Raw genomic sequence first — 288358 nt, forward strand, 5'->3', positions numbered from 1 at the left:
ATATGCTGTGTGTATGTTTGCTATGTGTGTCTTCTGTACATGCTGTGTATCTTTTTTGTGTGTATGCTATGTGTTTGAAGTTATGCTGTGCTTGTGTGTGTGTGTGTGTGTATCTATGTTGGTGTCTGTACATGGTGTGAGTATGCTACAGTATGTGTGTGTGTGTGTGAATGTATGCTATGTACATACCTTCCAACTGTCCCGCTTTCCGCGGGAACGTCCCGATATTCGGGGACGTTCCCGTGTCCCACCCGGGGCTGCCATTGTCCCGCGGTGGGGGGGACAGTTGGGAGTCCCCCCAGCTTGCCGAGAATAGACGCTGTGCGCATGTGCACAGCGTCTATTCAGCGCTGACGAGCGGCGAAAACGGGGGCGTGGCCGGAGTTCGCGTCACCCCGTGAAGCCACGCCCCCTTTTCTTGAGGCCACGCCCCTTTTCGGGTTGGGAGGTATGTATGTATGTGAATGTATGCTGTGTGTGTGAATGTATGCTATGTGTGTGAATGTATGCTATGTGTGTGTGTGTGAATGTGTGCTATGTGTGTGAATGTGTGCTATGTGTGTGAATGTATGCTATGTGTGTGTTTGTGAATGTATGCTATGTGTGTGTGTGTGTGTGAATGTGTGCTATGTGTGTAAATGTATGCTATGTGTGTGTGTGTGTGTGTGTGTGTGTGTGTGTGAGTGTGTGCTATGTGTGTGAATGCCCCTGCTCTCCCCTCAGACCATTTGCACTACTAGCAGTAATGGAAGCTGAAGCTGCAGTCATACATATATTTACACAGCAGCTACAGTTAGTAAAGACACAGCAGAGACAGGTATGTAGTGGGAATAAAGGGGGGGGGGACTTGTGTGCAGGGTGTAAGGAGTGAAATGGAATGTCATAAAATTCTGATGACAAATGATTGGCAAGGGGGAAATGTGCTAAAATTATGATGAAAAATGTGAATGGTGGGAGGTGGGGGCATGTTATTAAAAATATGGACAGGTCACACAAGTATCATGAGAAGGGGGCATGTGAAGAAAAATTTGAATGGTGGGGGCAATTGAGGATAATTGTGATGGGCAGGGGAGACATGTGAAGAAAAATGTGTTAATAGGGAAATTAAATGAAAAATGTAGTAGTAGGCTGTGAAGGAAAATTGAATAGGCAGGGTGTGTGCATGGATGAGAAGTTGATGAGCATGCAAGACTTTCAATATATTTTGTAAGGTCTTTGGTACTTTCTACAGATGGGCAACGGAGCCTGCCCGAGCGTCCCCCTAACCCTGCCCATCTCCCTGAAGCGGAGAGGGGAAGGGACATGCAGTGTCCCCGCTGAGAGACTTGGACGTGCGCGCGTGTGAAACGCACGTGCATCCCAGTTCAGTGTAGCCCCTGCCGCCAGCGCTCGCCAGCGGGGAGGGTCTGGCGAGCCCCGGCCAAGGATGGCAGGGGCTCCATCTGTATATCCATGCCTCTTTCATTTCTTTATCTCTGCCACAATCTACATTTGTCACTCTAGGCACCCCTCTCCCCACTCGTCCTTCCTCATCTGTACGTCTGCTACCTCCTCATCCTCATGTGTGCCTGCGCCTCCTCCATCCATGGCTGGTGGCTGCCATTAAAAGTGACCAACAGAAACAAGAATTATGGCAGGTAAGCACAATTTACACACATACATACATACGTGAGATGTGTCATTACACATTGCGTCATATTGTGAAAGGGGGTCCTAAGGTGAGTCGCATATAGTGTAGGTGCACTATTTGGGGAGGGGGGCACCAGAAAGTTTTTTGGCAGGGGGGAGCAAAATTTATAGTTACGCCACTGGTATATCCTAAGGAAACCCCGTGACAGGGAGATTCCTGAGGTGGGGGCTGTGATTGTGTGTGTTTTGCAAATCTTAAAAGTGTGTGTCTCACAAGACAGGTTGTTCATTTTCCTGGGAATGGGATGGGTCCGATACCTGTTTCTGAAATGATCCAATATCCGGAGAGATTTCCACTCCAAACCCCGCTTCATGCTGTGTGTCCTGGAAGCGGTTTGTTTCTTTATTCCCATTTTCTTTTATTTTGAAATTGTTTTTTACATTTGACTTACCTATTAATCATATATCTTGTAACTTATGTTTCTGTAATATACTGTAAGCCTTGTAGTGTTTTCACTTAATTAAAAAGTCATAATTAGTTCTGGTATCTGCTGTTTTCCAGCCCAAGCCTCTGACGAATTCGCCAGAGCGCTACCCTGTAACTCATAATTTGGTGTGTCGGCAGAATCAAAGCTGTCGCGGACTAAGTCCAAAAGCTTACTTTGATTGGTGGCAAGTGGAATCGTGGTGAAATACGCACACGCTTGGGGTACCCAGGAGAAGTGTCACGTGGCCGGGATTCTCAGATTGTCGTATCTGGGGAATCGCCGACTAGGGTCGTGACAATTACCACCGTTTTAAAATTGCAGACTAGTATAAAAATGTGCAATAGTTTTGAATACAAACTATGAAATATTAATGTAATTTTTATTTATGAGTTTTATAGTTGTTCAGGTTTGAAGAAACAAGAAAGCTGTTATCTCATTTGTAACCACATTTCTTTCTGGATCAACAGAACATTTTGTTTTGCAATTGTGGGAGAATTTCTGTTGACCATTTCAAATTATATAAGTAGGGCCGCTGAGGGGTGCTTATTACCCGGGACTGTTGCATTCTGTCCTCCTTCTGTCCTCCTCTCCCCCCCCCCCCCCCCGTTTTTTTTCCCTACCTTCAAAAACCATCGATACCCTTATAGGTATATTCCCTATACTCTGCTCCTCCACTTTGTTCTAATCCCCAAGCTGCTGAGAAATATAGAATATGAATGAGACTATAAAGATCACCACTAAGGGAACCATGCTTAAGAATAGATCAAAACCGAAAAAGAGAGAGATATACATAAACAGTAAAGGGATAAGAATCCTTCCATATCTCTGATTATAATTAACAATGTATAGATATCTCACACTATACCTATCTAAAAAAAAGTCTCCGATAAATTTTGACACTGTATATATAAAAATTTGAAGGTGCGCCTGTCAGGTGCACACATTGAATTATATTGGATTTTTATGATTTCTGATTATTTATTATTTTTTAAATATATTCTATGGATTTCTCGGACTGTATATATATATATGTTCATATACATATACTTCGATAGACAGCCTGATTTATTTGTTTGTGTATCCATTTATTGAATAGTTTCGTCTCCATTTAATAATGGAGAGATATATATTTATATATGTACATAGCCTGTTTGCTGCCTATATGCATATGGGCATGGTACTAGTGGAAAAACTCCTTTGGATGGTCTCTTTCCATCAACTGTGTGTATATAAATGCATTATTTAAGATAGGCATAATGAATTTGGTTCACAAAGAAAAAAGAGATACCAGTAGGCGCCTCTTGCACACAGATATAAAATTTATTGAATAAACATATCATGCAAACACTATTTGCATTATTCTAATTAATATACACCGGATATACACAAGAAATAAATGTAATGAATATATGAGATATAATACAGATAAAAATGGAATCAAATCAAAATACAAATAATAAAAATAAAAATAAATATAGAGAAAAAAAATTAATAAATATAAATAAAAAAATATAATAAAAAATAAAAAATGAAGACAAGAACAATACAACAATAAATATAAATATAAAAAATATTATTATTAAAAAGCATGTGCAATATTAGCAACTGTTTAAAGTGCAGTATATAGTTACCAAGTCCTGGTTAATTAATTTCTTTTCATATGCGCATATGAAGCCAGGAAATGATGTCCCAATTGGGGGTTGAGTTGCCAACACTTCGTGAAGATAAAGGAAAAGGCTGTAGAGTGACCCAACAGGGTATTTGTAATCCACAAGAGTAATTTTCCAAAGGCTTTTAGATACCAGCGGGATAGGTGGTGTGATACTGTGGTCGACACTTATGTCGATGAAGTCGGCAGCTTGCGATCTCTGCAACAAAACTTAGTAGGGGAAAATGGACCACGCCAAATGCCCTGCGTACTGTGTTAGATGTGATCAGAGCGGCTGTGTCGGCCAGACAGCCAAACACAAGCCGCTGGACACTGACGCGGGCAGAGGCTGTTTAGAAATATCGGTCTCCTGCGTTCCACTAGAGACACGGGGCAGCTGTAAGTTGGCGAGAGTTCAAAATCTGCTGCCGTCTTCCGCAAAAAACCGCTGCTGCGCCTGTAGGTAGTTGCCAGGGACCGAGGTGGGGTGGATGTAATAGGACTCAGTCATTGAGATTTACCTCCAGGTCCACTGGTTCAAATGGCGGCAGCGGGGCTCCTGTCCAAGACGCGTTTCGCCGCACTACGGCAGCTTTTTCAATTGGGGATAAGGAGTGCAGCTATGTGGGCTGGTTTTATACCTTGATTTTGTACACAGGTGTGTGTGGCCAGTTGCCTAGGCTACACAATTAGCAGCTTCATTTCAGTATTTCACTTTAAGACTCAGCTGCAGCAATCATTACAGCTTCCCTATTTGGCTATTTTCTGCACAAATAGCGATATATTCTTTTAGCACATGCTTGCATATGTAATGTATATATAGTTACAGTAAAGAAAATCGAATCGACAAAAGAATATTAATAATGCATAAAAATAAAAATAAAAATAAAATAAAATAAAATAAAATAAAAACAAAAACAGAAACAATTATAATTATACACGTAAAGATTACATTTAGGGCAACAATATATAATATAGCAAATAAGATTGCTGATACACATAAGTCTATAATGTATACAGACATTTCGAGGGGCGCGCAGTGCGTTTCCCATTATATTTTGATGTGTCCATAAGATACACACCTCGAAGCTTTATTCATGTCCTGATTAAAGAAAAGCCACACTGACAGACTGTTAATGGGATCCTTAGTCATATAGGATGCACCTTTAATATAATATTAGATTGTCTTGTATCCGACTGTGTTCAAACCTATAAATAATTATTACTATAGGTAAGATGTATCTTAAACAAATTGATATGGCTAGAGATAGAGTAACAAAGACTTAAAGAGCGAGGCTTAACACCCCGCATAAATAATACACAGATAGTGCATAATAACATATAGATATCAAGGTTTTCCTTATTAAAATCGCGATATGTCGCTAAGATGTACGCGCAGCCTACAATGATATTTAGACACAGAGGCATAAAAAGAAATTACATTAAATCATACATAAACATTCAATGTGTCAAGATAAATGGTGTATGCACATATATCCGTTCTGGTATATGCGAAAGGGTACATATCAGCAAATATATTTATATATCTCTCTATACGTGTGGGATACAATGTTTTAGTACTTGTGACAATGCATTAGGTAAATGTTGGAGCATATGCATCCCACATCTAAAACCAATGCACTATCCGAGATATTCGAATGCACCCGACATTGGGTTGGATCCCATAGCATAAAGAACAGTGCATGCCGGTGGGGTAGATTTTGGAGCACACACAAGAGCGAGACAGTGGAGAGAGTACGAAAATCATTCATTATTTCAATGGAACATTTTTAAGTTTGTTCTTTTTATATATTTATGCACAAAAATAGGGAGTTACTTCTTCTTTAGTACAGAGACCAATATAATAGTTATATGTGATTCTAAACGATTTTATACGTTTTTAACGGTTTTTATATGTATAAATAACAAATTTTTTTGGTAACTATATACTGCACTTTAAACAGTTGCTAATATTGCACATGCTTTTTAATAATAATATTTTTTATATTTATATTTATTGTTGTATTGTTCTTGTCTTCTTTTTTATTTTTTATTATATTTTTTTATTTATGTATAAATAACAAATTTTTAACGGTTTTTATCAGTTTTTAGCAATTTGTGGGGGAAGGGATACAAAATTTCTTAGAAAGGGTTGTTTCACGATTATGTATTGACTTCTCAAAATTTCTTTATTTGTTTATTTGTTGTTTTTTATTTTGTGTTTTTACTTCTTATTATTTATTGATTTGTGAATTTTTAGAGATTTATCAGAGGGTTTATGATTAATTGTTTAGATGAATTCAAGATCTATAGTCTCATTCATACCGTGGGGTTTAAGAGTCTGTAACTTCAGGATCCATGCCGCCTCTTGTCGACATAGAGTCCTGAATCGATCTCCTCCACGGCTGGTATGAGCTATATGTTCCAAACCTATCACTTTAAGACCCACAGGGTCCCCACCATGATGTTCTGCAAAGTGGCGGGGTACACTGTGGTTCATGAGTTTCTTCACTATGTTCCTCCTATGTTCCAAGACTCTAGTCTTGAGGGGGCGAATAGTGCGTCCTACATAGTAGGTGTTACAAGGACATATTAATAAATAGATTACATAATTAGTTGTACAGTTGATAAACGTCTCTATGTTATAGATCTTTTCATGATTTGAAGCTGTGATTTTTTGAGTTTTGTTCATTACGTGCTTGCAAGTCATACACTGGGCATGATTGCACCTGAAGAAACCTGTTATTTTTGGTCCTGCTATAGTGCTTTGTGTAGCCCCGGTCTTCTTCTCTATAGAGCCTTTAAAGAAACTTGGTGCTAAAATATTTTTTAAATTGCGTGCACGTTTAAATATGACAGTTGGTTCTATTTCTAAGGTGGCACTCAATATCAGGTCAGTACTAAGTAATTTATAGTTTTTCTTTATTATGTTGGAAATTTTATTGGCGGCTACATTGTATTTTGAAATGAAACATAATCTGTTTTTACCTCCATCTTTAAATTTGTCCACCTTTTTAGCTCTACTATTGGGACCTTGTTTGTTGCTATTGGCAATGATCTCATTTCGATTTAAGGTTCCAGCGTACTCCAGAGCCTCAGTGAGAACAGGTTGGGGATATTCACGTTTTTTGAACTCCTCCAAGAGGCTGCTCATTTGTTCCACAAATTTAGTGTCCGAGGTACAATTGCGCCTTATCCTGTGTATTTGGCTTTTTGGAACGTTGTTAAGCCAGCTTTTTTTGTGGTTGCTGGTGTAGGGGATAAAGCTACAGACGTCAACTGGCTTTTTGTAACTTGTGACTGCTAGGACTCCCTCTACCACCTCCACCGTGACATCAAGAAAACTCATATGTGTAGGGTGATGTGAATGGGTGAAGGATAAACCATAAGTGTTATTGTTAAGGTGCATAACAAAATTATTAACTGATTCAGTGCTACCGTGCCAAATGAAAAACAGGTCGTCGATATAGCGACCATAGAGGACCAGGTTCGCATCCCAGCCCCCCTCCAAATATATTGATCTTCAAATTGCCCCATGTAGATGTTTGCAAAGCTGGGAGCGAACCTGGTCCCCATCGCTGTACCGAGGACCTGTTGGTAGTGACAGTGATCAAATAAGAAGTGATTATGTGACAAAATAAATCTAATACCTGCCAAAATAAATTCCCTACTCCCCTCTGAGATGCCCATATCTTTCTTTAGAGTTTCCTCTACTGCTGCGACCCCATTTTGATGGGGGATGTTAGTATATAAGGCTTGGGCATCACATGTCACCAAATGGTAACCTGTGTCCCATTTAATGCCTTCCACCATCTTGATGAAGTGGGTGGTGTCTTTGATATGGGATCTCAGAGAGGAGGCATGTGGTTGTAAATAACTATCAATAAATTGTGACAAATTAGATGTAAGGCCCCCAATCCCTGAAATAATAGGACGCCCAGGTGGGTTGTGCAGTGTCTTGTGTATTTTAGGGAGGTGATAAAAGATAGGGGTGACAGGGTGGAGGGGGTAGAGGAAGCCAAACTCGTCTTTCGTGATAACACACTTATCTACCGCTGTTTCAAGTAGTATTTTTAATTCCAGCTGGTAGTCAGTCATTGGGTTACTTTTTAGAGTTTTGTAAAATTTGGTATCTGCCAATTGGCGTTTGGCCTCCCCCACATAATCATCAACGTCCTGGATTACCACACCCCCTCCCTTGTCAGCAGATTTGATGACAAGGGAGGGGTCCTCGGACAAGTTCTTCAGAACTTTTCTTTCTTCTTGTGATAAATTGTACAGGCTCTGGTGTACTCTAGCATCACAGAGATTTTGAAATTCTTCCAAGGTACATTTATAGAACGTATCGATAGCACTAGATTTGTGCTGTAATGGAAAAAATTGTGATTGTTTTTTAAAAATTTTGCGATTGACATTATAAATTTGTGTTTCCTCCCTCTCTGTGTCGTCATCTACACTCTCCAAAAGTAATTCACTCAACATCTCCACTCCTTTATCATCAGTGTGGTCTAAACAGATGGTTTTATTTGTATCATCTTTAATAATAGGTGCAGTAGCAAAGAATATCTGCCTGCACAAGGCTCTAATGAACCTATTGAGCTCTATGAACAATTCGAAGAAGTTTGGTGTGGAGGTGGGAGCAAATTTCATACCCCTGGAGAGTATTTTTTCTTCCACAGTGGTTAAAGTTCTCGAGGACAGATTAAAGATGCCGGATGGAACTACTTGAATCGTTGATTTTTGTTTCCTCTTTCCTCCTCGTTTGCCTCTTGATCTAAAGCCCTTGCTCTTTTTGGGGTTCTGGTGAGTGGCTGATAACGGTTGTGATGGTGGTAATGGTTCTCTGATGCTTCTGGGGTAAGGGGTTCCCCCCTTCCTCTCCCTAAAAAAGGTTTCTGATGGTGTTGTTCCTCTCTATTATTGTGATAATAATTGTTCCTATTTTTTCTATAGGGAACTTGTCTCCACCTTGGGGATGACATATTAGTCTGTTCCTGGTATCTACCTTGGTTGTTCCCTAATGGTTCTAAGTTAGATTGTGAAATTTCTTTAGGTGCCTGTCTATCATGTAATTTAGTATGGGACTGGTCCCGCGGTTTATATGGTCTTATGCGGCCCTGTTGCCGATTACGGGGCCCTCTCTTGAATTCATTTTATTATAGTTTCTAACTTGGTTTGAACTATAATCATATAGGTCTCTCTTGAATTTCTTTTCTTTTCTCTCCACTATCTCTTTCTCATATGTCTCCAATCTCCCATTTACATTAAGCTCCTTTTCTTTATAGTAAGGTTCATCTTTGAATTTGGCCAATTTATCTTGAGTATCTCTAATCTCTTTCTCAATCGCTTTGAGTTTGTTCTCTCTGTAATCCACTAGTAACTGCATCAATGCAAAGGAGCATTTATCCAAAATATTCTCCCATTTGTTTAATAGATCAGGATCATCCTGAAAGGACAGAGTCTTTGAGATTCTCAGGCGACGGGGGATTTTGTTGTTTTCAATGTATTTAGTCAGGGTGGTTTTATCCCACCAATGTCTACATTCTGCCTTTAATAGTTCCTCCAAGTGGCCTGAGTTTTCCAAAAACTCCTCCTGAGGTGATTCTATAGGTTGGTCTTTCCTGCTTTCATAGCTTCGCAGTAGGTCCAACCTCTTTTGCAGTCTGTCAGTGTAGCTAATAGAATTCATAATGGCACAAACACACTATCCCAGCAGCTCAGAGACAGGCAGAAAAAATGGACAAAGCAACAAGAGATTCTGAGCGCTATGGGTTAATGTGTGTGTGCTGTGTGCAAATGGCTGCCCTCTAGGAGGGGGTTGCCGCCCCCAAAAAGCAAAAGTTCACAAAGAAAAAAGAGATACCAGTAGGCGCCTCTTGCACACAGATATACAATTTATTGAATAAACATATCATGCAAACACTATTTGCATTATTCTAATTAATATACACCGGATATACACAAGAAATAAATGTAATGAATATATGAGATATAATACAGATAAAAATGGAATCAAATCAAAATACAAATAATAAAATTAAAAATAAAAATAAATATAGAGAAAAAAAAATAATAAATATAAATAAAAAAATATAATAAAAAATAAAAAAGAAGACAAGAACAATACAACAATAAATATAAATATAAAAAAATATTATTATTAAAAAGCATGTGCAATATTAGCAACTGTTTAAAGTGCAGTATATAGTTACCAAAAAAAATTGTTATTTATACATATAAAAAACCGTTAAAAACGTATAAAATCGTTTAGAATCACATATAACTATTATATTGGTCTCTGTACTAAAGAAGAAGTAACTCCCTATTTTTGTGCATAAATATATAAAAAGAACAAACTTAAAAATGTTCCATTGAAATAATGAATGATTTTCGTACTCTCTCCACTGTCTCGCTCTTGTGTGTGCTCCAAAATCTACCCCACCGGCATGCACTGTTCTTTATGCTATGGGATCCAACCCAATGTCGGGTGCATTCGAATATCTCGGATAGTGCATTGGTTTTAGATGTGGGATGCATATGCTCCAACATTTACCTAATGCATTGTCACAAGTACTAAAACATTGTATCCCACACGTATAGAGAGATATATAAATATATTTGCTGATATGTACCCTTTCGCATATACCAGAACGGATATATGTGCATACACCATTTATCTTGACACATTGAATGTTTATGTATGATTTAATGTAATTTCTTTTTATGCCTCTGTGTCTAAATATCATTGTAGGCTGCGCGTACATCTTAGCGACATATCGCGATTTTAATAAGGAAAACCTTGATATCTATATGTTATTATGCACTATCTGTGTATTATTTATGCGGGGTGTTAAGCCTCGCTCTTTAAGTCTTTGTTACTCTATCTCTAGCCATATCAATTTGTTTAAGATACATCTTACCTATAGTAATAATTATTTATAGGTTTGAACACAGTCGGATACAAGACAATCTAATATTATATTAAAGGTGCATCCTATATGACTAAGGATCCCATTAACAGTCTGTCAGTGTGGCTTTTCTTTAATCAGGACATGAATAAAGCTTCGAGGTGTGTATCTTATGGACACATCAAAATATAATGGGAAACGCACTGCGCGCCCCTCGAAATGTCTGTATACATTACAGACTTATGTGTATCAGCAATCTTATTTGCTATATTATATATTGTTGCCCTAAATGTAATCTTTACGTGTATAATTATAATTGTTTCTGTTTTTGTTTTTATTTTATTTTATTTTATTTTATTTTTATGCATTATTAATATTCTTTTGTCGATTCGATTTTCTTTACTGTAACTATATATACATTACATATGCAAGCATGTGCTAAAAGAATATATCGCTATTTGTGCAGAAAATAGCCAAATAGGGAAGCTGTAATGATTGCTGCAGCTGAGTCTTAAAGTGAAATACTGAAATGAAGCTGCTAATTGTGTAGCCTAGGCAACTGGCCACACACACCTGTGTACAAAATCAAGGTATAAAACCAGCCCACATAGCTGCACTCCTTATCCCCAATTGAAAAAGCTGCCGTAGTGCGGCGAAACGCGTCTTGGACAGGAGCCCCGCTGCCGCCATTTGAACCAGTGGACCTGGAGGTAAATCTCAATGACTGAGTCCTATTACATCCACCCCACCTCGGTCCCTGGCAACTACCTACAGGCGCAGCAGCGTTTTTTTGCAGAAGACGGCAGCAGATTTTGAACTCTCGCCAACTTACAGCTGCCCCGTGTCTCTAGTGGAACGCAGGAGACCGATATTTCTAAACAGCCTCTGCCCGGGTCAGTGTCCAGCGGCTTGTGTTTGGCTGTCTGGCCGACACAGCCGCTCTGATCACATCTAACACAGTACGCAGGGCATTTGGCGTGGTCCATTTTCCCCTACTAAGTTTTGTTGCAGAGATCGCAAGCTGCCGACTTCATCGACATAAGTGTCGACCACAGTATCACACCACCTATCCCGCTGGTATCTAAAAGCCTTTGGAAAATTACTCTTGTGGATTACAAATACCCTGTTGGGTCACTCTACAGCCTTTTCCTTTATCTTCACGAAGTGTTGGCAACTCAACCCCCAATTGGGACATCATTTCCTGGCTTCATATGCGCATATGAAAAGAAATTAAAATAACCAGGACTTGGTAACTATATACTGCACTTTAAACAGTTGCTAATATTGCACATGCTTTTTAATAATAATATTTTTTATATTTATATTTATTGTTGTATTGTTCTTGTCTTCTTTTTTTATTTTTTATTATATTTTTTTATTTATATTTATTATTTTTTTTTCTCTATATTTATTTTTATTTTTATTTTTATTATTTGTATTTTGATTTGATTCCATTTTTATCTGTATTATATCTCATATATTCATTACATTTATTTCTTGTGTATATCCGGTGTATATTAATTAGAATAATGCAAATAGTGTTTGCATGATATGTTTATTCAATAAATTTTATATCTGTGTGCAAGAGGCGCCTACTGGTATCTCTTTTTTCTTTGTGAACTTTTGCTTTTTGGGGGCGGCAACCCCCTCCTAGAGGGCAGCCATTTGCACACAGCACACACACATTAACCCATAGCGCTCAGAATCTCTTGTTGTTTATAATGAATTTGGTGAATAGTGGTGACATATAGATATGATATATTAAGGAATAAATGACCAAAGGCTTTCTTCTTTTATCGTTTTTTTTCTTTCCTTTGAATATTTTACATATATTGTTCTAAATGTCCATAGCACGTTTGTGCAAAGCAAAAACAAATAAAACAAAGAAATTGCGATAAGGCAAATGTAACATGAGATCAAGGGCCTTATTCTGATCGGTGCGGCCGGATCCGAATATGCGGCCAGGACCGTGCGTCCTAAACCCCGCCTTCCATATGGATCGCCAACTCCGTCCGAACGCGGTAAGAAGCTGTCTGACCGCACGTGTATTTCTCATGAATACACCTCCTCCATCTCAGGGAACCTCCCCCATCATTCGATGGTCGCAGACCATGGAATGCAGGACAGAGTGGCCAGGCAGCTCCCGCAACCTCAGACCACACGGGCATTTCTCCGTGCAAAAGCAGGGATCTGGGCGGGCAGCTGACATCCGGCAATGTCATATGTCCGCCCCCTACACGTGCGTCACGGCCGCATTACCATACGTACGCCCAGCGTTTTCATGGGAACGCCCATGAAACGCGGGGTGTAAACATATGGTAATGAGCCCAAACAGCCCTCCACACCCCTCTCCACCCCCTGTTCGTAGTGTACACATTTCATGCGGAATTTGGCCGTGCATCCCGCTCGCACATGCGCAGAGACGCCTCTGCACATGCGCAGACACAAAACATCGGCGGCACGAACGCACGCGGATATTACCGCACCAACCAGAATAAGGCCCTATGTTTTCCCTATACCTCTATTAACAGCGAGGTATTTAGAGGTGCTGCTAACCCCACAGTGCAGACAGGGTCACAACCCCCCATCTTTATATATATATATATATATATATATATATATTGTTTGGGGAGTGAAGACACAAAACCACTAGAATAAACTAGATAATTAGGCACTAATGTTGAAAGAAGCAAAACAATCTGTTATAATTGTAATGTAAAAAGTTTTGTACACTTATTAAATTGAATCTGTTTTTGAGAACGCACAAATGGCCGAAGCATGTCAATGATTCTGCGGCTTACGGGACACCGCGATCGCCTTCACATCCAAAGATCTGCACATGCTCAGTGCTGATCCAGCACATGTGCAGATCAAAATTATTTGGAGATGGGTGGCATTTACTTACATCTCCAAATCACACTTTTTACTGGGTTTTATTTTCTAACAGTGCAAGTGGAGACAAGGAAACTTTTGAGATATGTTCAGAATTTCAATTAATGTAATTAGGTGGTCCTTCTCTATCACTACCAATTGCATCATCTAAAGTGCACGCAAGAAGGAATTTGAAGTTAATCAAGTGAGTGCTTACGGTAAAGAGATCCATAACAACAGGACTGAATGTTTGAAGCCAGCTGGATGGGAAACTAGATCACCATTAGTCACAAACACCTTTCAGCTTAGCTATATCTGTTTCTTTGAATATTGGAGACTTTGAAGTAGCCATGTGAGCAGATGAGTCTCTGATGATTGTGGAGGTAAAGCTTTCATGAGCACGCTATGAGAGAACAGCAGCAGCATGCTGCTAAGACTGCGCTGTGTTTCATGCATTCCATACACAATTTTACCAGGAAATGTTATCCTGCTTTATTTATTTATTTAATAACAGTTTCTTATATAGCGCACACATATTCCGCAGCGCTTTACAGAGAATATTTCTCCATTCACATCAGTCTCTGCCCCAGTGGAGTTTTCAATCTATATTCCCTACCACATGTACACGCACACACCAGACATTCTAGGGTTAATTTTGTTGGAAGCCAATTAACCTATCAGTATATTTTTGGATTGTGGGAGGAAACCTGAGTACCCAGAGTAAACCCACGCAAGCACGGGGTGAATATACAAACTCCGCCCAGTTAGGGCCATGCTGGGAATCAAACCCATGACCTCAACACTATGCTAACCATTACACCATCCGTGCTGCTTTGTTGTAATGCAAATGTTCCATACACATAATCTAGATATGCTGCTATTTAAAAAAAAAAGTAAAGTAAAAGTATACGCACTTCTATGGTACAGAAAATAAAATAATTATATAAATAGATAGAGATATAAATTATGGGTGCTTTTTGAAACTGCTGCAAGGTTATCACTGTGGTTCTACCTAGCGTCTTACTATAAATATAAAAGGACAGAAGGACAAATTTTTGCTCTTATATATAAGGTAGGCAGTGTTCACTTTTGGGTTTAAAAGCAGGGGCAGAAGTGTGGGAGACAACAGAGTCAGCAGCTCCTACTCTGAAGGGGCTCCTCTCCTCCCTTGCAACACCATTCAATTACCCATTTCAATCATGGCTGGCTTCCTCTCTACATCCGCACCTTAGATGTCACTTCCTGTTCAGCACCAATATTTAACTTGCCTCTGGGCAAACTTACGCCACTGTTTAGAAGTGAATATGCTCATCAATTTATCAAACACTGCACCTATAAAGTCTCTAGTCTGCCATAAATAATAAATAATTACCTACTGTGTGATTAATTATGAATAGAAAAAGTATTATAGCCCTGATAGGGACAATAACTCTTCTGACCATCTGTTTTTATTCTTCTGTATTTCTAACTAACATAAAACCTCATATATTAAGCAAGAACAGCTGGTATTTCCTTTTACTTTGTAATCAACTGTAATGTGTTTTGGTTAACTACAAACATTTATTGTTATGGGTGCTTTAAATCATATGTATCTGAGATGATAAGTCACCTAATTAGACAATATTATTACAGCACGTTTAGATAATAACCAGATTTATTTTTACTGATAGCAAATTAAATAATGATGCAACTTAGGGCCTGATTCAGAACTTTTCGCTAGGCTGTATATACTCGCAGCCTAGAGAACAGATCAGTGCCACGCTGCCAAACGCCAGCTCCACCGCCCACACCCAGGGCTTATGCTAAGAATTTAGGTGTCCGGGACTGATTTTTAGTCCGGGTCCCCCATCACTTGCCACCCGGCTCCCCCCTCACTTACCGCCCCCGGCTCCCAACCCCCTTCTGCTGTGCTGCATCTTGCTCAGTGCGCTGTGGCTGAACAAAGCACTGCTCCCGGAGTGCAGGCTTCTTTGCCTCCGGACGCTGGCAGACAATTAAAATGTGGCATGGCTGGTGAGCCAATCAGAGCCTGTGTACTGCTAGTCAATCAGAGCGGCAGAAGGACATCCGGGATTCTGCAGGGCTTTGCTCAGCACACTGAGAGTGCAGGCAGCACAGCGGAGGCAGGGGGGGGGGGATGAGTTGCCTGGGCCCTTCCCTCTCTCTCAAAGAGGCCAGGCCTGGGGCAGCTGTAACCACAGCATCCTTCTATTGGCGGGCCTGTCCGCACCTCCTGAATCCCCCTGCTAGCATGTGAGGTGATGTATTCGAAAACACATCCCCTCGCATACTGATGAAGGGAAGACAAATCATTTGATGGTCACCGAATACCGGACGGGCATTGACATGATGTGGGGATGCCCATAACACACTGACCATATCACTGCTCCAGCCCCCTGTCCACCCCCACCCACCCCTTCTGGAGTGAACGGTCCGCGGCAAGTGTGGAACTTGCCAAAGCCGTACACTCCTGGGGTTTGCACATCTGCATAAATGTGCATGCGCAAACCCCGAAGGGGGCAAATTTGGCCCCCAGCTACAAGAGTCTGAATCAGCCCTTAATGTTAAACACATTTAAATTTTCAAGTAATTATTATTTATATTTGTTCTTCACCTTGGTGTAACGCTGGAAGACTTACATAATATGAATGGCCATTTGTAAAAGTTTTTCCATTTTACCAGTAGGCTGCCTTATTACCTTCAGAGAAGTTTAATTTGGACAAATTACTGTATCTTATAATCAATGTAATAGACATAACCAGTGATAGTGGCTGCCAATAATAAAATACGGTACTGCTTTCCTAGCACGGCGCCCACGATCTAGATTGTATGTGTGGGGCTGGTATCTCAAGCATCTCATGCATCTTATGTGTTTGTGCGGCATAAGATGCATGAGATGATGCAATCGACGCGATCGATGAGATTGACGAGATTTTTACATTGCAAGCATCTCATGCATCTTATGTGTTTGTGTGGCATAAGATGCATGAGATGACGCAATCGACGAGATTTTTACATTGGAATCAATGTAAAAAGGCCCAAAAACCCCAATTTTAATTGCTAATCCCCCCTCATGGGTGAAATGGCCCCCCCATTGTTAACGCCACCCCACTATCGATGCCAACCCGAAGCATGGCGAGCGCAGCGAGCACGCGAGGGGCGTGGTCCGCGTCCTCCGACCTTTTCATACCCCCACTATTCACGTCGGCGCAGAGTAATTTTTCTATAGTGTGGAGAGCGCAGCGAGCCACTGAGCCCGAAGTGTGGCGAGCGCACGCAGAATACATGTAAAGTAGTCTGCGTCCCCTCGCGGGGCTTGCTTCGCTCGCCACGCTTCAGGCTCGGTGGCTCGCTGCACTCGCCACACTATATAATATCAATTCCATGCCGACGTGGATAGTGGGGGTATGAAAAGGTCGGAGGACGCGCACGCTTCGGGTTGGCGTTGATAGTGCTGGTGGCGTTAACAATGGTTATTGGGGGCTCAAGATTTTTTATCTCATGCATCTCATGGATCTCATGCATCTTATGGATGCATAAGATCCATGAGATTAAAAATTTGGGTCCATCGTGTTGATTGTATGCCTTAAGTACCTTAAACATAAGGCATACAATCAATGAGACGGGCGCCGTGCTAGGAAAGCACTACCTAAAATACTAGTTCCCAGCCTGTCAAATTAATGGAACAACATAAATATACTAGTAAGCCCACTCGAAGCAAATGCTTCGAAAGCTAATCTACTACATTGTGATTGCCTCTATGCTTGTGCGTGTTTCAGAGAGAAAGAGATGTCGTTTCACTCGCTGCCAACAGATGGCAGTGTTTCAGAGACACACAAATGGACACTAGACATATATATATATATATAGATGATCAGTGCCGGTGGCTGTGCGAACCTGAATGGAGCAACGCTTGAACTGCTCTGTTGGGTGCCATCTAGTGGCCACCAGTGCACAAAACGCTTGTATTCATCCCATAGAGTTTAGAAGCAATGTTAGCCTTTTATTGTATAGGATGTGAACAAAAAGATGCACAACACTCCACCACCACAGAACTAAACCTAAGGTATACAGGTAAGTACTCTGGGCCAGATGTATCAAGCTTCAAAAAGTGATAAAATGGAGAGTGAAAAACAGCCAGCCAATCAGCTCTTACTTTTTCAAAACAGGTAGGAGCTGATTGGCTGGCTGTTTATCAGTCTCCATGTTATCACTTTTGATACATCTGGCCCAATGTACTTAAATTAGTAATTTCTTTCTAAATTTCTCAATAAGAAACTATTGGCCTAACAGTTGCCATGATAAAAATGCTGATACTGTAGGGCATTGTGATTCCAAAACTTTCATCTCTGGTGTAAAGGAATTGGATATCAGTCACATGAGAATTCATCACTACCGACACTTTACTACACCATTAAAAGTTGATGATGATGATGATGATGATTAATATTGTTCACTAGGAACTTTCACTCCCACATGTGAGGACTGAACAACAGCTATTTAGGTCACTGGAATTTTGACTTTAGCACCAATTAGTTCAGAAGAGGTTTGTGCTGATTTGGTCAAAGGCAGTTACCTGTCCACCCGTGTGATTCTGTAATACCCCTTTCAGACAGAAAAGTCTGAAAATCCCAGCAAATACACAGCATTTCAAATGCCGTGTCATTTTGCCGGGAGCAACCTGGCCCCCCTTCACACAGAAGAACAAATTACCGGGTTGAAAATTACCGGTAATTTGCTGAATAACACGGGTATTTCTTCTGTGTGAAAGGGTCAATAAATCCTGTGTCCTCGACCCTGGTCAATTCCAGGGTCGGAGACACGGGATTTACAACACGGGTGTGCCCTTTCACACAGAAAAAGGACCCGTGTTATTCACGAAATTACCTGGTAGAACTACTTCACCTGGTAATTTTGTTTTCTGTCTGAAAGGGGTATAAGTTAGGGTAAGGCTCTATGTCATAGAGGTTGTCTCATAATGTAAGTTGGGAATGGAGATGAGCAGAAATCCACAGAATGAAGATTGATATTACAAGGAACAAGGTCTACCAACAGAACAAAGCAGTGTAACTGATGTGGGAAGTTTTGTCCAATGCATATCTTTATGGGGGAAAAAATCATACATCCGTATACATTTATTAAATACTTCAGTCAGTTGTTATATAAAGGCCATCTTTATGTAGGAGTTTGTATAATTTACAAAACTAGATGTGTATACCCATTTGACTGATACTGCTGTAACTGTTCCATACACAATGGGGGGGGGGGGGGCTCAAATGATGTGTCCATAGATGGCCTGAACCTTAAATCCACTCATGGAATCAGCGCTGGTAGTTGCAGCAGTTGAAAGTAATGGTGATGTGCTGTTACTGTAGTTGCAGCAGTTGAAAGTACTGGTTGTCAGTTGCAGCAGTTGAGAGTACTGGTGATGTGCTGGTAGTTGCAGGAGTAGAGCGTACTGGTGATGCACTGGTAGTTGAAGCAGTTGAGAGATGCCCTGGCAGTTTCAGCAGTCGAGAGTACTAGTGATGCGCTGGCAGTTGCAGCAGTTGCTATTACTGGTGATGCGCAAGCAGTTGCAACAGTTGAGAGTACTGGTGATGCGCTGGAAGTTGCAGCAGCTGAGAGTACTGGTGATGCGCTGGCAGTTGCAAGTACTGGTGATGCACTGGCAGTCGCAGCAGTTGAGAGTACTGGTGATGCACTGGCAGTTGCAAGTACTGGTGATGCACTGGCAGTCGCAGCAGTTGAGAGTACTGGTGATGCGCTGGCAGTTGCAAGTACTGGTGATGCACTGACAGTTGCAGCAGCTGTGAGTACTGGTGATGCACTGACAGTTGCAGCAGTTGCTATTACTGGTGATGTGCAAGCAGTTGCAGCAGTTGAGAGTACTGGTGATGCGCTGGCAGTTGCAGCAGTTGCTATTACTGGTGATGCGCAAGCAGTTGCAGCAGTTGAGAGTACTGGTGATGCGCTGGCAGTTGCAGCAGCTGATAGTACTGGTGATGCGCTGGCAGTTGCAAGTACTGGTGATGCACTGGCAGTCGCAGCAGTTGAGAGTACTGGTGATGCACTGGCAGTCGCAGCAGTTGAGAGTACTGATGATGCGCTGGCAGTTGCAAGTACTGGTGATGCACTGACAGTTGCAGCAGCTGTGAGTACTGGTGATGCACTGACAGTTGCAGAAGTTGAGAGTAGCGATGATGCGCTGGCAGCTGGAGATATCACTGGGACCTGCAGCAGCAGAAAATAACAGCACTAGAGGAGAGCTGGCTGCACAGTTAACACACACTGAGTAGCAGGGCTGCAGGGATGAGGGCTGAATGCATAGACAACACTGAGTAATAGGACTGCAGGGCTGAGAGCTGATTGCATAGGTAATACAAAACATAACTGCAGGAAAGAAACACAGAAGGCTCAATAAGCCTGAGGTGACATAAACCACTAAGGGTTCTCACAGGGTACACTCTGCTGTTGGTCACATGCTATGTTAATGAGGACGGGCACAAGGCCTATCAGAGCAGGGGGAGGGTTTAAGCAGGGTAGGAATGATCACGAGTTTAGAGTGATCACCCCCTGTCCAAGAAGCCCCACCCACCCTTCCCTATTTCTCTTCCTCTTCGGCGGCGGTAAAGAACGGTCATTCTTTAAGAACTCTGCATGTGTGTAGGTAGTGGGGGGGGCACTCTCCCTCGACAACGATTGTCATGGGCCACGCTTCTGCCCGGGGGATGGCCGTCACCACCAGGCCTGGTGGCTGACCAGGAAGAGTGGTCATCCAGCGTTGTATGTATGATTAAGTGATCTTTAACCCCACCTTTCCTATAATGACCGTTCTTTGGTGCCGCCACCATTCATAGTCTTAGTTTAATTGTCAAATAAATTTGACATTCTGTTTTGAAACGCCAGCACTTTGTGTCGTGTCTTTATTTTAGGTTAAGTTTTAGATAAGGTTAAGTAAGTTTTTGTATTTAAGTGTATCAACAGACAGGGTGGGCCAGGGGGATACCCGATGGTGAGTTTATACAGTCTGGAGTCAGGCTTTGGACACAGGAGTGTGCAAAACACAGGAATAAGTGCACCCTTAAACTGTATAGGCTGCACAGATCATATGGTCAGAACATTGGATATGGCTGGAAGCAGGGCAGGCGACAGTGGGGGTCAAAGGGGACACTCGTACCGGGCCTCAACCAGTTGAGGGGCCCCAAGGCTTTGAGGGACTCAGGGGCTGGAAGCATGGCTGACTAATCACCTGTCTGGCTATCCGTTCTAATGAGTTTATTGACATTATGCAATGCACCAAACCACACGGCACACAATGCTGTGCCCTCCAATCTGCCCTTCCCTATTATATTGCATTTTAAATATTAATTATCTGTTTATGTCTAATAATAAAAAAAATACATTCAATATGCAATTTAATAAAAATCCACATGCGGTGTTGGGGGGCCCCCCGAGATATCAGTGTTCCGGGCCCCAAAATTTCTGTTGCCAGCCCTGGCTGGAAGAGAGGGAGTCATATGACATGATCAAGATGGCAGCATCCATGGTTAGGAGGTGCTGGAAAAGATGATGTAGGACCCACATGGCTAAATGAGTCAGGTACCTGTCCTGTCAGGTACCTGAGTCTAATGGTGCCCACACACGGTGAGATTATCGCTTGTGATCTGATCTTTTTAGTTCAAATCGCATCACATAGAGGGCCAGATGCACTAAGCTTCAAAAGTGATAAAATGAAGAGTGATAAACAGCCAGCCAATCAGCTCCTGCCTGCCATGTCACAGACTGTGTTTGAAAAATGTCAGATAGGACCTGATTGGCTGGTTGTTTATCACTCTCCTTTTTATCATTTTTGAAGCTTAGTGCATCTGGCCCCTAGGCCCTTATTCAGATCTGATCACAGTACAAATTTATTCTCAAAATGGGCAAAACCATGTGCACAGCAGGTGGGACAGATGTAACATGTGCAGAGAGAGTTACATTTGGGTGGGGTGTGTTGAAACTAAAATCTAAATTGCAGTGGTAAAATAATGCAGCCAGTATTTACCCTGCACAGAAACAAAATTACTCACACAAATCTAACTCTTTCTGCACATGTTACATCAGGGTTGCCGACCCTCCCGGAATTACCGGGAGTCTCCCGAAAATCCACAGCATTTAAATGCTACAATCCGCGGGTCTCATTTTAGCCCCGCCCCCTCCATGGAGATCAGTGATTTAGACTATTTCTTGTAATGGGGGTGGGGCTTAATGACGTCACCGACAAGCCCGAATGGGTAATGAAAGTCTCCTCTCCGGGCTTCTCCCAGAGAGGAGCATTTGAAAGTCGGCAACCCTGTGTTACATCTGCCCCACCTGCGGTGCACATGTTTTGGCCATTTTGAGAACACATTTGTACTGAGATCAGATCTGAATAAGGGCCCTAGTTCAATTGTGTTTATTTTCCCTTGCGATGTGATGCGCACTTCTATGTAGTCTATATCACAAGGCAAAATAGTATGAGCAAGCAGGTATTTTTGTACTACATTGCCTGCTACTGTACTACATATTGTTATAGTCAAAATCTGGTGTAGTTGAAATCACACAGTGTGGACAGTCCAAGTCACATATTACACATTGTATAGGCTCAAAATGTACCTAGCACACATCTCAACATGTTTGGGCACCATAAGGGGCACATTTACTAAGATGGGCTTTCTATTGAAAATTATATATTGCCCATATAAACCAGATTATATTTGTTATCTTCTAGAAGGTACTAAATAAATAAAAAGTATAATCTGATTGGTTGCTATGGGCAACATCCCATCTTCATTAAAACTCCCATTTTAGTAAATTTAAATCTAATAGGGGGTATATATGACAATGTTGTTCACTGGCCAGACAGTTGCTCTGAGCTGCAACCAAGCGTGGCTCCATCCTACACAACAAAAGGTTAAAAATCCACAAGTACACACTGTAAACACAAAGACCACTAGTATCCAGAACAAGCATAACACAATCTGCAATTTTACATAGAGTCAAAATTTGCATAATTTTTGGCCAGAAATATGGGAGCGCCTACCAGCACCAGGTGACCTAATCATGTGGGTCTCTAACATTTCGAAGTTCAGAGCACATCTCAGCATGGTAGTACTTCTTATTATGTATAGAATAGGGGTATGTAGTTTAGCCTCCTCCCAAATACTCCCAACTGCACACTCCCACCTCTATCTTCTTGCCTGGCCCACTTCACTTATCCCTCCAAGTGAATACTGTTCACGGCCAGTGTGTCAATGACACACTCATACCACTTTTACACCAAAACTGCCGGGTCGCACCCGGGTTTTTGGACCCGGATACGACCCGGCAGTTGTTCCCTTTTACACCGGCATCTGCAGAGCGTCATGACGTGAAGTATGCCAGACCCGCAATGCACCTCTGGGAACACTTGTATGGGGGCCAGGTTGCGGTGGGCAGAATGAGTGACCCAGGCCCTTCACCCTCTGTCAGAGAGGCCTGGCTGTACCCACAACACCCCCGTGATGGCGGCCCTGCACACAGCAGAATGTGTCAAGTGCTGGTGTACAGTATCTGCTGTATATGCAATTAAGGAATGTGAATGCAAAACAGCTCCTAAAGTACATTTCCTGTATACTACTGAAAATGATCAAAAGGTAGCTGAACCGGGTCTATTTAAATTGTGAATAAAATATCCCCCAAACCAGCTTAGAGAAGGACGGTAATTATTGTTACAGAACGAGGGAATAAGGCTTAGGAAATGTATTCTCTGTTATTCCCTCAGGCAGGGGAAGCATCAGTGAATATAATAAGCAAATCCTTACAATTATTGTTTTCTGTTGTATGGCAGAAAATTTGTTGAATAGAAGATTTCCTTTTTTTAAGGTGATGGCTAAAAAATGTAAGAAACAAATGAAATGACAAAATAATATTTAAGCAGTTAAAAGAAGCTTAAAGATCAAAGGAAATGTTTTGAAATGCAAAATGAGACAAGGGACATGTGGTGACTCTGGCTCGCATCCCCTCTCTAATGCTTGCTTAGAAAAGAGTCTTTGGCGTGAAAAATCTTTTATTACTGCGCTTCTTTGGCGTGTGTCAGCAAGCTGTGATTGCTGCTGTGTGCTGTGACTGCAATGTTTGGAGATGGGCAGAAGGACCTTAATGAGCAAATCATATTAAATAAAAACCTAGAGGCCTGAAAACATTATAAAGTATCATATGTACTGAAAATTATGTTATGATTATGTATAACATATCTATAAAAGAATAATACTAAATTGCTAAATCAAATATAGTTTTCTTTTGTGTTAATATTACATTGGTACGATACTTTAATTATATCTGTGGATAGAATGGAGCAGACTTTTTGATTGTGTGTTTCAAAAAAGAGAACTGGCAACCCTCCCCGCCCCATTTTTCCACAAGGGACATAAGGCACATGCCCTCATGGTAGAGGGGGGCATGACAACACTGATCCCAGAAAAACCCCATGCTAGGATGACCCTTCCCACATGGATGTGTGTGTATATATTAGGGATGAGCAGGTTCGGTTTAGGGGAATCCGGACACCCTCAACCACCCCTAATCCAAACCCACTCTCCGAGCCTTGGAGCGAGGAACTGGGAACCTTGTGAGATCCCGCCGTTGGATCTCACAAGATCCGGACCCTTTAAAGGGGCGGCCGACCGGAGGCCATCTTCACTCCAGACACGGAAAGTGAAGAGGCAGCTCTTTCCTGGCTGTCTGTCTGTTTGCCTGCCTGCCCGACCTTCCACCCCATCATCCTGCTGTCCAGTACAGTAATATTGCTGTCCAGTCCAGTGATAGTGCTGTATAGGCCAGTCCAGTGATAGTGCTGTATAGGCCAGTCCAGTGATAGTACTGTATAGGCCAGTCCAGTGAAAGTGCTTTATATAGTCCAGCCAAGTGAAAGTGCTGTCTAGTCCAGTCCAGTGATAGTTCTGCATAAGTTCAGTACAGTGGTACTGCCATCAAAGTCCAGTGGTACTGCTGTTAAAGTCTATTGGTACTATACTGCTGATAAAGTCCAGTGGTATTGCTGTATAAGTCCAGTCATACTGCTGCATAAGTCCAGTCCAGTGGTACCACCATAAAAGTCCATTGGTACTGCTGCATAAGTGCAGTTCAGCGATACTGCTGCATAAGTACAGTCCAGTGATACTGCCATCAAAGTCCAGCGGTACTCCCATTAAAGTCTATTGCTACTGCCGATAAAGTCCAGTGGTACTGCTGCATAGTCCAGTCCAGTGATACTGCTGCATAAGTCCAGTCCAGTGATACTGCGATGCCTGGGCAGAATACCAAAAAATCCACCTCTTTGGTCTGGAATTATTTTTATCCATATCTGTACAACAATTGTCGGTACTTGTGTATTATCTGGGCGCCCGATATATCGCATCGCATGCCACTAATTGAGGCATGCGATGCGATGGGACCCGATTTGAGGCTTTTGTGGCACCCCATCAGAGCTTGTAAAGACATTTATTACACTTAATGTATTTATCTGTTATGGACTGCTGTGAGCCAGCCTCAGGTCACATGACTTAGAAGCTGCTAGAACAAGTTACAGCTGGCTGAGGCAGACTGTTAGGGCAGTTACCCAGAGTCCCCAGAGGTAGCAGCTGGAAAAGAAAGAGATGTGCAAAGAAGATGCCGCCTCAAGTAACACTGCGGCCATTATCTGTGAGAGGGTGGTGAATTTGGTGACTGGCAGCTGGAAGAAGTGGCAGTGAGGTGCTTCTAATTGACAACGGCAGATTGGAGGAAGGGCCTGGAGGTGCAGGGAAGCAGGCCAGTGACAACAATTACTACAGAGGTATAGACAGTCCAGCCACTGTGATACAGACCAGGTCTGTAATTTACAATTACACTGCATCGCTCATACCACAGGCAGAGGAGCAGGTGGATGGTGATTATACCAGGGACAGAGACACTATTTCCCCACAAAGTATATGTGGGCAGTTCATCTAGATGCATGCAGCACCCTCACCATTAACAAGCAGCCACCATCTATAGACTACTGATACAGGAGGTGACAGGACTTCGTGGAAGCAGTGTGGTTAAGACTGACAGCTTTTACTAGCGAGCAGGGCCTTACACCAGCTAGAGCAAGTGTAACACCTTGCAATTCAGCCATAGACAATACTGAGCTTTGACTTTATTCACCAACCACTAAGCAAGAACCACTGTTGTACCAAGATTATTATTGCAGCTCAGCATAAAAGGACACTGTTGCATGGAGCATTAACTATCTTCAGAAAGAAAGGAGTTACAACACTAATTAGAGAGTGCTACGTTTTTATCCTCTCATCGTCCATTTGCAGCATCTACTTCAGGCTTTTAACATTTGTTTCAACAAGATTAGATATTGTCACTAAAAAGTGCACTATAAAATTAATCCAGCTGGCTATAGAGGTAAACGGGGCCCCGACTATAGAGTCATTTTAGAGAGAGATTTTTGCTTTGTGTATATAGGTAGCTACATTGTAATATGCATTGTGTATACTTTATTGGTAAAAAACATTTTTAAGTTCTTTTAGTGAAGGAAAGGCTTCACAGATTCATTGTATTGTAATAAAAATACAGAAAGGCAATTGTGTAATTAGTGGCTGTGAGTAATGTATTTTGAACTGTATTGTATTGTGCATTACTAGTAAAACTTGCTTCCCATTAGACACCACAAACACCAGGTTTAGGGGAGAAATACCAGAAGAAATAAAGTAACACCGTCAACCAGAGTATCACCCTTCCTAATACTTACCTGTAAATTAATACCTTTAATGACACTTCCCACAGAGTGTTACATTTGGCGTCACACGAACAGGATACGAACACATCCCGTCATATGATGAATTAGCTGCAAATAGATCATCAAATAGTCATCCAACCATGGCCAGTATAAGTCCTTTAACGTTGCCTTATTACTTTGGGGCCCCATGGCTTCCAACATATTCTGGAGATGATCAAGGCCTAGGCAGAAACACCCTTAAAGAGTTTAAAAAAAAAGATGAAATCAATTTTTACCATATATTCACTTTCAGAGACACAGCAAGTAGAGATTCTGACTGGCCAGTTGAAAGGCACAGCCCTGAGAGAAGTGGATTCATGGCCAGTAGATCAAAGGAAAACAGCAGACCTGATCCTCAACCGACTATCTACCACATTTGATGAAAGAACATTGTCAGAACTTAAGGTGGCCTTTTATGCCAGGAAGCAACAGCCAGGAGAATCCCTTCGTGACTTTGCACTCAGCCTACAGGATGCACTCCGAGAACTACAGGCCATTGATCCATCAGAGGTCCGACCAACCGATGAAATAGTGATTAATCAATTTATTGAAGGGTCCCACAATGAGATTGTGAAGGTACATTTATGTCTCCTTCATCTACAATTACCAAACAGCTCTTTTTTTTAACTTCAAAGAAATTGCCATAAAGGTGATAGGAACACTACAGCAGCAATACATTTCCTATCCTGAGAGGCTGGGGTACCAAGAAAAGAAAAACAATCCAAAGACCACAAAGCAGGAAATCATGGAACTGCACACACTGGAAGAAGCTGATGCACAAGGTGCTCAGGCCCCAGATACAGATCTATTAAGTATTATAGGAGTGCAAGTTGCTGAACTGACTAATGGGATAACTGAAATGTCACAGCAATTGCGGTATCTCATGCAGAAAGACCTAAAGTGCAGAGGAAAGACAGACTGGAGCATCAACAAAGAGCAGCCCAGAGGTGCGCACATTTGTCCTGTAGTCCAGAATCAAATCGAAGTTGTTACTACATCAGCTACAGACACAGAATCTAAAGTCGGTGCAAGAAAAGTTATGGGGAAAGTCATTTGGTTTAATGTGCAAAATGGTTATGGCTTTATAAATTGGCATGACACCAAGAAACATGTATTTGTACATTATACTGCCATAAAGAAAAATAATCCTGCAAAACATTTCCGTAGCCTGGACAGAGGAGAATTGGTTGAGTTTGATGTTGTGAATGGAGAAAAAGGTCTACAAGCACAAAATGTCACTGGTCCTGGTGGAGTTCCAGTAAAAGGCAGTAGAGATGTACAGGATCACAGATATTATTGGCCTTATCCATGTTGCAGAGGTACTTCATATAAATACCATGAATCCTACCAATATTATGAAGAAGGAGAGAAGCCTGAAGAGGTGAAAAGTGTGATGAAAAGAATATATCAAGAGCCTGACAGGGGATGTTGCAACTCGCCATATTGTACAAAGAGACTATATGGAGGGACACAGCGATATCCTGTTGTTTCAGAGCATAGTGAATTCCTTGGACTAACAGATGAGCAAATAAATAAAAAAAATGTAAGGGTGAACATGTAACAAACATAGCAGTTTACATGATAGTTATGTAAAAAAAAATGCAACTGATAGAATTGTTTAATGTATGGTTGCAATATGGAAAACTGAATGTTCCAATAATGCTTATGGAGAATATGTAAAACATAAGTTATATTTTGAAAGTTAAAATTCTGGTATTGTTATATGTAATGTTACTGAATATTGTCTAATGAAAAATTTTATTTAAATGTCATAACTACACTGTTTGCTGGTGTAGCGAAATGCGTGCGGACACGCATGATTCCAGTGGGGCAGTATGTGGCACCCCATCAGAGCTTGTAAAGACATTTATTACACTTAATGTATTTATCTGTTATGGACTGCTGTGAGCCAGCCTCAGGTCACATGACTTAGAAGCTGCTAGAACAAGTTACAGCTGGCTGAGGCAGACTGTTAGGGCAGTTACCCAGAGTCCCCAGAGGTAGCAGCTGGAAAAGAAAGAGATGTGCAAAGAAGATGCCGCCTCAAGTAACACTGCGGCCATTATCTGTGAGAGGGTGGTGAATTTGGTGACTGGCAGCTGGAAGAAGTGGCAGTGAGGTGCTTCTAATTGACAACGGCAGATTGGAGGAAGGGCCTGGAGGTGCAGGGAAGCAGGCCAGTGACAACAATTACTACAGAGGTATAGACAGTCCAGCCACTGTGATACAGACCAGGTCTGTAATTTACAATTACACTGCATCGCTCATACCACAGGCAGAGGAGCAGGTGGATGGTGATTATACCAGGGACAGAGACACTATTTCCCCACAAAGTATATGTGGGCAGTTCATCTAGATGCATGCAGCACCCTCACCATTAACAAGCAGCCACCATCTATAGACTACTGATACAGGAGGTGACAGGACTTCGTGGAAGCAGTGTGGTTAAGACTGACAGCTTTTACTAGCGAGCAGGGCCTTACACCAGCTAGAGCAAGTGTAACACCTTGCAATTCAGCCATAGACAATACTGAGCTTTGACTTTATTCACCAACCACTAAGCAAGAACCACTGTTGTACCAAGATTATTATTGCAGCTCAGCATAAAAGGACACTGTTGCATGGAGCATTAACTATCTTCAGAAAGAAAGGAGTTACAACACTAATTAGAGAGTGCTACGTTTTTATCCTCTCATCGTCCATTTGCAGCATCTACTTCAGGCTTTTAACATTTGTTTCAACAAGATTAGATATTGTCACTAAAAAGTGCACTATAAAATTAATCCAGCTGGCTATAGAGGTAAACGGGGCCCCGACTATAGAGTCATTTTAGAGAGAGATTTTTGCTTTGTGTATATAGGTAGCTACATTGTAATATGCATTGTGTATACTTTATTGGTAAAAAACATTTTTAAGTTCTTTTAGTGAAGGAAAGGCTTCACAGATTCATTGTATTGTAATAAAAATACAGAAAGGCAATTGTGTAATTAGTGGCTGTGAGTAATGTATTTTGAACTGTATTGTATTGTGCATTACTAGTAAAACTTGCTTCCCATTAGACACCACAAACACCAGGTTTAGGGGAGAAATACCAGAAGAAATAAAGTAACACCGTCAACCAGAGTATCACCCTTCCTAATACTTACCTGTAAATTAATACCTTTAATGACACTTCCCACAGAGTGTTACACTTTCCCAGGCAGAGTATACAATGTTAATATTGCGTCGCCTCGCATGCTATTATAATGGCATGCGATGTGATCAGGGGCGAATTTAGGGGTCAGGCCGCCCCTAGGCACAACATTTTTGTCGCCCCCCCCTTATTTTAATTTATGTATTATTAAGTTAAATAATATAAATATATGACCACAGGCAGCAAGCTCAGACAGTCACATTAAATAGATACAGGCAGCAAGTCCAGATCCATCTCCATTCCAGTGGGTGGAGAGACCCTTCTTACTGCTGAGCTCTCAATGGGATTTCTTAAAGAACTGTCAGGCATTTTTATATACTTTACGTACAGGAGTGCTGATCTCTTTACAGCCGGAATCCTGTAGATGCTGTCTGCCGCTGCCCACTGTACGGTCCGTACCCGGATGGAGGGAGGCCAGGAGGGGGAGAAATAATGTCACACACAGTGTCAGAACGGGCGCGCCCGCCGCGCCGCTCCGCTCAGCTGTCCTCGCCCATTCTATACACAGCAGCCAATAGGCTGTATGTATAGAATAGCCAATAGGCGCCAGGCAGCAGTGAGCCTAAGCAAGTGAGCGGCGGAGCTTCACAGACATGCTGCGGCCCGGGACTGACTGTTATTTCATGTGAGGAAATGGCCAGCGGTGAGTGACGAGCAGCGCGGCCGCCGATTAGGGCGCCGCTCGCCGATGTCCGCTCGGCTCTGCCATGCTGCTTCTGCCTGGACAGGTCACTGGACTTGTCACAGTGATAACTATTGACGCACTCCCAGGCAGCTTGACATGCCGCCCCTGATAGCTGCCGCCCGTAGGCCCGTGCCTCACGGGCCTAGTCACAAATCCGGCTCTGGATGTGATGCGACGCGATTATACCCGATATTACATTGTACAGGCACCCTGGTGCCTGATTCCAATGTTAAATGCACCTTCAGACCCGATTTTTAATTGTACACCCACCCTGATGGGTGATTACTATGTGAAATGCCCCCCATCCCTTCATTGTTAACGCCACACCAGTATCAACGTGAACCCGAAGCGTGGTGAGCGCAGCGAGCCTGCGAGGGGCGGCGGTACGCGTCCTCCGACCTTTTTATACTCCCACTATCCACGTTGGCGTGGAGTTGATTTTATATAGTGGGGTGGCGTTAAAAATGGGGGGCCATTTAACATAGTAATTACCCATCAGGGTGGGTGTACAATAAAAAATCGGGTCTGGGGGGGCATTTAACATAGGAATCAGACATCTGGGTGCCTGTACAATTAAAAATCGGGTCCAATCGCGTCGCATCGCATCGCATGCGATATGATTGCATGCGATGCGATGCAACACGATTTTTTTTTTAAAATCAGGCGCCCAAATAATACACAAGTACCCAATTGTCTTGCTTATATAAAGCTGCAATAAGCAGGGGTAAGGCCATTGGTCACCTCGGGACATCCTCGCTTATGCGTCACCCGAAGCTCGTCATAAGTCACTGTTTAGTTCAGAAATTGTGGCTAGGACTGAAAGCAGTCCAGTAACACAGTGGCGTAGCTAGCGTAAGGCAACCCCCGCTGCCGCTTGGGGGAGCGGGCGGCAGCGGGGGCGCCGGGCGCAGGCACCCTCATACCCCGCTGTGTCTGCAGGGAGCGCGCCGCAGTAATGGAGGCTGAAGCTGCAGTCATACATATATATATATATATATATATATATATATATATACACAGCAGCTACAGTTAGGAATGACACAGCAACTGAGCAGAGACAGAGGTATGTAGTGGGATAAAAGGGGGGACTTGTGTGCATCATGTAAGGAGTGAATATGATACTGTAGGTATTATGGGCAAGAGGGGTGGGAATGTCATAAAATTCTGATGACAAATGATTGGCAAGGAGGAAATGTGCTAAAAATTATGATGAAAAATGTGAATGGTGGGAGGTGGGGGCATGTTATTAAAAATATGGACAGAGGGTATGTTACAGTCAGTGGTGCAAGTAGGAAAAACGACTTAGTGGTACTGTGCCTGCGGCGCGCGTCGAAACATGGGCGTGGTCAGGGGCGTGGTCATATGACACTAGGGGGGGAGTGGCTAGAATATTGCACGCCGAAGGCACACGGCCAAAATTCACACAGTAATGCCTGTTACGCGTCACACACCCAATACATATGACCCATGCCATAATGCCCATTACACATAATGCCCCACACCATAATGCTCATTAGACCGCACAACTGATGCACATTACTAATATACCCCCACAGTGCCAGATATGCCCCCAGTGCCAGATATCATATGCGCCACACTTATGCCCCCACAGTGCCAGATATCATATGCCCCCACAGTGCAACACATATGCCCCAGTGCCAGATATCATATGCCCCCAGTGCCATACATATGCCCCCAGTGCCAGATATCATATGCCCCAGTGCCAGATATCATATTCCCCACAGTGCCAGATATCATATTCCCCACAGTGCCAGATATCATATTCCCCACATTGCCACACATATGCCCCCACAGTGCCAGATATCATATGCCCCCACAGTGCAACACATATGCCCCCAGTGTCATATATCATATGCCCCCAGTGCCAGATGTCATATGCCCCACAGTGCCAGATATCATATGCCCCATAGTGCCAGATATCATATGCCCCACAGTGCCAGATATCATATGCCCCACAGTGCCAGATATCATATGCCCCACAGTGCCAGATGTCATATGCCCCACAGTGCCAGATGTCATATGCCCCACAGTGCCAGATATCATATGCCCCACAGTGCCAGATATCATATGCCCCACAGTGCAACACATATGCCCCAGTGCCAGATATCATATTACTTACATAGCCAAGCCTGGGAAATGTAAAATACATGTATATTTCTGGGCTTGCTTACTGCTGGCAAAGTAACAGTCTGCTACTTTGCCAGCAGTAAGCAAGCCCAGAAATATACATGTTACTAACAGTGCCATCTAGGCTAGCAGCAGCCATACTTATTACTTCCATAGCCTGGGAAATGTAAAATACATGTATATTTCTGGGCTTGCTGTGCTGGCAAAGTAACAGTCTGTTACTTTGCCAGCAGTAAGCAAGCCCAGAAATATATATGTAACTAACAGTGCCATCTAGAAACATAGATAGAAACATAGGCTAGCAGCAGCGCAGCCATACTTACAATATAGTAATACACACTACGGAGGCCGCTCCACTACATCTCAGGCGGCCTCCCCTTTGCTGCGTCACAGTCACACACAGAGACTACAGAGGAGTCCCGCCAGTGGCGTAACTAGATACATGTGGGCCCCATAGCAAAAGTTTGTAAGGGCCCCTATTTATCACCTAATGCTGTAAAATATATACAGCACATGTAACTTTGACAAGCAAATTGGGCCCCTCTAAGCTCTGGGCCCCATAGCAGCTGCACCCCCTGCACCAATGGTAGTTACGCCCTTGAGTCCCGCCGGCACCAAGTGGTCTGGCCGCGGCGACATCCTCCGAAGATGTTAAGCGCTGCTGCGCTGATGCGGCACGCAGGACGCGCCGGCGCAATTACGTCATTGTGCATTCCGGCGCATGCGCAGTCAGCGCTGCCCGTAGTTTTCCTATGGCGGTACAGGGTACCGGCAGTTTATAATATAGCGGTACGCCGTACCATCCCGTACCGCCTCAATTGCACCCCTGGTTACAGTATATAAAATGTCATAAGGGGGCATGTGAAAAAAAATTTGAATGGTGGGGGAAAATGAGGATAGATTAACACAAAGAGAAGTGTTGATCGCACAGGAAAGTAGTATTGGTATAAGTTTTAGTAGACCCCTTAATTAGTTATCTGGAACAATTTAGTATGATAAATAAGGGTGTGCCACCACTGGACATGGGTTTAGAGCAAACGGAATTTTTCAAAGATAGAAAAACAGAAGTATGTCTCTTTGCGGTGCACCAAATTAAAGATACATAAGATATAACTTTTATTTAATTCTTAGTAAAATTATGCGAAATAAAAAACAGACACAATACATATACAGACAGACATATACAGATATATAAAAAGGATAATTAAATCCTCACAACGTGGGACCCCCTGTCCAAAAATAGTTACAATGAACTTTATTATTGCACATTAAATTGCTTAGATCAGTGTGTTTTAACTTGTGGATACATTTTATTACAGATTCCTCGAATACGCGGCAAAGAAGTGAGAATCCCTTAATCACTGTAGAAGGGAAAATAATCTAATTGTGGAGCTGTGCTGTCTCTGTAGTTTCCAGAGATATATAGATTTGTGCATTTATTAATAATTAGCACACATATATCTGGAATGTACACCTGTAATTTGCGTGCACATAAGACCTGATCACGTAGCAGAGTATATTCACTGTTAGTACTCCTAGAAAATTAGCGGTATTAAGGAGTGTGCCGTGGTCACCATGTATATAACACTGGTGATTTTTAATCGGTCTGTGAGGTGCACATGAGCATTCAGTATACGATCGCAGGCTGTCCCATATATCGTGGAGCAGTCTGAATGTTTAAACTGTAGCGTTTTTAACATGCAATGGTTATTAATTAGCACACATATGTACTGGAGTGGTGCACCTATAATTTGAGTGCATCGATATTAATATAGGACCGATCTACGAGCAGGCTATGGCTGCTATTAATTGTCCTTTAGATAGTGGACGGCACTTAAAGGTACAGTATTACTACGCTCACCACATATATAATGATGTGGTTTTTATAGGTCTGTGCAGCGGTGATATTGATAAGTGTTATTGTATAGTCACAGATTGCCTCATGTGTAGAGGAGCAAACTGACTGCTATACGGTCACGCTTACGGACAGCACACTCTGAGGCAGCAAAGTGCACTATCAATAATCGGCTCAACTGGGAATAGAGATACGTGGTGCAGACATCATGTACCACGTGTCTATGCTGGGTAAACCCGCTAATACGGGGAGCCACTCATTAAGCCGCTGAGGAAAAAATGGGTTAGTTTTACAGATCAAAATGCATTGTATGTGGGGAGGGGGATCAGGGGGTGAAGCCACGAAGTGTACGGTCGGCGTACGCTTCGCCAGGTCCTGACGAAGCTCCGTCCACTATCTAAAGGACAATTAATAGCAGCCATAGCCTGCTCGTAGATTGGTCCTATATTAATATCGATGCACTCAAATTATAGGTGCACCTCTCCAGTACATATGTGTGCTAATTAATAACCATTGCACGTTAAAAACGCTACAGTTTAAACATTCAGACTGCTCCACGATATATGGGACAGCCTGCGATTGTATACTGAATGCTCATGTGCACCTCACAGACCGATTAAAAATCACCAGTGTTATATACATGGTGACCACGGCACACTCCTTAATACCGCTAATTTTCTAGGAGTACTAACAGTGAATATACTCTGCTCCGTGATCAGGTCTTATGTGCACGCAAATTACAGGTGTACATTCCAGATATATGTGTGCTAATTATTAATAAATGCACGAATCTATATATCTCTGGAAACTACAGAGACAGCACAGATCCACAATTAGATTATTTTCCCTTCTACAGTGATTAAGGGATTCTAACTTCTTTGCCGCGTATTCGAGGAATCTGTAATAAAATGTATCCACAAGTTAAAACACACTGATCTAAGCAATTTAATGTGCAATAATAAAGTTCATTGTAACTATTTTTGGACAGGGGGTCCCACGTTGTGAGGATTTAATTATCCTTTTTATATATCTGTATATGTCTGTCTGTATATGTATTGTGTCTGTTTTTATTTTGCCTAATTTTACTAAGAATTAAATAAAAGTTATATCTTATGTATCTTTAATTTGGTGCACCGCAAAGAGACATACTTCTGTTTTTCTATCTTTGGAAAATGAGGATAATTGTGATGGGCAGGGGAGGCATGTGAAAAAAAATGTGGGAATAGGGAAATTAAATGAAAAATGTAGTAGTGGGGCGTGAAGGAAAATTTCATAGGCAGGGTGTGTGCCTGGAGGATAAGTTGATGCAAGATTTTCCCTATATATTGTAAGGTCTTTGGTACTTTCTATATCCACGCCTTTTTCCTTTCTTTACCTCTGCCACAATCTCCATTTGTCCCTCTAGGCACCCCTCTCCCCACTCTTCCTTCCTCATCTGTACATAAGCTACCTCCTCACCCTCATGTGTGCCTGTGCCCAGGCCCGGTAACAGGGGGGGTCAAAGGGGACAACTGACCCGGGCCCCGACGATCAGAGGGGCCCCAAAGTCAGCCCCACTGACAGCCACCGGGCCACTCGTTCCTGCACCCAGCCGCCCGGCAATCGATTACTGCGGGCGGCTGGCACTTAATTCCCCCTCCCCCCAAACAAGAATATTTGCGGCCGCGGCACCCACCGAGACTCGGGATTGGGGGGGTCTCTTACTTCATTGCCGGGAGCTGCCGCTTACACACACTGCGCTCACCACTTAACGACACTGACATGAGCCGGTGCTGCTGTGGAAGGCTGGAAGATGCCTTCCGCAGCAGCACCAGCTCATGTCAGTGTCGGTAAGCGGCAGGAGCTACATGCCCTGAACCCCTGACAGACTGTCCCCATTCATGTTAAATTACCAACGAGACGTTCCCGTGGATGCGCTGTTCTGCTGCCTGTCAGCCAATCACATTCACTGCAGAGGCTGCAGGGACCCAGTAGCCGCCCGGCAGCCAATCACTAGTGTTATTATTTCAAAAGCCGCTCATGCTCCTATCGCCCCATGCCGCTCTGCATAAGTCCAGGCAGTCAGTGCCAGTCTGCTGCTGAGAGCACTGGGGACGGGACAGGATGCTTATGACAGCCGCTCTCAGCAGAAGAGGTGAGTGAGCGGGCTGTCTGCGCCGCAGGGGACTTGATGTGGCTGCTCAACTCAGAGCAGAGTGTCAGCTATTCCAGTCGCATCCAGTCCCCACTCTGATGAGTGGTGTATCAGCTTTTCCAGCCCCTCTGGGCAAGAAGCGTAAAATGCCCCTGGGCAATGAGCGTAAAAAGCCCCCTGGGCAACGAGCGTAAAAAGCCCCCTGGGAAACCAGCATGCCAACACAACCCACCCACCCACCCCCCCCCCCTGTGGCAACCAGCATGTAACCCCTGCAACGAGCATATAGGAAAGCAGCACTTATGTGGTATAATGTGTACTGGGCATAACGGTGGGTGCTATAATGTGCATTGCATATCAATGTTGTCCAGATTTTTTGGCTACCCGAAAAATTCAGACATATCTATTCAATGATGCCATTTTCAGGTGGGTTTACCGCCGATGCAGGTTCGACTTTTAGTTGAATCTGCATCAGCGAAATAGTCAAAAATGTATGAATATCAAACTAAAACACATGGATTGGGGAGTAATACATCAATCCACATGTTTTCTGACCGTGCCGAGTTTTCTGACACTCAAAAAAACGGCCAAAAGTAAATGCTACCGAAAACGGTATGGATTGAACACCCCCTTAAGTGCATAATATCTAGTGTAACATAGATTTAAGACAGAATGCCTGATGCAGGATGCATCAAAGGTAAAAATGCAGTTTTCTGAGTTTCAGATGCATTTTATCTGGCATCAGCCAATGTGCACCCAGCATAACTGAGGTCTCATCTTTCAGTGATCCTACTCATAATTAACCCCTTCCCGACATTTGACGTACATTTACGTCATGGTCGGGAAGTACTTCCCGACACATGGCGTAAATGTACGTCATGGCATTTAACTGTCACCGCGTCTATAGACGCGGTGACAGTTTCAACATGTCTGCTGTCCCTGACAGCAGACATGTCCGTGCATGCCCAGGGGGGGCTGCGATGCCGCCCCCCCGTCGGCGATCGCTGTGATTGGCTGTTCAGTGTGAACAGCCAATTACAGCGTTTTCCTGTGTCACCGGCGAATAACGTTCGCCGGTGACACGGGATCAGAGGTGATTGGTGCTGTAAAGTACAGCACCAATCACCGCGGGGTGTAAGGGTGACACTGGTGTCACCCCACCGCACCCCGCCCGCCCCCAAAGGCCGTGATTGGTTTGTCGGACCGACGGACCAATCACAGCCAAGGAGGGGGATTTAAACTAACGGTGACTGCACTGCAGACGCCATTCCGGTCTGGAATAGCGTGCAGTGCGGTCACCGTACCTCCCTGCCGCCATACTGACCAGAACCTTGCTCCATAGCTTGCTCCATACTTACCTGATCGCTGCTTCATCACTGCTTCCTGGATCCTGTTACTACTTGTGCCTTCCTGTGAAATTGTGCTGCTGCAGTGTACTAGCTAGATAGAGAGAGAGATAGATAGAGAGATAGAGAGAGATAGAGAGAGATAGAGAGAGATAGAGAGAGATAGAGAGAGAGATAGTGTCAGAGAGTGCTATATTTTGTGCTGCTGCAGTGTGATATAGTTATAGATAGAGAGAGAGAGATAGAGAGAGAGAGATAGATAGAGAGGCCTAGTGACAGAGTGCTATATTTTGTGCTGCTGCAGTGTGATAGTTATAGAGAGATAGAGAGAGATAGTGTCAGAGAGTGCTATATTTTGTGCTGCTGCAGTGTGATATAGTTATAGATAGAGAGAGATAGAGAGAGAGAGATAGATAGAGAGGCCTAGTGACAGAGTGCTATATTTTGTGCTGCTGCAGTGTGATAGTTATAGAGAGATAGAGAGAGATAGAGAGAGAGAGATAGAGAGAGATAGTGACAGATTGTGCTATATATTTTTGATATAACTGACTGCTGCCCCCTCCTTTTGTGCTGATCAGTATAAATTAACTGATCAGCAACTTTTTGGGGGCGCAGGTTTTTTTTTATATATAGATATACCTGTCAGTGCTGCTGCTGCTGCAGTGTCATAGAGTGATAGATAGTGAGAGATAGAGAGATAGAGAGAGATAGTGACAGAGAGTGATAGAGAGTGCTAAATTTTTTGTCTGCTGCCCCCGCCTTTTGTGCTGATCACTATATCTGAGGTGATCAGCAACTTTTTTGGGGGTACAGAGGTTTTTTTTTTTTTATATATACCTGTCAGTTGCACCAAAGGTTGTGCACCTGCTGCACCTCACTGGTAATCAGTGTCGCATCACTGATCACCTTTTTTTTTTTGTGTGTGTGCTGTGGGGTCTTTTTTTAATTTTTTTTTTACACACACTGTGATTTTGTGGGTGTCCTGTGGCCGCTGTGCGCTGATCAGTGACGTACATCACTGATCATCTTTTTCGGTACAGGGTTGATCTATATATTTTTTTTTTTGATCAAATTCCTGTTGCCTTTGAGCGCTGTTCAGTGACAGACGTTACTGACCAACATCTGTGCTCAATTTTTGGCGCAGGACCTTTTTTTTTTTTTTAACCCCTTAAATTTTTTATTTTTAACCCCTTCATTTTTTTTTTTTTTATTGGTATAAAGTATTTTTTTTTTTCTGCACCACATACACACTACACACTACATACCCCCCGGATTGAAATAAAGTTTGTACCCCCCCCTACACTATACACGTGTTGAAACATTTCACTACCAGTAACACAAAAATAAAAATGGCATCCCAAATGTCCTCCCAAATGTCCTCCCAAATGTCCTCCCAGTCATCCAGGAGAATGTATTCAGCGGAGGAGGCATATGCCCTGCTTGCTTCTGACTCTGACACAGCCAGTGATGCAAGCGGGGAATTTGAAGGATTCGCCTTAAGCTCCTCTTCCTCCTCTGGTGATGAGGGACCCCCTCAAAGACGCCCCCGTAGAGCAGCTGAGACCCCCCCCCCCAATAATTGATCTCGTATGGACCCCACCACCAGACAATTTTGAGCCCCAGGTTCCTGAGTTTTTGGCCATGCCAGGAATCCAATTTGATTCCACAGGTCTCAGAGAAATTGACTTTTTCAAATTATTTTTCTCTGATGATTTTATAAATTTAATGGTGGACCAAACTAATTTATATGCCCAGCAGTTTATTGCTCAAAACCCCACGTCATCATTTGCTAGGTGGACCCCTGTAGATGCAGTAGAGATGATGACGTTTTGGGGTCTGGTGTTTCATATGGGCATAGTAAAAAAGCCAGAAATTAGGCAATATTGGAGTACAGATGTTCTGTACAGTACTCCATTTTACCGTATGGCCATGACCCGGACTCGATTTGAGACAATTCTTAAATTTATACATTACACCGATAATGCACAGTGCCCACCCAGAGATGATCCCACCTTTGACCGGCTATTCAAAGTCAGGCCGGTCATTGATCATTTCAGTGCCAAATTTGAAGAGGTGTACATCCCTGAAAAATTTATTTGTATCGACGAGTCCCTTATACATTTTAAAGGAAGGGTTAAATTCCGCCAGTACCTTCCCAGTAAGAGGGCAAGGTATGGCATAAAAATGTACAAACTGTGTGAAAGCACCTCAGGGTACACCCACAGGTTTAGGGTTTATGAAGGGAAGGATTCAAGAATTGAACCGCCAGAATGCCCCCCCTCCCTCGTAGGTGTTAGTGGGAAAATTGTCTGGGATTTAGTGCACCCCTTCCTGGATAAAGGTTATCACCTCTATGTGGATAACTTTTACACCAGCATCCCCCTGTTTAAGGCCCTTGGTTCAAGAGGTACAGCAGCTTGCGGTACTGTGCGCAAGAACCAAAGAGGCCTCCCAAAAACGCACATTGCCCAAGTAATGAGAAGGGGTGAAAGCAGGGGAATATGCACCGAAAATATGTTGTTGGTCAAATATAAGGACAAGAGGGATGTCCTTATACTGACAACAATTCACGGAGACAGTACCACCTCCGTCCCTGTACGAGGTACCAGTACCCACACCTCAAAACCTAATTGTATCCTGGATTACAATAGGTACATGGGCGGAGTGGATCTTTCAGATCAGGTACTGAAGCCGTACAGTGCCCTGCGGAAAACAAAAATCTGGTACAAGAAGGTGGCCGTGTATATCATCCAGATGGCACTGTATAACGCTTACGTGCTATTCCGTTCTACCGGCCAGAGGGGGACATTTATGCACTTTCAAGAGGAAGTCATAAAGGGCCTAATATTTGGGAACCAGCAGGCAGAGGGCCCCAGTACTTCTAGTACTGGCCCCCGTATTGTACCAGGGCAGCATTTTCCTGATGAAATCCCCTCCACTGGAAAAAAGGGCAGGACACAAAAAAGGTGCAAAGTTTGCTATAAAAAGGGAATAAGAAAGCAAACTATTTTCCAGTGTGACACTTGCCCCGACAAACCCGGCCTATGTATAAAGGAGTGTTTTAAAATATACCACACATCTATGGAATATTAGGTTCATAATTTCACCGTGCTTCGGGGGTCTTGCTAATGCCACATAGCACCCACCATTCATTCCACCAGAATCTGAGCCGCAAAATCCAAAAATCACTCCTTCCCTTCTGAGTCCTGCCATGCACCCAACTGGTATTTTTTGGTCACATGTGAGGCATTGCCGTACTCGGGAGAAATTGGGGCACATATTTTGGGGTGCTTTGTCTCCTTCATTCCTTGTGAAAATGAAAAATTTTGAGCCAGAACTGCATTTTTGTGTAAAAAAATGTAATTTTTCATGTTCACTGCCCACTTGTATCAAAATTGGTGAAACCCCTGGGGGTTTGAAATGTACACTATACCCGTAGATGAATTCCCTGAGGGGTGTAGTTTGCAAAATGGGGTCACTTGTGGGGGGGTTCCACTGTATTGGTGCTTTGGGGGTCTTGCTAATGCGACATAGCACCCACCATCATTCCACCAGAATTTGTGCTGCAAAATCCAAATATCACTCCTTCCCTTCTGAGTCCTGCCACTTTTTGGTCACACATGAGGCATTGCCGTACTCGGGAGAAATTGGGGCACAGATTTTGGGGTGCTTTGTCTCCTTCATTCCTTCTGAAAATGAAAAATTTTGAGCCAGAACTGCATTTTTGTGTAAAAAAATGTAATTTTTCATTTTCACTGCCCACTTGTATCAAAATTGGTGAAACCCCTGGGGGTTTTAAATGTACACTATACCCCTAGATGAATTCCCTGAGGGGTGTAGTTTGCAAAATGGGGTGACTTGTGGGGGGGTTCCACTGTATTGGTGCAACATAGCACCCACCATTCATTCCACCAGAATCTGTGCTGCAAAATCCAAAAATCACTCCTTCCCTTCTGAGTCCTGCCATGCACCCAACTGGTATTTTTTGGTCACATGTGAGGCATTGCCGTACTCGGGAGAAATTGGGGCACAGATTTTGGGGTGCTTTTTCTCCTTCATACCTTCTGAAAATGAAAAATTTTGAGCCAGAACTGCATTTTTGTGTAAAAAATGTAATTTTTCATGTTCACTGCCCACTTGTATCAAAATTGGTGAAACCCCTGGGGGTTTGAAATGTACACTATACCCCTAGATGAATTCCCTGAGGGGTGTAGTTTGCAAAATGGGGTCACTTGTGGGGGGGTTCCACTGTATTGGTGCTTGGGGGGTCTTGCTAATGCGACATAGCACCCACCAAAATTCCACCAGAATCTGAGCTGCAAAATCCAAAAATCACTCCTTCCCTTTTGAGTCCTGCCATGCACCCAACTGGTATTTTTTGGTCACATGTGAGGCATTGCCGTACTCGGGAGAAATTGGGGCACAGATTTTGGGGTGCTTTTTCTCCTTCATACCTTCTGAAAATGAAAAATTTTGAGCCAGAACTGCATTTTTGTGTAAAAAATGTAATTTTTCATGTTCACTGCCCACTTGTATCAAAATTGGTGAAACCCCTGGGGGTTTGAAATGTACACTATACCCCTAGATGAATTCCCTGAGGGGTGTAGTTTGCAAAATGGGGTCACTTGTGGGGGGGTTCCACTGTATTGGTGCTTGGGGGGTCTTGCTAATGCGACATAGCACCCACCAAAATTCCACCAGAATCTGAGCTGCAAAATCCAAAAATCACTCCTTCCCTTTTGAGTCCTGCCATGCACCCAACTGGTATTTTTTGGTCACATGTGAGGCATTTCCGTACTCGGGAGAAATTGGGGCACATATTTTGGGGTGCTTTTTCTCCTTCATACCTTCTGAAAATGAAAAATTTTGAGCCAGAACTGCATTTTTGTGTAAAAAAATTTAATTTTTCATTTTCACTGCCCACTTGTATCAAAATTGGTGAAACCCCTGGGGGTTTGAAATGTACACTATACCCCTAGATGAATTCCCTGAGGGGTGTACTTTGCAAAATGGGGTGACTTGTGGGGGGGTTCCACTGTATTGGTGCAACATAGCACCCACCATTCATTCCACCAGAATCTGTGCTGCAAAATCCAAAAATCACTCCTTCCCTTCTGAGTCCTGCCATGCACCCAACTGGTATTTTTTGGTCACATGTGAGGCATTGCCGTACTCGGGAGAAATTGGGGCACAGATTTTGGGGTGCTTTTTCTCCTTCATACCTTCTGAAAATGAAAAATTTTGAGCCAGAACTGCATTTTTGTGTAAAAAAATGTAATTTTTCATTTTCACTGCCCACTTGTATCAAAATTGGTGAAACCCCTGGGGGTTTGAAATGTACACTATACCCCTAGATGAATTCCCTGAGGGGTGTAGTTTTCAAAATGGGGTGACTTGTGGGGGGGTTCCACTGTATTGGTGCTTGGGGGGTCTTGCTAATGCGACATAGCACCCACCAAAATTCCACCAGAATCTGAGCTGCAAAATCCAAAAATCACTCCTTCCCTTTTGAGTCCTGCCATGCACCCAACTGGTATTTTTTGGTCACATGTGAGGCATTTCCGTACTCGGGAGAAATTGGGGCACATATTTTGGGGTGCTTTTTCTCCTTCATACCTTCTGAAAATGAAAAATTTTGAGCCAGAACTGCATTTTTGTGTAAAAAAATGTAATTTTTCATTTTCACTGCCCACTTGTATCAAAATTGGTGAAACCCCTGGGGGTTTGAAATGTACACTATACCCCTAGATGAATTCCCTGAGGGGTGTACTTTGCAAAATGGGGTGACTTGTGGGGGGGTTCCACTGTATTGGTGCAACATAGCACCCACCATTCATTCCACCAGAATCTGTGCTGCAAAATCCAAAAATCACTCCTTCCCTTCTGAGTCCTGCCATGCACCCAACTGGTATTTTTTGGTCACATGTGGGGCATTGCCGTACTCGGGAGAAATTGGGGCACAGATTTTGGGGTGCTTTTTCTCCTTCATACCTTCTGAAAATGAAAAATTTTGAGCCAGAACTGCATTTTTGTGTAAAAAAATGTAATTTTTCATTTTCACTGCCCACTTGTATCAAAATTGGTGAAACCCCTGGGGGTTTGAAATGTACACTATACCCCTAGATGAATTCCCTGAGGGGTGTAGTTTTCAAAATGGGGTGACTTGTGGGGGGGTTCCACTGTATTGGTGCTTGGGGGGTCTTGCTAATGCGACATAGCACCCACCAAAATTCCACCAGAATCTGAGCCGCAAAATCCAAAAATCACTCCTTCCGTTCTGAGTCCTGCCATGCACCCAACTGGTATTTTTTGGTCACATGTGAGGCATTTCCGTACTCGGGAGAAATTGGGGCACATATTTTGGGGTGCTTTTTCTCCTTCATACCTTCTGAAAATGAAAAATTTTGAGCCAGAACTGCATTTTTGTGTAAAAAAATGTAATTTTTCATTTTCACTGCCCACTTGTATCAAAATTGGTGAAACCCCTGGGGGTTTGAAATGTACACTATACCCCTAGATGAATTCCCTGAGGGGTGTACTTTGCAAAATGGGGTGACTTGTGGGGGGGTTCCACTGTATTGGTGCAACATAGCACCCACCATTCATTCCACCAGAATCTGTGCTGCAAAATCCAAAAATCACTCCTTCCCTTCTGAGTCCTGCCATGCACCCAACTGGTATTTTTTGGTCACATGTGGGGCATTGCCGTACTCGGGAGAAATTGGGGCACAGATTTTGGGGTGCTTTTTCTCCTTCATACCTTCTGAAAATGAAAAATTTTGAGCCAGAACTGCATTTTTGTGTAAAAAAATGTAATTTTTCATTTTCACTGCCCACTTGTATCAAAATTGGTGAAACCCCTGGGGGTTTGAAATGTACACTATACCCCTAGATGAATTCCCTGAGGGGTGTAGTTTTCAAAATGGGGTGACTTGTGGGGGGGTTCCACTGTATTGGTGCTTGGGGGGTCTTGCTAATGCGACATAGCACCCACCAAAATTCCACCAGAATCTGAGCCGCAAAATCCAAAAATCACTCCTTCCGTTCTGAGTCCTGCCATGCACCCAACTGGTATTTTTTGGTCACATGTGAGGCATTTCCGTACTCGGGAGAAATTGGGGCACATATTTTGGGGTGCTTTTTCTCCTTCATACCTTCTGAAAATGAAAAATTTTGAGCCAGAACTGCATTTTTGTGTAAAAAAATTTAATTTTTCATTTTCACTGCCCACTTGTATCAAAATTGGTGAAACCCCTGGGGGTTTGAAATGTACACTATACCCCTAGATGAATTCCCTGAGGGGTGTAGTTTGCAAAATGGGGTGACTTGTGGGGGGGTTCCACTGTATTGGTGCTTGGGGGGTCTTGCTAATGCGACATAGCACCCACCAAAATTCCACCAGAATCTGAGCTGCAAAATCCAAAAATCACTCCTTCCCTTCTGAGTCCTGCCATGCACCCAACTGGTATTTTTTGGTCACATGTGAGGCATTGCCGTACTCGGGAGAAATTGGGGCACAGATTTTGGGGTGCTTTGTCTCCTTCATACCTTCTGAAAATGACAAATTTGGAGCCAGAACTGCATTTTTGTGTAAAAAAAATAATTTTTCATTTTCACTGCCCAGTTGTACCACAATTGGTGAAACCCCTGGGGGTTTGAAATGTACACTATACCCCTAGATGAATTCCCTGAGGGGTGTAGTTTGCAAAATGGGGTCACTTGTGGGGGGGTTCCTAACTTTTAGCATCTTATGGTGCCTTGAAACCTACATGGTGCCTAAAAAATAATCTCATAAAAAGGAGGCTCCAAAATCAAGTAGGTGCTCCTTCTATTATGAAGCCTGTGGTTTGGTCACCGTGCACACTAGGGCCACATATAGGATATTTATGAAAACAAAAGAATTGGGGGAATCAATGTTTAGTCACATTTCTCTAGTAAAATGTACTGTGTTCCTTATAAAAATGTATTAAAATTGCAAATCTGCAAAAAAAAAGAAATTTTGAAATTTCACCTACACTTTGTTTTAATTCCTGTGAAACACCTAAAGGGTTAACAAACTTCCAAAATGCTGTTTTGAATACTGTGAGGGGTGCAGTTTTTGAAATGGCATCATTTATGGGGGTGTCTCACATACAAGTCCCTCAAAGTTACATCAGAACTGAACTGGTCCCTAAAAAAATCAGTGTTTGAAATTTTCTTGAAAATTTGAGAATTTGCTATTCATATTGTAAGCCTCCTAGTGTCCCAAAAAATTAAAAGGAAGTTGAAATAATGATGTCAACATAAAGTAGACATATGGCCTATGTTAGTTATTCACTATTTTGAGTGGTAAGATTATTTGTCTCACAAGCAGAAAATTTAACATTTTGCAAATCGCTAAATTTTCCATTTTTTCACGATATTTTGGTATTTTTCACAAAAAAACACAGACTGTATCGACCCAAATTTACCACTAATTTGAAGTACAATGTGTCACGAAAAAACAATCTCAAAATCACTGGGATAAGTAAAAGCAAAAAAAAGTTATCCCCACTTAAGTGAGACATGTCAGATTTGAAAAAAAGGGCTCTGTCAGGAACGCAAAAACTGGCTCTGTCAGGAAGGGGTTAAAGGAAATCAGAGCAGACCAGGATTTTTCTATGTGTCTGAATATGTTTGGATGTTATTTTCTTAATTAGCACATGACCTACATCTGTGTAAGTGTTAAGACTTACTTTCCATTTGTATATAGTATACAAGGCAATATAATATTGCTTTACCAGCAACATAATAAAACCTGAAAAATAATAAACATGATTAAAACATTATTACATATACCCCTTTTTTCGTGCTACTATAATCTGAGTTAATGCTAGATCTGCGGGTCCCGGCCAAAGACCCTGCGGCAGAGGCGGCAAGCGGAGAGGTAAAGCAGGTTTGGGGGGGGGGGGGGGTTAACTTTACTCCTGAAATTTTCAACAGGGGGGCGCAAATTTTGTAGTTACGCCACTGCAATGGACCCTGAACTCTGATGGTATTACTTTACCGTCTGCGATATGCTGACACCACTATCCACAAAATAAATATTCCTGTCAAGGAGGGGATTCTGCCCTGAAGCAGGTGGAGAGCAGGTCTGTTTAATAGGAAAGCCACACTGGGTGAAATGTAATAGGGTGAGAGAATCAGAAAGTGAGAGATTTGGTAAGAAATCTCCAGGTTTTTTTAAAGTGGCAAATCATACTGGTTTTGCAGTGTAAATGATTGCCGCTTTAAAAAAAAAACCTGGAGATTTCTTATCAAATCTCTCACTTTCTGATTCTCTCACCCTGTTACATTTCACCTAATATATCTATTGGTCAGTCGAAACTGTGCAATATAAAAAGCCCCCCTGTTAGGGGCAAAACGCATTAGAGGGAGAATTTTCAGCCTGCCCAGTGCATAAAGCCTTGTGGAACCTGTACCTGCAAACTTACAAAACTAGCAGAAAAATTACGGCACCTGCACCGGCGATTTCCACCTGCCACCTCGCTGCATATTCCAACCGGCACAGCTGAGAACTCCAATGATGCACCAGTGAACCCAGCGTCTGTGAGAGAGACGACACCGCCCATAACATCAATAGCGGCACGGGTCCGGAGGGTAAGAGTGGCAGCCAGCAACAACATCCACCTGGCCAGCTCCCCTCCACCGTTGCTCCGGAGGGACACTCAGATCTTCTAGCCAGCAGCGCACGGAGGCGCAGGTGAGAGACGCGCATTCAGCGTTTGCATACACACTTTCAATCCAGATTATAACCACAAACTGTGACTGCACTACAACCACTAAATTTAAAGTGGTACCAAAATACGGAGACAGGATTTGTTTCTTTTATTGTTCCTATATTTGCAAATTATAGGGTGTAGTACAAACACCTGTTTTACTATAAAACGTATACGTTTATAATTCATCCAATTGCATTTTTTTGTACTAATGTATATTGATATATGTCTTTAGGTGGCCACCTCGAAAGTATATGAATTTTTATACTATATTTTATGTACAATTGTTTTTTCTTAAAATTAAAATACGATTTAATATATTCAGTAAAATATAAAAAACACCCCCTTTGTGTGTATTCTTCCATGGTACTTGATATTTTCATTAGCGCAGCTCTCCACCCCTTTTCTGTTGTATACAATATAAAAAAGGGACTGCATGAGTCCTGCTGACATATTATTGCCTATTCCATCTAGAACACAGCTTCAGTCCACATCCATCTGGAAATGTATAACTTACTAGATGCCTCATAATAGTCTCAAAACTAGGAGTATTACAACTAGTGTGTTATAATGTGTCTGTATATATGATATATTACGTTAGAGTGCATCAATTATGTTTTATGTATGTTTTCATTAAATATATATTATTTAAATGATTTAGATTGTGGATTGATTGTTATCTGATACCGCAATGCCTTCAAGAGTAGTTATTTGACTATCAACTGTAAGCTTACTATTGTAGGAAACTGGACAAATCATTAGACTGCAGTATTTAACTTCTGTATAAATATATATTACATTGTACTTACCCATAAGCTACATATGTGTTATTCATCGACAGCTAACAGAAATGCTTTCAGATGAAAATCTCAGTCCAGCAGCAGTAATAGGTAGCATGAGTAAATATGGATGACTGGTAGTCAGGATGCCGACGGTCAAAAGGAAGGAATTGCTCCAATTGCCCCCCCCAACCCTAACCCTCCTTTCCTGCAGTCTAACCCCAACCCCCCTCAGCCTGACCCTAACCCTCTTCGCTAGTGCCTAAACTTATCTCCCATACCCCACCACAATAAACCTAACTTCCCCACACTGCAGCCTGACCCTTACCTCCCTCCCTTCAGCCTAACCCTAACTTTCACCTCCCCACAGCCTAACCCTAAAGTCCCCTCACTAGAGCCTAAACCTAACTACCCCTTCCCTGGCCACAAGATAGCGATCTCCACATACTCGCTGATCAGAATGCTGGCTGTTGGCATTCTAGCATTCTGGTTCTATCGGACACCTGGCACCCTTCTTCTGAAGGCAGTTAGGATGCTGAAATCCTTCCGGACATCCTGAGTGCCAGGATTCTGCTTGCATCCCGGGTGGCAGCAGGCTGTCTCTCGTACACATCACTGCCAGCTCTTCCCCTTCATGGCAGGGAAGTTCTTCATGCCTCTGGACAGGTGCAGCCCCAGCCTTATCCACAACAATTTGCTAACCACGAGTCCAACACCTGAAGCTGATGGCAAATAATTATAAAAAATAAAACAGGGACTCACCCAGCCTCTTGGCTTCCCTATCAGGCCAGCGGGCTTCTGGGGCTCTAGTGCAGGAGGTATTGGGAGCACTATTGCTTGGACATTCATTAGCCAGAGCATTTGCAGATTCCTGTACTATACTGTACCTACAGTACCATTCAGTTTATGACTGCTCAATTTTAAAGCTGCTACTGTAAGTGCCTATTTTTAATGTCCTTTTTCATTTCAGTCAAATGCTCTGAAAATTCCAGAATTATTTATTTGCTCTTGTATTTGCACCTATTTTTGTGGTGTTGTATGGTACAATTTGCATAGCGGTTTACTATTTAAATGCATCATGCAGTATTTGCTTTGCTTCTACTGTACATATCTCACCTTTCATCTACAGTATATCCTGACCTAAATCGCTTATTTACATCAATATTTACAGCTTGTGACCTTTATCTGAATACTAGCTGAGGTACCCAGAGTTGCTCGGGTTTAGTAGTGTAATTAGCATTACTTGAACTTTATGCTTCTTTTGTTTTAAGCTTAACCGCTCACCATGCCCATGGTGTGACCAGCATACACCTGTGTGTGGTGGACTTTTTTCTTAAACCCCATATTCTCTACCACCTTTATGTTATGCAACTCTGCCATATATTTGATCCCTGACACACTTTGTGTAGTGCACAACACTTTTGTTGGTAAGCTGCTCAATCAGAGGTGTGTCACTCAGGTGCCAAAAGGGAGGGGTAATTCTGTCTAGGAAAAAAACCATGTTGTATCCGAATTGCACACTGAGTGAGAAAATAACTACATATTAATCAGATAATACAGAGATCTTGGTTGCATATATCTGCAGATATAGGGCTAAGCCCCCAGGCCGTACGTCAAGGCATCTCTGTCACTGGGGGTCCCTAATACTGGGTATGGGTCTGGGGTGTGGGCCCCCAACATGCCGACACAGGCTGAGTACTCCAGGGCAGCACACAAATGCAAATTAGTAAGGGTTAATAAGAAGCACAAAGTGCTATGTAGGGGAGTGAAGGTGTGATTAAAATACAAAATATATACAATGTGATAAGAAAAATTAGAGTAGACCAGAGAGTAGACAGAGATGCCTTGATGTACGGCCTGGGGGCTTAGCCCTATATCTGCAGATATATGCAACCAAGATCTCTGTATTATCTGATTAATATGTAGTTATGTTCTCACTCAGTGTGCAATTGGGATACAACATGTTTTTTTTCCTAGACAGAATTACCCCTCCCTTTTGGCACCTGAGTGACACACCTCTGATTGAGCAGCTTACCAACAAAAGTGTTGTGCAGTTGAGAGAGGCATAGATGGGTCAGCATTAGGAGGGATTGTTGACTCCAGAGTGCCATTGGAGAAGCCAGGGGTATCTCCAGGTAAGCTGGCTCTCAGATGTTATACGCCATTATCATGTGGCCTCCCACTGGGCTATTAAGCCCAGACATATATGTTATTGCTTATGGGATGGGTTTGGGAATGTGGTGCCCCCTGTGTTGGTAGGGCTGGTCTACTCCAGGTTAGCACACCCTAACACTTTATTAACTCTTATTTTTCCTATCACATTGTATATATTTTGTATTTTAATCACACCGTCACTTCCCTACATAGCACTTTGTGCTTCTTATTAACCCCTACTAATTTTAATTTGTGTGCTGCCCTGGAGTACTCAGCCTGTGTCGGCATATTGGGGGCCCACACCCCAGACCCATACCCAGTATTAGGGACCCCCAGTGACAGAGAGGCCTTGACGTACGGCTTGGGGGCTTAGCCCTATATCTGAAGATATATGCAACCAAGATCTCTGTATTATCTGATTAATATGTAGTTATTGTCTCACTCAGTGTGCAATTGGGATACAACATGTTTTTTTTCCTAGACACTTTGTGTAGTGGTCAGACACCTTTTTGGGCCCCCAGGACCCTGGGGATGTTGGCGTTGCGTGTAAGTTAGGTGTAAATTGCTCCAGGCATTCCAGAGTTTTGGTGGAACATACATACATACATACATACGTCCATATATATATATATATATATATATATATATATATATAATTATGATTGTGGGTTTAAGCTACAATTATTTTTTTACAAATTCTGTTCTTCGTCTTTGACCCTTTGCTGGTACTGGAATAGGGAGCAATAGTTTTTTTTTTAAAGAAAGCAGCAACTACCTTATAAATCATTGATAGCAACAAGAAGATTTATTTGTTAATCGGTAAAACCATTTGAATTCCTATAAATCACTTCTGTGCAAACTTTGACATAAAACCTGAAGATACCCGATACATCTATGCTCCTGCTTTATTTTCTGACAATTAAAATGTAACCCAGATATCTTGTTTTCCCACAATTCCAACTCCTATTACAGTCAAATTAATATAATTGGCAACAGGATCCTATGACTAATGTATTTAATTTGTAAGCTTAAAGGAAGAAAACAATAGATTGTATTTGACCTGAGTCACCTTGGTGTTCTAGATTAGTGTTTTACATTTGTAGAGGTCATCATTTCACTTACAGAAAGTTCTTCTTACATTTTATGCCTAAAATAAGTTACCATTCTGTTGGTTATCTTTTTTTTTATCTTTTTTTAATTACCATATTATTCCACCATTATTTTAGTATAAATGAATAATACATAACAAGCCTAACACTTTTATGGCTTACTTAGATTACATGCAATGTTTGTAAGCAAATCACATTTCTAATTAGGACCATGAAATCATCTCTTTAATTGAAATTGGCACATAATTTAGCAACTTGCATGGGTGAAATAGGAAATAATATCTACAGATATATTCCATGCCATTTAGTCTCAGTAATTATATGTACTGAACAAATGTTTCCATTCCCCAATATACCATCTTGTCTCCCAATTAAGGACAGCATACTGTAACTAGTGCTGTACACAAAGGTATGAATACTTTACATAGAAGAAAAGGGAAATTGTTAAATGTAACCGTAATGCTTATATGAAAGGGTACTTGTTTCCAAGCACGGCCCCACCGAATTTGATTGTGAGCATCGCGTCGGAAAAAATCGCGTCCATCGCATCGTATGCCAACAAAATCGCATGCGATGCGATCGACGCGATTTTCCATTGATTTTAATGTGAAATGCCCCAAAACATCCCATTTGTATAGAAACCCCCCCTGATGTTTTAAATGGCCCCCAATTTTAACACCATCCCGCTATAGACGCCAACCCGAAGCGTGGCGAGCGCAGCGAGCCCACGTTGGGCGGCGGTACGCGTCCTCCGACCTTTTCATACCCCTACTATCCACGTCAGCGTGGAGTTGAGCTGCGCTCGCCACACTTTTTTATTCTCAACTCCACGCTGACGTGGATAGTAGGTGTATGAAAAGGTCGGAGGACGCGTACCGCCGCCCCTCGCGGGCTCGCTGCGCTTGCCACACTTTGGGTTGGCGTCAATAGCAGGGTGGCGTTTAAAATTGGGGGGACCATTAACCATGCTTTTTTAACATATTCAATGTTAAATGGGCCATATTGGCTCATTTAACATTGTCACCTATGTGAAATCGGGTTGATCGCATCGCGGGCCATTATAATGACCCGCGACGGACGCGATCAACCTGATTTTCACTTTAACATTGTTCCCTATGGGGAAATCGTGTTGATCGGGTCGGTTGCATCGCGGCCCCTTATTAGGAGCCGCGATGGACGCGATCAACGCGATTTTCAGTTTTACCGGCAATTGAGCCAGTTAAATCGGGTCCATCGCATGCCTTAAGTACCTTAACTTAAGGCATGCGATGTACCACGACGGGGGCCGTGCTAGGAAACAAGTACCTATGAAAGTACATTGTATAATATCTAAATATATTTCCATATAAAAATATAAAAAGTATTAGATTTTTCACAATAACAGTTTAAGTTAATATTTTAAGTTGAGATGCACTGCTTCTTTAAAAGATGTATTGGGGTTAATTCGTGACTGGCAAGTCAAGTATACATAATAGTGAACTAAAGATAAAAAAAAAAATATATATATATATATATATAAAAATATATATATATATGATTCGGGTGGCGGGTGGAGCGTTCGTTGGGATGGCGGGTGGTGTTTACCCGCTCGCTAAGCAGCCAAAGAACACTGCTTAGGAAGCGGGTCTGAATTAGGCCCTTAATTTTATTTTATTTTCGGAATCGCTAAATAAACTGTTAAGACCTCCATACATTGGGCCGATTTTGTCTGATTCCGATGAATCAGGCCATGAAATCGGCCCAAATCAGGTCAGTTTGATGTCCGAAGCACGGACCTGCTGGCCGTCTACCCAACCTCGGACCTCCCTCCCGTGTCAGGCCAGATGGGAAGCAGGGTCGCATGTGATCCATCATAACAAATTGTTCGCGGAGTATCCCCTGGCCGTACACATCCGTCACATCCCAGCATGCCCTGCCACTGTTTTGCTATTAGGGAATGCTAAACTCTGTCAGGGCATTTTGGAATGTGTAGTTTCACAAAACTGGAGAGTCAGAGGTTGGCCAAGCCTGATCTAGGGTATGATAAAAAAAGAGACACTGTTATAACTGAATTATTTTGCTTTTGAGATATTTTTCTGTCTTCAACAGCAGGGCTGGACTGGCCATCTGGCTCTTCTGGCAAATGCCAGAAGGGCTGATGGCTTTGTGGGACGATTTTCTGCATCCATTTATACACGTGCACGCAGGGGGCTTTCCGAGTATCTAGAAACTCCCCCTGGCCGCAGATCCATCAGACAAGGCAGATCTGGGGTACCTGTATAATGCGGTAGCTCGTCTGACAGTGACAAATGTGGAGCACAGCTCCGTCTCCTGCACGCTATTATTTCTCCTCTCCTCCCGTTACAAGAAAATCACCGACAGAGGTGTCAGCTAAGTACCTCCTGATTGCCTGGCTGCTAATGGCAGTGATATTTCCTGCTGATAGAATCCCCCATATTTGTAGCTCACTGCTCATTGCAGTAGCTCTGCCCCCTCGCAGCATTAGGCTCTGCCCACTCTTCCCATTAGGCTCCACCCACTCGCTGCATTTTCCTGCAATTGGCGGACACATAGGGACTAGGAACGGGGTCACTGTCTAGCTTCGGAGTTACTGGATCACAGTCACACAGGCACAGATATCCTACAGCTGCTAACAGATGTCAAGTGTGGCTACCTAAACTGAATGTAACCACACAGACTAATCCCTCCTAGCTGACCTCAGTCAATTGGTCAGGCTCCTCTTACCGCACCCACTATTATCAGCTTCATACTGTTCCTGCAATTTAAAAAGGATCTCCCTGTTTGGCATAGGTGGCATCAGCATAAACCAGATATACCAGAACTGCCAGTTTTGGATGCGGTCAGCACCCCTTCAGTCAGGATCCCAGCATACAGTATACCAGCTGCCATCAGAACATCGGCGCCGGCAGTGGCGTAACTACTGTATACTCTATTCGCACCCCCTGGCCACCCATGTAACCCCCCCCCCCCCCCGTGCCTTAGCGAAAAAAAGTTAATCTGCGGGTCTGTGGCGGCGGCAGCGTTACAATAACCCAGCAGCCCCCTCCCCCCCCCAACTCCAGAACCCCAACAGCCGTCATCTTGAATGGTGAGTATGCAGGCAGCACTAGCGAGCAGCTAGGAAAGGGGGGTGGGGTCGGTTTAGGCACTACTGTGGAGACTTAGGGAAAGGCTACAGGAAGGGGAATGATAGGCACTTATATGGGGGTATGCTGCTGTGAATGGGGTTAGGGTTAGGCAACAAGGTATGGGGTTAGGCATTAGCGGGGAGTCAGGCTGCAAGGGTGGGAGGGCTAGGGGGCTTGGATTAGGGACAGGGTACATATGAATTAATGTGGGTGAGTTCATTTACATAAAAATTAAAATTCAGGTGCAATTATGAGTATATAATAATTGCAGCTGAAGTCTAAAATTATAACATATAGCAAGTGAGGCGGGTTAAATATTAATAGAAAGTCCTAAAATCCCAGTGTGATTTGTCTGACGTTGTTTCTGAAGGCGACCCATACACTGAGCAATTCACATGCAATTTGGGCTCTTTTCCTTTGCTTACAAAAATCAATTGCAGGAAAAGAACCCTAATTGCATTTGAATGACAGCAGGTAACATGCGATGCACGGTGCCATGCTCATCACACTGGAGCTTGCGAGTCGCCCCAGCTGCAGAAGCAAACTGTTGGGTTGCTTCTGAGCCAGACAGGCTTGGCTGGGATCGCATGCGATATATTGTATGCAAAAAGGACCTTCCCGGGTGGCTCAGGGGGAAAATGCGAGAGACTTCTCCAAGGGGAAAGTTGCCCTGATATTTGGGTACCTTGAGAAACTTGTGGGGATATTTGTCTGATGGAAACCCCCCCATAAAAATCCTGCATTTGCCCCTGATTTACCCATTCTTCCAGCACCACTTCCTGTGCTGAGCACCGGGCGGCCGTGTCATTTGCATATTGACTGTCACGACCACCATGTCTGCCACTCACGCCTCCCATGCCATGGCTGCCCCTGGGGTTCCTAACAGGGTAGTTCAGACTCTGGCACTCACCTCCGCCATCAGTCCCCTTGTTTCTGGGTTGCATGATGTCGCGCTGTCATCTCATGGTGACAGTGGTAGCGTGCGCGCCGGTGACATGCGTGGTCTGGACGGCGTGGGGCCTGAGTTGCCATAGTGTTCTGTGTCCTGTCTGGGCCTGGCTGGACACGCTGGCTGGTGCATGCTGCACACTTCCTGCTTCAGAAACCTGTCGCCCCCCCTGGCGGTGGCCATCTTGTTGGTTTCTCCAATCAGGCTGCACTGCCAATTTCCATACAACCAATCACAGTGCAGCTCTCCCTTCAAATACTGACTTGCTGGGCCAAACCAGCAGTCAGTACAATGATGTCCTTATGCTAGGCATCTGACTCTCCTTGCTGCTGGTAGCGCTGCTACTTCTAGTTCCAGAGACTCTATCCGGTATCCTGCTACACCCGCTGTCTTCAACCATCACATGGCAGACCCCTGCTACCGCCTTAACGGACCGGACAAGGTTAGCCCCCCCAAGGGGTCATCCTTTCTCCAGCCTGACGGTTATTACTCTGCAATCCCTCCTGGTTACAGCTATTAGGGTTGTCAGAAAACCCTTCCCGGATTCTTCCAATCATCCAATCATCCAATCATCCAAAATCATCCAATCATCCACTCATCCAACCATCCAATCATCCAATCTTTCATTCAATCATCCAATTCAGCAATCCAAAATCCAATTCTTCAAGTTTTCATTTATTTCTTCAAACCTTCAAGTTAAGTCATCTCTTCATCCCAATCATCTGCAAGCTCTACAATAAGTATTGCATATCATTGACTTTGTTTACTCATTATCTACAGTATTATCCTTGTGCCATTCCTCATTTTCTGTACCATCGTATCTTTATTAAAACTGGTTTTTCTTTTATCCAATTGCCGTCCTCCCTTCTGTCGCCTATGCAAAAACCATATATCAAAGCACCTAGCCTCCGTTTCACTCCAGCCGGTGCTACCGGAAACGTGACATTGACCTCATGATAGACTGCCAGTAAGTTCTTCTTCCCAATGACAAAGGAGAGGATGACTCTCACAGTACAATGATATCTGTAGAGCATTCCTCCCTGAGACATCTGCTGAGAGAGGCAACCAATATATATCTGTGTGTTCCCACTGGTACTAAGCACACACTTTCATGGCTATTATTACTATACGACATACAGTACTTATGTACATCTCCAATTTCCATCCTATAATCTGAGTGTGAACTCACATAAGCAGTTGTTGCAGGCTTTGAGTGCAAGGGTTTCTTTCTTGGTCTTTGCTCCCAGAACACTGGGTGTGTTATAGAAGCTTCCCCATAAGTCTCTAACTCTCCCCTGCAATTTTTGAATGCAGAGAACAGATAATAAGTATTCTGTAATGGGCATTATTATAATGTGTTCTATAATGTGTAATGGGTATTTCTGGTTTGTTCCATAATGTGTAATGGGCATAATAGATTGTATAATATTCTGTAATGGGCAGTACGATGTGTTCCACAATGTGTAGTAGTAGTAGTACGTTTATTTATAAGGTGCCGCAAAGTGTCCGCAGCGCCGTACATAGCAAACAAAAAACAAATGACAAGGTAATGTACAGGGTGTGTTGAAAAATACAGTATAAATAGGGGTATAGGGGTGTAATGGATGTTATGGTGTGTGCAAATGCCATAATGTGTAATGGGCATAATGGATTGTGTCATATTCTGTAATGGGTATTACGGTGTGTTCCATAATGTGTAATGGGCATTATGGTGTGTTCCATAATGTGTAATGGGTAATGCCTTCTTTCCAGGAGGCCATACCCCCTTTTCGCCACGCGGCTTCATATCGCAAGGGTCCCACCTGCTACAGTAGTTAGATCAGGGACCACACATTACCATATTTCTAGATTCACCAATTCCCACACTGCTCCACCAGTGTGCCACAATATTATGAATGGACGTCACAAGCAAGTGGGCCTGTGTGGTCACAGCAGGTGGGCATGTGTGCTCAAAAAAATGCCAGGGCTGGTTTTTGGTCCCAGTCCGGCCCTGTTCAACGGTATGGAAATGTTACAGAAGTAGCTATTCGCTCTAATTTAGTGACTTTTGTGCCCTGAAAGCTTACTACTTTTAAAGGTATCATTTCCAATTTCTACAAAATGAAAACATTTGCCATACATGAATTTCAATAGATCAAATTATTCTTGGGCCTCTGGGCCCGAAGCGTAGCGATCCCCGCGAAGGGACGTGGATTACTGCGCTCGCACACTATATAAAATCAACTCCATGCGTAGTGGACAGTCTGGTTATGAACAGGTAAAAAAATCGCATCAGATCGTATCGGCCGATATATGGGCCGCCGTGAAACTAAACAAGTACTAATGTAAAAACTAGGGAGTACTTCAAGGCGCAAGAAACAGAGGAACAGCTCCAAAGTATCCAAACAACTTGTTCAACCAAAACAAGTATAGAAACAATATAAAGAAATGATTTTAGAATATATCCAGAGCACTGTCCCTATATATTCTTCTATCTTATCCAATTCTCACCAAATGGTTTATGTGGGGGAAAAAAAGGATTAAATGTGTAGTATTATCACTTTTGAAGTGCAGCGTGCCACCGAGCCCACGCGGATTACTTCACATGTATTCCGCGTCCGCTCACCACGCTTCGGGCTCGGTGGGACGGTGCGCTCGCCACACTATATAACGCTATTTCTGTGTACTACTGTTACTGGGATGCAACCTCTTGTTGTGGCCAACGAAATGCTGTTAGCGGGTACAGACGCAATTTGTGACTGAGACGCTACTAAAGCGCAAAAAACATAACGATATTTCACAGATAACGTGGTAATGTACCTTATTACAGTGAGCGCGCGCTACCTTAGTACAGTATAGAACTCTGAAAAGCTGACAAGTTTCATACTTTAACTACACACTGACTGAGTTTGTGCGCTTGCGCGCTAGCTGGAAAGCTGCCAACTTTTTAAAAGTAAATGTAAACAGACTGCTGGAGAAGCGTAAACATGGAACAGTAAACAGTGGCGCTGTGAAACGATACAAGTACCACAATTCACATTGTTAGCTCAAAAGCCATCTGTGTTATGCTGTGTACACACGGTGCAATATGATTGCTAGCGATATATTGCTAGCAATATATTGCCAGCAATCATATTGCTCAGTGTCTCCTTTTCATCAGCGATGAAAAGAAGACACTGCTACGGGGGGAGGGGGAGTGCAGCAGCAGCAGCAGACGCTGCTGCTGTCACTTTGAAGGGAGGAGGGAGGGAGCAGCGGCACGGGGCTGGGGAGATCAATGCTGATCTCCCCGGCGCTGACCTCCGTGAAGGGAGGAAGGAGGGAGCAGCGGCACGGGGCTGGGGAGATCAATGCTGATCTCCCCGGCGCTGACCTCCGTGAAGGAAGGAGGGAGGGAGCAGCGGCACGGAGCTGGGGAGATCAATGCTGATCTCCCCGGCGCTGACCTCCGTGAAGGGAGGAGGGAGGGAGCAGCGGCACTGGGCTGGGGAGATCAATGCTGATCTCCCCGGGGCTGACCTCCCAGCACAGCGATCGCCGAGGAAAGCCGCTGGTCGCAGGAGCATGCTCCAGCGACCAGCGACCAGCAGGGAGTGCACACGGGAGCGCGCAGCTGGCGATTTATCGCCAGCTGCGCTCCAAATCACTGGCAATATGGTCGCTCAGCGACCATATTCCCAGCGATTTTACCTAATATTGCTCCCGTGTGTACACACCATTAAAGAGATGTCTGTTATCTTCTTCCCACATCAGTCCACTGATTGGGTGCATTAATGGAACATTACAATCACCAAATAAGGGACATTGTGTTATTTGTGGGATTTATTCAATGCTTTTAGGTGCCCAAGAATAACTGTGGCCCAAGCAAACACCTTGGCAAACTAATGATAGTGAGACAATGTCAAGTCATGGTGATCTCCTCATGTGATCACCAGGTTAGCCAACATACCTTACTAATGTTGTAATCAATATTTCATTCCATTTCTTCCTGCCCCTTGACTGTTGATCTGACAACTCAGGTACACAATGGCAGTGACATTGCTGCTTACAAAATGTATGCACCATATTTCAGACATAATTCATCCAGACCCAGCCAGTGGCGTGACTATAAATTTAGCTCCCCCCTGCCAAAAGATCCCCCCCCCCCCCAGACTCCTCTCCAGCGTGTTTCCCCAGTGTGTGATGTGATGCATAAGCTAAAGCAGGATAGAGGAAGAGAGACCAGTAAACACTGCTGTTTTCCTTGGCTCCGACGCATCCCAGGCCGCCCTAGCACGTCCATCCGCCTGCCCATCCTGTACACAGTAGCCAATAGCTGGCTCTGTGTACAGTCACTTGAAACAGTGGAGGGATTTGTCATCTCTGCCATGGCCGCATCCGCGCTGCATCTGACTAGCCTCCAGTGCTCAGCCAGTGGGCAGCGGCAGGCTGCAGCTTATCAGTGTGTCGAGCAGGTGCCAGCGCCCACACAGACCCCACTGTGGCTTGCTCCCCCAAGAGACAGCTGGGGCGTCAGTAGTTACGCCACTGGACCCAGCCCAATATAAATATACAGTATTGTGGCCAGTCAAGAGCAAGTTAAACAGTCATGCTAACCAAGTGGTAACTAAATAGTTCTACAATAGCTCGGTGTGACCTTAAATGTGAGGATTCATTCACTGTAAACATTAGTGCTGAGCTTTCATCGTATCAAAATATTTGAGTTATTACCCAGCTCTGCCAGTGTTAGTGTATGCAGACGTACTAACATATTCCAAATATTTAAATTTGTAACCAAGCCATTTCAGCCACAATGCCAATAATGACAAACATAATGAATGCAAAAAAGTGTGACAAATTATTGTGTCAAGTCCTTCTAGTGTAACTTTTTTCATTACAGTACATAGTACTGAAAGCAGAATTCACTTGGAAATTGTTTGTACTGTAAATTGTTTAGAAATTATAAAAGGAAAAAGAAAATTAAATAATATATTCAAAATGAATGCATCATTGCGGGCTGGCGGCCATTTGCATAAGTAGCAGAATTACACAGTGATTGAGTTGGGATTGTGAAGATTCCATTTGCTTTCAGTGCATCACGGTACGCAAGTATGGCACACCATCCAACATTAATCCACCAGTATGTTTCTGGACTGTGGGAGGAAAGGAAGCACTCGGAGGTAGGCCACGTAAACACAGGAAAACCATAAGTAACACATGTAACCACAGTGCTAATAACATCCCGTCAAATGGGAAAAATAAAAATCACAGTTATATACTTGAATTTGCAAATATAGGTAAAATAGGCATATACCCACTTTTTGTTCCTTTTTTGGCATTCAGTGTGCACCTTTGTATAAACTTTTATTTTAATTTGTGTAAACTGTTTTATCACTTTAAAATAAATGACCTTTTGCTGCTGCTGCTTTCAATGATAAGACATCTTATTATACCCACACAAGTAGTGGGTGTACAGGAATTCAAAGGATTATTGATATTAAGTTGGCAGGAATGTAAAGTACAAATGAAGAATAAAAGCACGGGTTATGTCAAAACTATAACAACTATTTATCATTTGCATATAAAACTTTATTTTTCAAACACTCAAGAATAGGTCTGTTTTTCTTCTTAGTATTCATTGTTCCATGACCTTCTGCATTGTAAATGTACTTCTATGTGCTTCCTGCAATGTAAAGTCTATTATAGGAGACTCTGGGCCTTATTCAGATCTGAGCTCAGTACAAATTTGTTTTGAAAATGGGCAAAACCATGTGCACTGCAGGAGGAGCAGGTGTAACATGTGCAGAGAGAGTTAGATTTGTGTGAGTTATTTTGTTTCTGTGCAGGGCAGTGGCGTAACTATAGCTCCGCAGCCCCCGCGGTGACGGGGAGGCGCAGAGAAAGTGTGGGTGCCAGGAGGTCTGCGGGGCTATAGTTACCCGCTGCTGTCTGCCGGTACCTGGCCTGCCGTCACGGTCCCGTCTCTCCCGGCACCGGCTCCTGCTGCTATAATGAAAACTGACACTTAGAAAATGGCTGCCCTCATACTACAGACAGTTTCTGAGGATGCTAGAGGAGGCGGCGGCCTAATACTTGTGTATTATCAGGGCGTCCATTACGTAGTTTACGTAGTGGTGTATTGAAAATACCAATACAGCACTATGCTGGCTATGTAAACTACGTAAGTGGCTCTGGAGCCCTAAAAATACACAATGCTTAATATCCCCACTATCCACATCATACCCCCAGTATCCACGTCAGAGTGGAGTTGACTTTATAAAGTGTGGCGAGCGCAGCGAGCCAACGAGCCCGAAGCGTGGCAAGCGGATGCGGATACGCGCCCCCTGGTGGGGCACGCTACGCACACCACTCTTCAGGCTCGGTGACTCGCTGCGCTTACCACACTATATAAAATCAACTCCACGCCGACGTGTATACTGGGGATATGACCTGGATAGTGGGGGTAAAATGGCTTGTCTATACTTACCTTCCTCCGCCCCGGGCACCACGTCGATCCCTGCTGACTCTCCACGATCCACTCAGTCCCCCTGCTCCGGCACTCGCCACGGACGCTGTACGCAATTAGCGTAGTGCCGCTGGGGGAGCAGGGAAACTATGTGATGCGCCGCCAGCAGCACTATGTTGAATTACGTACAGCGTCCGCTGCGACTCAGTGCCGGAGCAGGGGAACTAAATGCGACTGCCAGGGAGTCACAGTGGATCGCGGGGAGTCAGCGGGAATCTACGCGGTGCCCGGGCCAGAGAAGGGTAAGTATAAACCACACCACCCTGCTGCCTCCTGTATTAACAAAAGAATGCAAAGTACTGTATTTGAAGAATTACATTAAAAGTTAAGTTCAATAGTATATGTGGCGATGCATCACTCCCTCAACAAAGTTGGCTGTTAATAGTGGGTGCAATATTCGGGTTCCAGAGGTGGAACTACCATTGGTGCAGCAGTTGCAGTGCACCGGGGGCCCTGAGGACTAAGATGTCCACTACTGCCACTGTCACATTGATCCTGTAATCCACTGTTTTTCCCTGTCACACTTTGCCTCTCCCTGTCACCCACTGCCATGTTGCATATTGTGAACATGGGTTGGGGTGGAGGAGGAGGTCCAAATTATATTTTTGTACCTGGGCTCACCACCCACAAGCTCCGCCACTGCCATAGAGATGTAGTGCCACATATAGCGGTAATTAGTGTAGTAATGGACAGCACAGTATAGGGGGCAGGGCTGCCATCAGAAAATGTGGGGCCCGGGGCTGACAAAATAGGCAGGGCCCCCTCCCATTGCACAAACTGTTTGCGCATGCATACTGTATACCATACACATGCGCGCTCATTTGATAATCACACGTGCTGCTAAAAAGCTGTGTCAGGCTGTGGAGCACTCTACAAGGCTACATGCCGTGTCTTTTTTATTATAATTAGGGGCCCATGTGTCGTTGTTTCCTCCTCTGGCCCCTGTGTGAGCCATGTCTATTTCTTCACCCCCTGTGAGAGCCATGTATCCCCCTTCCCCCTGTGTGAGCTATGTACCACCAACCCCTCTTTCCCTGGGTGAATGATATTCCCCCTTTCCCGTGTGAGCAATATCCCCCTCCCCATGTGTCAGACTTGTCCCCTTTCCCCAGTGTCAGACATGTCCTCCTTCCCCATGTGTGAGCCCTGACCCTGTTTCCCCTGTGTGAGCCTTGTCCCCTCCCTCCTGTATCAGCACTGGCGAATCTAGAAATATGGTAATAGGTGGTCCAAGACTCAACTACTCACGTAGGTGGGACCATTGCGAAGCCACGCAGCTAAAGGGGGTGTGGTCTTGCGGAAATGGAGGCGTGTCATCACAAAAATGAAAAGGGCGTGGCATTACATATTATACCACACACCGTAATACCCATTACACATTTTAGCAAACTCCGTAATACCCATGACACATAAAGCCAAACGCCGTACTGCCAATTGCACAAAAGTCCACACACCGTAATGCCCATTACACGTTGTGCCACACATCATGATGGCCATTACATACTACTGTATGTAACTAAACATAATGCTCATTACATATTTGACACATACGTGCCACTTACCTACTGTACTGTACATGCTCATTGCTAGGGAGTTCATGCTCAATGCCTGGGGCTTCATGTTCGATGCCACAGGCTTCATGCTCGATGCCAAGGGGGCTTAATGCTCACTGCCAATGGGGAAAACAAGCTTGTTACCAAGAGGGAGTGAATTGCTCATTGCCAATGGGGAATAAATTGCTCGTTGCCAAGGGGGAGTAAATTACTTGTTGCCAAGAGAAAGGGAATTACTTGTTGCTAAGGGGGAAGGGAGTCTGACAGCCACACACAATTTAAATCAATGAAATTGCTGGGCAGAGAGCGCTGCGCTGGCCGGCTGTATAGTCGCTATGTGTCAGGTGCCAGTGCCCGCAGGGTGGGAGGGTTAGTTCCCCTGGCCATCTGGAGGGATAAATGCTCTGGTTAACCCTGTAAGTCCTGGCGGGCAAAAGTGACAGGCTGGTGGAGAACTGGCAGGTCCGCCAGAGCACCAGGCAGCCCCGGTTACAGGGTACATGAGAGCAGAAGCAGCAGCTTACCTGGCCGCCCCCCCCCCCCAGCGATGCACAGGCCCTGGTCAAACACATGGGGAATGTTGACACAGTGAGGCTATCATTTTTCTATTCCCTCTCACTCCTGGTGGCAGCAGCAGGCACAGGGGCGGGCACTGTCCAGATCCATGCTCTTTTATACAGTGGAAAATGTAATGGGTAGGGTCAGCCATGGGCACTGGACTGGCACCAAGCTATGCCAGCCTATTTATGACCTGGTCAGAGGCCCCACCATCTGGGGCAATGGGGTGCTTAATGCCGGTCTAGTGTTTATGGAGTCATTATATAGACGACATCCTCATCAATCATTACATTGGTTTTCCGAACAATTAAATCAAAATCAAGTTAATATTAAACTCACATTCAACATTAGCGAGACGACTGTGGATTTTCTTGATCTCAATATCTATGTGAATAATAATAGGATCATGACTAGGAATTTCGCTAAGATAACAGATTGTAATTCATACAGTATATTCCCCCTGAAAGTAACCATCTCTTGAATTGGGTGAAAAACATTCGTAAAAGCCAATTCTATAGGCAGGGAAGAAACTGCACACAATTAAGTACCTGTGAAGAACAAGCTGAAACCCTGAAGGATACATTTATATCAAAATGATATGATGTGAACTTAGTAGACAAAGGGAGGGTACAAGGAGCAGAACTTGATAGGATGTAAGTGATTAATGAATCAAATAAATAGAATTTAAAAAAACGGACTGACATGTGCACCTTTTATCTCTCAATACAGTAGTCAACACTGTCAGATAGAAGGTTTAATTAAATAAAACACTGGGGAATATTGGGAAAGGACCCCCTGTTGAAAAATCATGTTGATCCATGCCCCAAGTTTATCTACTGTATAGGAGGGCTAAAAATCTTAAAAATATGGTGGTTAGCAGTGCTATCAATACCCCTGTACCCCATAACCACATTAAGTCAAAGGGTTTTTATTAGAGATGTGCGGCGGCCACTTTTTCGGGTTTGGTTTTGGTTTTGGATCTCCCTTCGTGTTTTGGATCTGGATTGGTTTCGGCAAAACCACCCTTGTGGGTTTTGGTTTTGGTTTTGGATCTGGATTTTTATGAAAAAATGCTAAAAATGGCTAAAAATGGCTAAAATAACAGAATTTGGGCCTGTTTTTGCCCCTGAAGTATTATTGACCTCAATAACATTAGTTTCCACTCATTTCTAGTCAATTTTGATCACTTCACAGCTTACAAAATTGTTTTCATTTACTGTAGTTGGGCCAAAAGGGTATACCGAGGTAGCTGGATGACTAAGCTAAGCGACAGCAGTCGGCATCACATACAAGTGGACCTTACACTTCCAACCTGGCAGAGCGGCACTGCAGGGGCAGACAGGGTGGCAGTTTAATAAACTATCTAAAAAAAAGAGAAATGCTCCAAACAGCAAATACAAAGAGGTATCGGCCTTGTCATGACTGGTGGTAGCAGCTTCAGCACTCCCACTATTTCCTCCTCCATCATCCTCCAAAAATGTGTTTTTATTTTATTTATTACTTTTATTTCTTTTTCTTACTTTACACTGGACACAGCCTGTCACACTGGACACAGCCCCTGGACAATGGACACAGCCTATGGACACAGCTCATGTACACTGGACACAGCCGTCACACTGGACACAGCCCCTGGACAATGGACACAGCCGTCACACTGGACACAGCCTCTGGACACCGCCCCTGGACACAGCTCCTGTACACTGGACAATGGATATATGTCACGCTGGACACTGGATATATGCTGTCACACAATGGTTAGATGTCACACTGGCCACTGGATATATGTCGTCACACTGGACACAGGATATATGTCGTCACACTGGACACAGGATATATGTCGTCACACTGGACACTGGATATATGTCGTCACAGTGGACACAGGATATATGTTGTCACACTGGACACAGGATATATGTCGTCGCACTGGACACTGGATATATGTCGTCACACTGGACACTGGATATATGTCGTCACACTGGACAATGGATATATGTCACGCTGGACACAGGATATATGCCGGCACACATTACATGTCACACTGGACACAGGATATATGTTGTGACACTGGACACAGGATATATTGTCGTCACACTGGACACTGGATATATGTTGTCACACTGGACACAGGATATATGTCGTCACACTGGACACAGGATATGTCGTCACACAGGACACATGTCGTGAGTGACTCGTGACACTGGACAATGGATAAGATATAGGCCGTCACACTGGACACAGCCCTTTGTATTACTGCAGCCCCTGTACACAGTGTACTACTCAGCAGCACTGCAGCCCCTGCGTGTGAGCACTGCAGCACTGAGTTAGTTAGTTAAATCACAAAAAACACAGGGTTCAGGGCTAAATAAATCACAACACAGGGCTTAGGGCTAAATAAATCACAACAGGGCACGGGCCACAGGACAGCCCCTGGACAGTGGACACTGCAGCCCCTGCATGTAAGCACTGCAGCACCTAGTTAGTTAAATCACACTACAGGGCTCAGGCCTATAAACAGTCACTGACTCTCAAGTCTACAACACAGGGCAGTGAGGGCAGGTCACGGAGCACAGCACAGCACGGAGCCCATGGCACGGAGCACAGCACAGGGCAGTGAGGGCAGGTCACGGAGCACAGCACGGAGCACATGGCACGGAGCACAGCACAGGGCAGTGAGGGCACAGGTCAGGTCACGGAGCACATGGCACAGAGCACAGCACGGAGCACACGGAGCTTCCCAACCACCCTCTTCCCTCTCCAAGATTGGAGTGAAGATGGCGGGGCGCGCGTGCGTCTTTTATAAGATCCCACTCCCGCGAGAATCCGACAGCGCGATGATGACGTTCGGCCTCGTTATTGGTCCGGAATTCAGGCGGGAACTCCCGAGCCGGCTCGGATCTGGCCCGGATCCCCGATATTCGGATCTGTCGGATCTCGGGGATCCGGACCCGCTCATCTCTAGTTTTTATACAGGTGCAGAATGTGCAGCATATGTAAACACTGTAAGTCAAGTGAGTCCAAAATAACTCAATACAAATCCAATAAGAATTTTGAAACAAATTAGTTTGTCTCTTGTAATTCCAAATTCTGCATATACCTACTAGAATGTTCATGCGGAAAGCAGTATATCAGGAAAACTACCCATATGCTAAAGGTCAGACTCACTGAACATGTGCGTAACATTAAGAAAGGTTTGGATACCTAGCATGTTTCCGCACATTTCTTGAGCCAACATAACAAAGACATTAAACATCTGACTAAATTTTGTGGAATTAAAACAATGTCTTCAGTTTGGAGGCGGGATTATAAAGATTTAAAACTAGTTCAAGCAGAGATCAAATCCAATTATCTCCTTTAAACAGTGGTACCAAAAGGGATGAATGTTGATTTTGAGTTTAAATTGTTTCTACAATGAGTTTTATTGTTCTTCCTGTTATTCTCTTCTTTTTCTAATAAAATTGATTTTATTAATTTTACACTATATTTACATTTTTTACAGTACTATATGTAGTGTTTTAATTTTCTTGTATTGAATTTATATACTATGCTTGTGCATATACTGTATATTGTTGGTAATTTATACTATTTTTTTATTGAGGAAATATGGAGCCTATTTGATAAAAGAGGTTTTGGTCTTCCCTAAATCGGCGCCCACAACAACTAACAATTTGAAAAGATCAATCTATAGACCAAAATCTTTCTGATATACGTGTAGCTGCCACCGCCCCACGTTGTGTGTGTGTCCAGTAGCACACGCAGGGGGGGTTCTGAGTACCCAGAAACCCCCCCAGGAATCTGAGAGCCCTAGTCTAAAAGCTGAGGGTCCCCTCTTTCCATGGGTACAATCCCTGGGGAACCGGAGATATCTGACTTCAAAGCAGTGGTCCCCATCCAAGCCTGTTAATTGCTCTCCCCAGTCAGATATTTCAGTTTCTGTCTGACTTTTTCTGAGGGTATATTATAAAAGCTGGGACTCTCCCCCTTTGAGGGACACTAGAAGCTTGTCTCTACTGTGCCCAGAACCAGAGATATCAGCCTTCAAGCAGCTGGTTACTGCTCCAGCTCCACACACCTGGTATGTAGTTTTACATACTCATTGGCAGATTGCTCTGCCTCCTGAACTCTGATCCCCTAGTCCCCAATACCATTTGGTAGGTGGGATTCTCTAGTTTTTAATTCCATTAAAAGATAAGAAATCTATTTCTGGGAACAGGAGATATCTGCAGTCAAGCAAGTTGTCCTCCCACCAGAAAATTATGAATAATAAGCCCACTCCACTATACACCCCTCCTCTGCGTATTAAACATCCTCTACCACCCTGGAAGTTATGTATCAGGGCCTCTTCATTCAGCCCAATGCCCCCTTCTCCCCCCCCCCCCCCATCTCCCACCATCTGTGCAGTAAAGGGGTAATTAGTGGAAATTACTGAGCCCTTCATGCTGAGCGGTTGATATAATACCCCCTACCACCCCCTGGACATCAAAGCTTCCGCTCATAACACCCCCCACCCCTACCGCTGGAGGATAGGTAGGGGCCCCAATACATTGCTATGCCCAGGGGTCTACTCTGCTGTTATGTATATATATTTTTATATATATATATATATATATATATATATATTTATTATTAGTATTATTTATATACATTTGGTCTATCTATAATACTTTAACTGACCCGGCACATACTGGGTCACCTAAGCGTCCATCTCCTTGCTTTGCTCCGCCCCTCTGGAAACCCCATTCTGAAAATCCTGCATTTGCCCCTGGTTTCATAGGATGGAAGTAGGAGAATAATGACTTCCGGCGTGTCAGCTGTGGGTCACAGACCAGGAGCATAAGATGACAGCTTCCTGGGCCCAGCTTCCGCCCGATACGACGAAGTTCAGAGTGGCGAAAATCGGCAAACACTCCTTCAAAATTTTGGACTGGAATACTAAATTTGGACTACATAACTTGTACTATTAAAACTTAATATTACGGTGAAACTATGTGAATTATGTAGGACAAGTGAGGAAATTACTGTATGTATTAGATAGGGACAGAAATATGGTGCGATTGTACTAAAAATAAATATATGTGCAAATCATTCCAGTCCAGGTTTTCTCCCTAATTAAGTGGGTTACCAGTATATATACCTGTAGCCTTGCAATGTTCTTCACACCCTGAGGAAGGACATCTAGGGGGAAATTTACTAATATGAAAAACCTAGTTTTTCGTATTAGTATTTTCCCTATGACTGCATACGACTGTTTCAGTCGTATGCAAAGTCGTGTTCCGGAGGGGGATTTACAAAGCAGTCATATACGACTGAAGGTGGGCAGCAGAAAGATTAGACTCTAATTCACTGTACATTGCTTTTCCCATCCCTGCAAGTGCGCTAGTTACCATACTGAGATGGTTTCTACAACACACGGCTAACTACCATCTGGGGATACTATATGTGACTTTTTATATTATACTCTCCAATTTAAATATAAAAAAGTATTTACAGATAAATCACATATCCTGGGTCTGTCATCAGCCAACCTATTATAGGTTAAAAAAAAAAATTTTCAAAAATAAAAAAAATTAAAACCTGCATAATTTATGCTAAATGTTTATGTAAAATAACACCACCAATTGCCACTGATCTTGATACGAATTTATTAAAGTATATCAGTGGCACTCTTTTTGTTCACATGAAAATATGCAAAATATTTAAATTGTTGTTTAACTCTACATAGCTAATTTTGCTTCATATCATTTAATAGAGTTATCACTATTTTAGAATAATCGGAATTAAAAGTTAATTTTTAACTCATTCACTATACATTTTTCGCAACAAATTAAAAGTGTGCCTCCAAAAAGGAATCCTTGTCTGCGAACGGTTGTCCACTTTTTGTGGATGACCATTTATTTTCTTTTTAAGTATGCTGTCCTCGATGCCCCTGGGCGGTGGGCATCGAGCTGATAGTGGTGTAAAAAAATAGATGAATAAACTATTGTTTTAAACTGTGGAACTATGAGTCCCAGCAAGCCTCCCCCGCAAGCTGGGACTTGGAGAACCACAAGTCCCAGCCTGCGGGGCATTAAAGGGCCCACTGGGTCTTGTAGTTCCACAGTAAAAAAAATAGTTAAATAAATACACACTGACACATTGAAAAATAAAAGTTTAATACATACATTACACACATACTGATACTTACCTATCTTGTAGGTGCCTTGTCCTGGTTCCGGATCCATGTCGTCATTCTTCAGCATGTCGATCTTCATGTCAGCGTCGGCGTCCGGTCCGGGTCCGAAGAAATCCATGGGGGACCTGTGGAAGGAAATCCAACTCACTCACCCAGGTCCTCCATGGAAGCTCTGGTCTTGATCCGCAGTAGTCCAGGGCTTCTTCCATCTTCTTCCATCTTCTTCAAGCTGCCGGCGACTCCGGCAAGCTCCCCGCTGCGGACTGAGAGGCGCAGAGATGTTTCCTCCTCTGCGCCTCTACTCAGAATGATTTCTGGCCAATCATACTGAGAAGAGGCGCCGAACATGAAACATCTCTGCCGCCTCTTCTCAGTATGATTTCTTTTGGCCGCCTAGCAGCCAATCAGGAGCCAAGAAAGTCGGCTCCTGATTAGCCAGAAATCATTCTGAGTAGAGGCGCAGAGGAGGAAACATCTCTGCGCCTCTTAGTCCGCAGCGGGGAGCTTGCCGGAGTCGCCAGCAGCTTGAAGAAGATGGAAGAAGATGGAAGAAGCCCTGGACTACTGCGGATCAAGACCAGAGCTTCCATGGAGGACCTGGGTGAGTTGGATTTCCTTCCACAGGTCCCCCCTGGATTTCTTCGGACCCGGACCGGACGCTGACGCCGACTCGAAGATCGACATGCTGAAGAATGACATGGATCCGGAACCAGGACAAGGCACCGGATCAAGACCCTGGGACCTACCTACGTGATCAAGATAGGTAAGTATCAGTATGTGTGTAATGTATGTATTAAACTTTTATTTTTCATTGTGTCAGTGTGTATTTATTTAACTATTTTTTTTACTGTGGAACTACAAGACCCAGCGGGCCCTTTAATGCCCCGAAGGCTGGGACTTGTGGTTCTCCAAGTCCCAGCTTGCAGGGGAGGCTTGCTGGGACTCATAGTTCCACAGTTTATTCATCGATTTTTTTACACCACTATCAGCTCGATGCCCACAGCCCAAGGGCATCGAGGACAGCACCAGGCTTCAGCCTGGTCAGGTAAGTCCTGGAGGGGGGGGGGGCTTTATTGGGGGGGTCCTAACTCCCCCAGGGCCCCTGGCCAGGCTGACTGGTCGGTAGGGATGAATGCTTTGGCCGGGGGGACTTGTATTAAAAGTCTCCCCCCGGCTGTGGCATTACCCTGCTGGCTGGTTTGGCCTGGGTCTGGTTCTTAAAATACGGGGGACCCCTACTCATTTTGTCCCCCGTATTTTGGGAACCAGCCCCGGACCTGGAGCCTGGGGCTGGTTGTTAAAAATCGAAGAACCCCTATTTGTCGGGTTCCCTGATTTTTAATTACCGGCCCCGGCTCTTTCAGCCTGGTGCTGGTTATGGCTGTGGGGGGGGGACCCCACACTGTTTTTTTATTTATTTATTTACTTTTCCATTTTTTTTACACTAAAGCCTGCACGGATCTGACTGATCCGTGCAGGCTAAAGCCAAATACGACAGGACAATCAAGGTGTATTTTCCTGTCGTATTTTGGTGCCTGTTTTACACCAAGTAGCAGCCGTATTTTCAATACGGCTGGTTAGTAAATCAGGAACCACCATTCTTTTGAATGGTGATTCCTGTCGTATCCTATCGATGGTGTAGACATTCTTATTTGTAAATACAAATACGAATGTCCCATCTTTAGGAATACGAATTGCTGTATTTTTGGGAGAGTAAATTACGAAAATACAAATGTGTAAAAAAATAGGTGTATTTCTGCCTACGAATACACCTATTTTTTACGAATTCATATTAATAAATTTCCCCCTTAGTGTCATAAACACATTGGTGGTGGTGGACATTACACTGGCTACTCCCTGCTGATTCCCATAGATATATTGGGCAACACTTTCCCCTCCAGACTCATTCCGGATGAGACTGTTAAGGAGGATCTTTTTACAGCATGTGCTAATACCAGTATAATTTTATTGGATGTTATCTATGTGGAGTTTTTATGTTGGATGTACAACAGATTTTCTTGGAACACTGTGGAGACTCCATTAAATAGTTACACTGAAGATCCACCTTACAAAGAAACCATTACATGAACATAGGGAATCATCTATAGATGAGTGTTGGTCCATATGTGTCCAGGTGCTGCACACAAAGAAACCCTTATGTGAAAGTCACCCCACATATGTGAGATGAGTGTTTAAGGGTAATTAACCCAATAGATCACATCAGGTTCTTCTTTTTCTGTGAGCATTTACCTGTAGAAGGGAGTGGATTGCTGACCTGATTTAAAGAATATTGAAGATTTCACTCTGATGAAACAGCGCTGAAAAGAACACTTATTTCTGTCTTGTAAAATACTTAGATTGCTTTCAGCCTCTAAAAAAGGGGGGACTGCTGGTTCTCTTAAGAAAAGAGAAAGAAAGCAGACCTGAGGGCGTTTTTCTTAGAGATGTTTGTAAAAAAAGCTGCTGCTATAAACAGGATGGTCACTCCTGTATACTCAAACAAGAAAAATACGTAAATATATACAAAAAGCAGCGCTGGGAGTTTTATAAAGAATGAAATTCCTTTACGCTTTATTACTAATAATAAAATAAACATAACAAACAGTTAAATGCCTACACATTTTATAATAGTTTAAAAAGTAAACACTACAACCTGATAATGGGCCTTATTCTGGTCGGTGCGGCCGGATCCGATTATGCGGCCAGGACCGTGCGTGCGAAACCCCGCCTTCCATACGGATCGCCAACTCCGTCCGTACGCGGTAAGAAGCTGGCCGAACGGACCGCACGTGTATTTTCTACACGGAATATGCCTCCTCCATCTAAGGGAACCTCCCCCATCATTCGATAGTCGCAGACCATCGAATGCAGGACCGAGTGCTCCACCAGCTCCCGCAACCTCAGACCACACGGACATTTTTCCGTGCAAAAGCAGGGATCTGGGCGGGCAGCTGACATCCGGCGATGTCATATGTCCTCCCCCTACACGTGCGTCACGGCCGCATTACCATACGTACGCCCAGCGTTTGCATGGGAACGCCCATGAAACGCGGGGCGTATGCATATGGTAATGAGCCCAAATAGCCCTTCACGCCCCTCTCCACCCCCTGTTCGGAGTGTCCACATATCATGCGGGATTTGGCCGTACGCCCCGCTCGCACATGCGCAGAGACGCCTCTGCACATGCTCAGACACAAAACATCGGCGGCCCGAACGCACGCGGATATATCCGCACCGACCAGAATAAGGGCCAATGAGTCTGTTCCTATGGTTGCCACTGCATAAATTCCGCACTTAAGAGTGAGTTGTACAGTCAATATACCATCCCTTTCGTTGTAATGTGTCTTATCCAAATGTCTCTCAGGTGTAGCTGATGGCTTGGAGATCCCAGTTTTCAATGGGATGCTATGGTGTATATTATGGAAGCCTGAAATTCGCCTGAGATGGAAGAAAAGTGACTGCACTTGGCACTTGGAATGGATTTCCCCAGCAGGTGATGGATGGTAGGGATGTATCCCACCATTGCGGCTATGATTATTCCTTGGGGCTGGTCCAGACTCTCCGGTAGACAAGTGACCTGTAGCTTTATCAAACTATTATGAAATATGTATGAATTTAACTGTTTATTATGTTTATCTTATTATTAGTAATAAAGGGTAAAGGATATCCAATCTTTATAATACTCCCAGCACTGCCTTTTGTATATATTTCTTTCAGACTCTGGTGGCCAGGGGAGGTTGGAGAGAATAATATCACGTCGGCCCTTAGAACCTTTCTGTTCTCTTTCATTTAATACCACATTCGGGCAGATATACGGTAGATCTCGACAAGATCACGAAGGGCCAGGCAAAATGGAAAAATATCTTCCCAGACCTTACTCTTGTCCAAATGTTAAAAGCTCCTCAGTCTTACACAAGTAATTAATTTCTACTTCATACTCTGAAAAGAAATATAAAATCCTACATATATCCTTCTTCACCCTGTTCCCCCAGGCTGAAATGTATAATTGGTCAAACAGATCATTCTACTTGCTAGAACGGACTGTAGTTCTACAGATTCAAATATTTACCAATGCCTTTGGTTACGTCCTAAGGTAGTAAACTTTTGGATTCAAATTTATAATTATATTTCTGATCTTGAGATCCAAGTTCCTCTTCAGCCTACTTGGAAATTTTGGAGTCGTTTTCCCAGAGTGTCCTCTCCCCATGTATTATCTAGGGGCAACAAATTACTTCTGTGCAAGATTGCAGGTGCTGAAAAAATATTTTCTCACAATAGATAGAACCCTCAGCAACTCCATTTTTCCCTAGACTGTGGTTTCTATTCCATATGGACTGGAGAGCTACATCAATCAATAAATAAATAAAGAAGGTTTAGCTGAAAACTTATTTAGCACATGCTGCCCTATATACAACTTTAGTCTCTAGAGCTCAAATTCACACTTAGGTCTAGCTTTCAGTTAATGGACAGTACAGGCAGTACGGATGGTGTAATGGTTAGCATTACTGCCCCACAGCACCGAGGTCATGGGTTCGATTCCCACCATAGACATAACTTTGCAGAGTTTGTATATTCTCCCTGTACTTGTGTGGGTTTCCACCGGGTACTCTGGTTTCCTCCCACAATCCAAAAATATACTGGTAGGCTAATCACAACAATTTAACCCTAGAATGTCTGTGTGTGCATGTGTACATGTGGTAAGGAATATAGATTGTAAGCTCCACTGGGGCAGGTGCTAAAGTGAATGTTCAAAATATTCTCTCTGTAACGTGCTCCGGAACATGTGTGCGCTATATAAGAAACTGTTAAAAAAAACCTGTCACCCTCTTCCTGTCACCTACTGTTTTTTCCTCTCACACTCTGCTTCCCCCTGCCTTTCACTGTCACCCTCTGTCTCTCTCTGTCATCCCCTCTACCATGTTGCATATTGTGAACATTGGTTGGGGTGGAGGAGCGGAGCCCAAATTATATTTTTGCACCTGGGCTCACCACTCATAAGATCTTGTTTGATGATAACAAATCTGTTTTATATATTATTATCATTAAATGAAGACAGCACCTCAATTTATTTCCTGTTGGTTATGAGTGTTTCCTGTGAGTTTGGGTTATGATTTATAAACAAACATACAGACATTTCATGTACAGTATTATGCATGTGGGAACACAGTGTTTTCAATTAAAACAGACTCACATTTTATTCTAAAGGACCAGAGGCGTAGGGAGGGCGGAGCCACCGGAGCTCCTGCTCCGGGCGCCGATTGGTTGACTGGCGCCGCCGGCCCGCCCCCCCTCCGCAAATGATCCCTGCAAGTGTGGTGTGAGTGACGTCTGCATACTTACGGCCCGGGCAGCGTGCGCAGCGCCGGCGGCTGCCCTGCCCGGCGCCTGCCTCCTGCCCTGCTCGCCCGGTCCCTGCCGCCAAGCGTCACGGGCGGTGAGGCCTGGCGGCAGGCTGACACGTCCTCCTCCTGCCTCTGAATTGCTGCTGCTGCCCGGTCCGGCTTCCGGGCAGCGCAGGCAGCGTAGCAGCACTGACAGTGACACATTGTCCCAGTCCCAGCGGCAGCCAGAGTCACCTGTCTCTGACCCCCTCCCTGGCTACAGCAGCGTCACTCATCAGCCTTCCCAAGCGCTGGCTGTAGCCTGGAGGAGGAGAAGGTGTCTTGCTGGCTGCCGCCCGTGCCTTATCACGTTTATCAAGGTGGATTTTATTTTTCTACAGAATGTTCTTAAAATAAACATAGTAATAAGCTTGTTTTTTTATTGGATTTGTGGAGCCCGAGGGGGGGTGGGGGGGGGGGGGGAGTGAATCTCTGGCTTCTGCTGCTGCCCTGGCCTGCTGTGCTGTATATATCTTTATTTATGCTGTATATATCTATCTGTATTTATTTATCTTTATTTACAGCTGTCAGCATGTTATATAGCGCAGCAGATTCCGTTAAAGTGTCTTATATAGCGCAGCAGATTCCGTTACAGTGTCTTATATAGCGCAGCAGCTTCCTTTAAAGTGTCTTATATAGCGCAGCAGCTTCCGTTACAGTGTCTTATATAGTGCAGCAGATTCTGTTACAGCGTCTTATATAGCGCAGCAGATTCCATTACAGCGTCTTATATAGCGCAGCAGGTTCCGTTACAGTGTCTTATATAGCGCAGCAGATTCCGTTACAGCGTCTTATATAGCGCAGCAGATTTTGTTACAGCGTCTTATATAGCGCAGCAGATTCCGTTACAGTGTCTTATATAGCGCAGCAGATTCCGTTACAGTGTCTTATATAGCGCAGCAGATTCCGTTACAGTGTCTTATATAGCGCAGCAGATTCCGTTACAGCGTCTCATATATAGCGCAGCAGATTCCGTTACAGCGTCTTATATAGCGCTGCAAATTCCGTTACAGTGTCTTATAAAGTGTCTTATTTTTTATGTTTTTTCTTTTCAAATGTAACATGCCAACACATGTTAGCCACACCTCAATTCATTACCGGGAGAGGGGGGGGGGGGCGCGAAATATGTCCTTGCTCCGGGCACCATGGCGCCTAGCTACACCGCTGTAAAGGACAAAACATTTAAATGCTTTGACAAGTCAACTTTGCACAGGAAGCAGGCTGTACTATATAACATAGCCTTTATGACACTAAAGAATGTATTTTGAATACATATTGTGAAAGAAGTACTAGGAATAGAGAGAGAGAGAGAGAGAGAGAGAGAGATGAATAAGGTAATAGTTGTGCTCTTATATTAAGGCTGAACAAACAGCATTCGGCTATGTTAATCTTGTGAGAGAGGGGAGCTTAGCGGTTGAGGAACTACATATAAAAAGTTATTGGACATGCTGAGCTGAAATTTGGCATGTCCACCTAGAGTACCATTTTAGGGAAACAAAAATAAAAATGGGGAAATGTCACTGCTTTTCTATGTTCCTCCACTTTCTGTATGACAAAAGTGCTTATATAATATATGTCATTCTCAGTGTTTTATCCCTGCTCTCTTTTTGGGGGTTGACAGTGGTAAACCAAAACGTCATGATTGATTCAATGTAATCGGAGACCTCCTCCCACTTTGTTTTGGCACCCAACTGAATGTATGGAGGACGGACATATACTGTATCTGTATGCAGATATCCCAGATACCTTCAGTGGACCCTCCATTACTGCTGGCAGTCAAATATCAAACCTAATAAGGTTCTATGTGGGATGAGATAATGCCAGTTTAACAATTTCTGGAATCAACCTGAAACTTTATATCTTATTGGCTACACAATATAGATGCAGCCAGCAGAAACCTCCCCGAAAATGGTCGGTGTGCATAGGTGGTCAGTAGGACCGCCTATGCACAAAAATCTTACGTCGACAATAATTAATCCCAGAGACAATTATTTTTGTCGCCCCTGTCCCTTCGGATTCTCATTGATACATTTGCAGAGAAAAATCAGATATTGCAGTGCGGTCGTGGGAGTTAATATAGCACCCAGATTGCACTGCAAATGCAATTAAAAAAATTGGTCCCTTTCCCTTTTGCAATTCTATAGGGTGAGGAAAAAACTACCAAAGGTTAAAAGTGAACAAAAACAGGCATAATAAATGCTATTCAAAATTTAAACTCTAAAACTGCATGAAATACAGTTTATTTTCAATTGGCTTATCACACACAAAATTTTTAATTTCCTCCCAGTTTCATAAACTGCCTTCACATCAGAAACAAATAGTTAAAATTAAAGGACCCTGCACTTTAAAATGAAATTTAACCTAACCCCTTGTGAGTTTCATTTTTATGCTCATCACTACCGCAAATTGTTACCCCCAGGGTAATCCAAGAAAGGAGTTAATAAAAATAAACCAAGATTCATGGACTGCCAAGAAACAAAAGAATCTGACGTGAAAAACTTACAGGGTGATTTTAGCCTCTTTTCTAAACGATCTGTCTACATTGCTTAGAAATTAAGAATTTTTTGTTGTTTGTATGCCCCGAGCGATGGTCATGCGTGGTCACATGCATCGCGATCGCACACTCAGAGCTTGGCCACACTACTCAAGATCTAGTCAGATCTTCTAAATGGGCTTCAAGAAAGTGAGTTAGCACAGTTAGTAAAGGCGATCTAGCCACCGGGAAAGTCAAGGGTGATTTCCCTAAAATCACTGGGGCAAAATCATCCCGTGTGTATTAGGCTTTAGTGACTCATGACACCTTCACCTACTAGACTCACCTGGGACCTTGTGGAAAATAATGGTAAAACGGCACCTTCTCCTACTCCCCTATGACAATTTGTATACAGTGGATTTTGTAATTATTTCTCTCCTAAAGTTTTGATACTTAGCCAAATAGACAATGTTTTTGTTTGCCCAATATGTTTTCAGGCACAAATCCCAGCCCTGATCTGAAATAATGAACAGGGTGTCAAAATGTGTTGATACCCCTTTCACACTGAGGCAAGGAAAATCACAGGGTTTTCTCCAGGTTTGAGCTGGATACGGTGTGGTCTGAATAAGTGTTCTCCGGTTATGTTAAAAGGAAATGCGCAAAAACCCTTTCAGGCTGCAGCATATATATGACTCAGATTTGAAAGAAAACCTAGGTCATGACCAGATCTCAGACTCGGGTTTTGTGACCAACATACAACCTGTATTTTTACCGGATTCCAGAGTATAATTGTCAAAGGGCCGTATTCAATGCGGCCGACGAGGGGGTTTCTGCCGCAAGGGTGGCATTTTTTTAGCGAGGATCACCGAAAACAAACCATCCTCACCATCTAACCCCCTCACTGGCCACTCGCCCTATTCTATGTTCGCTCATGCAGAGTGAGTGGATTCTGCCTTTATATGGGATCATCACTGGAGGAATTAACATACCTCTCATATATGGCTTACCTTTCCTTTGCTGAAATTCACTTCGTTTTCGACATCGGTTACATGCACTTTGGGTATTTTTTTTTCCAATGTTTACATTCTCAACTGAAAACCTTGAATATCATTGATAATATTATCCACCATTGTGGAATTTCCACTAGGTACTGACTACTTTAATGCTCTTGTGCAGTCAGTACTAAACATGTACGTTGTTTCTGTGCGCAACAAAATATTTTCAAATCTTTCATATTGCAGTTTAATTAATCACATTGTTGATAAGTGAAGAGTATAACACCCAGCCATCTGCTGTTAGATACTTGGGAAGAAAATACTGTATAATCACAATTACCTTATCTGATCCCTGCTCCTATAGACATGACATTGACAATACCAAATTACTGTATATTTGGACATGAAGATTCAATTATTGATAACTATTACTTAAGTCCCTCCTCTATGTAAGCAGTGTGTGTGGTAAGCCACCTCCTTGTCACCACCCAGGACTACCCGCTACATTTACCATGCATTCCTGTATCTCCTGCTGTGCGCCTCTACTGCAGTTCCGACTCTGTGCTCATGCTATCTGAATGCATGTGCAGTAAAACATATAAGCACTGCACTGCACCCAACATCAGCAGTGAGTGCGAATCAACTATGATGTCTCTGATACAGCAATGACAGGCCTATAGAGGACTTTGTTTAAAAAATATATATAATAATTGAGGCTCACTGGTCCTTATAGTTGAAAACCAGATGATTAGGTTCTCCATACCAGAGCCATAACTGATTTCTAAGATTCAGCTTTAGAAGGGACTCTTTATTTAATTAAAGTGATACCGTACCGAAATGTGAAAATAATTTAATTCCAAAGGCAAATAAAATAGTTATGATCCAATATCCACATCTATTGAATGTGCAGTATTAGATACAACTGTAAAGATGAAACTTATCTGTATGCTTGGTTTCCCAGGCAACATAATTATCAGTACGTGCTTAAGCGACCCTTACGCTGGTGCAAAATATCCACCTGAAAACAAACATTTTTAGGCTTATGCAGAACTCTGCATATTTCAGAATGCATTCAACATTACCTCACTGAACTTAGCCCCAATAAAGTTACGCCTCTTCAGTGGCAAGAACAGATGTGTTTGTGTATGATTCTGCATCGCTCATACATCTGTCCACTTGGCTCTGGTGCATGCGCAGAGAGAAACCCCACAATATACACTTCTCAAATGGAGTTGTGTTCCAATCTGTATCTGCACCTAAGAATTTGTGTGTATTTAATTCATTGGCATCATTTCTACCAGCTGTATAGCATATTAGTATCATTCTCTATAAGGGCCGGTGTAAGGCTTCTCAGCATCCTAGGCAAAACTTCAACCTACTCCACCCCCCCCCCCCCTCCCTTCGGCCACCAATACCCACTTTCCAACCCCTTAGGGCATGCTTGCATAACATTACGGAAAGGCAGGGATGCTCCCAAAAATCAGGTGGTCCTCCCAACTCTTAACAGTCCCTTGATTTCCCTGGAGGCCTTCCTTTGACACCCACAACAGAATACAAGGAGGAGGGGGCAGCAAAGTAGGGAAGTATGGAGGTGAGGTCTTAGAGGTTTTATAGCAGCCACCTACATTAAGTACAACAAGGATCATCATAGACAGTCTTGATTTTTTGATAGGCAGACATGGTGGCACCCCCTCCAGATGCCAGCACCCCAGGCAGCTGCCTAAAGCTGCCTAATGGTAGAGCCGGCCCTGCATGCCTGACCTATATATATATATATATATATATATATATATATATATATATATATATAGAGTCCAAGAGTCTCTGAAACACTGCCATCTGCTGGCAGAGAGTGAAGATACATTGCTTTCTTACAAATGCACAAACACAGATGGTAGCAGACTAGCTTTCAAAGCTTTTGCTTCGAGTGAGCTTATGCTGGCCACACATCAGACCAGCTTACCTCCAACCATCCAAATAGCTGCTGGGATGAAATAAAAATATGGAACTGGATGGGAGCAAGTGTAATATTTACTTCAGAAATTTACTCCCAAAATCTGGAAAAGGACAACACCTGTCGCTCAGACACGGTGCTGTAGTTGAACCTGTTTGATTAAAACAATTGGACTACATGTTTTTGTCCATTTTCCTGGGTTTGTGAACACATTTCCGATTGTCATTTGCTCCCATCCAGTACCATATTTTTATTCCATCCAACCAACTAGTTGGATGGTTGGAGGAATGTTGGTCTGATGTGTGGCCAGCATTAGATGTGGTAAGTGAAGAGTTTACTGCAATGTGGCTGACCACAAAAAGTTAGATCAGCGGTTCTCAAACTGTGGGTCCTGACCCCAAAGTGGGTTCCGACCACCTCAGAATGGGTTCACGACTCCATGTTGCTGACCATCAGATTAATGTGTCTGTGGAGGTGGGAACAGGGGATAACTCATAATTAAGTAAACACCCTCTGCTTCCCTCTTCCTTCCCCCTTTCTCCCTTTTCCATCCCCTCATTACCCACTGCCTCCCTGTCACAATAGCGGATACTTCACTTCACTGACCACACATGTGATCCCACAGCAAAATAGTTTGAGAACCCCTGAGTTAGATCATTACATCATCACTAGATTTCATTGTCACGTGGTTGATGAATAATTGAAATTGTGTGATTTACAGCATATCCTCATCATCATTTTTGTATCTGGGTAACTCAGTAGGAATCTATATTCTGTAGCCAAGAAAGGTCTTCCAATCCTCTAGGGTTTGAGTTCTGTCGCAGACTGAAAATGCACCATTGTTCTGTAACAGAAATAGAACTCAGTGGTGTTGCAGCTTAGCTTATGTGTAACAAGGTATGGCAAGCTTTGTTTACAGACATGCATCTTTTAGCAGCACTAATATCTATTATTCCCAGCTATTAGTGTCTATGGTAGCTTGTTTGTTACTCTGCATGTGCTGTGTCCGCTTCCATGGACACTTACATAAACACTCTGGTTATATTTACTAAAGGTTGATTTTGGACAATGTTGATCGATTTATACGCAAAACAGAGTGTATCATGCAAACTCACAGTGGGACTGATTCAAAGTTTATTGCAAACGCAAAATCGTTTTCAAATGGGCAAAACCATGTACACTGCAGGTGGGGCAAATGTTATATGTGCAGAGAGCGTTAATCTGGCAATACACTAGTACAATTTTGTCACATTTGATTTTGATGCATCAAACTGATAAATCAGATGAAATCGGGCAAATCGCATGTGTTTTACCTTTGATCCAATGCGCGTTTGGCTTCAGGTCCCTAGATCGCAAGTCCTGCCCTAAGGATTTATTGGACCTGGAGTCCTTGCTGGTATCATTAGAATATCTGCACACCTTATAAATTGATGCTGTGTTTCATTAGAGGACAGCATTAGATATATCACATTTGATCCAGCCGCTGGGGAGCTGCAGTGCCGTCTTTCCCATTGGGCTTAATGGGCTGTTGCCCAGGGGCCCAAGGATTCTAGGGGCCCACCCCAATGGGAAAGACAGCACTGCCCTGGAGAGCTGCTGCAGCGGCAGGTGGCATGCAGCGGGGTCCATACAATGCTGTCCAGGCAGCGGGGATCCGGGCAGCGGTGGCTGGAAGCTTGTAGCACTATTTTCCGGGTGGCAGGGTGGGAAGTGCTGCTGAATTTGAAAACATATTGAAAAGACTTGCCAGAGGCTGATTGGCTGAATTCTCTCAGCCAATCAGCGTCCGGCCAGTCTTTTTAAAATGTTTTTACATTCAGCAGCACTTCCCGCCCCGCCACCCGGCAAATAGCGCTACAAGATCCCTGCCGGCACTGCCTGGATCCCCGCTGCCTGAACACCTCTGCCCGGACCCTCTGCTGCACATAGGTGAGTGGGGGAATTATTTTGCCCAGGGGCCCGCGCTGATGTTAAAACAGCCCTAGGGAACTGTCCAGCGGTTCAGCTCCCCAGTGGCTGGAGAACTGCGACTTTTCCCTTCGGAGAAGTCGCTGTAGTGTATGGGGGCGTTTAGATTTGGGTAAGGTGTGGTCAAACTTAAATATAAACTGTAGTGTAAAAATAAAGCAGCCAGTACTTGCTCTGCATGTAAAACAAAATATCTGCACAACCTGCAGTACAGCATGGTTTTTCCCATTTGAGAAAGATTTTGCATTTGCGATCAACTCTTAATCAGGAGTGTCAATTGTGTACAATGTCCAAGTGTGCCTCAATATTTCTTAAGCAGCCCATACACGCTGCAATGCGGGCTGTCCGATGTTTGCTTTGAGGTGCGCGCTCCCGCGGCACCTCATCGCACAGTACAAAAACTATGTGCTTGCAAATACTTTTTGTACTTTGTTTTCATCACATTGCATCGCATTGCATGCACAACGCATGCACAGGCAATGCAATGCAAAGTGATCCGTGCTAGTTAAGCACGGAACGCACGCCCGTATAAGGACATGTTTGGGCGGCATTATATTAATATCATGGTTGCCTACCTGACACTCTCCTTCAGAGAGAAAATGCTCTGCTCCTGGACTTCCCTGGTAATGTATGATTACCATCACCTGTGGTGAGCTAGGTAATTGATAAGGCAGGTTTTTCACCACAGGTGATGGACATCATACATTACCAGGGAAGTCCAGAAACAGAGCATTTTCTTTCTGAAGGAGAGGGTCAGGTAGGCAGCCATGATTAATATATATATATATAATATATATTGGGTGACATTCTATGGGATGAGATAAATGCGCGTTTTTTTTATCGCACCACTTCGCACTTTTTCAAATCGCAAGATTGCCCCGTTTTTCGCATATTTAATGAGATGCGAAAAACGGGCCAAATAGTGCGAATAGGTGCGAGGTGGTGCAATGTCTTTAGTCCTGAAAATGTGCGATTTTCATGTCTGAAAATCGCACGTTTGCAGGAAAGCGCAAAATAAAAAATAAAAAACGAGCGCGGGGTCCCCCGCCCGAGCATAACCAGCCCCGGGCTCATTGAGCCGGTGCTGGTGACATAAAATCAGGGTCCCCGACAAATAGGGGTCCCCTTGATTTCATGAAACCAGCACCAGGCTCAAGGTCCGGCGCTGGTTCCCAAAATACGGGGGACAAAATGACTAAGGGTCCCCCGTATTTTAAGAACCAGCACCGGACCCAACCAGCCAGCGGGGTAATGCCACAGCCGGGGGACACTTATTATATAAGGTCCCGCGGCCAAAGCATTATCCCTGTGGCTGGTCAGCATGGGCAGGGGTCCTGGGGAAGTGGGGACCCCCCCAATGAAGGGGTCCCCCCCCTCCAGGACTTACCAGCCCATGCTGATAGTCCGGGGCACACACTGACACCCTGAAAAATAAAAGTTTAATACACACATAACACACACACTGATACTTACCTACCTTGAGCCCGTAGGTCGGTCCCTGGATCCTAGGTCCGGGCTCCGGGGCTCCAGGGCAGAAGAGTCCGGTTCCGGGGCCTTGGTCCTGGTTCCAGGGCTGGTCCGGGGTTCCGGGGCTCCAGGGCAGAAGAGTCCGGTTCAGGGGCCTTGGTCCTGGTTCCGGGGCTGGTCCTGGGGTTCCAGGGCTCCAGGGCAGGAGAGTCCGGTTCCGGGGCCTTGGTCCTGGTTCCGGGGCTGGTCCTGGGGTTCCGGGGCTGTTCCGGGGTCCAGGATCCGCTGAAGTCCACCGGGGTACCTGAGGAAGCAAATCCTACTCACCTGGTCCTCGGCAACGACATCGGCATCCTCTCCGGCAGACGCGCTGCTCCCAGCTGCTGTGGTACCCGCTCTCGGACTGAAGAGGCGAAGAGTTTTCATCTTCCGCTCCTCTTCTCAGAATAATTCCATTGGCCGGCTAGCGGCCAATCAGGAGCCGAGAAAGTCGGCTCCTGATTGGCCGCTAGCCGGCCAATAGAATCATCCGGAGGAAAGGCGCGGAAGATGAAAATCTCTTCGCCTCTTCAGTCCGAGAGCGGGTACCACAGCAGCCGGGAGCCTCGCGTCTGCCGGAGAGGATGCCGATGTCGTCGCAGGGGACCAGGTGAGTAGGATTTCCTTCCTCAGGTACCCCTGTGGACTTCATCGGATCCTGGACCCCGGAACAGCCCCGGAACCCCAGGACAAGCCCCGGAACCAGGACCAAGGCCCCGGAACCGGACTCTTCTGCCCTGGAGCCCCGGAGCCCGGACCCAGGATCCAGGGACCGACCTACGGGCTCAAGGTAGGTAAGTATCAGTGTGTGTGTTATGTGTGTATTAAACTTTTATTTTTCAGGGTGTCAGTGTGTGTGTTATTTCACTATTTTTTGTACTGTTGAACTACAAGTGCCAGCGGGCCCTTTAATGCCCCGCATGCTGGGACTTGTGGTTCTCCAAGTCCCAGCATGCGGGGGAGGCTTGCTGGGACTCATAGTTCGCTAGTAGAAAACAATAGTTTTTCTGCTTTTTTTTACACAATCCATCAGCCCGATGCCCACCGCCCAGGGGCATCGGGGACAGCCCCGGACTATCAGCATGGGCTGGTAAGTCCTGGAGGGGGGGGACCCCTTCATTGGGGGGGTCCCCACTTCCCCAGGACCCCTGCCCATGCTGACCAGCCACAGGGATAATGCTTTAGCCGCGGGACCTTATATAATAAGTGTCCCCCGGCTGTGGCATTACCCCGCTGGCTGGTTGGGTCCGGTGCTGGTTCTTAAAATACGGGGGACCCCTAGTCATTTTGTCCCCCGTATTTTGGTAACCAGCGCCGGACCTTGAGCCTGGTGCTGGTTTCATGAAATCAAGGGGACCCCTATTTGTTGGGGACCCTGATTTTATGTCACCAGCACCGGCTCAATGAGCCCGGGGCTGGTTATGCTCGGGCGGGGGACCCCGCGCTCGTTTTTTTTTTTTTTAACTGTTTTTTAAATTTTTTTTCACCAGAAACCTGCACAGAACATTGCGATCTGTGCAGGTTTCTGGCTAATTCGCCCATCAGAACCTGGTCTGATTTTTTGGCGAATTACAGTCACACTTTATACAAATCGCATACCATTAAATATGCGATTTGTATACTTTTCCATGTGAAAACATCTGGATGCGATGTGCTGCGAAAAGCAGCCATCGCATTTCCAGTGTGTCCAACTTGTTGGCAAAAATCACATTTTTTTCACATTTTCAGACCTCATTAAATATGCGAAAATGTAAAAAAATGCGATTTCGGACGTTTTTGCGAGAAAATTCGCAAAAGTCTAATTTTCGCATTCCATAGAATGTCACCCAATGTGTCCACTATGCATACCTCCCAACATTACCCTCTCCATGAGGCAGGGCCATCTTAACCGCATTACGGAACCCCGTGCAAAGTAGTGCATTGATGCCCCTGCCTAATATATATATATATATTTTTTATATATATATATATATATATATATATATATATTGAGGTATAATAGTTTCCACCCAATAGCTCCCACTAGAGGGCTGCCACATTCTCAAAATTTGAGAGTGTGCAGATCTAACAGTGAAGATAGCGAAAGGGTTTATCATTTGCAACCTATGACCGAAAAATACAGAGCATGGGGCTATCCCAGTGATGTTTTACAACAAGTACTGGATAGAGCCCTGAAAGTACCCAGAGATACTCTGTTACAGGGTAACACGTCGAACAAAAAAGATCCCAAATAATTTTTTCCATGGGTGAACACACATAATTCCAGCAGTGCAGCCACGGAGAAGAAAGCACGCCAATTGTGGCCCATAGTGTCTGGTGATCCTGATTTGGTGTCACTACATGGCACCAAAATGCTCCCCAGTTATACTCGAGGAAAAAGTATAAGGGATTACTTGGTTAAAGTTAACAAATTCCTAACACGCAAAAAGGGTTGTTTTCAAGTGCCTTGGGTGTACAATATGTAATTATATAGCCACAGACGATTACATCAGCCATCCATATTCAGGAAAAAAAGTTCCCCATTAATTGGGCTCTCACTTGCAGTATAAAATTTGTCATTTATGTCATCATTTGCCTGTGTGGGCTCTATTATGTCGGCAAGACGGATTGCCCCTTTAAGATTAGGATGGCACAACTTCGCCTAGCAATCCTTTCAGCTTTGCAAACAGGTACAGGGGACCAACCAGTGGCTTGGCATTTTGCCGAAGCCAAACATGGAATGGCCACCCTCACATCCCACAGTCCATCAGGGGTGGTGATAGATCGAGAAAACTGCTTCAACTTGAGTCTAGATGGATTTACAAGCTAGACACATTGCGTCCTAAAGGGTTAAATGAGACACTTGGTCTCATTAATTTTTTTCAACACGTAGTGCATGCTGTGATGACTCCAGGGCTATTTAAACCATAGCTATATCCCTTGTTTATATTTAAAATGCGTCATTTTTCAGCCATTGATATTATGTGTATACAATTATTTCCCTAACATGCTGGTCATTTCTTCAAGTTGTTGCAGCCCACGTCAGCCAGTCCGTTTTAAACACTATTAAGTAAAGTTTTTATGATCACTATGAATATGCTGCTATATGCACTGAGCACTTTATATCTGCGGGTTGTGTAAGCAGATTCTTATTGTACTTGTTTGATGCACTGTTTTTATTGTACACTTATTATCGGCATATTGTTATTGTTTACACTGGGTCTCCATGGCTGCGCCGCTGAGTGTGCTGACCTCAGGGTAACCGGAAGCGGAAATCCAGCACCGGCCACAGACGCAGCGGGACGGCGGACGACGCTGCCTGGGACCGGATGATTCACAGGTGGTAAGACACTATTTATACTGTACTCATATTGTCACACTGTATCCTGATGAAGGGGAGGGTTCTCCATATATCATACCTGCCACTACATTGCTGGCATGGGAGTAACTAGCACCTTCTGTGCCCCAGAAAAAAGAGAGAGAGAGAGAGAAAGAGTGGGGGGTTACATGGAGGGGAAGGGGGGTGAGCGGGGAGGGAGAAAAAGAGAGCAGGTGGAGGGAGAGAAAGATCAGGGAAGAAAAAGAGGAGAGAGGAGGGAGGGACCTGCATTGCTTTTTACATCCTAAGCACGTCCTCCTTGCACATCTTCCCTCAATTTCCCAGTTCAGGCTGCCCTGTCCAACCTTTCCCAGTGTACCTGTGTCTCAGCCAGTGCAGTCTGTCTCCCGGGGGCCTGGGTCTCCAACACATCATCGGCAGCAGCACTCACGCCAGGGCTGGTCACTTGGTAGTAACGTCGGCTCTGGGTCTTAGCTGCTGCAGTCTGCAGCTGGGGCCTGGGTCTCCCAAACATTGCAGCGGCATTCGCGCCGGGTGCTGGTCTGTAGTCACTAGATAGTGATGTCGGCCCCAGCACATCAGAAAGGGGAGGGGGGAAGCTGGATCAGGCAGACCGCTAGCGGGGGAGGGGGCATGGGACAGCACCATACGCAGATACTGCCAGTGACGTCAGCTCCGGGTCTCAGCCGCTGCAGTCTGCAGCTAGAGCAGTGGTTCCCAACCCTGGTCCTCAAGTACCCCCAACAGTGCATGTTTTGCAGGTCTCCACACAGAATCACAAGTGCTATAATAATCCACCTGTGGATCTTTTCAAATGTGCCTGAATAATGAGTGCACCCAGTGGCGTAAGTTCGTCCCAGGTGCCCGGAGGCGAGATGAATGATGGTACTCACCTTTCCTAGTTTTGGGGTGCCCTATGGCTTGTGACCACATTGTTTAAACAGACATTGTAGGGGCTCTGCACACACTAAATTAACTGATAATAAATAGTGGAGATTTGGTTCATGAATTGATCAATGCATTTAAGCCTGCAGCCCCCTTCACGGGACCCCACTTCCTCATTCAATCAACCCGACACCGCATACTCCCTCCTTCAATCAACCAACACCGCTCACTACCTCCTTCAATTAACCCAACACCCCTCAATCTCTCCTTCTATCATCCCTACACCCCTCACTCCTATTATCCCTGCACCTCTCCTTCCATCTCACCTGTGCACATCCCACTCCCTCCATCATCCCTATAACTCTCCTTCTATTTCTTACCTCTTCACATTTCACTCACTCCTTTCCTTTCTCACCCCTCAGCTATCTTTCTAACTTTTCTTACGACATGCAAATCCTACTCCCAGGGGACAGTAATTTGTGCCACTCACATGTTGCTTCAGCCAGCTGGCAAACCACCCTCCTCCCCACAGCCAGTGGTGACTCACACTTTACGCAGCTACAGAGACCCGACTCACATCCTCCTCCCCGCAGCCACAGCCAGTATACTCCGACTCTGCTCCTCGTAGCTACAGCCAGGCCAGCCAGCTTCCGACCAGGCCAGCCAGCTCCCCACAGGCATAGCCATCGAACTCCGCTCCTCCTCCCCGCAGCCACAGCCAGTCAGCAGACTCCACCCCTCCTCCCCGCAGCCACAGCCAGTCAGCTCCTGCCCTGCTCCCTGCTATGCACACCGGAGCAACACAACAGGACGCTAGCTGTAATGTAGGAGAAGGGGGACTAAACGGGAGACCCGTTTGAGTGTGCGCACTGGGGGTTGCTGCTGTAAACGAGCCGCATATGACATTGTGGCTTATTTACAGCAGCAAGGACATCCAATGGGGGGCAATGGAGTCAGTGCCCCTTCTGGCCAGGACCCCGCTGGCAAATGACTCCATTGCCTCCCGGAGTTCCGCCACTGAGTGCACCTGCCGGGTGACCTGGAAAATGTGCACTGTTGGGGGTACTTGAGGACCAGGGTTGGGAACCACTGAGCTAGGGCCTGGCCGGTCTCCCACACTATCACACCGAAGCAGCATTCGTGGGCTGGTCTGTGATGTCGGGCCTGACACATCAAAGAGGGGAGGGGTAGGCAGGAGGCTGGATCAGGCAGACCGCCGGCGGGGGGAGGGGGCATGGGACGGCACTGTCTGCTGACACTGAGAGTGTAACTGCAGCACTCCCATGACAATGCATGGCGGGTGGGCGAGCGAGCGAGTGCGGTTGGACAGTTATGCTGATAGAGCGCATGGGCATGGGAATTGGGGCCCCAAGGACTATGGAGCCCCTGGGCAAGTGCCCATCAAGCCCATGCATTAAGACGGCCCTGCCATGAGGGACACATTTCTCTGCTCCTGCACTTCCCTCTTAATGTATGAATGCCATTACCCGTGGTGAAGCACCTTTTTTATCAATTAACCTGTTCAACACAGATGATGGTAATCATACATTAAGAAGAAAGTCCAGGAGCAGAGCATTGTGTCCCTCCTGGAGAGGGTCATGTTGGGAGGTACATATGCTATGGGCTTTTAAGCTAAATCATACCTCCCAACATGACCCTCTCCAGGAGGGACACAATGCTCTGCTCCTGGACTTTCTTCTTAAGTATGATTACCATCATCTGTAGTTAATTGATAAGAAAGGTGTTTCACCACAGGTTATGGCATTCATACATTAAGAGGGAAGTGTAGCAGCAGAGCAATGTGTCCCTCATGGAGAGGGTAATGTTGGGAGGTATGGCTAAATAGATTAACCACTGACCTCAAAACATAGGCAACATCTGTTAAACATTAAGAACAATCTTATGCATTTAAAAAATTCTGGCCAAACCAGAATGTATAAAAGACCCCACTGCTGTCTTGCATGTGCCCTAAGCAACACTAAAAATATGTTTTAAACTGCTGGAAACAACTTAATTCACACTCAATTGAGTGCAGCTGATCCCATATTGTGTCATACCGATTCCAACATAGTTTAGCAAAGCATTATGGGCAATTAAGAGAAAAAGTCCTACTGAGTTGCAGCTAGATGTGGCATCAGCTGTTTCTGACTTTATAGGATCTCTCCTTTGTTCTTTTATTTAATTAATAGATATTGATATTTTTTTCCCCAAATGTCTGTGAGACATTTACCATAACTACATTGAAATGGCTCACAAAAGTACAAAAGAAGATTCAGCTCTAGACAAATTCTTCTTTTAGAAGAGCTGCATGCTAGTATCACACTGGTTTGTTTAACAGAAAATGTTAGAAAAATTGACAGTTTTATATTCCGGAAAATGGCAGCAGTCAGAAGCTGAGACAGCTGGATGGATTAATCATCTGACATGATCTAACTATTTGTGCAATCACAAAGAGCTGTCAGCGTTCAAGCACAGCAAAAAAATGAGAGGTTAAAAGGCAATACATAACAGTTAAAGTAACAGATCCGAGTATATCCTATATACAGGGCCTGACCAGTATATGCTTTAACACATTTTTCGGGACTGGAAAAAGGGATATATTCAATACTCTTCTTTTGATTAGGAATATATACTCTTCTTTTAATTAGTATGGGATAGGATAGATAGGTGAGCTTTCGCCGAAACTTGGCTCCTGATTAGCTGGGGGTGGGACTCACTCCTGGTTCGGGGGGGAGAAGCGGAGAATATAAACAATACATTCTGCGTGGTACGTGTCTCTGATTTTAATTTACAGATGGATTGCCGTACTACTGCCGAGCGATCGCCAGATCTCCCTAGCTGGCGAGTGGTGGCGTAGGGTGGCGGTGGGCAGGCAGGCGGCTCACTCGCTCGTGCATCCAAATGAGTGCGGCGACAGGAAGCAGGGACTGGGTGCTTCCCTGGCCATCTATGCTTCAGGGAGACAGGCAGGGAGCCCAATAAGCGGGGGAGACGGGCAGCCGACTGCAGTGCTTCATTGTGCCCCATTCTTTCGGACTATGAAGGAGTGGCGGGGGACGATGCATTGTGATTCTTTCTAATGAGAGAGGCTCCATCTGTACCTGGCGTGGATGCCTACATGGAACCAATAGGACATGATCTTTGCTGGAGGAGTAACACTGTATTGTAATGCAAGAAAATTGCTCCTTATGCAGTAGTTATCCTAGGATGCAGCATTGGATCTCTCACGGCCAATTGGATAGTGCTGCTCAAGCCGCCCTTTGCAGAGACCATGAAGTTGCCGACCAATGGTGGACATCAGTGACCTTTTCTCCCCCTAAACGGTGGTGGCACACCTTCGTTCTGGTACTGTGTGCATCCCATCACAGTTGCAAAAAAGTTTGCCACCAGAAATGTTCTATTCCCTACAGCAACATGCTGCATACTGTAGCAAATTCACCTTAATCATTTAAGATATATTAAGGGACTGTACAATCAGGGGCGGATTTAGGGATGAGGGCGCCCCTAGGCACAACAATAATGTTTACTAATTAGGACAGTTTATAGGGGCAGTATCTGCATGTCCTATCCATTTACACTCTATTTAAGATGGAATATAGTACAGTACAGTGGATATTTTGCAGTTATTGGTACATTTTGGGCTGACAGTACTATCACAGGCATCCAAGTGCCGCCCCCAAACATGTGCCGCCCCTAGGCCGGTGCCTCACGTGCCTAATGGGAAATTCGGCTCTGCGTACAATACCGTGCAAAAAAGCATTGTGCAGAATGGTGATTGGAAAGTTGAAATGGAAGACTGCACCATCAGACGTTTCCAGCTTTGCTAGACAGCCCGGTAAATCTCAAAACTCACTGGGGTAGATGTATTAAGTCTGGTGGAGAGATAAAGTACAGATAAAGTCAGATTTTTCTCCACTTTGTCTTTTTTAACAGGCTTATTACATCTGCTCCAATATGTGAAAATTTTCAGATATCTGCAGATAAAACATAATGCAACTTTTATGAAAAAATATATCTATAATAAATAATTCCATACAAAAGAGATTCAAAGCACTTGACAGTATTGTTTAGCCCTTTTTATCAATTACATTTTTTAAATGAGTCTTACTGCCAGTGGCTATTTTTGCTGTCGGGCCATGTGAAGCTGGGGAATCCACATGTCAGAGTTTTAGAAAATTCTAATGAAAACAAGGAGAACCTTTTCTGTAATAGTAAGTGAATAAGAATCAGTGTAGCTTGAGTTCATTCATAGGTTCTCAAGTCAATAGGTCACATTACAAGTCCATGCTAAACCTCACCAAAAGTCAATGTAAGAATGAAGCTGACCTACTTGTCAGAAACAATTTTAGCTATGTGTCAGTGTGGCATTTAGCAGTCCACAAATACAGGTTGTTTCTTGGCTGTTGGCAGAATTGTAAATACAAAATCAGCATCTTGGGGCTATAGGTCAGTACAACAACAATAGTTTTTGGGGATTACAAAAACACAAAAATATATATTTTTAAATAAAAATATATACATATGTCACATGTCCCCCAGAGTGGACATAACATGCATCTGCAACATAAAAAGTTTAACCGCAAAAAGGATTTTTATATAAATTAAAATGAGAAAAAAGTCAAAATAAATATGTAATGTTTACAATTTGTTCTTATGCAGCTCACTGTATTTTTTCTCCCAAAAAGTTGAAAACAATATATTTTTCTCTTTTTATAAGTTTGTTGTCCTGACGAAGAGGTTATACATTAAATCCTTGAAATGTTAACCCCTGCAAGGTATCCTGGTTTCTTTGCCTTAATACGGAGTGCCAGACATCCCTTCTGTCTCCCTATTTAGAAAGCAGTCGGGCACTGAAAGGTTGTATATATTATTGGAGTGCCGGATCATCACTGTGAAGATTTTATGTCTACTTATGGATATATTCATCCAGAAACTAAATATTTTCATTTACTTCTGAGTTTGCTTTATCATAGAAAGATAGCCTTTTTTGTGAACTGAATTTGATTGATTTGAAGGCTTGTTGTGAGCATCGGATAGACATAAAGGATGAAGACACTACATGAAGATGTACTTAGTTTTTTTAAGCTGTACGTAGTTTTACAATATTATTTTTTTAATTAAGTATTTTTTATTGCATTTTTCAAACATGTAAGAACATACAAGTTTCTGACAGAGACAAAACAAACAGTTTGCATATTGGAATAAGCAACATTTTTAACTTACCTAGGAGTATATATGTATAAAGAAAGGTTAGACATAACTGACTCCCTTTTCCATTATAACTAAAACATATATATATATATATATATATGGTAGATGGGTCCGGCACTCCCCAAGACAATGTAGCTAGGTGATCGGTGCCTTCACAGCAGGAAATATGCTTAGACGTGGAGGATAGAAGGTGCGGCACTCACGATCTTTCTTACAATGAACTGCAAGGAGCCACTGCGGTTTGTTGCTTTAACGTTTCAAAACTTTATTTTTTGTCATCAGGATAAAAGACAGGTTAACACACTGACCTTAATATACAGGAGACACACCACGTGAAAAAGCCGGTTCCGGGGGAGGGACTGAGAACCCGCCCCTTTGTCCAGCAGGAATGACGTCAGTGGGACGAACATTCCATGACAACACCATCACCATGACAATAATAAACACACAGGTAGAAAACGATCCAGCTCTGTAAGAATAAATGAAATATACATATCGGTATCTGGTAATAATCATGAACAGAGCAAATATACTAATTAGAGCACCTTATACAAGAACCCTTAGCGAAACACTCCTAGAGGTAATTGCTCATTAAGACCTCGGGGGGAGAGGGCATCTAGCTGGTGAATCCACCAGGACTCTTTGCGTAGGAGGAATTTAGCTCTATCCCCACCTTTTTTGGAAGTAGGTACACAGTCAATAGCGCGATACCGGAGAGTGGATAGAGGATGTTTTTTGAGGGCGAAGTGTCTCGCCACTGGCTGATCACTTTTGCCACTGGTAAGTGCATTGCGTATGGAATGTCTATGCATTGCCATGCGTTCCTTTAGTTTGCGTTCTGTTTTCCCCACGTAGCATAAGCTGCAGGGGCAGGTTATTAAATAGACAACGTAAGAGGAGTTACAGGTGAAGTGATATTTTATGGGATATGTTTTCCCAGAATAGGGGTGGTTGAAGCTGTCACCTGTCAATAAATATTGGCAGGTTACACATGCACATCTGAAATTACCTGTGCGAATATTCGCAAGCCAATTGGTATTGGTGGAATCAGGTTGGTAGCGTACATCTGTTTTCACAAGTAATTGCTTAAGGTTTTTACCTTTAGTGAAGCATGGAATGATTCTATATTTGTTGAGTGGTAAGGATTTATCACTGGCCAGAATGGGCCAGTTATTTTTGACCGTGGACACAATGATGGGGGCTGCAGTATTGTAACGGGTGACCATGGGGAGAACGTCTTCTGTCTTTTTATCAGTTTTCCTGTTGACCAACAGTGCTTGTCTATCACATCTCAGTACTCGTTCTTTACAGGCATTAAGGTTTTTTTCATTGTAACCTCTTTGTTTAAGTTTACCACAAAACTCTTCCATTTGTGATTCACAAATGCTGTTGTTACTGTTAATGCGTTTGTATCGCAACATCTGCGAATACGGTAAGCTTTCAACAAGTTTTTTGGGGTGGCAACTCTGGGGTTGCAACATGGTGTTGTGGTCAGTTTTTAAAAAAAAGACTTTGGTTACAAGTGTGTCGGCATTACGGGAGATGTCGACATCTAAGAAATGCACATTGGTGCAACTTATCTCTGTGGTAAATAGGATAAGTATATTTGCTCTGTTCATGATTATTACCAGATACCGATATGTATATTTAATTTATTCTTACAGAGCTGGATCGTTTTCTACCTGTGTGTTTATTATTGTCATGGTGATGGTGTTGTCATGGAATGTTCGTCCCACTGACGTCATTCCTGCTGGACAAAGGGGCGGGTTCTCAGTCCCTCCCCCGGAACCGGCTTTTTCACGTGGTGTGTCTCCTGTATATTAAGGTCAGTGTGTTAACCTGTCTTTTATCCTGATGACAAAACAATAAAGTTTTGAAACGTTGATGCAACAAACCGCAGTGGCTCCTTGCAGTTCATTGTAAGAAAGATCGTGAGTGCCGCACCTTCTATCCTCATATATATATATATATATATATATATATATATATATATATATATATATAGCAATAGTAGTATAGCGGCACTCTCGGGAATTAACAACACAAACACAGCAATATGCTTAACGTTTCAAATCGTGTTAGGATTTTTCATCAGAAGAGTGCCGCTATACTACTATTGCTATACTACCTGCCTACCGAATAAGGCACCCGGGGCTAATCTATATTTATAAGGGGTGAGTGCCGATACTCTGGACTATATATATATGCCCAAAGGCGCCATTCGGGCATACATAGCATCAGGAGATAGGGGAGCACAGTTACAGGATAGTGATTTTCAATTATCCTACAAACCCATAAAGGAGAAACGTATCAGATAATAATCATCTGTCAGAAACCCTATTCTAAGACCGCTAATTCTATTAAAGAAAACTGTAAAAACACCCAGAAACCCAAAGCAAACCTCCCAGATAACCCCGCACCCTGTACAACCCACCCCCAACTGAGGCATACCTGGATCCAATTAACTACCCCTATACCTTCCCTAAACTATACTAATCTTACCAAACTGCACAATTGTTGCCAATTGTTGCCGTATCCCCATCCCCAGGCTTTCGAGGAGAAACCTGAAAACATCCAGAATATTTGAACATCAAAGTCCTGAACCTAGTCTGTTCCATCAGCAACAAAGAAGGGTTATTGAGGTGGATCATAACTGCCTTATCTCCAGACATTCGAGGAGAAATAGGAAAACATCCATAATATTGAAGAATCAAGTTGCAGAATCTGGAAATTCCCATCAATATTAAAAATGGAGGCTTTAGGTGGATCCTAACGGCCTTAATGCATTCAGGAGTGAAGCAGCTCGTAGTCTCAGCGGTAGGCAAGACTGTAGGAGAGTACACATATAGAGTATGGACCAGTATAGTAGATGCAGGAGCTACAGGTATAATAGTAACAGGCAGATCCCCTTTATCATCCTTGGCACACTACACAGGAGTGGTGGCATATGCCAGGGTACCATCCTGCATGCTAGCAATCTGGTGGAGAAGTCTATAAGTAGAGGCATGAATGGCCCTTAGTATTAATTGAACAGAGGACTCCATGTTCCTTCAGCAGAAAAAATGGAAAACAGCAGGGAATGAAGTCTGTCACCCCTCACTATCCAAAATGGCTGCAGTTCCTCTCCCTCAGCAGCGCCACTCGGCAGAACCGCTCCGACCGGGCGCCAATATGTGGGTCGGGGCGTGCAGAGAGGCACTGCTGGATATTACTGCTGCCCGATGCCAAGCAAATCAGCAAGGGAGCCCAAGCATCGGGAACACAGAGGGTCGACCTGTATAGCCAGGTTGAGTCGAGCGAGAGCCTGGATCAGCAGAGGATAGCAGGGGAAGAAGCCGCTGCTCCCAAGCAAGGAGCCGCACTCACAAATGGAGCATGGTTGCTGACTTTAGAAAGCTCCTCTCCGGGAGAAGCCTGGAGAGGAGGCTTTCAGCAGGAGTTCGGGGGCAGGGCTTAAACATGACATCATTAAGCCCCGCCCCATGAAGGAAAGTGCATCAATTTGACGATCTCCGTGGAGGGGGCGGGGCTAAACTACGTGATGATTACACTTTGGCCCCGCCCCCTCTTGCCCCCGGAGATCGTCAGAAAAGGTCATTTAAATGCCACGGCTGGGGTGGGGGGAAGCCGCAATCGGGGGGGAGCGGGGGTCCCCCAGAATCCGTGAGGGTTGCCCACCTTTCCGGGGGGCCGGGAGGGTGACCCGATTTTCGGGACCCTCCCGGCCATTCCGGGAGGTTAGGCAACACTGAACTGGAGCCGACAGTGGAGCACCGCCCAAGGAGGGTATCAGCTTCAGTGGCACCTCCGGCGTCAACCCCGCCGATGCAGCAGCAGGGCAGGTCCAGGCCGGAGCTGTACAGCCGGGAGAGGCGGAACTAAGATGGCACCCGCGGACGGAGGAGAGGGAGCACGGAGCTCAGCAGGCCCAGATAGTCGTCACAGTCCCCACAGGCTGTCAGCGGGTGCCGATACCGACACAGATGATACAGGAGAGACTCCGGAGGACGGTAAGGTGAGTATAGTATACCAATGGACCCTGGGGCAGGATAATAAATCAGGATTTAAACGTAGCTCTCACCCCCTCCGTTCGCTAGCCAGGTCAAGCCACGCCCCTTTACATTGTTTATTTACAGTTTCTTATATAGCGCAGCATATTCCGTTGCGCTTTACAATTGGAAACAACAGTGATTAAACAAACTGGGTAGAAACAAACTGACATAGAGGTAGGAGGGCCCTGCTCGCAAGCTTTACATAAAGATGTACAAGCTGCATCGTGGCACCTGTTAACATGTTTTACAACCATTAGCTTTGGTCAGTGATTTCCTCTTCTGATGTTAGCAGCCCTTCCTCCCAATGTCTGGGGAATGCCTGGTTCTGGGGCACACTTACAGAAAATGCTGCATTACCGCTAGGGTGGCCACTACCAAGAACGGCGGGATCCTGGTATTTGGCCCCAAAATTGCCAGGATTTCAATCCCGAGATTGGAGTTTCCAATCCCGGGATTAGACTGCGCATGCACAGTCTAATGCCGGGCGGCGCCTGAGCACTCACTTAGAAGCTGGCCAGCTCAGACGTACAGCGTGACACTGTCAGAGGTCACACTGAGCGTCACCCTGCGCAGCTAACCGTACGCGCCCCCGTTGTCTACTCCTGGAGGCTCTGCCCCGGAAACTCGCCTGCCGCTGCAGCCAGGTTAGGGCTCTCTCCTCCTCCCTCTCTCTCTACCAAGCCTGCTGCTGCTTGCATGCGGCGGTGGCCGGGACACTGCTCCTGCTATTAGCGATCGGGAACCTGGATCTGCTGCCCCGTTGCCAGGTGTCATGCTGCCTGTGTGCCCACCCTTGTCCCACATACACACAGCATGTATGTGTGTGTAAAAATTTAGGAGGGGCCCTAGTATTACATGGCGAGGGGATAGGTGGGCATTAGGTTCAGGCCAGCAATGTCCCCACAGGGAGCACACTTACAAGGTCTATATATATATAATGTGCAGGAGGGTTTTTTTTTTATTAGGGAGGCCAATCCCAGGAATCCTGGGATTGAGCATTTTTCAATCCTGAATCCCGGGAGTGGCATCCCTAATTACTGGCCCAAAATGGTCGCAGGATGCCAATGTACCGTGTGCATGCATGGTTGTCCAATAAATGCTTGTGCTGCATATTTACAGCAGAGCATGCAAGTCTGAATCGGGCCCCAGGTCTGATGCGATGTGCAGTCCCATGCACATGGGAGCCTATTAGATGCACCGGCTGCAGGAGAGATATGTCAGATTGCAGCCAAGCCAGGCAGGCTTACGCAAAAAGATCCTACCACCTGGGAAGGTCCTGGGCTGCACAAAGGTGGATCATTTGAGACTTCTCCAAGGGGAGAAGTCACATAAGTGTATGTCCAGCTTTTTAGGGAGAAAGGAGTGACCACGCCTCACAATACATAGGGGACAATATTAACCTGGTGGTATGCCCAGAAATTTTCGGGGAGGATCAGGGCCCGCTCAGGGAGGTTCGGCCACCCAAACACACGAACACCCGAACAAAGTGAATCCCCGAGCCCCCGCAAGAGGCCCCAAAGTTCTCCAAGCAGCCGCAAACAGCCGAAGCCAGCAGCCACAGGGAAGCAGGGGCTGCTGCAGTAGGCAGCTGCTGCCCCTTCTGTGGTATTTCTAGGACAGGACAAAAGTGCCCAAGTATAACCCACCAGTCAAGGGGATAAACATGCATGTGCACAAGGCATACACAGCACATCTAATTAAGTTGATTGGGTAAAGAACTCTGGGCAGAACTACCCCCAGTGGTATTGTGTGCTGTTCAGGATAAAGAATGTCTACAAATTCTTTGACTTTGTGAAGAGGGAGACAGTGTACAGTCTAGCCCCCTACACATTTCAAAATCCATGCAATTCCTTTTTCCTGCCTGGGGTGACGTTGTCTGCTTTGGTGCTTTAGTACAGTCTGGTTTGTATTGTGATACAGACCAGACTGTGCTAGAAACACCACATCAGAGAATGACACTCCAGGCAAGAAAAAGCAACTGCACAGGTTTTAGAAGGTGTAGAGTGTTAGCATGAACACTAGGGAGAAGTCTATTTTAAGACTGCGCAATAAACATCTTGCCTTTACAAGTGTATCTGGCGCCTGCGACCACAGAATTGGAGTAAGCCCCAGCATCTTCAACTTCACCCTCTACCAGCTGCCGATACGGAGTCTGGTCAGTGATCAGTAGGGAACAACTGATGCCAACCAAGTGTGTGGTAGCAGCATGGCACAAGTGACAGTGTTAGGAGCCTGAGTAGAAATGTGGTTGCAGGTACAGTACCATACCCACCCAATACGCAGTGGATGGTCAATAACAGGCAGATACTGGCAGTAACAGGGAATCCCCTATTGGCCAGGTGCAGTAAGAGCCATAACCAATTTGTGATCGCTTGGCAATGGTGGCAAGGCGCATCTGGTCACAGGTCCTTCTTCTTGTATTCTCCTCGCTTCTTGTAATTAAGAGTTTCCTAATTGGGACTTCTTGGGTCTCAGAGTAGATAAAACCTGATGCAGTCCAAAAGAAATGAAAGCTGGTTCAAAGGGATGCACCCAACAAAATGATATTCTAAAGATGGATAAACATTTATATATATTTTTTCAAGTGAAAAAGTCTTCAAGCTACAAAGAAATACAAGAAGCTGGCAATTGCAAGTAGAGATGTAACACGGTTCCATGGCACCTGGAGTTAGTGCATGCTACACAATTTTTCCCAGTACTGAAGTCTGCCAGAGAAGAGGGCATAGCCAGAATGTGGGACCATGTGGGGGCTGATAGAAGGCCCAGGACTAGAGTTGTTACTGAGGACACAGTGGAAAAGTGTGTGTGTGTGTGTGTGTGGGGGGGGGGGGGGTGACAGGTAGAACGGTGAGTGTGTGGACTGACACACGGGTTTATTTACTAACATGGAAGTTCTATTAAAGATGGGATGTTGCTATAGGCATCCAATCAGATTCAATCTATTACCTTCTAGAAGTTTCTAAATAAATCTGAAGTAGATTCTGATTGGCTGCTATGGACAACATTCCATCTTCAATAGACCTCCCATCTTAATAAATAAATCCCCCGTATAGGGCACTGAAAGCAGACAATACAGAGATGCATACATATGGGAGTGCACAACATACAGACATATGAGGAAACAAAAGTCTGCGTACAAAAGTAAAGAGGGAGTAAAAACACATTCACATACAGGTGCGGGGTCATAGATACATATACCTATGAGTAATGCAGGCATATGTGTGCTGATGACTTTTTCTACAAAACCAATTTACCTATGGCATGCTATGCAAAGGTACGTAAGTTCAAGTTAGCATGAGTATCAGTAGCTGGGGTTCACTCCCCTGGGGGAGTAGCTGGGGTGACAGTATGCTCGCCACCTATTCTATTATGCCTCTATGGGGGTCGTGGACCCCCAAGAGGGAAAATAGCGGGTGGCCGTCGGGCACCTGTCTGTCGGCGTTTTGACAGTCGGGATCCCGACTATCGGGACCGCGTCCGGCACCTGTCTGGAGGAGTTTACCTTATAATGCAGTAAGATACATACAGTATACATTATAAACAGGGAATCAGTTCTACACATAAATCTGATTGAAATAAGCTCAACATTTACAGTGTTTCAATAAGATTCTCTTCTAAGGAAGTTTGGAAAATGTTCCGTATTTACATTTCACTCATTAATAGCTCTATTTCTATTACTTACATTTCTATTATTTACAAAGCACGTTTTAATGTTCTTCCCTGATTTAGGGTTTATTATCTATATGCTTTTCTTGAGATTAAAATAAAACAATAATTTATTTTGTTCATGATGAGGTCTGCCATCAGTTATGCTGGGCAAAGATGCAGCTGTTGTGCATTTTGCGCCCACCAGCTGTTGCTAGGTAGCAATCCTATACCCAAGAACAAATAAAGTTTCCACGTCACAGATTTCTGCAAACTCCTCTTTTCATCTCCTATGTTGATAGATGTAGTTTTTCGCCCAGATTCTGTGCAGTGTTGTCTGTAGATAAAAACAAAGAGCAATTTCTAAAAATATTTTGGTTTGTAAGGGGGCATATGGGTAAATTATGGGTGGGCAGCCACCTGCCCGTATATCGTGCCCAACCAGGGGCGGATCCAGACAAAAAAGACAAGGGGGGGGCACAATGTCAGGGGAAAAGAGGAAGAAATTTCTTGTGCCAGAAAAGTGGCAAGGAAAAAGCAGTATGTGGCGCCAGAGAATGGGTGACAGGGGAAGGCAGTGGGTGACGTAGAGAAGAGGCAGCAGGTAATGCAAGGTAGAGGGTGCTATGGAGAGGCAAAGGGTGACACGTACTGTAGATGAAGTGGGGGACAGAAAGGCACAGGGTGACAGGACTCAGAGGGTGTTAGGCAGTGGTTGATACAGGGCCGGCCCAAGTCTAATTTTTGGTAAGCAAATATAGATTTTAGCACCCCCCCACTGTGGACATTGTGGGTGGAGAATCAACTGATACATAAAAAAGGGACAGCTACATAATAGTACTAGTTCACATTACATTGCACTGCGCCATTTAGAGCCCCTTAGACACACTGTGCCAGCTAGAGCCCCTAAGCCACATCGCACCAGGTAGAGCCCCTAAGCCACATCGCACCAGGTAGAGCCCCTAAGACACATCACACCAGGAAGAGCCCCTAAGACACACCATGCCAGCTAGAGCCCCTGAGTCACACCACGCTAGCTAAAGCCCCTAAGACACATCGCACCAGGTAGAGCCCCTAAGACACACCACGTCAGCTAGAACCCCTTAGACATAGTGTGCCAGCTAGAGCCCCTAAGCCACATCGCACCAGGTAGAGCCCCTAAGACACATCACACCAGGAAGAGCCCCTAAGACACACCGTGCCAGCTAGAGCCCCTAAGCCACATCGCACCAGGTAGAGCCCCTAAGCCACATCGCACCAGGTAGAGCCCCTAAGACACATCACACCAGGAAGAGCCCCTAAGACACACCGTGCCAGCTAGAGCCCCTGAGTCACACCACACTAGCTAGAGCCCCTAAGACACACCGCGCCAGTTAGAGCCCCTAAGCCACATCGCACCAGGTAGAGCCCCTAAGACACACCGTGCCAGCTAGAGCCCCTGAGTCACACCACGCTAGCTAGAGCCCCTAAGACACATCGCACCAGGTAGAGCCCCTAAGACACACCACGTCAGCTAGAGCCCCTTAGACATAGTGTGCCAGCTAGAGCCCCTAAGCCACATCGCACCAGGTAGAGCCCCTAAGACACATCACACCAGGAAGAGCCCCTAAGACACACGTTCCAGCTAGAGCCCCTAAGCCACATCGCACCAGGTAGAGCCCCTAAGCCACATCGCACCAGGTAGAGCCCCTAAGACACATCACACCAGGAAGAGCCCCTAAGACACACCGTGCCAGCTAGAGCCCCTAAGCCACATCGCACCAGGTAGAGCCCCTAAGACACATCGCACCAGGTAGAGCCCCTAAGACACATCACACCAGGAAGAGCCCCTAAGCCACATAGCACCAGGTAGAGCCCCTAAGACACATCGCACCAGGTAGAGCCCCTAAGACACACCACGCCAGCTAGAGCCCCTTAGACATAGTGTGCCAGCTAGAGCCCCTAAGACACACCACGCCAGCTAGAGCCCGTTAATCACACCATGCCAGCTAGAGCCCCTAAGACACACCGCACCAAGTAGAGCCCCTTAGACACATTGCACCATTACACATTGTGCCACACACCATATTGCCCATTACACATTGTGCCATACACTGTAATACATATTACACATTGTGCAAAACACCATGATGCCCATTACACATTGTGCCATACACTGTAATGCTTATTACACATTGTGCCACACACCGTGATGCCCATTACATATTATAACACACATGGTGGTGCAAATTACATATTATGGGCAGGATGCTCTAACCTCCGCCGCTCTACATTGCCCCTCTCCACTGGTACCGTATTGTTAAAAATCGCATGTGCTCTAACATATGTGATTAGTAACGCAAAGGACAACTCTTATGATAAGAACTGTCCTTTATGATGTGGTTCTGGCGCAAGAATTCTGCGTCTGAGACCCGGGAGTCCCTCTGCACATGCGCAGAGTGGCAGTGCGCTCGCAGGTCATGCTGGGAGGGATCCTCGATGGATGCCTCACTAAGCGCAGCAGAGAGAAGCCCATAGGCTTCTATAGGGAATCGCCAGCAAAAGATGGCGATTCCGTCCTCAGTGCTGCCCCGACGGAGGGGCATTAGAGCATATGAAAATGCAGTAAAAAAAGATAACTGGATTTTGACCGCATTTTTGTTTAAGAGCATTCCGCCCATTGCCAATGGAATATGAGGATTAATCCTGCAGTTTAGTGTTTGGCGGGGCACAGGCTGCAGGAAACAAGGTGCATAGAGGATGGTCCACGCGCAGCCGGAGCAGTCCTATTCAGAGTCTGTCATTGTCGTAATAATAGGAAGGTACAAATATTCTCAACTTTAGACACAATCCTGCGCATACAATAGAGCAGCTGATCGGAGGTCTGGCCCCCTGGAACCGACTTCCCCAAGTCGGTTGATAGACAAAATGTGGGGCTAATATTCAAAGATATACTCGGGGGTCAATCCTCAACAATAAGCACTTGAATATCTACCGCACATCCCTAAGGATAGCAAGCGTCTCCTCTTCTTCGCAACAGATAAGCACAAAAAGGGTAACCAGATTTCAGGATTCCTTCCAAACTTCAGTGGACACAGGGTTCTCCTCCCATAAATTATAGCAGAAATCCAAAAAAGAGGAGAGGTATATAGTGAAACACCACTTTTATTCCATAAAAACACCACATAAAATATGACAATTACGTCCCCTGAGAGAGAAGAGGAGTGGATTTTACCAGAAGAGATGGAGAACCGGATAAAGGCTCTCATACAAGTATAGGTAGAACTTCAGATGACACAACCCGGGTAGGATCCACACAGTAAGCACAATGAGAGTTCCACTTCTTTCCCTCCCTCAGTCCAAACACAGCACCTCCAACGCGTTTCAGACACCTACGTGTCCTTTTTCAAGGAGAATAGCTGTGATTACCCATTGTTCCTTAATATAGGGAAACCTGTCATCTAGTGTCCAATTGTCGGGTCCCGTTATCGCGGGCTTCCGGAATCGGCTTTTGGCTTCCAGCTTCTAGATGCACGCAGCCCCACTTCAATGAGATTGCCGTGACGTCCGTTCCCCACTGCCGGGTGGGGCGAGCGCACGTTAAGTCTTCCTCCCGTGTTGCCATATAATCTCACCGATCCAGGTTTGATGTTATGACTTCCGGTGGTGGCTGGATAAATCTATTTCCTGCTTTGGCATCATGTTACAGGTTGCGGGCGCCATCTTTATTAAGGGCATATTCCAGTTTCACACATTGAATCATTCAGTGATTTTCTGGCAACTTTTCATAAGTTCATCATACAATCTACAATATATAACGTAGTAAATTAGTAAAATACAATAAAAAACAATAAAAACAATTGGCTTAACATTAAATAAGATCATAAATATATCCTTGCAAGAGACTAATAAAATTGTAATAAGATCAGTAAAAAACACATAGAAAACCAGCAGAATGGGAGAGGGGGAAATAAATTCATAAAAACCGCTTTATCTCAAAATCTGCGTTGATGCCTCTTGGTTTCAATGTATCAAAGTTATAAATCATTCGCATCTCCTCTTTCGCTAAACAGGTATTAAGATTTTTATTTCTAAAACCAGTTTGTGTAATTTTAATACCAAAAAAAACGTAAAATATGGGATGTGGACAAATTATGTACAATTTTAAAATGATGAGAGAGGGAATGGGATTCAAGACCTTTTTTAATGTTATTAAGGTGTTCACTCAAACAGGTCTTAAAAGGTTGTGATGTTCGACCGATATAAAATTTATTGCATGAACACTCAATACCATAGATGATATTTTTCGTATTGCATGTTATAAAATCTTCTACCACCAATTTAATACCGTTTATATTAATTTCTGTAAGTTTACTGGTACCATTGCTTTTCACCTCTCTGCAGAGAACCACAAGTCCCAGCATGCGGGGCATTAATGGGCCCGCTGGGACTTGTAGTCCACCTGTAAAGAGAATGTTAAAATAAAGCACACACACAGAAAAGTAAAACTTTATTACATCCACACACCTCACTTTTACACCGCTATACATACCGATCCAGGATCCAGCGCTGGTCTCCCTTCTGCTGCAGAGCCGGTCAGCCCGCACTATCAGCGGGGACAACCGGCTGTTTTCGATGCAGCTAACAGCTTCTGTCGCGCTGTCCCAGCGCAACAGAGGCTGAGAGCGTCTTCGGGTTGTCCCAGCTGATAGTGCGGGCTGACCGGCTCTGCAGCAGAAGGGAGACCAGCGCTGGATCCTGGATCGGTATGTATAGCGGTGTAAAAGTGAGGCGTGTGGATGTTTGTATGTAATAAAGTTTAACTTTTCTGTGTGTGTGCTTTATTTTAACATTATTTTTACAGGTGGACTACAAGTCCCAGCGGGCCCATTAATGCCCCGCATGCTGGGACTTGTGGTTCTCCAAGTCCCAGCATGCGGGGGAGGTCTGCTGGCACTTGTATTTCTCCTGTATTAAGCAATGTTAGGAATGTGAATTTAACCGTATCAGGCCGGCGTCCAATGGCCAGGGACGCCGGTGACAGCCCCGGGCTTCAGCCCTGGACGGGTGAAGCCTGGGGGGGGGACCCCTTTATTGGGGGGGTCCTCACTCCTCCAGGTACCCCGTCCAAGGCTGACCAGCCACGGTGCTCATGGTACGGCCGGGGGACCTTGTGTAAAAAGTGTCCCCCGGCTGTGGCATGACACTGCGGGCTGTTGGAGCCCGGTGCTGGTTTCAAAATACGGGGGACCCCCAGATTTTTTGTCCCCCGTATTTTTGGAACCAGGACCGGTCCAAGAGTCCGGGGCTGGTTTCAGAAATACGGGGGACCCCTATGCTTTTTGTCCCCCGTATTTTTGGAACCAGGTCCAGCTCAATGAGCCTGGGGCTGGTTATGTACAGGAAGGGGGACCTCAAGCCAATTTTTTTTTAATTTTTTTTTTAATCACAAAATCGCACATTTTAACAAAATCGCACCTTTTCATGACTAAAAAATCGCACTTTTCATCCCGAAAATCGCCCTACATCGCACTTTCTCGCACTTTTCATGCCGGAATACACACCTCATTAAATATGCGATTTCTGGGAAAAAATGCGATTTTAAAAAACGGCGATACAGGGCGATTTGAGCAAAAATCGCATTTTCCGAAAAACAGTCAACACAATAAATCTCGCCCATGATGTCAAAGCAGGAAATAGATTTATCCAGCCACCACCGGAAGTCATAACATCAAACCCGGATCGGTGAGATTATATGGCAACACGGGAGGAAGACTTAACGTGCGCTCGCCCCACCCGGAAGTGGGGAACGGACGTCATGCCAATCTCCTGCAGTGCATAGGGCCACTGTGTATATGTATGCATGATGCCCCGGGCCCTGCCTCCAAGTCCACCCTCTTCTTCAGTAAAATCCAGTAACATCCAGTAATTGCTGCTCCATCTCGGCAGTGCACAGTCTGTACTGCTGCTGCGCCAAGTTTCTTTGCCTAGTTATAGGCTTCTTTCAAGGTATACCCATCTCTAGCCCATGGGGAAATAAAATGTGCAGACTGTCACTATATCATCTTTAAATACTGACACTAACAGTTGCCTGGACGTCACATTATCTATGGCTATACCACACACAGCCTGGCAGCCATTGATGATGATGATGATGATGATGATGAACATGTATGACTGTGTGTGTGGTACAAATTTTGTACCACACACACCCATACATGGTAATCATCATCACTTTACTGCAAAATAATCATGTAATAGATGTAAATTGGGGTAAGTGTCCGTCCTATTAAGTTGTACAGCTAGTGTGTCAAATGTACTTTGCTAATGCTTCGGAATAACTAAACATCCCAGCATGCTGTAGCACAGTTAAAAAGCTGAAACTGTGTCAAGGCATGCTGGCATGTGTTCTTTAACCACTGATGTTCATGTCTAATACACAGTAGATAGAGACACAAGTAATCTGACATACACTTGCCACCTATACTATTCTAATGTTTTGTTTTTACCTTCACAGAGATCAAAGTTTGTATCTGGGGTGGAGATCTATCTTATTGGAGATGCGGCATACCCTTTGAGCCAATGGCTTATGGAGGGCTTCACGCAACATACTCCACTATCTCCTGACCAAGTCCACTACACCCACACTCTGAGCTCGGCTCGGATGGTGCTGGAAAACGCCTTTGGTAGATTCAAGGGGCGATGGCGGTGTCTACTGAAGAGGAATGACATTGCCACTACCCTTTTTCCGGATGTGGTGGCAGCTTGCTGCATTCTGCACAATGTGTGTGAGCTACAGAAAGAGAACTTTTTACCCGAGTGGAATGTGGTGGACTATGACCTGGCTGATACCCCTGTAGAATCAGCAGGCTACGAGGGTGACACAAGTTGTTACAGTGCTGAGGTTATCGTTAACACCCTAACTGTTAACTTACATACAATGACACAGTAGAAGATCACATGGGTTGTATGTTTGAAATAATTTGTTTTATTTTGTTCAAAATATGTTTAAATATAAAAAAATCTTTTTTGGACATAAATAGCACATACCCTTTCAAAATATAAAGTATAAACATATATGCATTGAACTATTGCAATACGCTAGAGCAGGGGTGGCCAACTGGTCAGAGGTAAAGAGCCGAAAAATATCGGCAGTCAAGCCAAAGAGCCAACATCATGCGCGCCGAAGGCGCACACACCAAAAAGGGGCGTGGACGGGGGAGTGACCAGGAGCGTGGTCATATAACACAAGGGGGAGTGGCTACATGACAAAACTTTATGCCAGTGCCAGATATGCCCCCCACAGTGCTAGGTATGCCCCCAGTGCCACACATATACGCCCCACAGTGCCAGATATGCCCCACAGTGCCAGATATGCCCCCAGAGTGCCAGATATCATATGCCCGCACAGTGCCAAATATCATATGCTGGAGGGCCCAGCTTCCTAACTAAAGGGCCCACCTATTCTCTGAGGGGCCAGGAGGGCCCAACAAACAAATGAGCCACGGGCCACGAAAGCCCGACTAATGCGCCCACAGGCCGGAAGGGCCTGAATGTGCCCACGGGCCTAGTGTCCGACACCCGGTGGTCTAGGGTGGATGGGGGGTAGGTGGCCAAAGGCCCCTACCTGGTGTTGGGAGAGGCCGCGGGGGGGAGCTTCGTCAGCTCTATTGCATCCCACAGACAGCTGATCTTTGCGCCAGGGGAAGCTGTGTCCCGTGGGGGACACAGCTCTGTCTCTCCCTGTCCCTGCTCCGGTGCTGGGAGCAGGGGAGCTGTCCCAGCACCGGGGCACGTCCCTACACAGGACACAAGAGCCGCACATTACAAGAGGGCGAGCCGCATGCGGCTCGCGAGCCACGGGTTGGCCACCGCTGCGCTAGAGTATAGGGTACACACAAGTGTGATAAATGTCCAGTAGCCCCACCTTTTCAGCCGGCAGTAAACTGTTTTTATAACAAAGAATTTACTGAGCCATTAGTGCAGCAACCCCCCAAAAACAAACAAACAAAGAAATATGTATGTGGCTATGTAATAAAGAACAAGGCATAATGTGCACACATTTTAGATTATGTTCCCTCACATATCTACCGTATACTGCAGTGATTGCCACACATATGAAAAAGAAAGGTTTGGGACCTGTATTGCAGCTTCAACAGCAATAAAATGAAAGAAAGAGCACTTTTTAATGCCCACATAACATTAAAAAAAATTAACATACTGTGGAGATAAAATTAGAACACCGCACTTGACGGCCCTTGTAAGTGCCACTTGCATAGGATACTATCAAAAAATAAAAATATTCAAGCAGCCAAAAAACATGAAGAACGTTTCAACACTATGGCAACATTACTACAACTGCCTGTAGGCATTGCTGATTACAGTGCTAACTGGACTGTTAGGATTAGTGCCTTCAGAAAAACTAGACCCTGAATCATCTGCATAATTCTGCACATTGCCATATTGCCTAGTATATCCTGTGCCATTGAGACTATTATGTATTGTCTCCTGTGGACTGGTATTGGCATGAGGCCTGCTTGGCACTGTGGCATGTGCATAATTACTGCCTGTGTCTTCAGTATAACTTCGCCCTGGGGCCTGCGGAGTAGTTTGGTTTGGATTTGAAGGCATAAATGTACGGCCTCTATTATGATGTGGTGGATTACAATAATCACCTCAGCGTGCGGAGGACTATACATCTTGTAAGGATGCGGATTCTGTAATGTAGACACCATATTGGTAAGGAAGGTCATCTGTGACTCTCTGTTTTCACGCATTATTCGTTCGTGGAGACCCACGAGCTGTGTGAGAAACTAATCTTGTAACGGTCTCTCATTGTCAAAGAAGCGCTGCAGCCGGGCATCCTCTTGAGTTTGGAATTCAACATCGGGTTCTCGCAGATGATCAACCAGGATTCTTGACATTGTGCATGTAGCAAACTCCATCGTCGATGTTTTCTTCTTTCTTGCAGGTACATCAAATACTACAAAGAAAGGAAGATAATCAGTCATTACAATCAAATAGCAGCCATGTCAGTATATATATATAAGCTTGAGGCCTTCTCGTGGCCATCCACCAATTGATTGGTCCTCTGCATTTTTTAGACACACAATTTACTGACCAGCCTTTATACCATCTAGAGGCTCCCAAAGTATGTGAGTGGGTTTACCCTATGTTTTATATAGGCTCCACTAGCAGGGGGTGCAATGCCATAGCCAGGGGACACACTTGACGGGGTCCCGTGGCAAAAGCATTACCCACCCAAAATAGTCAGCACAGGCCAGGGGTCCTTGGGGAGGTAGGGACCCACAAATAAAGGGGACCCCCTCTCCAAGGCACACCAGGCATGTGCTGTAGGCTATCCCCTGCACCCCTGGGCAGTGGGTGCGGGGTTGTTAGCTGTTTTACTAAATATTGGCTTTTACAGTAGAACTACAGGTCCCTGCAAGCCTGACGCACATGCTGGTACTTGGGAGAACCACAGGTACCAGCAAGTGGGGCATTAAAGGCCCTCCATTACCTACAGCCTCCCGTAAAACAAATATTAAAATAGATACACAAACAATACTTTTAAAAACTGTTACGATGCAATGTCGGGGTCTCAGTCTATGCAGGAGTTGGTGTCCCAGATGGTGTACTGGTGCTGGCTCCACTGTCCTCCACCTCACCCTCTATTGGATCGGTTAATGGGTCCTCCATGGCAGCAATAGGATCAGGAATTCTGTTGTTTGTGCTGTCATCCAAATCCATTATAGGTGGGCAGGATGGGCTGCATTCTGGAGTTATGCTCCGTGATGAAGCTGCACTGGACGATGATATGGCAACATGGTTCAACAGGGCAGAATTGCCAAAGACTTTGTTACATTGGTCCAAGTAAACCCATTCCATCCTCGCAGCACCACTTTTTCTCCTGTTGTTGTCACAAACTTTGTAGTAGAACTTGCGGAGAGCTTTTAGTTTGTTGACTACCTGTTGCTGGGTACGCACAATGCCCATTGAGGTGAGGATGTTGGCAATATTGGTATAGACTACAGTGACCTTCACTATGCCAGTGATTTGTTTCCTGATCTCTTCCTCCCCTCTGACCGCCGGCAGCTCATGGACCTCCTCGTCTTTCCAATGCGCCATGACTGTCTGCTTTTGTGCTGCAGCACAGCACATGTCTGACGCCTCTGCCATGCCTGCTCAGCCAATCAGGAAACCAGAAATACCCAGCCATGCTGCACAGCCAATAAGTGCTTTTTATCAATTGCCGGGATAAAAATACCGTGACGGAGCCTTCCACACAGCCAGGAACACGGGTGAGACACGGGAAAAACCCAGGTAAATACCTGGGTTGAAGTCCAGGGAATTTAGACCCGTATTGACCCTTTCAGACAGAAAAAAAAACCTGGGTCGACATGGCAAGAGCCGGGAAATTAACGGGTCTTTTTTTCTGTCTGAAAGGTAAATTTGGGACACCCGTAGCACATAAAAAAAATGGTCGGAGCCACAACAGAAGGGGCAGGGCCCTGGCAGAGGGGACGGACTGAGTACCATAACCCCATTATTTCATCATTTTAAGGGTGTGCCCAGCGCTCCCTGAGCAGTTGCACAGCCCCCGACTCCCTCCCGCACAGAAGAGATCTCCATCTCACATTTCATTGCTCCCAGCCTCCTTTCTAGGATGGGCACTATTAGTCTTTGCATTCCTGGGAATGCCACAAAGTGAGGTTGGGCAGGTAGCACAAATCACAGAGCTAGATTACAACTCACTGCAGCTCCCACGGTACTATGTGGTAGTATCCAAGTTGTAATAGCAGCCAATGGTGGTTATTACCTATGGGCTGCAGCCCCCGCAGTAGAATCCGCAACCCTGCTCAACATCAGTGAAGCTAGAGCAGTCTCATGGACTGTGACTTCCTATCAGAAGTCCTACCAGATACCTGTAGTAAAGACATTGGCCCTTATTCTGATCTGTGCGGCCGGAGCCGCATACGTTGCTCCGGCCGCACAAACCAATCCCCGCCTACAATACGGATCGCCACGGCCGTCCGTACGCGGACGGCTGGCGATCCGCATGAAAATGGTGGGGCGTACGCCTCCACCATGGTGGGAGCTGCCCCCTGCATTCGATGGTCGGCGACCATCGAAGGCAGGGCCGCACGCTCCACCAGCTCCCGCAAGCTTAGACCACTCGTACAATCGTCCGTGTGAAAGCTTGTATGGGGGCGGAGAGCTGACATCCGGCGATGTCAGCTTTCCGCCCCCATCACTGGCGTCATAGCCTCATTACCATGCATACGCCCCGCGTTTGCATGGGAACGCCCATGAAACGCTGGGCGTATGCATAGGGTAATGAGGCTATTAAGCCCCTCACGCCCCTATACGCCCCCTTTGCGGCGTATACATTTTTTGTGCGGCGATTTCCCCTGCACATGCGCAGAGTGACCTCTGCGCATGTGCAGAGTGAAAACATCGGCGGTACGGCCGCACGCGGGCCGTACCGCCGAGATCAGAATAAGGGCCATTAGGAGGTATCTCCTGCCTCCAGGACTGTCAGTCCAGGCAGGGCCGGTGCTAGGGTATTCGGCGCCTCCCTGCAAACTCTAAATTTGCGCCCTCTCTTCCATACTACACATAATGCCCAAAAATAATGCAGGTCACGCATAATGCCCACAGTATTGCCGCCTACACATAATACCCAGAGTACTGCAGATTACATCTAATGCCCACAGTAATGCGGCTTAAACATAATGCCAACAATACTACCACTTACACGTAATGCCCAGAGTAAAGCAGGTTACACATATTGAATGATTTCTCCCCCCACCCCTTATAATCCATAATTATTTTCTGACCTCGGCTGAGTCCATCCTTCTCCTCCTACATCTCATCCCCCAGTGTCAGACACAGTAGTGCAGTGCATAGGCTCATAACCACCATAGAGGGGAGAAAGTGCCAAGCAGGCACAAACCCATCCAAGTGCTGGCCATGCACTGACAGGGGACAGAGTCTGCGGGTCTCCAGGCTCCCCACCAGCAGTAGATCACCACCCGGCTCCTGCAGCACGCACACTTCTGGGTACAACGCAATGGCGTGCCCAGGCTTACCCCATAATCCACTCCATGTGTACTGCCCCCTCTGGCTGAGCTCATACTATGTCTCCCGCTCCCCAGCTTATGATTCTTCTACGGTGGCACTGCCTGATACCCACAGCACACACACTTTTTTGTCCGACGCTCCGGGGGTTCCACAGGCCTCCCGCTCTGCAGCCCTGCGCTGTTTGTGTAGGGAGGGCGGGGGAGGTGCTGTGGGCTGTTCACTCTGCTGGGACAGGGTTCGGCAGGATTCCTGCTTTTTCGCTGTGTGGGGAGGAGGGTTCTGCCGACCGGCAACTCTGCAGGACAGGCACCTACTGTATGTGGGGTTGGGCGGACGCATGTTGTGCGGGGAGGGGGGTGCAGTGTGACACCCGCTGTGTGGGGAGGAGGGCTCCAACGACCAGCTGCTCTGCAGGTACCCGCTGTGTGTGTGGAGATGGGGGCATGATGACCGTGTCACGCACCTTGGTTATACTGTGACACAGACTGTGTCTGTGTCCTGGCTTCTTCCATAGTGTGTCCCGCACCACAAGGGAACCTGCTTCCGTTCCGACTATTTGACCACCTGACAGCTCGGCTCTTCCCCCTACATGCATGTGTGCGTGCCGTGAAGTCGGGCAGCGTCACACAGCAGTGGGGGCTAGTTAAGTGGCAGGCTACAGACGGCAGAGTGCCGCGGCCGGGGCCTAAATTGAATTAAATGCCCCCACTCCCTTGTCTAGCACCCGTGTCTACCCTGCTGCTGGCGCCGCCGCTGCCTGTCATATATTTTGACAGGCGCAGGTTGTGGCAGCCGGCAGCTACTGTACAGTCTCGGAGGGAAGGAAGCGCCTTCAAGGGCCGGCGCCTACCTGCTTTGCAGGCTGTGCTGAGCGGGTAGCGCCGGCCCTGAGTCCAGGCTGCAATTAGCAGAGAGCTGGCTTGCTGTAGCAAGCCACTCACTGCCTAACTGTGCAGCCCTAGCTTTTGTGCATGCACAGTACCATCGCTGCAACTGCACATGCGCTGGCCCCTGTCAGTTGCAATGTACAGGTGCAAGAACTCTGGCTGGTGACAAGGAGCAGAGCACCCTTTCTAAACCCAGGCAAGAGCCATCGCTGATAGCAGCTGTGCTATATACTAGAAGCCAGTCTGTCATGGTGTTATTAGTGATGAGCTATAACCAGTGCTATTTTTCAGCAGGAACCAGCAGGAACTCAGTTCCTGAACCTCTAATTAAATATGACATCATCAGGAACTGAAAATCTACTTTTGATAAGATAAGTTTTATTTTAAAGTCACCTCTGAGTGCCTTTGTTTCTAAATACAATATATACATCTATCTCTCCCTCCCTCTCTCTATTATATATGTTTTTTTTATTTTTTATTTAATTGCTCCACCCCCAGACCTGGAGTTCCTGAACCTATTTTTCCAGAAAAATAGTACTGGCTATAACCATACAGTACGTATATTAAAACTAGTGAAAAATAGGATTTTTTGGTGTTAAAATGAAAAACTGAGATGAGTAATTAGCCTGTTACTAAAATAACCTCATTAAAAAATACACTCATTAAAAAGTTGGTTCAGGGTCTCAGGAATTAGGGACATGCAGCTTTAGTTTCATAGTAGATCTGTCCCTGCCCTCTCCTACTCTGCCATGGAAAGTTGTTCTGCTATTGTATTACAGGCAAAGCCGTAACATCACATAGCAAATGAACAAAGTAATAAGTACAGCCAGTGATTACAACCAACCCCGAATATAAGCAACAGCAAAACATCCTTATGCTCAGTACACTATTCATAACTTCACCGAACCTCCACTATTCTCCTGCTGCCTATTCTTCGTACAAATTTTTCTATGCCTCTACCATGATGGCTGACTTTCCGTGCAACGTCATGCACCCTCTAAACAAGGTCCGCCCCCTACTTACTCTTGCTGTCACCTGCTGTCTCAGCCTGATGGCAACGCCCACATGATGGCGTCACGATGACGTCAGACACCCTGGCTGCGAGCGGCAGGTACTGCCCGGGACGCCATGTTGTGAGAGGAAGTGGGAATCAGAGTGTGTCAGTGAGAGCCGGGGGAGAGGAGCTGCGCTGGAGCGCTACAGACTCGCCCGCTACCGGACAGCCGACAGCGGTTCCAGCAGCAGAGCGGGCGGCCTGCTGAGGGAGTCCAGTCCCTTCGCTGCTCCTTTAGGAACTGTGCGGGAAGCCCCGGGGCGAAGTGCTGCTCGCTTGGCGGGGAAGATGCCGTTGGCGCAGCTGGCAGACCCGTGGCAGAAGCTGCCGGTGCAGAAAGTGGAGAGCGAGGTGAGCGGGGGAGGAGGTGGGGGCTGCTGGCCGCTGCTCAGAGGAGAACTACCGGGAAATAGTGGCGGCGAGATGGGGAAAGTGCTCCCATGTATTTCCCGGTCTTCTCAGACAGTCAGGAGAGCAACTTAGCGTACAGCCCAGAGCGAGCGGGGAGAGCGCTGGGACACATATAGAGACTGGGATCTGTAGTGCACAGCAGCGGTACCCGCATCCAGGTGTGCTGTATACCGCACCTCCAGGTGTGCCGTAGCCTGTGCCGTATACCTCCCCTCCAGGTGTGCCATAGTCTGTGCCGTGTACCTCTCCTCCAGGTGTGCCATAGTCTGTGCCGTGTACCTCCCCTCCAGGTGTGCCATAGTCTGTGCTGTGTACCTCACCTCCAGGTGGGTGTAAGCCTGTGCCGTGTTCTTCACCTCCAGGTGTGCCGTGTTCTTCACCTCCAGGTGTGCCGTGTTCTTCACCTCCAGGTGTGCCGTGTTCTTCACCTCCAGGTGTGCTATAGTCTGTACCATGTACCCCACCTCCAGGTGTGCCTTGTTACTCGCCTCCAGTGTGCTATAGCCTGTGCTGTGTACCCCACCTTCAGGTGTGCCTTGTTACTCGCCTCCAGTGTGCTATAGCCTGTGCTGTGTACCCCACCTCCAGGTGTGGCGTAGTCTGCTGTTTATAACTCTCTAAAGAGCACATCCAGGTGTACTGTGGTTTGTAGAGCGCCCCTCCAGGTGTGCGTCCGCCTGCCCTGGAGAGCGCCCCTCCTGGTGTGCGTCCGCCTGCCCTGTAGAGCGCCCCTCCAGGTGTGCGTCCGCCTGCCCTGTAGAGCGCCCCTCCTGGTGTGCGTCCGCCTGCCCTGTAGAGCGCCCCTCCAGGTGTGCGTCCGCCTGCCCTGTAGAGCGCCCCTCCAGGTGTGCGTCCGCCTGCCCTGTAGAGCGCCCCTCCAGGTGTGCGTCCGCCTGCCCTGGAGAGCGCCCCTCCAGGTGTGCGTCCGCCTGCCCTGGAGAGCGCCCCTCCTGGTGTGCGTCCGCCTGCCCTGTAGAGCGCCCCTCCAGGTGTGCGTCCGCCTGCCCTGTAGAGCGCCCCTCCAGGTGTGCGTCCGCCTGCCCTGTAGAGCGCCCCTCCAGGTGTGCGTCCGCCTGCCCTGGAGAGAGCCCCTCCAGGTGTGCGTCCGCCTGCCCTGGAGAGAGCCCCTCCAGGTGTGCGTCCGCCTGCCCTGGAGAGCGCCCCTCCTGGTGTGCGCCCGCCTGCCCTGGAGAGCGCCCCTCCATGTGTGCGCCCGCCTGCCCTGGAGAGCGCCCCTCCAGGTGTGCAGTGTAACTTACCATAGTGTTACCTATTAGAAGTTGCTGAGTGTAGGTTATGACTTTATCTGAATAAATCAGAAAACTTTAGGAGTGTACATGGTAACACATCATGGGGCACATGCAGGGCTTTGTGTATGCGTCAGACCTGTGTGCTAGAGGGCAGTGTATAAAAACAGAGCAAAGGTGACAGTGCAGAAGAGACTGGAGATTTGGGGAGAACTTGTCTAACAGAATACTGAAATCACTACAAAGCTCTAATTTTCCTTTTCTGAGTACTCATAAAAACGAGTATTGAAAAAAACAACTTGTAAAAGCATAGTCCCCATAGCCTTGTACTTTGTCCCCACTTTTAATACTACATTAGACGTGTGCTCTCAAAGATTCCCTACAGCATAGTGTACTTAACGAGCGCTCCCATTGTAATGAATTATGTTGTACCACTCATGTAAGCTACAGGCAATGTTGCTATTGATGTGAAGTGAACACTTGTCACAGAATGTATGTACAGGTCCCTTGCAAATGTCATTATCTAACACCTATTTATAAAGCTTTCAAAGTGTGCAATCTTAATGGCTGTGTGTATCAGACTTTAAAGAAATAGTGATACCGTATATAAAACTACTAATCCTGCCAATATTGCCACAGAATGTACCGCACCAGTACACTGAATCGTGGGAAGGCTTCTGTATTAACCCCTGCTTTCCTCTCTAAACCTTTAAATCACCTTGTTAGTTACCAGCATGTCTGCATAAACTGACACAATGTATAGATCAGCATCTCTGAATGTGGCAGGGCATTTAGAATATGAAATAATCGTTTAGAATACTGAATGCTGTTTAGATAAACATTTTCTATTGCACTGTGAAATGTTTTGTCTGTGATGTAAAAACGTGTATATAAGTTATGCACTTATTTTGAAGCTATAGGTGATTCTTTATATACAGTATGTTTATTTGACATAGGTGAATATATTAAATAGGGCATTTAAATAATTGAAACACTTGAATTATGATAATGTGCTTTCATCATACACAATGTCATTGGTTTGTTGTGCTTTATTTAGCTTTTTAGACCTGTGCTTTTCTATTATCAGTGTAGATACTGTATGTAGTCCTCACCCGTGGATTTTTCTTTTTTAATCATATTGTAGTTTTGTTAAATGTGTCTCTGCTTTCATGTTCACGTTCAAACCTAACAACCAAAGATTATTTAAAGTGCCCCAAGCACTAACTATAAACAATCTATCAATGAACGAATCTGACATATCAGAACTGCCCTTTTTGTTTTCTGATTGCTTTGTGCAGTAGTTTATCTGGAACAATTGTGTAGATATGACAGATGTTGCATGTGAGAGCCTGTCCTTAGACAGCTTTTGTACAGTAAACATGCCGTGATTGATTTATTTTTCTGTGCCCCCAGTTTAGATGTCCTTTTTACCCTTTAAACCTGTCTGAGTAATTGGGCATTAGAAGGCTGTGGAGGGGAGCCAGGAAGCAAATTCCCTGCTGCTGTCATTTCACTCCCAGCTCCTCTGTAACTTGACTACCATTATAGCACTCATCTTCCCTAAAACAAGGCAGTCTGGCAGAGAGAGACAGTGGATTATTTATGAGGTTTGAGACCTCTCTAGGCTCATGTGTTTCACTCATGTTCTGGAGAAAAGAGGCAGAAGTAGATGTGGTAGCAGTGAGGTATTTGGCCTCCTTTGTTCTCATCCGTTCCACTAGACAGGATATGGAATCTACTTCCATCTTGTCAGTTTTGCAGATAGCACATGATGAATGTTATACTGCATATCCAGTATTACATGTCATGCATATGTACAATGTTTGCACATAGTTTTCTGTCAGGAGGGTGTGGTTGCAGGGTAATTCAGTGACATTGCAGTACTCTCAGCTTCTCCCCTGCCGCTCTGATCTTGCTACATCATGCAAGAACAGCCAGTGTGCCAAGGATGGTCACAATATTTTGGTTGTACTGTACTTGCTGGTGCAGTGTTAATGACATCTCTTATTGGGAGGTAGTTATGAATTTCTGATAATTACAATGCAGCATAGGAACCGTACAGTGACTGATTCGCTGCCATTGTCAGTGTGTAAAGTGGATTCCATTAACATTCTAAAGCACTTTAGGTGATAATGATTAACATCTAGGTAACTGATGACTCATTTCATAAATCCACTGACAAAAAGAAAACCAGTATGTATTTTATTGGTTTCATAATCAACATTTAACTATTCTGATACCAACATTTTATGGAAGTATTAATAGTACTTGATATTGTGTTTTGAAAGTAGATTATTTTGTTTATATTTGCATTAAATATTAAAGGAAAACACAACAAAATATAAAGAAGCAGATTTAAAAAAAGTTTGACTGATACACATGGTGAGATATTGGCTAATGGCCAGTTTTGACTAAGCAATTTTGACTTGATGTACAAGAGATGTGGCTAAATGAACTGGAGATTTTGACTAAGAGATTTTGTCCAAGTAATAATAGTCTATGATCTAGTCAAAATTGCCTTTCTTGTGCAGTGTATAGGTACATACACACTTAGTGTTTTTGCCCAACGTGTATGCTGACAGATCATGGGGAAAGTCACTGGGCTGTAAAACACACAGTGTATACACACTGAGTGTTTTTCGCCCCTTTTAGCATTTTCCCCAGGGGTGGACGGCTTTTCATAGCAGAACGCTATGGAAAGCCGCTCAACTCATCGCTCATCTGCTGTAATACCAGCATATGCTGCCCACAGTGGAAACACTGAGATTTTAGCTACCTTCTAAGTGATTGTGCAGGCAAGTCAATTGTGGCTAGATCACAGACTATCATTCGTTAGACCAGGGCTGGGCAACACCGGCCCTCCAGATGTTAATGAACTACACATCCCAGGATGCTTTGCGTTAGTTTTGCTATGTGGCCATGCTGAAACTGATGCAAGGCATGCTGGGATGTGTAGTTCATCAACATCTGGAGGGCCGGTGTTGCCCAGCCCTGAGTTAGACAAACAGGCTTAGTCAAAATCTCCAGTGCATCTAGCCAAAATCGATTGTGCATCTACTCAAAATTGCTAAAGCAGTGTACACACGGTGAGATATTGGTCAAAATCACTGAGCCGAAATAGGCCATTAGCTAATATCTCACCATGTGTACACTGCTTTAGCAATCTTGACTAGATTGCTAAAGCCGTCAAAAATGCCTGCACAGTCTTTGTATGTTAGGAGATACTGTCTATTCATGCTAGGAGATACCGACTTATGGGGCATACACACGGGGCGATTAAAGCCCCATTTCTAAGCAGGTATGGATCATTAGGTCTACAGCAGTTAGGTTAACAAGCATTGGGTTGAAACCATTAGGTCGACACACGCATTAGGTCGACACACACATTAGGTCGACATGGGCAAAGTTGACAGTCAAAAGGTTGACATGGGGTTTATCACTGTTTTCTTTGCCTGGATGTCGACATAGTCGACATGGACACTGAAACATAGTGCCGCGTCCTCTGGCATGGCTTGCTGTGCTCACCATGCTTCGGGCACGGTGCCTCGCTGCACTCGGCACATTATTTAATTCCCCCACCCCCTAGTGGATGGTAGGGCATGAAATGCCGCCTGTCGGCATATGTTGGCTCAGAAAACAGTGAAAAATCAATATAGTTTAGTGGTCATAGATTGCTAAAGTGCATCCTGCCTTCCCCTAGCTGCAGCCAACTACACTGTGGCCGGCAGCTTAGTGGAAATTGCCTTGCCTGCTCAGTATATTTGGCCAGGCAATTGTGGGGGCTGCGCATCCCTATCACCTGCTGTACACACACGGGGCGATTCTGGATAACCTAGATGATTTTGACTTCACAATCGCCTGGCTGGATCGCTTCATGTATGCACCCCATAAGCAGGAGAAACACTGGGAAATTTTTGACTATCTGGTCTTAATCAAACCTGCCAAAATCGCACAGTGATTCTTTACTCAGAAATCACTTGGTCAAAATTGGCCATTAGCCAATACAGTATCTCACAGTGTGTATACAGCTTTAGTTAGTGTCAAAAACAAGTGTGGCATTTGATGGAAACTTTAAAAGTCAGGGTCCAGAAGTCTTATTTCTTGACGCAATACACATTTGTATGGAGTGGTCTTAAGCAAGCTGTTGTCATATTATTTAATAGAGGACTTTTTCCATTTTTTTTTTATTGTGACCTGATATTGGTGCTACACACTTTAGTTTAGTTTATTTTTGAAATGTCAGTTGAGAAATTGATCAATGGAATAGATTGCTTTTACCCTCACCCAATTTTAACACTTAGACATATAGTTATATTATTGAGAAAGCACATTCACTGCACGATTTCTGATCTTGCCCGGCAGATCGAATAGTCGGTCATGTTTGTGTGCAAGATTTGTCCTAAGTTATTGCTAAAGTGATGAATTTATTTAGCTAATTACCAAATTGGCCCTATAATTGTATAGTGTACTTATCCTCGATGCACACTATAATATTATGTCCAATCTTTCTGTCGAACAAAATTCCGGTAATGTATGGGAGCAGATGAGTCAACAATGTGCTCCTCAAAGCCAAAAAATGGGCAAAAATAGTTATTTTGATAAATTGGTGAAATCAAATGGATTTAACCAATTTGTCTGAATATCCATTTTGACTATTTTCCAGCAATGTTCAATTGTCATTTGCTCCCATGTCCCAGCAGGACAGCAGCTGTATGTGGGGGAGGCAGCAGCAGAGACTGTGCTGCAGTGTATACCTGTTTCATCCCAGTCCCTCTTCTTCAGCACTCCTTCCCCATCCCTAATATTTACCTGCCTCTCTGGTGCCCCTTTTCACAGTAGGGCTTGACATCTACCATTGGTGTTAAATAAACCTAAACCGCCAATGGCAGATTGTTTTACCATCGATGGTGGAGAATTGATAACAGCCTAGTGATTTTTTCTTCTCCATACCTAGCACCAGGACACTTGAGCCTTGTTCCTTCCCTGACTTGACCCACAAAGACCAGCCCCCCACGTCTAATTGGCCCGTTGAGTAATAAAGTAAGGGAGACCTGGTAAAAACATTGATTGTTCATCATCAATGTGTTTATGGCATTAATGGTTAACCACCAATGGGTAACTTTAACTCCTGGGCACACTGGCCTCATACCTGGCAGCCTGTAATTCTATACATGTATCTTGAATTCTCCACCGACCTTATTCCATCTTTTTATTGTATAATTTTGTTGTTCACCCCAAATTGAATAAAAGTATTAAAAAAAATGTTATTTCTAGTCACCTGAAATTTTTAGAATTTTTTTTGGTACTTGTGTAGTTTCACGGCGCCAGCTTCGCTCGCCCACGCTGAGGGCTCGGTGGCTCGCTACGCTCGCCACGCTATTTTAAATCAACTCCATGCCAACATGGATAGTGGGGGTATGAGCTATTTTATTTTAAATAGTTTGCCGAGCGTAGAAACCGGAAGTAGCTGGCGCCGTGAAACTACACCAGTACCATTTTTTTTGTTTAATTCCTTTGTAATAAAATTAAATAGTAAGCAATTTATCTTTTTCACTTTAATGTGTACATCAGCCATTTGACACCTTTTTATTACTTTTTGTGCACCCCCTCACTCGGAGTACCGTGATTAGGCATTTTAAGCTTGGGCTCACATTGCTTGGGTGTGCATATACATGTGAAGTCTGCGAGTTTCATGAAAAAAACTTTTTTTTGCTGTCTCCCCTCTAATTGAAGTGAGCCGTTTGTGTTTACAGTGTGCTGATTGTAGCCTACATCTGCAGAGTACCTCCCATGTGTAGTCCAGCCTAAAATCTGTGTGTTGTGATAAAATATCTGTGCATGGCCAAGGTATCTGATGCTTTTTGCATACTCTTGATCTGCTACTGTTTGCCTAGCGTTAATCTATCTTGGGTTCAATTCCCACCATAGCCCTAACTGTGCAGAGTTTGTATATTCTCCCCGTACTTGCGTGGGTTTCCTCCGGGTACTCCGATTTTCCTCCCACAATCCAAAAATATACTGGTAGATTAATTGTCTCTCAACAAAACTAACCCTAGAATGTCAGATTGTAAGCTCCACTGGGGTAGGCACTGATGTGAATATTTTCTCTAAAGTGCTGCGGAATATGTGTGCGCTATATAAACTGGTAACAAATATCTTGTGCTGCTTCTTCAATCCTAAAACATGTCCTTTTTGTTAGTCTACATTTTATTATGGCCAAATTAATTTTACAATCTATATGGTTGCAAGACTCATAGTTAGGGAAATTTTCTAAACTATTCCACATATTTACCACATTCTGTATTTGGCTGTGGAATTTGGCACCTTTCTGTGGCAAAATGTTTCTTATAGTGTTTGTTCTTCCAAGAATTTGTCTTCATATATTCAGTCGCATGAACTTCTGCTGTGTGAAGAAATAAGGAATTTGGTACTCACCGGTAATTCCCTTTCTCCGAGGTAGCAGGGGACACTGCAGTCATCACGTGTGGGATAGTATGGTGTACTGGAGGAGTCGGCACTTTAAGAAAATTTAAGTGTGGCTGGCTCCTCCCCCCTCTATCCCCACCCAGACCTCAGTCTTAAAAAACCGTGTCCGAGAGGAAGATGATAGGGCAAGCACCCGACAGGAGGAGGACACATCCATTCATAACGAATATGGAGATTAGAATCCAACACACAACAACTGTTTTAACAGACATATGTATCAACAGACACATTCAGAAACATAAAGAACAGAAGAAGTAAAAGAACTTCTAATAAAACATTCAAAGCGCAAGTTTCATTAACTGTATGACAACCCCCCTGAAGCAGGGGATAATTGTATGATCTTTATGGCAGGAAAACTAGAGCTGGGAGGGTGTGCAGTGTCCCCTGCTACCTCGGAGAAAGGGAATTACCGGTGAGTACCAAATTCCTTATTTCTCCCTCGGATAGCAGGGGACACTGCAGTCATCACGTGTGGGAATAATACCCAAGCACTACTCCCGGGTGGGAGAGCACTGGGATTCCTGCAACACTGCCCTTCCAAACGAAGCCTCAGAGGAGGCAAAGGTGTCAAACTTGTAAAACCTTGCGAATGTATTTGTACCTGCCCAGGTAGCCGCCCTACAAACCTGAGCCAAGGAGACTCCCCTAGCTAGGGCCCAGGACGCACTGACTGACCTTGTGGAGTGCGCAGAAATGCCAGACGGAACCTGTCTGTGAGCCTGCACATAAGCTTCCTTAATGGTTAGGCACAGCCAACGGGCCAGCGTCTGTTTGGAAGCTGGCCACCCTCTTTTTTCCGCTCCATACAGGACGAAAAGATTATCTGATTTTCTCAGAGCAGCTGTACGTTTGAGATAAATCCGAAGAGCACGGACTACGTCTAGCAATTTTGATTCTCCTGAAAGAACTGGAATCACTATAGGTTCGTTCACGTGAAAGGACGACACCACTTTCGGCAAAAAATCCTTGCATGTCCTCAATTCAGCTCTATCTTTGTGAAAGATCAGGAAAGGTTCCCGACACGATAGCGCCCCCAACTCTGACACCCGACGTGCAGAGGCTAAAGCTAACAACATGACCGTCTTCCATGTTAGATATTTTTGGTCAACCGAGATAAGGGGTTCAAAAAGGTCTGACTTGAGGAAACTCAAAACCAGCGGTAGTTCCCAGGGTTCCGTTGGAGAAACAAAAGGGGGTTGTATCCTAAGCACCCCTTTTAGAAAGGTTTGCACCTCGGGAATGAGGGCTAATCTGCGGTGGAAAAAGATGGAAAGTGCAGAAATTTGCACCTTTAAGGAGCCCAGCCGCAGGCCAGAGTTCAAACCTACTTGTAGGAACTGTAGCAGTCTGGATAGACTAAAGACCGCTCTGGGAAAGTTCTTGGACTCACACCATCTGACATAGGATTTCCATATCCTATGGTAGTGGGCCGATGTAACCCCTTTTCTGGCTTTAAGCATGGTCGGTATTACAGATGATGGAATTCCCCTTCGTTTTAGCAGGTCGGCCTCAACAGCCAGGCCGTCAAATGTAGATGCTTTAAGCCTTGGTAAGCGAATGGTCCCTATTGAAGCAGATCTGGTCGCATTGGGAGACGCCAAGGGTCGTCTATCAGCAGTAGTTTTAGGTCGGAGTACCACGACCTTCTCAGCCAGTCTGGTGCCACCAATATGACCGTTGTGGCTTCCCTCTTTATCTTCTTGAGGACTCTTGGAAGAAGAGGGAAGGGAGGAAAGATGTAGACTAGCCTGTACTGCCACGGAATGGACAATGCGTCCACCGCCAGCGCCGCTGGATCCAGTGACCTGGCACAATAGAGAGGTAGCTGATGGTTCAGTCTGGAAGCCATCAGGTCTACCTGAGGGGTCCCCCACCTGAGGGCGATCTGATTGAACACCTCCGGGTGGAGGGCCCACTCCCCTGGGTGGAAATCCTGGCGGCTGAGATAATCCGCCTGCCAGTTCTCCACCCCTGGTATGAAAACTGCCGAGAAGTCCGTCGCATGAGCCTCTGCCCATTCCAAAATGGGTCGAACCTCCTTCATGGCAGCGCGGCTCTTTGTGCCCCCTTGCCGATTTATGTAGGCTACCGCTGTCATGTTGTCGGACTGGATCCGTATGGAGCGTCCACTGAGGAGATCGTGTCCCTGTGTTAGGGTCAGCCTGATGGCCCGTAATTCCAGAATATTTATGGGAAGTTTTGCCTCCTGCGATGACCATCTTCCCTGGAACCTGTGGTTTAGCGTTACAGCCCCCCAGCCTCGGAGGCTGGCGTCTGTTGTCACCATTGTCCACGTGCACGTCTTGAAGCTGCGGCCTTGCAGCAGATGTGGAGTATGGAGCCACCATTGAAGTGATGCTCGAGTTTTCTGTGACAGAGAGATTCTCCTGTGGATCTGCAGGTGTGATCCCGACCACTGGGATAACAGATTTTCCTGAAAGGTTCGGGAGTGGAAACGCCCGTATGGGAGGGCCTCGAATGAGGCCACCATCAGTCCCAACAGGCGGGTACAGAAGTGTGCAGAGACTGTGCGTAGTTGCAGAATCTGACGTACTCTTAGTTGCAGAGTCCTGATCTTGTCCAACGGAAGGAATACCCTTTCCTGAACTGTGTCCAAGATCAGGCCCAAGAACTGAAGTCTCTGAGATGGATTTAGTTGTGACTTCTTGTAGTTCATTATCCATCCGTTTTGGACCAGAAAATTGCAGGTTAGGAGTGCGTCTGCTGCCAACTTTTCTGGAGAAGGAGACTTTAAAAGAAGGTCGTCTAAATAGGGTATGATGATAACCCCTTTTAGACGAAGCGCCGTTATCATACAAGACAGTACCTTGGTAAATACCCTCGGGGCGGAGGAGAGGCCGAACGGCAGTCCCCTGAACTGGTAATGATTGTCTTGTATGGCGAACCTGAGGAACCTCTGATGTGGTTCCCAGATGGGTATGTGTAGGTAGGCGTCCTTGATATCCAGGGAGAGAAGAAATTCTCCCTTCTCCAAGGACGCCACTACTGAGCGAATTGACTCCATTTTGAACTTGTGATAGAACACAAATTCGTTCAGATTTTTTAAATTGAGAATGGGCCGGACGGAGCCGTCCGGCTTTGGTACTACTAAGATGCTTGAATAGTACCCGGTGCCCTTTTGGTGCTCTGGGACCGGGACAATCACCTTTGAAGAGAGGAGTGATTGAATTGACCCACACAGGGCTGAAGCTGTCTCTTCTGAGGCTGGAAGTCCTATTGGGAAAAACAAGTTTGGAGGAGGGGCAGAGAGCTCCAGCTTGTAACCCTGAGTCACAATCTGAAGAGCCCAGGCATCTTTGCAGTGGGACCTCCAGGTATCTGCAAAGACTGTCAGCCTGGCGCCCACCTCGGGATCCCCTAGGTGAGCTGGGAGACCGTCATGCCACTGACTTCTCAGTGGACTTGGTGTCTCTAACAGTGGCGGCTGCTGAGGGCTGGGCTGCTCTGGCCCCACGACCCCGGCGGCCTCTGTAGGAAGGGAAACCTCCTCTGGACCTACCTCTAAAGCCTGCGTTCCCTCGAAAGGAGCGAAAAGTAGGTGACACAAACTGCCTTTTTGGAGGCGGAGCAGATGAGGGAAGAAATGCAGACTTCCCCCCTGTTGCTTGGGAGATTAGCCTGTCTAGATCAGGCCCAAAAAGCATGTCGCCCCCGAAGGGAAGAGCCTCCACGGCCTTTTTGATTTCTGGTTCAGCTTGCCAAGAGCGCAGCCAGACTGAACGTCTGGCCACCACCGCAGAAGCTGAAGCCTTTGCTCCTAGGATGGAAATATCAGAAGCAGCCTCCCCTATGTAGGAGGACGCATCCCTGATGCATTCTGCCAAAGCAATAAGTTCATCTCTGGGAGTATTCTGTTCTAAACCAGTGACCAGATCTGAGGCCCATTTTTCCATTGCTCTTGCAACCCACGCAGATGCCAGAGCAGGGCGCAACAGAACTCCTACATTAGTATAAATGTTTTTGAGAGAGCTATCCAAACGTCTGTCCTGAGATTCCTTCAGGGACACTGCTCCCGGGATAGGGAGTGTGGTTTTCTTAGATAAGCGTGAAAGGGACAAATCTGGGGTGGGAGGAGTCTCCCATTTTTCTCTGGATGCATCAGAGAAGGGGTAAAGGACCCTCAATCTCTTTGACATTTGAAACTTTTTGTCCGGAGACTTCCAGACTTTTAAAAGAGGGTTGTCTAACTCATCTGAGTCCGGGAAAGTTAGGGGCTGCTTTTGGATTCTTCCAAAAATGGACACCTGAGGAGGTGCGGATGTGTCAGCAATGTGGAAAGTATCACGGATTTCCCTGATTAGACCTTCCACTCCCTGGACCTCATCCTCTGGGAGATCATCCCCTGCGGGATCCTGATCTGGATCAGGAGGAAATTCCCCCTCTTCCAATGGGATACAATCATCTGGGTCATCTGCCAGGACTATGGCCTGAACCGCCCTTCTCTTCACCGGGGGTGTGGAAGGCCTGGTCTGGGAGTAAGCCGACACAGACTGCTTTAGGGAGTCCACAGACTGAATAAGGGATGAAGCCCATAGAGGCTCAGAAGTAGTTAACTGAGACAGATGGGAGTGAAAAACTTCCCTGTCTTTTCTGGAAGCTTCCATCTCCGCAGTAAAGCTGGAGAGAAGGGTCTGTAAGACATCCCCTGGACATGGGGTGTTTTGCTGTGACCCAGGGGACCTGGGAGTAACAGCAACCTGCACTCTTGCAGAGGACTGAATCCTAGTGTAGCATGGGCCGCACAGGGAAACCCCTTTGATATGTGGAGTATACTGCTCCTTGCACTCCTTACAGGAGTACACCTTTTGTGCTGCTTTTGATGTAGCCCTTCCTGCCATACTGACCAAGGAACTAAGCACCTCACACGCACACCCTTACACAGACACAAGTGATTTCTAGCACCACTAGACACAGTGAGAAGCCCTGAGGCCTGAGTGCTAACAGGGAGAGAGGAGCCAATCCTGCCCCCCGATGTCTATAGTGTCTGGGGATAACCCCTGATGACTCACGGTACAGTCGAGGTCCCAGGGGAAGCGCTGTGACAGCACAGGAGCCGGTAAACCGGGGCTGTAGGTGTCTGACTGCGGGAGCAGTGGAGAGAAGCTGCGTTCCGGCAATGGCGGCCGCTGCAGAGAGAGACGCCTGTCAGCTCCGCCTCCTTGATGCAGACGCTTCCCGCGCCGATCTGTGGGCGGGAGATACCATCGCAGCCGTGTCAGCGCTGAGCGCGACCTAAAATGGCTGCGGACGCTGACACTCTCTCCCCAGCCAGTGCGCTCACTTCTGGCTGGTCCCCCTCTTCTGTGTTCCTGGAGAAGGGGGCATGACCTTGGACCCGGAACGCTCGCTGCGTGCAGCTGCGGCGGGTCCCCAGAGCGGGTGCTCTGGTGGTCTTTTGGTAACAGAGGAACACTGCGTGCAGCGTCGACTGTACCTCTCCAGGGTTCCTTTTCACAGGCAGACCGTCCTGTCTGCCTGCCACTAACATAAAGTTTAATAAAAAAAAAAAGAAATAAAAACCTAATCTCCCTTAGGAGACCCTTGCCCAGGAGACCGACTCCTCCGGGCACTTTTTTAAGACTGAGGTCTGGGTGGGGATAGAGGGGGGAGGAGCCAGCCACACTTAAATTTTCTTAAAGTGCCGACTGATCCAGTACACCATACTATCCCACACGTGATGACTGCAGTGTCCCCTGCTATCCGAGGGAGAAAACTTATTTAGTCATTAAGAAATGAAATTCAGTTGTTTTGTGTGCTTCTGCAATTTATAGGCATCCGACGGATCAATTCAATAGTTTTGGCCATCCATTATTGCTGTGCTTGTCACTCCCAAATAAAACAGGATTGTTCAGGATGAAAGTGCCCAGGGACAATTCAGTTACTTCCCACGTATAGCACTGAGATTGCGCTTATTTGCAAGTAGAAATCCGTGTAATGCCGTGATTTAGTGCTAGTCACAACCTGATAGTTGTGTCGTACCCAGAACTTGGCCTGGGAGCTGCAGCTCAATGCAGCTAATCCTAAGCATTACTATGGGATAAAGTGTCTGTCTTACAAATCAATTGAAGAGCTTACGAGCACTTAGCCCATGAGCGAAGTGTACAAGGGGTTAAATTTACTCAAGCTTTGCCTGTAGTAACCAAACTGCTTCTGTAACATTTTTCTAGTATACAAAAGAGGAATATGAGATGGGTTGAGATTTAATAGGATGAGAGATTCAGAAAGTGAGAGATTTGGGAAGAAATCTCCAGTTTTTTTGAAGCGGCAATCATTTACACTGCAAAACTAGTTTGATTTTGCAGTGTAAATGATTGCTGCTTTAAAAAAACTGGAGATTTCTTCCCAAATCTCTCACTTTCTGAATCTCTCATCCTATTAAATCTTACCCCTAGAATCTGACTGATTGCTATGGAGGTACAGCATTGCTTTTCTTTTTTTAGAAGCTTTATTAAATCTACCAGAAGTTGTTTTTCTTTCTCCTAGCATGAACAAAGATAGGAATTTCAACTTTCATTTTCTGTTACCTGTATTCACACTGGTATCAAGTACAGGTCGAGTATCCCGTATCCGAATATCCGTTATCCGAATTATTCCGAAATACGGACATTCCAGAAAGTGAAAAAATTTTTTTTTTTTACTAAAAACTCACTGGGGACATATGTAACAGCATCACTGGGGACATGATATGTAACTGGCACTATATATGTGCAAGACAATGATTGCTTGGCATTCAAATTCAGTGCTGAGAGAGTACACACATTTTGTTTCACGTTTTGAAACCTTGTTTTTTGAACAATTAAAATATGTTTGTGTATTTTATGTGGTAATAAAATATATTTGTGTGTATATTATGTGTTTATACAGCATAAATGCAAGATACTTCAAAATACATCATTGAAATATTAAAATATTCCGAAATACGGAATAATCCGTTATCCAAAATTCTCCTGGTCCCGAGCATTTTGGATACGGGATACTCAACCTGTAGTATCAATACTTACAACCATGAATAGTATCAGTATATAGTAACAGCTATCTTCCCTTTTGCCATCCATTAGTTTTGTTTTCATAATTGGAAAACAGGGGAACAGTGTCTCAATAGTAGTTGGGAAATCCCCAAGGAACGGTCCTGAAGTGCCTAATGTACAAGTTGAGACTGACATCATCATTTTATATATCAAATGATGATGTCCATGAAGATAGTGTTGGACAAATACTTCATGAGGTTCCTTCCTTGTCCTTTATAAAAAAAAAAAATGCTTTTGGTGCATTCGCACCCCACTGAGGCATTCTATAAATCCCCACACACACCTAGGCAGGGAAGGGACCCGAGCAGCAGGGTCAGGTCGGCAGCGCTGGCGGGCAGGGGGTCCCTGCGGCGTATGTGAGATCAGCGTCGGGGTCCCTGCGGCAGATGGGAACTAGTAGTACCCTGTTGCCCGGATCCCTTCCCTGCCTTGCCCAGGTGGTGGTAGTGGTGGGGGGGTTGTTTGGAGATGCCTGCCACAAAACCTGCTTAGACCCGGTATAAGACCAGGTATAAGACCAGGTAATATGTGCGGTCTGAAAGGTTCATAAAACCTGTTTTGAGCTGTTTTAAATGCCGTGTCTAATTAGTTTTTGCAGTTTGAAAGCAGCATTAGTGTAACACAAAATCCTTTAGTTTAATCATTACTAGATTTACAGGGCCTGGATGTTTTTGATGACATTTAAAAAAAATTACATTTGATGCAACCCAATGATATATATGTACAACCCCCAAGCCATGGACTTTTCGCACATTTCTTCTTGCCACCTTAACAGGCTGCAAAGTGAAATATCTCCTACGTCTATTCCTTAACTTGAATGGAGCAACAATTGAATTGCTCCGTTTTGCACCCCCTAGTCACAGATTGGAACCTGTCTATCTGGTTCAAGCAGCTGTGATAAATTACCAGAATGGATATCATTTAGCCCAGGGCTGGGCAACACCGGCCCTCCAGATGTTGATGAACTACACATCCCAGGATGCTTTGCATTAGTTTTGCTATGTGGCCATGCTGAAACTGATGCAAGGCATGCTGGGATGTGTAGTTCATCAACAACTGGAGGGCCGGTGTTGCCCAGCCCTGATTTAGCCCATAATGGAAAGAGACTCCATACCATGTCACATTATTAGTTGCTACTTTTGTGCATTTCATTTCATTCAGCTTTTTTTCCCCATTGGCTGTAAGAGGGTGGTGCTCATGTTTTTTTTTTTTTTTTTGCAAAGCCGCATAAGTACCTTTTTATTAAACATGCGGATTGACAATGCTTTACAAACCTAAATTGTGTTAACTTTTAACAGTCTATACATGATTATCTTGCTAAGAGAACAGATTCTGTGCTGGGCAATTTATAAGCCATGTAGTCTTGAAAAATGTGTGTTCTAGTACCCTGCAACTTTCATCCCATTTCCTGCCTGGGGTGTCGCTGTCTGCTTTGGTGTTTTAAGTACATTCTGGTCTGTATTAATGTATAGGGCAGAATGTGATAGAGACACCGCAGCAGATGGCGACACCCCAGGCAGAAAAGAGGAACTGCACGGGTTTTGAATGTTGCAGGGTGCTAGAATGAACACTAAAACATGTTGTGTATTGTGGTTTGTGGGTGGCAGCTAAGATTGTTGCATTGGGGCAGATGTATGAACCAGCGTTGAGTGCTTTTTCTGCACTTAAAGCTGGTTAATGGGGGGGGGGGGGGGGGGGCTGGTGAGTAACGCTCGGCGGGGCTGTCTCCTGCAATCCCCCCCCCCCCAGTGTTTAGCGGCTGGGGCAATGTATTAATAGCCGCCCAGGCATTAAAGTGTCCCAGCCGCTTTTGCCAGCTCAGGGCTAGCATTGTCCTATCCCCCACTGCAGGGACAACGCTAGCCCTGCTTCTGGCTCTGGGCTGCGCTGGAGATCATGTGGTTTTAGCGAGATATTGCACATGCCCATTACAGCTGGCTGGGGGGAGAGAATATATGCGCATGTGCAGGGCTGCCTGGGAGCCGATAAGGGGGGTTATTCTAGTTCACTCTTTCTGACAAATTCCTTCTTAGATGGACAAAACCATGTGCACTGCAGGTGGGGCAGATGTAACTTGTGCAGAGATAATTAGATTTGGGTGGGGTTTTACTTCAAAGTGAGATCTATATTGCAGTATAAAAATAAAGCAGTCAGTATTTACCCTGCACAGAAACATATAACTCACCCAAAGCGAATTCTCTCTGCACATTTTACATCTGCCCCCCTGCAGTGCATATGGTTTTGTCCATCTAAGAAGGATTTTGTCAGAAAGAGTGAACTAGAATAAAGCCCAAGGAGAGCTGTTATCGCTGGGCACGTCAAGCAGGAGTAGCGGCACCCGTAACTTTAAAAATGTTAGGGGTGCAATAATACATTTGCCCCATTTTAACTTATAGAGAATAAGCTTTGCATCTCTATTTTCCTGAATAACAATCATGAGTAATCCAGTTTTATTCCATGATGTGGCAAAAAAGTGAAATATTTCAAAGGTAGATATTTTAGGCTAGTGTGTGCAATTAAAGTCCAACTTTTCCTAATTTTATGTTTGTTTTATTGTAAAGATTGTATTATATACAGGTTTTTTCATGGACATTCCCTGCAGCACAGTAGATTTTCTCTGCTGATTTCATTTCTTCCACACTATTGTCCTGGTCTCTACCAAAATGTTAGATCAGGAAAATTGCCTAACAAGTCCCGGTACATCCAGTACATGGAAATAATATTTTAAGTGTTGTCCTCGCTTTGGATTTCTTTTTGTCCTGCTAGCGGTTTCCTGTTTATACATAACCATCAAAAAGAGACTTGTCCTGCTGTTGTGTTTATACTAGGCAGTGTAAAATGTGTGGGATTTGTTTTAATTGACCTTATATATTTTAAATGTAACCCTCTGATTTTATGGACATATACATTTGTTTTTGTTCTGAATATAACAGGTTCTGGTCTTTTATGCAATAAGCCTCTTAAAGCCAGATTAATTTAACTTTTCATTTATTGCATGGGAAAAATGGTGGTAGCCTCGGACTTATAAACCCATAGCTATTTGATTACAACTTTGGTAAAATTGCACCTAACGCCTATTAACCCATAGGTTCTGGTATAAGTACCTAGATCTGTAGGTTAATGCATTTTCAGCACCCGCAATAAGGGCATTTACTGCACCAGTGATTTGGGTTCAAACCTCCCTCAGTCGAACAGAAATCTGTGATGTGTTGCCTGATGGCTGTAATTAAATAACCCTGGCCGATCCAATTAACCCACTGTTAATGACCACATCTGATTGAATCTGTCCCACAGTAGGCATTCATTTTAGCTATGCAACCTTATGCAGTCTTGGAATTATTTGAAGGATGTGGAATATTGCAAAATAAAGATGATCTCCTGCTCAACTCCAAATTGGTTAGCCCTAAATAGAGTAGATATTTTCCATGTTAAGGTGCCCACACACTCACCGATCCCGGCGGTGCGATGCTGTACGATGGGGTGCGCGCTCCCACGGCACCTCATCGCACAATACAAAAAGTATGTGCTGCACATACTTTTTGTACTAGCTTTTTCTAGCATAGCATTGCATCGCATGCACATCGTATGCACAAGGCATACAATGCGATGCTCTGTGTGCTAGTTAAGCCCACAACGCACGCCGGGATCGGTGTGTGTGTGGGCACCTTTTACACCTGAAATGTTGAAGATTTCGCGATTTAAGGACAAAGGACTTGATGCCCTGGCTTCTTGACTAGTTAAAACAGCAATGCTGTATAACAGACTTAGCTCATTTGGTGAGAAGACTGTGCATAACATGACGTGACATGAAAACAATGTCTAACTACATGATGGGAAATGGTTTGCGGCAGCTGTAGTCAATATGTATCCAAGAGAGTGGGAGCCAGCAGTATGTTGTAACAATCCAGCCAGTTTATCAGAAGAGAACAAGTGAACCAACAGAGGAGTCTTCAAAAGTCAGAGAAATTATTTCATGATCATGTAGTAAATGCAAAAGGACGGCAGTATAAACAAAAATGTATATACCTTTCTACCGGTAGTTTCCCCGAAACACTTATTTTGCTTTGAAAGGTATAGTTATCCTTTCCTATTAAATCATAATATTTTATTGCATTCCTTTATTCATTTCCTATTCCATATTTATGTGCAAAAGCTTTAATTATTGTCTAATACTTGCCATGGTCAAGTTGACTGATCAAAATGTGATCATATTCGATTTTTTTTTTTTTTTTAGATTTTACTCCCATTTTCTTAGTTTTATATTGTATATGCTATTCACAGCTTTATTTTATTGCTGCGAACAGGTTTGCGGGGGGCTATATTATTGGCCCCGATGCCGGCACTTAAAGACGATTATGCATCCGCTGCATGAAGTGCCCAAAGCATACCCTGCATATTTGCAATAAAACATGGGTCTGGGAACTTATCCGGTGTCTTATTGACCAAAATATGATCTTTTTTTGCCCTCAAGGATAATTGAATAACCGATAATGACCATTGATCATATATTGCGCTTAATTTTTTGTTAGCAAAGACACTTTGGAGCTAATAGGGTAACCCCTGTTTAAGTTGAAGATTATGTTTATGCATTCACATCTGCAGTGAATGGTACACAAACAAAGTTGACAAATTGGTGGTATTGTTGCTTTCCTATAATCTGTATGTTGTAGAGGAGGGTTCAAATTTGTCTAAAGATTGTGTTTTACCCATATTGCCTACATACATCCACCAGAAGGACAGGCAAACACTGCTTTGTTATGGCCCGTGCACACAGGGCAACAGATGCTTTGTGCTGAGCTATTAAGTGGGCACAGGTCACTCAGCACACAGTGCTCACCAGCAATGCATGCTGAGCGATCTGTCACTGCCCGTGGTCTCAATAGAGCAAACACTGATGACTAGATTTATACTGCATGCAGTAGAAAACTACTCAGGTGATAGCGACACGTGGGACTGCGCATTGCCGTTGCCATGGAGCGATCGGTGCTTCATTTCTAATGCTGGGTACACACCAGGACGACAGGGGTCCGATCCCATCAATCTAGATCCAATTCCGACCAATTGGATGTAGATTGTGTGGTGATTGGTCCCTTTTCTGTCCTGGTGTGGACCGATACCGATCCGATGCGCGGTCCCGCAGGTCGGTCAGTCGTTATTTAGATCCTACCTGCAGCAGGTAGGATCTGAAGAACGACCATACAGCCGGGTTCGGGTCGCCATCGGATCGGACCCGCTCACGTTGCACATCGTGAGCGGGTCGTGCCCCCCCCCCCCCGCATCATTGTGAGCAAGTCTGAAGAAACACTGACGACCCGCTCACAATGTGCATCGTGAGCGGGTCGTCGTGCTGTGTACCCCACATGAGCGATCTAGTCAAATCGATTAGAAATGTGTCTGTAATCTCCCCATGTGGATGCCCCATAAGTTTTTTTCTTGGACAGCTTGACGGAACCTTCTACTTCTGGTTTCCTTATTCACAATACTCAGAGCTGGTGCAGCCAGAAGGGATAAGCCCACAATCTCTACATCACATTAGATAAACAGTCTATATTTCTTTTGCATTATTTTTAAAGTACCTCTCCCTGCTAATTTTAACAGAGCGCAATAGAATACGTTTTGATTGACAAAGTACATTATCAGTCAAACCAAATCATTTCATCTGTGTTGACCAGAGTAGTTTCCCTGTGAGCTGTTTTCTAGGCAAGTTATTTAGCAAGGAGGAGGCATAGGTAAAATGAGAAATAATAAGCAAATTTGTTTCATTATATGAAGTCTAACATGTTTTTTGTCAATTTCTTTTTTAAGAAAAGGTTCCTTGTAAAGGCAAGCATTGCGGGTCGTCGCGGCTATCCTTTACAGAAGCTTTTTGTCCTTCTATATTTTTCACGCTTTGTTGCAACCTGGAGCTTAAGGCTTGCTTGGTATTTACGGTCGTCTGTTTCTAGTCTGTTTATATCCTGCTTATAACTTGTTTATACACTGGAAGCAGCATGGCTAGCGACATCCCCCAATTAAGCTGCATGAACAGGACACGGGGGATGTCGATAGCAAGTAGCTTGCATCGCTAGCGGTTTAGTGGGTACCCAAGGAGAGATTTTAAATATTTGTCCTCACTGCTTCCCCTTGATCAGGCAAATCGCTCAAATTGTTTTAGTGTGTGCCTGGCTTCACAACTTGCACCATAATAGAAATGCATAGATCTCTGTTAACATGCATTTGCAAACCTATGTTAAGCCGCCAGCTAGGGCAAGGTGGTTCTTCTCCGGTGTTCCTTTTGCTAGATGATTATATCACCATTTTGGGTTATAAATTAATTTTGTCTATTGAGAGCCAACTTTCCTGGAGGCAGCCGAGTATTCTCCAATATGGCACTACAATGATTCCTTTCCAGCCACTCGTTCCCCACAAGCCTCTCAGACAGAGGGTGTGCTGATAGATTCCTGTTTGCATCAGTAATAGATTGTAGCTGGTGTGCTCTCAGCAACATCAATTTGCTGGTTCTGTATAACAACCACGTGATAGGAGAAAAACTATTTCATAGGTACAATAATAGTAGTGCAGTTCTAAGCTATGTACACATAGTGGTTCTTTCTTTGCTTTTAGAATAATAAAAGTGAGGGTTTAAAATTATTGGTATAACTGATTTTTGACACTGTTTTTGTAATTGTTACAGAATGGACAGCAATTTGTGGAAGAATCCATGTGTGAAGAGGACAATGAAACCAATGTAAGTTAATATTTTTCATATATTCTCAATGTAGAGATGTCTAAACCTATTCTAAAGGGAAAAAGATACAGGGGGTATTCAATCCCAGATGCTATTTCTGAAATAGCTGCGGGCGCCGAGACAATGCGGTCTATTCCAACCGCATTGAAGACGCAGCTCGACAGCGCATCCAACTTTAAAACCAGTCGGATACGTTTTGCTGAAAACGGACAGACCTCGACAACCCATGGCTGTTTTTGCTGACTGAAAATGCAGCAACATTCCGACATTGTAACAATGTGACTGAGGAGGGGATTCAATTCTGGATTCCGACTATTATAATAATGGGTACTTATGTAGTAACTGGGCTGCCGATTTTGAAATCGGGTCCATCGCATCGCATCGCACCCGACCAAATCGCATGCGATGCGATGCGATGCGATGCGATGGACCCGATTTTTCCATAGGATTCAATGTTAAAATGGACTGAGTCCATTTTAACATGGAATTCAATGGGAAAAAGGGGTCCTTTTCATACCCCTACTATCCAAGTGGGCATGGAGTTGGATATAAACCTGTGGCGAGCGTAGCGAGCCACCGAGCCCGAAGCGTGGCGAGCGAAGCGAGCCCCGCGAGGGGACACAGAATACCGTCCCCTCGCGGGGCTCGCTTCGCTCGCCACGCTTCGGGCTCGGTGGCTCGCTACGCTCGCCACAGGTTTATATCCAACTCCATGCCCACTTGGATAGTAGGGGTATGAAAAGGACCCCTTTTTCCCATTGAATTCCATGTTAAAATGGACTCAGTCCATTTTAACATTGAATCCTATGGAAAAATCGGGGCATCGCATCGCATCGTATGCGATGCGATGCGATATCGCATCGCATCGCATCTGATTGTATGCCTTAACTTAAGGCATACAATCAAAAAATCGGCAGCCCAGATACTACATAAGTACCTAATAATGTTTACAATCTGTTTTTGGAAAGTATCATCCCATCATGTTGTAGTTTAGGAGAGGTATAGGCAACCCTTGTCACTAGTGCTGCAAGGTGGCACTTGTGGTCCAGGCTGTCTGCTCCTCCCCTCCTGTTACACCTCCTTCCCTCAGAGAAACCGTTGCAGTGCACACTCAAACCAGAGAACACAATCGTGGAATGCATACCTCATGAAGCCTGGACATTACCATGGCACAGCCAATCATGCTTACAGTGAAATAACACAAGTGTGTGTCTCTAAACTACAATCATATAGAATCTTACCGGTAAGTGTCTATGGAGTCCAAGCAGTTTACTTTGGAAACAGCTGCAACCTTACCAGTATAGTGTAAAAGTCCAAGTTCCCTCCTTTTTGACCATGCACTTTGAGATAAAACTTCCGATCACCCACAAAAATCAAATATAAAACTGCCGTACACTGTCAAATAATTGTCTATTCTGTGATGAGTATATGCTGTGAAGCTGGGTGTATCCAGCCCAAAATCTGCAACAATGTGACCTGGTGGTGGAGCACTTGCCGCTGGCAGTGGCCATGCTGCATTCCAACACACACACACACACACAGTCGGTGTGCTGACAATCATTTTTTGGGAGTTTAATAACTTATACCTGGTAACGGAGGGTATGTCCCTATAGGGCCCATTTATCATTTAATATTTTGCAGCTTATCACTTGAACATATCAGGAGGGACTGCAGATGGAATCTTAGATCCCTCCTGCTTCGCCGCTGGCCGCATCCCCCATAGGTTTCAATGGGGGATGCAATGCTGCCAGATGTATCAACATCTGGCAGCATCGCAACGAGTCCTGGGCTACCTCCATTCTGGGATGGCGTTGGCCCATTGTAGCCTATGGGCTACAGACCACACTGCTAGTAGGACAGTGCAGTCGACGTGGGATCAGCGCTGACCGCTTATGCGCAGACCCCCTGGACCCGGCTGAGCACATCACAGGGACGTTCTACTTTCGGAGTCCTGTCCCTGCATGTGCAGGATGATCCATTCCCTCGATAGGATTGCTTATTACAATGTGATCCTGAGTGGTAATATAACACCCAGATCGCATTGCATATGCGATCCGTAATAAATGGGCCCCTATGTCACGTTACTATATTTGTTTCCTAAGCCCCCATTTCGTGTTTTTTCATCCAGTACATGTTAAATGAAGAGACCTATAAGGAGGCTCCCTGTATATCCACTTCTCCCGAATGTTTTCTCTGGCTTCCACTGCTGAATGTTATTTTTACATTTCCTTGTATCTCTGTACACAAGCTATTTTAGCATTCTTGCATTGAATGAAATCTATTTGCAATGTAGATTTCTCAAACACACGCACACACACATACACACACTGACATTTTGCCAGAATACAAATATTTAATTTCCTCATGTTTCACAAAAATTAAACCAGTGTGCTTCATTGTGCGTCTCTTTAATGTAAGGTAACATGTTGATTTATTGGAATAAAAGTTTTTGGGTAGATATGGTTGTCATCTCTAATACAATCCTTGCGTTCAAAATACAGTTAAAAAATCTGATTGAATTAAAAATAACTAATAAACATGTAATGGAGGCAGCTTTGTGTGTACCTACATCTAAACGATTAGGATGTTGTACATGCTGGAAGTTATTGTGTATCCTTCTTATGCTGGGTACACCCCAAAAGGATGGGGCCTTGATTCCCAGAATTTCGATACAATCTTGAACAGTTGAAAGTAAATTGGGCATTTCAATCTGATTCCGATCCAATTCGCGTCCCTACTGGTCGTTTTGGAGATCCTGCCTTTTATAGTCAGGATTTGTCAAAGATCCCTTCTGCTGGGTACAGATCATGAGCAGATGGTGCGCTCCATACAGATCGTGCGAACATCGGACGATCGTGTCCCGATAATGATCGTTCTGGTGTGTACCCTACATTACATTAGTGCTAACCAATGATCGACGTTCATGTGTTTGTGAATAGTCATAAATCTCTTGAACATTACTTACAATTGCATATTTAAAAGTGTATTAAGCCATCTAGTAAAATATCATTTTTTTGTGTAATTACTGTAATGTACTGTGTATCGCAATGTTAGTACCTGTAGCACTGTGAGCAGGGAAATGGCACATTCTGTAGAGAATGCCCCGGGGAAGATTCCAGTGCCAGGCATTTTGCCAAAATGTTCTGTTATCTTTGAGATTTGGAATTCTAAACAGAAGAGGCACGCAAGGACCTTCACATAGACACGTCTAACATCTCATGCCTAGAAACGTCACGATTTCTCCCTTTGCTGGCAGACCCAGTACTCTGTTTTGATTCAATATTATTAAATGGAAAATAACAGCACGTGGCCTCTGTGTCATCAGTCTACCTATTTGGTCTGCAATATTCCTTGACTTGCTGGATTACTGTAGGGAAAAATCAGGTTGCATGAAATGTTTCATTCTAAAAAGTGGAAGCATGAAAGAAATTCATACTAAACCGGGCTGTTTAAGTTGTAATTTGATTCTAAGGGAGAATTAAATAGTTTTTTCATGCCTGTAGCTTTTGACTAAAGTTATGAGCGGTATTCAAATGTTTGTCATTGGTCGTAAGTGCAGCATTTCCACATCTAAAGCCACCTGACTAACCACATAAAGGGGCCAAACCCATGCAAACTACTGAGCATGGTACAGCTCAAGTACTCTATAGCCCTATATTGGGCTATATTCTAAGTTCCAGCAGCAATAAGTGAAGAATATTTGTGCTTTTTCCAAGTGCATTGATTGGCTGGCACTTTACTACTGTATGTACAGTATCTCCTTGATAAAGGTCCACACATTGGACTGAATTATCAGAGGATAATCTGACAGCATCACCTGGTATCTTTATGAATTCATTATTGAGGTTTTTTTGTTTGCTTTACTTTACATTAAATTAGGAATATGTGTGAAGAGATCTAGAGCGATAATAACATGTATGTGATAGATGCGCACCATGGAGATGAATGTACTACAATGAGGTTTAACCTGTTTTTTTTTTCACTTGTTTGCAATACTGTGGCATGTGTTTTGATTCAGTCTTATAATATATTGTGCCTTTATTTGAACATGTTTATCTTTAGACAGAATGTATACACATGAATTTTGAGAAGTTGTTCAAACAGAGACAAACATGTCAGTCATATGGAACTGTTTCACTGTGGTTCTCTACTCCTCTGTAGTGTGTAAATTAAAAATAGTAAATTCAATGCCTACCTCAGGGGGTTCCCAATCTTTTTCGAATCACTGCACCCTCGAGTACAGGTTGAGTATCCCATATCCAAAAAGCTCGGGACCAGGAGAATTTTGGATAACGGATTATTCCGTATTTTGGAATATTTTAATATTTCAATGATGTATTTTGAAGTATCTTGCATTTATGCTGTATAAACACATAAAATAAACACATATATTTTATTACCACATAAAATACACACAAATATATTTTATTTATTAAAAAAAACAAGGTTTCAAAACATGAAACAAAATTTGTGTACTTTCTCAGACACTGAATTTGAATGCCAAGCAATCATTTTCTTGTAAATATATAGTGCCAGTTACATATCATGTCCTCAGTAGTGCTCTTACATATGTCCCCAGTGAGTTTTTAGCAAAACTTTTTAAAAAAAAAAAAAAATTTTTCCACTTTCTGGAATGTATGGTTTTCGGAATAATTCGGATATGGGATACTCAACCTGTATCAGATTTTTTCCAAGGCACACCTAGGCCCAAAAAAATCTATATAAAATTAAGTAGATTGTGTTTATATGTGATCCTTAGGTTCAGTTATGTGTTAAAGTGCATGATTTGCTTCTTATTGTACACATTTTATGATTGGCAGCCACCAGCACTGGTTTTGTCTATAAATATTTGATCATAAATAATTTGAGTTGGTCCTGGACCACCAACCCGAGGTACCCCTGCTAGTGTCCCAAGGCACCCCAGGGAGCCACGGCATACAGTTTGGGAACCACTGGCCTACCTTTTTAATTTTGTGCTTGTTTAATTTTACATGTCTCACAAGTTCTGTTTAATCAATAACTACTCCCACTGCTATAAATGAGTTGGCCCATTTTGTGAAATTGTTGCCGACTAATTCAAATAAAATAAGTGTAAAAAAGATTATGGGGGAGTGGGTGGGTGGGTATTCAATCCAGCATTGAAGAGGCAGATCGACAGAATGGGCCTGACTTTTAAAGCTGTCGCGCCCATTTTGCCAAGAACGGCCGTGAATTGGCCCTTTTACAGCCAGATCTTGACAATTCACAGCCGTTTATGTGGACACCCCCCCCCCCCCCCCTTTTTGGCGATCGACAGGCAGCACATTGATTTCTGCCTGGCAATTTGCGGTCGAGCAAAACGAAAATGGGCCAGGGTCATGGCTGTCGGGATGTACCAACAGTCATGACCCGGGATTAAAAACCCCCATATATTTCCAATGTAATGTAAACATGTCATTATGAAGATTAAAAAGGTTTGTGTGGCAATTCACACCTGTTTTGACAAATTCCCTTGGCACCCAAAGGTTAAATTATCAAAATATCATTAAAAAAAAAGAATTTACATCTGATTGGTTGTTTGTGTGATACTGGCAACAAAAGTTCCTTATTAAGTTACTGTAGATCTGAAATATGTATTTTTTTTTTTATTTTTTCAATGAGAGCTCTAATCCTTTTGGTACTTGTTTCCTAGAATGGCCACAATCGGGGGTAATCGTGTACCTTAACTTAAGGTACACGATTACCCCCGATGGACCCGATTTCCTGTGAAATCAGGTCCATTTTGCCGGCAAAGGCGAAATTGGGTCCATCGCGTCGGTCGGTGCATTAACATGGCACGCGATGCACCCGATTTTGCCATAGGGTTCAATGTTAAAATATTTTTAACATTGTAATCAGGAAAAAAATGCGAAATGGGCCAATTTCGCATTGTATATGCCCCCCCCCCATTGTGAACGTCACCCTACGATTGACGCCAACCCGAAGCGTGTCGAGCGTAGCGAGCCCGCGAGGGGCGGCGGTACGCGTCCTCCGACCTTTTCATACTCCTACTATCCAATATGACAATATTAAGTGTGGCGAGCGCAGCGAGGCGAGGGGCTCGCGGTGCTCGCCATGCTTCGGGCTCGCTGCGCTCGCCACACTTTATATTCTCAACTCCACGCCGACGTGGATAGTAGGGGTATGAAATGTCAGAGGATGCGTACCGCCGCCCCTCGCGGGCACGCTACGCTCGCCACGCTTTGGGTTGCCGTTAATCGTGGGGTGCCGTTGAGGGGGTTAAAATTGGGGTCTGGGGAGACTTTTACATTGAATACAATGTAAAATAGGGTCCCAGGGACCCTATTCACATTTCAATCAATGTAAAAATCGGGACCATCGCGTCGGTCGCATCGCATGCGATGCGATCGACCCGATCAACATCGGTGTGGCTGTTCTAGGAAACAAGTACCATCCTTTTTTATCGTGATGCATAGCTCTCAATCAGGTAATTGCATCATCTTCCGGTCAGTGAAAAGGGTATGGTTAATTAGGTCGACAAGAGAATGGTCAACAAGCATTGATTCGACAGTAAGAAAATAGAATAGTCCCTGCAGGTTGTGGCAGTATTTGGGTTTAGATAAAGCAAGCCCCAGCTCTGTCACTGCATTTAATGCTGTTTTATATAGCAGTAAAGGCCTCCATCCACTAGTGAGAACTCTCTCAGCAATTGGTTGTATGCAATTTCCCTACAATCTGGCCGGGACCTTCCTCAGGAGGCTTGCGATTTGGTACTTGAGTGCTTTTTTTTTTTTTTTTTTTAAGTGAGATTTTTCACAAGCAATCTATCCTACTGGGATCTTTTTTTACCTGTGATGTACACATGCAATTCATCAGGTGGGATGGGCTATTGATCACATCGCAGGTGTCCAGACCTATTTAGGTTCTAATTCCTATGCTGTTCACCTCATTTGGATGTTAAATACCCTCAAATTAAAGCTGAAAGTCTGCCGTTAAAGCACATCTTGTTAGGTTCATTTGAACCCCATTGTGTTTCTGTATAGAGCCCTAATTATGAGAATTGTGTTGATGTCCCAATATTTGCGGACCTGATTGTCTAAGGTGCCATCATGAAAATGCTCCTGAACGCAAATGCTAGTGGGTTACCTTCCTATGATTTCCCATGGCAAATGCTTTCTTTTTTTATCTAGTCCAGGGGTGGGGAACCTTTTTTGTGCCAAGGGCCGTTTGTATGGGGAAAAAATCCTTCGTGGGCCATAAGTAAAAATGTCTTACAAATTGTCCTGCTGCAGCCATCCCACGCTCCGGCAGCTGCCACTGAATAGGACTGACAGTCTCCGGCTGCTGTTGATCAAGAGGAATATCGCGAGAACTACTGACCTCTTGCAAGAATTCCCCTGTACTTGACTCCCGGCAAAGCCACCGGACGGGTGGGAGGGCCACTCAGACCGGCTACGGGGGCAGCATACGGCCCCCGGGCCTGAGGTTCCCCACACCTGATCTAGTCAAAGCAACTATGTTGACTCAAATGATTGAAACCTGGGTGTGAGGTATTTGATACTGACTCCAAAATCGTGAAAAAACTAATTGTTTCCGCTCTGTGATCTGTTTGTTATATGTTCCAAAATTGTGAAAACCTTTTTGAGTTTAGTATTCATTCTCTTTTTAGAACAGCTCTGTCCTAGCTTTCACTGACATTTATTTGTAGGATCAGTGTAAAGTATTTTTTATTTTTTTTAAATGATGTAACATTTGGTGTAGGCTTGTGTTTCAAATTTATTTGACATAGTGACATAAACCATTTAGCATCAGGCATAGCTATGAAAAGATGGTTTATGATGAGCGTAGTAAAGGTTTATGATGAGCGTAGTAAAGAAAAGATTGTGTTTCTATGATGGTTCATATACAGTGCATCCGGAAAGTATTCAGTGCTTTACTTTTTCCATATTTTATGTTAGCCTAAATCCAAAATGGAAGAAATACATTTTACCCTCTAAATTTCTACACACAATACGCCATAATGACAACTTGAAAAAATATTTTTTTGGGATATTTTTGCAAATTAATTAAAAATAAAAAAGTATTAAGAGCCTTTGCCTCATTACTTTGTTGATGCACCATTGGCAGCGATTACAGCCTCAAGTCTTTTTGAATATGATGCCACAAGCTTGATACACCTATCTTTTGTCCAGATTTGCAATTCCTCTTTGCAGCTCCATCAGGTTGGTGCTCAGTGATTTTCAGATCCCTCCAGAGATGTTCAATCTAATTCAAGTCTTGGCTTGGCTTATGGTCGTTGTCCTGCTGAAAGATGTACCGTCTCCCCAGTCTAGAGGTCAAGAGCGCTCTGGGGCAGGTTTTCATCCAGGATGTGTCTGTACATTGCTGCATTCATCTTTCCCTCGATCATGGGTAGTCTCCCAGTTTCTGCCACTGAAAAACCTCCCCACAGCGTGATGCTGCTGCCACCACCATGCTTCACTGTAGGGAGGGTATCTGCCTGGTGATGAGCGGTGCCTGGTTTCCTATAAACATGAAGCCTGGCCTGGAGTTTTGTTTCTCATGGTCTGAGAGTCTGGCCACTCTACCATACAATCCTGAATGGTGGATATTTGCAGAGATGGCTGTCCTTCTGTAAGGTTCTCCTCTCTCCACAGGAAAATGCTGTAGGTCCAACAGTGACCATATGGTTCTGGGTCACCTCCCTGACTAGGGCCATTCTCCCCCGATTGCTCAGATTAGAATGCTTGCCAGCTCTAGGAAGAGTAGCGGTGTTTCCAAACTTCTTACATTTATGGTTGATCGAGGCCACTGTGCTCATTGGGACCTTCGAAACAGCAGATATTTATCTGTACCCTTCTCCAGATTTGTGCCTTGAGACAATCCTGTCTTGGAGGTCTACAGACAATTCCTTTTGACGTCATGCTTGGTTTGTCCTCTGACATGCACTTTCAAGTGTGGGACCTTATATAGACAGGTGTGTGCCTTTCCAAATCATGTCCAATCAACTGAATTTACCACAGGTGGACTCCAGTTAAAGCTGTAGGAATATCTTAAGGATTATCAGTTGAACCCGGATGTACCCTGAACTCAGTTTTGAGCTTCATGGCAAAAGCTGTGAATATTCTGTGCATGTGATTTTTTCTTTTTTAGTTTTAATAAATTAGCAACAATGTCCAAAAACTTTTTTCACGTCATTATGGGGTATTGTGTGTAGAATTTTGAGGGAGAAAATGAATTTTTCATTTTGGAATAAGGCTGGAACACAAAATAAAGTGAAAAAAAAAAAATGAAGCGCTGTGAATACTTTCTGTATGCACTGTCTGTGTTGTGGACTTGTACAAGCTGTACAACAAATATGATAAATTAATAACGTTTAATCTGTCTACAATTCAAATTGCCGCAATAAACACACTGGCCTTAAACCACTTTCATGATACAGCACATTTCAGTATGCTGCCTGCATATTGTAATGCTGATAAAACTAAAGGGTAACATACCGGTTTCAGACCGCAAATGCGGGGTTGCTCCCGGGATTAGGACACTGGTCCCATCCCCAAGAGCGACACTGCATTTGCGGTCCAAAAGGCTTATTTCCGAGTCGATGACGTCATATCACTGTGGGCTTGGGAGGAGGCAGCACTGCCTCCTCCATACTGTGAATGGGAACCGAGTTCGACTCAGACACCCGCTCACACTGCGTTTGACAAAGGTCAGAGCTGTGTTCAAATCTTGTCCTTACCAGGGTTGAACTCCAGTGTTGCTCGACCCTTTCAGACCGCACCTAGACCCGTGTTGGGGCTGCAAGGAAATGGCAATAACCTGGGTCTAGAGTACGGTCTGAAAGCGGTATTATAGATCTATGTTACACCCCAGGGCTGTCCAGGTTCAGTCATTGATTGGCCAGAGAACATGAAACTTTGGTATTATGGTAAATAAACAACTGCATTTCTTTTAATGTATACTGTAGTTACAATTCCACATTCATTTGAACCTTTGCACTGTGTAGGCCACGTTGCACACATGTTTAGCAGTAAAAAGTGTAATATTCAAGTGAGTAATAACACATTTACGCCTGCTAAAATGACCTAAAACTATTTTGTTGAAGCAAACACTAAATATAATTTAGGTCTTTAAAAACCACAGATGTTTAATCTAGAACAGTGTCATGCAATGAGTCGGACAATAAGGACCTCCTTTATTCCACGTCACTGAAAAAACATAGCCACGTACTTCTGGATGCTGCGGATTTACCCTAAATGTATGTTTTGTACACACGTCTTTTATTATCCAAGCATATGACTGAGTCCTTTTCTCTCCTTTAGCATTATCTTCCTATCTCCCCTATAGTACCTACTGTTTTCCACTTCTCTCACCACTCATTTCCTGTTTTGAAATGATAAACATTTGTGTCAGAGATCCTCCCATCCTCTCCAGTGCCTCTTGGCGCTTGCTTACGATATTCTCTCCCCAACAGTAGAAATAACCTTGCCATTTTTTAAATTACAACTGTATTATCATTATTGTGTGATGTTTATAGTGCCCAAACTTTTGAAGTTTCGGACAATCAACCATACTGGTACATGAGTACAAGGAATTATAATAATAAGGACTGTCAGTACTTGTGTACTAGCACGGTGCCCATCGAATACCATAAGGCATGCGATAGCAGCTGATGTTATACAATTTTAAATTGTATACCATTGAATTGTATGCCATTGAATTGTATGCCATTGTATCGCATATACAATGGTATGCGATTTAAAATTGTATAGGCACCCTAATGGGGGCTTACAATGTTCAATGCACCCCCTCTATGAACGTGAACCCGAAGTGGGGCGAGCGCAGCGGTACGCGTCCTACAACCTTTTCATACCCCCACTATCCACGTCGGCGTGGAGTTGATTTTATAGTGTGGCGAAGCCCGAAGCGTGGCGAGGGGACCCGGAATACATGTAAAGTAATACGCGTCCCCTCGCGGGGCTCGCCACGTTTCGGGCTCGCTGCGCTCGCCACACTATATAAAATCAAATCCACGCCGACGTGGATAGTGGGGGTATGAAAAGGTCGTAGGACGCGTATCGCTGCGCTCGCCACGCTTCGGGTTCACGTTCATAGTGGTGGTGCATTTAACATTGAAAGCCCCCATTAGGGTGCTTATACAATTAAACATCGCATATGGGGCTTATACAATTTTAAATCGCATCGCAGTGCATCGGGTGTATGGCATGCGATGTGATTATATGTCGTGCGACCAAATATCGTGGGCGCCGTGCTAGTACACAAGTACCGGACTGTCATACAAATACTGCACAGGTGTAGGAGGAAGTTTTATCATAGCATAATAATCACTTAAAATTGCAGCATACTTCACATATAAGAGCTTATGGGATGCAGTAGTCGGGATTCCGATAGTCCGAATCCCTAATGGGGCCGTAAAATAAGTAGGGTTTAGTGTTCCAAAGGGGGAGGGGGGGTTATTTTCTAAGGCAGGTATTCCATCTTCACCGGAAATATCTGCCCTTGACGGGTCTCGCCACTGCAGATTTGGCTCTTTGAGAAGCTGAGTCTGCATTCGCGGAAACGGCCACTACATTTGCAAATTAGGTGCAATTTCCGCATAAAGACATAATTTGTATATCCATTACTTTTTCGTCTTCGCTGTATTCTACGCTAAAAATTGCCGATATTTCCGAGGATCCAAAATACCGGCCAGGATTGAATTACTCCCTCTTAGGCAGTTAATTGCCCAGATTCCGAGTAAATTAATGTATTGTATTAAAAAATAATGTTAAAAATGTGTAATCTATTTCATAGTGATATTACTGTACTTGAGCTAACATTTTTACTGGCACACAAAACCTGCTAGTACTTGTTTGATTACAGCCTTTTGTTGCGTAATAACTGCTATATTTTGACGTCTGCGTTGAAGGAAACACTTTGCGGTCATTAGACGTTTTCAGAGACTTTCAGCAGAAACTTTGGTATAGTTGAGGTTTTTTCTACTTATTAACTGAACTTGAAATACTTGTTGCAAGTCATGGCAACAGGTATAATGCTTAAATAAGAATTGTAATCTGGAAGCTGAATTATTGTAGGATTACGTTTTTTTCTTTGCTTATAGCACAAAAAGCAGCAGTGGTGTGTTTTTTTTTTTGTTTTGCAGATTTTTTTTTTCTCCTTACTGTGTATCTACCAACTCAGCAGGGATGCTCCTTCTATAATGTAAGCAAAAAATTCCAAAAGTTTTTAGTCCTTATAATGTCACAGAAATATTCTAATGCTGGGTACACACAGCCTCGGGGATCTGCTGATTTCAGGCGATCGTTGCCCTCATTACCTATGTCCTCCATTGTCTGTACATGCAGGGCTATGTTGGACATATTAAGCGGTATTCAATGAGGCTGCTTCGCCAGGTTTTTATGGCGATTTTGTGCTGTTTGGCGATTTTTTGACAAAAACGGTGAATCACCCTATTCAATGACCAGATGGCGAATACATTTGAAGGTTTTTTTCGCCATGATTCACCGAGTAGCAATCGCTATCTTTTTATCGTGAAGTGGAATGTGAACTTTTAAAATAAAGTGTTTTTTACATTTGGTGTCAAAAAAATCAGGAATTTTATTCTGAGGAGGGGCATGCTATTTTTATTCATGTGCTGTAAGCACATGAATATATATTTAATTAAAAAAAATAAAATGTTTTTTTTTACACAGCAGCCAGCAGGGGGCGCCAGAGCCGAGCCGCTCATTAGATATTCATATATTCACTGCACCCGATCGTTTCATATGCATGATCGGGTGTAGTGAATATACCCGGTCCCCTGCTGGCACCCACGGGGGGCAGCCTGTGCGTTCGCCGCAGGAGCTCATATTCGCCAGTCAGGGGCAGCGAGCCACCTGACTCGTTGAATACCGGAGCCGGCGAGGCTCCGCAACGCAGCGAGCAGTGGCGAATGTGCAGTGAATCCTAAACAGGATTCGCTGCACGTCGCCGGTATTCACATTGAATACCGCCCATAGTCGGTGAAATTGAGCATACACACTAAGCGATATTATAAATGATCTCACACAAAGGGAGGAGAAGTGAGCCAGTGGAGAAGTTTCCCATGGAAACCAATCATTACTGAAGTAATGTCTCACTTAATATAAAATGTTCACAGAGCAGCTCATTGGTTGCCATGGGTAACTTCTCCACTGGCTCACTTCTCCCTTATTCCTGCTTCATACATCTGCCCCAATGTATGATAGGACCCAGGAACAATGCAGTGGGACCCCAACTTTGAGTGAGTGGTTCCCAGGATTGACACATTTTTTCACTTGGTGTGATCACTGAGCCTATTTTGACACTTTTTTTGGCTTGTCTTATGCCATCGTTATTTGTATATTTTATACAGAACGCAGATCATTTTTAAATTTCATTTTGTTTTCAGAAGATTGCAAAGAAAAGCTACCCAAAATGAGCAACAAAGTAAAAATTCAGCAACATAGACACCCTACAATATCATACATGCACTATGAGTAATGACAGATGACATAAAGGTCCATATAGTAAGTATATGATCTCCAAGAAGTTTTCTTCTCAAACGAAAAGTTCTCCAGTAATATACATCATGCAAATACATCATTTGAGAATTTCTGGGTTTTTATTATATGGAACTTTATTTTATGTTGAACTGTTTATGGTCTGTATCCTCACATTTTGGCAGGTATTCAATGTTTTCACGGGGGGAAGGCAGCGAATCCTGTGTAGGATTCTCTGCACATTCCCCCCAATTCTCCCTGTAGGGAGATTCGCTGCCCAGCCTCCTGTCCGCCCTATTCAACTCGGCAGGGGCTCTCTGTCCCTGCGAGTGAATAGGGGGCAAATCAGGAGACCGGGCGGGCGGTGATAGACAGGGCGCAGGGCAGGAGTATGCACAGCGCTGAACTCCCTCCCACCCTTGTTTAGCGCTCACCTCCTGGCTCTGCTCCACAGCGGGGGAAAGCTCCCCGGAGCCAGGAGGCACAAATAGGACGGCGGGCGGCGAATGCCGCCGGGGAGCTGAGGGATGGCTGCAGGCAGGGAGATGGAAGCCTCCCTGCCTGCGCCGGACACTGTGGGGGGGAAGGAGGGCTGTGGGGGACACAGGGAGAGCCCCCCAGAGCTGGCAGGGGGCTGTGTTCGGGAGCCGCTACACACTGGTCCCGATCGTGCATGTGTATTGATCAGGATCAGTGTGCAGTGAATATATGAATATTAATGAGCGGCTCCCGGCTCGGCCCCCTGCTGGTGAATGTGTAAAAAAAAAAATATTGTTAAAAAAAAAAATTACAATTAAAATATATTCATGTGCTGCAAGCACATGAATTCAAATAGCATGCCCCGTCACAGGAAAAAAAAAATTCAGATTTTCTCTACCGTCCAATGGGATACTGGGCTTCACTACTATGGGGATTGAGACCTCCGCAGGAGAGACAGGCACATAAAAGAACTTTCAGTGTGGGTGCACTGGCTCCTCCCCTCAATCTCCCTCCACTAGTCAGTTTTGAAAAATGTGCCTCAGGAGAGGCAGTGCTTCTGGATGCTCCAGAGTTTTTTCCACATTTATTTTCAAGTTTGTTATTTTGGGGCGCTGTAGTGACCACACAGCTGTCCTGCTTCGTGGGTGTCAGGGGAAGGGTCAGTCCCCGACCTCTTCAGGTGCAGAGCTGACCCTGCTACAGGACAATCCAGTCCTGCGTGGGACTTGTCACTGCACAGCATTGCGCTGTAGCGAGCAAGTCCCCTAGCCGCCGCACACCCCTGACAGGTCTGAAGACATCGGTGGTGAGTACAGGCTGGGGGTCCCACAAGGGGTCCCCGCAGCCATTTCTGGTGCGGCAAGACGACGGCTAGTAATGGCGGCTCTCCAGCAGGGACCGCGTGAACACCGCGTCTGATAACTGGCATAGGGGTGCTGCCGCTGGACCACCAGGGACACCCCTCAGGGTATAATGTATGATATATATATTTTACACCTTTAATAATGTCAGTATAATTATATGTAAGCGCCAGCTCCGTGTAAGGGGGCGGGGCTTCACTCAGAGCGGGACCAAGCTCTGCTGGGCGCGCGCTGTCACTTCCTGCTTCTTCACACGCTGCCAGACTCCATTACAGGGCTCCTCACTGGCGTGGTGGATCCGGGTACTTGCAGCACGGCAGAGACAGCAGGTTTTTATAGCGATTTAGCGCTGCTGCGCTATCTAGCTTAGTCAGACACTGTGTTGTTTATATCACTGTGTTAGCGTTACCAGCTCACCCAGATCTGTGAGTTCAGGTTAAGGGTGCACTTGGCTCCCCAATTGCTCTGTTTTTCCCCACTGTTTAGTTACAGACACAGCATAAGCAAGCACATAGTCTGTTTTCACTCAGAGGAAACACATCCAGCAGTGTGTGCACGTGTGTGACTGCGTGGGGGTTGTGTTTGTTACTACAGACATTGTAGTACTATCTCATCATGGTGAAAAAGTTCACTTGTATGGTGTGTAGCACCAAGTTTGTGCCCAAGTCACAGTCCCAGGTTACTTGTGAGGCTTGTATGTCACCACAGCCCAGTAGTGCTGACACCCAGATCAGTGGGGTCCCCCCACAGCTTGCGGGGCAATCGCAGGCAGACGAGCAGGAGCCTGCGTGGGCCTCCAACATAAAAACCTTGTTGGATTCTGTGGCTTCACAGCTTTCCACTAAAGAGGGTTCAGAGGGAATTGTCCATGTTATCTGCCAGGGTGGATATTCTTCACACCCAAAATGTACCTCCCCCGCCCGCACAGCCTCAAAAGAGGCAGGCTACTGCTATGGATCCTGACACAGATGAGGACGATGAGGACATATTGGAGGAGGGTGAGGAGCAGGGTCTGCAGGAACCAGCTCCTGAGACGGCAGTACATGGTCCCGAGCCCCTTATCAGAGCCATTAGGGATGTTTTAGATCTCCCTGTGGAGGCATCCACAGAAGGAGATCCTTTCTTCATGACTCAGAAGAAACAGCCAGTGTACTTCACTGAGCAGGCAGAGTTAGAAACTGCTTTCAGGGCTGCATGGCAAAACCCTGATAAGAGGTTTACTCTTTCAAAAAGGTTCACAAATGCATATCCTTTTGAACCTTTGGGCAAAAAGAAATGGGAGGAGCCACCGGTAGTGGACTCCTCTGTTTCCCGCCTTTCTAAGAAGGTGTTGTTACCAGTCCCAGGGGTATCCACCCTTAAGGACGGGGCGGACAGAAGGCTGGAAGCTACCCTCAAGTCCATATATACGGCTAGTGGGGCATCCCAGCGTCCAGTTTTAGCCAGCTGCTGGATGGCCAAGGCTATTCATACCTGGTCAACCCAGATTCAGGAAGGCTTGTTGGGTGACATGACTGTGGCCCAGATAGGGGACAGCCTGCGTCACATTCAGGATACCGCAAAAATCCTGTGCGAGGCACAAAAGGAATTGGGCGCAATTAACGCGCACAATTCAGCCATGGCGGTGTCAGCCAGACGGGCCTTGTGGCTGCGGCAGTGGTCTGCAGATGTCGACTCAAAGAAGAGTGTGGAGGGTATTCCCTTTACAGGAGAATGGCTGTTTGGCAGTGAATTAGACGGTTGGATTTCCAAAGCCACGGCAGGAAAATCTACCTTCCTTCCATCAGCCCCCACGGTTGCAAAGCGTACCTTCACAGGTGCTTCCCAGCAGTCCTTTCGTGGGAACAGGTTTCGCCCCAAGGCTAGGGGCGCCTCCAATGCCAGCAGGGGCACGAGAGGCAAGTTTAGGAAGCCTAACACCTCCAACACCCAGGACCGTCCAAATGCCGCGACTTCCTCTAAGCCTGCAGCATGACGGGGTTTTCCCGCCACGAGACTCTCTCGCGGTGGGAGCGCGATTGTTGCATTTCAGCCATGTGTGGGACGCCTCGGGTCTGGATACCTGGGCCAGAGGTCTCATTTCTCTAGGTTACAAGCTGGAATTCGACAAACCCCCTCCCAGACGATACTTCAGGTCGGCACTTCCAGCATCCCAGGAAGATCAGGTGCTCCTTCAGGGGGCCATTACCAGGCTGCTTCAGTCTCGGGTAATTGTACCGGTGCCAGTCACGGAGCAGGGCCAGGGATATTATTCAAACTTATTCCTGGTACCGAAGCCAGACGGCTCGGTAAGACCCATCCTGAATCTAAAGTCACTGAACCCCTTCCTGCGCGTGTTCAAGTTCAGGATGGAGTCTTTGCGCTCTGTGATCGCCAGCCTAGAAAGAGGGGAGTTCCTGGCCTCTATAGACGTCAAGGACGCCTATCTACACATTCCTATCTGGCCCCCACACCAAATCTATCTCAGGTTTGCCTTGGGGAACGACCATTACCAATTCCGGGCGTTGCCTTTCGGCCTGTCGACAGCCCCGCGGGTTTTCACAAAGGTAATGGCGGAAATGATGTCACTACTCAGGCTCCGAAGGGTGAATGTAGTGCCATACCTGGACGACCTGCTAATAAAAGCAGGGTCGGCGGAGGCTTTAAGCAGTGCTCTCAATCTGTCCATACAGGTTCTAAGAGACCACGGGTGGATCCTAAACATGCCCAAATTATCGCTGGTTCCAACCCAGAGGATGGTTTTCTTGGGCATGATCCTGGATACATCAGAACAAAAAGTTTTTCTGCCGATGGAAAAGGTCACTGCAATACAACAGCTGGTCAGGGAGGTCCTACAGTCACCTCTGGTACAGATCCATCTTTGCCTCCGGCTTCTAGGCAAGATGGTGGCTTCATTCGAAGCAATACAATTTGGCCGCTTCCATTCCAGGACCTTTCAATTGGATATTCTGACAAAATGGTCCGGCTCCCCCCTGCAGATGCGCAGAAGGATTGGCCTTGCAACAAGAACCAGGATCTCGCTACAGTGGTGGCTAGATTCATCCAATCTGTTGGCAGGCAGACGGTTCCAGATCCAGGACTGGATTCTGGTAACCACGGACGCCAGCCTGAGGGGCTGGGGAGCTGTGACACAGGGAGTCCGCCTACAGGGTCGATGGTCTCCACTGGAGTCAGGCCTTCATATCAACAAGCTGGAGTTGAGGGCGGTCTACTATGCCCTGTTACAGGCAGCTCCATTGTTACAGGGAAAGGCGATCCAGGTCCAGTCGGACAATGCCACCACTGTGGCCTATATAAATCGGCAGGGTGGTACCAAGAGCATGCCTTGCATGAGAGAAGCGTCAAAAATTCTGTCCTGGGCGGAACAGAATGTCCAGGCCCTGTCTGCCATTTTTATCCCGGGGGTCGACAATTGGGAGGCGGACTTCCTGAGTCGTCACGATCTTCACCCGGGAGAGTGGGGCCTTCACACTCAAGTGTTCAATGCCATAGTGGATCTGTGGGGGCTCCCTCAGATCGACCTGATGGCTTCACGATTGAACCACAAGGTAGCAATGTACTGTGCACGGACCAGAGACCCAGGGGCGATAGCGGTGGACGCTCTCACCTGGACCTGGGAGTTCCAATTGGTGTACCTCTTCCCACCTCTCCCATTGTTGGCTCGGGTGCTAAAGCGGCTCCGGCATCAGGGGACGGAGGCCATACTGGTGGCACCAGACTGGCCAAGAAGGGCCTGGTACGGGGACATTCAGGCCATGCTAGTGGAAGACCCGTGGCGTCTGCCCCTAAGAGAAGACCTGCTCCTCCAGGGCCCGTTCGTCTTCCAGGACTTACAGCGGCTACGTTTAACGGCCTGGAGGTTGAGCGGCAGATCTTAGTCCACAAGGGTCTCCATTCCTCTGTCGTCACTACAATGATAAAAGCCAGGAAGCCGGTGACGGCTGCTCATTATCATGTAATATGGCGCAGATATATTGCCTGGTGTGAGAAGAATGACTTGCCTCCGGCCAGTTTTCGATTAAACAGTCTGCTACGTTTCCTTCAGGCTGGCCTGGATAAGGGACTCAGATTGGGTTCCTTAAAGGTCCAAATCTCTGCACTATCTGTGTTTTTTCAGAAAAAGATTGCGGCCTTGCCGGAAGTGCAAACCTTCTTACAGGGGGTGCTGAGGATTCAGCCCCCTTTTGTGCCTCCCACTGCACCATGGGATTTGGAAGTAGTTCTTACTTTCTTAAAATCAGCCCGGTTTGTTCCAATGGAAGAGTCTGAGCTGCGACACCTCACTTGGAAGACTGTTGTTTTGCTGGCTCTAGCTTCGGCCAGGAGGGTGTCCGAGCTCGGGGCCTTATCTTGTCGGAGCCCTTACCTTGTGTTCCACAACGATAGGGCGGAACTCAGGACTAGACCACAATTCCTTCCAAAGTTGGTGTCAGGGTTCCACCTAAACCAACCTATTGTGGTTCCTTCTAGCGCGACACACCCAGATATACCAGATACCTTGGATGTGGTCCTCACCCTTAAGGGGTATGTCAAGCGCACAGCTAGGATCCGTAAGACGGACAGCCTGTTTGTGCTTTATGATGCGCAGAAGAAGGGTTTACCTGCTTCAACGCGTACCATTGCCAGGTGGATAAGATGTACTATACAGCAGGCTTATGCATCAGCTGGTTTGTCGCTTCCTTTTTCAGTAAAGGCTCATTCAACCAGGTCGGTAGGTACCTCTTGGGCGGCTGCTCGAGGGGTGTCGGCAATGCAGCTATGCAGGGCCGCAACTTGGTCAGGGCAACACACATTTGTGAAGTTCTACAAGTTTGACACCCTGGCCAGGGAGGATTCCCAGTTCGGGAATGCGGTTCTACAGCAGAATCCGCACGTTCCCACCCGTTCTGGTAGCTTTGGGACCTCCCCATAGTAGTGAAGCCCAGTATCCCATTGGACGGTAGAGAAAATAGGATTTTGGGTACCTACCGGTAAATCCTTTTCTCGTAGTCCATATGGGATACTGGGAGCCCGCCTCAGTGCGGCTTTTTCTGCTGTCAGACTTACTTTATGGTTAGGCTTATTGCCTTGTTTTCTATAGGATAGATATGACTATAGATTGTTCTAGTTACAGGTGTCCTCTTAAGTTGTTAGGATTCACCTCTTTTATATGTTTTTTGTTCGTTTGGGTGTGCTGGATGAATCTCACCACAATACATTATCACATACTCCTCACATGCTCTCCTTCGGCCTAGTTTTTGCATTAACTGACTAGTGGAGGGAGATTGAGGGGAGGAGCCAGTGCACCCACACTGAAAGTTCTTTTATGTGCCTGTCTCTCCTGCGGAGGTCTCAATCCCCATAGTAGTGAAGCCCAGTATCCCATATGGACTACGAGAAAAGGATTTACCGGTAGGTACCCAAAATCCTATTTTTTGACACCAAAATAAAAATAAAAAACGCTTTATTTTCAAAGATCACATTCCAGTTCTCCAGAAAACGATGAGGATTGTAAAATGGAGAATCTGGGGAAAATCACTGGAGAAAGCAGTTCACCACTTCAGCATTAAATACACTCTTGGCGAATTCCACTAAAAACCCCAATGAAAACCACTGGCGAATCGCAGAGAATCACAAACAGAGAATCGCCAGACATTCGCTCTTCATTTGCAGAGAATTGTCCATTGAATAGGGCGAATTGTTTTTTCTGTGAGAAAATTCCCTGTAAACCCGGGGAATTGCCTGATTCCCCTGAAAATATGGCGAATCAGAGGCATTGAATACTGGCCATTTTGTATATTCCTATAAGTTGGTAACTTACAGTTCTAGATTGCTGTTTTGAGCTTTTGCAACAAAGTGATTGTTCATTCTAACGAACCATATTATTGAAGTCAGAATTGTGCTTTCTGTACTTTAGTAAGGTGAGTGCAAGACAGTAAGGCCCTAAAGGAGCAAATATAATGGAAGGAACTCTCCTCATTTAAACATGGGTGCCATTGTGTAGTAGGCATTTCAGCGCTTCCCTATCAGCCAGCTCTAATGTTATTTATTCATTACAGGGTGATTGTCTGGTAATCAGATGTATATCCACAAAGCCAGGCATTCCCATCCACTGTCATGCACACGATGGCCCCATCCACTAGATTTGGCCTGTTTTCTTCAGATTCAGATGAATCTGACAGAACAATCTGAAGATCAGATATACGGCTGAGTCTCTGATCCATCTGACTAAAAAAAAGTTATGTAGTTTACATACCAGAACAACTATGATCGTGTGAAGTAATTACCTTGAAATCATATGATGGTCACATGTTTGATTGAAGTTCGCGATCTGTACCCAATCCAATGTAAATGACTAATCTTTAGTGCAACAGGTAAAATCTCCAAAACATGCACAATTTTGCTCTTTTTACATACACTCTGTCATAAGACGTGTAGAAATTGGGGCAATTGATCCCAAATCGTTCTAGTGTGTGCCCAGCATTAGCTGCTGCACCAAACATCCATCTGATATGAAGCTGTCAGGGGTTCATTATAGATCTGATCAGATGTACCTGAAGTGAACAGAGAAAATTTTGCCCTGGGTCAGATCAGATTCTTGGGACAATCCAAGGAAAAGATTTATAGCTTCAGATATGTCTGCGTAGTGGATGGGGGGGGGGGCTGGGTACACACTAGTAGATATAACTTCAGATACATTACAAACCTATCTACACACGGGTCGGGCAGCATGTTCTCCATACAGGGTACTGGATCTGTCGGGACTGGGCGGGCAGATTTGCATGCACCCACCAATTGAGCTGTCAATCACCGGTGCCTCCTGCAATGGCTTTATTGGGGAATCCTCCCCCGTGCCCTTAGAATGATGCACCAATATATTGGGCATTGACTGTGAATTATGTCATTCACAGATGTATCGATGGTGCACACTGGACAATTATCTACCAATATATTGGCAGCTCAATCGAATGGCAGATATATAGGCCAGTGTGCATGCCCCTCAACAGTTTATTTATTAGCAGTTTCATATATCGCGCACACATATTCCGCAGCGCTTTACAGAGAATATATGACCATTCACATCAGTCCCTGCCCCAGTGGAGCTTACAATCTATATTCCCTACCACATGTACATGCACACACAGACATTCTAGGGTTAATTTTTTGGGAGCCAATTAACTTACCAGTATTTTTTTGGATTGTGGGAGGAAACTGGAGTACCCGGCAGAAACCCACGCAAGTACGGGGAGAATATACAAACTCCGCACAGTTAGGGCCATGGTGGGTATTGAACCCATGTCCTCAGTGCTGTGAGGCAGTAATGCTAACCATTACACCATCCGTGCTGCCTAGTCTAGGTTTAGTGATATCCAGGCATTTGCACAGGTGGTTAAATCAAAATAACTGTGGGTACTAATTAAGTCACCTGTGCTCAAGTCTGGATATCACTAAAACCTGCACTGTCTTTCCCTGTGGGTGATGGCGAGGCACGGGATCATGCGCCGCCATTCCCAAGGGCTGTACACACTGAGCGATCAGTGCATCTAGTCACATCTCTTAGAAATGGGTTGAGAATCGCCCCATGTGTATGCCCAATTAGTTTGCCTTGAGGATCAAGGTTGGGAATTCCTGCACTAAGATGTCAGTTCATTTTAAAGAGGTTGACTTTCAAATGAGGGTACCATTGAGTTTATTAAAAGCCATTGTGTGGGGAGATCTTGCAGCGTAGGGGTACTTCTCTACTAATCATACATGCTTGCGGTTAAAGAATTTTCTCTGGGGCCACATTGTATTAAAGATGTTAGTCTCCTTTTTTGAATTGAGGGTACCTGTAAGCTTGCGGGTACCATGCTTATTCTACAGTAGGTACACAAAGTATTCCCTTTGTATCCAAAATAACATAAATGCAGCACCTATTACAAGTCTAGGTCTTCTACACAAATGTTTTCCCATTGCCTTTCTGTCTCATAACGTAGAACATAAACATAGTTTCTGATTGGTGCCTAATGCAGATGACTTTACTGCAGCTGCAGAAATCAATACTAGGCCATTAAATGTACGGCAAACTACAGCTTCTTCCATTAAGATGGAGCTAGAAATAAACCTGCTTTCATACTGCTGACTTGGCTTCCATAGTACATATTGTTTTCTTCCCCTTACAGGAGCACATTAAACACTTTCTTTCTGAGGAAAGCTATGAATCCTCTATCTTGTAATGTGTATAAATATATCCACTTGCTTTATGTTGCAATTGAGTAGTCACTGCTAAGAATAATAATAATCCCATGTGAATGTTTTTTTTTTTTATTATTATTATTCATTGGGTAGTAAGCGTGCAAGATTTAACTGGCATTTTTATATTTATCTTGGGGGTTTGAAATGTCCCCCCCTTCCTCAAGATGAATATTTAAAAAAATTGCCACCCACTACATTAAAATTTTTTTTTTTTACGTTTTTCTTCTTCTTTGTATTGCCTTCTAAGGTTGGCATGTTGGGCATCCCAACAAAAGCAGGGGTTGGGTCTACAGCAAGTTGGTCGACATGGGTTAAGGTCAATAGGTGGACACAAGCATTCGGTCGACAGGGTCTAGTTTGACAGTCAAAAGTTCGACATGGGTTTTTCACTGTTTTTTTTACCTGAAAGTCGACACAGTCGACATGGACACCGTTTCCAGTGCACTGCATTCCCTCTCATTGCTCGCTTTGCTTGGGGCACAGTACCTCGCTGCACTCGGCTCACTATTTTATTCTCCCACCACACCCTAGTGGATGGTAGGGTATGAAATACCGCCTGTCGGCTCATAAAACCGTGAAAAACCTATGTCGAGCTTTTGACTGTTGACCTAATGACCTGTCGACCTAATGACCTGTCGACCCAATGACCTGTCGACCCAATGACCTGTCGACCCAATGACCTGTCGACCCAACGACCATATCCCCCCAAAGCAGCACTTTTATTTTTTTTAAGAGGTGTTCAGCTGCTTTGTGCAGCTAAACTCTTATCTAATAGGTGTCGCCAATTCCATGGGAGTGAACAAATGAATTGCTCTAGTAAGCGCGTTACATTTGTGTGCCCAAATTTCTGACACATTGCAACAGTTTAAACTTGGGTTGTTATACATAGGAGTGGAAGGAGCTAGGGAACTATTCTACATGTGGACAAAGGCGTGTTTTATCCTGGACTGGTGTTTAAATAAAAAAATATATATAGAATAGCATTCTGGCATGTCTTGATCATAGTGTAAGCAAACAATACATTATTTTGATATGCAGCACATATATTTAAATGTGAAGGGAAAGCTGCCATTGTGATGCTACCCACATGGTATCTGGTTCCTGGGTTGATAATCACTTGGTTGACTACTAATAGTCAACAGTTACTAGGTTGCCTCCTATAAATGCTCAAAATACCCTAGGTCAGACCTGGCCAACCTGTGGCTCTCCAGATGTTGTGAAACTACAAATATCATCATGCCTTGCCACCGTTTTGCTATAAGGGAGTCTTAAAACTGTGGCAAGGCATGCTGGGATTTGTAGTTTCACAACCTCTGGAGATCCACAGGTTGGCCTGTCCTGCCCTAGGTCAACATTGACAAAAGATTGACACAAGCAAAAGGTTGACATTGTCGACACTGAAAAGGTTGACACAGGCTTTTCATGTGTTTATTTTTATTTTATTTTTTTAAGACTTGGTTCATACTTTACCATCCAAGTGGTCATAGAGTTAGTGCAAAATAATGCGCAACGTACCGTGCCCGAAGTATGTCCATGTCGACAGTTGCTTATAGACACCTGAAAAACCTTGTCCATGTCAATGTCTACCTTTTGTCGACTATATGTGTTGTCCTATGTTATGTCAACCATTTATAGGTGTTGACCATGTCACTGTCAACCTAGACATTGTAGACCAACTATACCATAACCCACTCACACTGGTTCTACTCCTAATAGAGGTAACGTATCTTGTACCCATACCATTTACACAAACAAAGTGATAGCAATTTCATTATAGTTAGGTAGAACTCTCTCTCATTTTGACCACAGTAAAACAAGTGTTACTAATGAATGCTTATTTAATTTAGCGATGTTCCTAGTTTTGTTAATTTGCTTTTGCTTGTAGTCTATTTTAAGACAGTTCTGACTGGCACTAAATGAAATAATTTGCTTGATGTGATAGAGCACATCGGTCTCCCACTAGTGCTCCACTCTTAGGTCACGTCAGTCTAAATTTGTAAGCACATTTTCATTTGCTCTCTAATTTAAGTGTTTTGCCGAAAAATGTTAAAAGGTTCAGTACTGCTCCACTCCCTTGCACTTGGTTTTTAAATACCCCCTATTTACGTTGTGTGATTGCTCCCAGAAGACACTGCTGTGCCAATAGTAGTTGGAATTGCAGCTTTTGGTTGTAATCCAAAACTCCACTTATGCACTTCGTTGTAGTAATGCGGTAAGAATAAAACCGTTCACTTAAACTATCCAATTAACTTGCCTATAGGACCTTTCCTCTCCTAATGATTCAGATTTTAATAATATTACCTTTAGGGCAGTGGTTCCCAAACTGTGTGCCGTGGCTCCCTGGGGTGCCTCGGGACACATGCAGGGGTGCCGCGGCTTGGTGGTCCAGGACCAACTCAAATTATTAATGGTTAATTATTTATGAGCAAAACCAGTGCTGGTGGCTGCCAATCATAGAATGTGTACAAACAGAAGCAAATCCTGCCCTTTACCACATAACTGCCACTAAGGATTGCATATAAACCCAATCTAATAAATAAAATTTTGGACCTAGGGGTGCCATGAAAAAAATTCTGATTCTCTAGGGTGCCGTGAATCAAAAAAGATTGGGAACCCCTGCTTTAGGGAAAGAGCTCATAAAGAGAATATGGTATATAATATAAGATATCTACCATCAGGATAGTCTGCCTGGAAAGAGGTTTGTCCCATGTACACGCTACTGAATTTAGCAAAAGAAACCACTGGTCTTGGGTCAATCCAGTTGGGTGTGAGTTGGGTCCTGCAAACTGATATCACAGTGAACTCGCAATGTTATTTTTATTTGCAATCCAATTTCAAAATCATCGCATTATTAGAGGAAATCTGCATTTTTTTTTTTTTGTGTGCACCCTCTCGGGAAGGGTAAAATCTTAATTTTGAGGTACAAAAGTCGGCATACAGTGCAGAGCCTCTGCTGCTTCCCTCTAATTGAATAATCAAGCACTTAGATGGTTTAAATAGTATAATTTAGCCAATAGATACATGTTTTAAGTTACATTTTTCTAAAAGCTCAATAATGGGATAAATTATGTGGGACATTTATGTAGAGGTGTTAACGGGGGAGGGGTTTTGGAGCTTGCAATTAAGAGCTTTAAGTGCTATTTCAAACGCTCTGGCACCTGCCGGACGGCGAAACCCCGCGCGGCCAGGAAACCGCGCCGCACACTGTAGTTAATAATGGACACAAATGTGTCCATTCATACTGGACACCCACGGCCCGGCCTCACGGTTGGAGCCGGATCCCACCACTGGAAGGGACGGCTGCCGGGCTGTGGCCATCCCTACCATTGTAAACTGCTGTGTGTGGCACGGCTTCCTGGCCAAGCGGTGTTTCGCCTTCCTGCAGGAGTCGGAGCCCTAAGTGTGTATTTCACTGAAAAAAAATCACTTTGCAAACATTTATCTGTACTTGAAAATGCTAGAAAGGTTTGCTGAAAAACGCCTGCTATCATTTTGAACATTGAATATCGTGCACAAATTAGATATTTAACACCTTTTATAAATCACCGGTACTTTTGTTATGGCCATTAACATTCTTCATTATGGTCCTGCTATCATTTGCCATTTTTTGGTGTCGACTTTTTCATGCACTTTTCCCAGTATTTAAAAAAAAAAAAAAAATCTATATTGGGTACTTGTTTAGTTTCACGGCGGCAGTGCCTCAGTCGCAGCAGCGTCTGTATCCCCTTGCGGGGCTCGCTTCGCTCGCCCACGCTACGGGCTCGGTGGCTCGCCACGCTATCTAAAATCAACTCCATGCCAACGTGGATAGTGGGGGTAGCTATGCTGCCACCATGAAACTAAACAAGAACCATATATTGTATGAACGCTGCATAAACTCGGTGTGGGTAGCTCAAATTTACACTTCTATTTGGATCTCACATTTCTCAGGTGCTTGCATTTGCACTATGCATTTTGTTGAAACAAACCTGCTTTTCATTGGAGAAAATTGGTGACCATACAGCACAGTATATGGTTATTAAAATACAGTCCCTCCTTTTGATAATGTAATGCTCACTGCAGATGTTTCCTATTTACAGTGATTATGAGAAGCAGTCTTTTACATATTTAACATCACCCTTGCATTACATTGTGCTTCAATACATCTCACAGAAAACCACAAAGAACCTTGGGCATGATTCTGGTTCACATGCAAATTCTCTCTCTGATGGACAAAACCATGTACACTGTAGGTGGGGCAGATGTAACGGGTTGGGATCGTTTGGTCGACAGTCATTAGGTCAACATGGGACAAGGTCGATACAAGTATTAGGTCGACAATGTCTAGGTCGACAGTCAAAAGGTTGACATGGAGTTTTTCACTGTTTCTTTACCCAAATGTCAACAGTCGACATGGACACAGTTTCCAGTGCACCGCTTCGCTCGCTATGCTATGCTTGCTGTAGACTCAGTGACCGTATCTGGATGTAGCATGTAGAGCGAGTTAGATTTGGGTGTTATTTTGTCTCTGTGCAGAGTAAATACTGGCTGCTTTATTTTTACACTGCAGCATAGATATCAGTTTGAAGTACAAACCCCACCCAAATCTAATTCTCTCTGCACAGGTTACATCTGCCCCACCTGCAGTTCACATGGCTTTGTCCATTAGAGAGAGAATTTGCGTTTGCATGTGAACCAGAATCAGGCCCCTTATCTGTGGTAGAGGATTGCTCTCAGCCATTGTAAGATGCAAGCTTCCTGCTTGGATCTCATGTCCTGCAATCATTCACTTTTGTTGTGTGCTGAGGCTTTTTTTTTTTTTCTTTGTCAGAGGAAAAGGCTCAGGACTCCTTCGCTAGCAATCTCTGACTCTCCCCTCACAGGAAATTTTCTAATTGCCGGAACAGCTGGTAGCAGCAAGAACTTCAGGGGTTTGGCCTTCCTCTTTAACTTGTCAGATGTCTGTGCAGGAAAGTCCTAGCATTATGGTTACATGGCCATGTTAAGGTTCTGGGGTCTGAGGATACGGTCTTTTCGGGTAAGCTCTTATTCAAAGTGTTGTACTATAAATTCTCCTCTCCCCTTACTCGTGGAGTAAGTGTTGTGTAATTAGGCTGTCATGTAGAATCCTATTTTTGCTTGTTCTGTGTCAGAAATGTGTAAACTGCTGGGATTACTATACTCAGAAAACATTTACTATACATTTTCTTGTCAATTAAATTGATAAAGCTTATACACAGACATGTACTTCCTAATCATTCTTAGAAACTTAATGTTTAATTTATTTGTGCATATAGCCTTTAAGATTTTTCAAGTACTGCCTAGCAAGCACAAAGTGCATGTCCGCAGTGACAGCGTGTGTGTTCACAGATCAGCTCTACACAAATATTAATAGATCTTATTGTGAAATTTAGTGTTGCCAATTTCTGCATCATTCGATCAGTGTAAAAAGGAAATAATTGTCATATAGATATATATATATATCTATATATCTAGATATATATATCTATATATATATATATATATATCTATATATAGATATATATAGATATATATATAGATATATATATATATATATATATATATATATATATAGATATAGATATATATATATATATAGATAGATATAGATAGATAGATATAGATAGATAGATATATATAGATAGATATATAGGTACTTGTTTCCTAGCACGGCCACACCGATTAAGATCGGGGTGGTCGTGCTGAAAAAAATCGGGTCGATCGCATCGCATGCGATTTGGTCGCATGCGATGCGACCGACCGATTTTTGACCCGATTTTTTTCATTGAATCCAATGTAAATTGGGTCCCTGGGACCCAATTTTACATTGTATTCAATGAAAAAAATTCCCAACCCCCCCCAAATTGAAGCGCGTAAACAGCAGCCCACGATAGATGCATACCCGAAGCGTGGCGAGCGCAGCGAGCCCGCGAGGGGCGGCGGTACGCGTCCTCCGACCTTTTCATGCCCTACTATCCACTAGGGCGTGGAGTGAGAATAGAATAGTGTGGCGAGCGCAGCGAGCCCCGCGAGGGGACGCGGATACCTTCACAGGTAAACGCGTCCCTTCACGGGCTTCACAGGTGTCCGCGTCGCCACGGACACCTGTGAAGCCCGCAAGGGGACGCGTATAACTGTGAAGGTATCCGCGTCCCCTCGCGGGGCTCGCCACGCTTCGGGCTCGGTGGCTCGCTGCGCTCGCCACACTATTCTATTCTCACTCCACGCCCTAGTGGATAGTAGGGCATGAAAAGGTCGGAGGACGCGTACCGCCGCCCCTCGCGGGCTCGCTGCGCTCGCCACGCTTCGGGTTGGCGTCTATCGTGGGGCGACGACGGGGACATCTATAATGTGAAATGGGTCATATGGACCCATTTCACATTTTTTGACATTTTTACACCATTTCAATGTTAAAAATTTTTTTAACAATGAATCCTATGCAAAAATCGGGGGCATCGCGTCGCATCGCGTCGGGACCAATGTTAATGGTCCCGACCGACGCGATGCCCCCGATATTTTACCTTTCCGACAAGATTTCAATGTTAAAATATTTTTTAACATTGAAGTCTATGGAAATATCGGGGGCATCGCGTCGGTCGCGTCGGGACCAATGTTAATGGTCCCGACCGACGCGATGCCCCCGATATTTTATCCTAGCCGGCAAAATGGACCTGATTTCAAAAGAAATCGGGTCCATCGTGGGTAATCGTGTCCCTTAAGTAAGGGACACGATTACTCACGATTGTGGCCGTGCTAGGAAACAAGTACCGATATATATATATATATATATTGTATTCTGAAATCACTGCGTCCAAAGTTGCTGTTGCTATTACTCCAGGTGTTTCTCTTGTGTAGTGTTATAAAACTGTCAGAAATGTGAACGTATGTGACTTCTTTTTATACTTGTGTATGATAAAGGCACAATTAAACATCATTGAAAACCATAAAACTAAAATTACTTTACAGCATTTATTATGTTTTATGAACATCTACGATCTAGATCTGTCGCAAATGTTTGTTGATCAATTGTGTCCTTTGGTGCTGTAACATTTCTGCCAGGTACATAGCATTGTCTAATAACGGAGCAGTGACATAACAGATAAGGTGCCCATACATGCTGCGATATTCATGCACTGTGCGTTTTGAACCTGACAGGTGCCATGCGATTTTGGCACTGGAAGGGATGCGATGTACTTTACTGTGCGAAGCGTTTTCAGCCTCTTTTTTTTTTTTTTAGTTAATAGTCACTAGAGGACATCGCATTGCATGTACTCCAAAACTGATGCGATGAAGCACAAAAAGTACTGCCTGCAGGTACTTTTTGTGCATTACAATATTGTACCCGCAGGGACGCGCATCGCATCCCCGCAGGTACACGGTGCGATTTAAGCCAATGCAATGCATTTTGAACTTTAAAAGTTAAAAACGCATGCTGAAATCGCAGCATTTATGGGCACCTCTAGACTGATGGTGCCCACACATGGTGAGCTGTGTTCTAAGTGATTTAGACTGTACACACTGTGCAATTTGAACTACACCAGATTTTTGGCTATATTACAGTAGAATGTAATAAATAGCATGCGCTGTAATATAAAAACCTGCATGCACATACTATTTTGCCTTGGGATATTGAAGCACATCACAAGGGATTTGAACTAGATACAATGCGATTTGAACTAAAATTGCATGAGCATGGAAAGGTTACTTTGGTTATACAGCTTTGTATCTTTTGGCAGCATTGTGGCAAAAGCTGTATGGAGTCTGTATGTTCTCACAGTGTTTGTATAGGTTTCTTTCTGCAACACCCAAAACATACTGTTAGGTTATTTGGCTCGTGACAAATTGGAACGGTGTGTGTGGGTATGGGGTGTCATTGCACTGCCAGCTCTAGAGTGGCAGGTTCTGATTGACATGACTACTAAGGAGGGTATTCAATCTGTGCCAATATATCTGACAGTCGGAAATATAGTCACTTTTCGACAATTCAATCTCAGTGATGATTTTTTTGAGTGGTGGAACAATCACCATTGTCTGAAAACACGTGGAGCATTGAAAAACTTGCAGATCTACATGCTTTAGTCGAAAAGTTGCCCAAAACCGTCCACGTTGTATAGGCTTGTCCAGATTTTTTGGGTAGCCCAAAAACCCAGACTAGATTGAATACCCCCCTTTAAAGAAGTAAATGAATGTGCCAAAGATAGCTATAGCCACCTGCTGCAAGCATGGAAAGTGCTTTGAGTCCAGTTGGAATATTGGAACTACAGTATATACATTTTATTTTTTATTATTATTTATTTTTTACCACAAGCAACAATGGGATAGTACCATACTACTGGCTTTCCATAAAAATATATGAATATCAATTAAGCAATGACAATGACTGCTACCACCACTTGCCATGTATTCTGCCATTATGCGAATGCAGTATGCACAAATAATATGACTGGAATAAGTTTTAGCTAAAGCACACACAGCAAATGTTACAGAAGTGTGCAAGAAACCGGTTTTATTTAGGGGGCGTCCCCATGTAAAAATCTTATATCTAAAATAGGCATTTTGGACATTACCTTGTATAGATAAAGAAATAAGTGATTTATATTAGGTGCGCATCTTTTCCACACATCACCCTCAAGGCCCATCCACACTGGGTGATTTTGAGCTGAAATCAGCTCAAAAGCCGCACAGTGTGAACGGGAGAGCGGTGAATGCTGCTGTGGACTCCCGAATTAGCGCCGGCTGTTGCCTTATCTGCCGGTATTACCAGCAGATTAGTGACTGGGTGGACGCCTTTCCATAGCGTCCTGCTATGGAAAATCCCTTAGATGGGTGAAAGTTGCATAAGACTTCCTTTAAACTGCCGTGGCTCTTCCTGCGGCAGGGTATATCGGATGTGATCCCAGTAAGTGCTGTCGGAGGCTTTCCGATCCTACATGCAGCACTTGTGTACTAGGGACTCTGATCTGATGTGCAAGGGACCGCGCATTGGATTATAGCGGATCTAAAACACATGCACAATTTCACCCTTCTCATCCCATGTCTGAATTGGATGAAATCAGGCAAATTGCATGCTTTTACTCTGCTTTGGGTTTCAGATCTAATCTGCATGCTATAGGGGCTGGTAAAGTATTTGTAATAGCCCCATAGCATGGAGGAACAGTGATCGATATAGATGACTTTTGTGATCGGTTTCTGTTATATTCACGGTATACTTAATATTTTCGAAAAATCTAATAGATTTCAGGGACCCCCTGATGAAGTCTCTCTATGACGAAACCAGTTGTGCGTGGTTACCCGCGGAGACTCAAACAAGTTCTGGATCAGTTCTGCTGCAGGAGTGGCCAGCACTGATGTGTGAAAGTCTGGGCTTACTTGTAGCTTTGTCCTTTTACGTCATGTTCCGGCTGTGGCTTGGATTCAAACTATGCTGGCTAGCTTGTAATTTGTAACCTCTATGTACATGAGCATATATTTCAGTAAAAATCTTTAAAATACTACTGCTCACTGGTGTCCTTTTTTCATTTCTTTTCAAGCAAATCCCTTACCAAAGGCGGTGGTTAGGCTTCCCTTGAAAAGCTGCACCGTGCTTTACCCAACAGATTGGAGGATATATTAACAGTGGACTGTGCGCAGTGGAATTTGTATTATTGTATACACACAAATGTATAACTGTGTTCTTGGGCCATATAAAAATATTGTTATAGGCTCAATTGCTTATATCTAGATAAGAGAAATCCGAGAATGTTGTTTCACAAATACATTAGTTAAATATATTGGTACTAGTAACTTATACGGGCACCTTGACTCGCAGAGATGTTGCTCCGGTATGTCCGCCCACCTGTCATTCCAGAGATTGTTATCCGTTTCATATGGGATCCATGAGACACATGCAGGAATATAAGGAAAGGAAATAAATGTCAGAGAGCAGTGGTGGACACACAGAAAACACTGGTGAAAAGCCCTCTCTACAGATCATGTGTGGCATCCAAAAAAATTATCAAGAACTGAAATGTTATTTATGGCCATCCATTTCAATTGTACCATTTGTGTTTTGTAGTGCTGTACATGAATAATTAATCATTCACATCAGTCCATGCATGTAGTGCACCGTTAGGGACTGGGATTACGCATATTTTATGCTTTGTCATTTGTGTCTGCCTTGCATTGCAGTTGATGGGGTGGCCATATGGGGGGGAGGCCAATTGACAGTGACTATAATATATGAAATATATTTTATATTTAAACCAATCTTTATTTTGACCTCCTGTTAATTATATAGGTCATTAAATATTTTTTTCAGGGATCCCTTTAGATATTCTTATATGACTCTGACAAGAGTGGTATTCAGTCTTGGATTTTGACTGTCGGAGAGTTCAGACAGTCGGAATCCTGGCCCATTTTCGCACCGCTCCACAGACTCAAAAGGCAGAATTCAATGTTCCGCCTGTCGAGTGTTGAAAAAGTGGCCGTATCAGCAAAACCTGCGGTAAATTCAACAATCCACGGCCGTTTCCGTCAAAACAGATCAGATTTAGTCGAAATCTGCCTTCAATGCTGTTGGATACAGCATTGAATAGGTGGTGGGCGCCATTTCCCCCGACGAAAATAGCATCGGGATTGAATACCACCCTTGGTGTGACCCAGTACCTGTATCACCCTTAGTTGTAGCACACTAGTGTCAGGACTGAGATGAAACAGATTGAGTGTCACCCAGTGCGATAAAGGTTTCTCATTACCGAATTTACTAGATCCCTGAGACCTGATGTGGTGAGGGTAAAGCTATTTATAATAACATGAATACTATATTCATCTCTGATCTGAATCCACCTTTGGAACATACCCTAAAACTACCACAATTGTACAGTCTCTGCAACACAAACGCTCAGTTGGTCTATCAGTGGATAATGTTATAGCAAAATTTTGCAATCTAATAGATTTTTTATAGACTAGGATTTTATAGACTAGTAACGCCAGCCCCACCATCACGCCAGCCCCGCGAGGGGGCTCGCGCGCCCCCTGTGCAACAGAGCATTCCTCTGGTCTCCGCAGCCTCCCCCCTCGCCGCCCCGAGCTCCCCCCTAACCCTGCCCGTCTCCCTGAAGCAGAGACGGGAAGGGACATGCAGCGTCCCTGCCGAGAGACTGGGACGCGTGTGAGACACGCGGGGAGGGTCTGGCGAGCCCCGGCCAAGGATGGCAGGGGCTCCATCTGTAGTACCAATATGGAAAAAAGGTAGCAAAACTAACCGTGTAAATTATAGACCGGTCAGCCCTACATCAATTGTGGGGAAAAATATAAGAAGGAATAATAAGAGATAGTATCCAAAATGTCTTAGAACTCGAGAAAGTGATAAGTAAGGCTCAGCATGGGTTTGTCAAAAATAGATTGTCAGACTAATTTAATTAGCTTCTATAAGGAAGTCAGTAGGGGGCTGGACTTAAAAAAAAATCTGTTGATGTAATTAATACTGCTTGATTTTCGCTTAAGCTTTTGACACTGTGCCTCATAAAAGGTTGTTAATGAAACTAGGGTTAAGAGATAAAATTTGGAATTGGATTAAAAACTGGTTGCATGATCAGGGACAGAGAGTGGAGGTAAAGTGCATGCATTCCAGGTGGGTTAAGGTTCAAAGTGGAGTCCCGCAAGGTTCAATATTGAGACCCATCTTGTTTAATATAATCATTAATGATAAATTAAGTGACATTAAGTAAAATTGCAATATTTGTGGACGACCCGAAACAGAGTAAGGAAATTAACCCAGGAGAGGATGTACATAAACTGGAAAGGTGGGCAAAAAGGTGGAAAATTAAGTTTAACTTTGATAAATGTAAAGTAATTAATTATGGGAACAAAAATGAACAATCTACTTACAGGCTAACTGGAGTTATTATAGGGAATTCTGCTGTAGAGAAGGACTTGGGGGTCATCATAAATGCAAACTTGGGTAATAGTGCACACTGCTCAAGTGCAGCAGCAAAAGCAAACCGGCATGCATTAAAAGGGGAATGGATTCAAGGGATGCCAATGTGATAGTGCATTTAACAATGCATTGGTGAGACCACACTTGGAATATTGTGTTCAGTTCTGGGCACCCCACCTTAAACAGGACATAAATTATTTGGAACAGGTACAGAGAAGGGCAACTAAGCTAGTGAAAGGTCTCAAATCACTACAATACAAAGATAGGTTAATCAGGCTAAATACCGTATGTGTTCACTGGAGAAACGGAGGTTGAGAGGTGATATGTGCATGTACTGAGGCTCGAGTAAAAATAAATTCCGTACTGAATTAAGAGGATTCTTAACCATTAGAGCAGTACAATTCTGGAACTCCTTGCCAGTGGGGTTGGTTACAGCAACTACTATTAATGAATTTAAATCAAAACTGGATACATTTTTGGCCACTATGGGAGTCCTGTAGATATAACTTACTCAAGTCAGTAGTTACAAGTTAGATAGGTTGAACTTAATGGACTAACATCTTTTTTCTGCCTTAGTTACTGTATTACTATGTTACAAATATTTTTAGTCAACCGCAGAATGTGTTGATGCCTTGGATACATTCTTAGGTTCATTCAGAACATTTGTGATGTCTTCTAAGCCTCGACATGTACTTTATATGTAGAATCTAGTAAGCCCGCTCGATGCAAATGCTTCGTAAGCTCGTCTGCTACCTTGTGATTGCCTCTGTGTTTGTGCATTTGCGAGAGAGAAAGATGTAGTTTCACTCGCTGCCAACAGATGGCAGTGTTTGAGGCACACAAATGGACACTAGACATATATAGATAGATAGATAGATAGATATAGATGATAGACAAAGGCCATTTACCAATTTCTGTCTCCAGTTAATTGATTTTTCTGCTCACAGGATATCACAATTGAATATACAGTCTAATGAAACTACACAAGTGTAGACTCCTTCTGATCTGAGGGCAGAATTTTAAAAGAATATCAAAAGAATATAACTTTCAATATGCCCTGATACTTATCATTTCTACATGTATTATTATTTTAAGCCGTTGTTGTGTCTGCATGTCTCACATACCTACAGTAATTTTATGTTTTTATTTCTAATATCCCAGTAGGCCAGTACCAAACATCCCAGTAGGCCAGTACCAAACATCCCAGTAGGCTCTGTGTAGAGTCAGTGCTTTCTCCCAGCATGTAAGGATGGTATTGATGATCCTAACTCCACTAACCTTTCCACAGCTTTAATTCCTCTGCCCAGCAGTTAAACATTGTGTTTATCTCTTTACAGTTTCTACAGTGAAACTTCACTCTTTAATTTTTAAGAGGATTCAATGCATAAATATATTTTTATACAACATTTTGTCTTTCTGTTTTATTTAGAGGTCATACGCTGCTATGTGTTCCTAGTTGAGTTGCGGCTAGATGTATCGCACCTTTTAAAGTTGACAAATGAAGAAGTTGCCCATAGCAACCAATAGATGTTTATCAAGTACATTCTTTAAAATAACTGGAAGCTAAAACATACTAAAAGAGCTTAAAGGGGAGCTGGTAAAACCATTAACAGAATTATTCAACCAGTCACTAGCTATTGGAGTAATCCCAGAGGACTGAAAAACAGCGAATGTAGTCCCACTCCACAAAAGTGGAAGCAAGGAAGAGGTATGTAACTATCGACCAGTGAGTCTTACATCAGTAGTAGGAAAATTGATGGAAACACTCTTAAAACAAAGTTGTAGAAAATCTCAAAACCAGCAACTTACAGGATCCGAAACGGCATAGGCTTGCTGTGGGGGGACTAAAGTAATACATCAAGGTGGGGCTTTAGATGTAGCTTATCTAGACTTTATGGATCTGTACTTGGACTAGTGCTTTTTAAAATAATTTAATATATTTTATTGGTGATATTGCAAATGGAATTGAGGGTAAAATGTGCCTTTTTGCAGATGACACAATGGTATGCAACAGGGTAAACGCACCAGGAGGGGTAAAACAAATGATTGATGATCTAGGTAGATTAGAGGAATGGTCAAGAACGTGGCAACTACAGTTCAATGCCAAAAAATGCTAAATTATGCACTTGGGTCTCAAAAATCCAAAGACTAAATATAGTATAAATATAGTATAAATGGCACTCTAATGCATGGGTCCTCAAACTGCGGCCCTCCAGATGTTGTGAAACTACAAATCCCAGCATGCCTTGCCACAATTTTGCTATAAGGGAGTGTTAAAACTGTTGCAAGGCATGCTGGGATTTGTAGTTTCACAACATCTGGAGGGCCGCAGTTTGAGGACCCATGCTCTAATGGAAACTGAGGAAGAGGTGGGATCTAGGTGTCACTATTTCAGGGGACTTAAAGGCAGGTAAGCAATGTAACAAAGCAATAAAGAAGGCAAGTCAGATGCTTGGTTGCATAGGGAGAGGAATCAGCGGTAGAAAGAAGTAATGCCACTGTATATCATTGGTACGACCTCATCTAGAGTACTGTGTTCAGTTCTGGAGGACATATCTCCAGAAGGCTATAAATACATTAGAGACTGTACAAAGAAGGGAAACTAAAATGGGGCATGGCCTACATCACAGTGTACCAGGAAAGACTTATAGCCCTTTCACATTACAGCTAAAACCCGGTATATTGCTGATTTTTAAGGGGTTTTAAAAGGTTCAAGCTGTAATGTGAAATGTCCATTCTGAATTTACCGGTTTTAGAATACTGGTAATTCAAAACTGGTTAAAAGCAGGGTCCTACCCATTTCAGAGCCGATCCAGTGTGTAGTGTGAACGGCTCTGAAGTGGTATTCTGACCACATGACTGTAATCAGACAGGTGATAGGCTGTCTCCCTGCCTGATTACACCCTACGATCCCTGCGCTAGATGTGCAGATAGCAGCGGGGTCCCTGCGGAGGATAAGAACTAGTTTTCAACCTCTGCAGGGACCCTGCCGCTGTCTACCCATCTGGCGCAGGGACCTGCTGCCCGAACCGTGCGGTACTGCTGCTCCCCACCACAGGTCCAGCCAGCCGACTCCCGGAGCCAGTAAGCGCCGGAGCCTGCCCAGTTTCCCCTAGTTTACAGCAGAGAAGGAAAAAAGGGGACATGATAGAAACTTTTAAATATATTAAGGGTTTTAACAAGGTGCAGGTGGGAGACATTCTTCACAAGAAGAGGAGCAACAGAACACGAGGACATGCACTGAAACTAGAGGAAGGAAGATTCAGGGGAAATTTGAGGAAGAATTACTTCAGGATAAGTGAAATAGCCTCCCATCAGAGGTGGTAGAGGTAAATACTGTAGAGCAATGTAAACATGCTTGGGATAGGCATATTGATATCCTTACAAAGAAATAAGGATCAAATATGGTTTGAGGTAACATGTTTAAAAAAGGGGCAGACTAAATGGGCCAAGTGGTTCTCATCTGCCTTCAAAATCTATGTTTCTAAGCTGAGTAGTTGCTATGTGCAACATCTACACTTTTTAACTAGGTTTAGATTATAAACTGCACTCAGAGGCAGTAATATGCCTCAATAATACAGACTGTACATGTTATATAATATGATTACTGCTCTATAAAGAATATTGCTCATTATTATATATAGGTTTTAGTGTACAAATATTTTGATATAAAGTTTCAATTGCAAATGTTAGTTGCTTGTATTTACTGTACTGTCTGCAAGCAAAGCTTGTAGTGGAACACTTGGTACAGTCACTTTAATTCATATACAGACGCAGTGTATCACACACACCCGCTGGAAGTACAGAATGATTTATAAGTGCATTTTAATCTATCTCTCCCATTCAAAAGGAAGACATTATAATGTTGAATGTGTTGACACATGCTTTGATATCTGTAAAAACGCTGTGCTAATAAAATGCACCTACAAAGTGTGATCAGATTCTTCTCTGGGTTTTATGTTAAATTGAGTCTGGATAGTGGTAGAGGTTACCAGCAATAGACAATTGATCAGTTTATTGTTACAGCAACCTACAATTTAGAGCTGTGAAAGGAAACTACTAGGGGACGAAAAGTAGAAATATCCAAATACCGTTCTGTGTTTTACATGCTAGAAAAGCTTTTGCTATTAATCTATTTTATAGTGCTAAACTTCTAGAATGCTAACTGTAGTAGGATCTATATCGCACCCTATCTTTTTAATGGTCTATACCACTAAATGACATAAAAATGCCATTTAGGGTGGCTCCCCACTATCCACTCCCCCCCCCACCCCCCCACTATCCACGTAATCCCTAAGCGTGGTGATCGGCGGCGGAACGCGTCCTCCGACTTTGTCATACCCCCACTATCCACGTTGGTGTGGAGTTGATTTTATATAGTGTGGCGAGCGCACTGAGCCCGAAGCGTGGCGAGCGGACGCGGATTACTTCACAGGTATACCGCGTTCCCTTAGCGGGGCGCGCTGCGCTCGCCACGCTTCGGGCTCGCTGTGCTCGCCACACTATATAAAATCAACTCAATTGTACACGGCATGCGATGCGATTTCCCTGCGCAGAATAGCCCTGTACGCTAATAGAGCAGTGGGCGCCGTGATAATACACAAGTACCGGATTTTTTTCCACTTACCCCATACAGCTGAAATAAAGTCTCTGGGGGAAATTTTACTGAGATGGGAGCCCTATTTCACATGGGATGTTGCTATGGGCAATCAATCAGATTCTACTTATTTATATAGAACCTTCTATAACAGTGATGGCTAACCTTGACACTCAACACTTTGACAGGGAAGTGCTATTCGCCCATGGTGGCCCATTCAAGACGGACTGCTAACTGACCATTCAGGGTAACCAACCTCAAAAAGCTTTGTAACATTCCAGAACTATCATTCTTCCGTTTCCACTCCAGGTTTATGATGAACCAATATACTGTATACCAACAAGTGATTGGTGAGCCTAAAGGCCCCATTGGAGACTATATAATTTGCGGAGCAAATCTCCTTCTCCCTTCCCCTCAATCATGCAGGATTAATATGTTGCAACATTGACCCATTATATTGATTTTATTCTTTGTTTGTTACTTGTGTACACAATAAACTGCTAATTAACCTTTTAATTGTGACTCTCTCAGTGAAACCCAGCGGCTCACCCCCCCCTTTTTCTACACTCCAGCTGTTGTTGAGCTACACATCCCAGCATGCCCTGCTACAGTTTTACTATTTGGCCATGCTAAAACTGATGCAGGGCATGCTGGGATGTGTAGTTACACAATATCTGGAGTGTCAAGGTTAGCCATCACTGTTCTACAAGATAGTAGTATCTGAATGGTTGCCCATAGCAACATCACATGTGAAATAGAACTCCCATCTTAGTAAATTGTCCCCCCTAATGCTGGGTATGCACCAGAACGATGTGGCCTCAATTCCCCCAATTTCGATCGATTAGATGTAACTTGGGCATGTTTGAACATGTTTGAAATCCAATTTGATGCGCGTCCTTGCTGGTCGTTTTGGAGATTCTACCTGCTGCAGTCAGGATTTGTAAAAGATACCTTCTGCTGGGTACAGATTGTGATAGGATCATATGCCGATTGTTTCACGACCATGATCGTTTTGGTGTGTACCTAGCATTAGTGCTGTGTTTTGAGCTAATTGATTATCCCACGTTGTGTAATATACACACATACATATTTATACACTAAGTTCCTTTTTTCAAATTACTTACTCTTTCAAATGAGTGAATCGTAATTATGCATGTACTGTCTAAATCTTGACCTTGTAAAGTTTTGCTGAACTTCACGTTGGAGAAATAAAATGGAATATATCAAATTTCAATTGCTTTGCAAACTTTGAGATGTTCAGTGAATACATTCTTCCTTCTACCTGTACAGAATTTATTTATTTATTAAGTTTCTTATTTCGCAGAATATTCTGTTGCACTTTACAATAGAGACAGCGTTAAAGCAAACCTGGGTATTTATAGTCAGATATGAAGGCCCTGCTCTCAAGCTTACAATCTATAGGAAAATAGGCATTGATACAAAATGACAGGTATTCTTTATTGTATAAAGTCCACCAGAACACAAAGGTTCCTGGTGTGCTGTATGATACAGTGACAAAGCAGTTTGGCGAGGGGTCAGGAGGGTGAAAAAGAGAGAGAATGTGTGTCTCCTGTGCAGTGAGGATGTGATTGGATAGGAACGGTATATGAAGGTTAAGTGGTTGGTTCTGGAATTTGATAAGCTTGCCTGAAGAGGTGAGTTTTCAGGGAACGCTTGTAGGTTTGGAGACTGGATGAGAGTCTAATGTACATGGGAGAGCATTCCACAGAGTGGGTGCAGCCCAAACAAAGTCCTGCAATCGGGTGTGGGAGCAAGTTATGAGTGTGGATGAGAGATGTAAATCTTGTGAGGAGTGAAGAGGTTGGGTTAGAACAGGGCTGGGCAACACCGGCCCTCCAGATGTTAATGAACTACACATCCCAGCCCAGCCCTGGGTTAGAAGATATTTTGAGATAAGAGAGGAGATGTATGTTTGTAAAGTAAAGTTTGTTTTATGGCCTTTTGTGTAAGTAATAGTATTTTGTATTGAATACGGTAGAATACAGCGATGGAAATATCTGGTTGGTAACTACTATTTATTTGTGGAAATATAATTGATTCTGTTTTCGAAATATTCAGTTTGTCCTAGGTCAGTGATTCCCAAACTATTTGAAGCACAGCTTCCCAGAGTATCAACTTTTTTTTTTTATGGCACCCCTATGCCAAACATTTCTCATTGAGAAAGTCAGAAATGAAAGTAAATTGCGTTTATCTAGGTCAGTGTCATCCATACCCACCCTTAGATCAAAAAAGATCCACCACCATGGTTAAAAGTGCTTGTTGTAGGATTTTTTTTTTTCCGGAATAGTAGTGGTTACTGGAGAACGCATCTTTAAATTTCTAAGGGCAAAATTTTGGTTGCATTGTTTGTTTTTAATTTCATTCTTAAGGCCTATACACACTGGGCGACTTTCAGCTGAAAACAGCAGGTATGAGCTGCCCAGTGTGTATGGCCCGGCGATGAGCACTACTGTGCGCTCCCGCAACATCGCCGGGAAAGCCGTTCATCTGCTGGTTATACCAGCAGATGAGAGGCTTTCAGGACGGCTTTGCATAGCGCTCCACTATGCAACACCGTCCTCCCCCCTCCGTCGGCGCCAGGCTGGGGGAAAGCCGCTCAGTGTGTGTATCACTACAGGGAGAAACCGGGAGCGCGCACCCGGCGATATATCGCCGGTGCACACTCCCATTGCGGGCAATATGGTCACTCAGCGACCATATTGCCCACGATATTACACAAAATCGCCCCCGTGTGTACACAGCCTTAGAGAAGGAAGGGGCAGCCAGTTGAGGAAGAACAGGCAAGCACGGGGCTGGAGGTAACTATGAACAAGGTTTTATGGCTGATCACTGTCCTTGATAGGTTTCCATTTTGAGTTGATTTAGAATTACTGCTTAAGTATTAGCTAATCAATTTTAGTTTTTTTGTGTTAGTCTGCATTTGCAAATACCTGTAAGTAAGCTATTTTTCAAGTAAAGCATTGTCATACATTTATTTTTACAAGTTTGTGTTGGCGTGCAATTATTTCAGCATTTGTCATTATATTTAAGGGTTATAAAGTATACATAAATAAAAGATTGTGTTATCAAATGTCCAGGTGACCTGATCAAGCAGGTCTCTAACAATCCTGGAGTTCACACCTGGGGTACAGTGCACCCCCCAATCCAGCCCGGTAAATCTTTTAAAAGTATTTGAACAACAGAATCTCAGTCCTAAACATATTGCTTAAATAATGTAATTTTAAAGAAATGAAGAAGGCACTGGGCCAATGGTACTTTTTCCAATCAGCCAACCGCAAGTTGCCTGCTAGTGCAGATGATATCCTCCATCAATACATTACACCTGCCCAAGACCACCTGCAAACAAGACCTTTTCAGTATGTGTCTGCATTACAGCACCCCTTTCCAATCCTGTCAGGAGTTGTATGGCTTGTGATCAGATCATGTTGACAATCAACATGTCTCCCTGGAAGAAGTGATCAATATGATGAATGTTTGACAAACCATCCCTGGTGATCTACCATTGTCTTAACTTCTCCAGTGGCAGTGGCGTCTCCACCAGTGTTCTCTTATGGGTAAAATAAAAGTTATCATTCTAACGGAGTGAAATCTTTGCTAAGGTGATTTTAGAACATTTGTGAGCGTCACACAAAGGGTGAGTGCAGAAAAGGAAGTACGATGACTGTCACAAGACACACATGATCCGTAGTCACAATGTCTCAATCATCATGGCTTGCATGCGGTCAGCAGAGTTTAACGTTTTTGTTCATTTGTACATAATGATTAACTGTACTAGTAACATTCTGTGGCTCTGTTAACTGGTAAGAGCCTTTCACATTGGGTCTTGTGGCTTTCAGATAATTAGAATGACTTCATGCATGGTTGGTATGTGCTATTTGTGCATAGTTGTTATAGTTCCATTTTTAGCTCAGTAAGTGATGTCCTCAGTCACTAGTTCCTATTATATTTAAATCTATATCCATTGGTTAGATTTATGTTGCTAGGAAAGTTCTTTTTGCTCCTATTTTACAGTCTACTATTTTTCAGGATTATTTATAATGCTGACCATTATTAAATATGTTCTCACATACTACATATAGCCTCAAAATGGGTTGGGATCATTTGGTCTATTGCATTATGGTTGAAAGTCATTAGGTCGAATCCATTAGGTCGACATGCTAAAAGGTCGACATGACCCTAGGTCGACATGGGAAAAGGTCGACATGATTCTAGGTCGAAAGGTCATTAGTTCGACAGGTCATTAGTTCGACAAGGTCATTAGTTCGACATTGTCTATGTCGACATTCACAAGGTCGACATGGGGTTTTTCACTGTTTTTTTACCTGAATGTCAACACAGTCGACATGGACACAGTTTAAAGTGCACTGCATCCCCTCGCATCGCTCGCTGCGCTCGCTACGCTCGGCACACTATTTTATTCTCCCACCACGCCCTAGTGGATGGTAGGGCATGAAATACCGCCTGTCGGCACATGTTGGCTCAAAAAACAGTGAAAAACTCCATGTCGACCTTGTGAATGTCGACATAGACAATGTCGAACTAATGACCTTGTCGAACTAATGACCTTGTCGAACTAATGACCTGTCGAACTAATGACCTTTCGAACTAGAATCATGTCGACCTTTTCCCATGTCGACCTAGAGTCATGTCGACCTTTTAGCATGTCGACCTAATGGAATCGACCTAATGACTGTCGACCATAATGCAGTAGACCAAATGACCGCATCCCCCTCAAAATGATGTATTCATTTTTAGAGCAGCTTGGGTAATGTAGCTGCAGTATGTACTGTGAACAGGTGGTTCGCATGGCTCTGTAACCTATAATAAAATAATCCATCAGTGTTCAAACCACTGATTGTGATAGGAAGGTGTTAACTGTCAGGGAGTAAGCACTGCAGTATAGATACAGGGCAGCTGTCATCATAGTCTGGAATGCATTTCCTTCCTTTAAGCTGGTTATACGTATATAGGTGAATTCTGGTTCCATTTATTTTTGTTTCTTATACAAGGAAATCCGTGGCTATTTGGTGAGACTTATAATGATCCTGTGAAGACTAGGCTGACTGACCATCATAAGATAATCGGTGTGCTTAAAATGGAAAGGTGAACATCATTCTGCACCAGTGAGAAATAGAAAGGTCGGCCTAGCAACTTGTGGTTTTGTATAGTCTCCCATGTGGGTTTACTTCATAACTGCATACAGTAACGAAAAAAACTGGCAGGTTAATTATACTGCATATTAAATTTGGTGCACGAATGTGCTCCATATACTGTATGTCTGTTGTAAGGACAGTATGTCGTAAGCTCTACTGCGGCAATAGCATGTCTAAATGACGAATACATTCTCTGTATGTTGCTCCATAATGTGTTTGCTATATAAATAAGGTGTTATTCAAATATTGTATTTGATTGGTCTGATTTCCTTTTGCAACATTTAAGATGAATGCCTGGGTAAATGTAAGTGTGGTTACGTTTCATTATTTCAGAACAAAAATCATCTAATTAATTTACACATTAACAACAACATCCTTAAGCCATTTACTGTTTTCCCCTAAAACTGTATAGATTACATATATAACCTGTAATAAAGCTAAAACCAGGGTTGGCAGGTTTAAACCAGATAGTTTAAAAAAAAATCTACTTTTTCAATATGCTGTTACTACAGGCACAACACAGTGGCTACTCTAAGAAAAAACCTATTGTAAGATAATCTCTGGTATTATTCCACATTTTTGTTGCTTGTGGTCTTCATCTACTGTATGTAAGATGAACCAATGCAATACATCACACTCATAACAAAGATCTAAGAAGGTGAATCAGATAAGAGGTGCTAAATCTTCCTGGCATCAAGCTTCTCCCCCAACAATGTTTTAAGCGCACCGCGTCCCCTCAAATGGCTCCCTGCACTCGCCATGCTTTGGGAACTATGTTTTTTTATTCTCCCACCACGCCCTGGCGGATGGTAGGGCATGAAATACCGTCTGTCGGCACATGTCAGCTCAAAAAACAGTGAAAAACCCCATGTCGACCTAATGCATGTGTCAACCTAGGCAGCTGTCTACCTAGACTCATGACAACCTTCTGCCATGTCGACCTAGACACCTGTTGACCTTACAGCATGTCGACCTAATGACTGTCAACCATCTTATGGTCGACCCACCGACTGTATCCCCTGTCCAGAGAGGAGACTTTACTTTTACCTTATATATCTTACCTTTTTTTTTATTTTTACCCACCCCGTCCTTTTTATGCTGTAAAAACCTCATATGTAAGCCTGTGTCCCAGAAATGTCCATTTAAAATGACATCCACTGTTTTCTATGGGTTGAATGTGAATGGTACAAAAACGGTATTGAAATGGTAATATACCATTTACAACATGCAATGTGAAAGGGGTTTAACTGGCTTTAGACCCAGTTTAAGAAACGTTTGCAAACCTGTTTTCAACCCATTTTTGTAATGTGAAAGCAGCGTAAGTAAATCATATCAAAGCCTAATAATACCCCTTTCAGACAGAAAAAAAGACCCGGGAATTTCCCTGCTCTTGCCGTGTCGACCCAGGTTTTTCTTCTGTTTGAAAGGGTTAACACGGGTCTAAAGTTCCGGGACTTCGACCCAGGTATTTACCTGGGTTTTTCCCGGGTCTGTATTCCGAAAACCCGGGTCGCCGGCTGTCTGAAAGGAAACGACCCGGGTTTTTGGGATTATTACACATTGTTAGGCACTGATTGGCTCTCCTGGTGGGGTGCTGGCTGATTGGTTGTGAGGATAGGCTTCTCTGATTGGCTGGGAGGGCATGGCAATGGAGCTGGCCTCTGAGGTCATTAGGGAGCTGAAAAAAGGATAGGTAGAGATGAGAGCTGCTGGCAGTGAGAGGGGAGGAGGATATCGGCAAATAGATGACTGGGACAGTCAAAGATGCCACAGTGTACTCAAACATTGCAAATATACTGACAGCCATGTGAGGTAACATGTACCTTCCAGTATATAAAAACAATAAAACTTGTTTACAACATATCCTTGTGTCATGCCATGGTTAATGCAATGCAGTGAGCAGTCACCACCCACTTATGATGACCTCATCTCTGTGTGCCTTTAAAACTGTCCTATTCTTATGACACACAGAGTTTTGCAGGAAAAATCCGGTTTTTGTGTGAAAGGGGGTCAGCCCCTTGCTGCCTAGTTGTACCTGGGTTTTTGTATCCGGGAAATACCTGGGTTTTTGGGATTTTTCTGTCTGAAAGGGGTATAACTGTATATATTTTTTTTAAATATTTTTTTATTGCTTTTAAGGTATACATACAGTACATATGTAATTGAACATGTCTGGTATTCATTCATTTAGATTTATAAAGGCACTTATATTACCTTCCAGACATCTCAGTGAGTCCGGTTCCATATATTATTTTTAATATCTATTTTTCATTATATTTATGTGTCTAAAAGTGTTTACAGTTTTGGTACTTGTTTCCTAGAACGGCCACAATCGTGAGTGATCGTGGCTCTTAATTAAGGGACACGATCCTCACGATGTGGCCGATTTTTTACAATTTTTTCACTTTGATTGACAGAAATCGGGTCAATCGGTCGGTCGCGACCAATTAAAATCGGCCGCGATGCGACCGACCGATTGACCCGATTTTTCCATAGACTTCAATGTTAAAAAATCTTTTAACATTGAAATCGGTCGGTCTTGTGCCATTATAATGGCACAAGATGAGATGGACTTGATTAAGTCCATCTCACATAGGGAAAAATGATAAAAAAGGTGAAATGGGCCAATATGACCCATTTCACATTTTTTATGTGCCCGCCATGACCCCACGATAGACGTGAACCCGAAGCGTGGCGAGCGCAGCGAGCCCGCGAGGGGCGGCGGTGCGCGTCCTCCGACCTTTTCATTCCCCTACTATCCACTAGGGCGTGGAGTGAGAATATAATAGTGTGGCGAGCGCAGCGAGCCACCGAGCCCGAAGCGTGGCGAGCGCAGCGAGCCCCGCGAGGGGACGCGTATACCTGTGAAGTTAGACACGTCCCCTCGCGGGGCTCGCTGCGCTCGCCACGCTTCGGGCTCGGTGGCTCGCTGCGCTCGCCACACTATTATATTCTCACTCCACGCCCTAGTGGATAGTAGGGGAATGAAAAGGTCGGAGGACGCGCACCGCCGCCCCTCGCGGGCTCGCTGCGCTCGCCACGCTTCGGGTTCACGTCTATCGTGGGGTCTAGCACACTTATTAACATTTGGGGGGGCAATTTAAACAAATCTGGTGAAAAAAAAAAAAAAATCGGGTGAAAAATCGGTCGATCGGATCGGTCGCATCGTATGCGACCAAATCGCATGCGATGCGATCGATCCGATTTTTTATCTTACGACCACAACGATCTAAATCGTTGTGGCCGTTCTAGGAAACAAGTACCACATTTTTTGTGTACATCTCACCCATTACCCTCCCACCCTCTTTCTTTACTCGTGATTTGTGTACTTCTATTCTAAAATTCTTGTTGAGTATTGGTAGAACCTGATGCCTTTTTCTCTCCCTCCTTCCACTTTTCCCCTTAAATGCGATTTATCTATCTTGTTTTCTTCTTGACCCTATTTATTCTTAGTAATCATTCTTTGCTTGCATATATTGATGTATTCCATTGGTGCCATATCTTTTCATATTTACCCATAGTGTTTCTATTTCTATATACAGATGTAGCCCTTTAATAGGATTAGGTGCATAATGGGATTACTCTGCTAATCTCCTACTGCAGTGGTTCCCAACCCTGGTCCTCAAGTACCCCCAACAGTGCACGTTTTCCAGGTCACCCGGCAGGTGCACTCATTACTCAGGCACATTTGAAAAGATCCACAGGTGGAGCTAATTACAGCACTTGTTATTCTGTGTGGAGACCTGCAAAACATGTACTGTTGGGGGTACTTAAAGACCAGGATTGGGAACCACTGCCCTACTGTATTGCAGCTGAGAACAATAGGCCTTGGATAGCCATGGCTAGATGAGGATGGCTCCATCTGTATATACTTTAGTGTTTGGCTGTGTAATTAACCAGCGCTTTTCACCCACCAATTTCTGGACCCGTTCCCACCAACCAAGTTCTGGCAACCATTACTTTGGTCAATGAGCACATATTGGTGGCGTATAGCCTATCTTCATTTCTCATCCTTCGATCGCCCATGATGTTCAATATGCAACACTTTGGGGGACAAATTGATCTGGCTATTCCTGTTTTTCCTATTATACTTATGCCTTTCTCCCAGAAGTGCTATTACTTGACATTCCCACAAAAAGTGCCAAAACGTTCCTGGTGCACTTTTACACTTTGGGCACATCACTGAGATTCTCCCGGTGAATTTTGCCATCCTGATTGTAGTTGAATAGGATTTATTGAATATAAATAAATGTACTTGTGTCTTTACTGAGTTGGTAGCTTTCAAGACAGAAGTCTTTGCAACAACCCATTCCTCCGAGTTTATAATGTGAATATCTTCCTCCCATTTCCCCTTTAATCTAGCTAATCCATCGCTGAACTTTATTTTATTCAGAATCTTATACTTTTAGTTTCATCGGCCCACCCCTTTTTATTATCTTCTAGATTGGGTGAACCCCTACCACTGGTGGATTGCCATAAAATTGTAGCTCAAATGCCTTTCTTAACTGTAGGTATCCATAAAAATAGGTCCCTTGCAGATAATACCTTTGTATTAATGCTAGAACACAAAAACTATTTGATCTAGGTTTTGAATACATACAGTAGCAATGTTTCGCAGTATTATTATAACAAACAGGATTACAATTTTTTCCCAAACCTGACTAAAACTCAAACTTCCATAGAAAAAGTATTATTATTTTGCAAATAAGTCTTAATGACATCTATGTTGGGGTGCGGCAGGTATCTGCTACAAAAGAATATATTTCACATTTTTGCAAATCTAAGAAACTATCCTCTAATCGGCATTATTGTGCAAGAACTACTTTTACAGAGGACAATGATGCCTCTGCAGGGTTTCTAAATTTCATTAAATGAAGCCTCAATCTCTGTGTGTGGGAGACATTACCCACTGTAGAGATTATACAGCTAAACACCGTAACCATAGGTGAGTAATTCCTAAAATTGTTGCTGAATCCGTTGAAAAGTCAACAAGCAAAAAAAAAAAATTATCCAAAAAGCTCTGTGGTTGAAAACAAAGCCGCCTGCCTTGTGGATGATTCACCTTGCTCATGCTTGTCTACTGTGCTGCAGAAGTACTGACTTGTTTATTAACCAGTATGTTACGTTCAAACTTATTATTTTTACAACTATCCCTATATGATTTCCTTTTACTATTAGAGTCCATGCCATTTTTTTTTGTCAAGCAGATGGTGTAGTGCTAATGCCACACATTTTCAAGGCCATTCTGAATGTCAGGCAAGTTGAAGTAATGTTTTGCTATATTGTATATCATTGCAGTCATTTGCAGGAATTGTTTTCATCTCATATTGCAGTTTAAAAAAAAAAAAAGCAAAGGAACCTAGGTGTGTGCATGTGCACATAATACAGGTTGAGTATCCCTTAGCCAAATATCCGTTATCCAAATTATTCCGAAAACCATATATTCCTTTGAAACCTTGTTTTATGCACAAATAAAATATATTAATGTGTTTTTACAACGTAAATGCAAGATACCTCAGTGAAATATAAAAATAATCTGAAATACGGAAAAATACGTTATTCAAAATTCTTCTGGTGCAAGGCATTTGGATAAATGCTGTGTGTATGTATGTATATATGTGTGTGTGTGTGTGTGTGTGTGTGTGTGTATATGTTTGTGTGTGTGTGTGTGTGTGTGTGTATATATGTGTGTATATATGTATGTGTGTATATATATATATATATATATATAATCTGTGTACAGACCGCACTCACACTGAATATAGTACAACACGGGGTGCCAGACAAAGGGTGCACATAATAAACATGCAACCAATTATAGTCCAGGGTGTTTCCACAACTATTCAAGATTGTGGAATGTCGGGCACTCGCCTCATAGAAAATCCAACACAATATGTGTAAAAGTCCAAAGTAATGGAATTGTATTCTTTTCAATCAGTGAAGTCGATTTTTAATGACATGCAGATAGGTTATGCCCCGGCGTTTCGGTCCTGTGCGGACCTTTTTCAAGGAGCTTTCTCAGTGAAGTTCAGTACAATCAACGTGGTAGGGAAGAAAAACCCACTGGTGCCTGGAGCAGCTGCTCCAGGCACCAGTGGGTTTTTCTTCCCTACCACGCTGATTTTGTGTTGGATTTTCTATGAGGCGAGTGCCCGACATTCCACAATCTTGAATAGTTGTGGAAACACCCTGGACTATATATATATATATATATATATATATATATATATATATATATATATATATATATATATATATATATATATATATATATATATATATATATATATATATATATATATATATATATATAATTCCAGAGGTTTGGCACTCCCTGTGACTCAAAAAAACTCTGCCGGTGCCTCCACTAGAAATGGAATGTAGATAGACAACGGTGTGGCACTCGTAGCCAAAACAAAGTACAGTAGTCAAGCCAAATAGCAACAACGTTTCAATTTATCAATTGTCTTCAGGTAACCTGAAGACAATTGATAAACTGAAACGTTGTTGCTATTTGGCTTGACTACTGTACTTTGTTTTGGCTACGAGTGCCACACCGTTGTGTGTGTGTGTGTGTGTGTGTGTGTGTGTATATATATATATATATATATATATATATATATATATATATATATATCCTGCGAGATCCCGGCACTCGATTGCTCAAATAGCTGTATGGCTCTGGTGCCTTCCGTAACCTTTAGGAGAGTTCGCATATGTAACATGAAAACAGCGGCACTCGAGAGACTTGTTCAGCAGTGAATAAATCCGTTTATTCCGACATATGTTTCGAGCATAGACTGCATAGACTTTATGCACAGCACTTTATTCACCCCTGCACGTCCTGATGAAAAGGTCCTGCGTGACCTTGAAACGTCGACTTGACGCATGACACGGTTGTGTCACCTTCAATACATTTGATTTGATTTACTAAATTCCGTGAGTGCCGCCTTATTTCTGGGAGCCCCACCACAAGCCCCTGGATCATCTACTTGTACATTAATTGCGGAGGAAGGCACCACGGTGCTATCTACATTTGTCCGGAGTGCCGAACAAACCCCTGACTACATATATATATATATATATATATATATATATATATATATATATATATATATATATATATATATATATATATATATATACATACACACACACACGTACATACATTCCAGGGATTGGCACTCCTCAGTTCTGTAGATGATAGATGCGGCGGTGCGCTGTACCAGTGGAGTACATCCATTAATTATAGATGGCAAACATTTCAAGCATTTATTGCTCATCAGAGGAGCCTGATGACGAGCAATAAATGCTCGAAACGTTACTAACTGCTACACTGATTTAAGTGTCATTTCTTCATACATTAGGCCTTTATTTGTGTGTGTGTATATGTGTATATATATATATATATATATATATATATATATGTGTGTGTGTATATGTGTGTGTGTGTGTATATATATATATATATATATATATATATATATATATATATATATATATATATATATATATATATATATATATATATATATATATATAAAGCAAAGAGCGGCACTCCATGGTCTTAAGCAAAAAAGTATTATATTGTAATTCACAGTGGTAGATTTTAGGTCATACTCATAGAAGTGATCAACGTTTTAAGGCCCTGGAGCCTTTTCATCAGGTCATGTGGATTGTTCCAAGTGCTGGAAAGAAATAAAAAATACATACAATGCAGTGCGTACCTTAAATAGACACCAGATTAGAGTGAACCTCCGGTCGGTAATCTGTGGGACTTCCGGGTGGTCATCTGTACGGCGCACTGCCAGCCTATTCCGGAATCAATGTCTGTTCGCCGGTCACCACCGCAACCCAAACACTCCCCACATCTAGCGGCCTGTATCAATCAAAAACACACATAAAAATCTAATTACTAATAAAAATTAAAACTGTGCACTACAATAGAAATGGGGGTTCTCCAATTTAAGCATGTTATATACATCTTTATAAACAAAAATGATATGAAATTGGGACAGCGTCATAAACATAATTGTTAATCATAATACTTAGAATTAAAATACACACCATAATGATACTCATATCAATAACCAATAACAAACTATTCCAATAATATGGGGCATGTTTCCATTGATGTTATAATACAGCACATTTGAAAATAACGATACAAAAAGTGTTTTTGAGAATTAAAAAAAGAATTCCACAAAATTTTCTCGTTTAACCACCGTTTGTAAAGTATGAATCCTGATCAGGGTTACACATGGGCTACTTGAGAGCTGGTTTCCTTAGCTGTCCTGTAAGTTGTGAGGTTGAGCTTCCATGGCTTGGACTGTTTTTTCCTGCACATCCCACAGATGCTCAGTTGTATCTAGATGTGAGGAATTTGAGGCCCAGTCAAAACTTTCTCTTGTGCAGTGTGTCATGGCGCATAATCCTTCTGAAAGAGGCAACTCTACTAATATTATGAAGGGATGTACTTTGTTTGCAGTAATGTATAGGCAGATAATATGCATCAAAGTAACATCCACATGAATGCCAAGGCCCAAGATTCCCAGCAGAACATTTCCCAGAGAATCAAACTGGCTCGTCAGCTTGCTTTAGTCTCCTGGTGCCATCTATTCCCCTAGTAAATTACATAAACTCACAAGGCTATCCATATGATGTAAAGGAAAATGTGATGCGTCAGACAAGGCCACCACCTTCCATCACTTCATGGTACAGTTCTGATCCTCACAAGCTCGTTGTAGACACATGGTCAATCATGGGCACTCTAAATGCTCTTCAGGCTACGCAGCCCCATACCTAGCAAGCTGTGATGCACTGTGTGTTCTGACCTATTCAGCAATTTGTGCTACAGTGGCTCTATTGTGGGACGTATGAACTAGCTTTGGCTTGCCACATGCATCAATGCCATTCCTGTGACTTTCCCCCCCAAGGAGTTTTTTGTGCACCTATGACTGTTGTTGGCTCACAGGTTGTACTACTTTTTACCACTTTTTTTGTAGGTACTAATCACTGCATACTGGGAACATTCCACAATACCTGCCATTTTGGAGATTCTTTGACCCAGTTGACTAACCATCACATATTGGACTATAAGAATTGCTTAGATTGTTAGTGCATTCCTATGCTTCCAACATATCCGCTTCAAGAACTGACTTTAATTGCTGTCTCATATGCTACTCCTTGACAAGTGCCATCGTCCTGAGATAATCAATGTTATTCACTTCAGCTTTCAGTGGTTTTAATGTATTGGCTGAATTTCCCTATTACACTTCCTCCGTCCCCATTATGCATTAAGGGATAACCTTTGTTCTTGGTCCTGTTCATTTCCTTCAATGTGGCGCACACAGAGGGAGCTGGGGCACACACAGTGCATGCACACAGCCGCATTTAGGTCATCATGCAACTGCACGGGACGACTTATTTAAATAAGGGGGTTATGTTCTAATAGATATGTCTTTTATATGACCTACAAATTTAGACCTATTAAGCTAACTTTCTTTTCTATCCTTTAGGATGAAGGAAATATTAATGAGATTGCAATTACACACCATGTAAAGGAAGGATGCGAGAAAGCCGACCCCTCACAATTTGAGCTTCTCAAGGTACTTGGACAAGGCTCATTTGGAAAGGTGAGTGTAGTGAGGTGATGGCTTTGTTACCAGGTTTTATTCTGAATACACTATTGGAGGATCCTGAAATTAGGGTCGTTATAGTACGAGGCTTATTCCTAGGAGGGCAGTAATTTTTGTATTGTTTCTTCACAACTACACATTCTGAAGAGAATATATATATTTGTATAATTGCTTTGCAGTTTCACATAACTATATGAAGTAAGCCACCATTTGGACCGTTTTTCTGAATTGTCAACCCACTCCGACAACTTCTTTAAATTCATTCAGCTTATTACAAGAAATAGATAAGAGAAAAGATCATATTTATAGCTGAGTTAATACAATTTTGAATGTTTCAATTTCTTGATTATGTTTCAATATTTGCATATGGAAGCAAAAGACAACACCAGTTAACTATATTAAACATAATTTCCTAGAGCAGTATACAAAGACTAACATTACTCTGGAATTGATATGTTTACAAGACTTGTACGACATGCATAATCTCCTCTGCCACCTTCTAGAGATTAATGTAATATTTTCAGTATGTTGGATAATGGTTTCCCTCAAGAATGTGTCTTATATAAGAGCATATACTAGTGTAAAATATATAACAGTTCAAAGTCAGGCAAGTTGCAAAATAGTGTATTATGTCATTTTACTTTATGAAGCGATAACACCTCTGTCTGGCACGGTCTACTAATTTATAATTAACAACTAACATTTGTATTTAACAACAAGGGTGCATCTTGCTAACATATGGGGCAGATGTATTAAACCTGGACAAGAGATAAAGTGGAGATAAAGCACCTGCCAATGAACTGTTCACTTTATCTCTACTTTATCTCTTGTCCAGGCTTAATTCATCTGCCTCATTGTGTGTACCCAGCAACATCATCTGCAGGGGTAGCCGTTCATGGCAAGTACATACACACTTTATGATTTACAGCAGCAATGAAGCACTGGAATGCAGCTTGTCCCTCACTAGCAATGTCTTCCATCAGCTTTACATGCAGGGCCAACGGAGGATTTCAAGGATGATTTGCAGTAGCTTGCTTCGTCAGCAACATAGCTGGTACACTCTAGACTGTGGGAATATTCAAACTCCCGCCGCCATTCCTGACTGGTGAAATGGCGGCAGGAACCTATTCAATGCTGTCTTCCTTGACAGCATTGAACAGGATCTCAGCAGAACGAGCCTGACTTCACAAGCAGTCGGGCTCGTTCTGCCGAGAAAGGCAGAGAATTGACAAGCTACAAGCCACAGCTTGTCGATTTCTGTCCGTTTTTTGCAGCCATGCCCTCTTTTCAGTGCTCGGCAGGCCGGACATTGAATCCCGCCTGCGAAATGAGCGTCGAACGGCCCGAGAACTGGACAGGGTCACAGCTGTCAGGCCAGCCCGACAGTCGTGACCCGACATTGAACACTCCCCTAAGCCTCATATGTCTGTTAGATCCACCACGTTAGACAACATATTGTCTAGTGTGTACCCAGCTTTACATTATTTTATACTTATTGTAATGCTGCAGACAAAAAAATTAGCTACTACCTTCAACCACAAACCTTAGCCTGGCTGATACAACAGAACAGAAGGTGTGCAGTCCATTTTACTGATATTTGACTTTCTTACTTTTTCTTCAGGACATCAGAGTAATATGTTAGGAGTGTATTTACTAAGATAGGAGTTCTGTTTCAGTTGGAATGTTGCTCTGGGTAACCAATCAGAATCTTCTTATTTTTTTAGCACCTTCTATAAGATAGTAGAACCTGATCGGTTGCCCATAACAACATCCTATCTAAAGCGGAACTCCAATCTTAGTAAATAAACCTAGTAGAGTACTTCACTTTACCATTATTAACACTTGTTTATATAGAAGTCACACATTTTTGCATTGCGTTCATTTAGCTAGTATTGTGAGTCTCAGATGGATTTGCTCTTGTTGTGACTTACCACATTTCACAGAAAAAGTATGGATGAAGTAAAAAAAAAAGGTGGATGCTTTACTTCTTTTTCAGCTACTATAACAATAGCAATATTTTTTTGGGGATGAGAGACCAATTTTGTATTGGTAGTTTACTCCCAATGTGCCTCTTAACAAATCCAGGGGAAGACGGAACAAATTGACCTTTTGTCGCTGTCAGAAATATATCTGCCAATGTTTTGATGCTTCCGGAGAACTAATGATTAAAATTATTGCTTGCCTGAAGAAAAGAGGTCTTTTAGCAAATAATATGCATATATTCTACTGTGCTCTTACTCCCTTTAGGGCTGTTCACCCTCCTATTCTTATATGAAGAAATAAAATTTTGCATGGTTCTTATTTACTTTTAATAACCCCAGTATCATGTTTTTAACACAGGTATTTCTTGTGCGAAAAATCTCAGGATCTGATGCTGGGCAATTATATGCAATGAAAGTATTAAAAAAAGCCACACTTAAAGGTAAATCTCTTAACTTGTGTTTGACCTCATTTTTTAGTACTCTTTAGTTATTACTGAAAAGGCCACATGCATATGTTTGAGCTTATATGGGAGGGTGTAAGGATACAGGTATTTTTTCTGTACTGAAACACCCGAAAAATGTGCACAGCATGCGAGTATTGCCAGGTTGCCCAGATATACTCATATTAGCTAATTACAATAGCGGCAACATCCCAAATTTTGCACCAATATTGTTACGGTACATTGTGTCAATATTGGGGTGTAAATCCTACCCTATGGGGGAAATTGATTGAATGTAACTGCTAATTGATCTTCAGGGGAGATTCAGATTTTGTTTTCTGGGGTCAGGAGAACAAAATATCTCTGTTGCGTGGCATATTTTTATCGCAATTGCAAAAACCCATGGATGCGAGATTACGTGTGTTCAATAGTTGGTAAGTTTTACCGAAATAAAAAATGCCCCCCGAAAATTACAAAATCCCCTTTTTGTGGTAGGATTTACCTCAATCCTGCAGATTGTTGAAAAGGGGGTGTGGCTGCGTAAATGGCCATGGATTGTAGAGATATGGCCATGATCTCGACAATCCACACCTGTTGTCGGAAAAGTGGCCCTATCGATTTTAAAGCCGGGTTCGTTCTGCTTGAGATGCCTCCTCAATGCTGTCGGGAACCACGTCATTGAATAGGTGCCCACCACTATTTCCCTCACACATATAATGTGCATGGTCAGAATTAGCATACACTTCCATTCCACCCCCACAAGCTGATTTGATTTGGAAGATTTAGCTTATTCTCTTGAATATCACAAAGAGGAACAGAGAAATGAATGCTGTGCAGACCTATATCAGTTAATATTTTGATGAGTGTAATGTGAAACTGACCCTTAAAATTCTGTGAACTGTATGATGAGTAATCACGTAATGCTTGGACGGTGTGTTCTTTCGGATTCTCATATGTGACTGCAGTGTGAAGGGATTCTGATCTGTGAAAACAAGATTAAGGAGTAAACGTAGTGATTGCTGACTAACTGCATCTTTTTCTAGCGCAATAATTAACACAAAAAGGTACTTTTGTATTATCACGGCGCCCACAAAATCGTCCGCAAGTCGCATGCAAAAATCGGATGCGATTTTCAGACGATTTTCCAAGATTTTCTGCCGATTTGCATGCTATTCCATCCTTGCACACCCCCATTATCCAAGTTAGCCTGAAGCATGGCGAGCGGACGCGGTACGCGTCCTCCCGACCTGTTCATACCCCGACTATTCACGTCGGCGTGGAGTTGATTTTATAAAGGACGTGGAAAATGATCACGGATTACTTGACGTGTATTCCGCGTCCCCACGCGGGGCGTACTGCGCTCTCCACGCTTCGGGCTCGGTGGCTCGCTGCGCTCACCACGCTTTATAAAATAAACTCCACGCCGACGTGGATAGTGGGGGTATGAACAGGTCGGGAGGACGCGTACCGCGTCCGCTCGCCACGCTTCGGGCTGACTTGGATAGTGGGGGTGTACAAGGATGGAATAGCAGGAAATCAGCCGCTAAATCAGATGCAATGTCGTTTGTGATTTAGCTGAAATCGGGCGCCGTGATAATACACAAGTACCTACAAAAATATCAAAATTGATCTATTGACCTACCCATTATTAATGCCAGTCACCTGCTTTATTCTACTACACACATATCCAAGTGAGTGCTGGCACCATATGCAATTGGCCACGCTGAAAGTCCCTGGATGGCACCCCGGTAATACCTGCACAGTCAATGTTTATAGAAAAAATCAGAAAGGCACAGCATAAACCATGCAGCAATTCCTACGCTGTAGGAATTGCTGCGTGGTTTATGCTGTGCCTTTCAAACCGGACTGCTTTTGTTGATGTAACTCCTGAAGACGGTCCCTATGGGATGGAAACGCTGAGTATGTTTTGTCATGGTCTTTGATGCATTTCTATTATAATCCACAGCATTTTTTATCTGCATAAATAATCTGGTGAGTGCTTCCTGATTTTTTATATATATATATATATATATATATATATATATATATATATATATATATATATATATATATATATATATATATATATATATATATATATATATATATATATATATAATATATGTATATACTAGAGTGTGGTCACAGGACAGTGCACCCCAACTTGGGAAGCTGTTTGCATCCCATTCTTAGGAATGGTGAGTGCGGAGGTACACCTGTATCTATCTATCTCTCTCTCTGTATCTCTCTCTGTATCTCTCGCTCTGTATCTCTCTCTCTGTATCTCTCTCTCTCTCTCTCTCTCTCTCTCTCTCTCTCTCTCTCTCTCTCTCTCTCTCTCTCTCTCTCTCTCTCTCTCTCTCTCTCTCTCTCTCTCTCTCTCTCTCTCTCTCAGAAATTCATTTTAATCCTTTCAGGTCCAACGTCTAGTCAGGCTCGACAACCCTAGCACTAGTAGCAGATACAATAGTAACAGTTAAACCAGACCTTTTGGACTGCAAAATGTTAAGAAACACTCTGCAGAATTAGCACTTAATTAATTTTCATTACAGAAAGGCATCATATACATACAATATTTTGATCACTTCTGGACCAACATCATGTATACAAATCATCACAGCATGGAAGTTGGAGCAATAATAACAAGTGCTCCATGCAGGTGCTGCTGGTTCCTACATGGCGCATTTGTTATTGCGGTAATGTGCATGCTGTGACTATTTCAATACCTGAGGATGGCCTGAATATTTTTATTTTCGGGTGATGTAAACGGTCATTATTGCAATATCCAATTAGCAGCTGTCTTTATCAGACAAAAATGGACCCGGATAGGGCAAAAGAACATGAAATTAGGGATAAATCCTTGGTTTCATGTGTTTTCGGCCATCTGGTTGCTGCTTATTGGGGATTAGGCTGTGTGTGCCTCAGGCGGTATCTGGTCGAATAGGATTGCCCCCGCCAAACCTATTTGCAGCAATAAAGTACCGCTGCTAATGGATAAAAAACAAACACAATATTTAGAATCCACTTAAATCTCCCACAGATATTAATGTGGGAGACCATTAAGACCATGTGGGAGACAATTAAGACCATGTTTTAAATCCTATTTAGTAAGGGACTATTGGCGATTACTACTTAAAAATTAGCAGGTTTAGTTCCCAGTCAGCTACGCCGGTACCTGCCAAACGATTATTATAACTATGAGCAAACAATTGGATAGTGCTGTGCTCGGCACCTTTGTGGTAGTGTGTGAATAATGATCAACAATGTGGTGTAATGAGTAAAACAAGGTTTATTTATTAAAGCAATACACAATTGTGTATAAAAGATACAATACAGGGGCTACGATTTACCCATTACGCCGCATTGTTGATAGTTATTCACTCATAACCACAAAGGAGCCAAGCGCAGCACTATCCAATTGTTTGCTCATATTAACCAATACCATTGGACCGGTCTCCCAATAAGTGCAGCCGCTAGCTCTGCACAATATACTCGGTGCACAGGTAACCACCCTTCAATCCTATTTATATTACTACCCTGCCAAGCGATTCCTTGGTGTGTGGAAGAATTTACCTCCCAAATAGTTGAGCGATTGTATTGGCAACCAAATTCAGGCATGTTTGACAGCGTTCAGGAGGCTCCTTACTGAATAGTAAACAGTCTCCATTGCTCTTCTATACTTCAGTCCCTGCCAGCAGTCACCGTGCCCGTTAGCTTCCCGGTGTGACTGCTCCTCTAATTTCTGAGCAGTTCACACATTTATTTTTTGGTAGGGTTCCACTGTGGGGTTTAATAGAACTCAATTGGTGTACAACTATAATTTAATTCCAGTAGCTAAAGCTAGTGAATAAATTAGTTCCTTTGGGAGACACAGGTTTTGCAGCTCTATGCAGTTGGAACTGCTCCTTTTATCAATCTATTTCATTCTCTCAGAACTTCATACTAGCTAATTTTTATTATGAAACCTCGCTAACGCTGCTGAACGTGCCTAAATTGGGTCGCTGATACAATCCGACAGAGTGTTTAAGACGCTCAACTATTTGGAGGCAAGTGTTTCACTTGTCTATGTACTGTAAACCTAAAAATAGTTTGGTGGGAACGGGCATAGCTGACACTGACCTGAATCTGCTAATAAGAGATGATCCCCACCAGAGTCTCCTCCAAAGCATGGTCTCGTAATCTACATTGTATTAATATCTATCTGTGGTTGATTTAAAGTGGATTCTGTATGAACTTTTTATAATTTAAGCCATTTTCCATAAAAACATGGACAGGTTAGTGACATGGGGGACATATGGGAAGTGATGCCTGGGCAGTGATACATACATGCAGGCAGAGTAAGAGCAGGTACTGATGGGTACTCCCAGTATAAATAAGAACTTTTGTGCAAGAACACAGATTGACAGGTGACGGTTATATGGTGGTCATGAGAAGTGATGCTGTGTAATACTTGCACAGAAGGAGGGAGAATGCCCCCATGGGAAGGTATTTGGCACAGTGCCCCTGCCAGGAGACAGAGGATGCCCCGCTGAGGGCAGACATGACTTGCTTTATGGGACTAGATGACAGGTGTTATTCTGCTTTTACCTCCTGATTCCAACCCACGCCGGGTCCTGAACATGTTTGCCGCCATCTTTATACCCTCAACCCCTGACCTCCCGACGTCCATTTCCTGTTAGCCGAAACGTCACTTCCGACATAACAGCAGCCTCACCAATTTGAACTTGTGGCAGGCGGACACTGATTATGGACAGCACCCAATGGGAAGAACATGTGACGCTGACGTCGACGTAGCTAGGCCATGTCCATCACATCGGGTGTTCAGCATCTGTCTGCAAGAAGTTCAAATTGGTTAGTGTGCCTGGTGTCAGGGGAGTCTGCAAATGCCAGGCAGCAGGGTGTCTCTTGAAGGGCGGACCGCCTGAAAATGTAACCCTGGGGAGAATGCTGAAGAGAAACATTTTCTAGAAATAAGCAGCTTTATATTACATTACATACGATTGCAGTTTCTCATCTGTGCATACTGCATAGTCCCAATGTGGAATCTCCGGGTGTAACCGAAAGCTCTCGTCATTCATCACGTCCAGGATAATCTCCAAATATCTGTTTCATTCTGTAAATATGTCTTCTGAGTCGTTTGTTAATTGTGCTGTGCCTGCAGTTTAACCCCTTCATGACAGAGCCAGTTTTTGCCTTCCTGACAGAGCCCTTTTTTTCAAATCTGGCATGTATCACTTAAGTGGGGATAACTTTTTTTTGCTTTTACTTATCCCAGTGATTTTGAGATTGTTTTCTCGTGACACATTGTACTTCAAGTTAGTGGTAAATTTTCGTCGATACAGTCTGTGTTTTTTTGTGAAAAATACCAAAATGTCGTAAAAAAATGGAAAATTTTGCGATTTGCAAAATGTTAAATTTTCTGCTTGTGAGACAAATAATCTTACCACTCAAAATAGTGAATAACTAACATAGACCATATGTCTACTTTATGTTGCCATCATTATTTCAACCTCATTTTCATTTTTTTGGACACTAGGAGGCTTAAAATATGAATAGCAAATTCTCAAATTTTCAAGAAAATTTCAAACTCTGATTTTTTTAGGGACCAGGTCAGTTATGATGTGACTTTGAGTGACTTGTATGTGAGACACCCCCATAAATGATGCCATTTCAAAAACTGCACCCCTCACAGTATTCAAAACAGCATTTTGGAAGTTTGTTAACCCTTTAGGTGTTTCACAGGAATTAAAACAAAGTGTAGGTGAAATTTCAAAATTTCATTTTTTTTGCAGATTTGCAATTTTAATACATTTTTCTAAGGAACACAGTAGATTTTACTAGAGAAATGTGACTAAAAATTGATTCCCCCAATTCTTTGGTTTTCATAAATATCCTATATGTGGCCCTAGTGTGCACGGTGACCAAACCACAGGCTTCATAATAGAAGGAGCACCTACTTGATTTTGGAGCCTCCTTTTTATGAGATTATTTTTTAGGCACAATGTAGGTTTCTAGGCACCATAAGATGCTAAAAGTTAGGTACCCCCCCACAAGTGACCCCATTTTGCAAACTACACCCTTCAGGGAATTCATCTAGGGGTATAGTGTACATTTCAAACCCCCAGGGGTTTCACCAATTGTGGTACAACTGGGCAGTGAAAATGAAAAAAAATTAATTTTTCATTTTCACAGCTCAGTTGTATCAAAATTGGTGAAACCCCGGGGGGTTTGAAATGTACACTATACCCCTTGATGAATTCCCTGAAGGGTGTAGTTTGCAAAATGGGGTCACTTGTGGGGGGGTTCCACTGTATGGGTGTTTCGGGGGTCTTGCTAATGCGACATAGCACCCACCATTCATTCCACCACCAAAAATCACTCCTTCCCTTCTGAGTCCTGCCATGCACCCAACTGGTATTTTTTGGTCACACATGAGGCATTGCCGTACTCGGGAGAAATTGGGGCACAGATTTTGGGGTGCTTTGTCTCCTTCATTCCTTGTGAAAATGAAAAATTTTGAGCCAGATCTGCATTTTTGTGTAAAAAAATGTAATTTTTTACAGAAAAATGCAGTTCTGGCTCAAAATTTTTTATTTTCACAAGGAATGAAGGAGACAAAGCACCCCAAAATCTGTGCCCCAATTTCTCCCGAGTACGGCAATGCCTCACGTGTGACCAAAAAATACCAGTTGGGTGCATGGCAGGACTCAGAAGGGAAGGAGTGATTTTTGGTGGTGGAATGAATGGTGGGTGCTATGTCGCATTAGCAAGACCCCCGAAGCACCAATACAGTGGAACCCCCCCACAAGTGACCCCATTTTAGTCACCAGCTTTGGGAGGGGGGCTGGCGCTGCGGCTGGCGGGGGGGTGGGAGGGGTGCTGGTGCTGCGGCAGCCGGGTGGGTGGGAGGGAGGGGGGCTGCCGGGTGGGAGGGGGGGGGGGGGGCTGGCGATCGGTGCGGTATATACACACACACACACACACACATACATATATATATATGTGTGTGTATATATATATATATATATACATATATATACACACACATATATATATATATATATATATATATATATATATATATATATATGTGTGTGTGTATATATATATATATATATATATATATATATATATATAGTTTTTCAGTGCATATATTTATTTTTTTTACTTTTTCTGCAGCTTGATGCTGCTGCTGCTGCTGCGGGGGGGAGGGGGGAGGAGGTCAGCGCTGCGTGCGCTTCAGACGCTCCGGGGGAGCCGGGGGAGCTGCTGCTGCTGCCGGGTGAGTGCCCGGCGGGTTGGAGGGGGGGCTGCACATCGGAGGTGATCGGTGCTGTACTTGACAGCACCGATCACCACCGATCCCTGTGTTACCGAGCGGCTTAGCCGCCGGTAACACAGGAAACGCTGTGAATGGCTGTTCAGATTTGAACAGCCAATCACAGCGATCGCCGACCGGGGGGGGCACCCCTGCCCCCCCTGGGCGGCGAGGGGGGATGTCTGCTGTCAGGGACAGCAGACATCACCTAACTGTCACTGCGTCTCTAGACGCAGTGACAGTTAAAAGTCATGACGTATATATACGTCATGTGTCGGGAAGTACTTCCCGACCATGACGTATATATACGTCAAATGTCGTGAAGGGGTTAAAAGTACACAGTCACGATTTTTATACCACTAAGCATAGAAATAACTGTAACATAGCAGGATATGTACAAAATGTGTTAAGTGTGAATGTACTAAAACAGTCACTATTTGACACTTGCGTCGAATGTCTTCATGTATCAAAGCAAAAAAAAACAGAGAAACCATTTTCTCTACAGTATCTGCAAATATCTAATGGCTTTACAATGGTAATACTCTTGTATGTAGATAGTTAACATTCCATTCCAATATGGTCAGAGTGATCCAGGAATTCCTGGGCAACTTTGCTAACATTGGGAATCCTTTATTTCTTTCTTTCTTTTTTGGGGGGGCAAAAATAAATCTTGCCGTATTTGCATTGCTATGCAAAGTAATGCATAACCTCAAGCAGCTTCTGCTGATTAAATGATGTTCTGCAGTGTGCAACTGCAGTTATAATTACAAATAGCATTTCATATGTAGATGCAGCTGTGGTAGCACACAGAATAATAGGCTTGTCATGTATAATTTTCAATCAACAGAAGATGCTTATGCGTCCTATTTGCCTAGTAATGCAAATAAGATGCAATTTTATGGAAAAAGCTGTGTGAAAAAGATGCACATTGCATGGTGCATTTACAAGGTTTATTTAACGTGCTACAGCAAGGATGTAGGAGGACACATCTGTACCTTGCCAAGGCTATAGCCATCTGCTTAGCCAAATATCTACTGTATATAATAAAAGGTCATTCTTGAATTAACAATGAAACATGCAGCAATTCAATATTTTTAATTTTCTATAAAAAAAAAAAAATGTGAGCTACAAAATACTTAGAGCATTACATATGGCCATAAATTTTGGAGGTCTCTAGAGACCTGTCCAGTGTCTGCCTATTTATAGTATGCTTACCCTCTAGCGGCATTGTAATGTGGATATACTTTGCAGTATGCAAAAATTTAGGCTCCGAACGCATAATAATACAAGCGGATAGAAACCGATATCAAGTATCATTTTCATAAATGTCGATCTAGTTTTCCTAATTCATTGATTAATATAGGAGATAAACAGATTTAACTTATTTAATTACGTATATTTTGCTATCTGTATTTTTCTAAATATGTTATATATTTCAAGAAATGTGCTAGTTGTCCTCCCTGGGTGAATATACCTTACTTGTCCTATTTGTTCTATAGTATTGCCAAGCTGGGAGCTGCATTTATTTACATTTCAGGGGGACATATATATGTTTGTGGTTTAGGTTTGTACTAAGGTTTATTCTGTTGCAATCAAGAAATCCTGTTAATAGGATTTCAATAGGCACGTAGTGCTCATCCAGTAAATTCTACTAGGAGTGGAGAGGGAGCCATACTGGGCAAAATTTTTTTTCTTTTTAACCCTTATTGTTGCCAGGGGCTTCTTGATTAGCCCCAATAAGTCAACGTGAGCCATCGCTTATCCAGGCCTTTGTTCATCTGCCTCATAGAAACATAGAATTTGACGGCAGATAAGAACCACTTGGCCCATCTAGTCTGCCCCTTTTTTTAAACCTGTTACCTCAAACCATATTTGATCCTTATTTTTTTGTAAGGATATCAATATTCTTATCCCAAGCATGTTTAAATTGTACTACTGTATTTGCGTCTACCACCTCTGTTGGTAGGCTATTCCACTTATCTACTACTCTTTCTGTGAAAAAATTCTTCCTCACATTTCCCCTGAATCTTCCTCTTTCTAGTTTCAGTGCATGTCCTCATGTTCTGTTGCTCCTCTTCCTGTGAAGAATGTCTCCCACCTGTACCTTGTTAAAGCCCTTGATATATTTGAAAGTTTCTATCATGTCCCCCCTTTCCCTTCTCTGCTCTAAAGTATACATATTAAGATCTTTTAGTCTTTCCTGGTACGTTTTGTGATGTAGGCCATGCACCATTTTAGTTGCTCTTCTTTGTACAGTCTCTAATGTATTTATATCCTTCTGGAGATATGGCCTCCAGAACTGAACACAATACTCTAGGTGAGGTCGTACCAATGACCTATACAGTGGCATTATTACTTCTTTCTTTCTACTGCTGATACCTCTCCCTATGCAACCAAGCATCTGACTTGCCTTCTTCATTGCTTTGTTACATTGCCTACCTGCTTTTAAGTCCCCTGAAATAGTGACACCTAGATCCCTCTCTTCCTCAGTAGTTTCCATTATAGTGCCATTTATACTATATTGAGTCTTTGGATTTCTGAGACCCAAGTGCATGATTTTGCATTTTTTGGCATTAAACTGTAGTTGCCATTCTCTTGACCATTTCTCTAATCTGCCTAGATCCTCAATCATTTGTTTTACCCCTCCTGGTGTGTCTACCCGGTTGCATGCCTTTGTGTCCTCTGCAAAAAGGCACATTTTACCCTCAATTCCATTTGCAATATCACCAATAAAGATATTAAAAAGCACCGGTGCAAGTAGAGATCCCTGGGGTACTCCACTTGTAACCTTTCCCTCCTTTGACTGTACTCCGTTTATTACAACTCTCTGTTTTCTGTCCTGCAACCACGCTCTTATCCATTCAACTATCTTAGAATCCAATCCCAAGCTTTCAAGTTTATTTAACAGTCTGCGATGTGGGACAGTGTCAAAAGCTTTACTAAAGTCTAGATAAGCTACATCTACAGCCCCACCTTGATCTATTACTTTAGTCACCCAGTCAAAAAAGTCAATAAGATTTGTTTGACATGATCTTCCCCCAGTAAACCCATGCTGTTTTGGATCCTGTAAATTGCTGGTTTTGAGATATTCTACAACTCTTTGTTTTAAGAGTGTTTCCATCAATTTCCCTACTACTGATGTAAGGCTCACTGGTCGATAGTTGCTTACCTCTTCCTTGCTTCCACTTTTGTGCAGTGGGACTACATTCGCTGTTTTCCATGCCTCCAACAGGTGAAACCACCTCTCGCTGTTTTAAGTGAAAACACACACTGGAACTGTGTGTTTTCGGGCAAAAATATATATTCTTTTAATTAGTGACCAAATTGGAAAGCCCAAAAATATTGGAGAACTGTCCAGAGTTATAAAAAGAGATTGTGCTGTTACAATCTCTATGTGCATGGTCATAATGGAAAGTGGTCAATCTCTCAACACCTGGGCATAGGACTGTGACAGCTGTGTGTGTAGCTAACTTTAAATCAGTGCCATCTGTACAGTGATCTACAATTATCCATGCTGTACACTGTAATTATGAATCATTACTTCAGTTAAGTGGTGGACAAAATAACTTGTTTTAAAGTGCCATACCGATGTCCTGGTTTTAATATCCACATTATCCAAACTATTTTGTTCTGTCTTTTTTCCACCTACAGTTCGAGATCGTGTTAGAACAAAAATGGAGCGCGATATTTTGGTGGAAGTTAATCATCCGTTTATTGTCAAATTGCACTATGGTGAGTAATAGATTTTTGCCTGCTGATCGACTAGTACCAGCTGTTAGAATGTCACATTCTGCTCTCAAGTGATTCCTCTGCTTCTAGTTAAATACGCTCCATGCAATTGGTAAAATGATTAGCGGCTCCTAGCGCACGATGAAGATGAAGTTTAAACACACAAGTTTGCAACCTCTAAAAAACTAATAGTTAAATGTACTGCAAAGTAGCAATAATGCAGTTTATAGGTTTTTTTTTCTCTTTTCTTCTCCTTTAGCAATTTTTTTTTTTTTGTTTCTCTGTATTCGTTTTTGTTGAAATATTAACATTATACATTTTAAATGTGCCTCTGTGCTATAACATTTTGTTTTTGTTCCTCAGTTCCCTTGGAGGTCCTTCTTACCTTTTTTGTTAAATTTATTTTGCGTTTGTTGCTGTATATCATTTTTGTAAGATCAGTAAATAGTACACTTTTTTATAAAATCAGTAAATAAAAGTTTAGCCACCTGTTTGTATTTAAAGTAGAACTAAAATAAATTGAATACAAGCTCCATGCAGGAGTCCTTTGTTCTCATCCCTGAGGAAATAAATCTGTTCTTTTCATTCTTCCATCAATTTCTTGCCTTTACTGCGTGAAAGCTCACTATTGCTCTTATTGCAACGTAAAACCGTAACAATGGGTAATTGTGGTAAATTTTTAAATACGTAAGTCCTTTATTGTAATTTATAATCTTGGTCTACCATGTCTGCCTGTTCAAATACATATTGTCCTATCGTTTCTCCCTTTCTATTTGGTATTTAGGTATGTAAATATATTCACTATTGTTCTAAGATACCAGTCCTGTATTGTCTTTGTTTTTTTGTTTTATGCAAGTGGGGTCCTGCATAAGTATAAGCATATGATATCACTATTCTGTGCTGGTTATGTCCCTTATACATTCTGATATTTAATTCAATATGTGTCCATTTTTTGACACATACTGTATGGTCCTTACTAATTACCATTATCACATAAAAGGGTTCAGATCTTTTCCTTCCACAAGATCAGCACACTTGTATAGTGAAACTGTCTGTATCGCTCTGAGCATTCCGCTCTCATTTGCTACAGGCTATGCCACGTTGCACCATTGGCCAGTGTGTACCATCGATATATCATTGAACGGCGATCTTCAGATATATATCAGGTCCGCTGTGCAACACAGCCAATGCCCGATATATCTAAAGATATATCGGCGCATTATGCTGTATGTACAGGCGATCTGCAAAGATAAATTTTGCACTGCCTCTAGTGGCGGAAAGCAGTGCTGCAAGATACTGCGAAATGTTTTTGTAATTAAATATTTTATGGATGTGAAGTAGGGAAACCGAGGCAGGATTTACCCAACCAAAGAATAGTGAAGATTAAATGTATTAAAAGAAACACCAATGCGGTTAACCGGTGTGCTGTATTTAGGGAAAATATTGTGAAAGGGACAAATGTTTTATTTATCCTGTTATATTTCAGCTTTCCAAACAGAAGGCAAATTATACCTAATTTTGGATTTTCTCAGGGGAGGAGATTTGTTTACACGCTTATCCAAAGAGGTAATTATAACTTATTCAATTGCTTGCCAAAATGTGAAAGTGAAAAAATGAACTTCCTGTAATGATTTCTACTAATAACTATATCATCCATAGCATATCTCTTTTTATGCCTTCTTAAAACATAAAGAAGGCAATTTAATAGTACAGGGATTAAAAAGAGTAATACTATTTGTACACACAATAGTCTGTTATATGTTCCTGTACAGTGTTATTGCAGCCTGTTGTAGGCATTTTCACAAATGGAACTTTACAAGTAATATGTGGAACACAGTCCATGTCTCACTAACACATGTAGTATTTAAAAGTTCATTGAGTATAGGGCATTGTATTTATACATATTATTAAACAAAGCTTACTGCATAGACAAATTTGTATGAAAATATTTGCAGAATACTTGGTTTTACCAATTATGTAATCAAATGTGTGTGTGTATATGTATATATATTTATATGTGTGTGTGTGTATGTATGTATATATGTATGTATGTATATATATATATATATATATATATATATATATATATATATATATATATATATATATAAATAGAAAACACAATTGTGGTATGGCGCCTTGGAATTAATAAATAAAGTCCATATGTATGGTGATCACAAATCAGTGAAGCAGACCAGAAGATTTCATCCAATTTCTTTGTTTATTATCATCAACTTTGTCATCGGCAAAACCGTGAGAAGTATCCCAACGCGTTTCGTCTAGAGCGACTTCATCAGGGGTAACATCATAAAATTCTCTTCATTCCAATGATAGAAGAAAAAGTGCTTTTAACTCCTCCAGTGAAAAACGGGGAGAAGGGGCTGTTATTCCAGACCAATTATTTTTATTTTTATAGAGTAGAATATAAGCTGGTGATATGCTTAATCATATACAAGTGTGTGAGCACCAATAAAATTCTGGAAAAAATACTTTTCTTCCCTGTGTAGTGTACCTTTTTCTAAAGGATCTATCTCCTACAGGGATGTCTGCAGTTCATCCCTGTAGGAGATAGATCCTTTAGAAAAAGGTACACTACACAGGGAAGAAAAGTATTTTTTCCTGAATTTTATTGGTGCTCACACACTTGTATATGATTAAGCATATCACCAGCTTATATTCTACTCTATAAAAATAAAAATAATTGGTCTGGAATAACAGCCCCTTCTCCCCGTTTTTCACTGGAGGAGTTAAAAGCACTTTTTCTTCTATCATTGGAATGAAGAGAATTTTATGATGTTACCCCTGATGAAGTCGCTCTAGACGAAACGCGTTGGGATACTTCTCACGGTTTTGCCGATGACAAAGTTGATGATAATAAACAAAGAAATTGGATGAAATCTTCTGGTCTGCTTCACTGATTTGTGATCACCATACATATGGACTTTATTTATTAATTCCAAGGCGCCATACCACAATTGTGTTTTCTATTGTTTTCATTGTCCCTGAACCCTCTAGGGATTTTTGTGGTTAGGCGGCCATTTACTACAGTATCTGAATTATTATTGCATATATAGCGCGGAGAGGATTATTGGTACATATATATATATATATATATATATATATATATATATATATATATATATATATATATGTCCAGGAATCGGCACTCCCAATAAGATGCAGTAATGTTGAGCCGGTGCCTTCACAATGGGTAGGTATGTAGGTAGGAACGGTGCGGCACTCCCAGCATAATAAAGAAACTCTTACACACCAATAGTGGTCAACGTTTCAATTTTTATAGAATTTTTTTTATAGAAAAATTGAAACGTTGACCACTATTGGTGTGTAAGAGTTTCTTTATTATGCTGGGAGTGCCGCACCGTTCCTACCTACATATATATATATATCACTATTTGGAGAAGCAGGCACTCACCATTGGCAGCTTTAGAAGTTGAAAAAGATTTTATTCAGACATAGCTGTGGTCGACATTTCGGTCCTCAACAGGGACCTTTGTCAAGACAATAATATCCAAAGGACTAGAGGCACCAGGCAGTGTCTGGTGCCTCCAGTCCTTTGGATATTATTGTCTTGACAAAGGTCCCTGTTGAGGAGCGAAACGTCGACCACAGCTATGTCTGAATAAAATCTTTTTTAACTTCTAAAGCCAGCGGCGTAGCTACGTTTTGCCCCCCCGCCGCCCATGCAAAACAACCCCCCCCCCCCCCAATCCCCCGCAGCCTTACCTTTCGCGCTGGTCCCGGTGGCTCCGTTCTTCTGCTGAGGACCACCACAAAATGGCCGCCCCCATACAGCAGACAGTTTCTGTCTGCTGTATGGGGGCGGCCATTTTGTGGTGGTCCTCAGCAAAAGAACGGAGCCGCCAGGACCAGCGAAATAGGTAAGCCTGCGGGGGGATTGGGGGGAGGTGTAACTATAGCACCGCAGCGCCCCCCTCCTCGGGCGGTGCTGTAGTTACGCCACTGTCTAAAGCTGCCAATGGGGAGTGCCTGCTTCTCCAAATAGTGCTATATGTGGGACTTTGTTGCACGCCCTCTGACGAAGTTTTACTACGAAACTAGTTAGGGTGAGGCCTGTGACGTCTGCTGTGTGTGTACCCGGCTCCCCTGCACGCCTCTGTTCCTACGGCTTCCAACGACACGCTGTTCTCACCATCGGTGTTCCCAGTGGGTGATCCTGGTTGGCGATAGTGCTCCGGACGGCTGGTAGGAGTTTGCCGGGTCGTGTTGTATATACAAAAGCCTTGTGGTACCCAGCCCACAGCGTTCTTTTTTATGGTACAAGCAATTGTTTGTCTCTTTTTTTGAAAGTGGTTTTATGATCATTTTAATAAAACTGTCATTTATGCACTATGGAGCGCCCCTCCTGTCCTCTTTTTTGACAGATCCATTGTTTACTCCCAGAGTCCAGGGAGTTTGGAGGAGGCTGCAGTCCTAAAAATTGGATTTAGTGCTGACTTGCTAAATCAACCTGATTACCAAGTTCTTCTAAATTGGCTGGAGTAGTTGCACCTGTCAGCGCCGTTGGTCCACTACCTGCTGTCATATATATATATATATATATATATATATATATATCTACTGCTAATCCCAGTGCACTATGTTTTTTTTTGGGGCAGTTTTTTTTTTTTCTCCAAAATGCAGTAGCTATTTCTCTGCTGTGGCTTTGCTGCATTTTTATCTGCTAGTATGGTAGTCCAATATTTTGTGTTTTTTTTGGCAGGTAATGTTCACTGAAGAAGATGTGAAATACTACCTGGCTGAATTGGCACTTGCTTTAGATCATCTGCATACTCTTGGAATAATATATCGTGACCTTAAGCCAGAAAAGTAAGTAACAATTGGTTATCTACTAGAACTAGACAGTCAAAAGGCTGATGCTCAACATACCGAGAGCCATTGTCAGACAGTCAAAATGTCGACATTCATTATGCCAACATGGTCACAATGCTGGCATTTAAAATGTCGACATGTCAAATAGTCGAGTTTTTCATCATTTATTTTCTTTAAAACCGACCTTGTTCTGTTGTGTATAATAGATCATTAGTTCCCAATCTCAACGCCCTACGATATCACTATATATTTTTTTTAACAGCACTCTCAGGACTAAAGAATCCTCTTTGAGAAATTCAGCAACATTCATTAAATCAATAAATTCTGCTTATGTTTTTCCACATATTTTGATTGGTAGAACACCAGTAATGGTGTTACTTATCACATTGATCATAAACATTTTTTTTTTTCTGGACCAACCATCTGTGGCAACCTTTGGGAGTGCCTTGTGGAATCTCTGGGTGCCACAACACTTCATTTCATAACCAATGATTGTGACAAATAACCCAAAACAAAGTGCTTATTTTTACAAATGTTGTTATTATTTTTCTTCTGTTCGCTTAATTTATAGTAGAGCAACATGGCTTATTTCCTAAGCAAAATAATTATTTGTTGCACTCATAATTATTTGATTGTAAGGGTTAAATATAAGAAAGGTAAATCACAAAAGCATACAATTTCAGCAGAATTAATTGTCCAATTGCATGCTCTCTTAGGTGGCATATTTACTAAAGTGCAGGTTTATAGATATGGAAATATTGCCCTTAGCAACTAATCCAGTTCTATTTATTTAGCTAGCACCTTCTAGAAGATAATAGCTAGAATTTGGTTACTATCGGCAACATCTCCACTTCTATAAGTCTGCACTTTAGTAAATATACATACATATGCTTTATTTTACAGGAAAAAAACGTAAATATGTAATATGATGAGTAACCTTCAATTTGAAAAAGTGGTTTAAACCTTGTTACTCAACAATAGTTAACGTCTGTTAAAAGATGGACACTATCCATTGTGAGGTGGTTTGCACAATATCTATACAATGCTCAAGCCATTCAGTCCTCCGTATGGGACGTTCTCCAACATAATAACCCTGAAGATACATCCCCCATTAATTGTTATTGCTCTTAAGGCGATAGTCTGCGAGACTATTATGCCTTCAGACGTAAAGAAATTACACCACAAAAATCCTTAGAGGCTAAAATTCTCCTACTAGAGGCTAAACACAAGTCAGATCCCAATTACTCCTCCCTTTTTCAGGACATATTCAAACTTAGAGCAGAATTGGAGGCCTATACCTTAGATAAAGTTAATGCAAATATTGCCAAACTGAACCAAAGATTTTATTGTACCTGACACATCCCCAATGCAGTTGTATTTTCCATTGGACTTCCGTTTTGCTATATATATCAGACACTTCTCTAAAGGTGCTGGAGGATACACTCGATTCAGTGGGATTCTGGTATAAACTCCTCCCCCTTTTTCGAGTGCCCCTTTTTCCCAAGGGCCCTTACCAAAGGTTCATCGCTATAGGATCTCTATTGAGATATTGAATTTTAAAGAAACACAAAGATTCTGCTATTGGTTTTAGACCGACATACCACTCATTCTGTGTACCCCTGAGGAAGTCTCTTCGGAGACGAAACGCGTTGAATTTTTCCATGCGGTTCTCCATTCAAAGAATTTAAACCAACAGATTTTTCATGTTTTTTAATAAATGTAACCAAAAATGTCAAGCTGTGTATTTGCCTAATCTGATCACAAAAAAGGTGGTGGTATTTACATTAGCGCCCTCTACATTCTTTCTTTTTTCTGGTTTCTGTTCGGTCTCCCGCTAACAGGGGAGATTCTGTAGAGGCAGCTGCTATCTGTTATCAGAAGCGCTATCAGGGTCAACCCCCACTTGCATATATATATATATATATATATATATATATATATATCCCCTCCCTATGTTTTAAAAACCTAATAAAATTGTTGTTTTGAAAAAAAATCGATACAATGTTATGACATTTTCATTCATATCTACCAAGCTTATTTAAATATCTGTTGTTTTTTTTTTTTGTTTCTTCTTCTTTTAGTATATTGCTGGATGAAGAGGGGCACATCAAATTAACAGGTGTGTTAGCCAATACCTATGGAACAGATATTTTAGACATATTTTGTACATTTCTTTATCATTTAGGGCCAGATGTATCAAGTGTCAAAAAAGTGCTAAAATGGTGAGAGATTAACAACCAGCCTATCAACTTCCAACTGCCATGTTACAGGCTGGATTTGATACTTCTGTTTTGTTTTTAGTATATCAGCACTATGTAGTTGTGCAATGTGGGTTATAGAGCACTAATTTTATGACTAGTCCTGGTAGTGACTCATTCCAGGAATGTATTCTTCAACCTTGTATTTCCTGGAGAGAAAAAACATTCTAAAGCAATATAAATCTTTAAGTAGCAAAGTGTGAGTCAATATAGCCCTGAATATCTATGGAGAAAGATTAGTGTGGTTTTTCATATTTATATCCCAACAACCTCCTCAAGTCCAAAGTACACTGAGTTATACTAATTTAATTTATATCTTTGCATCTTATTAGATTTTGGTCTTAGCAAGGAGTCTATTGACCATGAGAAGAAAGCTTACTCTTTCTGTGGCACAGTAGAGTACATGGCTCCAGAGGTGGTAAATAGGCGAGGCCACACACAGAGTGCCGACTGGTGGTCTTTTGGTGTTCTCATGGTAGGTTTCTTAATGTGTTTTTTCAAGTCTCATTATATCTATGTATACTATGGGTTTATTTATACACTTGTTCTTGTTCAAATACATTTCTGTGGCACCATTTTACTGGGTATTAGTCCTAGAAGATATCTGGTGGAAACTTGCAAAACATCCTGTGTTCATTTACACGTTGGAACAACCTTACTCTTGTATATGGGGAAAGGGATCTTAACACTCTCTTATTACACACATCAAGAAGTGCTGTCATGCTGGGACTTTTAGTTCTGCAAATAAAAATACAGTGCTGATGCACACACCACAATAATTATAATAATCTCTATCTAATGTTAAGAAATATCTAGGTACTAGAAATACTACCGCACCAACCAGCATCTAGGTGACCTTGCTTATCTGGTGAGTCCCTAATACTAAGTTTGAATCTGGGGTGCGGGACCCAAATCTGGTGAAAGCCACTCACCCCAGAGCAGCATGCTAGTGAAAAACTAAAGTGTCAGTTCATAAGAAGCAAAAGCTAGGGACTTATAAGGTGTTACACATGTGAAAAAAATGCTGAAAAGTGTAATAGTAGAATAGAATGTTAAAAAGTGCTAAATATATATTACAATGTGCCACCCCCAAAGCATCACAGCCACACCAACCCAAGGGGAACCGAATGGATCTCTAAAGCTAACAAACTGTACAAATGTGTAAGTCTTGCCTTCATTGTGCCTTTAATTTCAATAAGCCATCTGTGAGTACTAGAGACCATTCAAAACAGGTGGGTGGGATGCTACTCCAAGTTGCAAAAGTCCCAATCTTCAGGTGACTGTGTACACAATATTGATTATATGGAATAAGCTTTTGTTCATTTCATATTATCCCCCTAAGACTTTAGTTTTTCACTAGTATGCGACCCTGGAGTGACTGGCTTTCACCAGATTTTTGGGGGTTTCCGCGTCCCGAATTCAAATTTAGCATTAAGGACCTACCAGAGAGAAAAGGTCATCCAGATGCTGGTTGGTGGGCTTGTATTGTCTCATATGCCAAGAACCTTGTTATTGCTCAATATTAGCTAGCAGAGCTTATTATTATTATTATTAATATTATTATTGTGGTGTGTGTGTGTGTGCATCATGACTGTATTTTTCTTTGTTTTTTACTCTTCTAAACTTCCACTTTGTTTACAATAGGGAAATTCAGTGTGGGAAGTGTATAGATCACCTTAGGCTTCTCCCTGCCTAATTTTTGCTGAGCAATAACATATTCATACATAAGGGTTCAATTTAATTCAGAGTGCAGTGAATAGTGCTTGGAAGGAGGTCCTGGAGCTATTCAATTGAGCGCACTGCTATGCCAGACGGAAGGATTTTTACATTCAACCCTCCTGGCCTGCAAGCATAAATCTAAACAAACTTCTGCCGCAATGCTGTTTTTGGCAGAGCAAACATCATTGCATTGCAATTAAGTTGGAGAATGCTGACACCTGGTTTAAGTCATGAGAACCGGCATCCTTCAAATTAACAGCTCCCTGAATTGAAAAGCCATGGGGGGGTTTACTAGTGCTATTTACTGTGTGTTGAATTGAATTGACACCAATGAAGCCTTGAAATCTAAAAATGTTATCTTTCAAGTACTGTACAAGTTGTGTTTGTATTAAAATATTTGCTTATGGCTTTAATAGACTTTGGTGAGAATTATCCTAAATCTTTGAATATATGTGTACTGGTCTATATCATTTTATGATATAGCTATAGGCACAAGTAACTTAATGACCAGGTTTAATAATGCATCATAATTGATAGCCACGTTGTCTCTCTTTAACCTGATATATTAGTGGTTGTTGAGAGAATTATATTTTCTATAATTTGTCCCGTTCTGGAATTGATACAAGCTCCCATAGCTGCTATTTTTATAATCCAAAGCAGAAAGAAAATTTACCGTGTTTTGATGATCTATTTTATTGTCCGAATTATTTCCTACTTCCAATAGAATCATTCCTTCCTTTTTACTTCTGCAAGATCTATAAAGTGGTTATAGACCGAAAAATGTATTTACAAAATGTTCCATAGCCCTAATTTTTAGATTATATTCTTATATATAATAGTGTCATGCATGCAACCAATTAACTTTAATTTAGCAGTTGTAATTCTGTTGCAGGGTTATTACAGGTGCATTATACAGGCTCTGTTCGGAAAGTAATGAGACTAAATCCAGGAAAAACGATTTATTGAACGTTCAGATACATAGGGTAAATAATCTCCTAAATATGACCCTTGAGCATCCACACACTTTTGTCAGCGTGTCTTCAAACCTTGGTACGCCTCCTGGAAGGCATTAACCATAACGTCCTTGAGTGCCCTTGTCGCTTTTACTTTGTCTTCATTCTGAAAACGGTGTCCTTTCAGGCCACGTTTGATCTGGGGAACAAAAAGAAGTCAGCCGGGACCAGATCTGGACTGTAGGGTGGTAAAGACAGTGCTGTCATGTTGTGCTTGGCCAAAAACTCCCTTGCTTGCAGCGATGTGTGACTTGGCGCATTGGACAAGGATTCCTCCCCAAAGGCCTTGAGAAGCATGGCAAGCGTCTCTGCACCCGATTTCCCGAGTTTAACACAAAACTTAATTGCATATCGTTGTTAGATGGTATGCTCCTTCTTGAACCTCGACCGAACACTGTAAAGGCTCACAGGCAACTTCCGCCAATGGGGAATATGTAGCTGAGACACCCTGACACCCAACCCGCCCTACAACGAAAAAAATCAGTCTCATTACTTTCCAGACAGAAACCTGTATAGTGTAGAATAAGCTTTATTTCCCTCATCACTTCCAGTTGAAATTTGTATCCTATAAATGACTGACTATTGCCCATCCAGTCCATATTCAGTTTAAATAATTTGATTTATGTCTTAATTATATTTTTGCCTTTTTAGATCTTGCTGACATAAGTAAATATGAAGTTAATGCACTGATTATTGCAGCCATTACATAATTGTTTATTATTATTATTATTGTATTATGTTTGTATGGTGCGCAATGGATCTTTATCAACGAACAGGGGGGAAATAATTGACAACAAATAACATGTACAGAACAGTACAAGCAATTGGACTTTAATCTATAATTACAGTGTTCAATTATGATAATTATGTAAGCTACCTTCACACAACCTTCACATTTATAGGTGATTTGGGAGCACAAAGGTGCAGTGGGAGGCTGAGTGAAAGTTTTATTGTGGTTCAAATGATCCCCCCACAGTATATATTCTTTGGTGATCACCTGTGATCTTTATGGCTACCATGAGCTAAGTACTCACATGTGGTATTACTACTGTGTTTCCATGAATCGTAAGGGGATCTTGTGATTGTCTACATATCTATTGATGATTCACAAGTTTCTATAGATACTGGGACAAACTCCAGACTCTTTTAGGTCTGTCTTAAGCATGCCTGGTCTAGTCTGACTGCTTCTCCCACTCCTGGCATCTGCAGGGAAGTCACATCGTTCCTTGGGTTACCAGAAGCTGTTGTGTCCTGTTTACTGGGTATTTTAAAGACGCAGGCCTCCATTTTATACTGTAGATGGTGGATTTAAAATGTGCAGATTTGAGTGTAAATTTGTATTTTCTGGCAAACATCACAGGCCAGGTTAAAGTAAAATTGAGCAATGTTTCTTTACTTCTGCATGAAAATGCAAAACAGGCATTAGCAGAACTTGTAGCACACCATCTAGATGGATTTGTTCCTATCTGTGAGAGACACCTGGGCTGTACAAGTCCATCCTTTGCAGTTCCCAGATAGAAATCTATGTGCAGACACAATAAATAATGCATCATCCGTGCATCAGGGTGCTGGGTCTTGATCATAGTACAGATAAATGGCTCCCTGCACTGTGAGCTGGTAAGCTTATAACTTCTTTTTATGTGACTAAAGCAGTGCAGTACCCATGTTATGAGAAGTTAATGTACTGTGAGTGGCCCTTGATAACAAAACTTAATTATTAAGGGTTGACATTAAGTAGCTGCAACAATGCTGGTTTGTTAATTTAAAATATTAGCTTGAATAGTTTGTGTGCTTGTCCATATTGTTACCACAGGTACTTAGTGGAAATAACTATTTTTGCCAACTAAAAACTGAAGAATGTACAGCAGCACGCAGGTCTTTGTTCATGTGACCCTTTGCTGACAAGAACCCTTTTGTCTGGTGATGCCCTCTGTTCTGTCTGCCTGCATATCCTTATCTGATTCTCCCAGAAGATAAAAATAGCCCTAGTAGATGTACAGTGAGCAGCTTCTATTTGCAGCAGAGTCATTCAGATAGGTTTGACATGTCATAATAAACCAATACTGTATGTATTGGAAAAACCTGAAAGCAGCTAGGCACAGGAAAGTGAAAGCATATACAGTATATACTACAGCAGGTTGTGTCTCCGGATTCTTCGCACTAGGATGAATGCAGTTGTCTAATGAAGCATATCTTCTGCCCACAGTTTGAGATGCTTACTGGTACTTTACCCTTTCAAGGAAAGGACAGAAAGGAGACCATGACCATGATTCTGAAGTGAGTAATCTCCCCTTGTAAAATGCTCAAGCTCAGTTCTTCAATTCCACTGGCATGAACACTGCATTAATAAAGTCTGACAGTGCTATGAGAAAGAGACATGCTTAAGTGTAGCCTGGTACATTGCCAGATTATGAGCCAAGTAGGCATGGGAGGTTAAAAAAAAAAAGATGTGGCCAGTGCTGTGTGTGCGGGACCAGTGCCACGTCATGTACACCGCTACACTATCCGCTCCAATATCCCCATCCTTTTGTAACATGATATACAGTTTGATATATTTTGAGTCTGTGGACTGTATTGCTAATTAAACTTCACTTATGGGGCCTACAGACATAGCGATTTTATGGCATTTTCTAAGCGATCTCACTAGATGGCTTAGAAATCACCCAGTGATTAATATCCAGCGTGCTGGATATAAATAGTCAGGGCCAGTGTTATCACCGGAGACTGGACCTGACAGATTATTATAATTTTATTTATAAGACTTCACAAGTGTTTTGCAGTGCTGTAACAAAGGAACAGTACAGGGAGATAAACTTAACATTACATTAAATAAATAACAAAAATAGAGTACAGGTAAAAAGAGCGCCATAGATCAATACACATTACAGCTTCGATGTAAGTAGTGAGGACTTGACCAATGTGCTACTAGGGACTGTTGGCCAAAGACGGAGATGAGAATGCGGATGAAGGCGGTCGCTGAGTGTTTACGTATGGGAGAGCTGCGAGTTTAAATAAGAAGGCTTTGACAACAGGAGGGAAGAGGGCCCTGCTCTGAGGAGCTTACAATCTAGTAGTGATCACTCGCATCACTGTGTGCTGAGCAATCTTGCCGTGCGATCTAGCAACACTCAGCACATCTCCACATGTTTAGGCCCCTTTACATTTTTATAGATGAATAATCTAATCTTCAAGTGAATCAAAGAGAAAAATGTGACAAGGTAATTGTAATTGTCATATTTAGTTTTTATTTGTTTTGCCAATGTTATTGGCTATTTTACACTATAAAAAGTAAAGTGACATTTTATTTATCAATCAAATAAGCATTGACTCTAAATAAATGTTTATATACACTGCTATACTGTGTTTAGATGCAGATATCAGGGCTTGTGAGTGCCCATAGGTGAATGCTTTATTAAGATTATATTCTCCGTTGCATTTTTGCAGTACAACTAATTTTTTCAGAATTGTTATAATGATTCATGTTTAATTCAATCTTATGTTGAGACAATCTTTTAGAGGTTTAGAAAATATAAAAAAAATGATGGCTTGGCAAAGTTCTCCAGGACCAAAAGCAGATCTCTTCATTTCGATTTTTTTCATATATAGGGCCAAGCTTGGGATGCCCCAGTTTCTTACCCTGGAGGCCCAGTCTCTTCTGCGCATGCTGTTTAAGAGAAACCCAACCAACAGATTAGGTAACATGCATGCATTATGATTATTGGTGAAAAGACTTGGTGGAAAAGAATATTTAATTGTTTACCATTTACAATTTTTTCTTTTTTTTTGCCCCTGTTTTGTTAAGGAGCAGGTCCAGATGGTGTTGAAGAAATTAAGAGACATCCTTTCTTTTCGACAATTGATTGGAACGTGAGTAATTTGAGTGAAAACAAATGCAACATACCTATGAATACATAAATTATAAAATAATTTACTTCAGAATATAGAAATTAAAAAATGAGTATGAAATAATTTTTTTGCAGAAATTGTATAGAAGAGAAATTCAGCCTCCATTCAAACCAGCAACAGGTGGTCCCGAAGACACATTCTATTTTGATCCAGAGTTCACAGCAAAAACACCCAAAGGTTAGAGGTGTTTTTCTTTTTTTCTTTCTATTATGTTTAGAAGGGCACAAACACCTTCCCAACTAGAAATGCTGTGTGTGCCTTAACCTGGGTGCTGTCGTGTTTACATTTTGCCATGAGAAGTCCAATTGTAAAGCACTACGGTATATGCTGCGCTATATAGGAAACTATAGATAAATATGAATAGTCTAAGCAAAATTCATTCTAAAACTCCATAAAAAAGTTTTAAATCCCCGACAGGCGCTGGTTAGGTGTGCTTACCCCCCTTTACCCTACCTAATGCCTATCCCTTTGCAGTTTTTTTAATTGATAAAAATAAATTATTAACATTTCTATTTTTGAAAGGCATTTTTACTTTGCAGTATAGCTTGTGTGTAAAAATGTCCTTTTCCTTTTAAATATCTGCTGCACAGTTTCAAAGTTGGCATAATGTCTTATTGTGTTGCCTAGACTCTCCTGGTATCCCAGCTAGTGCCAATGCACACCAGCTCTTCCGTGGATTTAGCTTTGTAGCAATTGCTACTGAGGAAGAAAACCAGGCTATTCAAACGGTTGGAGTTCATGGCATTGTTCCGGTGAGCATATGGTTGAAAAATTAGTGTTTTTGGAATTGGCATGTACTTTCTTGTGTTTTTAAGTTTGATTGTGTGTTTATATGGTTAGGTGTTCATATATTATTGTTAAAAAAAAACTGTATTGTTACTTTGCTGTATTTATACTTTTAACATTGTGTAATTATAGTCTCAATGTAACACCTTATTTTTGTTTATATTTCCTCAAAATTATTTATATTTTCTTAATTGTAATGATTTTGTTTAAATTCATGTTCATTTTTTATTTTTTTTAAAGATGTTTGCTTTTCCATAGCATTTCCTCATAGACCTATCGCATCAGCCCTACAGCACAGCCAATGCTGATATATATCTTTATAACTGGCTGTGTGTGCTGCTGTCCATCCATCATACACTGGCTGCAGGGACTGACATCACGGGGGTGGGGGGGTGTATTCAAATTCCCGCTAAGTAATTGATTGTCTGTGGACATATATTGAGCTGTCAAAATGCTTCAAAAGCTAGTAGATGTATTTTCACTTGCTGTCAGCAAATGGCAGTGTTACGGAGTCACATGGACACTGGAAATTTATATTATCGATATGTATAAATAAATAAAATAATTGTCCATTCTGTTGGTGCGATGGGCAGTTGGACAGTTTACCCAGCATTAGACAAAGTCCATAAGGTGCTGTAGATAGTATTATTTTAGTTATAATCTGCCTTACGTGTTAGTTTTGGATGTTCAATGTTAACTGCTATATGATTTCGAATCCGCTATCGCTGTCAGTGTAGACCAGGGATGGGGAACCTTTGGCCCTCCAGCTGTTGTTCAACTACACATTCCAGCATGCCCTGCTTCAATTTTGCGATTTGGCTATGTTAAAACTGTTGCAGGGCATGCTGGGATGTATAGTTCAACAACAGCTGGAGGGCCAAAGGTTCCCCATCCCTGGTGTAGACTCAAATTAAGTAACCCTGTTACTTTCAAGAATAGATTATAGCAATACAAAGCTTTAAGAATATCGCTTGTGAATCTCTGCTCTGTCTGCTGAGTATGATAATGGCATAGAATATAAAGCAAGTAATGTTGCTGGAATCTCAGTAAGTAACTTAAGTGATAGTGTTTGGTAGAGTGATTTTTAATTATTTGTATTTTCTATGAATGTTCTAGCTTCACAGGAATAGCATCCAATTCACTGATGGTTATGACTTGAAAGAAGATATTGGTGTAGGCTCCTACTCTATTTGCAGAAGGTGTATTCACAAGGCAACTAATATGGAATATGCAGTAAAGGTAGGGAGTCAGATGATAATACAATGTGTCGTTTTGATACCTAAATGATTGGCTTGTTTGTTATTTAATATATATTGAATTTATTCAAGCAGTCTGCAGGGAATCACTGTTTCAAGTTACACAATTAAAAATAGTCACTAAATTGGCATTTGTAACTCCCAGATATATACTCTAATATAGCAAGTGTAACATGTAATGTTTGGTAAGAGTAATTGCATGCACTCACGGCAAATACATATATAGTGTACAAATACACTTACTTATGGTACTCGCGAATCACTTTACTTATATGTAATTTGGACCAGGCATACAGTATGCTAGTCCACCTTATCCCCTCCTTATCCTTACCCCGCTATTGCTTGCCTGTGCTTATCTCAGAGCTGCATGGTTATCCCCACTCCTGGTCTGCTCTATTTCCGTTGCTGCGGGGTGTGGTGTGTGCCCGGCTTACACCACGCATGTCTGAGATGGGACAGATCTCAGTGTATTATAAGGATACCCTTGTAATTCTATCAAAGCAGTCAATATTGATACTTAGCCACAGGACATTTAGGAGTATATTTATTAAAGGTCATTTCCATTGATTTTGTTAAATACTGTAGCTGGAAACCTGTAAAAATCCATCTGTTTTTTTTTTTTTTGTTTGTTTTTTTACGAAATCCAATATAGATTTTTCATCAATTTAAAATGACTGATAATTGGTCCTTAGTAAATATACCTCTTCCAGTCTTAAGACATTTCTACATTTCCAATTGGAACACCCATTTGTCTGGGATAAGAGTTTGGAATTAGACTAATAGTTTAAAAGTCAAGTAGCTTTTATTAGTTGAACAAAAATATAGCAGTATTCGTGTATTTTTTTTTTTTTTTTGTGTGTGTGAAATAAAACAGGTTTTTGTTAATATTGAGCATATATATAAATATACTCTCTTCTTTTTAAAAGATAATCGACAAGAGTAAAAGAGATCCTACGGAAGAAATTGAGATTCTACTACGCTATGGACAGCATCCAAACATTATCACATTAAAAGATGTAAGCAAAATGCACGTTGTTTAACTATAGATAGGCTGGTGCAAGCAAGGTGAGAGAACAGTAAATAAACATCTTATCTTATATAGCTAAGCACCACAAAAGCTCAGGCCGCCGCATCAAGGGGAAGCCGGAGCTGGTCACTCTGTTCCTGACAACAGGCAGTTCAGCCCAAAACATGTCAGATAAAACTTCTCTAACTTCACTGCAATACCAAGTCTTCAGAGTGCCGCTTTGTCTCCTGATGTATTTATTGGCCAAGCATTTAAGAGGGCACCAGTGAGAGTTTGTCGAAAGCTGGGGTTAGATTTGGGGTGCCAAATGGTTTGAGACATTGTTTAATATATGCTGGAAACGGTGTGTGTATATCAACTTTGTTAGGACCCCTTCAACCCCGGAGCATTAATAAGTCACACCATGCCTTGGAGGGGCTGCCTTTTTACCTCTTACTTGTAGAATCTCCATCCTCTGGGATGGTGACTGAGCCAGGTATTTAGGAGGCCTTTGCCAGCCAATTATTTGACTTCTATATGTACTGTACAACTGTGCGGAGTTTGTATATTCTCCCCGGTATATATGTATATGTGTGTGTGTGTGTGTATGTATGTATGTATGTGTGTGTATATGTATGTATATATGTGTGTGTGTGTGTATATATATATATATATATATATATATATATAATCATATATATATAATCATGTGCATAGAAATAATGTTTATCTATGTATTTCAGGTGTATGACGATGGAAAGTATGTGTATCTAGTAACCGAACTAATGAAAGGCGGAGAACTTCTAGACAAAATCTTAAGACAAAAGTTTTTCTCTGAACGGGAGGCGAGTGCTGTGCTGCACACGATTACCAAAACCGCTGAATACCTCCATTCACAATGGGTGAGAGAGAAAGTCAATGAATACATTCTAAAATTATACTGTGGCCAAGTAAACACTGCTTGAACAGAACATTAGAAAGTATTACTCCTGTGCAAATAATCTTCATTATTTTGTTAAAATACCATGCTGCTCAGTGTAAACCGTATAAAACATTCACAGCAGCACCAGCCTTTAAAATTACCATGTGCTCTATTAACTTAAGTATTGATCTTCCATGATGAAAATTCAGGACATGCTCATTATAAAGGCTAGAACAAAGGTCAGGAGTAAATCTCTATTCCATGTAATATATGACAGATCCACTGTAAAATGACTGTTGGTCATGTAGTCAGTTTCCGGGGATGAACGGTCTCATTGCACTCATACCTGATATTTACGGTACAGCAACATCAGATTTTCCTGACGTTATCTATGAAGTACAAGATAATCTGCCATGTGAGGTGGCAGAGTGCTGTCGGATTGCCAACACCTTGTGGCTGTCACTACTAGTTACCCTTTATATTGTATTAGTAGAAAGAAGCCAGCTCATTGCAATGTTACCAACAAAAAATTTCCATCTATTTAAAAATTAACACTATAATATAATGGATAAAGGAAGGTGGAGCGCTAACAATTAACTGGATCAATTAGGTATTACAAATTTTTGTACATTTTATTTGTACACACAAACTTTCTCAGTGATAAAAATAATAATATTAAGTAATTATTTTAGCAGCAAGTGTATTGTACAATAACAATTAACAAAATAAATTGAATCAATAAATTTGTATAAAAATTGGACAAGAGCGGTAATATACTTATTTGATATGGAGTTCTTATTGTGCTCTGTTAGTGGCAAATATTTGGTTCCCTGGTGTGGATCTGTACTTGGTGGTGGTTATACTTAAAGCAGTCTTAAAACCTTGCAGGATTGGTGGCACTGCTGGAGATTATTTCAGTCCTGTCAGAGGCATCCTCAAAATAATGCGATATTTGTAATCCAGAAATTAGGCAGGTGGTGGTGTCCCAATAAACAGAAATTTGGGTACTTGTTTCCTAGCACGGCGCCCATCGCATACCATAAGCCTTACAATGGTATGCGATGCGATACGATGTTACGTGATTGCACCTGATGTTATACAATTTAAAATCGTATACCATCGCACTGTATGCCATATAGAATGGTATATGATTTTAAATTATATAAGCACCCTAATGGGTGTTTTCAATGTTAAATGGCCCCCTATAAGATTATTAATTGTATAAGTACCGTAATGGGTGCTTACAATGTTAAAAGCACCCCACGCCACCCCCAGTATCAACGCAAACCCGAAGCATGGCGATCGCAGCGAGCCTGCGAGGGGCGGCGGTACGCGTCCTCCGACCTTTTCATACCCCACTATCCACATCGGCGTGGAGTTGATTTTAGATAGTGTGGCGAGCCCGAAGCGTGGCGAGCGCACATGGAATACATGTAAAGTAATACGCGGCCCCTCGCGCAGGTCGCCACACTGTCTAAAATCAACTCCACGCCGACGTGGATAGTGGGGGTATAAAAAGGTCGGAGGACGCGTACCGCCGCCCCTCACGGGCTCGCTGCGCTCACCACGCTTCGGGTGGTGGTGCATTTAACATTGTAAGAACCCATTAGGGTGCTTATACAATAAAAAATCGTATAGGGGGGCCAAAATCGCATCACATGCGGCTATATGGCATGCAATGCGATACAATGCATAAGATTCCATACGATTGGAAATCGTGGGCGCCGTGCTAGGAAAAAAGTACCCATATTTGTGCGTTTTTTTTAGACCAATAACTAGGAAGAGTTGCTGTTTCCAAAAAGAACCCCAATGAAGTCCAATACTGTTAAAATCAGAAGGTGTCTCCTAACATGTTTCGTCGCCACCTGGCAACTTTTTCAAAGGTGTGAAACCTTGGTTATTGGTCTGAAAAAAACGCACACAACTGCACAAATTTCTGTTTATTGGGACAACAACACCTGCCTAATTTCTGGATTACAATTATTGCAATATCGTAAAGATGCCTCTGATTGCGGATTGCAATACGCTCCAGCAGTAACACCAATCCTGCACTGACCAAATACGGATCCACACCAGGGAACCAAATATTTGCCTCTAACAGAGCACAATAACAACAAGTGGAACGCCATATCAAATAGGTATATCTCTTGTCCAATTTTTATACAAATTTATTTTATTAATTGTTGTTGTACAATAAACTTGCTGCTAAAATAATTACTTCTTAATATTAGTTTTTTAATCATTGAGAAAATGTATGTGTACAAATAAAATGTACTAAAATTGTAGTACCTAAATGATCCAGTTTATTGTTAGCTCTCCACCTTCTTTAGCCATTTAAAAAATGTTTTGGGGACTTGACACCCCCTAGTGGGAGCTTCTTGACACAACACCTAGTAGGCACTTGTCCTTTTCAGCCTTAGGTTGAAAGTATCACACTTTTTCTCCATACTATTATATAATATAGAGAATTATTGGTGGCAGGGTTATGCTGCTTAATAAACCATGTTATGTTGTAACTTGTGCATGCTGACAAAAGTTGTTGGCTAATAAAGTGTTTTCTAGACCTAAGTCTTGTTGGTGAGAGGATACTGATCTGCTCCACATCCCTGACATATACTGCATGTTACTGTTATTTTGTACAAAGGTCCTTACTCTATGGCACTCTCTGCATTGTGACCATAGCATTCCCTATGAAAGCATGAAGACCATAAAAATCTTAAGTGTTAACAAATTAACAATTTATTCTTTAATGTGGGGATAAATGTAATATCCTCCTAGTTGGCAGATGTATATGCATGTGATTCAAATACACAAATATTGGAGTCATAAAAAACTTATCCGGCGCTCTGTGATACGCTTTTTCTGCTGAAGACCTATTCAACACGCTTGTTTGAACTGTACGTTTGCAGTTCCTCCACTTCTGGTAATTACCCCACTTCTCAAAGCTGATATCGGAAGTAGCATTGTTTGATTGGATCGTTTTTATTTGATGTCATATTGTGTATTAAATATTTTGTGTCATATTACACTATGAGATCCTTTGTTTATATTCCCCACATGTGGAGTATATGCTGAACGAAGGTCTTCAGCAGAAGAAGCGTATCACAGAGCGCCGGATAAGTTTTTTATGACTCCACTATTTGTGTATTTAAATCTTTGGTGTAGGTCTCAGGGAGAGCCTTTTTTCTGGGAGTCCTAAATTGATTTGGCTTCTCTATCTGCGCACATTTTGTTTCTGTATACCTTTATACTTGTGTATATGCATGTGAGTCTGCCCATTTTTTCAAAGCGGCAATCATTTAAAAGGCAAAACCACTTAAATACCTCCATCATAGTGGCTGCTGCACTACATAAATCTAGACCACCATTTGCTCTAGCACCTAAGACAATTTACAATTTTTCAGAAAAGGCAAAACCAACCTGATTTTGTAAATGATTGTAAAAGTACAGACTTCTGCAAAATCCCATACTGTACCTTTAGCAACTCAGAGGCTTTAACATTTTGCCACATGTTAAACACTGTTCTGTATTTGTTTTTTTTTTAGGTGGTTCACAGGGATTTGAAGCCCAGCAATATTCTTTATGTGGATGAGTCTGGAAATCCTGAGTCTATTCGTATCTGCGACTTTGGATTTGCTAAGCAACTCCGGGCAGAAAATGGCTTGCTTATGACTCCTTGTTACACTGCTAATTTTGTTGCTCCCGAGGTAATTTCCTATTGACGTTTGGTTGTTTTGTCTTTATTAAAACACAAGTGGGTTCTGTTTAATGTATAATTTTCCAATACTATCACTGTCATAACAGTTTCCTCTTCCAAGCAAGTGTCCATCATAGCTGTTCGTTAGTGCATGGGACTCCTCACATAGTAAACTGCATTGCTTACAGAGTTCTAATACTGCAGCTCTGTATCAGTAGTCCACCTGTCTGCAGGAATACCTCTAGTTTGGTAATTTGGTCACTGTCAAACTAGTGCAGCATGACCTAAAATACCACACACGATCAAGCCTTGTTCATGTTCATGAGCTACTACCATCTAGGCAATTCAAAAACTGATAAAAATTGGTAAAAATGTAGAATCTATTATCACCTTATTAGAGCCATATAAGGAATGGATTGTGGTTTAATGATAAATGAGAAGTAGAGAGAATATTTGAATAATCGAAGAACTCATGTAAAAATTTCGCTGCTCCTTTTTTCTTTCTGTGTTTTAAGAAAAATGTTTCCTTTTAATTTGAGAGAAAGGCAGATGCATTCATGTCTGGATATAACGCTGAGAAAAGTGAGTCACTAGCTAATTCAACTGGCATTAAAGTAATCATTGAACAGAAACTGAAGGTTTTCTGACTATTAGATATTTCTTGGATACATGCAATGTATATGTAGAAATCTTTTCTTAACAAATTTTGTGCCTATGCTTTTTATGTAGTTTTTTGTTTCTCTATAATCTATTTTAAAAAAAAAATCACCCAAAGTTAATTGTATAGTGGCTCACATGCTTGTATCTGTGTAATGCCAAACACGTCAATTCAATTGCTATCTGTGGCTAGTATCCTATAAGCAGCTTTAATTTACCTTGCTGCTAAAAGGATGCCATGGGCAAAACAATAAGCATCTGTAATAGCATTTATCAGGGATTATGCTTTGTGTGTCTGCAAAATGCTGACCCTCGGAGCCATGCATACACCTTAGATCCATAATGGCTAACCTTGACACTCCAGCTGTTGAACTACACATCCCAGCATGCTCTGCTTCAATTTTGCTATTTGGCCATGCTAAATCTGATGCAACAGCTGGAGTGTCAAGGCCTTAGATAGTGCGCATATCAAAGATATTGTGTTACTGCACGAGAACAGCTGCGGAAAGCGCAATGAAATATGCTGTGCTATATAAGAAACTATATAATAGCATAATCAAATGTACTGATGGATCTCAAAGATAATCTGTTACTTACTGTAATGCAAAGTAGGCTAATTTATGTACATTTTGGATATACTTGAACCCTTTCAGTGCCAACATCTCTGTGAGAGATGTGCAAAATATCTGCTAAAAATAACAGCGGCGCTCACATTTGTTATATAAATGTAAATAAATTATTATATTTCCTATAAAAGGTAAACATTACAGATCATTGATGAACAAAAATGTTTTCTTGGCAATTTTCACACCAGTTTTGCCCAAATCACTTGGCACTCAAAGGGTTAATGTTAAAATGTTTTTGTCTTTTTGGATAACTTGAACTCGTATTTGTAATAATCTCTTATATAATAAGCATACTGACTGGACTGATATCTTGGTACTTGTGTATTTTGGCGGCGCCCATTGCATCGCATTCCATAAGGCATGCAATATCGCGCGATATTGTACAATGGCATACAATTTTAAAATTGTATGCCATTGTATATGGCATACAATGCGATTCGATTAAACATTGTATAAGCACCCTAATGGGTGCTTACAATGTTAAGAGCACCTCCACGCCACCCCCCCCCCCCCCCACCCCACCCCCCCCACCCCACTATAAACGTGAACCCGAAGCGTGGCGAGCGCGGCGGTACGCGTCCTCCGACCTTTTTATACCCCCACTATCCACGTCGGCGTGGAGTTGAGAATAGAAAGTGTGGCGAGCGGACACCTGTGAAGCCTACGAGGGGACGCGGACACCTGTGAAGCCCGCGAGGGGGCGCGTATACCTGTGAAGGTATCCGCGGGGCTCGCTGCGCTCGACACACTTTCTATTCTCAACTCCACGCCGACGTGGATAGTGGGGGTATGAAAAGGTCGGAGGACGAGTACCGCCGCCCCTCGCGGGCTCGCCACAGTTCGGGTTCATGTTTATAGTGGGGGGGTGGTGTGGGGGTGCATTTAACATTGTAAGCACCCATTAGGGTGCTTATACAATTTTTCATCGCATAGGGGGCAAAAATCGCATCGCATGCCATGCGATGGAGATCGGGGGCGCCGCCAAAATACACAAGTACCGATTTCTTTTTTTTTTTTTTAAAAGATTACAAAAATGTATATTTTATTAAGGTATATAAATTCTGATGTCATTGTACAAGACATTTAATTGTCTTGCTTTGGCAGCCTAGTTTAACAATGTTAAACCCAAGTTTAACATTGAAATTAATTTTCTATTGTTTTCCATGATAACTTTAAACTTGTAGAAAAGTTTATTGCACTGACATTGGATAACCAAATTAGCATTATCTTATCTCTTCTGAAATTCTATAAATATACTCAGAGCTGTTTAGAAGGCTGGAATCGTCCTTGTTTCATTGACCCATCTTTCCGCCCTCCACCCACTCCTATGATGATCTATGCAGAAAGTGTGTGCTGCTGCACAAGTTTCTATTTTAGAGCAGAGTAGGGGAATACATTTTATTTTTATTTTTGAAGGCATTACAGTCCGCATAATGATTCCTACTTCTAAATAAAGCCTAAAAATACACAAAAATATAAATATTCCCTTATGAATTAAACTGAGACTTAATCTTTATGGCACTATGGGAAATATTTATTTTTTTATCATACCCGATCTTCTGTAAATTTGTGGCGATATTACAATGTGTTTTGTATTGGGGTTTGGGGGTTTGGCACTGACCGTGCCCAGACAGTGCAGATTTAGCCATAAAAGCTGGGATTGGGTGTGTTGCGAAAAGTGTAGTTTGGGTATCCAAATGGGTCACTCTACTCATTTTAGCTTGCCACCACTGAGGGTAGTGAGCTGAATGAAATGTCTGCTCCAGTACCTGAACGTGTCCGAGCGGAACAACATTTAAAATGCTCCATTGGGTGCCCAGGAGTGACCGCTTCTGCACAAAAGAATTTAATTCTGCCATGTAAGTTTATATTGGTTTGCTTTTTTGCATTTGGGTCCTACAGTGTTTACATTAAGATAGTTAACCATAAGCAGTATCTGTGAACTGCTTATGGTTCACTACAATGGGACTACAAATCGTGCAGCCAGTAATTTTAGCTGTACTAATGAGTCGAAGTGACTAATTATAGTATGCCAGCCAATCACTGTGGTCCTGTGTCATAGGAGAAATAGATGTCTCTACCCTTGGCAGGATGAGGTTTACCCTCTTCTTTCACTCTACTGTACTCCTTCCCATCCAAAGGCCCAGCCCTTAACCTACACCATTTCCCCCTCTACCCAGCTATCTCATAATTCTAGGACCAGGCCTACACCCTTTTATTCCCTTTGTATATCCCCTTCACCTCTTTCTACTTTGCTCATTGTTGGCCAAACCCTTCTTCCCTTCTACCCTGTTTTATTATGGAGCTCTGTTGTGCAGGATCTCATGGTAAGTTCATGTAAAAGGAGACACTCGGATGTGTTAATAGTATTGTGAGGAATGTAGTGCAGTTATGTAGCCTGGCTTATATGGGGCTTGTAGTGTATTGTAGAGAGGGGGATTGTTGTTTAGTAATATAACGCTAGGTATAGGAGGGATTTGGTAAAGTGAAGAATACCATAGGGGGGGATGTAGTATAATGTTGTAGCGCTGCATAGGGGGATGTAGTGTAGTGAATTAGTGTGGCATATGGGGGGTATTTATAATGTAGTGAGGTAGCAATGTAGTTGATCGGATAGGGAGGTAGTAGGTAGTGGTGAAGTACGATGTAATGGGAGGTTGTGGAGCATATAGGGGAATGTAGTAATGCAGTGTAAAAGGAAAAGTGTACTGTAGTGATGTATTGCAGGATATAGGTGGATCTAATGTAGTGTTGTAACAATACAGCATATAATGGGGATGTAGTGCAGTGATATTGTGAAGTGGGGAACATGCTGCTATGGAGGTTGGATGTCAGCGAGAGACTGGGGGATTTCTGGGGATTGGGCAAAGACACTGATACTAGCAGGGCTACAAGTATATTTTTGTACCTGGGCTCACCATTCACCGCTTTCTGTGACATTGTCAGTCTTATTATAGTTTGATCTGTCATCTTATGTACTCGTTCCAGTCCCTTTACCATCCTGGATTCCGTGCATTAAATTTCAATGGTAACCCTTTAAGTGTCAAGTAAATTTGTCAAAATAGCTGTGAAAATTGCCAAGCAAACAATTGTTGTCATCATAATGACCTGTAATGTTGACCTTGTATAGAAAAATACAATCCGTTTTTGAACAATTTTTATTTGAATTTAAATAACAAATGTGAGTGATGCTGGCATTGTTAGCAGCAGTGGCGTAACTATAGAGGGTGCAGGGGATGCAACTGCTATGAGGCCTGGTCACTAGGGGGGGCCAGCAGGCAATCCCCTGCACCCTTTTGAACAATTTATTATGTATTTTTTTATTTAGTGGTGCTGCTGCAGCAGGGAGCTGGTAGTTTTTCTTCCTACACCTGGTAGGGAAGGAGACGGGGACCAGGCAAGACAAAGCCAACCACCTAGACCGCCGAACAGTAGATGGCGCTGAAGCTGTCTTCTCTATTATCAGTGCAGTCTCCCCCTCCTCCCGATCTGGCGCTGCAGAGCCTGTCCTATGTGTGTGGTATAGATCCCGGCCTGGTGTGGGGTGACAGCCTGCCCCCTTGCTCTCCTCAGTATGTTTCTGCCAACCCCTCCCCCGATTGTGACCGGTTCTTTCACCAATTCTCTCTCCCTTGTATCTTGACAGATTCCCATGGGACATAACTGTTACCCCCTTTGTGTGTGACCGCTTCTATCCACCCCTTTTCTCTACGTTGCATATAATCATCTCGCACCTCCCTCCTCTAATTTTGTGATTGTCTCTGCCAATTAGCATGCTTCGATTTCATATTCAACCTTCTGTCTCGCCCCTTTCTATTATCCACATCTGACAGCCTCTCCATCTACCCTCCTCCCACCACTCAGAATGTGAGCGACCCCCTCTCTATCATTTCCATCCCATTCTCCCTCCCCTCTTTCTCCTACGTGCAATCCCACCTATATTTGTGTTGGGCCCCCTGACACTTGTCTCACTCTTGGACGCTGCCTCTCTCATACACCCTTTATCTCTCTTGCTGTCTGCTTTCTCTCTCCCTCCTTGATACTCTCACTGTCGCTCACACCCCTCTCTCTTGTCCACTTCTCTTACTCTCTCTGTTTGACACCCTCTGTCTCTCTCCCCCTCTCATCCATTTTTCTCTAACATCCTCTCTTTCTATTTAAGGGACATTGTAGGGACAATGGTGGGTGGGGGCCCCTTTTCAGGATCTTGCTATGGGGCCCACAAAGTTGTAGTTACGCCCCTGGTTAGAAGATATTTTGCCCATCTCGCACAGATGTTGGCACTCAGAGGGTTAACTTGCCATACATCAGTATAAATGTGTTTGGCATCTACAATAGCTTACAGCCTAAAATACGCTATTGAAAATCCTGTGCCTGCTCGTTTGTGCTGTTGGCACAACCACATTAAGCACTGTTGTTGGATACCGTTTTCCACATTTTAAAATATTTGAATCTTAATTGAGGTCAACTTGTAAACTTTACTTTGCACTTTTAAAATTAATTTTATTTATTTTAAATGTAGGTTTTAAAGCGTCAAGGTTATGATGCTGCTTGTGACATTTGGAGCCTAGGTGTTCTCCTATATACTATGCTAACTGGGTGAGTTCATGTAATACATTACATTGCTTTGTATAACTCCAAAAGAAAAATCTCTTGCATTGTTATTATTTATTCAACATAGGAATAATAAAAATTGTGTTTCCATAGAAATGTTTTGTTTTACACCTTTTTCTTAAATCTAGAATATATTGTAGGTGCTTTTTAGTATATAACTTTCTTCATCAGAGGTTTCTACGAGTCACTGTTACTGTACATTTAATTTACTAAGCGGCTTTTCCAGATTTTTTTTTTTATTCATCAATTATATCTAAATCACATTATAAGTGGGTATTGTATTGAATTGCAGACACACACCTTTTGCAAATGGACCGGATGATACGCCTGAAGAAATATTGGCAAGAATAGGCAGTGGAAAGTTCTCTCTAAGTGGCGGTTACTGGAATTCAGTCTCCGATATTGCTAAGGTCTGGCCTTCTCTTATAAATCAATGTCTTCTGGACATCATTTCTCAGGTTCCCATTCCAGTGCTTCCAGGCCATATTAGTTTCAGATATATGACTCCGTAATTTTCTCCTTAGTTGATCCTTTGTGGTGCCGCAGTCCAATGTCTTGGTTCATAAGGATATCATGTTATAAATAAAATAGAATTATTTGTTAATTAGCAATAATTTACTTGAGCTTTTTTATAAAAACTTGCATATATTATAGGGGAGATCTAATTTCTAAAGAGTAGAGATATTGCCCCAGCAAACAATAAGTGTTTCGCTTGAATTTATTAGATACATTGTATGGAATGATTTGTAGAAGCTGATTGGTTGCTACTTGATTAAGAACATGTTTATTAAAATTTGCATTTAAACGGCAAATGTGATAAAGGTTTGCTCACATTTACCTTTGTGTTCTTTCTGGTATGCAAGATCCTTTATGGGCCTGTCCTGGTCTTAAGGTATGAGACCAGGTCGAGCCCTTCCTGGATCCTTGGCACATACTGCACGTGTGCAGCTATCAGTGAACACGTGTCATCCAATGCCAACAGAGAAGGATATAATAGCCATAGGCTACTATAGACGAACACTCTCTGCAAAGCATTCTGGAGCTTGGTTAATCTGACTGCCTAGCAGCCCCCATAGAGAAACCCATGGCAGAGGAATTGCAGCTGGAAATGTAGGGACCACCACAATTAATAAGTTATCTTTATATAACCTCTGTTCAATAAAGTGGCAAGCACATACCTGTAAAACTACACATTTGTTTTATAAATAATGCTGTTGATGATAGAACAGTGATTGTTGATATTTTAAGTTTGAGACCGTTTATTTTGTACATTCACAGGATTTAGTATCAAAAATGCTTCATGTTGATCCACACCAGAGATTAACAGCTGCCCAGGTACTGAAGCACCCCTGGATAGTACACTGTGACCAGCTGCCTCAGTACCAGCTCAATCGACAGGATGCACCTCATTTAGTTAAGGTAATATTCCTTTTCTTGTAATGCCATATAAAGACTGAGCTTCATGTTAGCATACATATGTATACATGGTTAAATACAACTATTTACACAATGGATTATTCAAAAAGTGTGGAACTAACCTCCAATGAGTATTTTACCCCTTTCACATCGCACCTAATTACCGGATCGAAGCCGGTTTCTTGCCGGTTTCTTGCCGGTTTAACCTGGTAATTAGTGCGATGTGAAAGGGGTTACAGATAAACTGTAGCAACACGGCAATACGAACTGGGTAAAAAGCAGAGTTCCTACCGGTTCGTTGCCGTATTGCTGTGCACTGTGAACAGGTTAAACGGGTTGAGGGTGGAGGAAGCAGCGCTTAGAGCATGTAGAAACCTGTACTGTTGGCAGGGCTTCTCAGCACCCTAGGCAAAACTTGTCTACTGCCGCCCCCCCCCCCCCGCCCCCCCCTACCACCAATACCAAACCCTTAAATCATACTTGCCTAATATTCCAGAATAGCAGGGAGGCACCCAAAAAATGGGTGGTCCACCCAGCACCCCAGGAAAGTGGGTAAGTCCCCTAGAGGCCCCCCTTTGCCATCCACAATAGAGTACAAAGAGGAGGGGGCAGAAAAGTAGGGAACTATGCCTCAAGGGAAAGTATGGAGGTGAGGTCTTAGAAGTTATACAGCAGACACCTGCATTAAGTACAAAAAAGATCCTCATAGACATCCTTGATTTTTTTGATAGACATTACATTTGTAACATAGTTTAAATTTCAATACACAACTATCCCATTCTCTGAAGTACCCATTGCCCAAATTTCCTGCCAGTAAAATGCCAGATATATCGCTCATTGTCCCGTTTGCATCAACCAGAGATGGTCGCTGATGAAAAGAAACTGCCGGTGGAGCCCGGCAGTCGAAATCAGCTGGTCGCAGGAGCATGTTCCTGCGACCAGAGATCATTATGGGGGAGAAAGCGGGAGCACGCACCCATCGCGGGCAATATGGTCACTCAGCGACCATATTGTCCGCGATATTAGACAAAATCGTCCCCGTGTGTACAAAGCCTTAGAATGGTTTTGCAGTAACATGAAGTAAAATGGAAAATACACTATTTCTATCGTGCTACTTACCCTACTCCCAAATATTCCCAAATATCAATTTAAGTGTTTCAGTAATTTGTTATTTTACTAGATAACCATTTTCTAATTTTTTATTTTTTATTTTATTATTTATGAACAAAAACGAAGTAACTTAAAAATAAAATGCTGATTTAAAAGAAAAAGCTACCACTGTCAGTTTTTAGCCATTTTGGGACCAGATCTTCTAACTGCTTTTACTCATATTCCATACTTTACTGAACAACTGAAAGTGGCCATACACTGCTGTGACTTCTTGCATCAGTCTAGAGCCAGCTGATTCGGTCCTTTTGCATATGATATATAGCATATGATAGCAGCAAGTGCTGCTGGAGGCTGATCCATCTGACAGATCCTACGCGTGCAGCACTTGTGATCTCGGTGCATCGATCTGATGCGCACGGTACCGCGTATCTAAAACCTAAGAGATTTGCCCAACTTAACTCAATTTCTCGGCCCGATCCGTCGGAACCTTAAGCTGAAAGAATTAGAATTAGTATTGATGGTGCAATAAGCTCCATCTAAAGCAGGCATGTCCAACGTTGGCCCTACAGTTGTTGTGAAACTACACATCCCAGCATGCTTTGCAATAGTTTTAGCATTCTCTAATAGCAAAACTGTGGCAAAGCATGCTGGGATGTGTAGTTTCACAACATCTGGAGGGACAACGTTGGACATGCCTGATCTAAAGTCTGCCTTCATCTGTTATTTGTTTTTTTCAATGGTATCTAAATACTTATGGTCCTATAGTGTACTTCAAACTTGCAAAATACTTCATATTTATGGTGAACTTGTTAATTTTTAAGTATAGGTACTCAAATTTGGTCTTGAGGACCTCAAACAGTTCCTGCTTTCCTGTTATGTGTTAGTGAGGAATACATCTGTGTGACCTAGAAACTGTTTGGTGTCCTGAGTACCATATTCGAGAAACACTTGCCTAGGCTGTCTGTGTAGCAGGCCTGGACAACCTGTAACTCTCTAGATCAGGCATGTCCAACGTTGGCCCTCCAGATGTTTTGAAACTACACATCCCAGCATGCTTTGCCACAGTTTTGCTATTAGAGAATGCTAAAACTATTGCAAAGCATGCTGGGATGTGTAGTTTCAAAACATCTGGAGGGCCAACGTTGGACATGCCTGCTCTAGATGTTACTACCCCCCCCACGCACACGCACGCACACACACACACACAGCTACCCACCCGACCAGCATGCAGTGACCTGTAGTTTGAAAACATTTAATGAGAGTCACAGTTTGTCCAAGCCTGATTTATAGAATCTGTTTTCTATTGTCTCTCTACTAACATAATCTTTGTATTTTACTATAGGGAGCCATGGCGGCTACATACTCTGCTTTGAACCTCAATCCGTTGTCTCCAGTGTTAGAACCTGTAGGCCGTTCCACTCTTGCACAAAGAAGAGGTATAAAGAAGATTACCTCAACTGCGCTGTGACCTTAACTATCTACAGAGCTCTAGAGCTGGAAATCTACAGCACAAAGCCAGGCCAACTGAGAGATAGCACATATCAAAAAGACACTCCGGCAAGCACATATCAAAAAGACCCTTGCCGGGCCATCATCTATGCTGCTGCTTTTTGTCTGTTTTCTCTTTATGATGTTCATGGCAACCCTTCTACCTTACTGACTGGAATGACCAGTCTGTAAAATGAGAAATGGAAACCTGGTCCTCCACCAGTGGGAGCAATAAGACTTTCATCCTCCCTGCATGAATACACTGAAACATCAATGATTATTTTTATAGGGAGATTTTTCAGTTGCCCATTTTTCTCTTTATTTTGAGCACTTACATTATATCAATGCTGTGTTCCTTACATCTACAGTATGTACTCTGTGCCATGCAAATGTTTGAGTTTATTTTATGGCACATGACTGCCAGTTTCCTCTGCATTTTTTTTTAAGTAAAACTTGTTGCCTATTTTCTTATTGTGCTCTAATTTAACTTTTTGTTTTTTCGCCTATAACTGTAAGTCACATACCTTGTCTTTGTTTCAAAATGAGTTCTGTATGTTCTGTGGCGGTGGCGTAGACTCTTGCCTGGCTGTGAGAGCTTCAGTAGTACTGTATAGTGCAGATATAGAACTGCATCTGAATGTAATGTGATATAACACATACATGAAATTATGAACCCGCCAACCTCCACAAAGCCGTCAAAGCAGTTGATTGCACTCTGTGTGCTTTGAATTCTTCCAGCAAATAAATAGTTAAAGCAGTAGTACTTGATTACAACAGGAATTCCTTTGACTGTTCTTATGTCCGTACTGTTTGGTTTGCAGTTTGCTTACTGCACATGTGTTTTCTTTTGTATTTTACATGTTCGGTTTAAATCATGTGCACCTTTTGGCTTGACCTAGCCACTTTAAAACTCCCCACATTAATTCCATAGGTTGGTCCGCATTTATTTCTAACCATGCAAATTGCATGAACATACATTTAAATATTCCCTGCTTTAAATTCCTAAAGTGCAGATATACGAATACTACATATACTGTATACATGAAGGTTAGCAATACAATTTGTAATAAACATGAACCTAAAAGGTTCCCCATTTCAGCTCTTCAGTCCATGTATATAAACGTCCAGTTCATAAGCACATTTTCTGGAAGTAGCTGCAATAAGTACTGGAATCCATATTTTTCTGTACAGCCTGCCCTCCTAGCTCCTAGTATGGCTTGGTCCCAATAATAATTCAAAAATCATGAAAATAGAATTAATAGAGCTAAAAAAGGCAATAAATGTACTGTGGTCAGACAGCATGGATGGTAATATACGGAGCAGGAATCTAGAACGAATCTAGAACATGCTTAAGCCCTGCGGTTTAAACTAGATTGATTTGAAAGCAAATATTATGGAGTATTATGTTCTCTATATTGATCATATAACGTTTTTATTTGTATTTTATTTTTTATTTGTATTTTTTTTTTTTTTTGCAATTTACTAATCTTTTCTAAATAGACGATTTGATATTCGTTATAAGCTGTGGTGTGTAACAGATGAGGTTTCTCTCTGGTGAAAATGATGAATTAGCTTTATGACAGACCCAGATGAAAGGGACACTGTACACAAAGGGATGTAATTATTTTGCAGTTACTGTATTTCAGGTGTGTGTGTGGGGGGGGCTGTTTAACGTTTTTCTTTCTTTTTTTTAAGACAAATCATAGAGAATATTTTTCTACAGTTATGTACAATCATTCTTTATATTAGGTTTTGCATGGCATGTCAGCAAAATTATGATACTTGAAGTATAATTATGAATTGCCCTATGTGCCCATAATTCAATATTTGAAAAACCCTTACGGGTGCTTTCATTGCAGTAAACTAGAATAAAATGTCTTTGTACAACAAATATAGAGGACTCTATTATCACCTACCTTAAAACAAATTTAACCATTACTACTAACATGTATCTAGTATGATCAATTAATGGTAATCACTGCTTGTACATTTCTCTTAATCGGTTTTGTAATCTTCTAATGAAAAAGCACACATTTATATAATAAACTTTCAAATACATCCATTAATTACTTATTTGTATTTGTTTTCAAAATGTTAGTCTGTGTACAGGACAAAGCACTTAGACATTTTTAAAACTGACTTCCTATTAAAAAAAAAAAAGTGTTACATAAACCAAATATATATTTTGTATTTCAAAATGTTCCATTTACAAACTTTATCAACAAGAATTCATTTTTCTTTTTGTTATATCCTGAATACAGCATCTGCATTTTTTTTTTTTTTTTTAAATTCAATGGGCTAAAAAAAAAAATTTTAGTCCTCAACCAGTATCTCCTTTGCTCAGAGCCGACCTAAATGATTGATAATGAGGTGATATTACAGTGAATTAGTAGTAAAACTTGCATATGTAGTAAACTGATTAAAATTTCCTTTAGAATTCATATAGTTGTAACGGTATCAAATTGGCTGCAAAAAAACTGTAATTGATATAACTGCGGCTAAGATGGGAGCTGGAGTAGGTGAGACAATGACATTTGCACACTATTCCAATGGGCTTACATAACAGATGCTGCATACACACTAGAACTAGTAAAACTAGCAACCACATGTACACGCAAATCTGGCAATACACACTGAGCAATATGCCCAATTAGTTGTTCCAAATCAGATGGGAATAACAGAACGGACAAATATCATGTTATTGAGATCATGTTATCATGTTATTGAATCTGGGATTCTGACTGTCAGTGTCCCGACAGGCGGAATCACAAGCTGTTTTAAAAGACAGTTGGAATTCAATGTTCCAACTTTCAGAGGATTGGCGAAAATGTCCGTGAATTAGTCCATCCATAGCCTTTTCCGACAAAACAGATCTGACTTGTTTTAAAGTCGGATCTGTTTTGTTTTTTTTGGAAACTGTCTTCAATGCTGTCGTAAATGGCGGCCAGGACTGAATACCACCTTAATGTATCCCAGTTTAAGACACATCATTGGCTGCATTCTGTTGTGTAGGCCAGTCCACAAAATATTTGAATCCAGTGTTTGAAGGAACTCTATCTGCGCAATTCCTTTCCACAACAGAATCTGGTCATCAAAGAAGTGTGAATAAAGAGTAATTGTTCCGAAACCTGTTTTTTTTTAGAAAATAAAAATATCTTTCTACCATCATAAAATTGGTAGAATGATGGGGTCATAGGGCACCCCATCACACACCCCGCCAGCTGGAGATAATGACCACAATTGTAATAGAAGTTTGTTTTTGTTTTTTTCAAGTATATCCAACAGATTGCAGAAAAAAGTAACTTCCACACACTGGTATCATGGATAATCAACTATCTATAATCTAGTAGTGCAATCCATTGTATACATGCATTCCCTGTGAGTCAAAGAGCTAACATCTGTGCTGCAAAGGATTGTATTTGCAGAAATGTTGTCCAAACTTTTTAAAGCAAAAAGTAGGGCTTTTTCTCTTTCAATGGTCCTGGTGACATAGCTCAACACTGGGATGTAGGAGGGTCCGAAGGAGCCAGGCACCTATCCTAAAGCTTTTAGAGGGTAGGCTCCTCCCCTACTGCATCCTGGACTCTTCAGTTCGTGTTAGGTGCCCACTGGAGTGGGTGCTATTCTAAAGAGCTGCTGGAGCAGCTGAAGAATTAGAGTAGTTAGGGGATTTTTATTAATTATACTCTAGCTAGGTAGGCACAGTGTGAGGATTCTCATAGTGAATCCTCACACTGCTAGCGCAGCAGGAGCTGGCAGAAGCGCGTCCTGCCAGCTCACTGTGCACAAAGGAGACGCTGTCTGGCCTCCCTGTGCAGCGCTTACAGCTTCTTTCTTAGAAGCTGCCTGGGCTCCGGAGTGTCCTGAAACCGGCTTCACGTTTAGGTGAGGATCATGGGGGACAGGCGCTCCGTGATGGCGGCGGCCATTTTATGCGGAGCTTACACGCTGAGCTCCTATATGAGAGGACAGCAGCGTTGTTACAGGCATGTTCCAAGTGGTCCCCAGTCGAGGGGGAGATACTGGAACTAGGAAATCCTACCCTAGGGAGCGGCTGACTGGGGGTGGTTGGCGCCAAAAGTCACGGACCCCGCAGCAGCAGGGACTTTGGTCTCTTCCCTCACTCTGTGTTTGGCGCCTTTCAGAACGCTTGCAGCGGAGCTGAGCTGGCTTACAGATCCTAGCAGAGTGTTTGGATTTCCTGGGCATCGTTTCCCCGCATCTGAAACCAACAGACAGCTAAGTGACTGAGTGCATTAAACCTGTATAATCGCTGGTACATTGTATGCACTGTATATATATATATCACTTTTTATCATGTCTGAGCAACATGCTGTGGTTTTGGGGGAGGGAGCCCTTATTGCACTGAGCGCGTGTAATGTATGCACACAGAAATTTGTCCCTGAGCAGATGGCCAAGGGGGGCTTATGTAACACTTGCGCTGCTGTGAGACCCATGGGGAGTGAACCTCAGAGGGCAGAGCAGATTGAACCCGCGTGGGCCATTGCCATAGGCAGGTCAGTGAATGCTTTGGTGCAGCTTCTGGACAGGCAGAGTGATGGCTTGGTAGAATCCCAGAGACCTATGCCATCATCTCAGCAGTCCTCTGGCTCCTTGCCTCTTACCCAGGCAGACCCTGCCTTTATTCAGGTGATGCAGGATACTGCTAGGGGGATCAACAGGTTTAGTGAGATACTAGACAAGATTGATGTTGATGTTGCAGGGACACCTAAAAGGTCTTATGCTATGCCTACATTGGTAGATGAGGAGGAGGGAGCGTATACTGACATCCCCTGGGATCAGGGTGATGATTTTGAAGAGACCTCTTCTGCAGGAGTAGAGGATCTTATTGTGGCTGTGAAACAGGCTTTGAAACTGTCAGTGGAGGATAAAACTCCTGCTAAAGGTGTGTTTAAGCGACAGCGTAAGGAGGCTGTTACCTTTCCTTCGGATGAAGGTTTACAGGAATTGTTGGAAGGGGCTTGGAAAACCCCTGATAAGAGGCTGCAAATGCCTAAAAGATTCCTTAGTCTGTACCCCATGCCGGAGTCTCATGCGGAGCTATGGGAAAAGGTGCCAGTTGTGGATGCTTCAGTGGCACGTTTGTCCAAGGCTACTGTTTTACCAGTACATGGCGGTGCAGCTTTTAAAGATCCTGTGGATAAAAAGCTGGAGGGTAAACTCAAGGCTATTTTTAAAGGGGTGGGATTCACCCTACGTCCTCCTATTGCTTAAGCCTGGGTCTCTAAGGCCATGATTGAGTGGGCTGGTGAATTATGCACCATGCTGCAGGCGGACTCTGGTGTATTGCTGCTGGTGGAGAAGCTTAAGGCAGCTGCAGAGTATGTGGTAGAAGCAGAGGAGGAAGCTCTTAAAATGGCAACCAGAGTGTCCACAGTGTCGATTAATGCCAGGAGAGTGCTCTGGCTTAAGGCCTGGGAAGCGGACAATGAGTCCAAAAAGGCCCTAGAAACTTTAGCCTTCAAAGGAAAGTTGTTATTTGGGTCAGAATTAGAGGAAATAATTAAGCAGGCCACGGGCGGCAAAAGTACATTTCTGCGGGCTCCCACGGCGAAGCAGGCATCCAGATTTTCTGCCTTTAGGCCGTCCTTTCGGCCCTCCCCTAGAGGTGGTGCGTCCTTTCGAGGACAGTCATTCAGGGGAAAGTTTCAGTCCTCTAGGGGCAAGACCCCGAAGTCCAAGTTTGGCTCCTTTCACAAGAAGCCTGCCACCAAAGGAGAGGACAAACCCTCCGCATGACTGTCAGGGGATTTGCCCGACAGTGATAAAGGTGGGGGGGGCGTCTCTCACACTTCAGGGACGCATGGGCTTCTCTAGACCAGGATGCCTGGGTGTTAGACATTATAGCCCAGGGCTACAAAATTCCTTTCAGAGGTCTGCCTCCGAAAAGGTTTATCCCCACGTCCTTGCCAAAGGAAGCGCGGCTGCGTACAGCTCTTGTGAGAGCAGCTCACTCCCTATTAGAGAAAGGGGTGGTTTCCCCGGTTCCCAGAGTGGAAGAAAGGCTTTTACTCCACTCTGTTTCTGGTGCCCAAACCAGACGGGTCTTTCAGACCAATACTAAATTTGAAGTCTCTAAATGCCCACTTATGGGTAGACCATTTCAAAATGGAGTCTCTACGGTCAGTGCTCCTGAGCCTGGATGTCCAGGACGCATATCTGCATGTGCCTATACACCCAGAACATCAGACCTTGTTGAGGTTTGCAATAGGAGACCTGCATTTACAGTTCAAGGAGTTGCCCTTCGGTCTGGCCACCGCGCCAAGGGTATTCACAAAGATAATGTCAGTGATGGCGGCTGTGCTGAGGCTCAGGGGAATCACAGTGATACCTTATTTGGACGACCTGCTGTTCAAAGCAGAGTCAGCAGCCATGCTTCAGAATCATTTGGCAGAAGCCATCAGTTTTTTGCAGGCTCACTGCTGGATTTTAAACTTGCAAAAATCTCAGTTGGTACCATCACAGAGGCTCCAATTCTTGGGAGTTATTCTGGATACCCATTTTCATCGGGTATTTCTCCCGGAGGTAAAGGCCAGGGATCTGGTCGCCTTAGTCCAGGAGATTCTCAGCGCTCGGAGCATTTCTGTATGGAGGTGCCTCAAGCTGCTGGGGAAAATGGTGGCGTCATTCGAGACGCTGCAATTTGCAAGGTTCCACTCTCGGGTGTTCCAATGGAACATTTTGACGGCTTGGTCAGGAGACACACAGACCATGAAGTCGGAGCTGATAGTGCTGTCTTCGGACACTCGGGACTCCTTGAAATGGTGGACAGAAGTGGACTCCCTTCAATGGGGTCGGTCATTGCAGGCCTGGAACTGGCTAGTGGTTACTACCGACGCCAGCCTCAGGGGCTGGAGGGCAGTAGTCTTGGACCTCAGGCTGCAGGGCTTGTGGACTGCAGAGGAATCAGCTCTTCCGATCAACATCTTGGAGCTGAGAGCTGTCTGGAAAGTGATTTCCTTGGCGGGAGACAGGATTCAGACCGACAATGCCACAGCTGTGGCGTATCTGAATCACCAGGGAGGTACACGCAGCAGATTGGCCATGTGGGAGGTGTCCAGAATCTTCCTATGGGCGGAACAGAATGTTCCAGCTGTATCAGCTATATTCATTCCAGGAGTGGAGAATATAGAAGCCGATTTCCTGAGCAGGGAGGAGCTCAAGGAAGGGGAATGGAGCTTACACCCGCAGGTGTTTCAGCAGATCACCTTGAAGTGGGGAACTCCGGATGTGGACCTGATGGCATCCAGGTTCAACCATCAAGTACCCAGGTTTTATGCCAGAACGAGGGATCCACTAGCGGAGGCAGTGGATGCCATGACTATCCCCTGGGAGGGGAATCTCCTTTATGCCTTTTCACCAGTACCAATGCTGGCGAGACTTTTAAAGAAAATACAAGGGCAGAAGGTTCCGGTGATCTTAGTGGCCCCAGATTGGCCAAGGAGGTCCTGGTATTCGAGGCTTCAGAGGTTGTCTGTGGACTCATGGCGTCTACCTCTGAGGCCAGACCTTCTAAGACGAGGTCCATTCAATCACCTGGATTCAGCTCGATTAATTTTGACGGCCTGGCTATTGAAACCGCCATTTTGAAAAGAAAAGGTTTTTCTGATGCAGTGGTGCATACTATGATTAGAGCCAGGAAATCTGTGTCCTCGGCAAATTATTACAGAGTATGGAAAACTTACATTAGATGGTGTGAGAGACGGAAGTCACACACATCTCATTTTAAATTATCAAAGATGATGGAATTTTTACAGGATGGTTTCTCATCGGGCCTAAGCCTTCAGTCATTGAAGGTGCAGATCTCGGCCTTGTCCATCTATTTCCAAAAGAGGATAGCCATTTTACCGGAAATCCAGACATTCTTGCAGGGGGTATCTAGGTTGAAACCTCCATACAAGCAACCAGTAGCGCCTTGGGACTTGTAACTGGTTTTGGAATGCCTTCAGAAGGCACCCTTTGAACCTTTGAGGTCGGCGGACCTTAAGTTTCTCACATGGAAGCTGGTGTTCTTGTTGGCAGTGGCATCAGCTAAAAGGGTGTCAGAGTTAGGAGCTTTGTCATGCAGATCTCCTTTCCTAATTTTTCATGATGATAGGGCGGTCCTGAGGACAGTACCTCAGTTTTTACCGAAGGTAGTCTTTGCCTTCCATTTAAATCAGGAGATAATTCTACCTGTGTTTCAACCCCCAGAGGGTTCTAAGAAAAGGGACAAGTTAAAGAGTTTGGATGTTGTGCGTGCTTTACGCATTTATGTGGACAGAGTAAAGAGTGTCAGAAAGACAGACACATTGTTGGTATTGTATGACATACAAAAAATTGGTTGGCCTGCATCTAAGCAGACTATTGCTAGGTGGTTGCGATCTGTGATAGCTTTTGCATACACCAAAGTGGGAAGGCCTGTACCGGCCAGAATAAATGCGCATACCACCAGGTCAGTTGCCACCTCTTGGGCGGTTCGACATGGGGCAACAGCTGAACAGGTTTGCAGGGCTGCCACTTGGTCATCTGTTCATACCTTTGCCAAATTCTATAGATTCCATGAGTTCGCGTCGGAGGACGCATCATTCAGGCGAGCAGTGCTGAGAGCTGCAGACCTGAGCGTACCCACCCAAAGGACCGGCTCTGGAACATCCCAGTGTTGAGCTGTGTCACCAGGACCATTGAAAGAGAAAAAGGGATTTTTGTAAGAACTTACCGTTCGAATCCCTTTCTCTGATATGGTCCTGGTGACACAGCGATCCCTCCCTTACGCTCAGTAAGTATGCCAGAAGTTTTCATGATGATTCATGTTAAAATGGTTAAAAGTTAACAGTTATTGTTATAAAATGTGCATATAATATGTGCAGGCGTTTGTACTGAGTTAATGTATGCCAGTGGCTTTGAAAGATTGAACTGAAGAGTCCAGGATGCAGTAGGGGAGGAGCCTACCCTCTAAAAGCTTTAGGATAGGTGCCTGGCTCCTTCGGACCCTCCTACATCCCAGTGTTGAGCTGTCACCAGGACCATATCAGAGAAAGGGATTCGAACGGTAAGTTCTTACAAAAATCCCTTTATTGTCTTAAAGAATAAAGGGGATGCGATCATTTGGTCTACAGCATGATGGTCAACAGTCATTAGGTCAACACCATTAGATCGACATAAAGCTAAAAGGACGATCGTTCGACGGATCATTAGTTCGACAATGTCTAGGTCGACAGTCAAAAGGTCGACATGGGGTATTTCACTGTTTTTTGAGCCAATGTGCCGACAGGCAGTATTTCATGCCCTACCATCCACTAGGGCGTGGTGGGAGAATAAAATAGTGTGCCGAGCGCAGCGAGGCACCGTGCCCGACGCATCGTGAGGGAATGCGATGCACTTGAAACTGTGTCAATGTTGACAATTCAGGTAAAAAAACAGTGAAAAACCCCATGTCGACCTTTTGACTGTCTACATAGACATTTGTCGAACTTATGACCTGTCGAACTAATGACCTTTCGACCTAGACCCATGTCGACCTTTTCCCGTGTTGACCTAATGGTGTCGACCTAATGACTGTTGACCATCATTCTGTAAACCAAATGATCCCAACCAAAATAAAGTCTGTGAACAAAGACCTAGTGCACAAGTGGGAATATAAATACATAAATGGTTGCAAGTGTCACTGACACCCCTCCCCCCTCCCGTGTATGCTGCTGTTGGCGACTGCAAGTGCTGTGCTACAGGGCATCCATAAATCACAATAAAATAACACTGGTGAAAGATAAAAAGTAAACCAAAGGATTATGTTAAAATCACTAATCTAGAAACATAAATCTTGAAGTATTATAGTGACATCTAGTTGATGAACACACGGCAGCATACACGTGGGTGGAGGGTAAGTTACACTTGCAAAAATGTATGTATTTATATGCCCACTTGTGCACTATGTTCACTGTATCCTGAAGACGTAGTCACTGTAACCCTAAACGTAAATAATTCTGGATCAAAATTATCCACATGCTTTACTAACATCAAAGTCTGTGAGTGCCACTTAATTTTGGTTTATATATTCTGAAGGAGGACATCCTACAGCAAGGAGGCACCAGAGCAAGTACCTGCAACAGGTGTGGTAAGTTCTGAGCGATGGGTCCGCCAATACTATGGCCAGTATTCAATGTTAAATTACGCTATGTGCAGCGAATCCTGTTTAGGATTCACTGCACATTCGCAGGGTTCCGGAGGGCTGGAGCATTCACTTCGGCTCTCCCTCTCACCCTATTCAATGTCGCAGGGACTCTCTGCCCCTGACAGCGATTTTTAACCCCTGCAGCAAATAGTGGGGAGATGGAAGCCTCCCTGCCTGCGCCGGAATGTGGGGGTTTCCCGGGGACACAGGCAGCAGAAGCTGCCCCCCGGAGAGCTGGCAGGGGATGCGGGGTAGGGAGCCGCTGCACTGGTCCCGCTCGTGCATGTGTAATGAGCGGGACCAGTGTGAAGTGAATAACTAATGAGTGGCTCCCCGCCTCCTGCTGGGGAATGTGTGTAAAAAAAAAAATGAAATATATATTCATGTGCAAGCACATGAATAAGAATAGCATGCCCCTTTACAGAATACAATTTCTGATTATTTGACACACACAAAAAAAAACCTTTATTTTAAAAGATCACTCACATTACAGTTCACCTTAAAAAGATGTCGAATGCAAACCGGTGAATTATGGCGAAAATCATGGAGAAAGCAGTTTTCCATCCTAGCATTGAATACACTCTCGGTGAATCCCAGTGAAAAGCACATTGAAATACACCAGCGACTTGCAGAGAGCATGAAACGGAGAACTGGCCGGCATTCAATTCACTTTCGGCGAACAGTGAACATTAAATATGGTGAATCAGATTTTCAGTGAAACAGATTCACCCCAAGGAGCGAAAACAGCCCGATGCGCCGATCTATCTATACCAGTGGTCAGGGAACTCGGCCCTCATTACCCCACGCAGTGCATGTTTTGCAGGTCTCCTCACAGAATCACAAGTGAAATAATTAACTCCACCTGCGGACCTCATAATGTGTCTTTGAGTAATTAGTACACCTGTGCACCTGCTGGGTTACCAGCAAAACATGCACTGTGTGGGGTAATGAGGACTGTGTTCCCTGACCACTGATCTATACATACACACACACTAAATAGTGTTTGTAAATAATACTATAAATATTGTTATATACTTGTATATAGTGATTATTTTTGTTAAAAAAGTACTCTTGTATTGGTTACAAAGTAACACATCATTAATGTAAAAAAAAAATTCTTTTTTGTAACCAATTGTTTTAAATGTGTCAATAAAGGTCAAAATAATAAATGTAAAAAAATTTAGAAAATAAAGTTTTTAAATTGCACAACTTAATTAGAAGGCTAAGGAGAGATGTACCTCCTTAAGCATTTTTGAACAGCCTGCTGTCGACTGTATATTTTTAGATTTTTTTTTTTCCACATCTAAAAAATAAAGTGTGTTTTTTTTTTTTAAATGTACCATTACAAGGAAAATAAACTGAACAAGATTAGAAAGTATTGAACGTACCCTATTCACAAGCCTTTTCTGATTTATCCATGGGGGTGGCATCTTCCATGTTTTGGGGGAGGTTTGCTCCTTGTCTGTCCAGGGGTGTGGTGTCCTCAATGTTGAGGGGGTTTTGTATTTGTCACATATGAAGAATTTGATGGATGGTCACAATATTTACCAAAGACCCAGAGGTTGAAGGGTTAAGATGAGCTGGTCTCAACTACTGTAATGTCTTTAGGAGACTTAAATTAAAGGTTCACGGCCAATGTCAAATACACCTTTTGAGATGGTAATACTTAATTGGGGATGTGAAGGCCAGAAGTTACAGATGAAGAATACTGTATGAAAAATAGGATATGGGTGAAAAACTGGAAGAGGGGGAATGACTATTAAAATCCAATTTATAGAACTGGAAGATTTTGGTCGTTGTTAGATGATAGTGGGGGGAGCCAAATAAGAGGAGGGTCTGCAATAGTACACACCTGGACCAACTGGAGAAGCACTGAGTGGGAGACAAATGATATGAAACAAAATGAAGAGGGTCAGAAGTCACCCTGGAATTGCAGTAGGCAGCATGAAAAGGCATGCTGAGCAGAGTGACCAGCTAAAGTCAGACGTCTTGCAGGAAGTAATGCGCTCAGAAGACTCTTTGGACTGACCCAGACTGCCTGGGCAGACTCTTTATACCCCAAGATTGACTGACAGTGCAAGGAGGGTGGAGTCAGACACAGACTGGCGCTGCGGAATATGTGCTCTATATAAATAATTGTTAATAATAATTGGATGGGTATGGAATTGTGCTGGACAATACTGAGGGTGATGGTTATGGGATGGGGTCAAGTTTTCAGATGAGGATGGACTTTGGGTGGATTTTGATGGGGTGGTATTTTCTGCTGGAGCTGTAGGCACCCAATCCTCAGTGATTGCTCTTTGGTGGCATCCTAACAAAATGTGTATACCTCACAAAAATTATTCATGTGTCTTATAAAAATACTTCTAAAGAATGCTCTGTTTCCAACAACATCCATCACATTATTATAGACTTGTTTTGAACATTTGTTTTGCCACACACATTCATTAAAAACATTAGTTGATTAAATTAATACCAACAACATAAAATTAAAAAATACATGTTGTGCAGTCAAAAAACACTGTTCACATTAAGGGCCAGATGTATCAAGCTTCAAAAGTCATACAATGGAGAGTGATAAACAGGCAATCAATCAGCTCCTACCTGTCATGCCAGAGACTGTGTTTGAAAAATAAAAAATAGGAACTGGTTGTTTATCACTCTTTACTTTATCACTTTTTGAAGCTTGATACATCTGGCCCTAAATGAGCACATAGCTTGCATTGCTTTTAAACATTTGTGAGACATTCCCTTTTTTGATCATACTACTACATCCCATCCGCACATGCACACTGCATCGTCACATGGAGACAGTGACTTGAGTCATGGGCAGCACCTCACAGTACACTGGCAATGCACCCTCAGGGGTGTCCGCTAACAGGAGTGGTTGGCTCACAAAATGTAGGCCTCGCACTGTGCCCAGGAGGACATGTTAAAATATTATATTAATACACCTTGGGCACATGCACAAATCAATCAATCAACTTTATTGGCCATGTATGCTTGCGCACACTAGGAATTTTTTGTGGATATACAGTGCAGCATCAAGCAGGGATGAAGGCATTACATACATTACATTAAGACATTACATGTGGAGAACACATGCCCGCCGAGCTGCACAGCGCCTAGGCAGCCATCAGCGGCACCACTGGTCGCTGCAACAGCCAGGTAGGTAACTGTACTGTCTCTGCTTGTATTGTTATCACACAGGGAACATAATTGGCTGCGCTGCACAGCTCCTAGGCAGCCATCAGCGGCGCCATCTTGATCATGCTGCTCAAAGGCAGCAGTAATAATATTATTTTTATTTATTTATTTAACAGTGGTTACTGAGGTACTTGGTACAAATCATTGTAAAGAATCAGTAAACAAAGAAAATAATACAAAGCTTTCATCAGCTATGTGTGCATAAACAAAAAATACTGTACAAAAATACTACCTACACAATATCACCCAAACAATCAACATACAATACACACACTAAAATGGGTTAATGCAAAAAAATCTTTCTGAAAGTCAAGCATTCTCAAAAAACATGCATATGTTTACGTATGTGTATGTAGGCACTGTCACAGCAATGCCAGGATTTCCAGCTGGTGGAGGCGGATGTCCAACCAACATCTCTCCAGCTAAAATACACTACTGTTCGAAAGTTTGGGGCCACTTAGAAATGTCCTTATTTTGAAAAGAAAAGCACTTTTTAAAATGAGGATAACATTGAATTAATGGGAAATAACTCTATACATTGTTGATAAATGACTTTACTAGCTGCAAACATCTGATTTTTAAAGGAATATCTACATAGGTGTATAGAGGCCCATTTCCAGCAACCATCACTCCAGTGTTCTAATGGTGCACTGTTTTAACTCATCACATTAGAAGACAAATGGATGATTAGAAAACCCATGTGCAATTATGTTAGCACAGCTGAGAATGGGTTTGCTCATTATAGAAGCTATAAAACTGGCCTTCCTTTGAGTTAGTTGAGTATCTGAAGCATCACATTTGTGGGTTTAATTATACTCTCAAAATGGCCCGGAAAAGAGAACTTGTGTCATGTGAAACTTGACAGTCTATTCTTGTTCTTCTAAATGAAGGCTATTCCATGTAAGAAATTGGAGCAGGTATGATGGTCCCGCGCTAAAGATAAGTAGCTCTTATAATTGGAAATAATTAGTACTGTATATAGAATAAAGAGTGCTAAATTAATAAATAATATTGGGGATGGGTTAAATGCATTATTAATTAGAAATGCAATTGAGGATGGGTTAAATATAATGTAAATATTTTGAGTGGTACCTGTGGAATAAAGATATGATTAATAGCAATGTTTACACCCTTTTGGGGATTGTTTGATGCAAGAAATTGCCAAGAAACTGAACATTTCCTATAACTGTGTGTACTCCTTCAGAGAAGAGTACAAACATGTGCTGACCAGAGTAGAAAGTGAAGTGGGAGGCCCCGGTGCACAACTAAGCAAGAAGACTAGTACATTAGAGTCTCTAGTTTGAGCAATAGATGCCTCACAGGCCCTCAACTAGCAGCTTCATTAAATGGTACTCACAAAACGCCAGTGTTAACCTCAGTGAAGAGGTGGAATGCTGGCCTTCTAGGCAGAGTGGCAAAGAAAAAGTCATATCTGAGACTGGCCAATAAAAGCAAAAGATTAATATGAGCAAAACAACACAGACATTGGACGGGAAGATTCCCAAAAAAGTGTTATGGACAGAAAAATTGTAGTTTGAGGTGTTTGGAGGAGGACATTTGTGAGATGCAGATCAAGTGAAAAATAGAGTGCCTGACGCCATCTGTCAAGCATGGTGGAGGTAATGTGATGGTCTGGGGCTGCTTTAGTGCTGGTAAAGTGAATGATTTGTACAAGGTAAAAGGGATTTTGGGTACTTATGTAGTATCTGGGCTGCCGATTTTCTGATTGTATGCCTTACCTTAAGGCATACAATCAGATGCGATTCAACGTGATTTTTGGCAAAAAGCATGGCGAGCGAAGCAGATTTCTTAAAAAGTATTCTGTGTCCGCTCGCCACGCTTCGGGCTTGGTGGCTCGCTACAGGTTTATATCCAACGCCATGCCCACTTGGATAGTGGGGAAAGGAAAAGGACCCCTTTTTCCCATTGAATTCTATGTTAAAATGGACTCAGACCATTTTAACATTGAATCCTATGGAAAAATCGGGACCATCGCATCGCATACGATTTGGTCGCATGCGATGCGATGCTACCGATCCGACACTATTTCTAAATCGGACGCCCAGATACTACAGAAGTACCAGATTTTGAATAAGGAAGACTATGACTCCATTTTGCAATACCATACCCTGTGGACAGCGCTTGATTGGAGCCAATTTCCTGCTCCATCAAGACAATGACCCAAAGTACACCTATATATTATGCAAAAACTGATTAGGGAAGAAGCAGGCAGCTGGTATTCTGTCTGTAATGGAGGCCAGTGCAGTCATCAGATCTCAATTCCATTGAGCTGTTGTGGGAGCAGCTTGACTGTTTGGTATGCAAAAAGTGCCCATTAAGCCAGTCCAACTTGTGGGAGGTGCTACAGGAAGTGTTGTGTGAAATTACATCAGATTACCTCAACAAATTAACCACTAGAATGGCAAAGGTCTGCAATGCTGTAATTGCTTTCATCAAAGAATGCTCCTTTTCAGCAAAGTTAAGACCAAATTATTATTTCTAACCTTGCCAGTGTCTTGGCTATATGTTCTATTCCTTTAGCAACTAATTTGATAAATAAAAGTCCATGTTCATGTAAAACATAAAATTGTCTGGGTGACCCCAAACCTTCATCCTTGTTCTCCACCGAACCTCTGCAGGTCACACGTTTAACCGAATTCGGCACGTAGGGGCCTGTGTGACCCATGGGGAGGGTCATGATCATAGGCGAATCTAGAATTATGGTAATGAGTGGTCCCAGATCTAGACATTACAGCAGGGGGACCTTTGCGCGGCGTAGCCGCATGGCAAAAGGGGGCATGGCCTCATGGAAAAGAGGCGTGGCATCACAAAAAGGGGTGTGGTATTACACTTTAGACCATACACAGTAATGCCCATTACACATTTTAGCAAACTCCGTAATACCCATTACACATAAAGCCACACACCGTAATGCCAATTACACATAAGGCCACACACCACAATGCCCATTACACATTGTGCCACACATCATGATGCCCATTACATATTTGGCACATAAGTGCTGCTAACCTACGTACTCATTGCTAGCGGGTTCTTGCTTGATGGCACCATAGTACCCATTACACATGATGCCGCACACCATAGTACCCATTACACATGATGCCGCACACCATAGTACCCATTACACATGATGCCGCAAACCATAGTACCCATTACACATGATGCTGCACACCGTAATGCCCCTCAAACATTAAGCCACACATTATGCGTAATGCCCCCACATACCGCCACTTGTAGCATGCCTTAAGCAATGCCCCCAAAAGTGCAACTTACTGTAAATTTTTATATGAGCCTTCACTGCTGCTGCAGGGAGAGATGGAGAGCGGTGCAGCTGCTTCTATGGGAAGAGGAGCAGAGCGCAGCGCAGAGCACGCTCCTACTTCCCTCCTGGTGTCCCCTCTAGCCAAGTGGACATTTGAAATATTGTGCGCGCTGTTGTTGTGCGTGACGTCGGGGGAGCACGCCGGGCGCCGGCACCACATGATTAAAGGGGGGGCAGGCTGAAGTGAAAGCGGGGAGAATAATTGGAGCGGAAGCTGCAGGGTTGACAGTCATTGACAGCTGGGCAGAGAGCAGGGGGCTACCCGGCTGTTTTCAGAGCACTGCAGGTCACGGCTATTTGAAATAATACCCCTTTCACAACAGAAAATGCAGGGATTTCCCCAGGAATATGGTCCCAGGATCATGCAGGGACATTCCCAGGCTGACCCCTTATACACCAGCCTAGTCTGGTGTGAGGGGGAGAGACAACCACTCCCCTCTCCCCCTTTAACCAACCAGCTATATCTTCGGAACCAACTGACCCATTTGCATGAGACCAGTATCATATTGAAGAACTTTTGAGTTGGCTTCGAATGATTTTGGTCCTATGAAACTGGGCTGTTTGGTTCCAGAGAAATCTGCCCTCAAAGAACATAAACAATCATGAAATTACATTTAAGAAAAAAAAAAAAAAAAACGGTTTAACCTCAATATCCCTGGAACCAATTAACCCATATGGATCCAGCCTGGTATCAGATTGAAGGCCCAGCGATTTGGGTTCAACTGAGATCAACCTCGAGCTTCAGTGATGCCGAAGGGGGAACTGGCAGTCGTTGTACTGGGCGAGGGTCGGAATTAGCGGGTCCCATGTTATCCTAGAGGGAAAACGTTCCAGCTTTGCCTGGCAGTATCTCCGGTTCCTAGAGACACAGGGCTGGGCTCGTTGAAAAGCCCCATCCCTCAGCTACAAAATGGGCTAATGGGTGGTCCTGTGCACCCCCGGACCACCCCCTAGATTCGCCTATGGTCATGATGAAGGTTAGTAGCAGAAGCTCTATAATAGTCTATAATATTTATACTCTCTGATTGATCACGATAGACTGATAGTTGATTCATGATGCCAATATTTTTTTTAAATATTGATTCCTTAGTCAAAGCACATACTATATTATCCATGTGTTGTAAGTACCATATTGCATTCTCAACCCTGAAAGTATGCTACTGCTCATCGCACACAATACACACACTCACACTTACCAATGTGCTGACTAAAGTAATTCAACTGTACAGTACATTCCAGATATTCAATATGGAGATGGTAAAATTGACATGAGTACTTCATGCATAATCAAGCATCTCTCCAACATCATCTTTCAAACATACCTGGGTATTTACCATTATAAAACAACACGTGATCCACAAACACAAAATAACTTTTACTAAAATGGTGTTCAAGAGTTCAAATCCACATTATTGGCAACATATGATGCTATACATGTCCATCATTGTTTGTGTAAACATTAAAACAATTAAAAAAATAAAAACATGAAAATCATATGGGCACACTACATTCACCCAAGAAAACACGACAATCTTCCTAAGTCACATAAACAAATTAAGGCAATTTGTATGACAACCAAAAAAAGGTAGTTTTGTTGACTCTAATTAAAAATAAACAAATTCTAACATAAAATAAAACTATGTCTGCAATATTGTGAAGTATTACAGTTAAAAAAAAATTTCTAATGACGAAAAAAAACTGTTACAAATCGCTTATGTGTTATGAAGTGATCATTAACACATCCCTGAAAAAACCTTTCAACCATTCTGTCTCTCATTATGTAGCCGCTCCGCTGTTCATGGCCGGAGAAGTGGCAACCCCCGTTGGGGGAAAGATGTCACTGTCAGGCAACACTACATTCCTCCTTACAGTGATGTTATAGAATATGGCGCACAGGACCATGATCTTAGAAACAATTGCTGACTAATACATAAGGCCACCACCAGTTTGGTGGAGCACACACAAAGGCCTGGTGACTGTAAGCACGCCATTAAAATGAACTTGTGGCACTGGTGTTGGAGAGCAGTAAGGAGTCATGAGCCAGGGTATGCAAGGGTAGGCACTATCACCTAAAGACAAGAAAGTACATTTAGCTTCATTGTCAAGAACAAACTTTTAAAAACATAGAACGTTTCCACAAAATAACACTTTAAATACTTATCCAGAATCCACACATCATGACCGTGCAATGTTGCTTCAGCACATAGGAGTCATGTGCTCTACCAGGGAACCAGGAAATGATGAAAAGGATCTGGAGGGATGGGCCACAAACCACAAATAGTTTCCTATTCCAAAATATCTCTCCATGATGTGATGGTGCCACAATAGGAATGTGGGTTCAATCCACTACCCCTATAATGTGTGGAAAGCCTGCAATCTGTAATAATTGATACTTAACCACAGCAAGGGATTCCACATCCAATAGCCTATACTTTCTGTTTGAATAATGCTAACATGATGTATCCGACAAAAACGCCAACCAGCACTTCTCAGATCTGTTGTAATGACCCTGAGGTGCAAAAGGGTAACACAGCCAAAACCTGTGTCAGCGGAGGTATTGCTGTAGGTATGCTGGTTTGACTTCCTAGATCACTCTGTATTATTAAGAGTGTCTAGGATGACATGAGGTGGCAGCCTATAACGCTAAATAACCTCACCACCAGGCATACCAAACAATGTGACGTGTGCAATAGATCTTATCCCTTGCCCGGCTCTTGGACGATAAGAAACAGGTTGGGGCTGACCACCAAAGGGTATCTGGTCCCTGGGTTGACTATGTCTAGGTTGACAGTCACTAGACTCGATACCTAAGAATGGTCGACAATGACATAAGGTCGGCACAAGCTTAAGGTCAACATATACGTGGTCAACACTCAAAAGGTCTACACAAGTTTTTTATTTTATGCCTACATGGAACAAAGCGGACCAATCTTTACCGGAGGCCTTGCTGAGTAGAATTTCCTTCCACAGGTCCACCAATTGGATTCTACTGGACAAGGGGACAGACCTGCAGTGGACCCTATAGGTGAGTATAGTATGTGTGATTGTAGTGTGCATTAAAGTTATGCTGTACTGGTGTGTGTCTTTTATTTGCATTGCTGTAGAACAACAAGTACCAGCAGGCCCTTTATTGCCCAGCAAGCTGGGACTTGTGGTTCTCCAAGTCCCTGCATGAGGTGCAGGCTTGCTGGGACTTGTATTTCCACAACATTGCACAATAGTTTTATTCTAATTTAACACTTAAAGCAACAACCCGCTGCCCACCACCCTGGGCCATTGGGGACAGCCCCGAGCTTTAGCACGGGCAGGGTGAATTCTGGAAGGGGGAACCCCCAATTCCCCAGGGTCCATGCCCGGGCTGAGGAGTCACAGGGATTAATGCTTTGGCCGGGGAAACTAATATAAATAGTTTCCCTTGGCTGTGGTATATGGGCCCGGTGCTGGTTCTCAAAATACGGGGGACCTCTAGTCATTTTGTTTCCCGCCCTTGAGCCTGGTGCTGGTTTAAATCACGAATTTCTAAACCCAGAACAGTCTCTTTGTGCCCTGGGCTGGTTTTAGCCATGGGGGGGGGACCCCATGCCTTTTTTATTATTATGACAGCTTGAACGGATATGACTGATTCATACAGGCTGCTGATTCGTATTTGTATTTGGCAGCCATATATACGACTGCCAAATATGAATAAAAAATGACGCCCGCTTATGCCATCTTTAGATATGAATCCCGTAAATACAGCAGATTAGTATAGTATATAGTATTAGTTTAGCTGCCCTATTTACGTATTGCATTTTCCCAAAAATATGTCCGATGCCAGTCGTATGCAGCCATACCTGGCAATTGGCTATGTTAATAAATTTCCCCCATTGTGTTTGTCTAAGTATATTTGCTATCACATTGCTGTCATCTCTCATAATGATTTGATGTTACATTGTATTAGATACTGTTTTTTTTTTTCTATAACTACATATGTTGCTATGGTGATGGTTCTTTGTTGTGTTGAGTGTACATTACTTTCAGCACTCAGGAAATTTGCTTCTGTACCCCTGCAGCGGATCTGTGATTTTTGGGACTAGGAGAGTAGTAGATAGCACACTTGTGACACTGGTTATAATCACTAATTTGCACCAGGACTGAAATATACCTTTCTCAGCGAGACCACATGGTATCTGCAAAATAAAAAATTGGTATCCCCAATACTGCATATTGCTGGTGCTGGCACCCCATGCCACTACTTGGTCTGCTGGAACTATTGCCATACCTCCCACCCTTGGGCAGCAGTGTCCCCGGCGGTGTTCCCCTGTTACTCACTGCTCTGCTCAGAGCAGTAGTGAATAGATGCTATACACAGCTAATAAGAAGGACTTAGGGGGCGGTTGTTACTTACAATTCTAAATGTAAGCCACTTATCAGTAATATTAGCTCTCTTAGGGCCTTTTTCTAGTTCACTCTTAGAGGCAAATTCCTTCTTAGCTGGACAAAACCATGTGCACTGCAGGGGGCAGATGTAACATGTGCAGAGTGATTTAGCTTTGGGTGAGTTATTTTGTTTCTGTGCAGGGAAAATACTGGCTGCTTTATTTTTACACTGCAATATAGATCTCACTTTGAAGAAAAACCCCACCCAAATCTAATTCTCTCTGCACATGTTACATCTGCCCCCCTGCAGTGCACATGGTTGTATTCAGCTAAGAAGGAATTTGCCTCTAAGAGTGAACTAGAATAAGGCCCTTAGTGATTTGGATAATAATGAAGCTGCAAGTCTGTCGCAATATAAAAATAGATAGACATCGCCCAAAGCAATACATTTATTTATTTACAGTTTCTTATATAGCGCAGCAGATTCCGTTGCGCTTTACAATTGTAGACAGTGATAAAACAAACTGGGTAACAACAGACAGACTTGGAGATAAGTGGGCCCTGCTGCAAACTTATAATCTTTAGGGACATAGGAGGGAAACACAAGGACAGGCATCAGTAATAGCATAGCAGCCCCAACAAGTTGCAGGTCCAGAAGGGAAGCTATATAATACATAAGTGCCTCAGAGAGTTATGCATGTGGTACTTGAATATGATAGGCTTGCCTGAAGAGGTGAGTTTTCAGGGAACGCTTGAAAGTTTGTGTCACGATCGGGTTATCACAACAAACTTATTTACCGTTCAGATGCTTGATAAGACTGGCGCTGCGCTTCAGACATGGTTGCCATTGCCCGCGGCCGTGGACTCAGCGCTTGCGCTTCACTCCCTGCCTGTCACTCCCAAGGTTTAGCTTCAGCCTCCTGCGGCTTCCATGCCATCGCCATTACAGTAGCTCAAACCATGTGCAAAACAAACAAGGTTTCCCGCCTTTCCTAGACATGGAAGCAGCCATGTCTTTCCTGTCACATGTTCCAGTCTCAGCCAATCCTGGCGATCCCGAGCTGTGTTGCAGGTTCCAGTCCCTGAGGATTCTACTTCTTTCAATTCATGTCCTCTCCTGCAAGCAGCTGCCTGGCTTCAACATCGGTGCTCTGTCATCGTTCATCTCCAACATCGGTGCTCTGTCATCGTTCATCTCCAACATCGGTGCTCTGTCATCGTTCATCTCCAACCTCGGTGCTCTGTCATCGTTCATCTCCAACCTCGGTGCTCTGTCATCGTTCATCTCCAACATTGGTTCTCTGTCATCGTTCATCTCCAACATCGGTGCTCTGTCATCGTTCATCTCCAACCTCGGTGCTCTGTCATCGTTCATCTCCAACCTCTGTGCTCTGTCATCGTTCATCTCCAACATTGGTTCTCTGTCATCGTTCATCTCCAACATCGGCGCTCTGTCATCGTTCATCTCCAACATTGGTGCTCTGTCATCGTTCATCTCCAACATCGGTGCTCTGTCATCGTTGATCTTCAACATTGGTGCTCTGTCATCGCTCCTCTGCAAAATCGGTGCTCTGACATCATCGCTCCTCTGCAACATCGGTGCTCTGACATTGTTCATCATTGCTCCTCTGCAACATCGGTGCTCTGACATCGTTCATCATCGCTCCTCTGCAACATCGGTGCTCTGACATTGTTCATCATCACTCCTCTGCAACATCGGTGCTCTGACATCGTTCATCATCACTTCTCTGCAACATCGGTGCTCTGACATCGTTCATCATCACTTCTCTGCAACATCGGTCCTCTGACATCGTTCATCATCGCTCCTCTGCAATATCGGTGCTCTGACATCGTTCATCATCGCCCCTCTTCAACAGTGGTTCGTTGTCATCATTCCACACCCTCGGTGCTCCGTCATCGTTTCCTTCTCACCATCGGTGCTCAGTCATCAAAACACCAACTTCATCTTTTAGATGCATGCAACATGATTTGGAGACAGTTCAAAGTCGAGAATGACCCCTAGGCAACGAGCTTGTGGGGTAGGGTAGATTTTCAAGTTGTCAACAGTTATGGAGATGTCAGGATGGTAATTGTTCTTAGCCAGTGGGAATATAAGTAATTTCGTTTTGGAAATATTGAGTTTGAGGTGGCGAGAAGACATCCAGGATGAGATGGCAGAGAGGCATTCAGAGACTCGGCCCAAGACCACTGGTGACAACTCTGGGGTTGATAGATAGATTTGAGTATCGTCCGCATACAAGTGATTCTGAAATCCGAAACAGCTGATTAGTTTGCCAAGAGATGAGGTATAGATTGAGAAAAGCAGAGGACCTAACACTGAGCCTTGAGGAACTCCAGCTGACAGAGGTAGTGAAAAGGATCTAGAGTCAGAGAAGCGAACACTGAAAGAGAGATCAGATAGGTAAGATGAGAACCAAGAAAGGGCTGTATCATTAATACCTAGGAGTGCAGTGTTCAACAGTGTCAAACGCAGCCGAAAGATCTAGAAGAATAAGTAGTGAGTAATGGCTTTTAGACTTGGCAGTTACCAGATCAGAATCGGAATCAGAATCAGAATCCCTTTATTGGCCATGTATACTCTCGTATACTAGGAATTTGGTACTCTTTACCTAGCACGGCGCCCATCGCGACCATCGCGACCATCGCATGCACTAAAAAACGGGTGCGATGCGATGCCCGCGATTTCCCATAGGGACCAATGTTAAAAATCAGATTGGTCGCGATTTTAGTGTTAAAAGTCAGATTGGTCGCGATTTTTACATAGGAATCAATGTTAAATGGGCCACAGAGCCCTAATAGTCCCCCTGAAGTGTGAAATGGCCCCCACAATTTTTAACGCCACCCCACGATCAACGTGAACCCGAAGCGTGGCGAGCGCAGCGAGCCCGCGAGGGGCGGCGGTACGCGTCCTCCGACCTTTTCATACCCCCACTATCCACGTTGGCGTGGAGTTGAGAATAGAATAGTGTGGCGAGCGCAGCGAGCCACCGAGCCCGAAGCGTGGCGAGCGCAGCGAGCCCCGCGAGGGGACGCGGATACCTTCACAGGTAAACGCGTCCCCTCGCGGGCTTCACAGGTGTCCACGTCGCCACGGACACCTGTGAAGCCCGTGAGGGGACGCGTATAACTGTGAAGGTATCCGCGTCCCCTCGCGGGGCACGCTGCGCTCGCCACGCTTCGGGCTCGGTGGCTCGCTGCGCTCGCCACACTATTCTATTCTCAACTCCACGCCGACGTGGATAGTGGGGGTATGAAAAGGTCGGAGGACGCGTACCGCCGCCCCTCGCGGGCTCGCTGCGCTCGCCACGCTTCGGGTTCACGTTGATCGTGGGGTGGCGTTAAAAATTGTGGGGGCCATTTCACACTTCAGGGGGACTATTAGGGCTCTGTGGCCCATTTAACATTGTTTCCTATGTAAAAATCGCGGGCATTGAGCCAATTAACGCTAAAATCGCGACCAATCTGACTTTTAACATTGATCCCTATGGGAAAATCGCGGGCATCGCGTCGCACCCGTTTTTGATTTACCCGCGATGCCCGCGATGCCCGCGATTTTTTAGCCCCGACGCCCGCGATTGTAATCGCGGGCGCCGTGCTAGGTAAAGAGTACCAGGAATTTTTTGTGGATACAGTGCAGCTTCAAGCATGGTACAAGAGGGATAACAGGACATACTGTACTGTACATACATTGCATCAGTTGTGATACAAATGACAATTCACATGTTAGGATTTGCAAGGTTAGATAGAGCAGTTAGGTGTTTAGATTAGCAGTATCTTAGAGTACATTGTTAAATAGCTGAATAGCTGTCGGGAAGAAGCTTTTTGCAGTTCTTGATAACTTGGCAGGGATGGACCTGAAGTGTCTACCTGATGGGAAAATATCAAGTTATGGTCAGGGTGGAGTTTGTCTGCCACGATCTTCCCAGCTCGCTTCTTGACCCTACTCAAGTATTGTTCCCTTACAGGGAGGAGGTCCGTCACAATAATCCTCTCTGCTGTCCTCACCACTCTTTGCAGGCTTCATTTGTCAGATTCATTGGCCCCTCCATACCAGATTGTAATAGAGGAGCATAGAACATAGATCATTCACCACTTTAGTCAGTGCTGTTTCAGTGGACTGTTGGGAACGAAAGCCTGACTGAAGTGGGTCTAATAGGGTGTGAGCTGTAAGAAAGCGTGTGAGGTGAGAGCAGACAAGTCTTTTGAGTAGCTTGGAGAGACATGGGAGCTGAGAGATAGGATAGTAGTTATAGAGTTAGGGTCAGAATTGTGTTTTTTTCAGAATGGGAGTAATCACTGCATGTTTAAACAGAGATGGAAAAGTGTCAGTAGCAAGAGAAAGAATTCAGATTTTAGTTAAGGGTGGGATAAGCACATGAATACATGACAAATGTATAGAAGTGAAAACAATTGAGAATGGAAAATATATGAGAGCAGATGTTAGATAATGAGCAAGTTTAAATATAGCTCATAATATCCATAAATATCAATGTGTGCATGAAAAGCTCTTGGTGAAATGTAATTTTCATAAATGTGGCAAGTTGGCAAGAGATGTTTATTTTATCACTGAAACACTAATGCCCTCTAGTGGTGATATTATAAATGTCAGCATTGTATCCTTTGAAAATCTGACAGTACCCACTTACAACTACCCAACTTTCATTTATCATGCACTTATCTAGCAGCCATTGGCTTGCACAGCACATTACATAAGGGTGTACACTGCCCATTAAAAATTTAAATAATTATATATATATATATATATATATATATATATATACCATTTTGTTAGGGTTGGCACCAGTGTTCCCTCTAAGCTGTGCGCTCGTGCGCGCGCACACAACTCGACGAGCGTGCGCACAGACATTACAACAGAGCGCACAAAGCAGCAGTGGTCCCTTTTTGCAGTTGTGGACTCAATTAATGTGTGTTTCACCCATTAACTACATTGTTTGCTGTGTTTTGAATGTTTAAATGTTTAATATCATTTGAAAGTAAAGTTAACACAAATGCTTAATGTCATTTTCCAGTTACTGTATATATAAGTGATGCACAAAAATTTTAATTTCCTTACAAAGTTGCACAGCCAAAATCTTTTGCCGCACACAGCCTTCGTGAAATTAGAGGGAACATTGGTTGGCACTCCCGTGTACAGTAGGGCGGAGTGAAAAAACTGAAATTGAGAAATTCAAAATCGGCTAGTGTGGGAAAGTTGTGACTTGACCTGAATAAGAAACGTGCAAAAGCTTTTTGATCTGAGTCAACATCTTCTGTTCTGGCAAGAGGCCTGAAGTTTCACTTTTTTGGTGAAAATGACGAAAACTGTGAAGATGCTCCGATCTAGTTAAAATTATGTCATGATGTCTTAGAGTGGTTTATTAATATACTTTAGCTTAGTAAAAGATAGTACGAGCTTGTCCTAGTGCAAAGTGACTGACTTTGGCGGGAGAAAAAATTCCTGATAAATTACCCATTTTCATGGTTTCAATTGTAAATATGGTGTTTTCTCCGGAACGTGTTTTTTTTTTCTTTGGGGGGGGGGGGGGGGGGGATGCTCTGTAATTGATGTGATCAAGAAAAGAAACTTGGTGAAAAAAAACAGGGTACAGTAAATCTCTTTTGTTTGCCTTTGATAGAATAGTGCACCTATGTGTCTTCTAATGTCCAACAAACTCTTTAGTGAATGCTCAAGTAGGTTCAGTAACAATGCATTACACTCTGTTCTTTAGGTGCAGGATTTAAAACACTTCTGTTTATTGTTTATTGTATTGTATTGTCAGTTTATTTGTTTGAAAAACAGTCTGAAAAACCGTGTGCATCCCCTATGCTGGGAACATGGAAGGGCTGCATTACGGCATATAGTTATGCCAAAGATAAGACAATACTGTATATTAACAGTTAAATACATTGAAGTGTATTATGATGTAATAAACAAATACATCTAATGTTTAGTGATATGTAAAATGATACATTAAACAGTTTACACTGTTACTTGTAATACTTTTTGTAACAGTTACTGTTTTTCAATAACAGACTGCAACAGTTATTTCTTATTAGCAAGATCTGACAACCAGACACTCTTATGCTGTGTACACACGGGGGCAATTATGTATGAAATCGCTGGCAAAATGGTCGCTCAGTGACCATATTGCCAGTGATTTCATGTTCAGCCGGTGATAAATGGCTGGGTGCGCACTCCCGCGGCCAGCCCTTCATGGTCGCTGGTCGCAGGAGCTTGCACCTCCGATTCTTGCTAAAAATCCCTGGTCGCTGTTGCACAAAGCACTGTGCACCAGCTACCAGCGATATCTAGCCTCCAGCGCCGGACAGGACTCGCCCACCCGCCGCGTCATAGTGTGTCACACGGCCCCCCCTGCTTCCTCCTCCGTCCCTGCCCGCGCATACAGCACAGAAGCTGCTGCGCAAATCCCCCCCCCCCCCACTGTGCCAGCACCCACACCTCCTGCGCGCCCCACAGCCAAACTAGCCAGTAAGTGCATAGGCTGTCTTTAGAGGGCATTGGTGTTGGGCAGCATGATTATGTTCATGCTGTCCATCGATGGTGATTTGCACCATCGGTGGGCAGCATGAGCATTACCATGCTGCCCCACACCAATAGTATGTGACCACAATATAAATGAAGGGGGCATTGGTGTCGGGCAGCATGATTATGTTCATGCTGCCCATCGATGGTGATTTGCACCATCGGTGGGCAGCATGAGCATTACCATGCTGCCCCACACCAATAGTATGTGGGCTCAATATAAATGAAGGGGGCATTGGTGTCGGGGTGGCAGGAGCGGGGCACTAGCGGCTGCTGCCTCTAGATTATCCTGCCCCTACAAAGATGACCCCTGCTACATCTGTATATACACCATATACACTTTTATTCCCTTCCAGAAGGACTTCCCACAACCCATGTCAATCATAAATGAATTTAAATAGAGGGTAAAAAAAATCTAGTCAAAATTGCTAGCAATTTTCAGGGAAAATTGCTGGTCCCTCTGAAAAACTGGACACTGAGCAATATATTGCTGAGAAATATATTGCTGAGATATATTGCAAGTACACTGAGCAATATATTACTCAGCAATATATTGCTAGCAATATATCTCCCCTGTGTGTACACAGCATTATTGATAAGACACAATGTGGCAGATGTATGAAAGATTGTTATGGGGGAGAAGGGGTATCAGCGCACGTTATGTGCACTGATGCCACTTTTCCCCCATGTATGATAAAGCCAGCGTGCGGTAAAGGACAGGGGCGCTATGGGCCCCTGTCCATATCGGTGCTGCTATCTAAATGATAGCAGGCTGAATGTATGAACGGTCAGCATCATTACTAGTGAAAAGATAATGAGGCTTTTCTGTGAACTGTTGTATCACTGCCTTTTGGCCCTTATTCAAACCTGATCGCAGTAAAAATTTGTTCTCAAAATGGGCAAAAAAATGCTGCACTGCAGGGGGGCAGATGTAACATGTGCAGAGTGAGTTAGATATGGGTGGGGTGTGTTGAAACTGAAATCTAAATTGCAGTGTAAAAATAAAGCAGCCAGAATTTACCCAGCACAGAAACAAAATAACTCACCCAAATCTAACTCTCTCTGCACATGTTTGTTGGACATTAGAAGACACATAGGTGCACTATTCTATTAGCGGCAAACAAAAGGGATTTACCCTGTTTTTTTTTTTTCACCAAGTTTCTTTTCTTGATCACATCAATTACAGAGCATCCACTCCCCCCCCCCCCCCCCCCCCAAAAAAAAAAAAAACAGGTTCTGGAGAAAACACCATATTCACAATTGAAACCATGAAAATGGGTCATTTATTAGGGATTTTTTCTCCTGCCAAAGTCAGTCACTTTGCACTAGGACAAGCTCGTACTCTCTTTTACTAAGCTAAAGTATATTAATAAACCACTCTAAGACATCCTGACATAATTTTAACTAGATCGGAGCATCTTCACAGTTTTCGTAATTTTTACCAAAAAAGTGAAACTTCCGGCCTCTTGCCAGAACAGAAGATGTTGACTCAGATCAAAAAGCTTTTGCACGTTTCTTATTCAGGTCAAGTCACAACTTTCCCACACTAGCCGATTTTTTATTTCTCAATTTCAGTTTTTTCACTCCGCCCTAGTGTACAGCGTTAATTGCCGTGGTGCACTGAAAATCGTCTAGCATAAATACTCCTTGGTCAGGCACTCGGCGGACTTATCATAATGTAGTATACCACACCACAATTGGATATCAATGTTTCGGGTTTAATTGATAGTGACCCGTCATCAGGATATTATATACTTATTATACTAGAATAGTGGTGCTGTCTACCATTTGACTGTCTGTCAAACGGTAGACAGCACCACCATTCTAGTTTTTTTACCACCTGGCAAATGACACTGTCACCTAAGATGGGTTTAAAAAACAGTTGCGCTAACAGTGTCATATAGTAGTCTAGCACTTAATCAACACACGTGCGATTGAGGCACATAATATGTCCCCATAAAAGGATCAGAATCACTTCAAGCCACTTAGTTGTAGGCAGCTCTTGGAACAGTGTCTATGACCTGACAAGTTAGACCTGCTTTATTAGATACCCCGGGATACTGCCATTCACCATGGAGATCACTACAAACAAACAGTGCAAAGTGATGATAATACAGTGATTGAAGAGGGGATATCATTACCCCATTAAGTAAACGTGACAAATACATTTTTTTAACACAGCATAATAAATTCACTTTTTGCTGTAGATTACGATAGCTAGTTATGCAAATTTGTACTTATAGAATGTTTTTACTCATGGTAAGAAGTTCATGTAAAGGGAGGCACTGGGATGTTCTGTTGTTATTGTGGGAAATATTGTGCAGCATATAGTATAGAAGTAGTGCAGCATATAAGGGGATGTACTCTGGGGCTGTAGTGCGGTGGATATGTGGATGTACTGTAGTGATATAATGCAGTTATATAGTGCAGTGAATGGGGGTATGTGATGGAGAGGCTTATGGCTTTTGGGGGATACAGAGAAGGCATGAGGGGATCATTGGTTACCTGTTTTCTACCGTATTTAATACAAAATCCTTTTACTTACACACAACAAAGCCATAAACCAAACTACACCAACATCCATTTCTTCTCTTATCTCAAAATATCTTCCAACTCGACCTCTACGCTCCACACAAAATCTGCGTCTCTCATCCACACTCATTAATCGCTCCCATTCCCGATTGCAGGACTTTCTTCGGGCTGCACCCACTCTGTGGAATGCTCTCGCATGCACAATAACACTCTCCTCCAGTCTCCGAACCTATATGCGTTTCCTGAAAACTCAAAAATCTAATCACATCCCCACTGTACAGTCCACACATATCAACTATTTTCTTCATATTTTCCATCCTCCTGACCCATGGCAAAACTGCTGGGTCACCATATCTTACAGCACACCAGGAACCCTTGCATTCTGGTGGACTTTATGCAATAAAAAATATCTATCCTTGTGTATCAATGCCTATTTCCCTATAGATTGTAAGCTTGCAAGCAGGGTCCTCATACCCTTGACGGTCTGTAAATGCCTAGTATGTTGTATCACTGTCTCCTTTGTAAAGTGCAACAGAATATGCTGTGTTTTATAAGAAACTGTTAATAAATAATCTATTACGTTTAGTAAAGTTGTGTAGAGCACAGCGAGCCACGAGCCCGAAGCGTGGCGAGCGGACGATGATGCTATTCTGAAAGCGAGAAAATTGGCTTGTAACTAACCCACTTCTAGCTGGCATATACATTTTTTAAGAATATAGTTAGAAGCTGATTGGCTGCTAGGGCAGGGTTGCCGACCCTCCCGGAATTCCCGGGAGTCTCCCGAAAATCGGGTCCCCCCCCCCCCCCCCGAAGGGTGGGCAACCATCCCGGAATCTGGGGGAACCCCCCGAATCCGCGGGTCTCAGGAGGGCACAATTGTGTCATTTTAGCCCCATCCCCTCCACGGAGATCAGTCATTTCTCCTATTTCCCGTAATGGGGGTGGGGCTTTAAAGACATCACCGTCAAGCCCCGCCCCCGATCGGGTAAGGAAAGACTCCTCTCCGGGCTTCTCCCGGAGAGGAGCATCTAAAAGTCGGCAACCCTGCTAGGGCCAATTGAATTCTCAACTCATCAAAAGCAGGTTTGATACATATCCATACCTCCCAACATGACCCTCTCCAGGAGGGACACATTGCTCTGCTCCTAGACTTATCTCGTAATGTATGATTACCATCACCTGTGTTGCAACACCTTTTTTTTATCAATTAACCTGTTCAACACAGATGATGGTAATCATACATTAAGAGGAAAGTCCAGGAGCAGAGCAATGTGTCCCACTCCCTCCTGGAGAGGGTCATGTTGGGAGGAGGTATGCATCTCCCCCTGTGCACCTAATACGAAACAGGAGCAAACCTCCCTTACAACCGTGCAGACAGATTGTACAGTAGTACAACTGTTACAAATAAAGTTTGCTGCTACAGACAGAGAAAAAAAAAACCATAGCACGATCTCACTTGCCATTGGCCTTCGCCTCATATACGTCAGCTGGCGTCATTGCGTATTTTTCGACGTGACGTGCGTGACGTACGCTCTTTTTCCGCCTGCGCACGCCGGCACATTACGCACGCGGCGGGCATACAGTAGCACAGGCGGCTCCGGTCATCATAGCTGACGCTGAGTAACGGGCAGTTCCGGTCCACGTACAGTCTCCGTAAACATCATTGTGAGCCAAACAGGTTACTCGCACCCTGAACTCACTGCTCACAAGTACGGCACCAGTCGGTACACTACAGTATGCCGAAGAATAAAGGTGAGGCCCAGGGAAGCGGGAGAAGTATTTGTTCGATGCCGGGTCACGGGCCGGGGACAGATTCCGTTATTAGCTGGGCTGGCAGTGCTGATTATATATGAGGTTATTGTGTATGTGGCGGACGGGTAATCTGTGGCACCTAGTAGCTGCAAGGCAGCAGGTTGATCAGTGTAATGCACACTGGGATCTGTAGTGCCTCTGCTGTCTCTGAGCTGCAAACTCACTACTCTTACACATCTTCCATGTCACATGTTGCCAATAGGCCCTGCATGGCCCCAAGACATAGGGAAATTGCCTACCCTAATTAGCTTAGCACCCATCTGTGCATACGGGGTGACTCGGCTATTTAGCTAAAGTGATGTGCTTCAGCTCACGTGGGGGGAGATTCTCTAAACTAAAAATGAGGTAAAAACCCTGTTATTGGGGTTTTACCACATTTTGGGATGCTCTAAGCAGGGGCATTGCCAGAAAAATCTGGCAATGCCCCATAGAAGCCTATGGGCTTCTACCACAACCCACTACCGTCCCCGCTTCCTGGACCTGTGACCTCCTCCTCCCTGCACTATGATCCTTGGGTGCAGGGAGGAGGAGAGCCCGTGCAGCAGCGCCGGGTAAGGGAGGGAGGGGGGAGCCGCTGAGACCCGGCGACTCTCACCGCAAAGGACAGCTCTTAACGCAAGAGCTGTCCTTTGCCATAATTATCACATATGTTAGAACAAATGCGATAATTATGTATGCAATGGGCGGGTGAAGGGGGCGAAGCTGGGCCGCGATTGTTGGAGAATCTCCCCCATTGTGGGTGTTTGTGGCTTTGTGATGAGCGATCGATCTGAGTTGGGCTTTGGCTATTTTTAATAAGCAAAGCACCACGGTCTAGGGAAAGCCGGTGCAAGCACTAGCTTCCCTGCAGATGGTTGCGGGAACGCGCGTTGCCATTTCTGCTGGGCCTACACATGGAGTGATAAGTGCTCCATTTCTAAGCGTTCTAGTCAGCTTAGAAAATGGAAATCACCCCCCGTGTAGGCCCATTTAAGGGGCCAACACATGGGTAGATGAATGAGGCTAGATCACTCAGCGCTGCACAGCGATCTGTCGGGGGCAGTGCTCTCAGTGAGAATCCTGGCCCTGACACCTGTGATTATACATTTATCCAGCCTGCTGGATTTAAATTGTTGGGGTGATGCCAACACAAAGGGCCACGCATCGCTATGCCAATACACACAAAGCAATGTAGAGGTATTTTCAAAGCGATGTAGTGAGATCGGGGATCGCTATGTGGGTAGGCCCCATTAGTTGTTACAGCATTAGGTGCAATGTCAGTGTCCGCTATTGTACTCCCTGTGGGGCGAATGCATCAAAATCTGCCACCTCACATTGCTGACATTTGCAAGCTACCTCATTCTTAATAATCGCATGTGTGACTATTAATGCAGAGGACAGCTCTTGCGATGCAAATTTGGTGCTGGATCTCTGGGTCGGAGTCCTTCTGCGCATGTGCAGAGTGACGGCACCTTCCACTGGGCATGCTGGGAGGTATCCATGACAGCCCATAGGCTTCTATAGGGTATCGCCAGCTTCAGCTGTCGATTCTCTCCTCCTCAGCGATTCCCTGGCTTCACTGCATATCAAAATGCGGTAAAAAAAACACAAACAGGGTTTTTACCCCATTTTCACTTTAGTGCATCCTTCCGTATGTTATTCGGACCGAATCGGTCCCCTGCACCCAAGGCTGCGAATGGATGATAATGCAAAGCATCCATTCAGGGCCAAGTGGGGGGGGGGGGGGGGGGGGGGGGGGTTCCTCCTGAGTCCACCAGAATAAGGGCCCATGTCTATCATTGTTCTCTGTGATTATATGGTGACACAAGTTCCCAATGTAGTACATAAACAAGAAAAAAGTGCTTGATGCAGTACAAAATACAAATAAGACAAATAAGTTGAATTAAGACGTTCAACCTGATTGGTAATTGCTGAAGAATTGATATTTCCAAACTGAGTTTAATTTCGGACTATAAACTAGGTTGTTTTATTGTCCATGGATTGGCCCCTCATCCCACTTCTAAACCATACCAATAGGGTTGTAACCCTGTATGATGTTCTCTGCTAGAAATTTGTCCAGCCCTTTCTTAAAAGTGTCAATGGTCTGCCAGCACTGCCCCCTCAAGCAGTCATTTGCAAACCTTAACTGCCCTTCAAAGGGTAATAATTTTCCTTGAGTCCAAGTTGATTTCCACATGTCCTGTTCCCAGCCCTCAAGCTGAAAAGGGTGCCTGACTGTTCCTTGTATTGCCCCCCTGATATATTTTTACATGTTGAGCATGTCCCTTCTTAGATGTGTGTCCCGGTTGTGGTGTCATGGGGTGGCGTCCAGTGGGGCTTCAGTCGCTCAGAAAAGCCCTGCTCATCTGCCTGCAGTCACACATTGGGGAGATGAGCAGGAGCTTTCTGAGCGACTGCTCTCAAATGTCCAGCGGATCCGTGCTGAATCTTGGTCAGATTCAGAACGGCGGGGGCGCGCACATAAATCGCTGTGTGGGCTATATACTCAGCGATTTTATATGCGTTTTCAGGGATTTTCTGAGTGATTTGTTTAAATCGCTCAGAAAATGCCTGAAAATTGTGCTGTGTGGGGCCCTTAAGGATGAAATAAACTATTTAAAGTTCATATTTTTGTAAAATTTTATCAACGAGAAACCTTTGCCTATGAGGTACGGTAAAGTTCTAATACTCAAAAATGTTTGCTGAATATTTTCTTTTTATGCACAATGTCTGCTCTATTCAATATCAGGAGGGAAGGGCAATGTCAAGGTGGAGGGGCATTTCAGGAGTGGTTCAGATAGGCTTTAGATACATACATTTATAACTATGCTTACTGTATGTGGAGAGAGCCCTGCAAGTGAGAGCTTACATTTAATGGGGAGGGGCAGACAGACAGGGATGCCACAGATGGGTAGAAAGTGAGAATGAAACAGGGTTATGATGTGTTTGTGTTTCATTCTCATGATCTACCCATCTGTGGCATCACTGTCTTTCTGCCCCTCCCTAATAGATGTAGCTCTTACTAGCAGGGCACTCTCCCCCATCATGAACTTTATCTACTTTAAAATGTGCAAATACATTAAGCCGAGGTATCGCATACAATAACGCTTTCAATACCTTAGATGCCCTGGCACACAGTTTGGGAACCATTGGACTAACCTATTGGTCTCTCTTGTTCAGTGTTTAAGTGACCCAAGAAAATATATTTTAAACATAGGAATAAATGTTCAAACCATGCCCTAAACTTAGCAGCCAGTCTCCTAAAAAAAGAAGGGTTACACCTAACCCTAGTGGTACAATATATAATAAAGGACTATATGTGACCAGCGCTGCAGGAGATGATGGCAATGATGCCTCCCCACACTTCACAAGCAGTCGGGCTCCTTCTGCCAGGAATTGACGAGCTCCTGGCCGCAGCTCACCAATTCCCCTTCTCGAACCACGACAGGCAGGACATTGAATCCCGCCTGCAAAATCTCTATCGAGCCGAACGGGACAGGGTCACGGCTGTCAGGCCACCCCGACAGTCGTGACCCAGCTTTGAATATCCCCTCTTTCTTTAGAATAAGAGGCCTTGGTACTTGTGTATTATAGCGGCGCCCATCGCATACCAAAAGGCATGCGATATCACGCAATGTCATAAAATTGTATGACATTGTATTTGGCATACAATGCCATGCGATTAAAAATTGTATAAGCACCCTAATGGGTGCTTACAATGTTAAATGCACCCCCGCGCCACCCCCCACTATAAACGCGAACCCGAAGCGTGGCGAGCCCGCGAGGGGCGGTGGTACGCGTCCTATGACCTTTTTATACCCCCACTATCCACGTCGGCGTGGAGTTGAGAATAGAAAGTGTGGCAAGCGCACGCGGATACCTGTGAAGCCCGCGAGGGGACGCGGATACCTGTGAAGGTATCCGCGGCGCTCGCTGCGCTCGCCACGCTTTCTATTCTCCACTCCACGCCGACGTGGATAGTGGGGGTATGAAAAGGTCGTAGGACGCGTACCGCTGCGCTCGCCACACTTCGGGTTCACGTTTATAGTGGAGGGGTGGCGTGGGGGTGCATTGAACATTGTAAGCACCCATTTGGGTGCTTAAAAGCACCTTTTAGGGTGCTTATACAATTTTTCATCGTATAGGGGGCAAAAATCACATTGCATCGCATGCCATCGGGTGTATGGCATGTGATGTGATGCGATGCGATAAAAACATTGCACAACCAACATTGGGGGCGCCGCTATAATACACAAGTACCGAGGCCTTTTATACATAGGAATTTGTTCCTGAATGCACATAAAAGTATCCTTTTATACTCCCAGGCATCCCTTTAAATATACATGGATCACTTACCGATTCTTTCCAGAGTGTACATAAAGGTATCTCTGACGGAGGAGGACAGTTTCTGTCTGGAACACGCTGATGCTGATTCGCTCTTTTTTTTTTTATTTCTGTTTACTGGAGAAGGTAAAGAACAATAGCTTACATGGTATAGAACATAAATACAACATAATAAAACAGGCAGTATCACTGCTATTATATCATAGTGATATACAAGGTTGATAGTGGTGAAAAAACTATCTATATATCACACCCATATATAGTTGTTTTTTTTTGCTTCATAGTATATTTGGAGCATCATCTGTTGGAAAACTTTAACGATATCTTTACGGGCGCTTGAGATAGAATTTGTATGCAAGTGTGGTCTTTATCCCTACTTGCAGTGTGAGAAACAGTTTTTGGTACTTGTGGAGTATCACGGCTCCCATCGTATGGCATCGTATGCCATTTGTAGTGGCATACGATGCGATACGATTTTTACCGATTTTTGCTCAAAAATCGTATGCCATCGTATGCCATATGTAATGGCATGCGATACGATATTTACCGATTTTTGAGCATTCTTGCTCAAAAATCGTATGCGATCGCATCGGATGGCATCCGATGCGATGGCACCCGATTTTGCACTGAAATGCATCAGAATGCATTGAAATGTGTATTAAACTAGTGAAATGCCCCTAAATGTCATTTTTCATAGTGCACCACCCCCACTATCAACGTCAACCCGAAGCGTGGCGAGCGCAGCGGTACGCGTCCTACGACCTTTTCATACCCCCACTATCCACGTCGGCGTGGAGTTGAGAATAGAATAGTGTGGCGAGCGCAGCGGATACCTGTGAAGCCCGCGAGGGGACGCGTATAGCTGTGAAGGTATCCGCGTCCCCTCGCTGCGCTCGCCACACCATTCTATTCTCAACTCCACGCCGACATGGATAGTGGGGGTATGAAAAGGTCGTAGGATGCATACCGCCGCCCCTCGCTGCGCTCGCCACGCTTTGGGTTGACGTTGATAGTGGGGGTGGTGCACTATGAAAAATGGCATTTGGGGGCATTTCACAAGTTTAATACACATTTCAATGCATTGTGATGCATTTCAGTGCAAAATCGGGTGTGATCGCATGCGATGCGATTTTTTAGCATACAATCAAGATACGATGAAGGTCGTGGGAGCCGTGATACTCCACAAGTACCCAGTTTTTTTCTTTTAGTTCAATCCTACCTTAAATACATAACAATTATTTCATATACGTAGTGAGACATCACTCACTATATGAGAGTGTGGTGCAGGATCCAGAATTATTAGTAAATAACACTCAATTTTCATACACAGTCAAAGGGGTATATTCAATGGTTTTTGGGAGCTGTGCCGACTGCTTGCTGCCACAGCTCGCACAGTCAGTATTCATCTGAACCCCTCCCCCCTGCACGTGTTTCCACGTCTCTGGGTTTTTGCAGCAATGTGGAAACAGCGTATGTTGCAGCTAAAACTGCGAGGCTCATGGCTAAATGCAGCGGGCTCCCTGCATTAGCTGCGAGCCTCGCGTTTGGGAGAGTCCTCACAGCCATCTGACTGACTGGTGAACACGGTGAGCAGCTGGCACTGGGGTTAAATGGCAAGGGTTGCTTGTTCTTGCCAATCCCCGCCATTTAACTACCTCGCTGGCGGCAGTTAATGGGACCCAAAATGTAATGACCGCAGCCCTACCTATTGCAAGGGTCGCAACATCCCTGGAAGCAGCCCTGTTTCTTCAAAACAAACTAAGAGGAAGGTTCAATTCATGTGCAGTACCCACAATGCAGCATGCACATCAGCTTCCCTTGTGTAGTGTCCATTGTAGCACCTTTTCAAAATCCAAGCAGTTCCCCTTTTCTGCCTGGGGTGGGGTGTCCTATTAGTTTTAATTTGAAAAAGACTTTCATCTATAAAGTTAAACTTTTTGATTAACATCTATATCCCTGGTTGTTTTTATGTAATGAATGATTGTCTAGCCTTAATTTTAAATGACGTTATTGTATCTGCTGACACCACCACCTCACATGGAAGAGATTTCATAATTTTTATTGCCCTGACCGTAAAAAAACCCTTTAAGCACCTGCGACCAGCAATCCTAAGAGGGCTAAAAACATCAGCGTGCACCCAGCGGCAATATGGTCGATTAGCGACTTTTGCCGGTGTGTACACAGCTTTAGTGGGCAGTCAACCCAAACAGACCATATCTGCCATACAGCAGGTGGTTCCAAATAGCATATGACAGGCAGGCATGTCAGGCCCAGGGGCCAAATGCGGCCCGTGCTGTCATTTCAAGCGGCCTCCAGCTGGAAGCAGGCAGAGCATCAGATGTGGGAAGCACAGGACACTAAAGGTGGGGCCCCGGCAAGCGCGCCTTTACCTTGCAGTCTGCTGCAGTTAGGAGGTGCCGGCCACCACAGTTAGATGTGTTTGGCGTCCTACCCCTGCTGCTGCAATCGTATATCACACTACTCCACAATCAGTGACAGCAGTGTTTGGGGAAGGGGGAAGCTTGCTCCCATAACATGCAGTGTGGAGGAGGGCAGCAGCCGGAGCCCAAGCATCTCCTGTCCTTGCAGTGCTTGCTTTGCCTCTCCTTCCTCTGACTCACACAAGGGGCTGGGAAACATACAGAGAAGGGAGGGGGCAGAATGGGGGACATACAGTGAAGGCGGGTCAGGCTGGGGGACATATAATGAATGGAGGCAGTGATGGCGATTCAGAGAAGGGGGAGCAGGGGCAGGCTGGAGGACCGAGTGAATGGGTGCAGAGTGGGGAACATACAGTGAATGGGGGACATACAGTGAAGGAGGGGCAGGCTGGGGGACATAGGGCAGTATTCAATGTGAAATTTCACTGTGTGCATCGAATCCTCTTTAGGATTCGCTGCACACTCGCTGTGTTCCGGAGGGCTGGCTGCCACTCGCTCTCTCCGTATTCAATGTCGGAGGGGCAAGTTGCCCCTCGCGGCGAATCTTAACCCCTGCAGCGGACGAGCGTCTGCGGCAGGCAGGGAGATTGAAGTCTCCCTGCCTGCCCCAATACGTATGTGGGGGGAGGTGGGCTTCCCGGGCCCCCATACATTTACACTTAACCAAATCTGTCCCTCGTCGCAAAAAGTTTGGACACCCCTGGCATAAGATGTACCAAGGGGTTTTCTGGTGGACCTAGGTTTCCCATGGGACACATTTCTTGCTTGCAGTATTGTAGTTACATACAACTAATTTGCTCCTAATTGTTGTAATCATTTTCCAGTGTTTGTGCAGTCATTGGTTAGAGATACCAGCATCTGTCAGAGGAAACTACTTATGCAGATCATTGTGTTGTGTTTTGATAATGTTTGGGTAGTGTTAACCTGGGTACACACTCGGTGATTCCCATGGCCGTTATATAGTTAACTGTATTGGTGGTGTCGCATACACACATTCGCTGTCTGTCAGTGATGTCACCTGTTCCCCACTCAGTCAGTGATTGCATGCACAATCAACTTGAGCTTCATGTACAGATGCCAGTGGGGGTCATTAACGATGCGCGGAAGTGCCATTCGGTAGCTATCAGTATTGTGCCTATCATAAACCATCCATTGCCTAGTGAGTACCCAGCTTTAGATCAGTGTATATATTTATATCCTTATCAGCTTGCTATGATTTCCATACAGATTAATGTCAAAAAGGCTTGAGCAGATATTCACAACCTCCAAAGGCAATTACAGATATACATCATCACAAGATCTGTATTCAATCATTACTATAACGTGCATCATTTTAAAAGTTCCCAAATGCACCTCTTGCCACATTTTTGGGTTTAACATGATACTAGTTTGTGTTGATATACTTTTCTTTTAAGGTAAGGGAGGTAAGAACAGAAGACGTGGTAAAAATGAAAATGAGTCTGAAAAGAGAGAATTGGTATTTAAAGAAGACGGACAAGGTAAGCTATTCTATTACATAGTAAAGTACAATTTAAACCATTGACTATGTTGTTGTTATGGCAATAGGATTCTATTTTTTAAGTGTTACACAATTTATGCGATTAGAATACTTTGCTTAACAGTTTGACAAATACCGTTTACATTTTATTTGGTAGGCTTTTTATGAAGGGGGTTCTCTTACTAGGGAAAATATAATTCAAACAAGTTGCTTATATTTATTTCTTTGTGTAAGTGGCATGAGCTCTGCTTATCGATGCACTTAATGTATAACCTAGCACAATTATATTTGCTGGGATTTGGTTTTTACCTTCCCATATACTGTACTTGTAAGACTGCTTTGTATTGTCTAACCTTATGGGCTTTGTGTTCCACAGAATATGCACAGGTGATAAAGATGTTGGGGAATGGAAGATTGGAAGCTATGTGTTTTGATGGTGTCAAGAGGTTATGTCACATAAGAGGAAAATTGCGAAAAAAGGTAAGGTTTTTTTTGTCTCTATACCCTAAAATCCTTCTCCCTTCTAAAGAGATTTGAACTGTTGTGAAGTTAAAGATGTGGTTTAAATCTAAGAACTGAAGGACTAACTTATCATTAATGCATAATGTTTTATGTTTATAGTAATTTCTTCTATATGGCTTCCCCTGTAGAAAGTGCCATTACTATTTGAATGCCTTATTGGCAGGTATTCAATGCCGGTGCGAGCGGCCGGCGAGGGGGTTAAACTGTGAGGATCACAGAAAACCAGTGATCCTCGCAGTTTAACCCCCGCGCCGGCCGCTCGCACTATGCAACGTTCCGGGGAATCCTCGCAGTCACAGAACGGCGAGAATTCCCCTAAACTGCGAGAGCCGAGGCTAGTGCAGCAAACTCGCTGTAATTAGCCTCGATTCTTGCAGTTTTTGGAGGCACATTCGCAAATTCCCCCTCGCTCAAAAAACGGAGCGAGGGGGAATTTGCGTATGAGGGGGGTCAGTTGAATACTGACAGGGTGAGCGGTGACTGCGAGCAAAAAGTCCTGCTCACAGTCACTGCTAGCCCACGGCATTGAATATATGCCAGTGTTTCATGATTTTCCTGTATTGTCAGCCAACTACTGCTGCTGAATACTTTTTTTTTTTTTTTCAGGTGTGGATCAACACATCAGACATTATATTGGTTGGCTTGCGAGACTATCAAGTATGTATTATTTTATGTCAATGGCATTTAAGCTGCATGCGTGTAAACTTCGATTCATTTTACTTGTTGACAGTTTGTAATTTTAGCTAGATTATAATGATTAGTTCTTTTCTTTATAGTTTGTCATATAAATGTCTTTTGTGCTGTGGAGGATTGTCACCAAGTTGACAAAAAAAAAATCAATTCAGATTAACATCACTTTAGTATGTAATGCAAAGAACAATAAATCAATGTTGATTTTTTTAAAAGCATTCTGAAAAGTAAAATGTAGAAATAGGAAGGAAAGATATGAGGGTGGAGGGCATGAAGAAATGTGAGTCCAATTTTGAAATATTGGATACATATGGTAGCCGGTCTATTTACACCAAACTGCAGGATAATGGAAGAAGTCATGCTAGCAGATGATAAGATGTTGGTGTAGAAGTGGGAGGAGAATAAGGAAAGCTAGACTCAGGCCGTATGGCGCTACATTTATTTACCCAACCTGGACACAAGTAATTCTCTCCACAGAGCCAGTAAACAATGTTTTGCTCTTCACAAGCTGGAAGCGAGGAGAGGTTCTCCAGAGTTTTCACATAAAAATATGGGAAATAAGCTTTTTAGTCTTAAGGGGATATTCAATCCCAGGTCCCGACTGTCGGGCTGGACCGACAGCCGTAACCTGGTCACGTTCTCGGCTGGCTCGATGAGAAACCATCAGGCGGGATTCACTGTCCCACCTGCCAAATAGCGAAAAGGGGGCATGTCCCCCGAGATACAGGCATGGATTGTCGACCTACAGCAGGGAGCTTGACAATCCACGGCCTTTCTCAGCAGAATGGGCACGAATGCTTCTAAAGTCGGGCCCATTCTGCCGAGATCCCTGTTCAATGCTGTCGGGAAAGACAGCATTGAACAAGGCACGCCGCTATTTCCCCAGTTGGGTATAGCGGCGGGTGATTGCATACCCCCCTGTAGCTCCATACACATGGAGCAATCTGATTGAGCAATAGTGGTTTATAATTGCTCAGCAATCATATTGCTCAGTGTCCCCTTTTCATCAGTGACTAGAGGTGGTCATTGATCAAAATGAGACATTGCTGGGGGAAACAGAAGCTGCTGGTCACTGGAGCATGCTGCTGTAACCATTGCAGGGCTGGTCGCGGGAGCGTACTTCCAGCGACAGTCGCTCAATACACACGGGGATGCGGTCGCTCAGCAACCGTATCCCAGCGATTCTGGCTGGAATCACCCAGTGTGTAGGCTTTAGTGCAGGGATAGGAAACCACAATAGCACAGGTGAGGGGGAGAGGAGGAAGATGGCATCTAAGTTCACCCCAACACCCCCCCCCCCCCCCCCTGTCTCTCCCAAAATATAATAGCTGTAGAGTAGTGCTTGTTGCTTTAAATGGAGTGTTTAGCACCATAATTTAAATAACTTTGTTTGCAATATTCCATTGAGCGATATGTGCAGACTGACCATGACCTTGCCACCACTTCTATTTCATATTAATGGTCAACCATATAACTAAACCTAATTATCTGTGCTAGACATTGTTCAGGGCCTTCACTGGTATTCTAAAGAACCCGATGGATCAGAAGTCTCCACGCTTTCTTTATAAAAATTCGCTTCAAAAATAGATTTTCAAAGTATTCTCTATCCAATCATTATTTATGGACTATGTTTTCTTGCCAGGATAATAAAGCAGATGTCATCCTAAAATATAATGCAGATGAAGCCAGAAGTCTGAAGGCATATGGTGAACTACCAGAGCATGGTAATGGCACCTACACGTACTATATCTTATATAATGCTATTATCCTATAACATGACCTATAATCTGGACTGTTTTTTTTTTGTTTTTGTTTTTTTTTTAATCAGCTAAAATCAATGAAACAGACACATTCGGTCCTGGTGATGATGATGAAATTCAGTTTGATGACATTGGAGATGATGACGAAGATATTGATGATGTAAGTGACATTTTTCTCAAGTAGGTGATGGCTTATGAGTCAATGTACTGATCTACAAGTCGGTGCATTACAAAGCTATTAGTGTTCATAGAGGGTGATGCAGATTTTGGTGTTCACAGGAAGCTGAGCACTGGTCAGAGCATAGCAAGGTTGTAAACTTGTTTTGCATGATGTTGACTCTTTTCTGATATTGGTAACATTCCAAAGCGATGGGTATACCCACAGGGAGGGGTGATTAAGACCAATTTTTTTTTTTTTTTTAGCTTATTTTAAGTCTAATGCCGCCCATACACGCTGCGATCCCGGCGGGTCCGATGTGTGCTTTGAGGTGCGCGCTCCCGCGGCACCTCATCGCACAGTACAAAAAGTATGTGCTGCACATACTTTGTGTACTTGCTTTTCATCGCATTGCATGCAATGCGATGTGATGGATGCTATTTAAGCCCAGAACGCACACCGGTATCGCAGCGTGTATGGGCAGCTTAAGAAATGACCCCCCAATGTTCAGCCAATGTGTTTGCACAAGTTGCAAAATTTAGACAAATGTTGAAATAAGTTCAGTAAATATTGGTTAGTTGAAAATTGTATTAATAATATAAATGTGCATAAAGAAATCCTACATTGGTACATTTTTTTAGCCCACACACGTAGACAAATGCTGTTGTAGCAAACTGATTTTAAGGTTACATTTCGAGTACTTTCCTTAACTTTTGTATCTTATTTTTTTGCAGATATAATCAACAAAGTTTATTCCATTCCAATTGCTGCGGGTTCTAGTTTTGAGGTGTTGGTTTTGAGTGAAGTCCTCCCATTGAGATTTTTCTCTCTTTCCGCTCCAATATTGAAGAAGAAAAAAACACTTTTAAAGTATTTATATATTTTCAGTAGAGGTCAAATGCTGGATAATTTGGAACACCCGAACGTTAAAGCATTCTCTGCCTGTAAAAGATGGTAATGTATAGCATGGCTAGGGTATATTATTTATTTTTTTTTTTTTTTTTTTGTAATTTAAGTAGGTTTTTTTTTTTTGGACTTAATAGGTAGACTATCTCCATTTAATGCCTTGAGACTTGTTTGCTGGTACCATTATTCAATCCAGAGAATGACTTCTGTTTTTACCATGTTTTATACACCTTTATGTAGAGATCGGTTACTTTCCTTGGTTTATCAATTGAATTGTGCAAATTTTCTTTTAAACTTAAAAATAAATAATGCCGCTATACAGAACTGAACAGTTCAAATACTAAATTAGGCCTACCTACTGAGTGTTCCTTTCATTTATTCATGTACCTAATGTTATTTCCCCACCAACTAAATGCTTTAAACATTGGACATCATTATAAATATCTTTACTGTACAGAAAATACTTTACATCCGCACTAGCTGACTTCCACACCGACAAAAGAGAAAGGTGCATCATCATAACACCTAAAATGCTTTTAGGATTTTTTTTTTGTGTGCTCAACCCCCTATGGTTTACTGGATGTTAATTACTTGCCAAACCTGTTATTTAGGGTGTTCTGTTTTTGCGCCTTCTTGGCACTGCTATGCTAGAAAACTTAAATTGTAAGTTGGTATTGGCTGAATTACATACTGCAGTCTCCTTAAACTGCTTCACATATTGAAATTGGTGCTAAAACCCGTAGTTGACAGCAGGGTCTTAGCATTTGTTTTTAGTTATGAAGCGAGCAGTGTAGTATAATAAGCTAGCAAGAATGTGGTAGGTGCTCGTATAAAATATATGCGCAATATTTGTATTTTTCTCTTTATTTGGTGTGCAAGTTCGTCTTGGGCTGCATAACATTGTATAGCATGTGAATTGAAGTGTGTACAGACTTATGGATGTTTTGAAACTAAAAGGGCCCATGTTTCTCATAACCTAGCGTTCTATACCCAAATTGTTATAATGGAAAAATAATTTGTGACTTCAGAATGGAAAAAAAAGTTTAATCCAAATGCATAATAAAGACTTGTCTGGATAATCATTAGTATATTTTTTTATATTTAAATAAAAATATATTTACATACAGCGGCGTACATACAATGTTAGTTTCCTTTTTTGACTACTATAAAAGCAGTATATAATGTTATTGTGCTGAAAACAAACTTGTCAATTTTTTTTCCCCCTCAAAATTCTAGGGTAACATTTTTGCACTTCCCTACTATGATTAATTGTTCATAGTTGGAGAGTGTGTTGCATTATAAATAGCAATCAGTATGCCACTTCTTAATTTATTTTTATTGTTACTCTGTATGTGGTAAATGTCGGTCAGTTATACAGGACACTAATGCCCCTTTCAGACTGCACAAAAAAAATTATTTTGCTGATTTTTTTAACAGTCTTAAAATGTTAATATGTGGGGTCTGAAAGGTGCAGAGTGATATTAGTTACCAAAAAAAAACGTTTTTTTGGAAATGGTAAAAAAGCAGGGTCCTTCCCGTTTTTCTTTGCTTTCTGAAAAGGTACCCAGGGAGCAGTGAACACTATTGGTCCCCAGCGCAGTGCGTATTTAATGAGCTGGATGTTCATTAAATATGTGCATATGTAATGAGCAGCCGGCTCATTAAGCATGCACTGCGCTGGCTTAGAACGGACCAGCTAATGCTCAGTGTCAGACCCCCTACTCTTACCCTTGCAGCGTCTTGCAGCTCTCCTCCCTCCCTTCCTGCAGTGCGAGAGCTCCTGCTGGCAGTCTAGGTGCGGGTTCTGGTGTTTGATACCCTCTCTATACCTCCAAGAGGTTACTGACCAGCGCATCTCCGGGATGTCTCATGCTGCTTTCACACTGCAAACCTGCTTTAGACCAGGTATTTACATGAGATGTGAAAGGGGTTAAACTTGCTCTGACTCGTTTTAAATACATGGTCTAAGCAGGTTTTGCGGTGTGAAAGCAGCATAAAAGACACTTATTTGGAACAGTAAGCCAAATGCCTGGGCTTTAGTAGCTCTTTCACAAATAAGAACACCTTTCATGGCCCTGTTATCCAGGCACTTGATTCAGTTGGGAGAATAATTGTTTCCATGTGACTAGTGCGTTGCTCATAAACTGGACTCTCTGAAGGTGACTTTATCCTAAACTACAGGAAGAGAGAATTTGTTGTGGAATATGTATTAATCTAAATGCACAACCTCAAAGTTTTAGACTGCAAATTTAACAGAAATTATCTGGCAGACATTAAAGGCAAAATAAACTGGATTGCATTGGAGATAGTTCTTTGCCACTAAGCAATGAAAGGTGTTTATGAATATGTAACAAAGCAATATAAAGCAGCTGGGTGGCGGGGACTCCTGGTAGGCTCTGTTGCCATAGGGCGTGCGGATCCCTGACGGTAGCTGGCCGCTGGTGGGGGCAGGCTATAGCCCCTGCAAAGTTAAAGCCGGCTCCATCTCTATGCAAAAAGAAAAGCACAAAGAAGTCTGATATAGCATATGTACTCAAACAACTGAAGACAAATCTAATATAAAGGTAAGTTCTCCAAATATGTGCACATACTATAGTTTACACAATAATTTAAGAAAAAATGTCTGTCACTCGCCCATCGGGTAATAATCACCCAAGAGAATTAGGATTTTATACAATTTGGTAAATTGCATTCTGAGATATGTATATATTAAACTCAACACAATGTTAAATATAAGTTGGCACTTGTTTTCGGCCAAATTACATCAGCTATATCCCTACTTCTCAACTTATGAGACTTGATTCTGAGAAAGATATTGAAGAGTATTGCTATTGTTGCTGCAAAGTACTTCACTGGTGTACATCCATGTGTCCCTCTGTTAGTGCTGTCCTTCCAAATGACCATTCTAATAGGTACCTGACTGGCAATCACTTTGAGAATAATTCCTTTCGGTCACCACAAGACCATCACGGGACATCAGCGATACAACTTAAACGCATGCATGCGCAGTCGGTTGATCAGGTTTTCTTACGCTACATCAGACCTGATCGTTAGTATCACAATCTATATAAAATATACATGGGGTGACTGGACCTGATTGAAACCTTGGTTGTTATTACAATCACAACTCCATGCTTGTGCCATAGCCCCCTGGAAATGTACTGAGACGCCCACCAGCAGCCTGGTAGAACCCATCAACTGCATATAAACATGTAGCAATAGATCCTTCAATAATGCGCAGAACAACTATGAACTAAGATACCATTTTTCCATGGGTGCTGGTTCACAGATGTAGCCCGAGACAGACCCTGAAAATGGTTGCAACACTTCTGCATTTTTGCCACCACTTCCTGTTACTTATACCAAACAGTCCCTGACTATGGGTTCAGTATGTTTTACTGACAATTGAAATATGGACAAGCACTTGGCCGACGCTTTTTTTTATCGACGGTGTAACTACCGATGGTCAATATCCCGACATGTATATAATATTGACAGTTGAAATTCCGATACTAAATACACCGACATGATCATAATGCCAACACAGTTGTAATGTCCACATGTACACCATATTAGTGCTGCGCTCACCATGCTTTGGCCACAGTGCACATTATTGTATTGGAGGGGAGGGGGGGGATCCTAAAACTGTATTCTGTAGTTTTGTCCAGGAGTGCCAGAATGTTTTTAGGTAGGGTGGGGGCAAGATAAAATCTCTAGTGCCCCTAAATTGCTATGTGTCACCCCTCCTGTGCCATGCAATAAAATAACAAGCAACCGGCCATAGGGCATTGTGCACTCAGTCACTATTTACCTGCTGCTCCATATATCCTACTTATAAGTACCCAGGAACCTATCCAATACCCTACAGCTGGGGTTAGTCCTCAAGAGCTACCAACAGTGCATGTTTTGCAGGTCTCCTCACAGAATCACAAGTGAGCTAATTAGCTCCATCTGTGTATCTTTTAAAATGTGTCAGTGATTAATGAGTGCAGCTGTGCAGCAGCTAGGTTGTCTGGAAAAGGTGCACTGTTGGTAGCTCTCGAGGGCTAGGGTTGGCTACCACTGCCCTACAGCCTGAGACCAGTGGATGATCAGATGGATGGGAACAGCATGCATATTTTTTTTCTAAATTTCTCAAGGGAACTTTTGGCCTATGGATGTTGTAAAAAAAATAATCTTCATATCATTTAAGGCATGGGTCTTCAACCTGTGGCTCTCCAGATGTTGTGAAACAACATGTTCCAACATGCATTGCTACAATTTTTCCTATAAGTGCATGCCAAAACTAAGGGCATGCTGGGACATGTAGTTCCACAACATCTGGAGGGCTGAAGATTTGGGTGTCAAAAATGTGGAAACTGCTGCAGTAAGTGATCCCATAATTCTCAGGATGAAAATCCATGTGCATAAGCTGTGTATTACTGCATATACTTCCCAATAGACAGAAAGACGTATACATATATAATGTCAAGACAGATTTCAATCCAACTTCTTATAAAGGGTGCGATGTGCCATTGGTTTTTAGAGTGTGAGGATGACAGCCCCCCACTGGCTAAGCTGGAGATTGTGCCCCACAGGGAGCAGCTGGAGGATGGAACTGAGGGGTGAGGTGGGTGGGTGGAGGAGGAGCACTGCACTGTATAGCTTGGCAGAAGCATTGTAGTCCCATACCCTGCCGGTGAGAAGGGCCATTGCTATGGTGTTTGGCACCCCCTGCAGACTATAAATTTGTGCCCTCCCGCACTTTAGAAAGGGACAGCGCACACCAAAAGAAAGACCGGTGGTCTCAAAAGGAAGGGGTATGACCACACAATAGTACCCCATTTCAAAATACACCACACAGTAGTACAATCTTATTCACATTACACAGCACCAGTCCCATAAGTAGACATTCTGGTGCACTGTACTGGAAAGGAAATTGGTGCCCCTACCCCATAGATAAAACAGGGACAGGTGCGCCAAAGGCACACCGCAGAAATGTAGGGCCGTGGCTTCATGGGGAAGGGGTGATGAAACAACATTACCAATAAAACCATAATGGCCATTACACATGCCTCAAAGTAATGCCTATTACATGTTATGCCACACATCGTGATGCCCCTAACACAATATGCTGCACACTGTAATGCCCATATGACATGCCACACATTATACTACACGTAATGCCCCGAGTACTCATGCTTATACACACAATGCCACCAGTAGTGCCCATTACACAATGTCCAGAATAGTGCACATTGCAGTAGGTCCCAGAACTGCTCACTGTGTACTCCTATCCATCCCTGAGCCCACCATCTGGCATCCCACTGCTGCAGCTGCTACTAAAGACGGGGAGGAGAACAGAGCCTGCAGAGGCACTGAGTTGATTTTCAAATATGGCATCTTATGAGCCAATAAGTGCTCATGGTCCAGCAGCCAAACACTAATTGCAGCTGCCGGACCACAAGCTCTTATAGACTGGCGGCCGTCACCACATTTGAATGTTTGTCAACCGGAGCTGAGCAGCGTGGATCAATGGTGGCGGGTGATCAGTAGTGAGCTATTGTGCGGGGAGTGCTTCCAGATGGTGCACCAACAGTGCAGTGCACTGTGGGCAAGACACCACTGGCAGACACCTAGTTATGGCCCTGCACAAAACCCAGTGCCCGATATTCCCATTACTGTTATGCATCTGGGTGTTAACACACAGCTCTGACCACTGTATAGAACGGCCACAGCGAACCCTACACTGCCTCTCGAAACAAAGAAGAAAATAATGACAGCGCCCAGACTGCTGCAGCCTATGAAACGCCTTAAGACTCCCAGATCTTAACAACACATGCAATACAAAAAAAAAAAAAAAAGATGACTGGCATCTGCTATTACTAGGACTTCACCTGGTCAGAAGTATTACAGTGTCCCTGGTTGCCAAGCAACGAGCGCCTGGGACAAGAACGCCGGAGAATTCTCCCACCTGGTGGTCTGCAAACTGGGGAACAGGGCTGCCGGCGGTGCCGCCTGGCATCGCGGCTAACAATTACACTTCACAGTAGTGCACCTTACACATAATGCCCACAGTATTAGAACCCCTACACACATACTGTAATTCGGTGGCAGTGCAGATTTTTTTTTAACTTAACTTTTGCCTTGTATGTTAATTCCCCTTTAAAAGAATGTCTGCATCCCGCACTGCTGCCTAACTTGGGTGGCATATGCCGCATATAATGTCCACAGTAGTAGTTAGTAGTGCTGCTTATATATAACACCCACAGTTGCCAAAAGTAGTAGCGCTGCTTAAACATAACGCCCACAATAATAGCGTTGCCTATACATAACGGCCACACCAGTGGCCGACAATAGTAGCAATGCTTTTACATAACACCCACACCAGTTGCCAACAGTAGTGGCGATGCTTTTATGACAGTAGTAGCGCTGCTTATACATACAGATGAGCAGCTCACACTGGAGCTGCTCCTGGCGATTCCTATGCACCCTGTTCTGACAGAGCCCGTCGCCGCCCTCCACCAGCTCCCCACTGCTCCCCCTTCCTCTCCCGTAGCTGCCCGCACCCCCCCACTCAACCTGCCCATCTATGCTTCAGGGAATCCACTCCCAGCTGCCGTGCCAAAGGTGACGCACGGGCATGTGACATGCTTGCACATCCCCATCCGCTGGAGCTCCTGTCCACCAGCCTACGCCAGCTCAGGAGATGTTATGATAGTTCAGGCTGGCTGACAGGCGCTCCATCTGTAACGCCCACAATAGTTGCCGACAATAGTAGCAATGCTTATACAGAACACCCACACCAGTTGCCGACAGTATTAGTGCTATTTTTATGTAATGCCCACACCAGTTGCCAACAGTTATAGTGATGCTTATACTGTATGTAATGCCCACACCAGTTGTGACAGTAACGGCCAGACCAGTTGCTGACAGTAGTAGTGCTGCATAATGTCCACACCAGTTGCCAACAGTAGTAGTGCTGCTTATACCTAATGCCGGCACAAGTTGCTGACAGTAGTACACTCTCTCACACTTTATTTATCTTAAATTCTGGCTGGCATCCTCTTCTCCTTACTTTCATCAGCATTTAGTTCTGATCCTGTGTAGCTCTGCCCCCTAAGTCCAGTGTAGCCCCGCCCCCTTTCCCAGGCCCTGCTGCCGCTGAATGAGTCACAGGGGGTTGGGAGGCATTCTGACACCCTGTTTGTGTCCATATTTTGGCTATTGGCATTGTGGTTTGTCCGTGTTTTGTACCTGTCAGTCTTTTT

General features: G+C 43.4%; 2 protein-coding genes and 1 long non-coding RNA gene across 5 annotated transcripts; 2 read left to right on the top strand and 1 right to left on the bottom strand.

The window, feature by feature from the left end:
• Positions 1–101735: 101735 nt before the first annotated feature.
• Positions 101736–116548, bottom strand: LOC146059867 (uncharacterized). 2 transcript variants are annotated; one of them, XR_014470325.1, is made up of 3 exons: positions 115696–116548; positions 110377–110684; positions 101736–102059 (listed from the first exon to the last, which is right to left on the bottom strand). It is a non-coding gene; the product is annotated as an uncharacterized LOC146059867 (long non-coding RNA). The 2 variants fall into 2 exon arrangements; XR_014470324.1 differs by lacking the exon at positions 101736–102059 and adding an exon at positions 104880–105506.
• RPS6KA3 (ribosomal protein S6 kinase A3) lies at positions 115746–238880 on the top strand. 2 transcript variants are annotated; one of them, XM_083172472.1, is made up of 22 exons: positions 115746–116077; positions 137593–137646; positions 191909–192025; positions 194369–194450; positions 205420–205500; positions 206984–207063; positions 210239–210345; positions 212430–212467; positions 212939–213081; positions 217545–217615; positions 218945–219033; positions 219147–219205; positions 219319–219421; positions 219872–219996; positions 221147–221269; positions 222213–222302; positions 223036–223194; positions 226760–226921; positions 232717–232793; positions 233101–233218; positions 234087–234227; positions 236677–238880. In XM_083172472.1, exons 1-22 carry the CDS (start codon positions 116015–116017, stop codon positions 236800–236802), a joined length of 2208 nt encoding a protein of 735 aa, XP_083028598.1. In that variant the 5' UTR covers positions 115746–116014; the 3' UTR covers positions 236803–238880. The 2 variants fall into 2 exon arrangements, with proteins under 2 accessions (XP_083028598.1, XP_083028599.1); XM_083172473.1 differs by having other exon boundaries at positions 115767–116077; positions 219141–219205.
• A 29649-nt stretch (positions 238881–268529) lies between these two features.
• On the top strand, positions 268530–282190 carry EIF1AX (eukaryotic translation initiation factor 1A X-linked). The gene is made up of 7 exons (XM_083172474.1): positions 268530–268751; positions 276991–277074; positions 277450–277553; positions 278202–278252; positions 279928–280009; positions 280114–280205; positions 280937–282190. The coding sequence occupies exons 1-7, from the start codon at positions 268736–268738 to the stop codon at positions 280940–280942; spliced, it is 435 nt and encodes a 144-aa protein (XP_083028600.1). The 5' UTR covers positions 268530–268735; the 3' UTR covers positions 280943–282190.
• The last annotated feature ends 6168 nt before the right edge of the window (positions 282191–288358 follow it).

This window comes from Crinia signifera, chromosome 2 (genome assembly GCF_055691185.1).
Source record: "Crinia signifera chromosome 2, ASM5569118v1, whole genome shotgun sequence".
Classification (NCBI taxonomy): domain Eukaryota; kingdom Metazoa; phylum Chordata; class Amphibia; order Anura; family Myobatrachidae; genus Crinia; species Crinia signifera.

Bases quoted from the DNA above. Each gene is read 5' to 3' on its own strand.
- RPS6KA3 (XM_083172473.1), top strand. From the start codon at position 116,015: ATGCCGTTGGCGCAGCTGGCAGACCCGTGGCAGAAGCTGCCGGTGCAG. The intron at 194,451-205,419 runs GTAAATCTCTTA...TTCCACCTACAG, and splicing joins AAAAAAAGCCACACTTAAAG to TTCGAGATCGTGTTAGAACA. The intron at 219,997-221,146 runs GTGAGCATATGG...TGAATGTTCTAG, and splicing joins GAGTTCATGGCATTGTTCCG to CTTCACAGGAATAGCATCCA.
- EIF1AX (XM_083172474.1), top strand. The intron at 277,075-277,449 runs GTAAGCTATTCT...TGTGTTCCACAG, and splicing joins ATTTAAAGAAGACGGACAAG to AATATGCACAGGTGATAAAG. The intron at 278,253-279,927 runs GTATGTATTATT...TTTTCTTGCCAG, and splicing joins TTGGCTTGCGAGACTATCAA to GATAATAAAGCAGATGTCAT.